The sequence below is a fragment of the Corapipo altera genome, unplaced genomic scaffold (assembly GCF_003945725.1).
Source record: "Corapipo altera isolate COAL_440 unplaced genomic scaffold, ASM394572v1 49, whole genome shotgun sequence".
Taxonomy (NCBI): domain Eukaryota; kingdom Metazoa; phylum Chordata; class Aves; order Passeriformes; family Pipridae; genus Corapipo; species Corapipo altera.
Genome location: NW_020884879.1, coordinates 6,489,711 through 6,778,068, shown reverse-complemented (window position 1 = coordinate 6,778,068; position 288,358 = coordinate 6,489,711). Strand labels below are relative to the sequence as shown.

Genomic DNA, 288,358 nt, shown 5'->3' with positions numbered 1-288,358 from the left:
AAACCTCAGACTTTTTTTTTCTGATGGAAACAAAATCTTACTGGAAAAAGCAAACAATGCATAAAACCTTTAAGAAAGGTTTGCTTGCAGACAAGAAAAGCTGAGTGCACGCATTTTAAGTTTTCTTCTTTATAAATACTGAATTAACCCAGTTATTTACTTAACCTATGTAACAAATGCTGAGATTTGCAATACTCAATTTCTCCATTCTTTCACAAGGGCACTTTGAAAGACTTGGAACTAAAGCAGTTTAGACATTTCACCCCGTAGCATTAACATGAATTCCAAATCTAAAAAGAGGAGCGTCCTGAAAATTTATTTGCAATATATATTCTCTCCCTTCAGGTTTGCAAATCACTTGCATAATTTTCCCACAAAGTGCTGACTCAAGCTGAGAAACTGAAACTTTGTATGGTATAAAAGAGCAGAAACATCTAAACCCAACACCCCTTGACCTGATCATCAAGGCAATTCATCTCAGTATCAAGTACCACTAGTATCAAGTATTAATTACCAACTCAGTAGCTTACAGGTGCAGTACAAGGAAAATTACACTGCTCCCACATCCATCAACAATTTTATTTAAATAAAGGAAGGCAGCTACACAAGATAGCATATAATACCAGTGTTTAAGGTGAGGATGTCCCAGAGCAGTGGCATTGATGGCTGCGAATGAGAGATGATATACTTTGCCTCTGGTATGACAAAGTGGCACCTCCTACAGCACCAGCCTGGCACCAATGCCCCTGAAGGGCAAACAACACCATATAGACTACCTGCTCTCCCCTAGGAACCATGGGTAGAAAGAAGAATAATCTTAACATAGAACACTTTTGAAAACAAAAACTAACATTACAAGGGACACGTAAAGACATACAAGAATTTGGCAATAAACATGGGGGGAGAGGAATTGCTTCTGTCATAACTTTCTTGCCTTCAGACACCAATCACTTCCCAAAACCTCACTTAATTCCTAACAGAAGAGGACTGCAATATGCCCCTTTGAATCCGGCTCATCATAAGCAACATCGGATATTGTGCATGTTCATTTGGGGACGTAGATGGGCTTCCCATTTTATTTACACTCAAATATATTGAATTTACACTGAAATTTCTAACACTAGGTTCAATAAAATTTATTTTAATCATCCATAATTAGCTTACTTCTGCAGATTTCTGTTGATTTGGTTACATCTTAATTTTTGTAGTGTATGACAATTGTATCTGTAATAGACTCAAACAAACAGTACTCTTTCCTCCCAGCCAAACAATTACCCATTTCCATTTTAGCACGAGGAGGATTCCAGGGGGACAGGACAGTAGAAAGGAACTCATTTGAACGTTTCCACAGACTGTTATGGCTCTTTTTTTTGCGTTTTTTTGTTTGGTTTTGCTTGTGGTTTGACTGTGATATTAGGGGGTTTTCTTTGAGGTTGCATAGAAGAACATAGCCACTGAGGTAACAGAGGCATAGCTGAAATCAGGTAATGCAAATATAAGTGTAGATTGCAGCATGCCTAAAAATTTTGGACAGGACTGTTATACGTGGTATAAGATTTTTACACAAAATATTAGCTAAAATTTTTTGAAAATATTATCTTTACTTTTGAAGATAGCTTTACTCACGTCAAACAGCAAAGAGAAGAAAATTAAAATATTTTCTATTTTCTTTAAAGGGGAAACAAAACAGTAGGAAGCCTACTCTACCTACATCAGGACTTGTCCATGAAATAACCATATTCAATACTCTCTGGATTTGGAGTGAAACCTATTGTACAGAGGAATTCGCATTGGAAGATGGCAGCTCTGTCACCTTCACCAATCTGTGCTTCCCTAGGCACCAGCCTGGAAAAAGAGAGCTCAGCTAAGTAGAGACTCTCAGCTCTCTTCCACCTACAGTGCAGATCCAAATGGTCTGTCCGAGTGGGAGCCTGTGGGCCATCCAGCTTGCAGGATGATTTCCCTGCTCATTGCTTTTTCTGCTGTGGCCTCGATCTGCAGCACAGATAGGAAGGAAGAAGAAATGACGAGCCAACAACTGCTTTGTAACTTTCACCTTTTTAACTAGAAAGAGGGAATTGTCACCTCATCAATCAGAAGCTACAAACCTTTCCCTGAACTGGCACTAAAAACCCGAGTTTTCCTATTGAGGATGCAAACTCTTATATCCACTGTTATCACACCAATGAAAATGTTCTGTCAACAGTAAAAGGAAGGATGGGAGAGACAGGTGGAATTAATGCCCTGAACAGGAAGAGTGAAAAGATGACAATTACCTAGATGAGCAAAATAACTAGATAAACAACACTCATAACTGAGGAATTTCCTGCCTGCTACCCTGTTCCTAAAAGAGCCCGAAGTGGAACCACAGGATGGAAGGTAAAAAACCCTGCAAGCTCTGCTCCTCTGGCCACTCTGGACAGATTACATTCTGTATCATTGTGGTTGCTTTTGTTGGCTTCTTTGTTTTTAAAGCAATTTATTCTCTTATACACTTGTTTCAGAGTATCTTTGCTGTAAAACATTTTTTACGCTAAGATTGTTTATAGGAGAGGTCATCAAATGAAGCTGAAACCCAAAAAACCACAAACCCACTAAGGGTAACAGTTCCTGAACTGCTGAAAGCTGGAAAAGCACCTGGGGAAAATACCACTGTACATTTGTCCTGTTCTTACTACCTTCACACGCACTTGCTTTTGGCCACTAAAAGGCATTTTTTGGGGTTACAGCTTTGGTCTGACCTAGTACAGCTGTGTCTGTATGTTTCTAAAGTAACAAGAAAGCTTGATTGCACAAGCAAAGCACTTTAAGTATAGAGATCCTCAGTAATTAGGACAAACCTGTTTCCTCAGTCAGCATTTTGAAATAGTCAAGAATATTTTAGAGAAAAATAAGGTATGTGTATTAACTAAAGTGAAGATTTACTTTTTAAGTAATTGATTGATTGATTACTGTACATAGAATCGCCTGTAAAAGAAAAAACAACCACATTGTTAAATGTACAATAGGAATTTATAGCAGCAACATTTGTAATTGTAGTCTCCACAGCTGGAGTATATTTTCACATATACCATTTAACACAACTTTCATTAATTCAATATAGGAAGTGACCATTTCTGCACTGTAATTAGCTAGAATATCAGGCTTCCACTTCTTAATCCCATGCTCTTTTCTTTCAGCATTTAGATATCTTTTTAATTTATTTAATTTAGTCTCAGAGATTTAAATTTCAGATTAAGAATACATCCTTCCTTTGCCTAAATACCATTCTGTCCTACACTATTCAGAATTATTGCTCATCCACCCCTCTCCCAGAGTATATTGGATAATTTTGCACTGACAAATCTGGAGAGGACAAAAAACCCCCCCCAAAAACCAGAGGTACAGCATTTTTGCAGACTATCTGAAAAGGCACAAAGCACTGTAAGGATTAGAAGTTAAGACAGAAGTATGTCCACTCACACATCTGCAAGGCGGTGTGTAAAGCATTATTAAAAGCGCAAAAACCATATCAATTTGTACACAGGAATTCGAGATTGAGAGCTTTCACCACAGATTTTAAAACTGAACTTAGCTCTTTCTCGCCTTTTTTGCTTGTTTACTAACGACATTCTTTATAACTTTTTTGAATCTGCACCTCTAAAACGTTTATCCTTGAAACACATTCCTACACTTCTGTAAGTATTATTTTACTTACAACTAAAAAAAAAAAAAAAGGAATTCCTCAAGGTGGATGGTTCATTTACCTCAGTAGCTTCCTCTTTTTGGCAGACTCGGAGGGGCCTCTGGAGGCCTTGCCTGCCTGCTTCCCAGGGGTGCGGAGAAGGGCCTGCGCAGACCTCAGCCACTCGCTGGCTGGTCGTGCTGTAACATCCCCCGTGTCTGCTCCCAACCTCGGCTGTAACCCCTTAGTGGATCCCAGAGTAGTGGTCGCCAGGCTCGTTTCTCCTTCTCCCGCGCTGTCATTATCGGATGAGTACTCAGATATTTCTGTCGAAGTCGCCTAAACAGATAAAAATATAAACCTATTTAAATAGAATGCTAATGAGATACTACAGCTTTATGTAGGCAGTTTTATGTTCCCTAGTAATCCATAAATGGAACGCCAATTTATTAATGTAACTTGGACAACTCCTCTGTAAATGCGGAGTGTTCTTTTGTCAGTCAGCATGAGCTCCTAAATATAAGACTGTCTCTTGAGGGTCAACTGAAATGAGTAATGTTTAGGTTTTTTAAATAACTAGATCTGGAGAATTAAGCCAATGCTTACCTCTATCAGGAAAAGTTTCCAGAGGGGTGTCAGGATAAAGCAAGTTTTGAGGAAAGCAGAGAGAGGCTAATAAGTGACAGGGATTGTGACTGGCAGGAAAGCTGAGAGAAAGGGAGCTTTCACATTGGGATTCAAGTAAGCAGGAAGGTCAGCTTCCATAGTCTGAATGGAGGGAAGAAACACATGCCTGTATTGAGAGCTTGTAGCTGGCAACAAGTATGTAACCTTTTATTAAAACATGATTTTGACCACTAAAGCAGGTCTTCAGGAAGGTTTCAGAAGTTGAGCATAAGCTGTCAGGCTGTATCAAGGTAGCTCCAAGGAGGATCAATCACTGGTCAGGAGTAAGGGCTGTGAACCAGCAGGGCTGGAGTTCAGACCCACAGAACCTTGCTGGAGCTCTTCTCCCAGAAACTCACAGGACACTCTGAACTCATCCCCCTGAGGGAGGGATGAGAGGAGAGGATGAGGAGGCCGAAAAAACAACTGCAAAGAGACATGGAAGGCTGAGGAGAGGGCTGGGTGGGAAAATTCACCTGTTTTGGCTCAGCTTGTTTTACCCTCCTCTAGGACTCCTGCAGAAGCAGGGCAAGGCTGCTGGGTTCCCACCCTAAGGTGAGCTCTGTGCAGCTGTTATGTACATTATGCTCTCTTGACCCAGTATTTGTTTGAGTATTAAGCAAAAAATACTTGAAAAGTGCCATTTTACCTAATACAGACAAAATTATCTAAACTACTGAAACAGGCAGAAGACAAAGAAACATGAGCTGGGCTCAGTCTTCAGGAGCTAGTTGAAAAAAACCCAAACTAACACTGTCTGCAAGTTCTGGTAGGGTGACCAGTCCCATCACTGCAACCACCAGCACTAGCCTAGCTCAAGGAGGCTTGCCCAAAACTGCTCTGTGGACAAGGCAAGTTAAGCACCTCAGACAGCTGGAAGAACCAAAACTCAATATAAAATATTAAGTTCACCTTATCTGTGGGAAACTGGAAGACTCCAAAGACTGACTTTGCTCCAGATCATGCTGCCTCAGTCACAGAACACTGGAAAAATTTAAGCCTGTTCCTCTTGGTCAAATGCATTAAGCAGTGCTTCATACAGGTTGTCTGACAACTGGCTCAGATAAAGACTTTATAGGTAAAAGAGGGAAGGGAGGGAAATCACTGCATTCACTAATGCTGTTCTATGTTATTCATGAGTGTAATCATCTGAAAACAGCGTTTTTCGACCGTGCACAAAAATAAGTTCGGCTCTTGCCAGTTCTCTAATACATTCTTCACGTCAATGCCAAGACACTGTGCTAATGTTCCGAGAGCTTACCTAAGTATTCTGGAAATTGGAAGGACCTTTTAAAGTTATCCAGAGAAGTAGAATAGCTAAAAGAATGTAATTAATATCAATCTGTTTTAAACACAACACAGTCAACATTTGTCCCTTGGCAACAATATTTCTCTAAAAACAAACTCCTTCCACACTGGAAATGAGCCAGAAATAAAAGGTTTCAAACACTATGAAAGCAGTAAGCAAGCACTTCATTCTTAAAACACCATTCCAATGCACTCTCTTGCTTTAGGAATGCTTTAATTTTGCTCAAATAGCTACAATATCCACTGCACCTAAAAAAAGGATGCAAACCTGAAGTTCTCTGAGCAAGTAAAATGCAAATGAGGAAAGCCCTTGGGATATGATTCAAGTTAAGCGCATGTTTTAATCCCACTGACTGCTGTAAGAGTTAAGAAGCTTTCCTAGCTAAAGATTGTCTAATAAATCATTTAATTCTTCTGTTAATATTTATTACTGTATACTTGTTTAGACTGGACTTCCCCAAGGAAACCATACTTTGGGGTTTTTGTTTTGTTTGCTTGTTAGAGGATTTTTATTGCTGCTGTTTTTTTAATTCATGAGTTGGAACTTTTTCTTAAAAGAGGAAACTATAAAAATGGAGAAGGAAAACAAAGAACAAAAACTCATCCTTCCAATTTCGTACACTATTTAACTGTAGCCACCATCAGAATTATAGTCTAAAAAGGAAAATATTTTCAAAACATGCAAACATGAAAGTATCCAGTAAATGAGCTGGCAAGTCTACCTCCATTATGGTGGGGAATAGCTGGCAAAATAATAATTTAATTTCTTTGATTCACTTTAAAACAATCCTTAGTAAACAGTGAAGACATTGGGGTTTTTTTAATCAATATCTTAAACATCATGAAGACAAATTTTCAAGAGTTGTTTGTTGTGGGGTTTTTTTGTTGTTGTTGTTGTTTTGTTTTTAATTAAATAATATTCCCAGTAATATCATTAGTTTCTGAAGAGCACCATTGCTAAGCACAGAGAATTATCAAATTAAAAGTAGGTGATTTTTCCACATGGCTTATTATTTTGAAATATAGTGATTTTTAATTACAGTGGCTGAAGATACAATGGTACTCACTATACAGACGCTCAGTTTCCCCCACCCAATCCCTTCCTCTGACCCTTGATTCCAGTGTAATCATGGTATTAAACTGTTCGCTAAGATATACCTGTGTTTTCCAATGATGGCCTTACCCTGACACTCGCTTTTATATCATGCTAACCACTTGTCCATGTCCAGGGGATGATTTAAAAAAAAAATCAGGGGTTGGCCTCAATCTCTGCCACAAAACCAATAAACATGCTTCATTTTGTTCAATTTTTAAAATAAATCAATTTTCTCTGTGACTGGTTTAATTTGAAAGCTCTAAACACTCCCCTTTTATGGCTCTTCCTTTTAAGGAAAAATGACTTAAGTATAAATGCACAGACTACTCATGTTTTTTCTGTTAAGATTTGACTACAGGAAATCAGAGAAATCGCTGATTACTTTATCTGAGCATCCAGGACCCTATATTGTAAGGATAAGCATGTTTAAATCAAAATGCATCAAAGAGCTCTCAAGATGAATTGATTTATGATGCATTTTTGACAGCACTCACAGGCTAATGTAGAGGATGGTACAATATAAAAATAGAAACCAGAATGAGAAACAGCAAATATCCTTCCCCCCTCGACTAAGCAGCTAAGATTGCTACAGAATATATGATTACTTGTGTCAATTCATTAAGGAGAAAAAAAAAAAATCACAAAAAAACCCAGCCACAGAGACAGTAAAATCCTGGCCCAAATTGTTCAACAGCAAAACTCTTGACTTCAGTGAAATGAAGATGGTATTCCATAAGCATGTAGATTTTGCATGCATGCAGCAAAGAAGATACCATGCTGTTACTTCTGTGACCAAGTATTCCCTCCCTCATCCTCAAGAGATTTGCTTCAGCTGTCTCTTCAGCAGTAACTTTGCAATCTGCACAGTGTTTGCCTCTAAAAAGTCTGAAAAAGTTACTTTTTCACTTCAATTCTGGTGGAAGAAAGAAATATCTGTATTTGATCAGTTTAACAAGAACTTGATATTTCTTATCAATAAAATAGCACAGTAAGCTAAAACAAAAAGCGTTCCATTTCTATTTGATGTTTCCAGCTTCAGCATAGAAAGCAGAACTGTACAAAACTTTTTGTACAAAAATCAATCCTATTAAAATAAATAACAAATCTGTATTTTTTTAAAAAAGGCTCTCATACAGTGATTGCTAATTAGAGGCAAAATGATGAGCAGTTACAAGAGTTTCTCATCCCCCTTGGCTCTCCTTTCAAGATACGTCACTCAGTGAAACTTTTCTGCAGAAAAATGTCAGTAAACACACCCTACATTTGTATTAACACTTTCATTTGTTCAGTCATGGTACATTCAGAAAATGTTGTAAATCTTTCCCAGCTGATATGAAGACACTTTGCAGATAAGATGCTCAATAAAAGCTCACAGATATTCAGACAAGTTCATCAGCTAAAACAAAGATGCTTCAGCATGCTGCAGTATGTCTGAATCTCCTCTTAGAGACAAAAAAATGGATATCAAATTCTGTGTAGATGATGATACAACTTTTTGCAGATGGAGGTCACTTAGTCTGTAATTTCCTTCCCTAAAAATAATAATTTCTTCCCTCCTATTATCTTGCTACAGCCTAGCTCAAATAGCAAAAGAACTAATAGGGTTTCTCAGAGCACCCTTAGGAAACCAGGCTTTCTCAAGGTCACAGAGCCAAGTTGTGTCAGAAATAGAAATAGTATTTCAGAGTTTTAGTCTGTGATCACTGTACATACAAAGACAAATTAATCTTGTGGCATCTCCTTTCCTACTTGTTCACTCACGTATCTTTGCTTCTGACTCTGGAATTTTTTTCTATTATCTCCTGCCTGTTTTCTCATGTACTGTCTTTTTGTCTTTTGTGAGAAAATTCAGAATTAATTTGCATTTCCCCTAACTGCCTTCTCATGACTAGTCTCAAGATGGGTGAAAGCTGACTGACATTAACACACACACGGAGTAAATTCAGGCAACTATCCTACTGTCTCTCCTTTTATACAGCTTTCCCTTACAATAAGCAATGCTGCATTTGCACTCCAGGTACTCTTTGCTGTCCTGCATGCAATGGGATTCAAATGCAGCAAACTTCTACCCCAGGGTGCTGGTTATAGCTTGCAAGGAGATTTGGTATGTTGCATGGTAGTCTCCAAAAAACAAAGTGAGCAGAAAAGCCACTGGATTTGCTTTAATGAATATTCACAAGCATAAATCACCAGTGCAGTGTGTCAAAGGCCTAGCCTATGCTAATGAATGCTCGAAGCTAACTCCACCAGAAGCTGGCTTGCAGGATTATAGGGAGTAGGGTAAAGGTAAAAGAAATGAAGTTTCCCCTTAATTAATCAACACAAAATTAATTCAAACATTGTGTGCACAGATAGTACAGGATATTATTCAGCTCTATAAAGATAATTAAAGATACAAAAGATTTAAAGCTTGTAGTTCTCTTCAGAGCTTTGTGTTTCCTGAAGCTTTAACTGGAGCACTGAAGTCTATGCCAAATATTTTCCTAGTATCTTGAGAAATAATTTGGTTCTTGGTAAGCTAGCTACTTTCACTCTAGAGAGATAAATTTCAGATATTCCCTCATACAAGAAACTTCATATTGAAGTGCAGAGCTAGGCGTGTGCCGCTCTGTGGGTGACACCAAGCTTTATTCTCACAGAATAACCACAGGAACAGCACGCAAAACGTGCAAGATTAGGTAGCAGTGCGTGGGCAGAGATAATCGTATGACAAAAACGAACAACAATGAAAGACATAAATCACTAGTAAGATATTTTTGGACTTGCAAGCCCAAACTGACACAGCAGATTAACTGAAATTTTGTATCTAGAACAACCACCCAGTGTTATTACAGAGACAGCATATATTTAAAATGGATCTCAGATAATGTCTGGTTGTTTAGCCAAGTACAGGATTCCTCCTCAGCACACCAGACCATCTGATCTGTCCTAAATATTTATCAGTGGTGTTGGTTCAGCGCACTAGGAAATAGTGCTCCACACACACATTAACATTTTGTGGCTGCCATTACAGGAAACAGAGCCGTGTGCTATTCAAGGGCACCAGAACAGCCACCTCAAGCACTTTCCTGGGACTCTTCAAGGGCAACTACCACTGAGCTGACAAAAGGTTTGCTTCTTTCTCCCTCCTTGGCCACCGCCAAACTTCAGCATCATCTCCCTTCACACAGACATGGGAATTAATTCTTTCTGTCTCCCAGCTACCACCACCCCTGGGCTGGAACACGGTAGTTATTAGCACACAAAATCATTTATGCCAAGTAGCAAAGAAGAATGCTGGAATATGGAGGAGAAGTGTAGGCAGCAAGACTGTAATTATTCAAAGCAGAAATTGGTCACAGACTGCACCCTCATCTCCTCTTAATGGTGTTTTGAGACCTTTAAACAAGTGGTTAGGGCTTCTCTTCTATGACTAATCAAAAAGGATTCATTGCATCCAGCAGCCCAGAGCTTCCTATCGTAAAGGAAATTGATTCATGATTATCTCTGGAGGAAGCAGGCCAGCTACTAAACCTTAAGCACCACTGCTTACATTGCTGGGCTTCCCTTTGAAGAGCTCCTGGGGAAGCCTTACCCATGCTTGATCCCATTTATTCTGCAAGCTCTGTCAAAAATACAGCTGCATTAGCTACTGTCTTAAAAGGTTATCCCAGAAGTAGGATTCAATCCAAAGGAAAAATATCTATAGCTGTTATCAAAAGAAAAGCAGATGGGGCAGAGATGCTGTCATGGACTGAAGGAGTTGAAAAGGCTTTCATGGACTTCTGCAGAAAATAATGGAATGATATGGCTGCTGTTAAGTTCAACAGCCAGTTATCCGATGCTGGGCTTCCTGCACCAGTTCTGAAACCAAGAAAAGGTGTGGAGGGTGACAGGGACAGGAAAACTCCCTCTTCCATTTCAAAGAGTGAGGAAGTTGAAGCACAGTACACAAGCCCACAAAATGGTGGTTTATATCACACATGAAATAATTATTAACAAAATAAATAACTTGTATCATCATTTATCATCTCCAATATCTTGTTTAGATCATACTGCCTTGAAGTGGAAAACGAGGTGACAATTAGGATTACATGCAGTATGTTTGGCTGTGCGTTCTTTTTTGTAAAGGGAGAGGTGCATGTTTTGGTTTCATTTGAGTTCTCACACAAAATCACATATACACCACTGGCAGGCAGTATCCTGCATGCAGCACTAATCATCGCAGAAAACAAGAACAGAAAGAAATAATATTAAAATAAGATTTTGCACATACACACAAAAATCAACATGAAAATCTGATCTTTGACAGAAAAACTTTGGGAGAAGAGTGATTGAAATTACAACTAAACAGACTTTTTATAGATCTAATGAAAAGATGGTATTTACTGACTTTTTTTTTTTTTTTAAAGCCAGGCAAAGAACACACAAGTGGTAAGAAAGATGAAATCAAAGCCGTAACTTCTAATCCCAAGCAGAAACCTCATCTTTCACAAGACAAACAGGTTAAGCAGGCTATACCTCTGGAGATAGATCCACAAGCTGTTCCAGCCTGCCTCTCCCAGAACAGGTTGTTCTGAGGCATGGATCAGCCGACCGAAACAGGTGAGGCTCTCTTCTCAGCCCAAGCCTTTTTATAAAAAATAAGTCCATAAAGCAAGGAGCACTGTTTATTGCTAAGCATACTCTGTAGATGTAGAATTTAAATAGTGATTCTGAAGGTAAGAGTCAACAAAGCAGCTGTCTGCTGGGCACAAGGGCAGGAAGGAATTGTAGGGGACAGAGAACTCTTAAGGTGCAAAATGGGCACAAAGCAGGAGTTTACCCAACATCAGTTAAGGGACACTGATTTGTACAGTATGGAGCATAATGCAAACCCTGCGGCAATCTTGACATCTGTAGCATTTGTGCTGCATCTGTACCTCTTAAAAGAAACATTTTAGTAGTTTAATGAGCTTTAGCATTAAGAAATCAATCTTTTGCTTTTTCTGCTTTGTCTAATGGGTTTTTTTTCTATCATACAAGAACACCTTCATTTTCTTTGGGAGTTAAAGACAATTTGGACCAATTTATGCATACTGTTAGCCAACGTTATGTTCAAGTGAATTACCATAACCCTTGCTCTCCATTCCCTTCTTAAGAAAAAGAGGGGAAGGGGGAGATGCCACTTCACGTGTTGCATCTTGCAAACTATTTAGGGACAGAACCAGGTCTCCTCTCATGCAACTGCATATTATCCCACGCAGTTGAGCTCTCATCTTGATAAAGATCCTCCAGATGACAGAGACACAGGTTTTCAAATATAAATACCTGTCTCTGATAGGGCATGCAGATAATTACATCATTTTGCACAGAAGCCTCAACATTATACAGTGAAGTTTGGGTACACAGGAAAATTGCATCAGGTTATAATACCACTTAAACAGGGTTTCGTTCCTGACACAGAAATAGTTACTTTCATGTTTCCAAGGAACAGATGTTATCGCATGGTTTGATAACCTACTTTCACATTCTTTGTTTATACTTATTCACTTAGTTTCATTTATTAAAGTTAGTGGATCCAGGCCATGAAACCTCAGTTTTATTGTCTCTGGTTTAGGTGATGCTATGGTAATCATCCAGGTTAAAGCCTGTATGTAACAAGAGGACTCAACTGAAAGGCATGATTAAAAGCCAAATTATTATTTATGAACTAAATACTAAAGCACCTAGACTAAACACCTGCAGGATTCAGTAGCAACTGTTAAAGGAGGAAATACATGTCCATCTTCAAGCAACTCTTTATTTTAACTTACAATGGGAGGCAATATCTTTTAACAGACAGATATAACTGTGGGAAAACAGACAAGCTTTTGGCACTAAGCCCTTCCATAGGTCTCATAAGTTTGGTTTTTTTTCTCCAAACAGATAATTTGATCTAAATACATTAAATCTTTCCTTATAAAATTGCTTATCTTTTTTATACTTAGCCTATACAGTTAAGAATAACCATCCTGGCAAGCTTTTTAAGAAGTTCTTTCTAAAAAAGAAAATGCCTCTCATGATAATGTCACTGTGTAGACAGATCAGGGAACAGTAAAGGACTTTAAAATATCTTTCATATTATGTATTCTCTTTCAAAAAGTAGATGATAACTGCAAGCATGTTATTTTTGAGATTAAAGGAAGCAATTCCAGAATAATCAACTAAATGAGATTGCACAAAGATATTCACTGAAGCACAAATTATACACACCGATTTCTCATCTTTGGTTGATCTGCTGCAGTTTCCTGTGAAAACCTTTAGAAAAGCACTTATCATAAAAGGAAAAAAAAAAGAAAATGAGAGAATGGAAACACAAGTGGCACAGTGTTGTATAACACACAAATGCAATACAAGCATAATTTCTGCAATAACGCTCAGCACTTAGTGGAAAATTTTTTTGTTAATAATTTCTACAGGGGTATAAAGAAACATCTTGAAATTGAGATTCTGCGATTCAAGCTCCAGCAGTGCCAGTGTTCACAGCTATAGCACAGGCAGTTTAAGGAGACACCAGGCTGCTGGGCAGCACAGCACATTACATTCATTTTCTTCTACTCCCACTCACTCCACATTCTTCTCACTTGACTGTGCTCCCCTTTGCCCCATTTGTTGCTTCACAGCTCCAGCAGAACTGCCCCCAAAGCCTAAAATAGTCACTTCATTTCTTCCCTTCTCCTCATTTCACACTTATTTCAACCCCTTCCCTCCTCTCCAGAAGTCCTTCCACAGTCTAACTTTTCTAGATCATTGTTTTGTGGTTTTGCACTGTTAAAACTATTTTAAACAGCAAACATTTCAGGGCAGGAATGTCTTACCATGTCAGAAATACTGTGTTAGTGATGACAACATGTGCATGCATACTAAAGCACCAATTTCACCTAAATTGATTTCTAACATTGATGAGAGCACCTATATGCAGAGTAAAGAAACAGAAGACCCATTTAATTGCTTTTCCAAGTAAGCCAAAGAACACAGAACAAGAAAACTACTTTAAAAAAATACATTAAATTTACTCGGCTAAAGTTAACTCTGTTTGGATAAAGAACAAAGGAAAAGAAGCCCAACACTAAGTTTACAGATTTTCTTTCTGATCACGTGCCTAAACTTTGGAAGAACAGAAGGAAAATAAAGTAACCATCAATCGGGTAAGGCATTGTAATTGAAAATTGTAATGCTGCTGCCAACACACATTTTGTAGAGATTCAGAAGTGCTAACTGCTGTAATACTGTCTTAAGTTTGACACTAGCTGCACTGATTGTTCACAGTACATTAAAAGATTTCAAAGTAAAGACTTTAAATTAAAATTTCTTTGAGATCTGGATTAGAATAAAAACACATGTATGCTGTAACATAGGTGTGTTACATTACACACAGTGACACGACTGCCATAATTTGGGTATAACATGCATTACAGGACACATGGAGACAATCACAGATATTTAAAGCTTTTATCAGTTAAGAAGCATACCACATAAACCTATCAGGAAAACACATTTGAAATGTCCCAGTAAGGCAGTAATCAAATACAATCTTTACACAACTAAACTCAATGGACTTTAAGTTTCTAAGAACTGGCTAGCAACTGACACGGGGAACCTGTGAAGAAAGGAGCCCTGAAATACAAACATCAGTAATTTGTACTAAGCAATTCCTTATAAGGATTATAAAGCTTGCATAAAGTAGAAAGATTAAGAAGAATTACCTTAATTCTTCTCAAGTACAGGCAAAGAGAAAAAGAGAGACTCAGTGGATGTCTGCACACTTTAACACATTTGAAAAAGCAATAGCTGACTGGTTTCCACAGCAGTCACCAATATCTTTTGGCTTCATGCCTCCACTATCTCAAACCAGACTGAGAGATTGTGACGGCTCAATTTCACTTCCATTCTTAAAACAGTGCTTGCTTTACTTCAGGAAGGTAGTGGTGGGGAAATAATGTTAAACTGTCATTTTCTTTTTTATTCTGTTAGCACACATCAATGTGAATTTACACATGGAAAACGCAACCTCTGCAAAATTTGTGCATGGGGTGTGTGTCCCCCCTTTTTTTTTTAATGTAAGAGAAGCTCAAAGCTGACAAGACAATGCTAAAATCATGGAAGTTAATTCAACGTCTCAGAAGAGCATTTAGAAATATGTCATTCGAGATACTATTAAACATTCTCTGCTTATTTTCCTCTTCCCCAAGTAAAAATGTTTATGTGATATTTGTCCTTCACACTGAACTCTGCAGCTAGCAAGATTTTTAAAGTCTTTCAAATCTTGTTCTCTTGAACTTGTAAGTGACCTATTAGCATTCTGATCAAAAACTGGCATGTTATGTAAGAAGCAACTAAAAATACTGTGCAACTTGCAATTTCCTGAAATGTTTGGGGCCACAAACTCGGGCCCAAAGTTCGTTCTAAAAAGAAGAAAAATACTTTTTATTAAACAGCAGCTAACTCTCAAACACCAGCAAGCCTAAGGTCTCGTTCTGGGAGCTGTGCTCAGCGCTGAGAATTTGGGGTGGAGGAAGAGGAAAAAGCCAAGTTGAGAGAGGAGAGGGACAGTAACAGCAGCTTTGAAGGAAGTGCTCAGGGAGTTCTGCACTTTTGGCTGCGCCATTTTTAGGAATTGTCTGGCACAGGCAGCTTTGTTATCTAAATGCAGAAGTGCAAATATTGGCATCCACTGTATCAATTTTGTGCTCATCTCACTGGCAACTATTTTAATCAGAAATTTTTTTCTTAGTGGTTAGAGAGCAACGTAACATGTAGTCACATTACTTCAGTAGCAACAAACAGTCACCAGGGTCTATGATAACTACCTAAAACGCTGCAACATATTGTACCCCACTCTGAATCACCAAAGAGATACTTGAGCATATTTTAACCTAAACTGCAGCCTGGATGATCTGCATTCCCCAGCTCACGACAGAAGTAATTTCATTTTGGTCAGAAAAACAGGCAAGACATTGCAGCAGAGTTTAAATAAAACTGATTAAAAACAAATCAGTCTTTTAAAATCAAAAAAAAGTTACATGCTTCTAGGGTCATTTTTCAGGGTACAATAGAGGGCAGAACTGCAGTGGAGCAAGATCTGGCTTTCTACTTGCCAAAAGCCCAATAAGTTTATCTGTACTGCTGTTTTAATGATTTAAACTCCAACTAATATTCCTTTCAGTTCATAGGACAGTAACTATACAGTTATCAACTCTTCTCAAATATGCCAGTTAAAGCAAGTTTTGAGACAACAGCAGAATGAATGGTACCATATTTTGTTCTATAGTTATCAATTCATTAAAAGCAAACTACACACTAATTATAAATGTTACTAAAATAAAGCAAAAAGTTAAGTCAGTTAAGAAAATTCAGAATAAGAACAAACATAGCTCTGTCATATAACGGTGCAAGATGATTTAGTCTAGGTATAAGGGGGAATATGTTTTCAGGATTCAGACAAGCATTTGAACATTCTTGTAGAAAAGATTATTTTTCAGTTTTAAACTCTTATGTCAAAATAATGCAAAAATACAATCACAAGTGCATCATTTAAGCCCTTGGTATCCAAAATGCTGACTTAAAGTTTTCCATGGGAGGTTCTGCAATTCAGAGCATTAATATAACCTTAAGATATACCAAGACTTCAGGATAAAAATCCTTTTGACATGTTTATGGTCAAATATACACTTGGAAATCTCAGACATGTTAAATGCATTTTCCCCCCAAATTGCCAAAAGCAACTGGATTTTGTCATGTACTAATTACTTAGGAGGGAGGGGGAATTGAGTTTCTAGATCAAAAGTTGACCGTTTGTGACAATTTCCAACAGTATCGTCAAACAAATTATTTTATTTTTTTCTCTTCATTTTACTATTAACAGAAGTCCTACAAAATTGCATCACTACAGCCAAATACAAGTGTTATTATTCCTGGAATGCACTTATAGAAGGAATGGAAAGCCTACCCTATGTAAAATAGCAAAAGTGTACAATTACATTACTACCTAATGAGACAACCACTTCTTAGGGAAAAAGCACTTAAGAAATTGAAAATTCAGTTTAACAGGTCACCCACACTCCAGTATCTCAGTGAAAAACCACATCGACACGCAGACACCCCTCTAAGCACAAGCATTTACATTTATTTGTTTAGATTTAAATAAACCTGTAATTTTTCATTTAGGAAATGTCACATAATTTTCTCCCCAGTTTTAGGATTTTCTTTGTGTATTTCTATACACCTGATGTTAACTTGCTAGCTTGTTCTGCCTAAACTGTGAGTAGTCTGCCTATAAAGGGGTTCCTTAATTCTATTTTTTGCAGAATAGAAACTTCAGTTATGTCCACTAACTTCTTCTATGTAAGGCTATAATAATTCAACATAAATTTTAATAAACAGAAAAGGAACATGACCGTATGTAGAAAGCAGATGCACGCACCTACACACCCACTGCTCCTTGCCTCAAAACTGAACTCCGCATCACTCCACAACCTACTACACACTAGAAATTGATTTCAAATACATAAAAGGATACCAAGGGCTTAAATGCAGGACTTTCATGGCAGCTAACTTTACATCTGAAGGATTACAGAAACATATTGCAAAAATAAGGAACGAACACAGCAATGCTTGTTTAATCTCAATGCTTTGTTAATCTCAAAACTTAAGGTCAATATCATCATTGGTTCTGTAGTTTCAACAATACTATACTGATAAACTAGGACTTTGACAACATTAAAGCAATGCTTTATTCACACACTGAAGTATGTGAGTATACTGAGCAAGTATAGTGTTCCAGAAAACACAGACACACATCAGAAAAGCCCCTCTGTTTCATTTGACAGCCATTTAAAAAGCACGGTGTAGGGAGAGGATCCAGAAAGCGTGTAAATGAAGTTTGCTATGAAACCAACACCACTAGATTTATGTTCATGGGTTTTCTAGATATTATACTACTACTACATATCATGGCCAAGACGGTGAAGAAGGGGTGCAGAAATGTGGCCTCTCTCTGGAGACAACCCTGGCACAAAGAAGCACAGTTTGACAGACAACATACAAAACCACTTTGGTGGCAGCAGAGCAGTGTTATTTTCTATACCACCACCATAAGATTTTGCTTGGAACTGATGAAATAAAATTAAACCAGAAGATTTCTAGGGAGAGAGTATAAAACAGAACTTACAAAAAAAAAAAAAAAATAAAGCTCTTGGGAGAAATCTGGGGAATTCCCTATTTCAGATACAGAAGAGGAAATTATAGCTGTAGTAAGAACCCAAGGATCTACTTTAAAAAGCAGATGATGTTTATGAACGGGTGAACCTTAACAATAAAATGTCATCATCTAGTGGTGTAAGCACAGGACTGAGTCAGGAAGCCTGACGTTTAAGACTGGATCTAACAACAGCTCTAACATCATGTCCTGCTGTGGTTTGGGGACACACAATTGACTCTCAACTCGGTTCTCAAATTTATCTTGCACAGGGGTTAGACACCAACTCCCTTGTAAAAACACTGAGAACCACTAAGTCTTAGCAGGCAGGAGTGAGGGAAGCAGAACTGCAAAGCATCTACATTTTAATTTAGTGTAAGCAGATGTTCAAGTTTAAAAGACTTTGAAAGTCTTCAATTGTTTAACTTTTCAAAACAGCAGACTACTGATCACTTTGATAACTTCAGGGAGATTGCAATAGGAAAAAGATACATTAAAAGTATTCTATGCATGCAAATACATAAGGTTAGCTTCAACTATGAAAGCCAAGAGTTGGGCTCCAAGAGGCATTTAGACATCAAAGATGAAGAGGTGGGTCCTTTTGGACATACCCAGATGCAACGCAGCTCTGCAGACTCGTGGTTTATGTCACATTTAAGCCTGTGAGTACAAAGTTGGTACTTCCGTACCTAAGCCTGTTTAGGGGCTTGCTTCAGTAGGTGTGGGTTTATGCTGAGCAGAGATTTTCACTCACAGCATGCTGTATTGCTTGAATTGGAGAGCACGTCCACAACTGTAAACATAACTCCTCTGTAACGCTCCAGACATTTCAGCCTAAGCAGTGAGAAACCCAAATTCTATCAAGACAATCTCTAGATTAAGAGAATTCAAATCCCTTCCTCTCAGGAAAGCTCTCAACCCACCAAACAAAGCAATGAGGAGATAATTTCTATCTGTCCCTCGAAGCCTGGGCCACTGCAGAAAAAACCTCACAAGATTCAAAGGGTCTTGAAGAGCTTCAATCCCTGCTCCACATCAAACAGGCATTAGATAAAACACAGGAACATCAGGGAGCTTAAGTGTTCCTTGGTCAGAAAGACAGTAGCTGGGATTCCTGGTATTTAGCACTTAAGCTCATCTGTTCATTGTATACAAAACACAGGCATCTAAATCTAAGTTTAATGGCTATTTTGCAGGCCAGAACTTAGATTCCTGTAGCGCTGGCATGATGATCAGCTGCACCACAGAAATCAGCCCATTTCTGCATCTGCCTCCAAACATGCTGCAGCTTTTTTTGGAAAGCCACACAACTCCCAAAAGGCAAACCTCCCAAAGCCAATGCCAATCACAGCAAATACGTGACAATTCAGTCCTCTTTAGCTGCCTAACCAGGTTTCAAGTACCACTGTTTGGAATTTTACAATGACACTGCATGATCAAGCACAATTTAATCGGGTTTTCATTTGTTAGATGAGTTCCTATCCACTTCTATACACTTCCTCAATTCAGGCAGTGCAGAAATTCAAGCTGTGAAAACACTGGATTTTGCAATGCCTTCAGGACTTCAAAAAATGTATTTCAAATACATCAAAGTGGTCAGATAAGTTAGTACTCAATAGGAAGTTGTTTCTCGAAAGGAAATTGCAAATTTCAGTCAAAGAGGAAGATGGAGAGTTAGAATTAACTAACTGTTCCAAAAACTTTGGCAAGCAGGAAGGGCTTGTGAAGGTTGCATGAAGAAACTGCACGCAACCACATAAACAAGCTGAGTTTAGGACTATATAAGTATCTCAAGAATATGTCTCCAATTAAAAAAACAAACAAACAAACAAAAGACAATAAAGAAACAACAAAATGAACAACAACAACAAAAATCTCTCAAATAGCACATACTTCCAAAAGGACTTAACAGATATCCTTGCAGCTGGGTATCTGTGATGTCAAATTCAGACTCATTTACCCATTGGACAGTCTAGATGCAGACACTTAAGACTGGCTAATAATACACAAACATTTATACTGTGTACCTTCTCCGTTATGCAATGCATAACAAATGTATTTTAAACCAGAACACTTGCTATATTTTGTTGAAGTTTTCCCTATCACTCACAACTTTCTAGCATTCAAATATCTAGTCTTCACTGAAGATGAGGGATTATTTCATATTCAGTCAGCAGCAAAGCAACTGTTATTCTTATTCGGCCAGTTAATCCATTAGCTTAGCCTGCGTTTATTTCCAGTGCCCACTTCATGGGCATCTGGTCAGAAGCATAGAAAGGGCAATGGGCCAGATGGGTCTTCAGTCTAACCTGTATCACCATTTTTACATCATTCCTCTGCAGCTTAAAATGTTCCTCTCGGGGAAGAGAGGCATGCTTGTAGGGTCATTTAATAAAAGTTAGAAAAAAATGGTACTGAGCAAAGACTATGTTCTCTACCCGGCTATCAAAAGACACTTACTTTGCCTTTTCTGCCCCAAAACATCCACTTCAAGCTTTAACTACATATAGAGACAGTATTGGCAAAACCTTTCCAGTTACCTTGTTAACTATACCCGAATGTAACTGGGAATGTGCCCAGTTCACAGACACAGTTTTGCTGTAATACCAAGGTAGTTTGGGCTTGGCATGATTACATCACACACATTATCTTGGCAGTAAGGCAGCAGCAGCTCCACCAACTGAGCTCAAGGCCAAGCCATCAACAGTTGTGCTGAATGCAGTTGTCTGCAGATTTTTACAAAGCCTTTTCCATTTCTTATGTTTGCTTTAATTTCCTGTCCTTATCTTAGTGCTGTACCAACATCCCTACGCAATGTTCATGTATACCCAGCAAGTTGTGAGAAAACATGCATTAACAGGCAACAAACTATAGCCCTGTCATGATCCATTTTGCAAACATGATGCTCAGAATTTTTCACTCATGGTAGAGTAAAATAGACCATGCATAATTAAGCCTGAGAACTCTGCCAGGTGCATGTGTGTGTCTTGGAGTCACAAACTTGCTCATTTCTGAACTCTGGGCCTTTCTGTGTGAGATCAGATGCTACAGCACAAGCCTAAGCTCTTTTTAACCTCCTCAAATAGTATTCTCAGCCATTTTTAAGCCTTCTCCCAACAATATTTAACCTTTTAGCCCAAAACTAGTTTATGTTGGTTTCAGAGATGACAAAAATAAACCATGTGTGCCACCTTGTGCAATCCATGCATCTGGCTCTATTTGACAGAACTGCCATTCTGGTGTTGTCCCTTCTTCTATGTGGCATATGCCCTTTCCTCCTCTATTCTTCCTCTTTACACACACACACACACACACACACACACAAAAAGAAAAGTCAAATAAATGTACCAAGCAAAATATCAAACAGAAGAAAAGTAAATACTGGAAGCAACTGTATTTCAACTGGAGTAAAAGATTTCTTTTTAAAATAGTTGCTAGTATAATTAAGGTCTCCAAGAAATAGCACTTACTAGGCTTTATTGAAGTTGTAGAACTAACACTAGGGGTGGAAGGTGTGGACTAAAACACTGATATGTTAGTTGTAGCAGTACATTTTTCTTATTTTAAGGATGAATCCCAATATGCTGGAAATTAGAGAGCCGCATTTAGCTTGCATGAAGTGGAACAGCCAGCAGCCAAGCGGTGTCTTTGAAGAGCTGTGAGGACAAGTACACCTAGCTCATTGTTCAGAGGAAGAGAGGCTTTCTGGAGGCCATGTCTCTGAACCGTGCATTGAACAAGTTGCTTTCCACACCCATCAGTAGCTTCAGTAGCCCAGATAGACTAAAACCTTCTCCCCACATCTTCAGAGCAACATTCACCTTCAAACACAATACAACAGTACAAGAAATCCATTGAACATTGGCAAAATGATCAGAGACAGCGAGACACACAATAGCGTACTTGCAGAGTTAGAGGTAGAAACAGGAATTTAAGGTAACATTTCTCTCCTTCCTGTCCTTACTACCACCCCCAAAAGCAAATCACACAGCCATGCACACTCCTGCACAGCGACTTTAATATGTTGAGTGATTAAAGGTGACGATGATGACTACGGTTCATACTATGCATCTTTAGAGGGTTTTCAGTTTGACACTGAGGGGCCAAATGGGGCTACTGTGCATCTAAAATAGTTTAGTCTGATTAAAGGTGTAATTATATAGTTAGTCATAATAGCTGCCATACTTTAAAAGAAACCCACCTCTCCTTCAGGGGAAGGGAAGGAAATTATGCTACTTTATTCATTCAAACACACTCTCAGTTAAATTCAAATACAGCATGTGGACTAGATAAATACAGTGACACACAGCCACAAACACTTAGTAATCCAAGATAGAACAAGGAGATGAATCTCTTAACCTATAATCTTTGCAAAGGGAAACTAAATCTTATGATTAAGAGTTCTGTCATATCTGTGCAGGTATCAGTGGAGGCTGCGTGTTTTCTTCTAAGCTGTCATAAGAAATTCATGCTGGTTTTAGGCCTAAATATGAGCAAAGACATTGCAAACACAGAGTCTGACACAGAGCTTAAGAGATTTACTTGTTTATACGGTTAGCACGTAACATCTACTGATATCCACATATATGCTGCAGAGAGGGGCAGACTATTGCTAGGAATCTTATTTAGCACAAACAAAAGAGAAATATTTTCCTTCTCTTCTCACTGTGTAACACATTTGTTCCATTATTACCACCTTCAGCAAACCACTACTCCAGGTCTTCAGGAATAACAACTTTTGTCTAGAAGGGGTTTCCTTGGCTTAGGTCACCTTTCACAGAGAAGCAGGTGATCTCAAATAGCCTCTACTATTCAAGTGTAAGAACAGGCGAGTGAAGGTAATTTCTGTATTTCTTTTAAACTAGTGTTTCTGGTTACACAGGAGAGAAGGTAAAAATGAAATGCACAACAGACAAGCTTTTGTTTTCCACCATTTTTTTACTGACACTCAAAGTTCACATTTAACACCACTGGAGATATTGAGAGAACCTTCCCCAGCGACCACTGTCTGGAGACCCTCCATGAGACTCAGTTCCCCAAGGAGACAAACTCAGACACAACCCAGACCTAGTTCACTTGAACCTGAAGGAAGGAAGACAGGGCCTACACAACATCCTGATCCACAGCAGTGCAGCCCCCTAGCCAAACAACAGAATTGGGCTGGACAAAACACATCTCATTTCAGGGAAAAAGCCAAAGGGGGAGGGTGGGAGATACAGAAGAAAGCTGTCATCCTTGCCAGTAAAGTTTCCAGCTATCTGCATGGACACTTGTATACTCTCTGAAAACTCTCCTTCTGGAATAAAATACTTAGAGCATTTGGTGTACTCTAAACAAATATATTGAGTTTTACGGTTTAACCTTCCTCCTCCTCCCCTTTTATTTCTTCAGCATTGGTGTTAGAATTTTGAAATATTCTATAGTTCAACAACTTAACATATATTCCCCACATTAATCAGCTGATGACAGAGGCGGCTGACCAGGACCCAGCTGAGGCATCACATTCCACATAATTCATTAAATAATACCAGTATAAATCATCTTTATATGTGCACAGTTTTTAATCACCATCCTCTGCCCAACATAGCTCAGTGGTCAAGTCCCAATAACAATTTCATGAGTCCTGTCATCTCATTTTTTCCCCAAGCATTCTCTCCAGTGATCCTGTAGTTCCATCACTGCATCTCCCTTGAGCTACATTTCCATATCCTTTACATGCTATCTGCTATTCTTTAAGTTTTTACACACTTGATACGAGAGAAGAAAACATAATACATGAGAATCTTTTATATCTTGCATCAACAGAACTATACAAGAGAAAAAAACACAATAAGACACATAAAGCAATAAAATTACAGAACACCACATAAAATAGTTTTGTGGGAAAGAAGGATGAGAAAATATTCTTTTCCAGATTTCACACCATTTTCTTCCCCCACACACACCCAAACTGGGTGAGGTAGGAAGCAAGAGAGTTTCTCGTTTCTTTTAATTTTGCCCTGAAACTTACTTTAAGTAATTGCAAGTGAGTGACACCTAGTGATGAACACAAATCTGATCATCCTCCACTCTCCCACACAGAGAAGATAAGCCAGCAAGCACCAACAGGTAACTCAGGAGTGGGTGTTGAATCATGGGAACCTGACACTACTATGTTTCTCTCCCTTAAAAGCCAAATATCAAGAGAGCCAAGACGTAGAAACTTAGTGCACAGCTATAAAAAATAAAAATAAAATAGTTAATATGTCCAAATGAGAGATGGTGAAAACAGATCTAAATCATGCCCTGCAAGTTCACTTCTCCATTCTCTTTAAAACCAACCAACTCTCTGGAAACACCAAGTTTTCCCAGACATGTCTTTCTTAATTAAAAATATATATCCAAGAAGCAAACAGGAAGAATAGGTTTCTCATCAAATACTAAAATATCAGCAGCTGTCTTAGAGTCCACTTAGTGATGTCTCTGGCATTACAACTGCTATCCAGTTGTAAGGATTTAGAAGCTTGTCAAAGACTCTTATTTTGCCAGTAGTTCCAAAATTATTGCTCACAGAGCAGTTACTGGAAGTGAAGGGGAGGGGATCTAGTGTGATTTCTGGTAGGGTTACAGGAAGGAAAAGTATGCTGCTATGCAAAGTAGCAACAACACAGTCCCCTGAAAGGGAAACTGGAATAAACAGAACAAGAAAACTGGTTGGATTTTTCAACACTGTGACTTGGGATGATCCTTTACAACGAAAGCTCACCCTAAACAAGAGATTTTTTTACTTAATGCATTTTTAAGAGCAGTCCAAAGTTACAGAGCTAAGAGAGCAAAACACAAAATCCTAGGAAAGGGAAGTGATTAATCTAGCACAGCCATTGCCGCTTTCACACACTATGAGCCATTTCATCTATTTTTGTCATGAGCAGGATTGTCACTGGAAACTCAGGATTAGCTCCTGCTTTAAAGACACAAAGTCTTTACATCATGATTAAAAGCCACTCAAGGTCAGGAGTAAAAAAAAAAAGTAAAAAAGAATCAGTGGGCAGAGAAGAAAAACACTTAAACACATGCTACAACTTGCAGACCTTGATCTGTTCAGAAAACCCATGGCCATCTTCTTTTCTCTCCTCACAGTTTCATTCGAGGTTGGGCTACCTTTTTTTTTTTTTAATCCTTCTGCAAACATTAAAGAAAATCCAAAAGCCTCTAAAATTTAAAGCCCCGAAATCCCAAGCTCTCCGGAAAACTAACGCAAGAGAGCCACCTACCAAGCAAAGGCAGGACTGATGGGGCTTGGGCAGCAAGGGCCGCCACTGAAACTTATTTGAATGAACTTGACCCAGGTTGGCGGGCAGCCAGCACCCTACGTCACCCCGTGACTTAACAGAACACAGTGTTCTTGGCACCCGCACAAGTATGTGTTGAAATCCATGCTGGAGAGAGAGGGAAAAAAAAAAGTCAGTGCGTGTTTCAAATTAATAAAGGAAAATGGTAATGAAAAGGTAATAAAACACAAAGGCAGCATTAGATGTTTTTAAATATATCTGCTGCATTTTCCCCCTGCTTTATTAGTTTCTTCGTTACTAGTGTTCCCTCATGTACCAGAAGTTCGGTGCACAGGTAGTTCTCCCCAGGATGAGCCCTTCCCTGTCCAAATCCCCGTCCCACGCGCTCTCCCTCTCACCTTTATCTGGGCCCTACCTGGAAAATTCCAGTGCAGGACTCAGCCAGGCAGCAAGGGCAGACACTGACTGTGGTGCCAGGGCTGCCCCTGACTCACCCCCTCACGCAGCCCTCATGAAGAGGCAACACAGCAGGCACCTCATGCCTATAGGGGATGATCGCGATACACTTATGCCATTGACAAATGGATTATGCTAACGCCTTGTCACGAGATGACAAGCACACAAGTAGAAGGAGGACAAGCAAAATAAACTTAATGAACCATGAACTCAATATGCTTCCTCCATATACCATATCGCTATTATTTCCCTTTTCCACGTTTCCTCCCTCCCAGACTACTGAGTACCCCTCTTTCTCTTCAAAGCCAAGCCTCAAGTCCTTTTCCTTCTCGTCTGTCACCTCTAATCTCACTGATGCTCTGTTCCCCTCTTCAGGGCCTGATCAAGACATTTGACACCTGTAAGTGCAGGATCAAAACCAGCTCACGCACACCTGCAGCAGGGACTCTCCCCAGTCACCTATTCGGAGCCCATACCTGCCACCAGTAAACCCACCAGCATCCTGATGGTACAAGCCTGCAGTAACGCTTTCCAGCCAGGCCATCAGCCACAACAACAGGAAGATGGATCCACTTTCATCCCCATTACCTTCTGCACACACATCCTCCGTCTAGCACTCAGTCCATGACATTAGAGGAATATATGGGAGACGGTAAGAAAAAATTTCTTCCTATTTGGAAAGCTCACTGCTGCTTCCACCATTTCAGTGTAAACCTGAAAAGCTGTATCAGTTAATATCTGATCCAGTGTTCTACCACCCTTCATCCATCAGCTGAAAGATGGCAACATTTTTGTCTAGTTACAGATTCCCTAATGAGACACACAACACATGCATCCAGGAAATTATCCACATTTCTGGTCAGGCCTTCCAACATCATGAGCCTGTATTATATGTGAAAGTTGCACTGATTATTTTTCACCTTGACTATTACACAGTGCAAGTTACTATTACAACTATAGAAATAAGTTATCTGCTAACCGAAGAGACACTAAAACTTCCACAGGAAGCAGTTAGGCACTTTTTGAAGTCTCTGTTTAGTATCACAGAAAATTCTTCCAAAACTCCTTTTCCACCAACCAGAACTGTGTTTATGCCTTTCATATTAAAATAGTATTAGCTTCAATACCACAACAGTGCAGAAAATAATTCTGCTTTAATTCCCCAAGGATGAAAAAGAATGAGAAAAAAATAATGTGTTTATTTTTTGTACATATAATTTCTTGATGCTCTAAATGCCATTTTCCAAGTAACCGCATTCTAAAGTGAAAAAATATAGGAATATGAAAAAAATACAATTCTTACACTGTTTTCTTTTGCCTCTCTGTGGGATATACACCAAGAGCACATTCACATGTGAAAACACCCACAAATGCTGATCAGGACAAAGTAGAGAATGGGAATTGCTTGAACTTAAAAGCTGTCTACAAACAATCTATGATCTTCTGACACAACCATATGTAAGTGAAAACTTTCATAGAGCAAGAGAAAAAACAGCAGAGGCAGTAATTTCTAATCTCATCTTTCTATGGTCAGGTTCCAGACCCAAGAAGGGACCTAAACAAGTAGCAGAGAAAGTGAATTCAGAGTTTGGTAAGTTACAGAAGAAAAGGCATTCAAGTAAGAAACACAAAGATTTCTGATGACAGAGGTGACAGGGAATTCATAAGAAGACACACAAATTTCCAGTGACACGCCTTGACTTGACAGGTTAACTTTAAGAATCGCTATGGAAGGAACAGTTCATATTTATTTAACAAAGATGGGCTGGCATTCACACCATATTTTTCTAATGTCAAAACAGTTACCTGCCCATTCCCCTCCAAGCAGAGTCAGAAACAGTACTCCTGCAGTGGAGATGGGGGGAAGATTTTCACAGAAAAGGGAAGCTGTTCAGTAGTCTCATGTTTACAAAGGAGTTTACTGGGTTGTCAAGGAGGAAAAAGCCCGGCAGCAATCCTCATACTACATGCTTTGAATACACACAATTAAATTTGTCACAAAATTACAGATGAGTCTTCTGTGAAACTTTGAAAGCCTGGCCCAGTACCCTCACCTCTCCTAATTGGGCTTGGCAAGGAGCACCGAGATACTGTTAAGTCTGAAAGTTTGCTCGAGAACCAGATCCACAGGTTAGAGAAGTTCTCTCGAGCCACTCCCACCTGGCTAGTGGGCAAACCACAGGGAGACTGCCAGAGCCTCCAAGGAGGGCAAAGTTGAGGGCAGGATGTGACACACTTACCACAGTCATACAGGCTACTTGTCTTCCTAACACCCAGCGTGGTTTACAGCCCCTAAGCAAATGCACACAGTTAGCTCAAACAGGGAGAGATTAATTTTTTATTGTATTATTAAAGTATGTATTCAATAAGATAATTTGTTCTTACACCCTTCAAGACTGCAAATGGGATGTGGAAAAAAAATTTGGTATCTCTTACAGTTAACAGATAAAGCAACAAGTCCTCATATTTTGTAGCTTACCACAAAAGCCAGCAAGGTCTGTGCTCCATTGCCCCTCTCTCTCCTAAAACACCTCACCTCTCTGGAACATGAAGTATTTAAGTTCTGGAATATTTTCATTTGCAGTTTAGGGAATCTGAAGTGATTGGATGCAATTAGTTGCATCAGGACCAAAATGAGAGTAACACAGTCCCTGACTTTAGAATGTACTTTCGGAATTAAAACTTTCAGCTGAAGCATGTTTTTATTTAATATACAAAAGAAATGCCCACCTACTCACAAGTAATTTTAAGGGTAAAATCCCATTTTCAAGCACAGTTGAATCCTGAGCCATTTCTAAACATGCTCAACTATAACCATATGAAAGCAACCACATCAGCAAACAACTACAGCATACCTGCCAGGCAGGAAAAAAAATGTAGGTGAGAGGAATACTTTTATTTTCTTAAATACAACACTGTCATTTTAAATGAAGGAAGACTGTATTAGATGGGTCACCGTCCTTCAAAACAAGTGTAAGCAAGACCCAGATACGGAAAAAGCACAGAAATACCTTGTAGTTCCGTTAACAGTCAATTTACTAATTTGAGAGTTGGGTCATTTACTAATGAATGAAGAGCACTTACTGTCAGTAATGTTGCAGAACCTGACAATGTAACACGTTTACCTACTTTCTCCTCCCCCAATTTTAAACATAGTAAAATATCCCTTTTGAGGGTCAGAGAAAAGAATCTAGGACAGATCCATAACAAGAGTGAGTCGTTAAGTGCAGAAGCAACACAAAAATATGACTTCAGAGCAGCCGGAAGTGGAACAGCACATGAGAGATACAATCACATCCATAGGTGAGTAAACCCAGGATAATGCCACAATTAGGTTAGTGTTGCATTTGAGCTTCTGGAATATACAAAGTTGAAGCATTTTAATTCTATTGCTGTTTTACAACACCTGATCTGTCAGTCCTCACAACACTTTGGTCTGGAAATTACCTATTACCAGACGAAATGCACAGAAAATAGGTGAAAGGAAAAAATGTCAAGCTACCTACAGGGCAACATAACAGGATTTCCGTGATCTGTGGTTACAATAAATGCAGACAGAGACAGACAGATTGCGCCTACCTGACTATGCATACAGGATTCAGGACCTTTCAATCTATTAAATATAAATTATTACTGTTTGCAGCGAAGGAAGTGATATTCATTGCCAGCTATGTATGGCAACATATTTTAAATACTTGTTTTTATTTTTACCAATTACAGCTTAGGGCTGATAATGTGTGTGCATGTTTTCTTTTTCAAAACCTAGTACAGGTTGAGGTATTTTTCTAAAAACAAACATACTCACCTGTAGTACTGACCACATTTTAACCACAGTAACAATGTCATATAACCCATCAGGCTTCTGGATTCTACAGTTTCACAATGTTAAAACAGATCTGTACTCGCATCTTACTTAAACAAAATGTCAAATTGGTTTCTTCACTCTTAATTTCATCCTCTCTTTTTGTTAATTCCTTTATAGCTGTCATTATCACCTTTTGCACTTTAATTTTAAGCTTCTATTTCATTACAGACTAGTTTGCCTTAGTTTGTCCTCTTTGTGCTTTTTCAGAGTTTTAGCAAGTATTGATTTTCCACAGTACAATTTCCTGTCTTTACGACACTACATAGTTAAGCTCATAAAACCAAACAAAAGAATTCCTTTCTAACTTTTTCCAGCATTGTTTGTTTAGATTTCTATGCATACAATTAACCTAGTTCCAGCTAGCAAAAATTAAAACATTATTCTTGTTAGAAACTGCAGATACCGGAACTAATGCCCGCCAGGGAGATTGAGGCATCAGGTATGAAGTTTCAGTGTCACTGAACAGAAGTAACCAATCAAATTTACTCCGCATTTTAGATGTAAACAACAAACCAGAGCTTCCTTTTGCTTTAATCCCATCAACACTGGCATAATGCCACATAAGATAACATTCTAACTAGACTCTGGAAGCTGACAACTTAAACACGCAATAAAGCAGCAATTAAAAAATTGTGGAGATCAAGGAAACAAAGCAAGAACAGTAAGAACAAGTCAGGCCAGAGACTTGTTGAACTCAGCATCCTACCTGGGACAGTGGCCCACACAAGATGCATAAAGCAAAGAAGAAGCACAAAGCAAGTGAATATTTCTTCACTGATACTCCTCTTGAGTGAGGTGACTTGCAGCTCCAGAACTTCCTAAGGGAGCATTATTTGACTTTCTAAGTTAATAGATTTTTCTCCAGAAAATAAGTCCAATCTCTTTTAAAACAAACTCTGAAGAATTCTGGTAATATTGTAGAACATCTTAATATTTTTAATGTCAGTAAAGAAAGTAATTGGAAGGGGCCACAGGTGGGTCATCAGCCATAGGTTTCTGATCCAGTGATTGTGGTTTATTATTGCTGCAACAACCAAAGAAGTCTGAGAAAAGTTAATGAGTTTTATGCTGAGAACTGTACCAAAAAACCAAAAAGAAGTGGTAACCTCTGTTCAATGACTTTGTGGCAGCTCATGAGCCTATGCAATGAAGTGCATTTTAAAAAAGTCACAGTGCTGATGGAAAAAAAAATACATGGAAAGACACTTTTCTTGCAGTTAAATCCTACAATACTACCAACAGTTGGGAGATCTCCTCAAGAACATTTCATTCATTCATTCCAGAATTTGTTCCAGATTAGGAAAACATATAAGCTACATTATCATCTTCTTTCCTCTTTTTAAAAGTAGAGCCTAGTGCTGCTAACAAGAGAATTTTTACGATCACTTGCTAGAAGTCTCAAAAATTAAATCCATTTGCTGTTCTTCCATTTAAAATGTATGGTAACAAAGCAACAGAAATTAGCATTCAGTGGTCTCTTAAAGCACCTCTCCCTGCTCAAAATGTGAAAATAAACCACCACAAATGATATCACCAGCGGTCTTAGTTTTTTGGGTCTAGGATGACGACAAGGATCATGACTGTGTCAAATGGAAGTGATTATTGTCTACATTATTACTCCTTTCTTTTCAGAGCTTCTGGAGCATGCAAGGCAGAGAGAAAACTATCACCACCACTTTCCAAAATGCTTACAAATTCACTGGTGGCAAGCAAGTAACAGTTGAGTAATATTTGAAAACCCTGCAATTCACATGAAGAGGATGTAAAAAGTTTTGCTTCTTCACAACCAAATTTTGGAAGTCATGATCTACAAGAAACTCCTGCATTAAATGTGCAGAAATGCTAACATGAGGGATGCTCAAAGTTGTTGCAAAGTTATACATTCAACAAAAAATTATGTGGAGTAGTTCACAATAACGTAATGCGACTCCTCCCCCTTAAATCTTACTGTCATTCTTGCCTTCAAAAAGTGAGTTGTATTGCAGAAGTGTGGCATAGAAGTTACGTTGCCTTCCAATCCTATATAAAATCATGTTCTAGTTTTCCTTTCCGTTATATTTTCATTATTTCTTTTCCATTATTTGCCCAATTATGATTCCTTCCACTTACCTCCCAGCACAACAAACTATGATAATTTAAATATTTATACTCAGCATCCCCAAGGAGGAGATAAGTGCAATATTCTTCACTTAGACTCATATATTAAAATAATGAATCAATTCAGCATCTCCCTAATCAACAAAAGTGATAGATTCAGGTTTTCCTTCTTTTTTTTTTTTAACATTGAAGAAACAAGACCAGGTATTTTGCCACACCTACTTTTTCCTCTGAGTTCATTAGATTTGAGAAGCCATCAATATGTATGGGAAGCATTTATCTAGAATTGTAAAGCCACGCAAAAAAAACAAACCACCCCAAAACGCAAAACCAATTCTCTGCCCTATTCTGATGCCCACTTAACTACTTTTTCTTCCACAACTGCTGCAGTTAGTACTAAGTTTTTAACAACTAAATGCTTTTACAGATAAGAGAAGCATCATAGAATCATTAAAGTAATAAAACCCACAAGATAAAAATAATATAAGAAACAAATCTAGCTCTACTGTTTCCATAGGAAAACTAGACTCAAGTGCATATAAAGGTTACAACACAGAGGAAAATAATCACCCTCCTGCACTTTTTTCCAGACTTGTTTCATGTACAAACATTGCTTCTGTTGTTGCTTAAACTGACAATCTTATCTATTGTCCATCTCATTGCTTTTTAGTCATGAGTGACAATTATGTCCTGTTTTATTTCCAAGTCCTGAATATGTACCCTTCAAAAAGTCTACATAACCTGATATCTTTTAATCCAACATTCCCCCATAAACAACTTAAGAGAAAATATATCTCCTTCTCTTCTTACCTCCTCCTCCAGTTACTACAGGCTGAGGCTGATAAAGTTTCTTAGTCCAAATTGCTGCTTTGGCCCTTCCTTCATTTAGACTAGTAAGTAAACACCATACAAAAACTCTTATATCCTCCCAACACACCACAAGTATCTTATAAGGATGATGCTGTTGAGTCCCATAAAGAAGGAACAAATTAGTCAAAGCACACCATCTGTAAAGTTTCCTGGTATACAGCTATATAATCTGTTTTTACAAGCAGCTCTGCAAAACTGTTACATTACTGTCCATAATATTGTTAATCCTTTTCTCTGTACATGTCTGCAAAGAACAAGGCAAAAGGCAATATGATGCTTTATCTGTAACTGCCACAGCTAAAAGGTCTTTTTTCTAATTCTGCCTTAAACAGATAATGCATTATTAGATATTAGTTATTAGATTGGGCTATCCACCCCCACCAAATGCCTGGAGCCCAAGAACTTAAATTGGTTCAGAAAGGGACTGAGTTACCTACTGCAGGATAAAACAATATTTCTCAGACCTAATAACTTCAATTCAGCTTCTGGTTCAGAAAGCATCTGAACTGCAACAGAGATCTTCCTTCTCCCACAACACAATGTTTAACGAAGTACTGGAAGAAGATACTGTTATAATTAGTACCCGAGCTACATGAGCCTTCAGTATAATAATTCTGTGTCATCAGTTTATGAAGAACATATTATTTATTACTTTTGCATTATACACCTATTTCCAGCTTCAGCCCACACCATTATACACTGATGAATTCACATACATGATCCCCAAGGGAGCTGCAGTTACACTGCTTACCCCAGAAAGAAAGTTCAGTATTCTGGGTTTATATTATTTATTTTTTTCCTATACAACTACTTATACTGTTGTCCCATCCCAGAAGATCCTAAGTGCTTCATATCCTAGACAAATCACTTTATAACTGGAACACACCAGATTCACAATTGGCAACATCTTTTTTTTTTTTAAATTTCATGATGCTTCACTGTCCTTAAACAAATACTTATGTTTTAAAAAAAGAAAACCACAGTGCTTTTTTAATTAGTCATAAAAATTAAAAGATTTCAATTAAAAAAAGAAAAACAAACAGAAAGCCAAGACTTACCTTTGCACTTCTCCCTCACCCAACCAAGCAAATTAAAGTAACTTAAGGCTGTGAAGCCTGTCGTGCTCACTCCAGGGAAGCTAAATTCTTCTCTAGACAAGTCTGGTTGGGCCATCACTCTCTACAAAATCTATGCTGTCTCTAAAGCTCCTCTCCTTCCCTATGTCTGTACAGAAAGCTTTATTAAAAACAGGAGGTAAGCATAAAACTAGACTACGTGAAAAAACACTCTGCAAAAAGCCACACAGAGCAGCAGGTGGTAGAGAACAATAGTTACAAAGGGTATCCATTGCACTGACCAAGTGGACACCTGTTTGCAACATCATCTTTTGCTATGTGACTTCTCAATTGCTTTGCTGAGAAAGCACTGAGGGTGGCAATAGTAAAAAGGAACAAAATTCACACACGCTGGAAGGCCCACAGCATACAAACATGGGAATAGGGATTTACCAAGGACCATTCTAGCCCCTTACTTTTGTCTCCAACAATTATTAATGTCAGATGTTTAGCGAAGAGTTCAAAACAGGACAAGCATGCGGAAATGTTGCCACAGAACAGCCTTCTTGATTCCAGTTTGTAGTTACAACTAGAGGCAAGGTCTTTGTATTTAATTCTTAACAGATTTGTCTTCCATGAGTTTGTCCAATTACTCTTGAACCCATGTAATATTTCAGCATTCATATCATCCTGTGGCAAGGAACTCTGCAGCTCCTATGGTGGTATGAATCAACTCCTTTTTAATGTTGAATCGACCTGCTAGTTTCACTTGATGTCTCCTATACAGTGCTGAGGCATTTTATTTACTTATCTGTTTACGAGGCGTGGTTTCTTCCATGTCCTCCCCATGGCAATCTCTTTTTGAAGCTAACAGTTTCTATTCTGTGGAATTTTTCACTCATACCAACCTGCTCTGAAGTTCTTCTACTTCTACCGCACCTTTTTGTGTATGGGAAGACCAAAACTACTATCCATAAGTAAAGTTTATGTGCAAACTTAATGGATTTTTAAAGTTGCAGTGTTTTTAGTGTTTTCACAGTATTTAAAACCCAACAGAAACCTCAAGCCTTCTCATACGTGACTACTTATGTCAGGATGAAGCTGCTCTGCCCATTGTGTTTGCCTTCAAGTTCAAGTCTGGTTTTCTCACTTAGCTTCAATGTTCCCTTTCTCACGTACAGGAAGGTGTCAATGTGTCTGCAAAATATCAAGAAGTTTGCTACAGTCACTGTTTCTGAAGATTTCAACCAGATGAGAGTATTTGGTGGTAGAGGATTAAAATCTTGTATTAGGCAAGAGAGAACCAGTGAACTGAGACCAAGTAATGACCAGGTGAAGGTGAATGGGGACAAGTGAGTGAAATAGTGACTGCACTGGGAAAAGGAGACAGAGTGGGAGGAGAATGACTGGGACAGAGTCAAAAAGAATGCCACTGTGCTGGGACTGAGCAGTGAATCAACAGCCACGTGCAACAGCTTCTTCATGTGCCCAGGAAGTAGGAATAACAAAGTTGGGCTGAAGCTGTGAGTAGTGGGAAAGATATATGAAGTAACAATTTCATAGCATACTTCCAAGAGAGATTGAGGACAAAGATAAAAACATCAAGTTGTCAAGGTTGTTGCCCTGGTCTGAAGGTAATGTTATCCTAAACGGGATAAAAAAAGGATGGAGCAGAGTTGTCTGCAGCTGGCCTATACGTGAGAGTGCTTTAACAGATTCCTGCAGAGCAGGCAAAATTCTCTTTAACATATTACAGTCATGGAGTTAGAGCCCATCACTACAGACCATCTCCACAGAAAGGGTTAATCAGTCACCAGGGTTATTAGTCTGGAACATGAATGTCCTGATAACAAAAGAACTGTAAATCTGAATTGCCATCTACAGATGATTCAGACATTTGTACAGAAACTGTTTATCATAGAACATGACACAGACCCTGCCAAACTGGATATGGGAGGCATTAGGATTTCACCCCACCCCAGTTCCTTCTTATTGTCCTCAAGAGAGTCAATTCCTCGCACAACATTTCGTACCTCCAAATTTCTTAAGTTTTATTATAAACGTTCTGAGTTGCTTTCCATTTGTTCTGCCCCCATTTATTCCTCTTGGCTATCCAACACACACTGCAATGGGAGCCAGGAACAAAAGTCATGTTCCCCATACCATATCACCAAATTGCATTCTTTCCAAGCTAAAGATGCAGTGCCGTGACTTAAAAAACCCCCACAAAACAAAACAAACTCCCCACATAACTGCCTTCTTCCATACAAGATAAAAACAAGCAGAGATATACAAGAGCTTCATCCATTAAAGAGAGAGAAACACACTCAGAAAACCTCAGGGGTTTTTAATAACCCTGAGGTTAGTACAGAATAGTTTCTAAACTTTGATTTTCCTCTGTTTTTAAAGGTATTCTAAATTTATTTCCAGATTTTCACATTCAGTAGATTCTACAAAGAGCCAGTATACACTAACCCTTATTAAAGAAGGAACAGTTCTGTTTTGGTGAAAAGTGACAAGAAATTCATAAGAAGATGAAGCCTAAATATAGGGATAGTTGGATGATTTTGGTACACCTAATACTTTACTTGTTCAGGAACTGGATGACCTTGGACACTTACGTGTCTTATTTTCACTTAATAGCCATTCTATAGGCAGTATTACACAGGTACTTTTTTTGAGATAGCCATGCGTATATGTCTTTCTTACACTACTGCCACAAACCCCAACACCAGTTGTAAAAAGATGGAAGCCACAACTCCACTAGGAACCTTAAAAGGACACAAAATGTTTTCTTCGCAACTGGATGCAATGAATTGACATGATGGGTGACAGAACCAGCCACTAAAAGTTCATAAATTTATTTTTAAAAAGAAGTGAGAACACGTGAGAAAGACTGAACCAAAGGCTTTTAGAGAATTCAAGCCATTAGCCAACCTACTTGGTTCAGGTTTTTTTCTAGAACCACAGTACTGGAAAGCACATCGATAAGAATAAGAAATTATCAAGATTGGCATTTCAGTAAAACTTCTCTTCCACCATGTCCTTCAAAAAAGGATTTCCAACAAATGCAAACTAATCTCTCCTCCAATTTAGCCTGAAGGTTCCTGAGACATTTTGGAAGACAAAGACAAACAAAAACCCAGCAGTTTTCTCCCTGTGCTCCCAGCTCTGTGAAGAGCACAACACTATTAACAAATTATCCATAATGGCGAACAACAGAAAGCCTCATCAGAGGTGAGGAAACCGGGAGGACAAAAGCCTTTAACTTCCTAATAAAGTTGTTAACTCCTCTGGTTTTATGCTTTCTTTCCTTACAGACTGCACTCCCAGCCTTGCATGCTCCCCTTCTTTCCTGTACCCTCTTCTGCTGTAGCACTAGGCAAAATACCAACAGAAGGCAGATGAGCCCCTCTTTCTTTGCTCCACCTCCTTAGGTGGAGGTTAGGGCCCTGACAGGGCCAACATATACTGCTTTGCTTCTCTCTAGTACTTCTGAAGATCCACTGCGATGCTGTGAAGAGAGAGGTGCCAGGCCTGAGGAAACACAGATGCCTCCTGTGGCATGCAGCTACAGGAAAACTAACACAGGCCCCTTGAATCTTGTTTAAAACACCAGGCAAACATGGGGAGGAGGTGGGGAAGACCACAAAGAGAGGGGCATTCAATACATGGATGCCAAGATAGCAATGCTGTCAGCTGCGCTTAAAGTTGTTGCTCTCCAGAACAGTGTAAGAAAGAATATGAGGCTCAGTTGAAGCCTTAATTTAAACAAAGCAGAGGGGTTGGATTAAGCATATACAAACAGCCTGGTGCTTCAAACAACATAAAAATACAGTCTGGGAATGGCAGCTCAAGGCAGGAAGGTCTAAAGTCTGTTTATGTCACTGTGATAGCCCCTGTGATCCATCAGATTTTGTACACCCAGAACGTGGTACGCAGAAGTCTCTGTAAAAACTTACATTTAATAAGGAATTTCACAAACTTGGCACAAAGAAGTACAGCTATCTCAGTGACACTCTGGGTCCCCTACAAGAGCACACACAAAGAAGTATGAGAACTCTGATCAAAGACCTTGCAGCTTCAAAATGAGTATCATGGACTTCTGAAACTTTACACCACCAAAAAGACACTTAATGTGTGTCAAGACACTCATGTGTCATTGTTGAGGAAGATAATGAGCCAATTCAGCTATACCGAAATTTGAACTCCTGTGTCTTGGAATTATAAAGTAAAATATTCCCAAGATAATTTAACACATCAAAGCCAGGAACATCTGAGTCATTTAGCTATTAGCTAAACTAGTGTCTTCAATCCAGTTTTAAAATTATTGTGGTCATTTTTTAATTATTATTGTTTAACTATTGTTTTCTTAACTTACGAAGAACAAAGTTATCACTCAGATAGCTACAGCTCACCCAGAAACATCTTGCTTCCTATTCTGATAATCTGACCAAATCACAGAAACAGCAAATTGAGAGGGGAAATACTGTATTCTGTGACTAAGGAAAAAAGGCTTCGATGCTTCATTTCTCCATCAGAAGATGCAGAGATGTCCCTCTAGATGGGATGCAACAGAAAGCATCTGGTGCACAAATTTAGTTTTGTCTGGTCATTCAGGTATAAATCCTCCCACCTTGCTGATATGAATTAAAAAAGTGTCTGTTTCTGCACCATTATTGACTTGCAATCTGTTGATTTATAGGTCTTGCCTAAAAAGCACACCTGAAGAAATCTGCTAGAAGAGACCAGTTCTACTTAGAAAAGTAAGGTTCCTGTTTTCGAAGAGGCAGGGAGAAGAGACGCAGGGGAGGGAGAAGGGATGCTGCCCAGACCAGTTATGCTGTCTCCATCCCTAGAGTTTTCCAGGATCCAACCAGATAAAGCCCTAAGCAACCTTGTCTGACTTTGCACCTGAGCCTGTTTTGTGCAGGTTGAACTAGACACATTTTGAAGTTCCTTCCAACCTGAATTATTCCATGAAGTACACGCTTAGAAATAGTTGTAAGTTTGTGGGTATTCTGTATATATTCTAATACATTTGCTTTGGTAATGGACTGACAAAAGTAAGTGCTTGCAATAACATGGTCATATCATCACCCTTTATCAGTGTTAAGTCATCAGTCTGACAGGATGACACAAATTCCATTTGCCATAATAATGATTCCCTGCCTAGAGATAACCTCTTTTAAATTGTGTTACACAACAGGAGTTCTAGACTCATTTCTAATTACCAAGCCAATGATAGTTATAATTACCACCATAATGGATCAAGAAAGCAAGGACACAAAAGCAGGTCCAAAAATAAAAGCAAAATCTTGGCCTACTCATCTTTAAAGTGACCTCTTCAGCATTTCATTAAGCATGTTGAATCCCCCCCAATGTAATGCCACAGAAAGACAGAGTGTGGGGTTTTTTTAAGAGCAAAGTTAGGACAGCAGTAAATCCATAACTAAGCAACTGAATGAACCTTAATTTGAAAGATTAGAAGATCTCAGGTAAAAGACACAGACCTATACACATCCACATACAGGAAAAACTTCTCAAATAATGTGTTCTTCACTCAGGGAAAACCCAAAAATAAATCTTTTGCATAACATTAAAATTATTTTTGCACAATATTCATCAACATCCCATCAGATCACCCACTGTCAGAGCACGCAGGCTACAAGACAGTAGAGGGCTGAGAATATGGTAGTGATTTATTTAAGATTTTGAAACACACAAAAATATGGCAAAGCTCTTATTCAGTTGACTATCTTCATACAGCACAACAATTTGAGGATATTGCCACTCTATATGTATACCAGTATCTACCAGGTGCCTATGAGAGAGTTGGAGAGGGACTCCTTAGAAGGGGGTGCAGTGACAGGACGAGGCTTCAAACTGAAAGATGGTAAGTTTAGGTTAGATATTGGGAAGAAAACCTTTACTGTGAGACACTGGAACAAGCTGACTAGAGAAGTTGTTGATGCCCCACCTCTGGAAGTGTTCAAGGCAAGATTTGATGGGGCTTGGAGCAACCTGGTCTAGTAAAAGGTGTCTCCTGTTCATGGAAGAGGGGTTGAAACTAGATAATCTTTAAGGTTCCTTCCAACCCAAACCATTCCATGGGTCTATGATATAAAGGGAACAAGCCCTTAACCATATGACTTTTTGAAGGATTTTCATCCAAATCAGAAGTTAAGATCAGCAGACAAGTTTATTAGTGTGCTCTGCGATAAAGAGAATCTGCTATAACCAGTTAAGCTTTATTAACGCTGCATGGGAAAGACATAACACGATCTAATTCCTACACAATAGCAATGTAAAGGGTGAAAAATTCTCCTCACACCATTCTGGGATAAATCTCACTTGCTTTGCATCTAAAGCAAGCAAATCTGGCTACCCATCAGAAAATGGTAAGTAGATTTAACATATAGGACAAAAAGAAAAGACAATACTCTGTAAAATACCAAAATTACATACTCCATAAAAATGCTGGCCTACTTAAGTTTTGAGGAAGGATCCCACTAAGGAAGATGATGCCACTCAGTGCATGAGGCCAGAGAAAGTTCCCAGTTTAGGAAGCAGTATTTCATCTATAGGAAAACTCATTTAATTTCTAGCATTAAAACATTTAGAAGTTAAAAGTAATTTAGAGATGAACAATTCATACAAAATATGGAATTTCAGCTCATGAGACAAGGTCTCTACACAAGTCTGGTAAAAAGTAGTCACTATCAATGCATAAAAATACGTTTTTTTTTAAATTTTGAGGTGATTACATGACGCTCTCCTGGAAAACATGTATGCTGAAAAAACTAACATTAATGGTTAATCTTTATTTTAGTAGCATAGTCTCCAAGAAAAAAGGCATCCACCACTGGCAACTGAAAGCCAAGGAACTCTAAGATCAGGCCTTGTGAGATCTTTGTCCTGCAACATGTTAAAAATTCAACCACTTATAAGTCAAAGGAAAGCTAACATAAAATAACTCTCCCATCACCCAAAAATATCCAAAGGAAAATAAAGCATGGCCCTGTCACATCTTGCACATGCTTTCTTCAAAAATTCTGTACTGAACAGAAACCAAAAATTAGGTAACAGCTGCTCACCACAAGACCAGTCTCAACTTGCCTTCCTCAAGCAGCTTTACACATCAGAAGTGGATAGTTGATAGGAAAGACAGAGGACAGGAACTTGGAACATAAACTGAATCGTGACTGTAGCTTTACGCCCTAGAGATAAGCAAGAGTTTTATCTTCCAACCAAAACAATACATGAAGCTTTTCTATGTCGTTAATTATCACCAAATAGAAGTGATTTTTAAATTAGATATATTGGTATATAAGGGGGGGGAAGCCATAGTTATTAATCTTCTGAGATTTCTCAGTAGAAACCTAGTGCACTCCTACCAAGGGTAAATACTACCATAAAGATATTTTGGCAGTAAGCTTAAACCTCCAGAACCTCTTGGTATTTGGCATATTTTGAAGTGGGGTAAAATAAATTTCATGGTCTTTTGATTATCCACACACTCCATTAGATTTCAGAGATTTACTAAATACCACAAAAATTATGCTATATCAACATTTGGCTTTTTTCCCCGCTTCCCTCACCATGAAATAGGCCACAAAATTTAAAAGAATACTCATACAGTAAATGACCTCCTATAGTGAATATTACTTTTCTATTCTTTCTTGGAAACCTCTCTAACAGCTTGCCCACAGGTTTTTTTTCTAGGAAAACAGCCTATCCCAAGTAAAGTAAAACAAAGACTGCAACAGGCACAGCTATCACTGGGGATTTACCCTCCTGCATACACTGAATTCCCAGAACAAAGTTTTCTGGTGACGCTGACCACCCAGGAAAATTTCCACAGTGTGGTACTCCAACTGGGAAGGGGAAATCTGTAGAGACATCCTCAAATTCCTAATGTTCCCACATCTTTTGTACTAGCATAACTATTGTGGTTAGGGTTAAAAAACTTTTATTAAGTATGGTTGCATCCCAAAAAACCCTCTCACGAGCACCATTTTCTAACATGTGTCTCATAACATTTATCCAACTTTCCACGTACACTGGGGTAAGTCATACTGGTATAATAAAAGTAGAACAACCACTTGCATAAATCCTAGTCCTGTTTTCACAGTTTTACACAGACTCTTCTGATGCTGCAGTCTGTGACTTGGGCTATATAAAACCAGTTCTTCACAAACCTGAAAACTCTTGGCTAACCTTTGCTGAACTCTGAGCCACAGATGCTAAAGTGGGACTGACACTCACAGGAGTCAAATTAGAGTCAGGTCACACATGTACACAGAACCATAGAATCAATTAGGTTGGAAAAGACCTCTGAGATCATCGAGTCCAACCTATGACCCAACAGCACTATGTCAGCTAGACCATGACACTAAGCACCATGTCCAGTCTTTCCTTAAACACCTCCAGAGACAGTGACTCCACCACTTCTGCAGACAGCCCATTCCAATGGCTAATCACCCTTTCTGTGAAGAAATTCCTCCTGATTTCCAGCCTAAATCACTCTTGGCACAGCTTAAGACTATGTCCTATCGTCCTGTCACTAGTTGCCTAGGAGACTGACCCTCACCTGGCTACAACCTCCTTTCAGGTAGTTGTAGAGTGATAAAGTCACCCCCGAGTCTCCTCTTCTCCAGACTAAACAACCCCACGTTCCTAAGCCACTCCTCATACAACTTTTGCTCCAGACCCTTCACCAGCTTGGTTGCCCTTCTCTGAACACGCTCTAGCATCTTAATGTCCTTTTTGTAGTGAGGGGTCACAGCCAGACTCGTTGTTTCACGCTGTGGCCCCAGCAAGGCAGCAGGACCCTGTGATGGGGCTGATTCATGGGGAAACTGGAGGCTGCTCTCCCTCCTGTGCAAGCAGAACTCGCTACCACACTCCACCCACACTCACGCACGAGGATTCTAATAGAGAATCGATACATAAAGTTAAACGGGTTTTAGTACGGCTTTAATCCACTTCGCTATCAGCCTTCCCCGTCCCTTGCCCATCGCCGGCCGAGCTTCCCGGGCCTGCGGTGCCCTCTGCTGGGCTGCTCCAGTACGGATGCCCGGCGCCTCCCGGCTCCTCCGACACCCGCCCTCCTGCTGATGCTGCCAGGAGAGCGCTGCCCCTTTCCCCTGGTTGGGCTCCTCTGAGCGGGGTCACAGCCCAGCCCCTCGGCTCTGCGAGCCCGTGCGAGCCCTGGCCTCTCCATCACACCCCAGGGAGCGCTGCCGGCGCGGAGGTTCCCTGGGGTGGCATCAGCCCCCAGCACCAGAGGGTAAATCACAGAATCAACTGGCTTGGAAAAGGCCTCTGACATCATCGAGTCCAACCTATAACTGAACAACAGGATGTCAACACGACCATGGCAGTAAGTGCGACGTTCACTCTTTCCTTAAAGACCTCCAGGGACAGTGACTCGCAGTCCATTCCAAATATTAACCTTGGCCTAGGGTGCTGACACATTTGGAGTATTTTAATGCAAGTCCTTTCACTGTAAGATACTAAACAAAGATCTAGAGCTGACATAGCAGAATGCCTTCATTATAAATAAACGTATATTTTCTAAAGTAAGGGGGAGGGGGAAATGGTACAAAACCTTAGCTGATAAGATTCAATTTTTACTGCTGTCCCTTTTCCAATCCTCATGACTAAAAAGGGAGTCTTGTAATTAGTCTCATGCCTCATCATTGATCTCAGAACACGTTCTATTCCAAATATCTGAATTTTTAGTCATGATCTCAAAGTACTAAAGAGAAATAGGAAACTGTCTCACCCACCACACTACAGGAAATTCAGGCATCAACTCATCACAGGCAGCCAGAGGCTGTAGAGAATCCAGATCATCACATCTCTGTTGAGAAACCCACCCACCTGATCACTTTCTGAACACACACTGAAAGTACAAGAAATTAAAGTTTAACATAAGAACAAGCTGCTTTATAGCAAGGGTGACCAAGCACTGGCACTTGTTGCCCAGAGAAGTTGTGGAGTCTCCACTCTTGGAGATACTCAAAATCCAACCAGACACAGCCTTGAACAGACAGCTTCAGATGACCCTACTGTGAGCAGAGGATAGACAATCTCCAGAGGTGCTTTCCCACCTTGGTCACCCTGTGACCACGCCACCAAGCTCTATGTGTGGGGCTTGGGTTTGATGTTTGGCAGTCAGAGAAAATGCCTTGAAACTCTTGCGTACAGAATTCCTTTTGGAGAGATAAGGTAAACAAAATTGTCACATTCCCCCAAATTAAATGCAATCAAATACGGATACCTTTCATAATTATTGCAGAAGCCTTTTTTCTCAAACTTGAAAGTTTCTCACCTTACAAAGCTCATCATTCTCTTCTTTGACAGGTAGACAATTAATATTTGTGCAAGAGTCCGAGTCTGATATCTCTAGTAAGCTGGCATCTTTTTCTGATCCATCGCACTTATCGGTAGAATCACTATCGTTCTCCCAATCGATGAACTCCAATTCATCTAAAATAGAATATTGGTAAAAAGAGTTTTTGCTTAATCACCATCTATTATAAGCATGAAGTCAGAGTAATAATACAGTTATCCTGAACTTGAAGCAAAAAATACAACGTTATTTTTTTTCCTATGTTCAACTGATCTTTAACTGTTTCATCTCTCAAAAAAGTTAAATCCTACTAGAATAAAATCTTCTGTGAAGAAAGATAAACATTACACACACACACAAAAAAAGATTTCAAAGCACTGTTTGCAAAGAGGCAGTACCTTTACCTGCGCAGGTACAGAGGGTGGTTTTTTTAGTTTAGTTACTAGTTTTTCCATGGTTTAATTAGGGGACTTTTTTGCCCAGTTGTATCGGAGTTTCCAAGTGTGCTTGTTCAGAATTAGATGTTCTAAGCAAATGCTTCAAACAGTGTTAATTAACATCTGCTGTTAGTGGTAACCCTCACAGAGGAATGAAAAAGCTAGTTTAAATGGTCACCTCCTAGAACACCATGCCTAAACATACAGGTCTGCAATTCAAACCTCTAAGCACATCAGACAGAAGATTGCTTAGGATAAATTAATAGAAACAGGCACAAGAAAAGACAGAGTTAAAAAAACCAAAACAAAAAACAAACCCACAACAAAATGGCAATAAACAAAGAGATGCAGATAGAAATGCAGAACTTTTCTCCCACCATCCTCATGACCAGGTGGTATTTAATGCAACTCCAAAAGTACACTCATACCTCTGAGGATCTACTGAAGGTCATGGAAACCTGTGCTGCAATAGCAGCCTCACCACCCTTCAGGTCCAAGTGCCACAAGGTACTGAGAGGGATAACCTCAATGCATTTTGTATAAATGAGTATGTTCAGAGGAGAAGGGATGAAAGCTTTTTTGGGTTTTGCTTTTGTAAATGTCATACTTCTAACACCAGAATACTCATGTGTAGGGGAGATGCAGCAGAGAGAGAAGGCACCTGCAGAACACTCCAGACAGATATACATATCCATGGAACTGTGGTAGTACCTTCTGGACTTGGCAGTGCTACCACAGTCTAAATCACTAGTTTCTTTATCAAACTTCCAAAGCCTGAAGTGACCCAGACAAATAAACACACATATCTGGTGTTCCCTGCTTTGTCACACACACGAATGCACTTCTGCTTCTAACTATGAGAAAGCTTCATCAGAAATGTTAAACACAAACACTAGTGACCAGGTTTCTGGTCAAGAGGTTTCTCTTGAAGCTGTGTGACAAGTTGTGTGCAACTTGTCACAGCAGTATAAATTCCTTAATAAAATACAACACATTTTATCTTGTCACACTGAAGTACTTCACATGAAAGGGAATGTCACTTTTAAAAATAACTTTTTCAGCTACTGTAGCCATTTCTACAACTGTACCTATATATGCACACACAAAGATATAATTACAGCACTGTACATATTGTATGATCGTTTCCACACTCCAAAAAAGTGTGGAAATCATAGTTCTTTTACTCCCCACTGCTTTCAGTATATTTTTGGGTTTAGAATAAAGACAGGAAATTACTGGATTTTCTCAGTACCTTTAAATAGATACATAATTCATCAAGGTTTCTTCAATTACATGGAGAAACTAAATTTTGCTATCTTACAAGATTAAAAATAAGACTGTGTATTGTCTCTTAAAAAAAAAAAAGAGAGAGAGATTAAAACCTGCAGGGTCCCACTTGCATAGGACAAATACAATAGAATGACTCTAATGGCAGGTTAGAAAGATTCCTGGTCAGCAAGAGATTGCAGTTTAAAAAATGGTCAGTCTTTCCATTTCAAAAAGAAGAAAATTACTAGAAATTACAAAAGATAACCATCAGTATGTCAATGACAGTGTTAAATTGGTGATAAAAATATGGATGAAAGGAGGAAGATTTTGCGTTTTTGTTTTAAACCTAAGGAGCATGTTTATCCAGAGTCACACACAAAAAGTAAATCAGTCAATCCATTTGTTCAGTTCATAATGGTCTTTGAACACTTTGCCAGACATCCAGAATGTGAAATCTGGCTGTAATGCTTCAGATCTGGGTGAAGTAATACAAAGCCATTTATTTTTCACAATGAAAATACTTCCCAACAAGTTCTAATGCAACTTACACATTATCCTAACTAACGCTTGTAATAATACAGCACACAAGTAAAGATTTTTCTGTCTTCAGGCACACTTTTTAATCAATTTCTCTCCCCTCTGCCGTTTCCTGCTCCATGAATTAGAAAGGAAATCCTAAGAACCAAACTCATGGCTAGCTCACAGTAGAGCTAACGTGGAAAGCAAGGAATACTGTGTACCAAAATGAAAATGCGTGCCACAGAACATGGTGCTATCTGCAGCTGCAAAGTCTGCCACACCTAGTCAGCAGATGCAGACAACAATATCACCTGCAGAACAGGGCAGGCAGAGAAGGCTGTTCACAACCCCAGAATCTGTACCACAGCACAGAAAAGAAAATAGTACAAATAAACTACAGCATATGAACTGACACGCTTTACTCAATGTTATATAATCTCCCCAACTTTGTTCCTTTACTCTAAGGTTTAAAGTTTTTGTACATAATTTAAACCAAGAGCTTGTTCTATACCCAGATGAAATTTATGAAAAAAAAAAAACCTCCAGCTGATTCAACCAAAACAGGATTAGATCATGTCATTTTGTCAGAATGACCTCGGAGTATTCTCATTACAGCACTTGAAGCTGATAGAAGGTTTCTTGATAAATCTGCTTGCATTTGAACTTACCTTCACTACTTTTGTCCTCCAACAATAAATCATGTCTGTTAGGCGATTCCTCTGTTTTGGAAGCGTGATTTTTTTTGCTGTGCAACCTTGGAATCAATGTTTTATTTTCATCATCTGAAAAATCACTGCCACTAGAGGTCCATATTATGTCCTCAGCTTCCCTAGAGCTTTCAGCAGCAGCAGAAGCTTCTATTAAAAAGTAAAGTGTTAGATTGTTACAGAAAGGAAGGTCTGTTAGATTTAAAATTATTAAAAATTAAACTATAGTACTTTTAATAAGAAAAATTATCAGTTCTGCTACAGGCATCATAGACTAATCCTGAAGCATCAACACACATATTTCTTACACATACATGCATTATTTTCCTTTTGGTTCTCCATAATAAATGGTAAACCTTCATTTTATACAATGAGGTTACCACTCTGTCCTTCAGCAGAATGAGGACAAGTCATGACTATCTGACATTTAGTCCTCTATACCCAGTCCTAATGCTCCCCCATGTGTCTTTGTAAAATAGTAAGTGGTTTACGTAAAGACTGTCCTTAGCATTCTGGGTTTGGGATTTCTCTGATTTCATGCAACAAATAACAAACTAATAAAAATATTTCATCAGTAGAGACTACTCTCCAGTTTTTTCCTGAGGGGGAGGGGGGGAAAGAAAAGCACAACTTTTCAGAAGTTGCAAAGAAAAGTTGTTGAGTTTTTGAAGTAAGACATTTTAACTCAAAATACCTTTCTCCATCATTTTTAATAACAAAAGCAAGGAAAAGAGGATTCACGCTTAGCATGAAGTATACAGAACTAGTAATCATAGGAAGGCAGAACTTTCCACTTCTTACCACTACTAAAACTTTATATATAAATGGGAAGCTAGACAATTACCAGGGATTTGGAATTAGGCAGAAGGGCCCACAAGAAACACAACCACATCTCCTCCTGCAACACACAGAGGTTCTTCTCAGAAATCTAGAAAAGCTAGAACCCCAAAAGGTAGATAGAAAGTGCCCAGTAGGTCACCTACTTAGGTCCAACAGAAACAGCACAGCTGCTAGACCAAGTAGAAACAGAGAATGAAGAAGCCACTACTCCCTCTTTCTTTCCTTTCCTCCAGGCTCAAAAAGGGAAAGAACTGGAAAGAACTGGTAAGTCCTCCTTCTCTTTATTTTGCTTGGAGTTCTTTTTTTTTAAATCACAATATTAAATGACTCAGGTGCATATAGAAGACTGTAAAAGCAGGAGGTTGACAAAATTCTGTTTTTCTATCTATTGCTCATATTTACAAAATGCATGTTATCTCTCGCGCCTGCTTGTCTGTCTCTAGCAGAAAACAGAATAATTTTACCCTCAATCTACACAGCTAAGGGTTATTTTTCATTCTCTCCTGTTAAAAATGTGAAGAATTTAAATATTCTGTCCTTGTTATAGCATTGTAGCATTAGTGATGCTTCTTTCACCTGTTCAAGAGCAATAGCTGAGTGACTACAGCTTTGCAGAATATATTTGGCACTCCAGGTGAAGAGAAGAGCCCAACAACAATAGCAAGAGACTGTGTCTTATAAAAATTAGCTTCTGATTACAATAACAGAAGAAGAATGTAATCAGTATATTACACCAACTTCTACCTTAATAAAGGCAAAAACCAAAGTGATAATCTTCTGACAATGCTAACATGAAATAATTATAACATACTTGCTGCACTTTCAGCAGATGTTGACAGTGGTCCAAGATGCTTCTTAATCCTGGATTTCTTATTAGTAGGTCTCTGGTACTATATTAAAAAAAGACAGAGATTTAATCACTAAGACATTAAAAATAATTTTAACATGTATCAATATATTCAAAGCTGTTGTTATTCACCCACCAAAGCTCAGCAGTACAATTTCAAATTAATTTTTCTATCTTCTACTACACTGTGATATAATGAACGGGGTATCAAAGCATGAGAACAGCAACATAAAAGCTGAATTTTCAGAGATTTGGAACATACAAACTTACTGTGACTATGACAGGAATCACATATGACCTTGAGAAGAACAAGAGTCAGTATTTTCAGCATTAAAATGTCAGAAGTACGTAGCAACAGCATGCTTGATAAAGCATGTGCCCTATTCAAAGGTTACAGAAAGAAGTATTTGGTTACGCTGTCCCTGGTTTTCACTAAATCCCACAAGCTATGCAACAGTGTGACCGGTCAGTACCAGAAAAGCAACTTGGTTGATAATGATTTTCAGCACAAAACACTTCTCACTCAGAGCTGGCTGAACATCTCTATTCATGATCAACAAGACTAACACATGCACAAGAAGTTAAGCATAATTTGATGTATTATCTGAGAGAGCACTAAGATCCACATCTGCAGGGTCATCAAAAAGCAGGATTTTCTACAGTGAATTCACTATTGCAAACACACTATGTAGATCTAGCAAAAAACCTTCAGTGCAAACTACAGTCTTTTTGTTCCACATTTTTAGGAAATGTAGCAGTCCATCTCAAATGCCAAATCACTTTCACATCCTTCAGTGTATTATTGAAATTTTCTAAGTGATGAGTGCTATCTAGAACATAATGTATTAACATATGCTCAGCAAGTTACACTAACAAGTTAAGACAATGTCCTTATATAACTGTGCTTTCCATTTTTTGTCTATTTTGACAGTTGTAACAATATGGAAACAACAACAAAAAAAGGCAACATCTTATTATTCAGTCAAGCATGGAAACTAACTGCCAGTTTGCATCTCTTTCTTACACCATTATGTCAGCATTTTACCTCCAGCACTGAAGTGCTCTGAAAACCATCCCCACACCTAAGCCACGCATTGGAAATCGAAGTAGCAGCCAGTGATGTCCTGACATTTGATTTTTTCAGACCTAGGGGTGTCTCATCTGGAAAGGGTGTGCATTCTGCATTCCAAAGTCTCTTCCGCTATGAGGAAAAGCAAACCCATTAAAAACACAGTATACACATTATTCTTTTCAAGTTAAATTTACTTAATTTAGATTGCCCACAGTATTTTCTGAATATTTACAAGCATAAATTCCAATTTTTAATGAGCTGGGGGAAAAAAAAGTCTCAAACATTTGCAAGCATTTTTCATGCAACACTAAGTAATAACACCACTACCAATGTCACGGGTAAATTTAATTTTTGATTAGTACACTTTCTTTTGGTCTAAGCTACATCTAGTAGTACCTGATAGCTGCTCAGTGAAGCTAAAAATATTATGTAAAACAGGAACAGCTCAGTAAAATACACTTTAAATAAATAATTCCTTCAAACTCACATCTAATTTAATTCTGTTTATGTAGCAGGTCAAACTAGATATCACTATACAGTTCTCCATTAAAAAAACGCAACCAAACAAGAAACACCCAAAGTTCTTTAGCTGTAAGAATTAGATTTGTTTTTATAACCACTACCTCCTCAAAAAGTAGATGACCTGTTGCCTTCCCCTTACATAGGATGCCAGAAGTCATTATGTAATAATTTCATGATTATTACATAAGTCATGAAATAGGATTCTGTTTTGCATCCAGTGCTAATTTAATGCAACGGATTGTAACATCTGAAATTAGCTGAAGATGGGAGAATTGCCTCTTACCACATCCAAAGCTACCTCTTAGATTGAACAAAGTTCACACATAAAAAGTGAACTTGAGCACGATAAACAACTTAGTCTGGTATGCTACTGAAACTTATCTCACAAAATGTTGACTGTATTATCTGCCTGAATACATCTGTCTTCTTATATGCTTTCTCTCAAGCAACAACAGTTCCTACCTATAAAAAAAAGTATTACTCCAAAGTTAAGTTAATCAGCACACACATTTTCAGCCAGACTGGTCAATCAGGACTGTGACATAGATGTGTGTATTGGGTTTCTGTGGCTGGGTTTTGGTAGCAGGGGGGTGGGGGCTATAGGGGTGGCTTCTGTGAGAAGCTGCTAGAAGCTTCCCCAATGTCTGGTGAGGTCAATGCCAGCTCCAGAACAGACCCGCCGCTGGCCAAGGCCGAGCCAATCAGGAATTACAGTAACGCCTCCAAGGTAACGTAGTCAAGAAGGGGGGGGAAAGTGTTATTGAGCAGATGAAAATTGCAGCCAGAGAAGAGCGAAGTGAGAAGATGTGAACAACAATGTAGACACCAAGGTCAGTGCAGAAGGAGGGGCAGGAGGTGCTCCAGGCACCAGAGCTGAGGCCCCTGCAGCCCATGGTACAGACCATGGTAGAGCAGCTGTGCCCCTGCAGCCCATTGAGGACCATCGGGGTGCAGAGACCCACCTGCAGCCATGGAGGAGCCCACACTGGAGCAGGTGGATGCCCAAAGGAGGCTGTGACCCCAGGGGAGCCCATGATGGAGCAGAGTCCTGGCAGGGACCTGCTGACCCACGGGGAGAGGAGCCCACGCCAGAGCAGGTTTTCCTGGTAGGAGTTGTGGCCCTGTGGGGGACCCACGTCAGAGCAGCCTGTGCCTGAAGGACTGCACCCCACAGAAAAGTGACCCACGGGACAGCAGTTTCACAAAGAACTGTTGCCCATGGGATGGATTCATGCCAGAAAGGTTCGTGAAGGACTGTCTCCCGTGGCAGGGACCCCATGGGAAGCAGGGAAAGGACTCCTCTCCCTGAGCAGCAGCAGAAACAACAACTGATCATAACCCCCATTCCCATCTCCCTGCACTGCTGGTGGGCAGGAGGTAGAACTTGGAAGCAGGGAGGAGGGTGGAAGGTATTTTTAAGATTATTTTACTTCACAGTCTTCTGTTCTGATCCTGTTAGTAATCAGTTTAATTAATATCCCCACTTTGAGTCTGTTTTGCCTGTGATGGTCATCAGTAAGTGACCTCTCCCTGCTCTTATCTCAACTCATTAATTCTTCATTGTATTTTCTCTCCTCTGTCCAGTTGCAGAGGGGAGTAAGAGAGCAGCTTTAGTGGGTACCTGGCATCCAGACAGGGTCAACCCACTACAATGTCAAACTAACATACGGACACAAAAAATAACACTAAAAAAATAAGTAGAATCATAGAATATCCTAAGTTGGAAGGGACCCTCAAGGATCATCGAAATCCAGCTCCTGGCCCTGCACAGTACAGCCCCAAGAAGCACACTAGGTGCCTGAGAGCACTTTCTGTCCATTTTGTACTGGCAATGCATATTTGTTTTCCACAGAATTTTTCAGTGCTCACAGGATCAAAACAAGTACAGTGAACAGCATCTTACTTCACCCCTCCAATGATACCGTCCTTTCTGTCTCATGGTAAGAAAAAGTAAAACAAATGGGCTTTGCAGTTTCCTCTGATGGTAACTGATTTTGCTAAGAGCCTTTTCTAAAACTACTGGGGGCATTTACACTGCAAAGCAGCTACTACAAGAGGTCATTGTCACCAAAGTCAAACTGTCCCCATAACTACTCCCGCAGATATATGAGAAGTACAACATTGAATCTGATGTGGTATTAAATATAGAATCAACAGCATTTTAAGGACATGATGTCAGGTAAGCAGGTTACAGCACTGACAGAAAGAGAATTTAAGCCCTGCCTTCCTCCCAGTGAAGATGCTGGCCCAAGCCTCAATTTCCATGTCCTCTCGGTAAATACTTCTGCTTTTGCACTGAAGAAAGCATGGACAGGGCAAATATTAGTTACTGAAACAAATCAAGGCCTATTTTTTGGTTCTACTGCAAAACATCACAGCAAAGCCTCACTCCAGTTGGAGTCATTTCCTTGACCTCCATGCCCCCAGACTGGATGACATCTGCCAGGCTCAGAGTTAACAGTACAGCCAGCAGGGCAACAAGGCTCAATGACACATTGTGGCTCTAGTTTTGAGTTAGTTGGTCTTTCAGGGTTTTTTGGTTAATTGCTTTTTAACCTTAGCCAGTCCTGGAAGTCTTGCTTATATGCCTGTTTTTGTAACTTTTAGAAGGCTTTGCAAGATACATTTTGCAGACAAAGATTTACAGTATAAAATGAAGTTCATCTAAGCTTATTTCTTAAATGGGACGCTCCAGTTTTGATGAACGCAAAGTATGTCCACTGGTGCACAACTGTCTGGATTATGGGAATGACATATAAAAATCAAGATAAAGGCTACATGTTAACTCCCTCTCCCCAAGTAAGAGGGGCTGGGGTGCATACGGAAAGGACATGCTTACAGGTGACAAGGTTAAAAAAAAAGCAGACTAATATGAGTAGAACAAACAGCTGGGTTTATGCTTAGATGGTTACATATATTTAGATTATCAGAGTGCAATGTGAAGTGGCACTGGAAGTGACTTTTAAACAGCTGGAATTCAGAAGCACGACAGTCACGACTGTGATAGGCAAAAAGAGAGTTCTTATGGTTAATGACTTAACGACAGATGAGCGTTATTTAATCTTGCACTTCACTAGCCCGAAAAAAGGCAGAGCTGCTCAGGTTTTCAGAGCAGCACCATGGGGCTGTCTCAGGGCAGCTGGTTCCATGACAAACCAGAAGCAACTGGAGTCCTCTCTTCCCCATCTTCCCAAGCACTTGGCACTTGCCAGACTCTGTGCAGACACAGCAACAATGAACCAAACTGTCAGAAAACTTCTTTGGGAAGAAGCACTAGTTACCTACAGCTGGCATAGCAGCAAAAGAAAGGATACAAGAACCAGTGGGACCACTCCAGCAGCTGCTTAACACCATGTCAGCTTACTTACAACCTGAAGAACCATCAGCACTGCTGACAGCTCTGGCTAATTACTCCTCAGTTTCACCATGCATCTGCTCCCTAGGTAAAGGAAAATCTAAGAGTTTCTGCTACTACCACACAAAAATTTATAGCCATTATAGTCACAGAAAAATTGAAAACAGTCCCCGAAGTCACAAGCCAAGAAAGTAAAAGAAATACACCCTCTACATGAGATTTTCCTTAGCTACTGCAAATTTCTGGCAGGCACCATTTGGAGGGAAGAGAAAGAGAAGGATTTATGATTGCTGATATTGACAGCAGTGGCTTTGAGCTCTGTGCTTTTAATGCAAATGTCTTTCCACCATTTCCCACAACCTAGACCATCTTAAAAAAACTGAAAAAACAAACCATAAAGACAACTCCCCCCATTCCAAACGCCTTGTCAATTTAAATCTCTCCATATAAATACCTGATGTGAATTTGGGAAACTGGACCTACAGCTACAATCCACAGTTACTGAGAGGAGGATTTGTCATCGTAGCACTCCACGTATGCATATGTACGTATGAGTGCTTGTACACACATACAAAGACACAACAAGCTTTTTTTCAAAGGAAAAGTGTCCCATGTAAAAAGTGCATCATTTCAACATGCATGAAGTAATGTTTATGTGCAGATATACACAAATGTATTCTTATTAAAAACCTGCAATATGAAAATTGTGTGTAATAGAAAGGAGGTACAGAAATACATAGCTACAAGGATTCAAGACGTGATTCAGAAGAAAAATTCCCAGGGACACAGTGACACCAGAGAGTTCTGCCTGGATGAAGACTACTATGCAATGAACAGAAGGAAAACACAGTGACTACACTTTGCACATGCCGCTGGTGTCACCATGCTTCAAATCACAAATGCACCACGGTAACAGCGTGGCCAAGGCAGTGCAGTCACGGGCCTGGGAGCAGGTGCAAGGGAGCCAGGAGCAGCCCTATGGGGCCTCTGTTTAGCTCTTTGCCTTCGGGTAAGGTGGGACAGTGCCCATGTTGAGGAGGGCACTGTAACTCTTCCTCGGCCACCTTGGCACAGAGGTCTGGTGTCCAAGGACTTTTGCCACAGTAATACATCAGATGGCATCCAGCAATGGCAAGTTTTAAAGACTCTTGGCTTATGCCCCAGCCAGCTTCAAGACAATGGAGAAACTAATATTTTAAGAAACTTACTTCTCAGGAGTAAATATTTATAATGAAGCTAATCTGAAGGCTGTGCTGCTCCCAAAGAAATGCAGCAACAACAGTGAGTTCTCTTAATCCTGAGTCACAAGGTTAAGCATCTTTCTCCTCTGGAATAAAATTAGGGCAGACAAAAAAACAACTTGCGTAATTTATTAAAGGCATGCATTAAGTGTCTTGAAACAAGATACTGGTATTAAAAAAAAATCACTGAATCAGGCTCAAAAGAGATAGAGCATGTAGACCCAGCATATATCATAAAATCAAGATTTATTACAAAAAAAGAGTCAGGCAAAAAACCTTGAGAATTGAGCAGGGTGTCAGAAGACAAAATATGACCTCTGAATTTTTGAGTTAAAAAGGGAGAGGCTAAGATGGCTACCTTATAAAGAAATTGATCTCTGCTCACAAAAGCATTGCATTTTGTCTCTGGAACAGTTCCTTCTAAAGGAATAGAAAAAAGTTTAATTACTCCTGTTGGTGTCAGCAGAACTAGGATCAAGCCCTCCTCATAAAAGGCATGGCAAGCAAACCTTCCCCCATTACTCCTTCAGTTATTTCCAGTGAGATAAAAGTAAGTCAGCCTACATAGGTTCAGGTGTGAGGAAAAGAGAGGCACACATAAATATACATAGTGATTACACAACAGACTACTAAAAGTATGGGACAGGTGGATTGGATTTGATTTTTAAATAGATGTTCCTATCTAGAACATCTCCACTCAGCCAATCTCTATGGTTACTAACACCAAACACTTGTTACCCAGAAATACCCTATATGAAGTCACTGGGACCATATGCTCAAAGGCTACTTACTACACAACCCTTTACACTCCAGACAAACCCACTTTCTTGGGGCTGCTCCAAAAACAATTAGAAGAACCCCCAGGAACACAAGACCCTATATATTATCTACCTCATATGCAAGTGGCATTTCATGACGCTTCACCTTCTCTAATACAAAAAACAACGTCAGCTGAAGGACAAAAATAAAATATTTCACTACATGAACTCCTGCTACTAGCATACAAATCCAAATAGCTAGTCATGTCACTTAAGCATCTCTCAAAAGTATTCAAATACAACTATTGGAATCTTCCTAAACAGAGCAGAATGAAAAGGTACTGAAAAATCACAGCTCTAGGTACCAGAGCCTTTGAGTTTTTTTAAAAAAACCTTTGAGGGGAACAATTGCATAAAAGTACACAGAAACAGATATCAAACACTGAGCAACAGTCATCATCATCTTTTGCCTTTGTCCTCATTGACTTCACTGAAAAGTACTCATAAACTAAAAGCAAGAAGTCTTGGCCTTCAAAAGTTCAACTTTAAAAAAGAACAGAACTGAATTTGACAACAGGTATCTCATTTTCAACAAAACTCAGTAGTCATGCTATTGAGCTTCTGAAAGTGTAATTACTGGTTTTAGTGCCTGGGTAGAAAATGAAGTTTTAATTTAATAAGAAAACATCCTTGAACTTTAAACCCTCAAGTGAGGATTTAAATAAAGGTTGCATACTTAAAGCCACAGTCTGTATTTTTTTTCCAGCCAAGATTATTTTTTCATTCCTATGAAAACCAGCATGCATTATTTTCCAAAGATGATTCGCAAGAACACAGACATCCCTGGACAGGTCTGCATCCAGTTGTAATCACTCATGAAAAAAATCTAAACTGGATGACCACAGTCAATGACAGCAGTGATGACCAGCCTCCTTCCCCACATGTCAGCATGCACATGGGAAAGAAAAGAAATATTAAAACCAAATTAAAATCTCACAATACTTTTTCCATTGCTATTGATGTGAGACCAAAATTTTTAAAACACTGTTTAAAAACCTTTCTTTGTGTTCATGATTTTTACTACTCTCAATGAAAGGTTATTATCACTGACTGACTTTCTTAGGTGTATATAAGTTTACCATTTGAATGTTGAGACTTTTTAACCTATATATCCTTTTTAAAGCAAAAGTATAAATTACTATGTGTTTACATTGAAAAAAAAAACTCTCATGGAATAAGAATACTATTGAAGTGGTACTTTATATTAAAAACTGGCGCCAAGTAGTTGGAGAGAAATCTGCAATCTATCAAAATGGTTAAAACAGAAGTATTTTAGAAAAGCTTTCACAAAATTTAGTTATCCAAAATGTTTAGTATACAATAACAGTATCATAGTTTTTTGTTATGTATCAGGTTGGATTCTTCTTAATCATTTTAATTAATAGTCAGCAAGTGGGCAGGACTGTTCTATTTTCATTTGACCAGTGAAAAAAGTTATAAAGTAACAAAGAACATTATCTTTGTCTGCAAAAGAAAGTACTATTATCAAAAGCTGCTATCACGTTGCAACAAGGGTTGGTTAAATATTGGCAGTTGAAGCGTGCAGCTTTTCACCAGTCAAGGACTTAAAACCTTTCAGAAGAAAACGTGTATAGTGTCAGTATTACAAGGAAATTTAAACGAAACATAGTAAGTTAATTTTAAGCTTGCTGTTGACATTTACGTCCACTAAAATTTACTTTAAATGGGGTTATATTTAAAAATCCGTTAAATATTTGCACCATTTTAAAAAAAATGCTTTAGGAACCAGATCTGTCATTTGACCTCTAATTGTATTTAAAAATCGAAAAACGACATTTGTAGCCTGCCTTCCAGCAGTGCCTCAACATTAGCATAAGCATTGCAAATCAGAGACAGCACATCCTGACTGCCATCCTGCGGGGATCATCCCGTGCACCGAGCAAACTACCAAAGGAAGGAGACTGAAAAACAGCACGGGGTGCTTCTCCTCCCTCCACTCCAACTCCCACGCGGAGAAGCGAAGCCGCTCAAAACAATATTAATCCTGGCAACTCTGACAAGTCTCTTTTCCTGTCACAGTTTTACTCCCCCTGCCCGTTTTCCCTGACTGCCACCTACAAGCAGGCTGAGCCCCGCTCTCCCGCCGGAACAGCTGGGCGAGGATGGATCGCGCTGGGTCCTTCCCCAGGGACGCGGGGAAGGACCGTGTTCCCGCCCCCCGCTCCAGCGCGGCGGGTCGCCAGCACTGGTATCGCCTTGGAACCGGACCGGAGAGGGCAGCGGGGCGGCAATGGCTCCTCCTCCACCCCCACCCACCCCCGCGCCCCGGGGTCGGGAGGAGAGGCCACAAGGCCAAAAGGACCCGGCACAAGGGCCGCCACAGCTCGGCCCTGAGGGGCGGCCAAGGCGGTGCTCCCTAGTCCGCACCGCCCCGTCTCGTCCCGTCCCGGCCAAGCCCGTTCTCCTCCCGTCCCGCTGCCACCGGTACCTTCCCGCCGGGCATCGCCCCCGGCGCGGCTGCCCTGGGCCCAGTCACGTGGCGGGGGGAGCCCCGGGGGCGGGGCCGAGGGAACCCCCGGCGCGTGCCCGCCCTTTGCCGCTTTGGCGCCGCCTGAGCCCCGGCTCCTGATTGGGCGGGACGCGGGTGACGTAAGGGAAGGGAGGGGTTTCCCTGGAGGGGAGGGGCGCAGCGCGCGCGCGCGCGCGGGGGGGGGGGGGGGCTAGAGGCCGTGAGGGCGGAGGAGGTCTCGCTTGTTTTCGTTGTCCCGCTCCGGGAGCCGTCGTGGTTTTCCCGGCGGGAAGCCGCATTTCCGGCACCGCGACCCTCCTGCCTTCCTCCGCTCAGCCGCCCCGAGGCCCCACGAGGAGCTGGGCATGCTGGGACCGAGGGGATGCTGCAGCCTCCTGGATCGTCTGTTCCTCTGCCCAGGGCAGGGGCTGAGTTGGCAACGCTGCTTTCTGAGGGCGTGGTGTGGAGGGCAGTGTCTGAACTGTGTTTGTTGTAGGAGGAGTTCACAAGTCAAACAAGACACTATATGAGAAATACTTTCACTGTTAAGCCATTACTATAAGATGTCAACTCCCTAAACAACAAGTAAGCCAGTGAATTTAATGCCAGTGCCAAGGTGTAGAGATTTGGGAGTTGAAACTGCTTTGTATGGAGGTTTGCTTCCATAAAAGAATAGCTGCAGCTAACTGAGGAAAAAAAGGCTGACCACCTTTGCAAATGTTTTTCTGGTATGAGTGGAAACACTGGCAGAAAGGTTATTTTTTTACTGCTTTTTGTATCTTCTTCAGAAGGTCACTTAGGCTGCCAGTGCTGCCATTAAACATGATTAATAATAAACACTCATTGTAAAATGAGGTAGTTGTATCTCATAGTTAAATTAGAATTTATAAAGCACTTACAGTTTGGTAGAAAGTGCTGCATGACTGGTTTTTATTATTAAACCCTAATTACATATATCCGTCTATAGTTTACAGTTTGTATTTTTTCCAAAGCACCCTGTGGCCAATACCTGTCTTGCATTCCCTTTATAAAACTCACACTAATTAAAGTGGATTTTGCAAACAGAAGAGCCAGAAACATCATCCAAGCCCCATACTGCCTTTGGTTGTTATGTTCAAAACAGAGTTAAAAGCACTTGTGTTCTCATCCTTCCAAAAATTTGCAGTATTTCTTCTGAAATTACCAGACTGACAAATGAATTCTATTATATATCATCAAAGTGGTTTTCTTTGATATTTTAAAAAAGTATGTTATTGCAATATTCAGCTAAACAGTCTATGTTAGAACTAAACCACAGAGAAATACAAGGAACACAGAAGTCTGGTCTGCTTAGTGAGTCTGTATTTTTTTCTGTACATGAACTCCTGAGGATTCCAAGGTGCTCACACCTCAGAGGAACTTACTTCTGTAGAATCCCAAGAAGATGACCCAATCAATAGGTTTCTTTTATTTATTTTCATATTCTTCACAAAGAAGTAATGAAATGACATGGAAATAGAGGAAACGTGTGAGAAAACAACCCTGTATAGTAGGAATTAAAATAGAGCTGTGACTTTTTTGATATAGTGGTTCTCTGAAGACAGAATAGTAGATGCTGAGCTTCTTGACAAAAGTTTAAATTTCATAATACCAGTACATTATTCTTAAAACCTGTTAAAAATTTCTGTGTATAATACTTTCAGAAGTCATAATTAACACAATTGGCTATGTTATTTTCATCTACATATACAAGTAGGTCCATGTTCTCACAGGCTTAAATAATAGTTTGAGTCCACTGTTTTATCTGATATGCTGATAGACTGTGTCTGTGCTCAAGATCAAATCTACTGCTGCTCAGGAAATGTTTAGAAATCGTATACTTTTAGTATTTTTGTTGCATGAAAATTCTATGAAAAATATAAAATTCCTGTTAACAATAAAAATGGATTTCCTCAGTGAAGTCCGGGAAAAAAGCATTTGCTTGTCAGTGGTGCTGTTAATTGTATTGATGTTTCTTAATCCACATGTAGAAAGAGCCCTCTCAAAGAAACAAAATATGTTTTATACAAATGAATCAAACTGTAAGGAAGCTTAAATTACTGAAGTTTGGAGCACTTGTTTATATTGATTGAATGTGCCTGTCCTTCAGGGTTTATGGATTCATTTCCTCTTACAGAGCATTAAGTTAGAGCTTTAAAAGCTTCCTAGTGTATAAAGCCTGGTACAGACAATGTCAAATTCGAACAGAGAGAAAGGCTTTTGATGTGTGTCATTTCCTCAGTAAAGTTTTAAAAGTCATAAGCGTCCCAACCACTGAATTGGGATGAGATAGATGAGGAAAAACTCATCAAGCATTTTAGAGCTTTTCTTTCAAGGTCAGCTGGATTTTTATGAAAATATCAGGCAGGAGGTGATCCAAGGCCTAGGCTAGATCCCAGATAGATCCCAGTCTAGATATAAAATAATATTTTCTTCTGCAGACTGTGCTGCAGTTTAATCATTCCAGGCTCTCTAAGGTTTTTTAGGAAACAATATGAAACACTTCAGACTTTTTAATCCTCAAGCTGCAATGTCAGTTCAACTATAAATTAAATTGTATCATTTCACAGTACAATGCATCACTATGCTGAGGCAAGCTGTAAACTGTGGAAGAAATGGAAAAAACCCCCATAAAACCCCTCAGGGGATGCCAGATTGCAGTGAATCAAATGGAGTCAAGTTTTACATTCGCGGAAATTAAAAATTAATAGCTGACCATTTAAGAATCAAAAGCAAAAATAGGTTTTAAGTGAATCAACATACCCAGGAAACCTCTTTTTACCAGCTCTTGCCCCTGGGTCTTAAAGACACGAAGGGCTCCAGCCTCTGGGGTGTCCTGGCTGCCAGCTGGCACAGGGTGGCTGGGTACTGGGCCTAAACTGGGTCATCTCAACATCCCAGCACCAAGCACTGCCTATGACACTTTTATGACTTCTCCTGCTATTTCCCTGTGTCAGTGCTATAAAAGGAATATGAATACATAACTTTCTGACAGACGGTAACATTTGTGAAACATATTTGCCTACTTTTTATAAGATGTCTCTGTAGTAATGAGGTAAGTGCAAATAAAATAAGCTTTTTCCAAGCTGAAATTGAACGTCTATCATCAAAGTACTCTCTTTTGGCTCTAACTGGTGAGAAAAAATGCAGGCATATATTCAGAGCTGGAAAAAAGTGCCATATTTTAAACTTCAATCATTAGATGAGTTTGCTCCCACCAAAGTTTTCCCTGCTAATTTAATTCAACAAGATTTTAAAATTACTGAGATACTGATAACATTGCACTTTATATATTTTAGTAACTTAAGATACTGAATTTCCTCTTTTAGGTCCAGTATTAACATTATTTTAGCATAATTGGTTTTATCATGACTGTGGTGTACCCTTGTGCTGAAGGACTGTTCCTGAAAAACCTAAGCAATGCCTCGCCCAAGGAAGAAGTTAGTTAAAAAATGGATAGGCTCTGCTGAATGTCTGCAGTCAAGATCTCAGTTTGAGAAGTTCGTGTTAAGCTTCACTAAGCACAGCCTATCTATACTGCTGAGGGAAAGAAGGCTGATTGGCGTGGATTCGTGTGCATGCATACTGGGGCTAGCTTCTCCACAGAAGCCTGAAGGGAGCTGATGTAATTGAAAGCGGAGCTGGGAAGAAGGTAAACATGTAAGTAGTGTAAACAGCTGGGTCCAGTGCTCAGCAGGCTTTCCCCTTAGCAAACTGGAGGGACCTAGAGCACAGGCTTGAGTACTCTCCTGTGACTGCCCTTGCTGAGGACATAGCTAAGGAGCAAGTTACTGGGCATCAGTGTAGAAACACTTGGTGCTGCTGAGCAAGGCAACAACTTGGGCTCACTCTATTTTGGCACATATTCTTTTCAGAACAAATGACTTTTCCTTTCCAGGTGGGAAATGGATAGGCATCATGAGAATTCTCATACAGACTGCATCTGCTGGGAACATAGGAGCCTGCACCTGCCCAGAATCACCTGTCCCCTTTGGCACCCAGACACAACTGGTACCCAGCAATACCCGGCAGCTCTTGTCCCTCAGCTGTGTGATTCTCCACACCACAGTATCCATGGCTTGTAACTAACTCCAGCATCACTCTAAATACAGACTTTGGGGACCAGATGTGGTGTTATGTACAGGCCATATGCCACATATCTGTAGAATGTCTCACTGATAAGTGCTCACTAACGTGGTGGTTGTTTCCCCTGCATGAGCCCCAGCACGCCAGGCATGCTCTGGAACAAAGGGAGAGAGAGGACTGTGGTACGCAGCAGTGGCTCACTGCTTTTGCATCACTTGCAAGCCCTGTAATAGCTAACAAGCCATAATCTGGTTACACTACTTGTTTCATTTGTTTTCTATCCATTAGCCACATTCTGGACATATTCTGAAATTCACAAACTGGTTTTTGAACACTTTTCTTGGTGTAGCGAATGTAGCTCTCATTCAAACCAAATTGGAGGTCATCTTTAAGGTCGTTTAGTGAACTGCCAGCAGGAGTCTGCCCTCGTGGAGCTTGTCCGCCCATGGGCAAACTGAAACTGCAAATGAGCAACTGGCTTTGGAACTGATACAGCTTAGCATTCAGTATTGTGTTAGTAGGTTAAATAGCCAGGAGTATTTAACAAGGCTAACAGACAAAGATGAGCTTACAGAAAGCCTGGAAATTAAATTGAGCCTCTAAACTGATTCTTGTCACTGTCATCCTGAATATTAACAGATTTCTGCTAGCCCATGCAGGGATGGGGCAGGAAGCACTGCCTGAGTCATGTCACACATTCTAGGGGAAACTGCGGTGTCCCACAGTGCTCCCACTTTACCTCCCAGTACATTAGTCCTTTCTTCTACTGTTTTGGCAGCTGTCCATTTTGAGTTTCCTCTCCCCATGATTTCTCTCTGCTTTTTTTTTTACTTCTTGATGTAGGAAGGAATGTCCTATTAGATGCCTCCTAGATAAAGGGTATTGCATAGCAGGCAGGTTTAAGGTGGGGAATAAACAAGACGCAATAAATTATTAAAAGCCAAAGTTGCCGTAGTAGGCAGACTTCCCTATGCAAGAAACTCCATCATTATTAATTTATTAATATAACTTGTAACAGAGAGACAAACTGAACCCAAGGATTTATTCTAGGTCTCTTTAGCCCTTATCTCTTTGCCTATCATTTTGATGGATACAGAATACAATTCGCCTCAATGTTTGGTTTCTTTCTTTAAAAAAATACCATTAATATCTGTGGAACAACTATTCTTTTAAACTTTTTCTTGCATATACCAGTGGTACAATATGCATACTCTTTCAAAATAATAAATCATTATTTTCCTCTCAGTATGACATGTACTTAGTAAGCAGCACTGAAGACCTGAGAATTCCCTGGCTGATTTCACTGAATTCAAATCTGGTCTTGAGTTATTTCCCCCTGAGCTGCTGAAAGCCATGTTTAGGTCATTTACTTAGTAAAGTCTGACCTGTCACAAATGTCCCAGCCACAGCTGTTAAAAAAACTTAAACTTTTTCTATAGTGAAAGTTAGCTGTGCTCATCTTATCCACTCTTCAGCTCATGAAATGGAAGTTTGTTCAGGTAATAATACTAATGTACCAGTTACAGGTCCTTCTTACTCAGGCTACAACTCACTAGTTCTCCAGAAAAGATACAAGGGAATATACTACAGCACTAAGACTGCTTTCACTGCTCTTCCCACAATCCTGCATGTAGGACAGACAGCTTGGATCACAGCTCAAGCAATTGTCCAGAAAAGAACCCTAAATCATTTCAGATCGAAAAATACATAATATACATCTCAGATCAAAAAATATAATCATAGAATATACATATAAATAATACACGTATACAATATACATAAACATATACATGGGTATGTATGGAGACAGTGAGAACATGAGGTGTAGCAGTAAACCACGTGGCTGTGGGCTTTGCTCACACCCAGGCTTGGCTACCCTGCGTGCTTGACGCAGGGCCAACGATTCATATGAATTGTGATGCCTAAATCGAGGAAGTTTCTTAAGTCAACAAATAGCATGTCAGTGTAATTTCCACACTATTCTCAAGCCTCATGTTTCATGTGTCATAGCTTGCTCTGTGATGTTCCATACTCAGTCACCAGTCTGTTTCCTTCTCTTCAGTATAGCTAATCTAATGCTGACTCCTTTGATGTGCTCATTAGCAGATTCAGAACACGCTGAGATACGAGTTCATGAAATTGCATTTTTACATGTAAGCTGTCTTTTACATTCTCTATTTAGTGGAGGTTTTTTAGGTTGGTTTTTTTTTTAAAGTGTTTCATTTATCCCCAAAATAGTTTTGAGAGAATAGGAAATAAAACTTGTATTCTATATTTGCTGGATCTATGTCTTCCGTATCTCTGTATTTTTGACATAAATATAGAGGCCTGCAAAGAGAAAAAATACTTTCCAACCTTCTACCTTTCAGAAAAACAAGCGCCTTTTCTCCTGCTGTCCATCAAACTCCTAATAGTTGTTCAGAAAAATTTCTGCTTTTGTGTTTGAGGCTTATAAGGGTTAGAGTTAAGAAATTAAAGCAGTAACTACAAAATGGTTTGGCCACTTTTACTAACTTACTTGCATAAAAAAATTGCACTGAGTACAGTAGAGGTTGCGAGTCTTTTCTTATGTACCCTTGTAGATTAACTCAATAGCATAAAATTTAAAATCATGATAACAAGAATAAAGAGGATCCAAAAGCAAAATCCAGGGTATGAACGCTAATTAAAATTTGAGTCAGTTCATGAAAAATATAAGCTCCAAAAACTTCAGATTTCCTAACTGGAATCAAGCTTTAACTCAATAACTTGAAGCTGACTGTTAAAGTCCTGGGTTACATTCAAGAGCAGAAGTTTAGCTGCTGCTGCTGGAAGCAGAATGTAGGTGTAAGCACATCTCAGGTGATTAATGTGTAATTAATAATACAGAACAAGAACCATTGTATACAGTTTGCACTTAATGATTATAACTTATATATAATTCCTCTCCAACCTGCACAGTTTGTAAAATAACACTGACTAGCACAATGCTTTAGGTACCTGGAAGACCCTGTGTGGTGCAAGTAATGGATTTTAATTGATTTCCTTTGTGGATAGATTCCAATTGGGCAATAAGATCTTAGACCCTGATGTGTATGATTTCAACTCTTCCTCCAGCAGTGTCCAGCAAAGGTAACACAAAGTGTAATGCCATATGCTTAAATTCATTTGCAGCTGAAACATCCCTCCTGATGTTTTCCAGTCTTTTTTTTGCCTACACAGTGCTTCACTTCCCTGGAAATCAGAAGGTGTAGAGCGCGCTGCTGAATGATGTGGTGTGACAGGCTTCAATGCAGGTGCAATAAAGAGATACAAGAGGCAAATTATTGCTGGAGAGGAAAGAAATGCCAACAAAAATCTTAATTCTCAGTGTTACCTGTTTCTGAAACACGCTACTTAAACAGCATTCTTTTGTGTAGCGTCTTCACAGGCACATCTTCGCGCACGTTATAAATATGGCATCTTTAATAGACCTGTAATCAGAAAAATAGTTTGGAGGTGATACTGCAACATCACTTGTCTTGCGGCTCGCGGTGCCCACGGGAGGCTGCTGCGGGCTGTCCCCGGTACCGAGTCCCGTGCGGAAATTACAAGTGTGTAACACACGCTATTGGCACCGAGGCCGGGGAAGCGCCCTGGGGCCGCGGGAAAACGCCTGCTCCCGTGGGAGCCGCCCGGGCAGAGCTCGCCACCAGCGGGCATCCCCGGGACGCCGGTGTCCCCGCTGATGCCCGGAGCGCGGGGCAGGTCCAGCCCGGGGGGCGCGGCCGAGGAGCCGCCCTCCGCCCGCCCCTGGCCCCGGCCCCGCCGCCTCCCTCATCCCTCCTCCCATCCCTCCCTCCCTCCCTCCCTCTCTCCCGGCGGGGCGCGGAGCACGGCGGAGCGATGTGGCAGTGGCGGTATGTCAGCGCCCGGCAGCTGGACGGCTTCCGACAGTACAAGGTGAGGAGCAGCCCCGGGGGTCGGGAAGGGCGGACGGTGGTCCCGATGTGGCGTCTCCGGGCTCCGGAGCGCTCCGCTCTGCCGCGGCCGAACGCGCAGTCCAACCCTGTTCTGCCCACGGCCCCGGCCGGCCGGGCCGTCCCTCCGCCGCCGGGGCGTCCGCAGGGATGTCCCCCATCTCCACCTGTGCCCGCTCGCACCTGGCCGGGGTCCGGCTCTGATAGAGTGCGTTACCTGGGTAGAAACTGGGTGTTCGCGAAGCGGCAGGTCTCAGTGGAGGCAGAGTGGACTGGGCTTTGAGTGAGTATCAACGTCTTTAAAACCCCTGCCTGTTTTAGAGCAGCTTGGTTTAGGAGGCATCTCCTGTTTCTGTAAGAAAGAGTGCATTGATGGTGCTTGTCTGGGTCCGTGCAAAGCCTTCAGACACAGGAATGCTCTGGCACTGAGAAATAAATAAGGAAGCCAGGAAAAAATTCCAATTTCAATAATTTGAACTAAACCCTGTGTTTGCAAATAACAGGCATGCAGAATTCAAATGAATGGATGAATCATTAGATGTTTAGATTTACCAGTGTTATGTCGCAGACTTAGGATAAACCTGGGCTTTGTTTCCAGCACATTGCAGGTGTAGTACAGGGGATCATCCAGGTTTGCTCTAGGTGTAGAGGTGCAGGTTTCTGAGATGGGCTATGCCACCCTGTTTGCACACACTCATGCTGCTCCCTATGAAAAGCATGTAGGGCACTCCAGCCTCCACCTTTTATTTGATGTTCTGTTTCCCGAGGCAGCCCCTACCCCTCACTCCCCATGATTCTCATCTTCTTGCTTTTACCATGTGCCCTCCCGGGCTGGCATGGACCCAGGACACTCAGCTCCTCCCAGGCCCTTCCCTGGGCCAACAGCTCTGCCTGCTCACCTCAGGGTGAATGATGATGGAGGAACTGTGGCTTCGAGAGCTTTCTCCAGGTTGCTTACTAGGAACTTGTTTTGCCCAGCAAGTCATTAAAATGTATCAGCCTGTTCATGTGTGTCTGGTGTGTGTGGGATAAAACATGCTGCAAGCTGTGTCTGGCCACTGGGTGTAAGTTGCACAGGCCTGTGCTTGAACAGTGGAGCCGCAGTCTTGACTGAGATCACCACAGGAAAACAAAAAGCTATTTTTAGTATAAACAGACGTTGTTATTTAAGTAACCTTCCTAAAATATTTGAGTTCATAGTACAAATACAAGGAACACTTGTGTTACGTTCTTCCTTATCACTTGAATGAAAGTGGCTTCAAACAAGTGCAGATGGGAAAGAATCAAAATAGCATTTTTTTTTAAAAAAACTTGTAATCATTGTGCCATACTTATGATTTGCAGGGAAAATGATTAACGAAAGACAGAATCACATATCAAACCATTTTATTTTTGTATATTGGTTTCTTGAGAGCATTGTAAAGGCCGTAAAATATATTTGGTAATTTTCTTAACTGTAGGACTCAGCCAGCGCTCTTGAGAAGTATCTGTTCAATTGTGTTCTGGAAAAAGTATGGTAAGTACAGGTTTTAGAAAGATAGAAATTTATTCAGAAATTTATTTAGAAATCAGTCAATTTTCTATTACCTGAGGTGGCTCAGGATTGGAACATCCTGGAAATAATTAAATCCAAATGTCACAGGTTGCATCCAGAGAAATACAGCTGCATGAGATGAGCTAGTGGGGTATCTGCACCATTTTCCTGGTGCTCCAGTTTGCAGGAGGACCTGGCAGTTGATAGCAGCTCTGCCCATTCCTAAATGCTGCTCACAGTAGATTAAAGTTCTCAAAAAATGCAAAACGGGTGCAGCAAGGAGACACTAATCACTGCCACAATCTCTTCCCCCTCCCACTCCCATGCCTAGGGCTGCTACCACAACCACGACTTTGTTCTCATCACTTCCCAGGCCTGAGACATGTTCTTCAAACCCCTGTTGCCCTCTGGCTGCCATCTCCTCCCCTCAAACCTACAGCCTTACTGCATCCTGCTCCTCTAGCTTCCCATCTCCTGTGAGGAGATTGCTGCTGCCTTTGCTGCCTACTCAACAGGCGCTAAACTCTTGATTACTGTGCCCAGCACGCACAGGTTACCTCTTCTTACAACCACCTGGCTATTTCTGTAGTGTGTTTCCTGGGGAACCTGGCTCTGGAGTACTGTGGAAGGATACATGGGCTGGCCTTGTGGAGAAATAGGTAATCTCTCAAAGGATTTGTTAGCATATGTTTGATATTGAGCTAAAACAATGTATTGCTTTTGGACATGAAGCATGCCTGGGAAACTTTAGGTAGCAGTATCTGTGTTGTCTCTGTTCTACATCCCACTGCAGCATTATATTTGCAGCAGTATAAGTGGCTTAATATCCTCCGTACTTTGCACAGCTTATCCACTGACCTGATCTGGGAGCTGAGCATAACGCAGCTTAAAAAACTAATTTGTGTAATCAACTCCTTTCGTAAAGGCAAATTTGGCTTGAAAAAAGTACTGCTTGATTTTCAAAATTTTCACACAGCTGAATTAATTTCTCTGCCATGAATACCCCAATTGTACGTCTCAGGCACTATCTGTCTCCTGTTCGCAGTTGGAGGAGGGCCTTGGCAACAAAACCAGCACAGTTCTTTGCAAAGGGAATGGCAGACCTTTAATGAATGCAAAGACTTCAGCACCCTTTAGCATGTCAGGTCCATGTAAATTATGCTTTTGAAGCAAGTTTTCCCCAATTACCAAGCTTTGGTTTACATCACAGAGTGACCTCAGAGCATAAAAATGCATTCCCTTTGAATGAACCTAAACCAGCTGTACTAAGAAAAAATGCACAAGTACACCAAATACATTCAGTCCATACTATTATACTGGAATCAGCTTAGTGTAAAATTTTCTGAGATCATTATAGCATGGACATTGGATCCTCAGGGCTAGCTATTTCACTTTACAAATCTATTCCTGTTTATTCTGCATGTTAATGGGGATTTAGAGATTGAGTTTTCTTTTTACTGCTTAAAAGCACGCTGAGAACGGGTGGGGATGTGATGATGAGACAGTTCAGATGCAACTCTCACTATTGCTGCTGTGATAATTCTGCCATCTTCTTTCCTGTGGGGCAGGTGGACAGGTCCTGATTTCAGGATAGTTGCATGCTTGGTGATTTGCTGCATCTGTAGAGCAGAAGATGCTGATACTTGGATTTTGTGCTATTCCCTGGGATCTGGAGCAACACAGTCTAAAGGCTGCAACGAACTCCTATTGTAGAGCTTAGGTCATATAATTTCTACTTTTATATTTTATCAACACTCTGCAGTTCTAGAGGAGCACCCGTGGAATTAATCAGCTGCCTTTTTTCTCCCTGTTTGGGTTTCTGTTGGAAACAAGCAGTTCTGAGACAGCCAGGTGATGAGTACAGATAAAAGCAGAATTTGGATCAGAATGCAGTAATGTCAGTGGTGAGCTCTTGTTGCCATTGCATCTTCTCATCACTTCAGTTTTAGGATTTCCCTTGCAAATATGCCTTGAGTCAGCTTTTCTACAACACCTGTGCATGAAGGTTTCCCAAGCCAGAAAACTTTGATGTTTTATCGTGTTTCAGGAAAAAAGTGATCTAAGGGCAGACTATAGAGGCTTGACTCAAAAACTAGGCCTTGGAAAAGATTATTTAAAAAATTAGAAAAACATTAAAAATTAAGGTCTATGATTTCACATTTTCATCTGAATTTGTCAACGCTGTTTTTATCCTCTAAACCATTTTTTAGAGGGTAATTTGCTGAGCGGATGAGGATTGGGGTGAGAGGTAAATAAGATGAAATCAGTGTAAAATGGAAACATAAAGAGTAATCTTAAGTTCTCTGTCAAAGTGGGAGGTTCTGTCAAATGGAATCCTACCTACGGAGCTGTCTCTCTGTCCCAGTTCTGTTGCAGTTCAATACTTTCATTAAATAACCGAAGGGAGGAAATTGTAAAATTTTCACATGATACTAAAGCATTTTGAAGAATAGGGTTATGATTTAAAATGTTACTGGAAAGGGGATACCATGGCCAGAAATGAGTATGAAGAAATCCAGTAAACACCTAGGGGAAAGAAAAATCAACATTTTGAACATAAAATAGGAGACAGTGGACTGCAGTAAAGATTCCTGGGGATCAGGAATATACTTTTGTAACTGATGTACTGATCAGGTATCAGGTGGAATAATATGTCCTGCTTGCTTTGGCCTACAATTTACAGTCCATAGAATGACATTATGAATACTAAGAGGCTTAGAAAAGATGAACTGTGAGAAACAGTCTGAGTACAATGGGAGTAAGAGCCTAGCAGCCAGTTAGTCTTCATGAGTGCCTCTTTAAAGAAAGACAATATCTGAGTTTTGGCTGCACAAAGAGAAATTTAAGGTGTCTGCTATGTCAGTCTGTGTTGATAAGGCTTGCTGGAACAGGTACTAAAGAGATTGGGCAATCATTTATCAGTCTTAAGAAATGGTTCGATTTCTCTGAGGGAAGATCAACAGTCTAGTGTTGAGTGCTGATAAACAGTTGCTGACGCCTTTTTTAGCAAAGTTTTGAATTATGTATTCTCTTTTAGTGTGCCAGCATGGTCGTTTATCACAAGCAATTGGCTCATTACCTCATGGTAACTTGATCTGCTTCCTTAATATATACTGAACATGATCCTGCATTAGGTAAATGTGCTGGACTAGAAGACCTCTCAAATTACATCCCAGCCCTCATTTTGGTAGATTAGAGAAACCAGATCAGATGTATGATGATCATGTTTCAAGGCTTGATTGTTTCTCTTATACTGACTTACACCAAAAGAGCAAAGAGTGTTGAGTATAATCTAGTGAGTTCCTGTCTGGAAGTTCAGGATTCATCCAGATACAAGACTGGATTTCTGTGAAGCCTTTATGCTTTTCCAAGGCTACCTGTGTAACTATGAGATTTAGAAACATAATGGGTTCTGCTCACCTTTGTTGAACAGGAGTTTTGTTTTCGACTCCAGTGGCACAATAAGTTCACATGATATTGAAAATTTAGGATAGAAGACTCTCGTTTGCATGTTTATCTGAAACATTTTAGGACACAGTTAATAGTGTTCATGATTGCATTTGGACAGTTTTATCTATGTTGAGTACATTCATTACGTGATTATTACATAGTGTTTTTGCAGATAGTATTTTTAGGGTTTTTTCCCTAATTTTTAATTCCAAATATTATTTGAAGACAGTTACCAGTTTTATTTGCTATAGTTAGATTTTTCAAACCACTGCAGTTTAATAAAGTCCTTGAATACTTGAGGCAGTGAAAACTAGGGTTTTCCAGGTCCTGTGAAACAGTGAGTCAACACTGCTCTGCATATAAAATCTTGTAGTCTTTCTTCTTCATGTTACTTTGATGGATTGGAAGGCTGGGGTTGAAATTAAATGTTGTTAAATCATATGTGAAATAAATCAAATAATTCATTACTTTTATATTTTTTGTCACTTGTACTGGTGTGTCAGAGTTGTGGGCCAACTGAATACCTGAAAGACCATGTCTGTGCACACACTACCTCTTAGTCTTGTCCTGTTGTAATGGTAGCTGACATAATGTAGAAGTTCAGGAGCTCTGTAATCATTATCTTCCTTCTACACATCATATGCTAATGAGCCAACAACATAATGAAATCACATCACAGAGATGCTGCATTTGATATTACTTGCCGAAGGACTTTTTTTCTAATGATGGTGTTACTGTACACAGTTTTGAGTGCAATATTAAGCCCATGACTTTACAAAGGTTCATTAGATCACTTTTAGGACAAAAACACTCAATATAAAGAGTTGTATGCCTTGTTGAATATCATGAAAGTGCAACTACCAACCACATAGTTTCATTTTCTTGCTTTATCAAGAGATGTTAGTGTTCTGAAATGCTTATTGGATTTTTATGTGTAGGATATGCATGTATACACATTTATGTATTTACATGTATTTTTGTTTATTCATCTGTGTTTTAATAGAAGGCTAATTGCAAAGATGTATCTGTGATTTCGATGTGGATTATTTGTTTTAAATCTAGGCGAACCCTTCTTGTAAGGGTTGTTTTATAGGGGGAAGAATCTTTCTGTGAAGTATCTCCTCTCTTGTGCATCAGGATACTGGATAACACAACTGTTTTTTGTATGTGGTATAGAACCTCTGTTCTGTATAGAACTACAACCCACTTTTAATCTGCCTGACCTTCTGGGCGTCGAGCAGTTTCTTTGGTTTCCCGAGGGATTTAGGTACACACTCTAGCAGATCTCCAGCTGCATGGGAATTTATTGTACTGTTTGATCTTTAAAGGGCTGCTGGCACATACATGTTTGCACATGCATAGAATCCTGATGTTGTTTCCTTTTACCAACTGTAGAAGACCAGTCTATGAAAAAAACCCAAAAACCATAAAAATCAACTTCCTTGCTATGTTTGAGCTTCTTTGGATGGCAGTAGTTTACAGTCATTTTGTGCAGTTCCTTAAGAGTATGCAGGTTTTGGTTTTAGTAGGATTTATACTTTTGCCAATCTGGGCCAGCCTCTACCTTTGTCCCTTTGGAGCAGCACATGTGCAACTGCCTTCTGTTATCTATCACTTGCTCAATATTTAATCATGTTTCTGTGCTCTGTGTAGTTATTTTGGCTTTGTTGTTAAGTGTTTGAATGTGTCTCACTAAGCAAAACCTTTTCCTGAAGACAAATTAGGCAGCATCCTTAATATAACTACTGTTGATTGAAAAATGATTGCCGACTTCCAGTTCCACTGACTCTCCACCTCTCCCTGGTCTGGGTGCTTACGGTCCTATCAGTAAAGAATCCAATCTTTATTTAGTCTCACACGGTGAACAAGAACCTCCCTGTTGGGACCAGCACATAATGACTTCTTGCCTCAAAATGTGCTCCTCTTGCAATTGTATTGAGTCTCTGATGTCTCTCATAGATCTCAGATTTCAAGAATAGCTAGTCAGCAAATCTGTCATCATCAGCCCTTTACTCCTGGTGAATGGGATTGTGGTAATCAGGAAGCTGAACATGAGCCCTCAGTGTGCCCTGGCAGCAGAGAAGGTCAACAGCATCCTGGGTTGTATTAACAGTAACATGGCCCATTAGTAAAGGGAGAAGTAATTACCCACCTTTACTAGCCTAAATCTAGAATACTGTGTCCAGTTTTGGGTCTCCAATTCAAGAAAAACTGGAGGAAGTTCGGTGGAGGCCACCAGAGTAGTTGGGGCTGAAGCATTTGTCCTGTGAGGAGAGGCTGCAGACTTGGGGCCTATTTTACCTGGGGAGGAGATGCCTCCAGGCAGCAGCCCCCTAGTACCTATGGGGTGGTCCTTGGAAGGATGAAGTCAGGCTCTTTGTAATTGTGCACAGTGGGAAGATCACAGGCAGCAGGCATGAACTGAATCAGGGTATCTTCATGCGACCTATAAGGAGAAAGTTTTCCTCAAGAATACAGTGAAGCTGTGGCACAGGTTGTCCAGCAGTCACCAACCTTGGAGCTTTCCAAGGCCCAGCTGGATAAAGCACCAAGCACTTGGTTTGAGCTCCTGGCTGAACCTACTTTGAAAAGGGGGAGACCTTATGAGGTACCTGCTGACCCGAATGATTCTGTGATCCAAATCCATGACTCTGTGATCTTAAGGGAAGGACACAGCTCTGCAAAGCAAGGGGATGTGCCCCGCTAGCAGGTACGACTCCCTAAGAGCATCCTGTCTTGACCCACAGCAATATGTGTGCCATGACCTCATGGACATGGGTTCATACATACTTCCATCAGGCAAACAGCTATGACCTATGGTCAATGACTGTGTCAGGATTCCTGAAAATGAGGAGGTCTGAATCATAAGTATACCTTTGCAACAAAGCATCCCCAGGACAGCTTTTATGTAATACATTTTATTTTATATTTTTTGTAATATGTATGTTAAGTAATACAGTTTATATAATAACAGCTTCATGATGACTTAGTAATACCAATCAGAATTGTTGAATTGCCCAAACCATGACACTGGGTTTCAAGTATTTGCTAGGAATAGTACCAGATGGCAGGAAAATATAACCATATTTCCTAGCTGTAGATATGCATAGGCTAATGGAATTGAAGGGAGCAAAGTCAGGGAGAGAACTGCTCAGGAGGCCACTTTGAGCAGCCTCTTCCTTCACAGTGCAGCTACATCCAGCCCTAGTACACACAGCACAACCATCAGGTAACAGAGTCCACAACCTCAGAGCCCAAGGAGACAAGTGTTTGCATCTGAGTATGCAATTACATGCCCTCCACCACCTACTCTTTGCCAGGATAAATTACAAATCCTGTTCTTTAGTTTCTACGTGTGTGTTATATGCTTCAAACCTAGATGTCTTAAGGATTTATAACTCCTGGACTTAGATATTGGTGACTTAATAAAACAAACAAACATATGGATAGGAGGAAAGGCAGGGTAGTCCAAACTATTTAAACAGTAGGAGATACAAAATCCAAGCCATTATTTATGAATAATTAACTAAATGATGATGTAATGTAAAGCAATTTTATTATTAGAAATAACAGGATTGTGTTTTGGAATATATCAGCGCTTTTAAACTGCTGAACATTTTGAATTCATTTGGCATCCACAGTGTTGTGTAACTCTTTTGTTTATACTGTGATTCTCTTCTTTCCCCTTGTGAGGCTTTTTTTAAAACTCAAAACTGTGTCTCATAATATCTACAAACCTGTAAAAACATATGTAAACTAGAATTAAACTCCATGTGTTTAATGTATTCTAGGAATCTGAAAGATGAATGGAAAATTGTTACCAGATGTGCCAGTATTCAGTATTTTCTTTAATTTTTTTATGATTCCAGAAGTGTAAGATACCACAGAATTCAAGTTCATGTTGCGTAAGAAGTTACCCAGAAGAGTAATTTCCCACTCTTAAGTAGTGACTGATTCATTCCCTGGATTGGGAGGGTCATTTTGCAGCTTTCAAAACCACAAAAAACTTATCTTGTGCAAAAGAGAATCCACTGTCATGCCTCCTATTCCCTTGTCTGTCATTTAGAAAACACAGGTGTTGTGAAATTGTGTAATCGGAGAGGAGATGTGATAAAAGAAGCCACAGGAAGGTGATGGTAGCTGTCGATGCCATGATGACTGGGGGCAGTGGGAGCCCCAAGGCAGCAGGGCAAGGCGGGCCTGGCAGCCTGTCCTGTCCCATAATCAGAGCCAAAAACTCCCAGGGCTGGGACCCAGTCACTGCCTTCAGCACCAGAAGCCTCTGCCCATGGGCACTAAAGGAAGGGACCATCTGTGCTGTGCTGGCCCTGGGAGGGGTAACTGAGCCATGCATGGTAGACAGTAAAACCTCAGCACTTGCTGAAATACTTTCTGATTTTATTTCAAATATATGCTGTGGAAGTCAATTTTTCGAATATTTTCCATCAGCAGATCCCTCAAAATTTTCCATCAGTGATGTAGGTCTCTGCTTATAGGCCAGATGATGGCAAGCTCATCACTTACATGTGTTGGAGAAGTGATCATTAGATGTCCGGGTGGTATTGTTGAAATACACCATCATGCACATATCTTGGAAAACACTCTGAAGAGGAGTTATTTTCAATATATCACTTGTTTAAAGACCACAGTTTTACCTCTTTTCCTTTTGATATATTGATTCTCTGCTTGATATAAGAGGAGATTCCCCAGGCCTGCAGGACCACTGAGTTGTTAGACCGTCAGCACATGAGTACAACCGTGGCTCTTCCATACATGTGCCTGCCCCAACTGAGTTTGCTTGCAGGAAAAGGACATGTTTTCCAATATTTATGTTCTTCATTCAAGTCCTTATGTTGTCATTAGATGGTTGTCAGGTTTTCCCTGTGGAAACATGGAACAGGACAGCTAGTGTATTCTTCCATAATAGGCATCTAACTTCATATGAAATACTCAAGCAATCACAGAACTATATATTTCAATATACTGCAACCTAAACCATTATTACTGCCTGATATATAGCTGTTTTAAACATTAATTTGTCTGGGAAAGAAGCTTTCAGCCTCTACATTTTTAAAGGCTTTTGTAGAAGTCAACACAAATATAAAATTGAGTTAATATGAGCAGACTTTGTATGAATAAATCAATATTGCTTATACTGAAATTATGTATATAAATATGACACCACTAACACTACTGGGGCTCTATTCTTTGCTCTATTCTCCAGCCATAGGGTGAATTACAGCCCACATGTGCCTCAGTCTCCCAGCATTTTCAACAGAGATAATAAATCATGTGATTCACGAAGTCAATGAAAAACTAAAATTCACTATTTTCTGGGCAGGAATGTGAATTGTAGCAAATTTGTTGCTACTAATACAAAACTAAAACCTACAGAACCATTTTGATGCCAGCAGTTAAAATATAAACAATTCACAGCAGTTTGACTCTGTATCTCTGAATGTATATGACTGTGTGACACAATATGGTGCTATCTGGGAAAAGATAATTTAAGTACAGGAAAGGAATAGTCTGTTAGCATAAGAAGCAATTTGACTTGAAGTAACTATGTCCTAGCAGTTATGCAACTACATTTCTTGGGATTTGCTTTCTCTCCTGACTCTGAAATTTGTGTAGACATGCTTTATATTTTTCTCTTACTTGTAGTAATTCCAAAATTTTATTCTTGGGATACTTCCACAATGCAAGGCTGGAGAGGACTAGGGAGTCCAATGAAGATCCAACTGTCTGCTCTGATTAATGGTTAGCTCACTACCCGTTCTTCTGCTTTGTTTTTTTCTCCAAAGTCTCCTCAAGACAATAACTAGGCTTTGTTTTGGGAATAGTCCATTCTGGAGGCAGTGCACACCATTTTTGGCTTTCACCGTCCTTCAGCACTCTTCCAGCATGAGTGTTTGGATTTGTGAACATGTGCAACACACAGTGCTCACTTCCATACTCTGAACATGCCATGTTGCTGGGTTTCAATGTAGTCTCCAGATTGCTTCAGATACTTTGAACTAAAGTGTGTTCAGTCCTAATAATGTGTTAGGTGTGCAGGGCCAGATGAGGAGGTCGAACATCCGTCCAGCACATGCTGTGCGGTGTGGATGTGACCAGTTTGAAATAAGGGGAGGTATTTCTAAGCTGTGTGGATGTGAGTCAGAAGGTACCATTTATATTCAGCAGTGCAGACCTTGGTCACTGCGAGTGCTTTTGCCCTCAGATGTTTGGCTCTGCTCTGCCACTTCAGAATGGTTGTCTTTCTTCTGTGTAGCCAAACCTTTGCTTTGGCTCATTTTTCTTTCTCTCGTTTTTCTCAATTACTTTTCTTTCCTTACTCTTACTTTTCTTAACTGTTTATTCCTTTTTTTCCACCTTCCTCCTGATATTCTCATGTTTCCTCTCTGCTCTGACAGAACTGACCAGTACAAACTTGATGCTGTATTGGATCCCCTGGATGGAGATTAAAATGCAGGAACACAGAGTAAAAAGCACATCTCACATGTGCTGCTTGAATCAACATCCATGTGTGCGTGTCTGGTGTCTGTATTCTCATTTCCAGCTCTACTAGAAACCATTATTAACACTACGAGGGAAAGCAGATGGCTTTCAAGGAGGTTTTAGCTATTGAGAAAAAACTCCAAAACAAAACAAGCAGAAGAATTTTTAAACTTGGGAGTAAGACGGAGTCAATTAATGCCATTTTTCCTATTCCCTCACTACTGCTCTTCCCTCCCAACTATTACAATTTCTTTCAAATGTAATTGACAGAAACTTTCTGATTATTCCAAGTCCTTCTTCTCTGTACAAGGACAATCAAGTTCCCTTTTCTAGGGCAGAAATGCTTAGTACTTGTATCAATCTTGCACTTAAAAACCTCTAACAGGCTTATCCTCTTCTTCCTTTCTACCTTTTATTAAAAGTGCCCCGAAAAGGACAGAATTACACAATAGCAAATGGCAGTACTGTTTTTACATAAGGCTCAGTGCACTCTTGCATTTGTGTTCACTGATCATACCGTGAGCATGTTACTCAGTGCTTTGCTTTTCTGAGCAGACATGAACATTAAACTCCTGAGGATTTCGTGGCCTTGAGGTTAGCAGCTTCTTGGGAGCAGAACAAAGCAGGGTATTAAAACAAATTTACAAGAATGCTGTATTTATGATCATGATTTAAACTTAACCACAAATCACAAAATAATTATCTGAATACTTTGTTTTCTCTGGAAGGTAATTAAAACATATCCTTTGTATGCATAGAAAAAGTTCTTAAGAGTTCTTAAACATTCCATAGGCTGATACCCTGAGAAAGATGAGATGCAAAGTCATAGACTGTGCATGCAAAACCTGAGGCATGCTTCATCAATCTTTTGATCCACTTGCATTTGTCCGCTGGAAGCTGTTAGCTCCCACGTGTGCAAGTTAGGTGTGTATGGAAAAGCTTGGAGATAGGGATACTGAAACCAAAATTAATCTTGCTAGACTTCAGTCACCTAAAAGGTGTCTTAAGTTTAAGAAAAGTGTCTAGGCTGCTTTGATAATTAGCGACTTGAAACAAGTACTTCCAGAGTGCAATCTTATCCAAAGGGTAGTTGGCTAAGAGAGGTCAATAAATTAACTATATATAAGAGAGAACAGTTAACTGTCAGCTGGAGTTATGTGAAACGAAAGACTCTTTGTCATCAGCTCTTCTGCATGTGAACACCTTTGTCAACCTGTGGTCTAACACATCCCTATTTTGTTCCCATTGTCTGCACACGATGTTTGGACAATGGTATATATAGATATATCTGAAGATTTATGTGAGTCATATGCATCATGCTAACAACGTTAAGCAACATATGCACTTTCAAAGTCCTAGAATTTCTGAAATAATTACGTGTTTCACCCCAATGATGGATAACTTCTTCGACTGCGGACCTGCCGGGGCTCAAGAACATGATTGCGAGTGGTATTGTCAGTTAAAATCATTCTTCTGGGGGTTGTTCTGATTCTGTGTTCTGCAGTCTCAAGGCAGGATAAAACTTGATACTGCTTTCTGAGGAAAAAGCAGACACCAGCAATTTGGGGTGGGGTTGGATTTCTGAAATATTTTGTTTGCAGAAGGTACAGATATATACCTGTTAGAATTTTAAACACATAAAATATATTTACAAGTCTGTGCAATGGGAAAATTTTATTGTGGTAATGGACTGTGCTATTTTAGGCTTATTTTTATAATAACATTGCCTTACATGAATTAGTGTAGTGCAAATGCAACTGTGTTGCTATGACAAAAGCTTTGTATCTCTGCAAGATAATATTCTACTTATGAACATATTCCATATGCACTATCTATCCTAATACTAGCAAGGAACCACTGCTCAGACTGTGTATGAGTGGTAGTGCAAGTAAATTAAATCCAAAATATGGTAGAAATGCAGACTCTTATTGGATAACTTGTAAAATTCATAAGAATTTAGCAGTAAAATGTGACTGCAGAGCTGTTTGCCAGTTCACAAGCCTAAACCTTTGTGTTAGTACATGGGGTTACTAATAGGGTAAGTGTAAACCAGGCCAGTGCTTTTAAATTAAATTAAACCTGTATGAATGGTCATCAGAACAAAATAAATTTACACCAGTCACACTCAGAGTGATTGCTCTTAGATGCTGAAAAAATAAGCATTGTTCAGTGCTTTGTTTAACATGTTTGCTTTTTCCTCACAGTACAGTGCTGTGGATACAAATCCTTTATCTGTGTATATTATGCAGCCCATCTGGAACAAAATTATTAAGGTAAGAATTTTATTTAATAAAAACTTCACATGTTAATATAAGAATTTGTTTTAAATACATCATGTATTTTCATTTAAAAATATTGATTAATAAAGCTGAAATTAGGGCATCTGATAAAAGAAAATAAATGTTGCAGGATGTATACCTGTTTATATGAGTATGTTATTTTGAGATTTTTTTTTTTTTAAAAAAAAGGTTTACTTATTTTTTTCTGATTGCTATAGAAAAGGCATCCATTTCTTTTCTACATCTTTCATTATTACATCTCTCATTAAACAGCTTTGCAGACATGAAGGGGTTTATTTACTACACATTATTTTTGTGCAGCATATGCCGCCTAACAACAGCATGGCTTTATCTCTGTGCTGTGCATATGATTTTATGCAAGTGCTGTCTCATTTTCTCCCAAGGGTACTTGCTTGAGGGAGCAAGGCATTTCTTTAAGAAGCTGAAAATGAGAGCAGTTACCATGATAACCATAACGATTGGAAGATGCCATCTCTTGAACGGATTACGATCTGCAGTTTCTAAAAATAAACTGCTCACAATTAGTTGTGCTGTTGTTGGCCAAAAAACCCAAACTCTTTATCTCAAATAAATATGAACTTTATTATCTCCAAGAAAGCAATGATTTCGGCATCTGCCTTGTTACAGGAGATATTTAGATTGGAGCAGACTTGAAAATAAAGCTTTGTACTAACAAAAATGGATGTACATGGTCAGAGTGCTGTTGGATCTGCCATCTCTGGATTCTGTAATAAGGGTGTTATTCTTAATACAGCAGGAAAATCATAGTCTCTCATTTATAATTTCAAGATAATTTAATGAAAAGTGTTTATATGTCCTAACTTAAGAATTAAAAACTAACCCAAACATGTATGAGTAAAAAGCAATTCAAAGATGTGACACTGAATTCAGTAATTCAGTTCAGAGACTGTTTTCATTCCCATCATACTATTGAGGAAAACAGTGAGGCAGAAAAGCCCCTCCAGCACTCTGCAGTCTGGCACAGGAGATGAACAGAGGCTTTACTGTGCACTTGCACTTTGGTTTAGGAAATCCATGGGCATTCATCTGCTCTCGGATTGAAGGAGGTGTATTGCAACACAAAACTTCCTTTGGAGATAAGTTCTTCTAACGGTTGCAGCATTCTACGAGAGGAAAAGGAGCATTCTTGAATGTGCCCATGTAGCATAAGGTGATAGAACTCATAAAAAGTGTGGCCTCTAGATTTTTTTAAACCTCATTGAGTTTTAGATGAGCATGATTTAGTTCTCTTCTCTCTGAAGGAGAACCCAAACCAGAGCGAAGGACTGAAAACCTGTTTCAAAAGTTGGGAGATCTGAGTACGAAATCAAAGACTGGGGTGGGTGCTGTCTGTACTTTGCCATTTGGTTTGAATACTGAAGATACAGCACTGAATGTTCTACCTTGCCTTCTGGTGCAAGAGTGTTACAGAATAATTCTCAGTGATGCATTGTAAGGATTTAAAGGGAAACTATATCGCTTTCAGCTTTTGTAGAAGTAGTCATTCTAATGTTAGAAGATACTGCCATGTAGAATCAGAGTCCTGCAGAGGAGCTGGCAATGCACAGCAGCAGAGGAAAAGAGTATGTAATGGAGATTGCTCTTAGAGATAAAAATGAGAACTGGGAGAGCACCAAAATTGTTGCTATAATGGTTTTATTCCTGGCTAGATACTGAAACCAGATGTGGCAGTAACTGTTATTCCAAACTCAGTTCAAGAAAATTCTGCTCGTCTGATCGCCAAAATACTATTTTCTCTTGAAGTGCAAGTACACCAGTGATATCTTAATAAATTATATCTTAGTTTTAGGAGAAGCTTTGAATACTTTTATTTTTTTTTGGGTAGCTTGTACCTATTGTAAGCATTATAGCTGAGCTATGAGTGTACCCTAGACTATAATATCCTGTGATGTAGAGAACAAACTCCTGTTCATGGCAGTTTTTCCATGTTGTATGAAACTATAGTAACAACTATACGAATCATAGAACCATAGCATCATTTAGGGTGAAAATTACCTTTAAGATCATCGAGTCCAACTGTTAACCCAACACTGCCAATTCCACCACTAAACCATGTCCCCAAGTGCAAAATCTGCATGTATTTTAAATATCTTCAGGGATGGTGAGTTCACCACTTCCCTGGTCATCCTGTTCCAATGCTCAACAACCTTTTTGGTGAAGAAATTTTTCCTAATGTCCAACATAACCTCCCCTCGTGTGACTTGGGGCTGTTTCATCGTGTCCTATCACTTGTTACCTGGGAGAAGAGACCAACCCCCACCTGGCTACAACCTCCTTTCAGGCAGTTGTAGAGAGTGATAATGTCCCCATTTGAGCTGCCTTTACTCCAGACTGAACAACCCCAGCCCACTCAGCTACTCTCCATAGGACTTATGCTCCAGACTCTTCACCAACTCCATTGCCCTTCTCTGGACAGGCTCCAGCACCTCAATGTCCTTCTTGTACTGAGGAGCACAGAACTGAACACAGGATTCAAGGTGCAGCCTCACCAGTGTTGAGTACAGACCACTGCTCTGGTTCTACTGGCTACAGTACTGCTGATACAAGCCAGGATATGGCACTAGGATATGACTCTATGTGTTATTTAAAACCATGCTGATTACGCAACTATAGGTATTTCATCTTCATTTAATTCAATGCTCCATGCATTTACCTTTAATTGGGATTTGTATTTTATAATGAGGCACAATCTTGTGCTCTCCGATAAATAATGAGTAGTATTATTTAGCTATTATGGAAACTGACTATTCCTCCTGTATTTGTGTTCATAAGAAATCACATCTGTTCAGGACAATGAGAGGAAAAGGAGGAAATCCCAGTGGGATACATAGGTGTTTGCCAGTTTCACTGAAATCAATTTAACTCCCCTCTGTTGCCTTTATGAACTTTGATTTTATCACTAGAATTGGGCAAGAGTAGAATTTTAGTGGTCTCAAGTGACTTAGTGAAGTTTGAACAGAACTTTATATAAATGTACTTTACCATTTATAATCCAAATAGTTGATATATTAAAGGATTTACTGTTTGTATTAAGGCTTTTCGAATGAGTGGCTGTAGACCTGGTGGAACAGAAATCATTTAGTGTTTTGTGGAACTAAAAGTTTTTTAAAAGGTTTAAGCATACTAAAGTTTTGCCAGAGAACAGATGTGATTCTCCCTATGGTACCTTCAGTTGTATTAATCATGTAACACATTGGTATATTAGAATTCTACTGTCTGTTAATTAGATAATAAAGTTTGCAATTTATCCTTCCATGAATTCAGACTCTATTTCTCCAAGGTGTGTAAGAAGTTAATCTTGAACACTCTGTGATTTTTTAAATTATGAAATAAGGTGATGGTAGCGTAAGGCCAACCAAAAGGATAAGGGGCATTAAATGTAACAAAAGGGATTTTGCAATTGGAATACTTTCCAAATACCTAGACAGATTAGGTTCAGTAGGGATCAAAAGAACATGCTTAGGGGTTTAACTGCAGGAGAGTCTGTTTTCCTGAGGACAGAACTCCTGTAACTGTTTTTCGTGGTGTGTCTGTTAGCCAAAGGGATTGCAAGTATAACAACATCCTTTGAAGGTTTTCTTCTTAGAATACATGCTGTTAGCAAGAAAGTGGGTTAAAATAACTTCTTCATGTTTGCACTGTGTAAGCTTAAATTATTTTCTGTAATAATTTAATAATGACATTGTGACTGTTTAGAATAATGAACCTAATTAGAAAGCAGATTATTGTGGTGCCCCACTTGATTTAATAGTCAACAATTCTTATGAATCGTGCAGGAGAAGTCAGTCATTTTAAAACAATACGTTGGATGGCGTCTGTATATCCACGTAAACGGTTCATCCATGGTGACTTAACACACTATTTTGGTCCACAGTTCAGACTAAAAGAGACAAATCTAGAATTTTTTTAGTGTTTGTCGTTCATGTTTCATATAATTATGGCCATAGACATCAGATAAATTCCCCAGCAGGAGATTCATTTTCTGCATCCTCAGGTAGCAAAATGGGGAGAACATGCTGCTGTTGCTGCATGCTGAGCGTGCAGTCAATATAAGAAAAGGGGACTGTGCAGTGAAGGGTTCTACCCTAGGTGTTCTCCAAAAGGAACTTCAGGGGACATTTGCTGTCCCTTTCCTTAGAGGTTTAGATTTGGGCTTTTGAACACTTAGGATTATGGATATGTTAAATTTTTTTTTAGTGTAGTTGTATGCATTCTGTGATGTATTTTAAATACTATGAGAGCTGACATACATTGTTTTAAAATTAGTGATAAAATCCTGGTGATAAAGAAAGAAACTTTCAGATATGATAGTTACTACTAATGCTATTACAGAAAACATCTAAAAAACATAACAGAAAAGTATTCAGGAATTTTAATCTGATTTTTTGAAAGTTTACACTTTAGACTGTACACTATCAGTTGTACAATTCCTCCTGAGTATTATAAATTGTTCCACAGTAGGAAAAGAGGATCTAGTCAGAATAATTAATCATTCAAGCATTCAAATTTTAAAAGTAAATTTTTCATGTAGTAATAGGATAGAGGAAATGTAAAGGTGTATACAAATTCATATGTATTCGTCTGTCTGTCCGTCCAACTAGTCCAGAGAAACTAACAAATCATTTTATTTCAGAACTGTTATTAGTATCTGAAATTATTTGACTTCCTATTCTTTAGTATTGTCTTGTAATAATTTGTACTGTTAAAGTACTTTAGATATATTTTCAGTCCTTAGGCACTCCAAAGAATTTGATTATAAGCCTCCAATATTTTTGTATTTTAAATATATTGATAGTGTGTTTGAGTGATGCTATTTGATACTTAGTGTTTCTGCGAGTATGTTCTGTCTAAAAATCACGTAGAAAGCTGTGTGTGCTATTTCAAAAAAATATGCTGCAGAAACTGTGTTACTTGGAAAGAGTGTTACCAAAACGGATCCCTGTTGCAGTGTAAGGAACACCTTAAAGATGCAGGGCGTGAATAGCTGAGAGTGGTTACTGGGACAAAGAATTAGAGGGTTAGGTGAAGACAGAATCCTTTTCAGCACCCTACAAAGTGAAATCAATTAATGGAGTGTTTATAATTTATAAGTAAAGAAGGAGACCCTAGCAGTACATTACTATCTAGAGAAGTAGGGAGCTGCTTGTAATGGAGGGAGCTTCTGAGAGCACTCAGGGTATGATTTTGTTGATGTTTTGAGTTAGAAATTATTGACATATTTTAAAAGAGGAAGTTTCCTTTTTATAGTGTGGGAATAGAATGCTTAAAAAACCTTACCACGTGGATGCTGAATTACCACACTGGGGTGCTGCAGTCTTCTTTCAGTTCTGATACAGATGATTGCAGGAAGTTTTCCTTGATGATTGCATAAATAAGGATAATGTACAACATAGGGAATACAGTGTTTTAAAATGTCATTTTTACTGCAGTCACAAAGATCAGGCAAAAGGATTGCATTTAAAAATAAATTTCAGAAATGAAAATGGTATTTTAATTTGAAGATGGTGAAATATGCACAAATCTGAACGTTGCTGATGCCATATAAAGGCTTCTTTCCTGATATAAAATATTTAATTAAAATAGGATGTACAGTTTTTCTGAAATTTTTTTCTTTCTTTTTTAACAGATAGTGCCTTTGTGGATTGCTCCCAACCTGTTAACATTCTCTGGATTTGTCATGATTTTATTTAATTATTTTCTAATATCTTTTTATGACTGGGACTACACTGCCTCAGGTAAAAATCCTCGTGTTGTAATTTTTTAGAATTAGTGAGCTGCTTGTACTTCTGATTGTTATGGGGAGCGATCAGACACTTGAATCTTCCACTCATTCCCTTCATGACACTCCATGAGCACAACAGGAGGATCTGACCTCACATATGGCCTTAAAAATTAAGAACGTTTTATTGAAAAATATTATTTAATTTTATCCCTAAAATGGGTTTCAGCATATGCTGCTTGCAGCCTATGATAGTATCTCATTTTATTTAAAGTTTATTCCAGGATTTAAATGCACAGAGAAAAAAACCCCAAATGTTCTTCATTAAGTTTTCATTGGTTTCACGTTTCCTAATACCTAAATTGATACCTGAACAAGTTATTTCTCTTTCATTACTATACACACACCCCCAATTCAAAACTGCTTCTAGACAAAGAAGACATAGTTTCTAAATAAATGTTGCTTCAAATCGCAACTCTCTGAGTCTGAGTGGTAGACCAAGTCAGAAGCTTTTTGACTGATTGCTCCTGAGTGTAGGGCATGTTTAGTTCTGGGCTTCTCAGACCAGCTGTTGGAGCCTAAAAAAAGTAGCAAGCATCTTCTGTAAGGTGTTTAATAATATGTAAAACATATATATATATAAAAATATATAAAAAGCTTTAGTTTTCTTTAAATTGGGCAATTTAGTGAAGGCAACAGCTTTATTTCCTGAAACAACTATGTTTCTCTGTCTTTAATTTTTTTTATGCCTGTGTTTAGATTCAAGAGGTACCCTTTGGTGTGGGCTGTTTGTACATTAATGGTAATAGTTCTAGAGGCAGAGTTAGCAGTTTTAGTTCAAAAGTAATCCTGTATGAGCATTATGTTTTCAGGGCCAGCTTGTTATATATTGTGTGGCCTCATTCTTAAACACTTGGGGTTTTTTTATCAATGCAGCTAATATTAAGTTCTGTAATAAAAGAGCATCCAGAACAAGTCTTTTTCATGGGATGATGTTATCTTGACAAATTCCCAGTAGATATACATGGAACTTGAAGATATTTGAAATGGTGATTAAGTCTGTTGGAGTCGAGGCCTATATGTGTAGTTTGCAAGCCTCTTCTCGATTTCACATGAGAACAGTGCCCATCATTTCTCAATTGATTGAAAACATTCATGCAACCTAACAAGCCTTTTGAGTATCATATATCAATCCCATACCTAGGATCAGAAATAAAAGACTTAATTTCCTGGACAGCTGGTTTTCATTCTACAGTTTGCAGATTTGCAGCTAGGAGTCAGGAATTGCCATCTTTTCTTTCAGAATGGCAAAATGAGGCATTGAGAAAGGTAGTCAAGGCACTGCTTTAGGTGCTGGCAACTCCTGGCATCATTCAGGCAAGGACACACCTCTGTATGCACGAATTCCCTGTGTTAGGTGCCAAATGCCAGAAATCTGAGAGGCATTTACAGTTGTTTAGTGCTAGTGTGGTACTTACTGGATGATGTTTAAGTTAAATAGAACAGTCTTTGGAAAAAGGATTGATTTCTTTAAAAGAGCAAAAATAACCTTGGGTTAATGCTATCAGCAGAGCAAGAACAGAACCCTGGGCTCTGTCCAATTCAACTTTCTTTTTTTCTCAAAGGAAAAAAAAGGGTGCTAATATTTGTCCTAGCCTGAGGACAACAACTTCCTGTTGAGATCTGTATGCTAAAAGTACTACATAAACCCCAGGTTGGCACTAATAATCATGCTTGAAAACTACCTTTTTTTTTGCCTCTAGATATTACATAAACATTAACTGATTTGTCGACGGATAGTCTTCCTGTGACCTGTGAAAATTTTTATCTCGTTGCTGTCATTGTTTTGTGCAATAATAGAGTAATGTCAGGACCAAAAAACCTTATCTTCTGTCCTCTACAGAAGATAAACACATTTAAGCCTGCTCAATAGAGCTCACTGATGCCTGAAGGTCAAAACCAAGTATTTCAATGTTTGATGCAGTAGGTTAGTCTGTGGCAACTTGTTTTTATACATATGCATATTGGTGGATTTCTTTGATGTTAACCACTGTTACACTGACTTACTACCACATTTCTTTCAGGTAACAGTCCTGGACTTGTTCCCACCTGGGTGTGGCTCTTCAGTGCTTTTACCACCTTTTGTGCTTATGCTTTAGGTAAAGTACAGTGAAATAATTTACACATCTTATGTCTTTTATAGTTTTATCTTCAAATTCACTAGTGTGGATTCTGAGATGAAGAGGCACTGTGGATAAATTACTGATCTCTTTCCAAAACAGTTCTCTTAGATTAAAAAAAAACAACAACCAAATAACCAAACACACACACAAAATTTATAAGACTGAAGAAAACCCTGAACAGCATATGAAGTTATATATTAGAGGTTGATGATGAGGCTCTTACCTGTCTGTAAAGTTCAAATTATTTTAGAGGAACAGTGGAAATCATTATGTAGCAGCACTCAAAGAAGCATAGAATGGTTGGGATTGGAAGGGACCTTAAAGACCATCTATTTCCTTTCCCTCTGCCATGGGCAGGGACACCTTCCACTAGACCAGGTTGCTCAAAGCCCCATCCAACCTGGCTGTGAACACTTCCAGGCATGGGACATCCACAACTGCTCTGGGCAATCTGATCCAGTGTCTAACCACCTTCACCGTAAAGGATTTCTTCATAATGTTTAGTCTAAACCTACCCTCTTTCTGTTTGAACCCATTTGCCTTTGTCCTGTCATCCATGCCTATGTAAAAAAATCCCACTCCAGCTCTCTTGTAGGACCCCCTTTAGGCACTGGAAGGCAGCTCTGAGGTCTCCCTGGCAGCTTTCTCTTCCCAAGGCTGTACAGCCCCAAGTCTCTCAACCTGTCTTCATAGGAGTCATTGCTCTTTGATTTCATAAAAATCTTTGTTCCTTGATGTTGACATTCTGAGAAACTTCTCAATGCCAGCATTACCAGAGGGTGCTTTCAAGGACAAATGAGAAAAAAAGGGCAAAGCAGAGAAAAAGGAAACTGTTAGGTACTTCAGTGCTTATGGTGTATGTCAGGAGAAATGGTGATGATATGTGTGATGACAGGGCTGAGCTTCTTATGTAGATGAAATATGATTTTTTTCTTTCCTCTTGCTGTTTTTCTCCTGTAACACCTACACCTCAATTTCATATTCCATTTTTACTATTTTGTACCATGCCATGACTGTATTTTTAGGTATATTGCACCTTGCTGTGCAGTGGTGTGAAGACATAAATCTGAACTGATGCAGATCTGGGAGTGAGATCCACAATAGCATGGTGTTTTTGCTTTCTCTTCCAAACCTATCTCATTCTGAACTAGTCTCTCTGCGATGTGGTGCAACAGAGTTAATTTTTGGGGGGCTCTAAGGTAGTATATTTACGTGGACTGCACAGTGCAGTGTAAAAGGGGTCCAGGAAGGCTGGGCATACCTTAAGAAGGAAATCGTAAAGATACAGCAGCAGACCATCCCTGTGTGCTGAAAGATGAGCTGTCGGGTAAGAAGACTGGCCTGGCTGAATAGGGAGCTTTTTCTGGAACTCGGAAAAAAAAAATAGAGTTTATGACCTTGGGAAGAAGGGGCAGGCAAGTCAGGAAGAGTACAAGGATGTCATTAGGTCATTTAGAGAGATTAGAAAGATGAAAGCTCAGCTAGAACTCAATGTGGCCACGGCTGTGAGAGATAATACAAAATGTTTTTATAAATACTTTAATAACAAAAAGAGGGCCAAGGAAAATCTCCATCCTTCATTGGATGTGAAGGGAAGCACTGTAACCAAGGGTGAGGAAAAGGCTGAGGTACTTGGTGCCTCAATCTTTAACAGAAAGACTGGTTATCCTCAGGGCAGCCAGTCCCCAGACCTGGTAGACAGGGATGGGGAGCAGAACAGACCCCCTGCAATCCAGGAGGAAGTAGTTAGTGAGCTGCTGTGCCACTTAGACACTCAGAAGTCTATGGGTTCAGATGGGATCCACCTGAGGGTGCTGAGGGAGCCAGTGGATGAGCTCACCAAGCCACTCTCATCATTTATCATGCTTAATCAGGAAGGTCCCAGAAGACTGGAGGTGAGCCAATGTGGTGGCCGTCTGCAAGGAGTGTCGGAAGGGGGATCTGGTAAACTACAGGTCTGTCAGTCTGTCCTCAGACCCAGGGAAGGTCATGGAGCAGATCATCTTAGTGCCATCTCTAAACACATACAGGACAACCAGGGGCTCAGGCTCAGCCACCATGGCTTTAGGAAGGGTAAGTCTTACTTGACCAAGCTGATCTCTTTTTGTGACCAGACGACCAGCCTAGTGGATTAGGGAAAGGCTGAGGATGTTTTCTACCTGGAATTCAGTAAAGCCTTTGATACTGGCTCCCACAACATTTTTCTGGAGAAGTTGGCACCCTGTGGCTTGGATAGGTGCACTCCTCATTGGGTTAAAAACTGTCCAGATGTCTGAGCCCAGAGAGTGATGGTGAATGGAGTTACATCCAGTTGGCAGCCAGTCACCAGTGGTGTTCCTCAGGGATCAGTATTGGGGCCAATCTTGTTTAATGTCTTTATCCAGAATCTGGATGAAGGGATCAAGTACAACCTCAGTCAGTTTGCAGATGACATCAAGTTGGGTGGGAGTATTGATCTGCTGGAGGGCAGGAAGGCTCTGCACAGGGTTCTGGACAGGCTGGATCAATGGGCTGAGGGCAATGGTATGAGGTTTAACAAGGCCAAGTGCTGGGTCCTGCACTTGGGTCACAACAACCCCACACAGCACTACAGGTCTGGGGAAAAGTGGCTGGAAAGCTGTTTAGTGAAAAAGGACCTTGGGGTGCTGGTTGACAGCAGCTGAACATGAGCCAGCAGTGTGCCCAGATGGCTGAGATGGCCAATGGCATCCTGACTTGTATCAGCAATAGTGTAGCCAGCAGGACCAGGGAAGTGATTTTCTCCCTGTACTCAGCACTGGTGAGGCCGCACCTCTGAGTACTGTGTCCGGCTCTGGGCTGCTCACTACAAGAAAGAGATTGAGGTGCTGATGTGAGTCCAGAGAAGGGCAACAGAGCTGGAGCACAAGTCCTGTGAAGAGTGGCTGAGGGAGCTGTGGGATTGTTTAGTCTGGAGAAGAGGAGGCTCAGGCTCTACAACTACCTGAAAGGAGTTTGTAACCAGGTGGGGGTCAGCCTCTTCTCCCAGGCATCCAGTGACAGGAAAAGAGGAAATCGTCTCAAGCTGCACCAGAGGAGGTTCAGGTTGGATACGAGGAAGAAATTTTTCCCTGAAAGGATTGTTAAGCATTGGAATGGATTGCCCAGGGAGGTGGTGGAGTAACCGTCCCTGGAAGTGTTCAAGAAATTCCTGGATGCAGCATATAGTGATGTGGTTTAGTTGACCTCGTAGTGTTTGGTCAAAAGTTGACTTGATCCTGGAATTCTTTTCCAACCATAATGATTCTGTTCTGTGATTCTAAATGTATACTCTCCTTGGAGCTGTTTCTTGTAAGGCCATTGCAGAGTGTAGCCATATATTTGTGTGCCATACTTGAGACACTGAGGCTACATATGGATGTGTTATAGATTAGTATGCTGCAGTGCTGTGCAAAGGTGCTGACCACTTTTGGAATCAGACTCATGTGTATAGAGCCATCTTGATTGATCTGGGGGTATCCCCTTGTGGAGAAATCTCCCTCTGCATTGTAAATGCCTTGGCATTTCTATTAAATTGGTGAGATCATGCCAAAATTATTTTTTTCCGGAATTCCTTTGTATTTGTACCATAAAAAGCAATGTCCCTTGAACCTGACTACCAGTCAGATTTTCCTAACTCTCTATAATAATTATCAGAAGCAGCAGTTTCTTTGTGAAAACCATTTTTGTGTAATTGTATAGAATTTAATGAAATGGCTATTGTTTCATAAATAGGAATTACATGTTGGAGTTGTTACTGTATGACACCCCAGAAAGCTCATTAGAAGTTCAGCTTCCAAGATTCTTAATGTAGATGGTATTTGCCAGTGACGCCTCTAGTTCCTAATACTTGGAAGGCAAGGAATATGATGTTGACAGTCAAAGCTATAATGAACTAATGTATATGTAGATTTTTATGTCTGCTGTCCAAGCCACTTCATGAAATATTTAGTCTCAGATTTAATTCTTCATGGCCAAAGTTTTCCCTTTGGAAGACTGCAAAGAGCCATAATAACTAACCAAATATGCAGCTGTAATCTCTCAGCTTCTTTTTAATGACACAGTTTCTCTCTCCAAATGCTGTTCTTCCCCCCCGCCCCCTTTTTTAAGGTGGTTTAGTATCTTTCCCTTTCCATAAAATGGACTGCTATTTGCTGTTATTTTAAATTCCACTCTTTAAAAGTTATATAAAATGTAATAAAACTGAATATTTATGAACCTTTATGAGACAAAATCATAAAAAATACAAGAATTCTAAAGCAATGGAAGTGTGGGACAGTGTATGTCCACTACTGAATACACACCAGTGTTGGCATGAACAATTTTAAACTGAAACTTAAACCAAAATATTTTCAATCTCTTAAAAAGGTAATGAAACTACATGGAAAATCTGGTTAAAGATTTTTGAAAATCTGATTTTATCTATGTGTCATATAGTCCCTGTGTTTTTCTCCATGCCCATTATAATTAGAAATACTGTATTTTATGACACCATTGTAAACCTCTTTTTAATAAAACTAAAGTTCTTGCAAAATGAAAACCACTTTTTCTCTGTGATGTACATATTTTACTATCTAATGTCACTTTTGTGACAACTTAAAATAATTTATGAACAGAAAAATCTTCTCATTTTTAAAAGTATTACCTGTGTAAATGAATTCTCTCTTATTTTGGACAGGTATTCTTGAACTATAAAAGACTGTAAACTGTTTAGGGTTGATAATATACTTATTTGCTAGTTAAATTTCAGAAATATTCTTTACTGGATGGAAGAATTTCTACAGTTATAGTAACACCATTCAATTAACCTCAAGCTTATATATAGTTTTCTTTCTGCACATTTCAGTAAGATGTTGAAAATTCAGTGGTAATGTTAGTAGAGAAAGAAAGTGTCTCTAGAAAGGGGCAAGCTATATTTGAAACCCTCTTTGAGATATTTAATTTTAGAGTTGTGAGAACTGTCTCAAGAGATTTGTATTTGAGTGGAGGATATCTCGCAGCTGTTTAGGTACTACAATAGAGAGACAGTCTAAAAACTACAAAATTAAACACCATGTTTTCCCAGTTTAGGTCCCTAAAGTGTATTTACATTAAACAAAACTCAGAGTAATGACAAATAATCTGGTGAAGTAAGTAGCATATGATCTATAGCAGCTGTGGAGTCTTTGGTCTCACTCTGCTGAGTCATATCTCTAGTCAGTTTTGCGTTATTAATGCTATCAATAGCTAATAACTGCTTTACCTTCCAAGTAACATTAAAAAGAAAAAAAGTCTCCATTTTATTTTGAGATTCAAGACAATAGTAAGTAATCTGTAAGGTTTGTTCTGCGTACGTTTTCCTAAGAGATTCATTCTGCGTCTTTACGCTTAACTTTAAGAGGAAAATATTTTTCAGCAGCACAATCTCAGAGAAGAGGCTAAAAGTATGGTTTGACAACACAGCTAAGAAAGGTTACAACCACTAGATCCCCTTCCTCCTGCCTGCATTCACCACCCCTCTCTTGTGCTGTCTCCCTTGGTTTTTGTACTATTCATAACACCAAATGTATTAGTGACACAGAACAAAACATAATGTTTACTTTCTTTCCACCAGCTGAACAGGCTGCAGGTCTCCCTGTTCAACAGCAGTGAATTATCAGATCAACTCAAACCATATTGTCCAACTGCATCTTCAGAGTGAGATCCAGTGCAGTATTGGACCATCTTTCAAGCACTCAAGTATTAAAAGTGATCAATCAACGTGTAATGCTCCTTAACTATAATGTATTTTTAGATTCATATAATAACACATTTTGCAAAAGACCTTGAAGATTGCTAAGTCCAACCATTAACCCAGCACTGCCAAGTCCGCCAGTAAACAATGTCCCCAGTCTACCTCAGAAGTGGTCTGAAGGCTCAGAGGGTGCCCAACACCAATGGATGGGTGAGAAGCCCTATGGACACTTTTCAGCCCTTGAAACTGATTGCAGGGACTGACATTAAAGTGTTTCAAGACCACTGGGGGCAAGTAATTATGAGTATCTTTCTAAAGCTCATAAGAAAGGTGGCATTAAAGCTTCAGAGCTGAGGTAAGGACAGAAAAATTGCTTGATAACGAAACAAGTATTTTATGAGCAATCCTAATGGTTGGTATTGAGGAGGCTGTTGTGCTTCAGTCATCAGTGCGATTTTCTCGTACGTTATATATGGCAGTAGTGCAGTGTATGTGAAGAAAGTTACTCCTTTTGTTGTGCTCTAAATTTTCATTTCTTTTTCTTTCCCAATCCTTCTAGACTCCATAGATGGGAAACATGCTCGAAGGACTCAGTCCAGTACTCCTCTGGGAGAACTATTCGACCATGGACTGGATAGCTGGGCTACCTCCATTTTTGTGCTTTCCTTTTTTTCTGTCTGTTCCCGTGACAATGGGAAGACTGGAGTTTCTGTATATACAATGTATATATATTTAAGCATTGTCTTGTTTAACTTCATGTGTTCACACTGGGAGAAATATAACACAGGAGTTCTTTTTCTTCCTTGGGGATATGATATAAGCCAAGTGGTAAGTATTTATCATTTCTGTTTTGGTTTTATTCTTTTAAATATATAATTGTTTTCATAATATTAAAGAAATAGAAAAATAGTGCTCAAGGCAAATATATTTGGCTGAGACCTTGAAATATGTAAAATTGCATAACCCTAAAAGTAATTCAGAAATATTTCCTGCATTTGCAGTGAAGGGGTGCTCTTGAGCAAATTGTCAGCATCAGAGATTCATTGCCTTGCAGGAGAAAAAAGACTTGCAGCAAGCCTAGCAGCCAGATAGTGCCTATGAGAATGTCATTTAACTGCATTTGATTTGTGGTGTTAACAAAAATTATTTTGCTATCTGAAGCCGTAAGCAATTTCCCCCCCAACACTGGGTTCTGAGACATGATGTGAAGTAGTCCAAGTAGTATCTACTAATAGTAATTACGCGGTTATACACTGCTAGACCTTCTCAATTCTACCCTGTTTTACAACAAGTGTGGTGATGGAAACAACATTGTAACTATACAGAGAACATTAACTGTTGTAAAGTGAATTCTACCCTTGAAAAAAAGTCAGTCATATAATGGATGTCAAAAAGTCATAGGGAATGACATTCAGTAACATGAATTATGTATCAGCTCACAGTCAGCCCCAGCTGAGTTCTTGACTGGCTTACAGCCCTACCTTGAGGTGGACCTCTTCAGAAACATGCCCAGGCCACCACGGTGAGTGGTGTCCACAGTACACAAATAAGTATCAGGAGTAACAAGTTCGGTGCACTTCCAAGGGCCCAGCACTGAATTTCTGGGCTGGCTTATTTGTTTCTTACATAGCCAAGCTCTTGCAGACTGAAGAACACAGTCACAGTCTTCTGAGTTTCCTGTCACAGGCATGAGATGAAAGGTACAGCCAAATATACATAATTGAAAAGAAGTCTGACAAATACTCAAATATGTGTTTTAATGGAAATATAGTATTTGAATTAATGGCTGCAGATGTGTTGCTGTAAACATAATCAGAATCCAGTGGTTTGAGAACAACTCAGAGATGGTGGTCCAGCTGTGGTGCATCTGTGTCATCCTCTACAAAATAGGTTCTGGGAGAAGAAGCTGGCTCAGGATTAAGACATTAGGCAACCAGCTGGTCTGCAAGTTTTAGCCATGTCTGTATAAGGCTTCTTGGTGAAGTTCTTCCAGCAGGAGAGAAATAGCTATGTTCAAACCAATTTCACTTGTTGGTCAGATGATCGGTGTATGTGTGAATGTTTAGAAAGCTCTGCTGGATTGCTTCAGCATCCGACCCGTATTAGTGTTTAAATATGGGAATGGGTATCAAGTGGCAGAGAAGTATCGTTAACTGTGTCAGTGCTGGTAGTGCCCTATGCCCCTGGCACTGCTTTTCCATCTGGGGAATAATGCTAATAACATTTCCCTGCCTGACAGATTTGTGGTGAGGCTGGATATCAGTAAAGTTTGTAAACTGCTTTGATTAACTGGGATGCAAGGTGCTAACAAGTGCTATTTCCTGTTTCCCTCTGATGCTGCATTGCTGTCCTGCACACTTGCTTTCTAGTAACTTCCGTGATGATTTGGCTATGGTCAAAGTGATAAGCCTGTAACTGTCAGAATTTTTTTTGATGCTGTTTAGCACAGTCATCAACAGTGGTGGAAGACTGTACTATTGAAATCTCTGTATGTCAGTTTTCCCATCTGTAAAAAATAGCTTTTGTAGTTGTGATTGCCTATGAACAAAGACAAAATAGAATTTGTAGGTTGAGGTAGTATTTTTCTATTAGTCCAAACTACATTTCACACGCACCAGGAAGTACATAATGTATTTTTTTCCCAGCTGTACTAACTAGTCTAAGATCATAACTCTCCTAAAAAATTGCTCTTGTTTTGTAAACCAATTCAGCAAATTTTGTATGATGTGTACACTATTAAAAGTAGCTCTTCGTCTCCAGTTACTTAATGGAGAAGATACTGGGGACAATAGGAAATGGCTGATGATAAGTAAGAAAGGTAATGCTCCCCTTGCTTTTTTTTTTCCCCACTGCTTCTCTGCCGGATATTCCCACAGTCACATTTAGATGCAGAGAGTGTGGAAGCACTCGCAGGCTGCTTTCAGACTGATTCCCAGTGCTTGGTTCACAATTTCCTCCATGGCATTCCTAGCTGGATTGCTGCAGGAATGTGTCTCTCTGTTCTGTCTTCATTAATTTCACTGACAATGTGGTGCTATTGCATTGGCATGTCAGACAGTCAGGTGGTCTAGTCCCCTGCTTCTGCTTTTAAATTTGATGGTAGCCAGGAACTTTGGGCTTCATTATCACCCCCAAACTCAAGAAATAAGAGTAGTTAGTATAAGTGTGCAAATAGATAACTGTTGACCTTAATGAAAACTGAACTGGCGTGTGGCTCCCAGGACACTGCTGCTGAGTCAGCTCCACTCTATATAAACACAGACAGCCCACTCACATGCTCTGCCTTAAATGTGGTATAAAAAGAGCTGCTGTTCCTCATGAAAAAATACCTCATTATGAATAGAGAAATTTGTGGGACTTAACGCAGATCACATTTTTCTGTGACTTGATGACTCATCACAACTGGTAACCCAATTACTCTATCTGGGCTGTAATTGGCACTCCAATTAGCTTTGATTACAGCAGACAGCCATTTACAGGAGGCTGTGGTTTGTAAACTTGAAAACTGGCAGTAATGTGTCTGAGAGATGCTTGGTCAGAGCACTGTTACGTTTTTTGATCCAGAATCAAGGAGGAGGCATCTGCAGCAGGGAAAACTCTCACCCTCTTGCCTCTCTCCAGCACAAGGAGCTATCTCATTCTGACTCCTGAGTGAGCAGAAAAAGATGCAGGGAGAAGAGCCTCTGTACCATAGCCTCCAGACAATTTTCATACACTTTTGAGTAAGCACACCTATTGGAAACCCCAAGAATTATGGTCTGAAGAAAAGGCTGAAAAATAAACCTCTGCTATAATCTGTGAGAAATTTTCTTGGATACATCTTGTGAAGATAAAGACTTTTGTTTTTGTCACAAGCCCAACTAAAAAAAGTTAATATCTGCAAATTAAGTTTCTTGGACAAAAAAAGGGCAAAACTTCCCTGGGAAATTAAAACTTCAGGTTTCTTGCCATATGTTAATTTTCACAGGCATCCTCCTGATTTTAAAAAAAACCAAAACTATTTTGCTCCTGAAAAATTTAATATTCCCCTAATGAAATACTCCCCTAATCCTGCTGTTGCTTTTCCTAAGCTACTGCAGTGAGTTCATAGTAGGAGAACAAAATACTCATTTTTCCTTAATATGATGTAATGATACTTCTGCTTCCATTGGTGCTGCCTTAAGTGTAACAGGAAGTGGCCTTTATATTCTTAAATAAAAGATTAAAAGTGCAAAGAAAAGCTGCATGAGAGCTGGAGTGACTCAGACGATTCCACTCTCCTTCCTCTCCCTCTCCCCAGCTATGAGGCCAAACTCAAAAGCAGCACAAGTAGCAAAATGTGAAAGGCAACAGGCAGCTCTCTCTGGCCCAGCCTTTGCCTTGTAAGGAGAGGATGACCAGAAATCCTGTATATGTAGGGTTATGCCTGAAGGGATGGGTGCTTGGACCATGAGCCCCAGGTTTTCAGTTTAAGATGCTTTCACAGCTGCTTCTGCCAGAGGACTTTGGACAGTACCACCTAGTCTCGGGGAGAACACTCTGGCTGCCTTGGAACTCTGAATAAATGAAATCCATGATGCAGACGGCAACTGAAACATTGTAGAACTTCCTTTCCTTCTTCCTTTGAGTCAAAGCAGGGGGAGGCTTTTTGTTTGGATGCCCTATACCCGGGGTTTTTTTGACAAGCTTTTTCCAAACTCATGCTGAAATATGTTTCATATGACCTATTCTTGGGATGTACTGTGGCAGCCAGCGTTTTGGGAACTGGCAGAGAAATCCCAAGCAATACAAGTGCACATCACATCTTGAAAAAATTTCTACCTTTTCTGAGAGGCAAAAAAAGTTGTCTATTAAAAAGCAAAATAAAATAAAGACGCAAATGTCTTGTTCTTTGGTCACATTACTAGGATTCACAATTTAATTTTAGTTAAAAAGATATTCACTTTCACAGTTTTTCAAATTTGAAGTGTCTGTAGAAAGCATAGTCTTACTTGTGATAAAATATTATTATTATTTGGTTCCAAAGGTAGGAGCACACTGAAACTGTGGAAGTGACAGAACAGATAGCAGTGTGGAAGCAGTTCTGCCCAGACCATGGTGTCTGCTTCATGCTGCTTCCAGACATGGCTGGAAACTGATCTCAATACTCAGTTATCTGAGGGAAACCTCGTGGTGTATCCATGTGAAATTTAAACAGAAGATCCCACTGTGCACAGGCTCTTTATGCAGCAGTTGATTGCTTCATTCTTAACCACTTGATTATGATTCTGTGCAAACCTTTCTTGGTTAATTAATCTTCCATGTGCCTTTAGCTGCTTACCTATCATGTCTAAATGCAAAGTGATCTTTTTAAGAAACTTTTTATAGGCTAAATTTTCAACCTTCAACTATTTATTGAAAGGAAAAAGACTGAGAAAAAATAAAAATGGAAAAATTGCACATCGTGTTAAAGCTAAAATGACTTGTAGGTAATAATTCGTGCTCTTTTAGGCAAGTGTCACATTTATTTTGAGAAGAAAAAAATAACCTTGTATTTTAAATGTCTTTGCTTTCAAGATGTTCAGTTTGAGCACTATGTTAATGGAAAATATTTCAATACATGAACGATTAATGCTATAGCAATATGCTAGTGAAACTGAATATTACAGTAAAATTAATGCCATTTTTTTGTGGAATCATAAAGAATTTAAAAGCATATCCACATTTTTTAAAAAATATGAGAGAATGTTTGATTTTGTTTCCCACTGTGTAGAATATCACACAGCATACTAAATGTGCCTGTGCAAATGGTAAATCATGTAGGAGAAAAAAAGCGTATGTACATACACGATCTAGAATATTGCGGCCACAAAACTTACACCTGTAGTATTGGAAAGACAGGTAAGAGATGGTGATTTAAAAAAATTAAATACTTTAGAGAACAGTTAAAAGACTAGAAATTTGAAGACTTTGAGGGGTTATAATGCTTTATGATTATATAGAATTTCCCCAATGCCACATCAAAGAACTGTTCTGATTTTACAGAGGAGGAAAGGTGTCTATGTTATTGTGTATTATAAAATTGTGACAAGATAGGGAGTCTGCTCAGAAGCCAACTGTCCCGCTGCTAGCCATATCAAAAGGCCTACAAATTAACACCTTGTATTTCCAGAATTTTCTCAGCATAAGTACTCCTCATCCTCACAGCTAAGGCCTTGGCAAGCCAAAAATGTTCCCGGTCAGATGCTGCAGTGAGTTTAAATCCAAGATTGTATATGTCTGGCACTACCTTGCTATATAGTCCTCACTTGTGTTACTTAATTTGGACTTCTCAATTTACAAAAGACTGCAATTATTTTTACTTGCTAATGACTGCATTTATATCTGAAAAGTACTAAAGCTGATCGATGGCAGAGAGATAAGTAAAAAACTTGATCATCTTAAGAAGAATTATTCAGTTGCACTTAGGGACACTGCTTTACATTGATTTTTATTTATTTATTTTTTTATCAACAGTGCCTTCAAAAGCAGTTTATACAGCTGATTAACATACTTAGCTTTAGCCAATAATTGTGACAAACTTACTTTTTTGCTAATATAGCTTAGATTGAGGGACACAGCCAATTTCGCATCCTTCCATCTTTCTAAAGGAGGTCTTTGAGACTGCCTCAGTGAAGTCAAAGTGACGAGTCCTTAAAAAAAAACACTCCAAAAATTTGAAGCCAAAGAGTGTTTTTTCATATGCTACATCTGTTAAATAAGAGGCAGACTCAGTCTGCGAGTGGCGCATCACCGAATCTCAGGGCATTCCCTGAGAGAGCTCACTGCATCCGCACTCCTGTTCCTGGATGTGTGCTGACATCTGACAGTGATGCTCATGGCTGCCCTGCCAAAGATATTGACTGTAATAATGGATAATACTGATGTTCCTTTTTTATCACTTGCCAAAATAGTCTGATCAGGATTCAACATACGAGGGTAAATTCAGTCTCCATCAAAGCCAGTTGGAGTTTTGCCATCAACTTTGATGGGGTCATTATTCCATCCGTCATGTCTTAGGGATAATATAATACAATTTTTTCAGAAAGCCAAATGTTAGCTCTGATGTAGTGGATTGCAAAACCCATTATGCATGTCCTTCATTTAGACCAAAATTTAACTCACTGTCTTCAGTCGCTCAAGATGAAGCACCTCCTCTGTCGCAGATCTGTTGTGCTGCTTGTTCTTGCACAGGCAAATTCAAACATCCAGGCAAAAACTCTTAAAGAGCTACATACTGATAGGGCAAGAATTTAGATATAGAGATGTAAGTGAAGTCAAATATAGTGTTATCCACGTGTAATAGGGAGTGTAAGTGCCAGCAGTGTTCTGCTATTAATCTGTGATCTTAAGCAGCCTGTTATTTAAAAAAGAGATTTTCAGTGTATCCTAAAGTTAAAGCATTTAATTTAATAAAAGACTGGAAATGTATTTGTTGAAGTTAAAATGAAGAAAACACATAACATAGTAAAAAGTAAGTATTTAAAAAACTAAATAATATGTAGTAAAATCTATAATACAAGTAAAGCTGAAAAACGTTTGTCATCCCAGAGTAAGAGGCATTATTGAATGGAAAATATAAAGGTTACTAAATGTTAGCCGGGAATAAATAGATGAATATGCAGTTTTCTAAATGGCATTATAATTAACATTGTCATTTTAATTTAGAGCTGAAGTGTAGCATGAAACATACAGCCTCTTATGGGCCCTAGGGGAAAACTGAACAGCTAAGAACAGAACAGCCTAGAGAAAGAGCAGGGCAGCAGTCCTGCTAGCTGGGTGCTGGCAGCAGAAGGGGCTGCAGGGGGTGGGTGGCCTGGGATAAGCAAGGAAATGGGTTTCAAGGAAAAGCAGGGTCCCTTGGGGAGGTGGGGTGAAAGGCAGAAGGGTTTGGGAATCACTGCATCACAATCAGTGCTGCATTTGCATGTTACACATCTGAAATGGTAAAACTTTATCAGTTTGTGCCATGAGCTGTAGGTGGTGCTGCTACAGGTGCATGTGAGAGGTATTGCTGTAGGAGCTATAGGGTTTTGGCTGCATTAAGATTTCTAACCTCAGCTGGGTCACAAAATTAACTCTGAAAAGAGAGCAGAAACTACATTTACGTCTCTTCTGAAACTGGTGGCACTTCAGCAAATGACTTGTGAGTCTCATGTATGTGTCCTTTCACTCCTAATGACATCTGACTGTGTGTTTCTTTTTGTCTCCTATAATGATGTTATCTGTCAAACAAATTAAAAATCAGGGAATACTTCAGCTCCCTCTCCTTCTTTTTATTTCTTCACATTTAACTGATTTTTTTATAATTCTTTCAGCTGAGCTTAGGAGTTTTTCTCCCCTCAGTTATTCTGATATGATCAGTTCAGGGGGCTGAGCTGCAAAAATAACCCCGTTGCTAATTCTGAAATCTATATCCAAAACCAAGAAAGTGCATGTGTAGTGGGGAGACGTGGCATTTAGAAGGGATTTAGAAATTAGGTATTTTGAAAAGGTAAGTTAGTAATACTTACCACATGCAACAGATGCATGTATTAGAGGGAAGTTGCTTGCTTGCTGTATTTCATACATTTTAAATAATTCTGCATAATTTTTTTGCTTTTGCATTTTTATCAAGATGATAAGTGAAATTCTGTGCCTTTAGAAGTACAGGACTGACAATACGTTATCTTTTATTTATTTTTATTTATTAATACCTCTTCTATAGGTATTAATAGCAGCATATCTACTTACCAGTGCTGTTGGTGTGGAAGTCTGGCAGAAGCCTTTGCTGCTTGGTTATTACATTACAGACATATTAGTAATCCTGCTTATAGGTAAGTGTCCAAATCTAAGCAAAAATATACTACTTTTTAATTATTTTGATTAGATATGTCTTATATTTCCCTCTTTTTTTTTTTTTTTTGTAAGTGTTGGATATTACAAAAAAGACATGAGTAGAGCTGATTAAAAGGGCTAATACTGGGAAACTTTAAAAAAGTAGATAATTTTGTAAAATTTTTTCCTCACTGAATTACTACCTGTTGCACGCAAATAATACAGAAAATACTACTCATCTGCATATGCAGTTCAGTGCAGTGTGCCAGCTGGCTGGCTCCCAAAGTCACAGGAACTCCTCTTGTCACTCAGGTAAAATGTCATTCACATTTACATATGTTCCAAGTTCAGTGTTTTGGCCTGCAGCACACCATGTTCCAAAACATTATGAATAGAAGGAATGAAGACATTATTTAAATAATCTTGGAGGCACTACTGTAAATATGAATAAGAATCAGGTTGTTTCTAAGCTCTTCTTTAGAATTCCTTTCTGAACAGAAGTGATGCATTTTTCATACACAGCAATAGCTATTTACTCATTATTTGATACTGTCAGTGTAGTTTGAAATAAGCATCCTGTGTTTTTTGGCTGTTATAGCTAGATGAGAACAAGAGCAGTTACATTTTAATGACTTAAAAACATGGTAGTCTTAGCTAAAAATGTGTGTATGCAAAATGGCTTTGATGTGTTGCTTGGGAGGTGAAGAAATTAGCATACATATTTTAGAGATTTTCATGAGCATACAAGTGATGAGAAGAGGGCACCAAAGCACCTGTTTGACACAAACACTCTGGACTTACTTCCCAAGAAATGTCTTCTGCTTTTGAGCCAAATGGAGGACTTGGATACAGGTGCTCAACTAGTGTCAACTTGATAGGAGCCACCTGAGCATTTTCGGGGGGACTTTTGAACCCACTGCACTGATATGGGCTCTCACCACCCTCTCCTATGGCAAGGTCTTCAGCAGGTACCATCTCCCGTCCCAGCAGTGCTTCCCAGAATTCCCAGATTGGAAAGGACACTGCGTTCAGGCTGTACTTTCCAATGAGCAGCATATGCAAGGACATGGTTTTGTGCTTTACCCAGAGTATAAAACTGACTGTGTGTGACCAAGATTATACAGTCTTTTTCATGTCAGGCCTGATTTAGGCACTCTGAGGAAAAAAGTAAAGGAAGGGGGAAAAACAGTGGTTTCCTTTTCAACTTGACAGAGGTGTATCAGTAGATAGGGACTGATTTGTGCTCTCAAAGGAGCACTACAAGTCCAGGAAAGATGGATGCTGGCTCACCCAGAAGTAGCAGGTTAGGCCAGCACTGGTGTAAAGTGGTAGCTGGGGCCAGTCCATTGAACATTGCTGCTTTGGCTCCTGCCACTAAAGCACATGACAGCCCATTCAGTGAGTACACTGATGGCTTCCCTTGCCCTAGGGAAGCCATGGATGAAGGTTTAATTTAACCTGTTCAACACAGTAGGAAGGTTTGTGGTAGGGAAGCATGTCAGTGTCATCAGATCTGCAGCACTGAGCATCCTTTTCCATAGTCTGCCAAAACCAGCTGGAAAGCAAGGACTGTTCCATTGGCATTAGAAAGAAGTACTGCTTCTGTCTTCTGTGGTATGCTTGCATGAATGGATCTGTGAGCACAGAATTGAGTATTTCTTCCATCATCATCCTAAGTAAGAGCCAAAAAATTTCTTTAAAAAACATTGTCTCTCACACACTATCCACAATGCCATTAACATGGCAACATTTGCAGCTTAATTATAGTTAAATGTAAGTTTATGTTTATAGTATACAAGAAATTGTCTTGTTTGACTCTATATTGCAGAATCATCACAGTGCTTAGTAAATTTCTTAAAAACAGGCACTAAATTTAAATATTAAAAAAGTAGAATTCTTCCAGTCTGGATCATGCTGATCCAGAAAGCACTGCCATTTCACCACACGTTTGAATCTCAGCAGTAGTGATTAAGGTGATTGTGTGACTATGGATATATAAAATTTCTAGAAGCTTGTGATAAACTGCAGGACTCCACTGTGACTGCAGAAAACGTACTCGTGTAACCTACACCAAAGGCCAAGCAGCCAAGCGGATGGAATTATTTTCTCTGTCAGAGAGACTGCAGCAAGTGTGTCTTGCTCAGCCAGAACCATTTGTATCAGAGAGCCCACTCTCTGGCGTGCTCAGTTAAATGCCTTTGTGGCTAGTTAAAAGCAAAGCAATGTAGTGAGTCTCTGATGCTTTTTACAAGTTAGTTTCCCATGATCCTAAGAGGAGCCACTAAACCATAACTGGCTGTCCTTAACCATCTGATGGCATGTAGTAGTCAGTAGTGGTCCTTTTAACAATGAACCTGTAGCTGCTCCATCAATACTTGGCATTTGTTTGGTGTTTTTACTGTTCTCTGCACAACAGGAGTTCAGCTGCTGAGCTGCCTCTTCTCTGAGAACAGCTGGGCTTTAGCTAGTACCTTGTGTAGTGGGAAGAAATCCAAACGAGATGCACATGAGTGTTTTTCAGATGTCTTTCCTGGAGTTTCTGGGAAAAAAAAAATAGCCCATATATAACCTAAGGATGAACTCTGCAAAAGCACCTCCTCAGAGGAAGCTGAGGTATCACCAGGTGACACGCATTCATTGAAAATAATGGAGTTTTTATCAGGTGCCAGAACACACAAAGATATACATAAAAGTGCAGCAATACTGGTGTTTAGATTAGATGTTTCAGGAAAGCCTCCCAAGAGAGCTTTATGCATGCTCCTGGGAACTGTCTGGCACACTGTGAACACCTGCAGGAAAGCCAAGTCTTGGGCTGCTAAGCAGCAACCTCAGAGGACTGCCCTGTGAAACTGAGAAACTTTTGCATAGTATTTCACGGGAATTTTTCAGCTATCCAGCAAACACAAGCCCATAATTTTCACAGGCAGTGAGAGCAATTCCATCCTTCAGCTCTGAAACACACACATAGCTGGACACCAAACCAATTAAGAAGGTCCTTCTCCTCTTTCCACGTTGTCCTGGCTGCTAGGCAGAAATGCCTTTTCTCTCCTAGCATGAAAGCAACCAGACCTTTCTAAGGTTATGTGCCTGTGCACTCATGTGGAACTAATTACTTCTGCACTCATCAAGGCTCCTGTGGATGACACTCCAAAAACTCTCTTGGGGTTTAAACACAATTGTCCCATACCATTATCTGGCAAAGTAGGGTCCCTTCAAAGGGCAGCACTTGGGTGAGAGCTGTCATTTATTTTCACCCCTCCAGGGCATCCTGAATGCCTAGCATTCCCTGTCACTGTGCTATCAGGTTGAGAGCAATATAAAATATTTACAATAAGCATTTTAAAACAGTCAATCCTGCACATAAAGTCTAGTACCACAAATGATGCTGTAGATTTCATAAGAAGATTTTCAGTGACAGGTAGGCATCTGTAGTGCAGGGTGTAGCATTACTAATTGATGATGGTTTCTGTCTCACATTGCTATTAAATGACCTGTGGGTGCATGTTCTAAATGAAGCATTTTCCATGCTTGGGACATTCATACTTGCTATGTATGAGATAGTTTTTATAATGTCTAATAAAATTTGAGTTCAGATTGCAATCCTCTCCTCACTGGACACATGCATCTTACTGGAAATTTCTCTGTGTATTAAATTTGTTCAGAATTCACCAGAGGGCTCAGAAGTTACGGTGGGTTGTACACAAAAAGCAGCATTATCACATCAGCCTCATTCCTTAAGAAAGCACATTGGAAAAATGACTCCGGGACACAGAGAAAGTTTCCTGCTCCTCTTCAGTATTAATTACAACCACAGTAATAGGTTTTGTGGTAAAGGATCATTCAAGCATGGAGTGGATATGTTGTACTTCGTCAGTGTGTGGCACATGGGGCAGACCATTCTGTAATCCAGACATAGTGTCACGTTTGAGTCCACTCTATCTGGTCAACAGTGCCCAGATCTGGGCTACTGAAGTCTGTGGCAAAGCTGAGGTAAATTTTCAAAGTGCAGGTTTGAACACGAAATGTGAATTGAATACTAGCATCTGTCAGAGATCTAAAACTTTTTTTTAGAGATGAGACCAAAACATTCAGAATTTTTTTCCTTTGATGTGCATTGGATTGGATTCTGTGCTGACTTCTTCAGTGTGTGTTCCTTGAGGTTCACTCTTCTTGGAGCTACTTAAGTATATAAAAAGAGAATTAAATTCATAAATGAATACATAATAGCAGCAAAAAACTAATGATGAGACCAAGCCACAGCATTTGAAACATGCTAAGTATTTGAATTCTGTCATAGTGAGAAAGCACAATTATCTATCTAAAACAAGGCCTCGTCCTTACGCTGTGTCCTACATCCTGTGTGGATAAAGGAGGACACGGAAGTCTTTGCCACAGGTGATCATACAGCAGCCTGCCCTCTTTTCAGTGTCAGAAAATGTTTAGGAGGCCATGGTCAAATTATAAATGTTTTCTACTCTATATAGATGAGTCATTCTGTAGTGATTTCCTATAGTTCCCACTGTGAAGTGGCTGATTGTTCTGTCTTAATGATGACTAGTTGAATGATTAAATGTTAAGTGATATGTTTTCAAAATGTTATTGCTCTGACAGGCTTTGACCAGTCCTGTTTGAAAAGTGTGGTTAACATGAATTGGCTTCTACATGTCTGTCACCAATTTAACATTTATTAAAGCATTGTTGTGACAGATTGTATGAGACTTTGTTAAAGTAAAGAGTGTGAAATATTCACTTGTCACTTGAGATATATGTTTAAAAAGCTGTTGAGTTCATGTTTGGTGTAACTCATCTGAACCAGTCAGAACAATAACCCAGAAAAGCAGAGCACTCAAGGCCAGAGGCAGAGCAGTGTCACAGGATGCTGGTTACAGGTGGGAATGAGTTTGGTGGTGGTAGCTGTGAGAAGTCATTTTAGGGGCTGTGGGAGCCCCAGGAGAAGGTCAAACAAGGGAGCTTGCCTGGCGGAATCCTTCTGGAAGCCAGCCTGGGCTTTTCAAATAAAGGCACCGTCTCTCTGGTGCTTATTTCTTGCTGTGCCCAGAAAGAGAATGATGTGTGAACAGTACTACATCAAAGAAGTAGCTACTTCCATAAACTAATTCTTCAGTCTGCACTTAATCCCTCAAAATGCTAATTGTTATCTTACAGCTCAGTTCAAGAGAGAGAAATGCAGTGTGTACTTCCTTAGACAGTGAAAAAAAGGTATAAAATCAACAAACACTACAAACACACCCCTTTTCAACAAACATGAGAAATGCATCCCTTTACAATCTTTACACTGAAGGAATATCTTAGATGCTAAACATCCAACACCTACATTAACCTTGTGCATTAAGACAGTGCTCATGTTTACACTGTTCTTTTAATCCTGTAAAGTAATTTCATACCGTGTAGATCAGTTTGAGTGTATTTTTCATCCTAATGTATTCAGACTTTGCAGGCTCAATTAAGTCTGAAAATTATATACTCATTTTCTAAGCTTTTTTACCCCCCTCAATTACTATGCAGTTTAAAGTTTGCCATTTTATATAATGATAAAATATAATTTTATAGTTAGTGGACAGCTCAATGTGCAATTATCTGTTTTCAAAATCAATTAAAAGAGTCTTCTTCTCAAAACATGCCTGAGAAGGTCACACTGTTCCATAAAAAGCTACTGTTCCAGTTACAAGTGCTTTTAAATGTTCACCTTTTGATGAAGCTTGCTTCCAGGCACTGATAATTGTGCTAAATATTCAGTGTGTTAAGATATTTTCATGTGTCTAGTTGCTCTAAATGTGCAAGAAATTAAAAAAAAAAAAAAAGGAAAAAGTATTTAAATATTTGTCCAAGCAAATATTGAGGCCTGAATATTTTGAATCTAATTGTTTTGGTCTGGTGTCTAAGAAAGGTAAATGACAGCATTCCAGTTATCTGCAGCAAGCATTGACTATGATGAATTATTAATCTAGAGATGGAAAGGCCAAGTATACTGAAGAAGGCCGTGTGGAGATGTGGGCAATTGAAGAATGAGAGAGGAAGGTGTATTTCATGTGTAGGCTGAAATGCAAGTGAGAACTGTCTGCTGTTAGAGGCGCTCAACTTCTGCAGTGTGCCCAGGAGAAGGTCTGCACATACCTCTTCCCTGCCTCCCAAATGGGATGAATGCTCTGGGGAGTCTTTTCTGGGGGGGGAGCACAGCAGGGATGGTACTTTCCTGAACAAATTCACACAGTTTCCAGTGCAGTGTTCACCTAAGTCTGCATCCCTATATCGCACTATCTCATTTTGAACTTCTAACTATCAGGAAATCCAGTTCTTAACAAATAATATTTCAGTGCTTTTCTTAGGACAGTGTAAGGATGATTCACTTGTCAGGAACTTACCAACAAAGGGGATTTACAATAGCAAAGGTGTGGAGAAGATAAACAGCAAAGATAAACATTGTCCTTCCTTTGAAGCAGTGTAATGTAAAAATAGTGGTTTATGTGTCTTGGAGTTGCTTCTTTATTTAGTGGTGTTTACAGTCTGCGAGGTTTTGTGTTTTCAGAAATGTGGCTACCTGCATCAGGCTGTCTGCCTTTGTCTGAGCGCCAGTGTGGGACTGTTAGTTACTGAAATAGCATTTTCTGGAACTGAGAGTAGTGTCAGCAGTTTGTTTCTGGCCATGCCCTCTCTTCCTCTACAGCAAGCAGGTCTGTCACGAGTTAATTTAGTAAGTAACTGCAGCATGTCATGGAAACAACCTGGCCGCCTGCAGGTCTTCAGTAGTCTTTAAATTTAGTTACATAAGGGTTTAAAATGCCCTCATGTAATGAAACTAAAATAGATTACTGTTAGTCTAAATTACATAGGTGACAATGTACCATGATATCCATCACATGCTACTTTTTTTTAAAATTATTATTAGTTTACTCAGCTATGTCAAACGACATCTTAATTGTTTTGGACTTGAATTTGAAAGCACCAAATGAAATCTAAAATTGATGGGAATTACCTTTTGATCTCTTTTACACACGTGGATAGATAGATAGATAGATAGATAGATAGATATGCATGTGTATGTGTGTATGTATCTCTGTGTTTATATATATATATTTGGAAAATAAGATAATGTCTTCATTTCTGACATCTTTAATCCTGAATTTATGAATGCTTTGGGATTTGTTTGTTTGGGTTTGGTTTGTTTTGGGTTTTTTTAATATGGAAAAAATAATTCCAAATAAAGAGCTTTATAAATATTTATTTCTCGAAAAGGGAGTCCAGATAGTGCAAGGCAGAGGACTGATGATAGGATTGTACATAAATCTAAGGATTTGGGCTTCAGCCTTCAGCCTAGTGTGACACGAGAATTTTCTGTGTGTATCTGTGCCACCCATGTGTGCTTTGGTATTTCTGCCGTTAATATAGACCTATGTTCTTATAATTGGGTCTTGGATTTTAAATCAGCTGGAAAATGGGAAAATATTAAAGGAGAAATTAAAAAATACTGGAAGAGCAGTAAGACTTCTAAGAACACTTGAGGAGTTCTATTTTCTGCAATGTATTAAAAACGCCTACTGCACTTAAGTGGGATTTTTAAAATTATTTTAAAATAAAATATGTGCTTTTAGGACATTAAAAAAAAAGCTCTGTGATCATCACTTGGGCAGTGCCTGGGTGGCTGTGTGCCAGAGAGCCAGCAGTGGGTTTGCTTTCCAGGCTGCACCTTTTGTTCACCAGAGCAGCGGGGAATGGCAGCAATGCGGATGCAGCAGTTTAGCTCCTGGGCACAAAGGGATCCTTAATACCAATTAAAGAGCAGACTTAATGAGTACCAAAAGCAGCCCCCAAGCCAGGCCTCCTTAGCTAAAAAAAGATGGGAAAGCAACATGTTGGAGGAAATGATGGAATTTTGAAAATCCCCTAAGAAACAGGGGAACACCCTTTGCTTTCCCTGCTGCATCCTCAGCTCTCCCTCTGCTAAAAGCAAAGCTGTGTTAAAATACAGGGGAGTAACTGGTAGAACTGCCCCATTTGGAAAGTGGCTTTTAGCTGGCTGGGGGACTGTTTGTGGTCAGTGTGTTATTTCTAACTAAAATGGCACTTCATAAAAATAACAAATTGTTGGCAACCATTGCTCTTTGAATTCTATTTCTAGTTCTAGTCTCTATTTCTGTTCCTCTTGGTTGCTTTTCTCCTAACAAATCAAACTTCAGGATTGCAGCAGGAAATTTAGATTTAACCTCAAGAGTCAATGTTTTGTCTCATGTCTGCTCTAATGTGATACAGATGTTGGAACTGCTGTACGTAACTCAAGATTTTATTGAACTAGCCCTCCCTGCCTAATAGAAAACATAGCTAACTGGAGTGCACATTAAACACAGATCACTCTGAAGGCACTAAACCTGTGAATTTTAGAAATACATTCACAAAATACTTGGGATATTACTTCAATTGCACATCCTCCAGCTGTTTGATAGGGAGTTTCTACTACGCTAAAGAAGCAGAGCTCTTTATCTTACTTGTTTTAAAAAGCAAAACCAAGAAGTAAGCATGAAAAAAAAATGCAATACCTGAAATTATTTACAGGCTGGATATTCTTTTTTTTCTGTTCTTGGTTCCCCTCTCTTTAAAAAATAAACAGCAAGACTAGAGAGATAGATTATCTGTTGCATCCCTTTTTACTTCTCTTCTCCATCAATCCTGATCTCTGCTATTCTCGGGTTTTTTTTAGTTTTCCTTCTCTTGAGTTACCACTGTGGCCAGAGCGTGCTAAACGTTTGGGTATGTCTTTGATGAGGACTGAACAGTAAACACTGACATTTCTCAAGACTCTGCTATGCCACGTTAACCCCAGTACAAAGTCATCTGAAATCAGCTCTTTCCTCTATTTATTCATTCTTTTTCCCCCCTTATTTCTAATAATAAGATTTAAGTTTTCTAATTTTCTGTACAAACATTATGCTGTGTTTCTTAAATGAGATTTTTTTTTAGGGCAATGCCAGAAGGTTTAGCACATCAGAGTGCTTTTCTTGCACATAACCAAATAGGAATGATGTATTAATTTAGTGCACTAAACCCAATCCTCATGCCTTATAATATATGAAATGTGCTACCCAGAACAATCTCCAAGCAGCAAATAGACCAGGGAAAAGCCCTCAATACACAGAAAGTGGTGGTGGTGGGAAAACCAACCTAAGAGCTCTACAGGGAAACAGAGAGATTAAAAAAGTCTTATGTATGTTTTCACCTAGTTAGGCTGACTGATATGGTGGCTTTTTTTGTTTGAATCTTGAACTTCCACTTCTTGCTGGAGTCTTCTTTGACCCTTGGGTGGACCAATGTGTTTTGGATGTAGGTGTTAGAGGGGGTACAACTGGGTCTTCAGGCAACTCTGGGGCTGCTGACAGCTGTGTTGATAATGCCAGGAGCAGTGCAGAGTGACACAGCGTTAGCAAAGGCAAACTCCTTGTGTTTGGGAGATTAAAGCTGAGCTCCAGAAAGGTCACACCTGCATTAAAAAAAACCCAGTAAAAAGCCCTCACTCATTCAAATGACGGACATATCATGAAAATTAATTCATTTTAGCTATTGTATCAGCAAAACAGATCATTAGTTGACTCTTAATATACTGAACGATAAACATGTTTTTCCCCAGTAATGTGAACAGTGCTGTTTGAGGTTAATTGTCTTTCTATATTCCACTGGAAGGCTTTTAGTGCCAGACTTGGTTTTTTTCCTACATAGACAGGAGCTCAAGCAAAATACGGCTGTCCTGGGTCCAGCAGAGGAGCCTGTATGAAAAATAATTGGTCCTACCTACTAGCTACATCAGAATTTTTAAAATCCTTTCTGGTCTTGTCACTTGTTATGCAAGAAAATCTGTATCAGCAACTATTTCTAGCAGCTAACTTCTGAAAAAAAAGAGGAAGGTTTTATTATTGCCTAAAGCTTCCAAATTCAGTTTGTATCCTATAATGAGTACAGGAATACTGAGTCATTTTTAAAATAGCAGATTAGCTCTGTTATCGTATGAGAAAACTCTGAGGTCATTGGTGTAGCATTACATATTAATCTTTTTCTCTTCCAGGCTTCAGTTTATTTCTTTCATTTCCACAAACACTATACAATATTCACAGGTAAGTTAATTAACATTAAGTTCTATTCCCTCCCATTTAATTATGTATATTTATGGTTTCCTCAATTAGAAATAAATTTTATGGTTGAAATAGCCTAGCTCCTTTATCCAGTTGCTGTCCTGATAACGTAGTAACAGGTTTTTCTGGTCAGTTTTCAGAATCTGACTGGTTTCTTTTCCATCTTTACAACTCTCCCCTTTTTCTTTCACTTGCCATTCTCCAGGCAGTCTCACAGTGGTCCTGCACAGTAAACTGATAAAAGCTCTGTAGTTAGAAATATTGTGTTTTATTTGCAATCAAATGTGATTTGTAACTTCTGCCTGCACTAAGTAAAATTCTGTAGCTGATCATCCTACAGTCAGTGAAATACTTCATTGTCTTCCAGCTCCTTCTGTAAAACTCTCCTCTGTATGAAGTCTGCAGATAATTGCTCTCAGATATAAGCTAGGCAGGTGGCAAGCTGTGATTACATCTAAGAGCTGGCTTGCTCCACCTAGGAATTTTATCCACAGTTAATACTCTGATGGCCTGTTTTTATTAAAGCAGCCTGCCTTCCACTAGTATTTGATGGCTCATTTCACTCATTTGTCACTTGAGGTCTCTCAGGTCCTAAGTGTCCTGGAGGAGGGACTGTCACTGCCCGTCTTCAGGAATTAGTGGGAATTCATACTAACATTTAAATTTTGAAGAGACTATAACACAATATCTCATTGCTCCTACACAGCCCTTTTCCAGTTGTGGTACTCAGTGTAATTAATAAAAGCATGAACAGCCCTGAGTTTGAGGCAGGAAGAATGGGGAGTCAGGAGATGTGGGGCAGGAAGAACTGAGGACTTGCAGAAAGGCTGGGCTGTGGGGCAGGGGACTTGGAACCGGTGGGGCAAGGGACTCTCGTTTGGGGACGACTGAGTGAAGGAGGGAAGTAACTTGTGCACGTCAGCCCCTGGCAGTAGCAGCATTTACCCCAGTAAATATTTCAGTTTTCCTTCCTTTCATGTCAGGAATTTTGTTTGGTGTTTTCCTTTTCAAGTCATCATTCAACATAGTTCCTCTCAAGCCTTCCAGTGGGTTTATAATTCCTCTGAATAGAATGGCACAGTAATTTTAAAAATCCAGTCAGGTTTGCTTGAAGGATGCACATACAAGCTCTTTGGTGATGAGAGATTTGAGTTTTCCAATCATCTCCTCTCTTTCTTCATACTGATGCCTGTTCTCGGTTTTATTTTAGGAGAAGAGTATTCTTTTTTGGCATGAGAAAGATACTTCTTGGATTTTTGTCTAGCTGTTTCTATAAATACATATGTTCAGAGATTTTAAGCAGGACGTTTCCCAGTACACTTCAAACACAGAATTGCTCTTGTGAACTAGTGGTATGAAGGAATGGTTTCATGGTAGTGAACTTTAGTAAATTAAACCTCCTACTCCTTTTATAACCTCAGAATGAGGTTTTCCTGAGTGAGAAAGATGCAAGATACAGGTAAAAGCTGTTGACCTTACAGTTACCATTTTCCTAAATTACGTAAAATGCAGTCATTTACTACCTTTAATAGCACTACCTTTAAAAGCCAGCTTAAAATATCCAAGAAAACACAATGCATCATTAATTTTCCTGTACTCTAATTAGCCAAGAAAGCCTCCCCTTTAGGCTGTATTTTGAAAATGGTACAGTATTGTCTAGCAGCATCACCTCTAGACCTAAACAACAGCAATACCTGTCAGCCATGTGCTTGACTCTTCTGCCACTGAAAACATGGGGTGTATTGACTGAAACAATTTAATGTCTCATAAGTTTCATGCTCTATTTTGAACTCACAGCATGCCTGTATACTTGAGAGTACTGCAGCTCACTTCATGTGAGTTTAGTGGTCCATTGCCAGGCAATGGTGAGCAGGTGAAGCTGACCAGGAGCTATGTGAATAAACCAGTATAACTTAACCCCAGAAATAAATGTTACTTGGGCATACTACAGTTTCTTGAAAAATGTCTGCACATTTGCTATGTTGCAAGATGAACTCCTGGGCTGAGTTAGGCTAGAGGTTGAAGTTACTGTGTGGAAATAGAATGGATAAATTTTCTTATTCCATAAAATTACTGTATTTACTTACAGAGCACATTTAAAGAAAACACTGAAGCATGATTCTCTGTATGAAGGACTCCTACCTCTTGTGTCACCTCTGTTGCTGTTCGTTCTTCTTACAGTCTGGGTGGTTTTATCTCCAAGCAACATATTGGCAAAGCAACCAAGGCTGTTTTTATGGATGGTTGGGGTTGCTTTCTCAAATGTTATTGTAAGTATATTTGAGGTGAGATATTATTTAGAGATAGCTTATTTAGAGATAGCTTTTTATTTTTATGTGAATAAACAGAAGGGGACAAAATGTAGCTAAAATCAGCAGAGTCACTCAGCTCTTCTACCTCTGTGTTACGTGCTGTCTTATAAAAATACTCCAGAACACTTGTCTGGACTAGGGACATTTACAGTACTGAAATACCTACTCTGCCACAGCATAACACTTTTATGAGGGTTCTGGGATTTTTTTGTTTTGGTGGTTTTTTTGATAGTTTTTTTTTTGTTTTCGTTTGGTTCAGTTTTTTGTGGGTTTTTTTTTTGAGGGTTTATGACAACCCTAGGGAGGCCTTACTTCAGAAATATAACATACTCCCCAACACACAGGCAGAACTGGGGACTTGTCAAAGTAAAAGAAAAGTCAAAACAGGCACAGATTTATTAGCAAGAGTAGAGGGGTTGTAGCTTTCCCTTGCTCTTGTGCCCATTAGTGTTGTACATGTATTCCTGTATCCTGCAGTTCAGCTGATCCTACATTTTCCCTTCACTGCTTAGAATAAGGCCATACCATTGACAGGATGTTTTAGGGAAAGATGTGAAGAGATGCAGTTGCCTCGTGATGGCTCTCTGCCCACAGATTAGTTTCTCCTATACCACATCATTGTGACCAGTTTCCCCCCTTTAACGCCTATGAGGCAACATAAACCTCCATGAAGTACCAGCATGGGCAGCCAGACAGTGGTGCTGAGCACTGCAGGTAACCCAGGGCTTTATTCTCTGGAGGCAGCCCTTTGCCTCTCTTGCCAAGAGAGTAGCCAAGCAGAAAGGTGTTCCTCCATTTAAGCTAAAAATACCCTAGAGGACAGTGCCTAGTGTCATCTTCGGAAAATAGTCTCCAACACCATCTAAAACTGTGTCACTGAGCAATGCTACATCCGATTTAAAAAGTGAAAGACTTGAAGTGCCTTGCACTATGAGAGAGGTCTTAAAAATGTAGGATTTTAAAAGAGAAAGCATAACCTCTCTAGAAACTTGTATTCAGGAATGGAAAAGAAATCATAATTGTGATATTCGTTAGATGTATCCTATAAACGTACTTTTCTGAGGGTCACAGATCAAACAGTTTCATCTTAAGGACTTAATCTTGTAAAAAGGAGGTTATTTTCAGATGTGTTAAGTTTTATTGTATGCATTGTTCATTACCTAATCTACCCCTTTTTCTTAAAAGAACAGCATAGATTCCAAAATGAGAAATAAAATTATTTCATGCCAGTAGGGAAAATGCTTTCAGAGTTTGGCAGATGGCAGTTTATGCATATACATCTTAGCCAACCAAGAGTGATTGTGGCAGGATGCTTGCAGAAGAAAAACAGTAAGGCAAACCAAAAGTTTCTTTATAGACTGCAGTTTATCAGACATTGAGTGCAATATATATTCTTCTAGCCTTGTTTTTTCTTTTCCCAAAACATATACTGCAGTGTTGGAGGCTCATGTGAATTAAAAATGTATACATATATAGCTGAAATTTTTAACATTTTAAAAGCAAGCATTAAAAATGTATGGGTGTTAGTTGGAATTTATAACATTTTAAAGTTGAAAAACAAGCCTGTATTTCCTTTCACCTCCACTGGTCCCTTATACACACATTTTTTTCCAGCATCAGAGTAAGGCTTGTCATGGCAATACTTTTCTTTTCCTTGATAGCCTGACACTCTGGGTTTCCATTATCTCCTCTGCAGACCACAAACTGCAGCCCACGTGTCTCTACCTGCCAGTATCTTGAACTTCCCATGCCTTTGACAACATATTTGGTCACCCAGCAGATCCCCTAAGCTAAATGCCTGGTCTCAGACTTGGTCTCGCAGCCACTCAGCATCAGGGCAAGTAGGGAGCGGGCAGAAAGGCGGGCTATATCCAGCATTTTTGGTTAAACTAAGGAAGTAAGTCCTCCAAGGCCTAAAAAAGGAAAGCTGCTTACTCACAAGAGGAGGACTTCTTTTCCCAGTCTCCGCAGCTGGCAGTGGGACTGCCTGTGGATTGACTGCCTCTCTTGCCGGGAAGCTGACTTGGCTTTGAGATTTGTTCATACGGCAAGTGTCACAAGTATCCAGGTCTGAGCAAACCACCACAGAGCACAGCTGCCACAGCTCCCACGTAGGAAGCCCTCAGAGGCACGTGTTTGAGTCCAGGAGGAGTGGTGGAGTGGGTAAGTCCCATGGAGGGCAGTTGAGCCATCCCCATAGCAGGAGCGCAGTGGCTGATGTGGTGGCTGCCATGATGAGCTGGAGCAGCTCAGACTCATGAGATGCTTCTTGAGGAACGTTTCCAGGGAAAATAGTTAAGGAAGAAGACATTAAGGCCCTACTCAGGGGCACAAACCACAGCCGCTAGAGGATTAACTTCAGCAGGGCCAGGGAAGCATTGAAAGGCATAGGCGAGGGGGATGGAAAAGCACAGGGCACAGTCCCTTACCTCTTCTTTCCCATTTCCCTGTCCAGACACCAGTGCTTTCATCTCCTAATGCTGTTTTTGCCTCACTTGTAGTGTCAGTCAGTGCTTCAGGACCAAGGGAAAAAAGGAATTGAGGGAGGATCGGAGAGCATAGTCCATTTTGCAGTCCTGTGATACACTGAAGGTGAATTGCTCCAAATATTAATAAGTGATCTTTATGAAAAATCCAGTACTGTACTTAACACGGTATACTAATGGTTTAAAACAACGTGAAATTCAACCTCTGGACAGGTGCAATTATTTAGCAGAAAAATTATAGCATATAGATTGCTTTAGCAATTTCTGATACCCTCTGGAATGATTCCCAAAGGACCCATAAAACTAGTGGTATTAAAAAAAATCACAATCAATACTGAGAATGCATTGTAAGTGCAAATATTAACCTTAGGTACAAATGCTTACTTCTTCCATTATTGAAAGTTAATTATTTTTTCATGGTTTATTTTTGCATTCTTCAGCTTGAACAGAATGGGCAGTAAAGCCAGTATTTTTTCCCTATGGTCAGACTCCTACTGCTGCTGTCATAAGATTTCAGGCACTGCACAGGGAATGAGTTTTTCATTCTTCTACTTTTTTCAGGATACATAAAATCTATTTTTAACCACATTTCAATTTTGAGTGAAACTTAAATGGGTAAAATATTTCTGATGTGCCTAAATTCCTTTTTATTTTTGTAAAGGGCATGGTGTATATGAGACACATTTCTTAAGGAGCCTAAACCAGGCAAAACACTTTGGTGTGCTTAACTGTTTTTAAAATGCTGAACTTCAAGTGAGTTCATCTCATTAGGTTTCAAGAACTCAGTAGAATTAAGCTAATTGCTTTCAGTTAAATCGTGCACCACATATTCATTTTTTCCGTCGTTCTGAGTGGGATCCCTTTCTCTGGGCCCCCAACTACATCTCCAGGGAATCCGCTGTCATGACTGAGCCAAGAAAATGGTGTTTTAGTACATGAAGGAGTGCTAGAAAAGAAAAACAGGATTTGAAAGTGTCATATATTGTATTCCCTCCCTTCTATACAATGAAGCAGAAGACATTTCTGTCATGCTATGTGATTAAAATACCATTATGCTCTCCCAGTGATTAAGTGGTGGCACATTTGATTTGAGATCACATCTTTACGAGCCTCTGTAAAAACATAAGATGGCAAACAAACTCCCCTTTTGTGAAGATGTGCTTCAGCTTATCAAGTGTGTCAAAACACTGTCTCTAGAAAAGTGTGTATTTTAAATTACTTGTAATAATGTCCTGTAGGACTCACAGGGAGGCACAAAGATGCACCTATAGTAATCTTCTCACCAGAAACAAGCCTCATTTTGAACTCTAGCCTTGTTTTCCCTTCATCCAAAGCAACTCACAGAGAAAATGGATGTACTTTTACTTGGACCCCCTGGACTGACCCAGTGCTTCTCACCTGGCCCCTTTTGCTCCAACAGTGCAAGGTGATCATCTGCCAGATGAGCGGCACCCGGCCGGAGGTTTTCCACTGGTTCCTGCTGCCGCTGGCACTGGTGGTGTACGCAGCCATCTCTGGGTTGCTGGGCTGGATGGAAGAAGCTGTTCTTGCCGTGTTCACCGCCCTGGTCACGGCCGCCCATGTGCACTACGGGGTCTGCGTGGTGAGCGGGTGCCTCCGAAGCAGCTATAGAAGAGCTGCCCTGGGGCGGGCAGGAAGATGGGGTCTGGGAGCGGTTTCTAGTTGGGGCGGTGTCTGGGAATCTGAAAGTTCAATTAGGGGGTTTTTTTTCTTTGTGTTTTTTTATTTAGTCTAAAGTTAAAAGTCAGTTTATTACAGGCAGTGCCTTTTTGCAACAACTTCAATGACTTGAATTGTTCCAGTATACCCAAATGGTTTTGGCTTTAAACCCATCACAATCAGAATATTTATGGACTGGTTTTATGTAGCAGCTGACCCATGTGGCATGAACACTCCCACCCCTTTTCTGGCCTTTCTTCTTCCTGAGGTTATCTGACTGGAAAACTAGCAAGGTAAAATGCAAAGTGCCATGAATAGAATTAATAAAATAAGGCCAACTTTGCTTTGAATCTGCGGGCAAAATAGCTGTTTAATTTCTAATCTTTTCTTGGCCCTGTGTTAGCATCTCTCAAGCTAGAGACATGAACAGTTTTCCAGTTCATCAGTCTTACCAGTGCATTTTTTTGTCTGCTAGATCTCAGACTTGTCATTTATTGTCATCTGAATTACTGCTTAAATTCATTTTTACTTTGCTGATGCCATCTTCTCTAAATTGTCAAATAATCCTTTAGCAAGTGTTTTCATGGGGATTTGCTTTTAGATAAAATACCTAGCATAGTAAAAATCTCATTTCAGAGGGAGTTGTTCAGCATTCTTTAAGACACACCATTGGGATGTAAGGATTTTCTTTGAAAGAAGACTTGTCAGCAGACATTGGTGTCATAGTAGAGTCTACCCCAGTATCAATATGGGCCAACTGGTGAGGGTCAGAATGGAAATACCTGGTCAAAGTTCACTATTGACTGAGAGGGCCCAGCTCCATCATGTCTTATGTCATCTGTGAATCTGGTGTGTAGCAAATTAACTTCCCATTGGTGTGATGCAAGAGGAATGTAAGGACTACAGCTCTCTTGCTTGAATACTTGCAGGTCCTTGCGTACTTGTAGGTCCCCAAGTACAACGAGGACTGTGGTTGGGTCCTCCCCCCTCTGACTGGGAAAGGAGAGGCAGTGAATTGTGAAGCACATACCAAACAGGCTGCTAATCTCCATGATTTCTCTTTAGGGTAGGCAGCTGAGTGAGCACTTGAACATTTACATCTTTTCCCTGAAGAAACGCATCCAAGAGTGAACACCTGCACTATGATCAGACTGTAACACTTACGTGGAGATCTGCAACTCTTCTGATGTGATAAACAGTTGGAATTAATCTGATTAAAATAACCAAAGAATAGAACAGTACAGATATCTGAACCACTGCGACAATGAGCTATGCAGCAAGATGCTTCATCTCAGAGGAAGATTCCTGTCCAGCAGAGAAGTGTTTGCCAAGTTGTTCTGCTGCTAACATTTATTCTCTTCTAACACTAATGCTGTGTTACTGGTGGCCTCTCTGAAGCTTTTGTCTTCCTCCTCCTTGCCATTTTGTCCAAAGTCCTGGATAAATTCATGCCAGGTTACATAAGCTTCTTGGTGGTTTATAACCAGCACTGGTTTTGCTCAGCCTAGTCACCAGTGGGACCCCAGCAATGCAAACACTCCCTGTAGGTCCTTCTCACTCAGACATCTGAGCCTGCTTCATTTTCCATATTTATTTTCTTACAATTCATTTCTTCCATACAACCTCCTGAAAGGCTTATGCACATTCAGTCTTTTCCTCACCTCAAATGAATGTGTGAAGACGAGAATGAGCTGAGAAAGCTATGGGTAAAGTGTTTTTGAAACGTACTTTTTTTTTTTCCCATTCTCAGCATTAAGATGAGTCTCAGCTGACCTGTATCTGTCAGAAATGCAGGCTCTGTACAGCAGCAGCTGACCTTTATATTTATTTCCTAGGCAGTAACAAGCACATTGTTGGTATTTCAGGAGCAACGAGCAATATACTCTACAAAGGTAACCAGCTGAAAATAAATTTGGCCAGCAAACCTTCAAAGATTCACACATTTCGCTGCAAAACTAGTTTAGGTCAAACATCGTGTATGAGTGCAAAATGCAAAACAAACCATTATGTGCCTGTGTGCTTGAAGCAAATTCTTGTGTGTTTAGAAAATGACAAAAGAAAAAAAAACAAAACAAGAAGAGCTTATTTTTTCAAATGTTACACATTTGCATGCAGATGTAAACTGCTCACTTCATCTATGATACACGTAGGTTTTCTGCATGCCTTGGAGGAAGGAGTAAGAATTTGAGTTTCATCTCTTTTCATATGCTGCCCTAGCCAGAGGGACTTTGTGGTCTTGAAGCACTAATGAAACAATCTGTCCATTCCCCAAGGTAAGCATGAGATTACATTTTTGCACAGAGGGATGTGATTGACAGACTGGCATATTTATTAACTATTTTGCTTGCCAGAAGCCAGGTAAAAGCACAACTGTTGAGCTGCTAAGGCTTAAGTTCACCTTTTTCAGTTCTTAGACCATTTCTCTGGGTTTACCACTAGCCTGATGATTCTTCCCCCGCTCCCCCCACTCGTTAACTTACCCTTATATCAGTAGCTCCTATTAGTATTTTCAGCTGAGCACTGACTAGTCATATGAACAGCTTCATTTTAAGCTGGTGCTACCTGTTAAGTAGTTGTCCTCCCACAACATCAGCAGGTGATTTCCTCTGGCAGCCCTTCCTGTGGTGCCAGGAGACAAGCCTGCACATCAGCTTCCCCTCATCACAAAGCAGAAATCCACACCAACTGGGAAGGTTTCTCGTGATTTGAAAGTATGCATGTTCCACCTACCAAATGAGCATGCTGAGGGTCCCACCCCCCAAATGAACATGAGACTACAGTCACAGTTCAAGCAGCTTAAGGTTTGAGTTAGGCAGAGGGGACCAGTCATCCTGTTAATGCAGAGTCAGAGGTTTTTCCAAGAGCCCTGCAGGGATGGGAGGCTCCCATGCCCTTTGGTACTACTGTGGTCCAGCTCCAAGAGACATCTTCCAGCCTTCCTCCCCACTGGTGTGGTAGGCATGCCCCTATCCTGCATGATGCCCAGGGAGTGTGGGGTGTCCACCAAGGCACTCCCTAAGGACTCTCTCTCAGAATAAATCTGCAGGCTGGTTATTTAATGAAGTTTGCTAGAAAAGGCAATTTGTGTTGAAGGGGAATGACAGGTTTTGATGTTGTTGCTTGCACCCAACAGTCTCAATGTCTGATGGAATTAAATACTACATCCAATACCAGAGACATAAAAGTCTCACCTACTTTATAAAGGAAGTTTATATTTCACCCTTCCATCACAAGTGTCTGGAGGAAGTTCTGATGAGAAAAGAAATTACCTCTAAATTGGTTGTACTGGAGAAACTCTGTGGACAGGCTTCCCTTTTACATCTGTCTTGCACTTAATTAGGAAACAGCTGGAAATAAGGGTCACAGAAGCAGCACTATTTGATGCACTGTAATGGAGTATTTTGAAATATTCATTAAATGAAATTATAAAACTTGAAATACCACAACCTGCCTGCACTTGTACCTTTCTAAAGAGAAATACAGCGTCACTTTTTAAGGACATTAAGCTCTGGCCGAGTTTTTCACCTTCTATATGAAAACATGGCAAATAATTTTATTTTTCCTTTTTAAAGGAACTTGTCACTACAATCTCTATAAAGACATATATAAAAAGAAATCATGTATTGCACAGTGTATATATTGAGTTTTTAGCCATTCTAGATGGTAGCTGGTTCAATGAACAGGCTTTGCTCATAGGGTGGTACGGTCACAGATTTATTTTGCAAAGTCAGATAACTATGTAGATGACCTCATAGTCTTAACAAAGATTTTTTTGTTGTTGTTGCAACATTATGGCAGAACGTTTTCAACTATTTGAACTGGAAAATAGGTACCTTTTTTATGCTTTTGAACATTTGCACTAGCCCAAAGACAATGCCTCCCCACCAAGTCTTACAAAAAGCAACTCAAAAGAGCAGCTCTCCCAGGTTTGAACACTTGGGTTGGAAATGGGCTCCTCTATCCCTGCTTCATCCTACCCCCTCTATTAGAAACCTTCCCTGAGTGGGGCTAAGCAAAAATTTGGCCTCAGCCCCAGGAATACCTGATAGCAGCAGGGCCCAGGCTGGTGGCACACAACCATGGCACAAAGGCTCGAAGAAGCCTTGGAGATTGAGCAGCAACTACTGTGGCAACATTGCTCATGCTACAAAAGATCAGAGCAGTGAGAATTACAGTGAAGTTTCCCACCTTTTATTCCAAAAAGCCTAATACTTTAATCTGAAACGCAGGCAGGTTTTAGGTACTGCACTGAAGATTCATCCTTGAATACTTGGCCACTGCAGGAAAGTCCACTGGGAGTTTCAGTGCCCTTGCTGTAGTACTCTCTTCGCCTCCTGGCTGCTGCCAGTTTTGCTGTTGTATCAAAACTGATACACAAGAGATTTAGTACTCTGAAATCTGAAAGCATTTACCATAAAGAAAAATGTGCTGTTTACATGCACAGGCATACATGCATTTTCTTTTTGATTTATAGAAGGGGATACAGTTGCTGAGCTCTCGGGGAAACAGATGCTACCCACACACACACAGGATAAGTGAACTTTTGGTTTTTTAATGCAGCTGCCTTTTTCTTCCTGCTCCCATATGCAGTCCCTGATGAATCAAAAATATGTATTTTATCCAGAAAAGTATTACTTTAGAATGTTCTGAATAGTCTCTAGAGCTAGACAGATTTTAACATATATTTTTTTATTAAATATGTAAAAAGATAAACGCAAGTCAAGTTATTCACATATTCAGACAAAAATCTACTCTATCATGCGACAATTTGTGGATAATGTAAAATGACTGATACATCTGAATAAGACCTTTTTTGTATCTATTATGCCATTACGTATCTATTTATAATTAACAATACATATGTTTACATTCCTTTCAGTTTACATTTAATATATAACCAAAGCTTTATGGTGTGCTATTTAGTAAAGGTAATTACAAATGCATATTAAAACCATAACAGAAGAATGGGTTACTCACAGGGGGTGGGGGGGAAAATAACAACTCTTTCCCCTTTCAGAACACTGCTCTCCCCTCAGCACAGCCAAATTTCTAGTGCCCTCAAGGTATTTCACTGCCCCAGCTCCCTACATCAGTCACTCTGCCCTTGATACAAGCAGTGAGAGGGCTATGGTCCTCAGATTAGAAACAGGATGTGAGGAATTTTCAGGAAATTAAGTGCAACTTTTTAAAAAATTTTCTTTTTTTTTTTCCTTTTTTTTTTTCTTTTTTTTTTAATACATGCTTCAAAAGAGAGAAGAGGAGAGAGGCACAACAGCTTGGCTATGAATTGTCCGGGGAGCTCAGCAACCCCAACCATTTGCACCTTTAGAAAAACGTTTTCCCTTGAAGTGCTCTCCATGCATCTGCTCAAGTATTAGCAGAAGGATGAATGGCAGTAAGCAGAGACTGATGCTGATGAAATTAAGTTTATAGCCTGATCCCAAACTCCTTGCCCCATCAGAGATCCCGTATAGGTTAAAGGACATTCTGGAATCTGGAAAAAAATTAGTAACTGCTCTTCAACAGTATTATGAAGAACTACCATTTATTACAATGACAATTGTAATAAGTACATATGTTCTAATAAACACAAATACAACAAAAATGACAATTCCCCCATTGTGGTGATTCTTGGAAATACTTATTTTGGAATATACACATTTTTTAAATAATTAAACCAGACCTTATTTTCAACCAATTGAAACGGGAGAGGAAAGTGCTGGCCTGCAGGTTGCAAGTACTTTGACTTCATCACCAAGTAGGATGTGAAGTCAGTACTGGATTGCAAGGCTGGCAAAACTTCAGCCTGCAGGGTCCAGAAACTCTTCTGTTGTGCAGGGGGAGGATTAAGGAACTGGAAATACCTGTTCTAGTGCTTAACAGTATTTTATATATTTTTGGTGGTGCAACACAACAGCAGGGTTCTCACATTTAACTAAGAGCCACTTAGCTGCAAAAGATTGATTAGGAATGGAAAACTGCATGTGTCATGCTTGTGTGTGCCCGAGGGTTGATTAATTGAAAACCTTTCCATGGAACCATAAGCTGGGAACGAACACTTTAGGAGCCTATGAACATCTAAAATGATTTAGCTGTTCAACAGGCTTTGGAGTTTTTCAGTGAATGCCAATTGGGATGGGATTTCGACGAGTACCTGCTAAATCAGCATAGCAATCTCCAGTTCGGAAGATCAAGTGAGAAACCAAGAATACCAAGCATTAAATAATCAGAGAGACTACAACACACAGTTTTATGAGAAGAACAAGGAATGCTTTATATACTCCAAGATACCACTGTTTATAAAATACCATCATTTAGAACAGGGTCATGGGACCACACTGGAAGGGAACACTCTCACTGCAGACATCTCCAGGGCCTTGATGAAGGAAGGTCAGCCCAGAGTAGAAGGTGCTCTGTCCCCTTATGTTAGATGGTCCCCCTCTTATGTGTGCCCTGTCTCCAGGACTCCTCACTGCCTCTCCATGCTTTGGAAGCAGCCTCAAACCCGTGAGGTGTCCATGACTCACTTACATAGGGTTTGGAGAGGGGTTCAGGGCTAGTGCTGTTGCTGGTTTTTCCCCATACCTTGCACTAGTGAGAAAATTTCTGTCTTCCAGACTTTTATGGATGGGGCAGTGGAGGGGAGAAAGAAAGCAAAAAGAAATGGCTGGCCTACTTTGTCCTTTTCTGAGGAGTGGGAAGCCAAGGATGATGGCAGAAATCATGTCCTGCAGCTATACTTGTGTCAAGGAGATCTCTCCTCCATCAGCACTGAGCTCTGTGGAGGCAGAGCTGCAGCTGGAGCTGGGACTGGATTCCTCAGGAAGGAAGAAAAGCTGGGAAATGTCTGTTTACTAGTCACGAAACTGGGAGAGTTTTCAAAAAACTTAAGTGGATATCTGTTTCTCCAGAAATAAGCCAAAAAACATACCACGCAGCTTTCTAACACAGGGGTTTAAATCTCCCATTGAAACAGATGCTCTGCCTGTGAAGGCAGGAAAGGAATAAACATGAGCAACATGAGCATTTTCTTCCACAACACACCTCATCGTTATGGCTTGAGTATGACATCCACTGTATCCCTTTATTCCAATTGTTTGACCAAATTTATGCCCCAAGGCAGATGTACTAGAAAACGCGAAAGCACCACAAAGTGAGAAACACAGCTAGTGGTACGGAACTTCTTGCCACACAAAATGCCAATATAAATATGTTAGAACAAGTTACAAGTGTATCATACTTAAGACGAAAAAGAAAAAAAATAAATATATATATTTTTAAAGAGCAGAACAAATCTCAAGCAGCCAAGTGGTGAAGTTGCAGTGATGTACAGTAGGTGATGTAGCCCTACAACCTCTTGGGAAGATACACTGAAAGAGGACGTCTGCAAATGCATCTTGGCAAAGTATTGGTACAGAATGCAGTGGTTGGCTGGCACTCACTATGGTACATAAATGTTAATGGCAGACTGGGAGTGAACTGATTTCAAGTTTGAGGCCGCACATGTTCCATTCTCCAGAAGAAAGTTCTAACACAAAACGAAAATTGTCAGAGATGCTGCATGAGTCAGTACTCATCCTGCTGCTGGGGCTGTTCATGGACTTGCTCTTCACCTTCATGATCATCTGTGTGGCTCTCCTGTAGGGAGAAAAAGACCCCAAAACATTCTTCAGTAGAAAGTACTCCTCATGTAATCCTGCCCCATGGTGCTCACTGTAGCACAAATCTTAATTTATAATTTTCATGCAAGTAAGTACAAAAGGGGCTGTTACCTAAGAAAAGCAGTCTCTTGTAGTATTACAATAAAATGTATTTACTTTAATCGAGGCATATGCAGTACTGATATTTCCTTAGAAAAAAATGTCAGCTTTCAACATCACTGAGTGATATCTGTTCTGGTAAGCAAACATTTTTAATAGTTAGACAGCGATATGCCAACAGTTAGATGCTGTATCATACAATCCTGATATCCTCCTATTTTCAGTTTGTCCAAGGTTTTCTGAACCTGTTTGCTGTGGTTTTCACACAGTCTTCACTCTGGGTTTATATCACTAAATGGACATGACACTTGTGCTATCGCTTGCTTTAAAAATTAAACACAGCCTCCTTTTTGAGGTCAGGCATACTACTTTCCCCAAAATAATACACCCATGCTAACTACTAAAGGCTTGCATACACATTTTCTTGGGGAGGTGGGCGGGGAAGAGTCCAGTATTCACTGATTTATAAAGCTACTGCCAAAATCACTAATCACCAAATAAGCACTTCCCATTTACAAATGGTTTTTATGCACCAAAGCTGTCCCTCTGAATATACATTCCCACTGGAAGACAAATCCAACTCAAGGTGATACCAGTTCGAAACAACTTCCAAGTTAGAGACAACAGACCTAGTATCCTGAGTTGACCTGGATGTTATCTGAGTTCAAAAAGTCTGGTTGACCCTTGAAGCATCCCTTCTGGATTCCCATTAAGCACAGCTGCATTTACAGCTTTCCTCTCAAGTGGTGTCCATTTTTCCACAGCACGGTTCACTGAAAAGATCCCTCTCGCATACACTCTACCCTGCATTAGTACCACTCTGCTGTTGGGAGCTCTGAAGGAAAACACTTTTCCAAGACACTGAGCTGCCATTCAAGTGCATCCGCAGTCCAGTACCTGTGCAGAACTCTCCTGGCTCCCAGCAATTTCGTTAGAAGCAAGTGGCTTGAACAACAAAATTGAACACATTGATACTGCTAAGTTTTCAAATTTGAGGCAAAAATCAAAAGAAAAGTGAGGCCATGATTTGACTTTTTCCACAATAGTCCAGAGCAGCTTATGAAATAAGCAAATTCGCTTCTGGCAATAACATATTTGTATTTCTAAAGGGCAAGAGCAGGAGAATAAGGCTCCTAATAGTTGCTGATACAATGGAAATAGTCAGCTGTTTGCCACGAACAGAAACAGGCCAATTCCAACTGAAAGCAAGCTCTCTATCACTCAGGTGCCATTTTCAGGTAGAAGTCACATATTGGTCAGGACAAGTTTAGCACCTTTTGGCCCCCCGGGGGGAATGATGCCCTTATTACATACAGTAGGTATATCATGTCAAAACAGCTTTGTGCACAATACCTAAAAACTGCAACTTCTGTGACGGGCTGCAAGGGTGAGGGACTTGCAGAGAACAGAGTAGCACAGAGAGGAGCTGACAGCTGTGAGAACATGGCCCTGCCTTGTGGGGTGAGAAAACTGAAGCTTGTTTAATGAGCCAATGTTACCTTAACCCCATCTATCCTGACCCTCCTTATGTGTTGAGGTGATCTGCTCTGGAATGCATATGTTGCACAGACTCTCTGTACGCCCAGTTTATGTGATACCCCTATTAGAAAAGCCCACTCATGTGGACTTCATAGGTCACATATACATGCTCCCTTTTCATTCATACAATAGGAAAAGCCTCTAACCATGGGAATTGGCTTGGGAATCTACTCCACAGCTCTGAAGAGGAGTGGTGGTTCCTCTCTTGCCAGGTCTACCTTTGATGGAAATAGCGAATCTTATGTGACTGACTCCCTCAGAAGTCATTCTGAGACCTGGGATACATGCTTCTCAGTATGTATAGCTTGTACAAATACATGAAATGGGAAAGACAAGAGTCACCATGCCCAGTTACTTTGGGACTGTGGAATCTCCTTGAATAGCATCCCCTAATAAGGAAAGTAGTAGAAGATCTATTTAGAGCATTTATTTCTGGCTTGAGCCACATGACCATGGTCATCTCTGTCACCCATGCTGAGAGGTGCTCCTTTTTGACCCTTAAATCCATCTGCCTCAAACTACTCAGGTGTGCCTGTACATTGAAGAGCTAGACTATGAAAACCAGGTGTTGGGGAGATTGGGTCTTTTTCCTAAAGTAGCAGCAGAGGAGTAGCTGCTAGAGCAGAAAGTTACCAAGCCAACTGCATTTTGAGCAATTGCTCTGGGAAACTGAGATATCAAACGTGAGCAATTCACCCAAATTCTACATGAACTGAACCAGAACAGTTCATGTAGGAAAGCAAAAGCTTTCCCAAGTTTCTGCTTTATGCCAAGATCCACGTCTGTATGTTTCATACCTACACATATAGCCTCTTCTTGTCCATCAGTCTGAAGCTCTCCTACTGTAATACCATAAGACCAAATGCTTTACACACTGAGATCTTGACACTGTCTATAGCAGTCGTAACATAAGAATTAGGAGCCACATCTTCTCACCAACCAAATGTAGCCTTTTTAGCACTGTTCTCTGTCAAGTTTGATGTTTTTGATGAAGAAGTAAGATTACAAATGAGCAATCTGTAATTAAAAATTACAGTGGATTACGGACTGATCAGCCAAATGTTAAGTGACAGTAGAAGATACTACATCCCTCTTGGGTAAGCAGAGACAACGATGAGGTTTAAAACAGAACTGTAACAGAGAAAAAAGAAAAGGGAGCCTCTATGGACAAGGAACCCAAACGGATTGATATTTGTGCTGCTCAAACTCACCAAAACTGACAAGACAAAAAAAAAGGAATTGATCAGTCTTAAAAATTTAGCCCTTAGTGAATGAAGCAAAACAGAAGCTTATGAAGTGACATGATTGAAAATACACTATGAATCGGAATTCTGAAAAAAATAATTGCCCCACTCCCCATTCCAAGACATGAATCTGGTAAAAATCTCTTCAATGCAATACTACAACAATCAAACCTCTGGAGAATGCTTTTTATAGGGACTATGCTCTATACTTGCATTCTGAATAATTCTACACACAATTCACACAACAGCCTCATGCTGGAAACTGGGAAGGACAAACTGCTGCTACCAAGGGATTAACCTGCAAAATTATGCAAGATGAAGAATTTATCTTGGGTCAAATTCATTACAGAGAGAGAGAGAAAAAACCCCCCAAAACAGATCTGAAAGGCAAAGCAGGACAGTGAGAGAGTAAGGTCCCAACCTAAAAAGTAGGTAGGATCTGAATCAGGACCAAACCAGTCTTTGATTTAGTGCTAATGCATTGGGGTCCTTCCACAGCAAATTACAGTCCATCTGCTAAGCTGAGGAGACCAAATCTTCCACCAAAAGATAAAAAAAAATTGTGTGAGGAATGGCCTCTGTACTCCTCTCTGAAACAGAGTGCTCTCCTGCTGAAGTGACATACCCAGTCTCCCAACTGCAATCACATTTTTAGATAAAGGCACAGTTGTTGTATGTAGCTCATATGCAGGCAGAGATGATGACTGCAACAGAGAATGGCTTGGAGAGAAGAAGCAGATAAAACACTAGGATATGGACTGAAGTTATTGTAGAAAACTTTGTAGAAAATTTTGTAATGTGTTCGCCAGTAAGGAAAACTGCAGGAAGAAAAGCAACAAATGCATTCCTTGTGGAATCACTTTGCTATTTAAGCCAACAGACAGACAGATGTGGCAGGGGTATGGGGAGAAGAGGGATTTTTATGGCTTTGCTTTATAAATAAATCACTGTTCTTGAATCCAGAAGACATTTTCTCTGGTCACCATATATATGTAACACTTTCACCCTGTTATCATATGCCTGGCAAGTTTGTCTTATTGTTTATTCCTGTGAAAATAATGGTTTCCTCCTCCTTTTTCTCTCTAGCACTTGCCCTGCACCACTTAACACATCCTCTTTCCCCTGTCACTTCTCATCTAAGCAGTGGCCCCTGTCAGCAGCAAGTCTGTGGCCCTCTTGCACCTAACTTTCAAACAATAATGCTCTACATCAGTCTTTTTTAGAAAAGCACATGAATTAGTAGTTCCTTCTGCACTACTGATATAAAATTTTAAGTCAGTTGACTACTGCTGCAACAGCTTTCTGGAAACAGATATAAGACAGCCTATGGTGCCACAGTGTTGCCAAGAGATTAAGTTGATGCTTATACACTCTGGAGCCAAAGTCATCATCCACTGAAGGATGAAGGGTCAATTGTCAGTACAATCCATACAGAGATTTAGTTAACATGAATGGGAGTAGTTCAGCTAAATCTTCACTGAATCATTATCCCTGAATGTCTCAGAGGAATTTAACCAGCACCCTTTGCTGCTTCTTGCTTTGTTCAGTGTCCACAACACTAAGTCTAAGATGCAATGACATTCTTGCTTAATCTTCCAGACAATACATTTCTGAAATTTTGCTAATAGAGGATTATTGCGTTTGCACAAGGAAGAATTTTGCCTATAGCAAGAGGATAAAAAATGCTAAAGAGCATTATCTCTGTAGATATAATCATGTACTTGGCAACCTGTACCATACATATTCCAACACTGCCACATGGGCTAGAGAAGGTTCGCAGCTGTAGACACTGAAAGCACCTCTGCCAGAATTTCTGTGATTTTCAACACATTAAAGAACACAAGTAAAAGAATTTATGCAAACAGGGGGAAGATGAAAAAACAAAATTGAGGCTCAGAACCATATGAAGTCAATTTATAATTGTGACACAGACCCTCCCCCTTTCAGATCAACATCAGCAAGCCCAGAATACAAAACCTACACTGAAAAGCAGGGAAAAGGAATCCTTTCCCCAAGCTGAAAAGTTTGCAAATGCAAACTTCCTTTTTGAGGGGAGAAGTCATGGAAATCCTAGCTGCTACACTTCTGCTGACCTAAATATAGTACATGACTCAATACTGTACCAATAATTTTTTATGAAATTAAGCTTTTTTGTTGAAATGAAAAACATTAAGCTTGAACTTACATGTTCTTCTGAAGCATAAAGGACTTCCATTAGCCGATTGACAAGATCATTATTCTCTCCCCCGTGTTCCTGGCAGAGAAGTTCAATCTCCCTTAATTTGCCAAAGTAGAAATCCCTTTCCTTCTCCACGCCTTCAAGTGCAAGTTTTAACGAATGTACCTGTGTATAAACCAAGACATGATGCATCAGTTTTGAGGTGCACTACAGACAAAACAACTCGGTCTAAAATTATGCATGCTAAACAATCTTACATACATATTCAATGGTATAGCTTAAAATGAAGTCCACTTTTTTTCTGAAGTGCTAGATTGAACCATAGAGAGAACAGAAAATTGGGCTCCCCCATTATGCCTCTTGGATACATCTTAACCTTGATCCTTAAAGGTCAGTTTTCTCAGTGCCCTTTTATACTGAAGCCCAAGGCAGCAGTTCAGAAATCAGGGCTACTTCAGCCTTGTCTCCTAACAAGGCTGCCAAAAGTGTCACGTAATGGTAATTAATAAAACTTGCAGCTCAGTACTTGCATTGTTTTGCCTGTATTAATGTGTAGTTGTTGGGAAACCTACAATATCTTCTTGCCTAAAAATACAGAGAATTAGCAGAAAAGCTCACAAAGGGAATTGGTCTAGTTAGGAAATTAAAATGTCCTCTAGTTACAAATGTGAGTTCTGCTGTGCTGGTTGGCCACCTCTCCTGTTCTGCCTCCCCACTTACCATACTGTTACAGACCTGCATTTTGGCATTCTGGTGCCATGACTGGCTGCACCATGGACTTTCTGCTCTGACTGATGCGCTGTTTCTATCAACAAATTCTCTCTGAAATGCTAAGTACCTTTTACTTCGCAGCCTTGTTGTTCATGAGAATCTTCAAGCTATACTGTCAGCCTCAATTTCACCACTAGGACTGCTGCAAATCATTTATGGGCAATGCAGCTGTTAATGATTAGGCTTCATATAAATCATGACAGATGTTGCAATATATTTTTTTACATATATATACATACACACATATATATTTAAAAAAGAACAATTTTGTGGGAGCATAACATATAAATTTTTGTCTAGCAGGTTATACACAGTCAGGATAATGTGTAAGTGGCTCACAAATTTGGAGAACAGCAGTGTAAGAACCAACAGATATAATCACAGACGAAGCTGTCTATAGTAAACACACTGACCCCAATCACATCCAATTACAGCCAAATTAGCACTTTAAAGTCTGCAATTATACAAATTATTTTCTAAATAAAACATGCTAAATAAATCGTATCAGACTACATTTCAGTGAACTGATGCAATTTAATAGAAAGTTCTGTGCTGCCAGTTCCACTGCAAGATAATTTATTTCCTTCACTAGTAAAAATACCAGCAGAGTTCAAACAATGCTTTGACAGCCTACTAAATCCTATCGGGGGTTTTTTCCATAACTGCTGAGCTAGTGATGCCTTTTTCTGACCTTTGTTTGCACTCTCAAAGGCACCAAGCAGCAGAACTGACCTGTTACCAGAGCAGGATCACAGAGCATCTCATTTATGTACTAATCCATTTCTGACCAGCTGTCTTAAGTGTCACATCCAAATCTTCCTTTGACAGTTTGAATCCATGATGGATATAATGATGAGGCAACCTTAAATTAACTGTTTTTTTCACAAAAGTAGGAATAGCAAAATGGAACAGGAGTTTACAATATTCCGGTCTATAGATGAAGACCTCACACTTAGGATATGCCTTCTGGATTGCCACAGCATACTGCTTGAGAGCAATGCCTGAACCCAGATAAAACAAGAATGTAACTGCTTCCAGATCTCTTCTTCTGTGCTTCCTAGAGCTTGGGAAAACAATGAACTTCAGCTGAAAAACTGGCAGCTAATAGCTCAGACCATCTCCCTTTTCTGACCTATTTACTATGAAGACATTTTCCCCATTTTTCATTCTATCACATTTGCTCTTTTTAAAGAAACAAAACCATTAAATTATGCATACACAGTGTTAATTAGCTACAGTATAAACACTGTTATAACCAAACCAGATATGCTTTTCTTCAGTTACATATCAGATACCTGTCTGTGCCACATGAATTCACATGAATTCATATTTCTTCAGATATTTAGCACATCACATCCTACTTTTTCCTTCCATGAACATGTCAAAAGGCTGATACTGTAGGAACAGCACACATCAATTCCCACGCTCCGCTTCTGGACCAAAAGGACCCCTCTGCAACCCAGTTAATGGGTGCAAAGGCAGCAGTTCTCAATAACTGGTCTTTTCTCTGATGGCACTTATTAATAACATGAATACTCACAGGGCTGCAGAACCAGGTTGGAGACAAAGCACAACTGTAGGCACACAGCCAAGATGGTGCTGTTCTCAGAAACTTCGTGTCTACCTACATACAGTTAATGGTTCATGGGACCATTCTCCATATGTAAAGGTCCCTTTCTCTGTATGTAATGGCCCCTGGTTTGTGTTGTCTCCTCAGATACACGGAGACACTCATTCGGAGAGTGCTAGTTGGCACAGACCAAAGACACAGCAGGGACCAGTTCAGTATTTTAATGCTATGGGTAATCAAGTTCCAGTGCAAAGTGACATTCCTTGGAAGTGTTTAATTTACTAGCACAGATCAAAGATAATTTTAAGAGAAACTTTAAGATTGTTGGGAGTCATTAAACTAGTAAATGTTAGGGACAGCTTACAATTATTGCAAATAGCTCATTAAGCTATGCTATGGTAAAACAGTGTACAGACATCCCCACTAATTAAAATTTTCCACTACAAATCGCATGGAAGTTCAGATAATTCAATCTCCCTTAGCTACTATCCATGAAAGGTCTGAAAAAAGACTCCTACAGCCACATAGGAATCTGATATCCAAGACACAATTCAACACTTCTTACTCCTAATAAAGACAGAAACTGGGTAAAAGCGGCTGCTGCCCTCATCTTCACAACTGCTGGAGAGTGGTAAAAACCAGGTAATTTGGCTCTTCCAGCATGTTCAGATGGGGGGTCGGGAAAACTTGGCTCAGAGCTGCTTTGCAGCATAACGTTTTTGGCTCATGTTATATGCCAAGGGTGCACAAGTATCCATTAGTGGGAAATGAGATACCGAATGTTGTCAACATTAAAAAAAAAGCCTTCCAGACTACTCCAGCTAGATGTCTCTTAAAAACTAGCTATAAAAGCATCAACTTTTCAAATCCTCAGAATTTCTTCTCCTCTTTTGTGATGGGGGAAATTATCACTTTTCCTTCAGGGTTATTTGTATATAAAGCTTAAGGTTTTCACACATGGAACATGCTAGGAATCTGTTAGCAGTGGATGTGATAGTGAATGTCTATTTCAGTAAAGATCAAATATTTTTATGGTGCTCAGATCCCAACCAACTCTTCCTCCTGAAGCAAACACATTCTGACTTCTGAGAACAGATGTCACGGTTTAAGTTGCATTAAGCTGACGTTTGAACTCCACTCGACAGCGATTAAAGAAAAAAGGATTCCATGAAAAATATAAACATCCATTTCTTGTGCAACATTTAAAAACTCTTCTGTTACAGCAACAATCTAGAGCCCATTGGGAAGGCTGGTGGACACTGTTGTGCTCCCTGCTGCTTGGAATGATACCCAGAATCTGCAGTATGCCGTGTTTGGGATGTGCCTATCCATCCACATAACATTAACCAAGAACTTGCAAACAGTGCCCCAACAAACTGAAATCTTTGCTGTTCAGGTCAGTGAAAATCTGAAACTGAAACGCCCTTAATTGTGGGAAATTATACATGACCCAGAATAACAACTATTTCCTGAATGCAGCTGCAGGCAGCTCAAATGCTATAATAAGTTTTTTTCCTTTCCATTTTCCCTCATCCAGGACAAACACAGGCATCAGGCCCCATTTATACTAGCGGCATATACAGCATTCTGACAGCACAGTCTTGAGCCAGATGCAGGTATTTATTCATGTTCAGTGCAGACACTCTTGCATGTCTAGGAATAAGAGAGGTGTAACACTCCAGAGCATAAACAAAAATGAAGCTCTTACATTCCTAACAATAAAGAAATTCTGAAGCTTTATTAACTAGACTGCAGAATATTATTTATAATATACCTAAGTATTCTCACAAAAGGAGGTCACATTTTTAAATGAAAATGGCATATTACCTTCTTAATGCCTTCCTTTCAGAATGCAGAGTGCAATGACCTAGTGTCAATTCATCTGCAAATCTCTTAACATCTCAGTATTACAAACGGGCTTGTCTTCTCCACAATGACATGTTAAATGATTTATTTCATTTGCAATACACAAGAGCAAAGACACTATTGGTATTTTTCCCATCCAAGTGAAATAAAAGATATATTTCAACACATAATAAAATTATCATACTTCAGCAAGACTTAGCTGTCACTCCTAAGATATTTTTTTTAAAATAATGGTAAACACCAGTAATCTCTCCCAGATCTTATTTTTAACAATAAATCTTTCTTTCTCTTTCCAGCTGAGCTATTTCCACTTTTATCCCTTCATAATTCTGGAGAGCATCATTCAGCAGAGGACAGTATTAGATTTCATGCCTGCCTGTGACATTGATGCATCTAATTTTGTGCCCAGAGCAAATTTACCTGTTCGCTGAGCTGTATGACTTGAGTTTCCAAATCTTTATCTGATTTGGATGCTGAGCTGCTGGGTGCAGCTTTTTTTGCTGAAGATGGGCGAGAAGGTGTTGATCCTGGTTTAGAAGCTGGACTGGATTTAGCAGCACCTGAAAACCACAATAAATCAATAAATCAATCAACCAAGATTGATCTCTATGATAAATGCATTCCTATTAACCTGGTACTTCAACAAAAGAATTCATTTTACAGCCAGCCATTCTCTCTCTTACTTCAAGGAGGAAGTGGAGGAAGTTCTGGTGCTGCTATACCTTGAGAAAGGAAAAACCACATTTCCTAGCAGTCTGAGTTTGCTACTGAGAGTGAACTAACTCTAAAATCAAAATAAACAAACATCAAACCAAGAATATAGAGTTCGCTTAGCTCTGAGCAGCTTTCAGCTTCAAAACAATGCGCCATTAAGAGACCATTCTCCCAGTCCATTACTTAGTGTATGCAGCTATCCCTCAAGTTCCTGTCCCTCAAGTTCCGTGGAGAAAGACAGAACTGAAACAAACTCAGTTAAACTGCCTCTGTGCTTTCTTCATTCTCAAATGTAAACCATCCCTGAGACAAGGGCATTGAGATTCAGACAGAGCACACAGAATTGGCGAACTCACAGTTGGCCACAGTGACCAAAAGATGAGTTTTGATCTGCTTAGGTTTTCCTATTTCTTTTTAATTACTTGCACTGCAAATCTGCAAGAATACGGAGCAACATCTTCACCAGCAAAAATGGCAATTAACAAGTGCATACAGATACTCTTTTTCCCAATGACTGTAGCACACAAATGCCCAAGCAGAGGAACAGTTGTGTGCAAGGGTTTGCAGTGCCTTCACAGGAACCTCATGGTCAGCTCCTCACGCCTTGCTCTGCCTCTCCATCTTTCACCTCCTCGACACTGGCTGTTTGATTTAGTCGCTCAGCCCAGTACATGAGTGCCTGGCTCACAGCCGTCCCCCTTGCCTCAGTTCCCATAAGCACTGTACTCTGACTCAGCCTTTTCGTTATTCCCTCCAACCAGGAATAAATTTGAGATGTAGCGGACAGACATCTGGTACAGAAACTGGTTTGGTTAAGAAGACAGAACACAAACCCAGCCTCCCTCAGACCTATTTGATTTGATTTATGAAGCAGACGTGAATCAGAAGTCCTGATCAGCAGCACCCATCTTTATCACTGTTTCCTACAAATAGCAAAGTACAGTTGTCCAAATGTGCTGACAGGCTCCAACCCATCCTCCACCATCAAATGATGTTGACTCTGAAGCCTGGGCCACACAAGAGACAGCCCTAATCCAGCAAGCACAGCTGAGCTCTGAGTTTGTTGCAGTTCACCAATTCCAGAGAAATTTGCAGCCACTTTCTACCACACACCTCCTAGCCAGCTGCTCCTCCCATACAATTACTTGATTTATGGCACACTACAAATTGTTCTAAGTTGTCATTTCCATGATGTATCACCAGTGTCAGACAATGCTTTAATAAAGAAATTAATTGTAAAACAAATGTAGCACAAAAAGGCATTACTAGGAAGAAATAAGGAGGCAGGGAGAGGGAGAGACACATTTTGTGGTGTTGTCCATATGACCAGACTGTGGAGGTCACAGTCTCACTGACCTGAGAACTGTGACAGCAGTTCACGGGAGGAGCTGAAAAGCGATGGGAAAGGAGAGCAGCAATGGGTTATTTAATCAAGCTTGCTTAAGCTTTCCTGATTTAGTCACAGGCTTCCCTCTGTAACAGGCATCTCCTCCCACCCTAAAGGATAACTCTGTATTAACTGGGTCATGTAATGCCAACGGAACACAAACAACTTGATAATTCAGTTAACATGTAAACACTTCTGTGCGAGATGCCCATCCTCCTTTTCTATGCTCTTTTATATAAGGCAGATAAGAAAAGAAAAAGAAAAGTATCTTGGTGGGATTTTTTTGTGGGTTTTGTTTGTTTGTTGTTCTTGGGTTTTGTTTTGTTTCTTTTAGAAATTGGTGACTCCAATAGCTTCCATGTCTAATTGTATACACAAACTCTTCTCTAGCAGATTTCAGCTATAGCACACAGACTCAATAAACTTGGGAAAATTCAGTGTTGTACATATGTCAGAAATAAAACATTTTCACACTGTACTTAGATCAGCAAGGAATAAATCGTCTGTGGAAAAACATTAAAAATGCCAGAATCTTTTGGTGCTATTTCTTTCTTTACGAAATTGCCTAAACTTTAGTACCCTGCCTTCAATGTTTTCTAGGTTCAGCCCAACTAAAAGTCAGCTGCTTCAGAGCAGGATTGCTAAGATGTTCTCAGAGCCAGAAAAATAATTCGTTTGGATTAGCAGATAAACAAGAAAACTAATGTCAAATATGAGTGAAAAACACATGTGAAATAAAATCACTTTGACTCTTAGCATTCTAATTGGGTCACAAGTTGTTTCATGAGTATTTGTATCACACACAACTGCAACACACACCTGTACAACACTTAAAATAAAATTTATGTATACTAAACCAAAGAATCGATTATTTACTTCTTACTGTGTTCTACACTCATAAGATGCAGTTCAGGGTATCAACTGAAAAGTAAATGCTTTAAAACAAGCTATGGCCCTTCAGATGTGAAACCTTGGCTGGTAAATGCAGATCCCCCCCTCTACCAACTACCCTTGTTCTACCTGCACATAAGCACTGGAGAAGCTCTTCAGCTCTTCTAGGGCAGCATCCTTTGGCCTGTCAGCTTTTCACCATTTCTCCTGGGGAGTCATGGTGCAAGACCTAAGCAACATGTGTTGTGCAGGACTGGCATATTGCTCCCTTTCACGCTCGATGGCCCTGCCAAGCGAGACAGTTCTTTGCAGACTGTAGTACTGATCACAGAAAGCCAAATCATTAAGTGCACACCTCTTTTTAACCATCAGAGACAGCTGAGGACAGAGCAGGCACAAACTTTTAATCCCCAGGTATTCTCTCTAATTAGCAGCTGAGGGGCCCTCCCAGAGCATGCAGAGCAAACCCACACTCCCACTGCCTGCGGACAGCGAGGGCTGGATAGCACCGATACACTGCATTGTACTCTGCCCTCCTTTGAAAACAACAAAGCCTTTTGAATTTCTACAGCAAAGTGTTACTGAGCTTTATGACGTCCACACAAGTCAAAAGAAATCCACTTTTGCTTTGCAGCTCAGGATCTTACATGAACGTGATATTCCAATTTCAGTCACACAGATAAAGACCGGCTAAGTAGATACTTGATGGTATCAGCAACAGCTGGATAGAACTTAATTGCAACAGAGAATGCTTACGGATTTCTAATTTAAAATTTCCTGGAGGAAAAAAAAGCTTTACTGCACATTTATTCTGAAACATCAGTTTAAGAATCAGCCCAGAGGTAAGCCTCCCATTCTAGTTAAAGCTTAATTTCATATAAGAATTAAAGGATGTTGGCTGGTAGAGTAGTGCTAAGTACTTGCCACAGCCAGATATCTAAACAAGAGATGAAAGATCTTGGTAGATCTTTCTTAATGACTTGCTGTTGAGCAATGGTTTTGCAGTCAATTAGTGCAATCATGGAACAGTTTCTAATGCATTGCTCAGAGGGACTATACAATCCAAGCAGTTTAAATGCTTTCCAACATCATATCTTCTATGACAATATTTATATATAACCCACTTAAATATTCTGAGGAAGTACAAAATTTTATACAGATATTTTATTTTAAAAATATCCAATAACCAGCTCTTTTCACTGACCAGTGAAAGAACTGCATTGTAAACAGCACCATAAATGTTTCCCACTACCAACTCCTTTTCAAGTTTACTGCTGATGTTCAAGAAGAAATGCCAAGCCTTGCCCTGGAGAGGAATCACCCCTTGACCCAGAACATCCTGGCAGCCAACAGACTGGAAAGCAACTTGGGCAGAAAAGGATTTGGGCATCCTGGTGGGCACTAAATTGAGCATAAACCAGCAAGGTACCCTTGCAGCAAGGAAGGCCAACAGCCTCCTGGGCTGCATTGGGAAGAGCATTGCCAGCAGGCTAATTCTCCTTCTTCAGTCAGCACTGCTGATGCACATCAAGAGTGCTGGGTTCAGTTGAGGTCTCCTCAGAACAGGACAGACATGGATGAACCAGAGACAGTCCAACAAAGGCCCACAAAGATAACTAAGGGACTGGGCGCCTCACATATGAGGAAAGTCAGAGAGCTGGGACTGTTCAGCCTGGAGAAGAGAAGCTTCAGGGGGATCCTATCTACACCTGGAGAGAGGGTGCAAAGAAGATGGAAACACTTCAGTGTTCCTTTCAGTAATCCCCAAAGGATGGGAGGCAACGGGCTCAAAACAAAATACAAGAAATTCCACTTAAACATAAGAAGAAACTTCTTCACTCTGAGGGCTATCAAATACTGGCACAAGCTACCCAGAGAGGCCAGGGGGTTTCCAACCCTGGAGATACTCAAAATGCATCTGGATATGGTCCTGGGCAACCAGCTCTAGGTGACTCTGCTTTCAGAAGAGGGGTTTGACTGGACAATCTCAGAGGTGTCTTCCCACCTTCACTGTTCTGTAAGAACTTCTGTGACAGCATGCTCTGATTTTAGGTCAAAGCAGAGTTCAAACTACAATTTTTTTCTAAACAGTATCACAGTTGCTTCAATTAGCACCTGGATAACTTATTTGTATCTGCCCATATAACACTAGCAGAGATGAGAAAAGTAAATTCACAGATGAAAGACAAATTATTTTGTTCTTATACTCAAGTTAAAATGAACCAGCTTTGGAATGCATTACAGATTTCTACCTGTGGTACTCCAGAAACAATTACTAGTATGTATCCCCCTGCAGTTTCAGCTTCACTGTTCTTTCTGGTAAAGACCTGTTTTACGAACAGATGTAAACTTCTGCAATTTAAAACAGTGGATGTTGGCACTGTGCAGGGTTTGGGTACAACAAAGTTAGGCTGCACATTCCAGGTCTCTCTGCATCACAAGAGCAGTCTTGCAGTCAAGAAACCTACTTGAATGTTCAGGCAGAAATCCTCCTTGAAGCTACATGAGTAATTAATACACTGTAAAATATTTATGTAAAATTTTAAAGAAAACATGCATGAATACAGTGTGGACGTGCATGCGGACAGTGTGGAAAGCCATGGAAGCCCTGAGCAAGCACAAGACTTGGCTGAGACCACACGAGTACTGCTCCAGTGGAATTTAGGAGTCACTCACAGTCTATTTTAGTCAAATTAAAGGATTTCATAAAGTGAATATTCCTGACTCATGCCACAGGAGAAAAATCAAACCCAACAAGAGGCTACAGAGCTAGTAATTTCTTCACAAGCAAAAGAAAAACTCTCCACCCGCTTAAACCAAATGAGTGAGAACAGCAGATGAATTAATATTCACACACACTTATTGTTGCAGCTACACCAGGATGCAAGGAACTGCTCAATTTAGGGATGCTTACTGGCATAAGTGATGACAAATGATGCTTAATAGGAATTAAACAACCTCAGACAAAATCTGACTTGATTTTCAGAATCCCAACACTCTGTGGTGCAGCTGCCTAATTATTTTGTGGTACTACCTTCCCTTGGGTGGCAGGACCTTTCTGTCCCCTCAGCTCTCCAAATCTCCACTGCCTCTGGCTACAGTACAGACTCTACATTGATCCTCACTGTAAGACAGCTGGCAAAGAGAAGTGTGTATGATTACTTGAAACTTTTACAATTTCAACAGAACTATCCAAGGAAGAACATACAAGGGAGTCTACCTGTTGGATGAAAAAGTTTTGTTGATGGCATGACTCCCTTGGTTTGTCTTTAATATAAGATTTGATAGATGGGAACTAACCAAAGGGTCTTGCCCATCATAAATGAAGACATTACTCTCGGTTTGAAATAACCAACATTTTAAAGGCAACTACTAATTGTTCTCAACTGGAACCCCTATTTTCTCTAGAAACATCTTCAAGCATGCAAGCATTCATCTGCAGTGGATGAAACCATTCCACATAGCCTAAAAAGAGTAATAACAATTTAAAATTTGAAATGCTCTTAAAACCCTGCATTTTCTAAAATCCCACTGTCTGCTTAGCTACAAGGAAAAAGCAGTCTCAAAATGAAAATCTAAAGTAAAATCTGCAAAGAAATGCATATTGAAAAATGAAAGATCATGCAAAAATTTGAGCAACATAAGCACTCAAACCATACCCACAGTACACTGAAAATTAAGAGCCTTTTCACCACTGCTTTTCCAAACACAATCATCTTTTTAGAAAAAAGGCCCTAGCTCCTGCACTGCAAGCAGCATTGCCTTGTGGTCTAAATTCTCGAGCTCAGTGGGTTTAAAAATTAAATTCTCCTCATGCTGGCAGGGGAGGTGTGTCTGTATTACAGCTGAGACATTTTCCTCTACCTCCCAGACCAGCACTGTCACTGCACATGCTGTTCCCATCAGTTAGTACAATTCCTTGGCCTTGTATGAACTAGGCATGAGAAGGTTTTCAGTTTGTCGCCCTGCAGCTCAGCCACGCTGTCCTGGAGTACCCCATCACTGCAGGCAGACGTTGCCATCACCAACACCAACTGCCTGACACCTGGGGAGAAGGTAGAAAGTCTTGGTGGAAAGCAAAATAAAAAAAAATAAAAAAAGAGCATTAGAAGGAGTTCTCTAGTCTCCCAGGTGTCCTAATTGTATCAGCTACTAAAATAGACTGGTTTTGTTGAGCATTTTTATCCCTCAAAATTAATTCCTAGCATATCTGCCACAGCAGGATATACTATTTCCCTACAGAAAATCATTATTTTTCTTTTGCAATTGGCTCTTCGATGGCACATTATATATAAAGCATTCATGCACAAACAGTTCATTCTGCCCTGGTTATTTTCCCTGTCATAGTGTGAGTATTTTTAGCCCTCATGTGATCCTCCAGTATTTTCCAGCTCTGCTTTAGTCATCCTGCTCTCACTGAATATTTCAAACTAAAAAAATCTAACAGCTTTTAGATCTAAGAACCTCTCACATTTTTAGCTTACATGTAAATAATTAATTTTATTAAGCTGTCTTTTCCACGTGTATTTTTGACACCCCATACCCACACACAAAAGAGTGCTCCATGGAGATCTGCTCTGACATACAGGAATACTTACATAAGACACTAAGCTAAAATCCTGATAACCTGATCAGTATTTTCAATTTTGACCAGATGAGGCTTTTTCCGCTGTTTCCCGCAGGGAACATTAGAACTGGCACAAACAACAGTGCCCTAATATTTTAATCCTGTACCATAATTTTGACTGTACATCTGTAGGCTGTTTACCACTGCATTAGAGAAGAGCGGAGGCTGCTGGAGATCGAAAGTCGGCTCAGGGCTGGCAGATGGCATTATATCTCAAAGCAGCTGTGGTGCTGCTGGCAGAGAGCCTACAGCAGTGCTCTGTGCTGCTGGCTCTGCTCCTTGAAGGAGGAAAACACCCTAATTCCCCCAGCAGGGAGCTGCATTTACCTGGTGAATCCTTGCTGCTCTTATTCTTTCTAGAAGCAGACTTCTACACGTTACCAAACCCACCCACCCACGCTACCACCGTTAGCTCGGCCACAAATCGGCTCTGTGTGATGGAAGGGACGAGGCAACACGAGGGTGGCACAGCAGATTAGTCGTAGGGACCTATTTATGCTTCCATTTCCGAGCTGCATTATCCTTGACCTGCGCTAACTCCCCAGTAGGATCACCTTTGGAAGAGGAAGGGTTACGGCTGCTGGCCTACTCCCAGTTAACACAAACCCCAGTGCATTTTCAGATTTCTCGAGTTTTGCCTTGTTTTAAAAGCATTTTTTTTCGAATTAAATAAAGACCACACTATGCATTTGTAGAGATACAGGTAAATATCCACGTACAGGTACAGAAAGCACCTGATACCATGGGGTCCTGTCAAGCCTTAGTGCCTAACTAAATACCAAAAATAATTTTAACTCATGCCAGTACCTTTTAGAGTAAGTTTTCAGAGCAGTCTTTAGGGATTTGACCACTTACTAACTGAAAGACATATCTTAAGTCTACCTCTGAAAATACAGTGTTAGAACACAGTGTCATAAAGCAGTTATAAAGAGTTAACAAGATCAGTATCTCTTAAATCACTCAAATTGAAAACTCAGTCAAAGGGCACTGGAAGAGTTATTACATGAAACAACAGGAATCATCTGAAATGCATATGAAAATTACTAGTAGCTAAATAATTATTCCTTTAGAAATGTATACATTTGATCAATTTACAATATTTTAAAGTCTGCCAAACCCCAAAATATATTATGAACGAGTACCCACATATCTACTTGCTCTTGACACCAAACAACAGATGCATACATTCAGGCATGTCTACTACGCACTGTTTAAAAACTTTTGGATTATGCTGAAAGATCTTCTGGGTTATTTTCTCTCACTATTGCTTCATTTTGTTTTGCTAATGAACTGAAACAAGGCAGTACTAAGACTTCAAAGCTTCAGTGTTAATATAGAGCAAATAACACAAATTAAAAATGACACCAAGCTGTGTGGTCAACACACTGGAAGAAAGGGATGCCACCCAGAAGGACCTTGACAAGCTTGAGAAGTGGGCCCATGTGAACCTTATGAAATTCAACAAGGCCGAGTCTTACACCTGGGCTGGAGCAATCCCAAGCAAAAATACAGGCTGGTTAGGGAAGGGATTAAAAGCAGTGCTGAGGAGAAGGACTTGGGGGTGCGGGTCGATGAAAAGCTCAACATGACCCAATAACGTGTGCTTGCAGCCCAGAAAGCCAACTGCGTCCTGGGCTGCATATTATGGCTCTTATAACAACTGTAAAGAATACTCCTTGTGCATGTGCACAAGATGGAGGTACAGAAGCACATCTTTCATGGTGATTTTCCAACTACTCAGAACTTGCTCCCACATCATTTCAATTTACTCTGAAATGGCCTGAGATGAGGCACACACAAGTTGGCAGATGCATACAGAACTCCTCCCAGTGTGTTCTCTGTCAACAGGCACCCAGTAAGGGCTCTCATCCTGTCAAACAACCAGGTCACCTGATGCAGTGAGGTGAGGCTCAAAAGCACAATACATCAGTGAAATGAAAATGCGCTCACCCTGAAATCAGGAAACCTATGAATGACTGACACCTAAATGAATTAGTCCTGTTCCGAAACACAAGCAGCAAGAAAAACTGGAAATCTCATTTCACTCAGCATTATGTATTGTCTATATCCCCATCCTCAGATCAGAAATTAAACTAGTGTCCTCCCTCTCACATTTCTGGACAATACGGAAAATAATAATGAAGGAATCTTTCGATGAAGAAGCTAACTCTCACAGCCACAGGATCTTACCAAAACTCATCACACTATCTCAGTTGTCCTACTCCATACAAAGGCTGGGAAGGCATGGGACATGCTCTTCAGTACAACCAACAACACAACACAACACTGTATTATCCTCCATATCAGCTGGCTGGTTCCACTCCAGTAGCTATTCAATTTCTGTAGGATTGTCACCTCCACAGCTTTAATTTGGATGACATATTTGTGACTTTGGTAAAAACAGACCATCTGTACAAAGAATTAATAAGTCTGTGTTTAATAAAAGTGTCTTTTCCAATTTCTCAACTGGACAACACCTTGACGTTAGCACTTGGGTTTTGTTTTCAAAGGGAGTGCAAGACATTACATGGGAAATTAGAGTGTGCCAGGCCCTGAAATTCAGAGGTTCAGGCACAAGACGGTGCAAAACAAAGATGTAAACAAGCTTTAGAAGCTCAGAGCAGCGCTGGCTGCTATTAGGTGCTCCATTTCCTGGAAGCACTAATGAGATAAAGGCAGCTGGCCAAGAATGCCCCACTTTGACGTCAGGAGTGATCAGAGCAGAACGCTGAAATCTGGGTATGACTCCAGAGCATAAGCCAGCCTAAAACTGAGGGTGCCTCACACCCGCCCCTTCCCTTTGCCACTGGTGCATATCCGAGCCCATGAGAAGGCAGGTCACAGATTTAAAACCAACTAAATATTAATCCTTATTTGAGGAATGGGTTAGTATAAATCCAGGACAAACCAATAAAGGAATTAAGTGTGTGTGCATGTGTGTTTCTGCACGCACAAACCTGTGTGCCTATAGACCATCAACCCCAGTAACACTTGTTCAGTGAGTTGTTTTTTTTTAATATTAGCTGCTCTCCTGTTCACTTAGTTAACAAAAATGGGACCTGCTTAGTCCTTAGTCATACCAATATTACATAAACACCAAAGATCAGGTTTAGTCCTTTAGCCTGTTCCAGAAGCACTGTTGTGGTTTAAGCCCAGTAGCCAGCTGAGCCCCTACAGCTGCTCTATCACTGTCCCCTGCAGTGAGACTGGGGAGAGAATCAGAAGGGCAAAAGTGAGAAAATGCATGGGTTGAGATAAAGACAGTTTAACAGGTAAAGCAAAAGCCATGCAAACAATTCATTCACTATGTCCCATGGGCAGGCAGGAACTAAGCCATCTCCAGGAATGCCACACTCCATCACCCATAATGGTGACTTTGCAAGAAAAACGGTGTAACTCCAAACATCCCTCCCCACTTTTCTCCTTCTTCCTCCAGTTTTTCTTGCTGAGCACGATGCCATGTGGAATGCATTATCCATTTGGTCTGTTGGGGTCAGCTGTCCTGGCTCTGCCCCTTCCAAATTTCTTGTGCACCACCTGCCTGCTTGCTAGCAAGGCAGTGTGAGAAACTGAAAAGGCCTTGAAACTGTAAATACTGATCAGCAATAATTAAACATCCAAGTCTTATCAATCCAAAACTTAGCACCATACAATCTCCTATGAAGAGAGTGATCTCTATCCTAGCAAAACCCAAAATAAAAAGTTAGAAGACTGAGGTATCTTTGAGAAGGAGCAATAGTTGTACTTTGTTAGTTAAGAGGACTAGCATACCCAACAATAAACACACATAAACCAGAAATAATTTTTTTTCCTTCTGGTCAGCCCTTAAGATTTGGAAACATTTTACTCTCCATAAAAATTAAAAAATAAATCAGCCTGTGCTAGCAATTTCCTGTAAAAGTGGAGGTGTGAAAGACAAACACACTCCATTTAATGCTCTTGAATACACTTACACATACCACATTCACCAACAAGAAGGTTAAATGCCTTTGTCATTACTGTAGTCCACATCATTTACATCAAGGTGTTCAGTGGAGGAGGCACAGTGAGGTTGGGCCAAACTGGAGTGCTCAAAAAGTTAACTTTCTGACGTGTCAAGATGCTAAGCCAAAAAGAATGCAAGGCAGAAAGAATGGCCTAGCCCACACATTTTTAACCAGTATTTATGTAAAGTAGACCACAGCTTACAATTACCTTCAGAGACAGAAATGGAATTTTTAAAAATGTAAAATACCTGCAGTTGGAGAGTTTGCATGGTGAGACTTTTTGGGCAGGTTGAAGATCTGTTCACCAGGATCTGGTGGGGGAAGAGCATCTTGGCCTTGTCGAGCTTCCACAGGATCATACTCCTTCCCATCATAGTTAGCATCAAAGAACTTCTTAAACCACTGAATGAAATCTAAGTTGTCTTGGAAGCGCCCTTTGACCAGTTTTTCCACAGGAATTACCTGAAAAGTAGAATAAAGGTTCCAATAATCTGTCACTACCATTTTAAAATATAAACATTACATATATACACTAATTTGAAGAAAATCTACTAATTGCATCAGCAAATATTCCTCTGCCATTGTTTCATTCCTAAAAGAAATGGAATTATGGTCAACTTGCAAGTGCTTGTAAAAAATGAAAACAAAATAAAACAGAGACCCAGGCTCTGAAGTAGTTATACAGTAGGTGTACGTAAGCCTTTGTAACTGCTGTTCCACTCCCTTCTGATTGCAGTGACAGCCATAATGAATGACATTGTTCTGGGAGTAACACTATATTCAGCCAGCTAGGGATTTCTGGTTTTAATGGACATGCTACAGTTGGACATACTAAAAATGAACAATTCTTCAAAAAGTACAGTCAGGAGTTTCTTGCTCTCTGTCCTACTGTTTGAACTACAAACCCCAGAAGCTTTTCCAAGACATGGTAAAGTTGAAACCAACCTACACTTTGGTAGCACATGTTCATCATCTGAACTAACCCTGAGGTTTTAACCTTGTAATTTTTTTCCATTCCACACATAGCTATACATAGAACAGTTTGTGGACATGCAGAAGTTCACTAAAATGTCTATAAAGTTCTAGTAGAACAATGGAAAGACTATATCTCCATATCCATATCTTGCAAATTTTTCAGACATGAAACCTCCAAAAGGTGTCTTTGGCCAATATTACAGTACTCAAGGTTCCCAGACACTGTGGGCAGACAAGGACTACAACTGCAGGAGAGCTGCCCTGCTTTGCTTAATTCATGCAGCTGAATAAAGACCAAGTCAGATGGATATTAATACCTCTTAAATGCATTCAATTTTCAGCTGGAAAAGACTACCTAAACCCTTTGCAGTTTTCATTTCTTCTTCAAGGTTAAGCCAACTGTACAGCATTGTACAAATCTACAAGAATTAACACAGCATTTTGCATGTCCTTCCATGTTGTTCCATTTCTATCTTAATTTCGCACTGAGAAGGTATAGTTAAGTTTGCTCCCTACAGAAAAATTGACAATGTTCAATACATTAGACTTCCCAATGTTTCACTAGCAAATCGCACTGTAAATAGAAGCATCCATAACATTTCATGGAACAAGGGTTTTCCAGTGCTTTATAAAAGTCTTAAGGGACTTTCTGTTAAGACTGTTTAAATTTCAGAATAAGGCAACACTAAAAGCCAGAGCAGAATCTTAGAAGGGTATTCAGGTAGTGCATCAGTGTAGAACTGTAAGAATGACAACATAACTTCCATTATCTGTTTTTACCAACACAGTAATTTATACTGGTGAGTCTATCAAACTCTCACATTCAAGCATAAACCAAATACCATATGGCTGAACATAACAATTTTCTCAGAGACTTCCATTTTTAACAGGATCACATGTGCTGCCCAAACTATTAAATCACTGGGTAAATTATTCCAGCTTTTAAATAATTTGAATTCCTTAAACTCTGCTTTGGACACGAAACATGGAATACTTACAAGAACAGCATATTTCTAAGTTACTTTGTTGGAAATTCAGGTCACTGGTAATTTTACTGTATCTAAAAATTAAGATTTGCTGATGAAAGGAATTTCCAACACATGGAGTTTCAGCAAAAGGGTCTTTGATATTAAGATATAATGAGTTAGGTTGCACAATTCCTCAGCAGAAACATGGACTCAATTTTCAATTTGTACCTAAATGGACCATGCCAAACTTCTTTGTTCATGGCTAAACACCCTTTTGAGAAGATGAAAGGTCAAGGATGTCTTCACATATAACTTGTAACTCCAGAAAATGTTGAAAAAATGAACTTTCAAGTATTTTGAAGTTTGCTTCCCCTATTAATTTTATCCAATTTATACAACTTTTGAAACATGTAGTGATTGAAATACAAATACGGAATGCCTACCTTATCCACATTCATTCTTTTAAATGATGCCTGCAGAAGTTTGAAGTTGTGAATGTACTCATGCTCCAGCTTTGCTTGAAACTTTACTTTCTTCAAGCTAATGCACCCTGGGAACAACATGTCCATGAACTGGCAGTAAGCTGCTCCTACAACAAGAGAATGCATTGACATTAATCCAGATGCACCCAGCTAAGACCAAATGGTGTTTAATGTCATTAGCAGAAAGCATGAGCAGAAAGCAACAGTGCTGAAAAGTCCCTGCTGTAATTCAACCTAACACTATGCACCCAAGATCTCCTTATCTAATGTATACCGAGCAGTGTGACATATTAAAGTCGTTCTTTTCCACTCAATCTGAACACACGATGCCCTGTTGTGTAGCATCTGAGGAATCACCATGACTAACACAAAGTAAAATGGATGTTCTTGGGAGTCACTATACGCAGCAGGATTGTCCATACAATGAGAAGATCACAGTGAAAATGAGAATCTCTTAATAAGCTTCCTCAGTCCTCACAGTCCCCTATATTCAAACAAGCCAAGGTCATCTTTCTTCTGGGACTTGTAGCCAAATGCCAACCAAGTCCAAGGCAATCATTTAAGATTATATCAAACCATGATTTAAAAAATATTAACTGCAAAGTTCCAGGTTGTTAAAACATACTAGCCAGTTGCCACCCCTCTAAAACGAATACCCCTACTGATTTTCATCCCCTGAGATAAGCATCTAAATAAGCCGACTTTAACATAGCCCACCCATAGATTACAAAGCTGGGCTGCCAGCTTTAGCTCTCACTCAAAACAGTAAGGTTTCTAAGTTCAACTTTGAGAATGCTCTCAACTCACATACTAGAGGGTAGGCATGTGTATGTATAATTAAACCTGCACACAGCAGCAAGTATATGGAAAAATTTCTAACCAGCATACTGAGTACAGCTAATAAAGACAGCATTTCTTGTATGGGTGTTTCCTCCTACAGCATCCTGCTACTGTCATTTGCTAAGTAAGTCTAATGTTGACACACTCCAGTGTTTAGAAATCAAGGATGAAAACGTTTGAGGAAATCAGAGGAAAAACAATTTCTGTTCTTCTTCAGAAGAGTTTTCTACAAAATGCTTTATACTCAGCAAAGATTCAGGAAGCTTCACTTCTGGAGTAGAGGGCTGTAGAGGATCCAGCTCCTGTGCTTGAGCATACAGGGCAGGGAAATGACTGCCCCATTACCCCTGACAAGTTCAATTTCACTTCTACAAAAAGGACTGTTGTGCATTTAGTGTAGATCAGTTTTGACAAACAAGTGTCCAGATCTCACCTAACAGTTCAGCCCAGTATCAACAACGACTTTTATCAAAAAACAATTCTGAGTGTTCACACAGAAACCAAATTAACAAAGCAGACACCTGGCTTGCCCAGTTTTACAGGAGAGCCAACAATAACTTGAACTTTAAGTCATTTTTCTCCACTATGCATATGTTTTGACAGGACCAACTTTAAGCATGAGATAGTTCTCATCCTCTGTATTCAGTCAGCCATCATATGAAGAGTTACAGAGCTCACAACTTCCCAAAGAGAGGCAGAGTTTAAGAGTAGGGTCCAAAAATGTTCTCAAAACTACCGATACAAATTTTGCTAAGGGACTTACCAAGATCAAGCTTTAGTGCTAAAAACTACTGCCATTAAAAAAAAAAAAAAATCTCTTCACATTGCCTAGGTTTTTGGGGAAAATGGTTATTAAAAAATCTGATTTTCCAAGGACACCTTGTGCTTAGCTGTTTGCAGTGGTCCTAATATGATTAGAAATCAAAGTAAAACATTCCCCAAAGGAAAATGAGCCTTCCGGCAAGTTACAAGCATCAGACAATAAATTTGCATCTTCTTATTGAAAACTATATAAACACAATTATTAATTCAGAACTCATCCTTAGCGAGAGAACTGGTAAATACATGGCAATGGAAAAATTACATTACAATTAAAAGCACAGATATACAGATAAAGCATGGCTCAATTACACTTATTACTGTTTAATTTAATGGAAAAGGATTATTATGCAATCATTTAAGGTTATAAATTGAATTTGTTCCTAACTCTGTACTTTCATCCTCCCCATACCCCAATTATAAGCTTTACTCTGATATCTAAGTAATTGCCTGGAGGCCTTAAAAATGCACTGCACAACCTTTCATCTAGATCCTTTTAGAAAACTAGAAGCCCAAAGTGTTCACATGAGATTTTTCTCCTTCTGCTGGTAATGCAAATTCCTTCTGCATGCCTTTAGATAGTCTCTCCAGTTACGGTATTTCCTTGTGTTTTCTTCCCATCATGCTGGCAGTCGCTTCTGTGCCTTTGCCAGCCAGGAGGTGGTCCTGGGTCTGCACAACACTCAAGGGCAGAAAACACTGGACAGCATCCACATGGCAACACAGACCTGTTCTCTGACACAACACTGCAGCAGCTGGCTGCTGGGTTGTTTCCCCAACAGGAGGATTTTATTACATTGGCAAACACAATTCATTAAAACGCTCCTTCCTGAAGAGCAGGGCAACACACCAACATGGACTGAACTAAACACTAAACTACAAAGAGAGGAAATTCTTCGTGACTCCAAAAAGGCACAGACCTGCCTACCACAGCAACAGGAGAAAGTAAAATATCGTTACAGTCAGCTGGAACTACCTGATTTTGGGCATGGAGGTTATGTATGTATTTAATATTATATAGGCATTTATTTATAATTAAAATTTTACTCCCTAAAGCTTGTAGCTGTCTGATTGCATTTAAATGGGAAACATCAGCACAACAGAATGGGGACGCTACTTTCTACACTGCCCACTGCTGAGATTTCCTTGAGGCAGCAGAAAGAGCAGCCCTACTTAAGTGATGCAAGATTGTAAGGCATTTACCCTACAGACAGAGTGTGTTTGTGTAGCCCTCTGCATATGGGACACCACCTCAGGCCTATCCAATTTACTATACAACTGACGTTTCAAGGCAGGTGCATGAGAAAAGAATATTTGTAATGGAATACAAAGAAAACGACAGTAGAGACATTATGGCTTGTGACATACCTCTTGCATAATTTATACAAACAAAAGGATTATGCTACTATATTCATTCAATATTAAAAAACTTCCCTACATTTTCTGGGAAAAAAAATAAAACCCCCCCCCCCCACCCCCCCCCCCCCCACAAAAAAAAAAAAAAAAAAAACCAAACCCAAATCCCCTAAACCTTAGCAAATCTGTACAGAGAAGCTGAAAACACATTACCTGCCCAGAATGGCTCTCACAGTAAATCTATCTCTGTGACCAAAAAACTTTTATATGCATGAACATGCACATACATACAAACAGGAATAATTTAACATCTACTCAAATGAAAGATGAAAACTACAGCTGGAGGCACTACAGAAAAGGGATCAACAGTAAAAACCTATTATCCATTATTAGCTAACAAGCAATTTAGAATCACGGCTAAAAGTCCTTTTGCGTTTTGATCTAGAATATTGATGCAGCCATTATTTACAGAAGATATTCACAGGCCAGACCAAAACAAGCCTGCAAACACCGCTGTGCTGAAACCCCCCCCAAGCAGTCGCTATTTTTAGCCCCATTAGTGAGCAGAAAGAGCCCTGCAGCATCACAGGCTTTGCAGGTGTTTGCAGGGCATCCCCGGCTCTGGGCAGAGCAGGCAGCAAGTGGAGGGAGGGGATGGTATCCAGGCAGCTGCCAGAGGAGGTGAAGGGATGCTGGGGGAGAATTCAGATACAAAAGAACAAACTGAGAATTGCAAAGGTGGTTATTTAAAGCTATTAAACTTCCAGAATTTTGCCACATACAGTGGTAAAGCTGAAAATTACTAACAAGTCTATAAAAGCAGAATATTTTACAGCATTTTCAGAGTTGTAGATAATCTTTCACCAGTCCCTTGCAGTAAGCAATGCTGAACTAATTTTAGCTTTAGTCCTATACTTCTTTTTCCCTGCTTCTATGTTACTTTCCCAGACTGTCCACACTGGCTTAATATGCTCTGAAGCACACGTACTCTACATCATTATAGATTTCTGATTTTTCTCCTCTCTCCTCAACCATCTGGAGGTTGACGAATCCATAAACAAAAGAAGTATTTTCTTGATAATTAAAAATACTTCTGCTTCTGACTATTTAAAGAAAAAAGAAATTAAAGGAGGTAACAATGAAGACAGGAGAGTCCTATTTGCAACAAATTTTTACTGCTCAGTAAACCTCTGATCTGAAACCAAGATTACACCCTTGATTTTCTTTAGCATTGATGTTTATATATTTATAAATGAAAAAAATTATTTGCAAACTAACTGCTTTTAATATACTATAGTTAGAACTTATTATGCCAATAAATATTTAGTAGAAACAATAAAATATAAGCTTAGGTATTGCCAATATGTGTGTGCCCTATACAAGTTAGGCCAATCCTTCACATCTAATGTGAAAAGACTATGTCCCTCCCAGCTCTTCCCTGCAGTGTGTGGGAGCAAGATCCCAGAAAGTCATATAAAACCACACTGGCCAATACGGAACTCAAAGGGCTCATGAAAAGACAGGGTTTGGCTGGGGCAGGGGTGGGGCAGCTTTATTTTAATTCTGATACTGCAATCACAGCAAATAGAGCTGAGTTCTACACTAGAAATTTGGTATAAATGTTTATTATGAATTTTGTTCTAAAATTACATACAATTCAAGTTTAAACCTTTTAACCAGGCCTAAGTTTGATTTTTTTTTTTATACTCAGTTTTTAAAAAATCCCATTTGGGGAAAAAGGCTGACTGTACCTTTTAGTGTAATTCATTATGTTTGTTCATTTGCTTTAATGAAATATTTTTCAGATACTGTAAAACATACATCCAGTCATGTTAGATACAAATCCCTTCAAACTATTCATTCCCTCCAAAGCTACAACCACCTGACCATGCATTTGGAAAATACGGGATGATTTGTATGTGTATTACTCATCAGTACTTCAGTTCACTATGGTTGCTAACGCTGAGGGGAAACTGTACACGCCCGTATTTCTGTTGCTGAGACTACAACAACAACAACAATAAAAAAAAAAAAGGCTGTGACTTGCAAGGAGCATATGTGACCTACTAGTTTTGATAAGAAAGGGGGAAAAAAACCCCACAAATGCCAGCAATCACTGTTTACAGTACAGCAGCACTTAGGCTTGTCTTCTACCTCAGGCTTTCTAGAATTGCTTCCTTGGGAGAGACATTAAGGCAAGCACACAGCAGGAGGTTTCTGACTTATCAGATTTTCCTTTAGATTCCAAATATGGGTGTTCTGTTATGCCACACAAAGTTTTTTTTAAAAGAATGGGCAATGAAGGTTGTGAAGGGTCTGCAGCACAAGTCTTATGAAGATACTGAGGCTGAGGAAGGGAGCTGGGGTTGTTTAGCCTGGAGAAAAGGAGGCTCAGAGGGGACCTCATGGCCCTGTACAACTACTTGAAAGGAGACTATAGCAAGGGGGGGGGCCAGTGTTTTTTTCCCACATAATAGGACAAAAGGAAACAGCCTCAAGTTATGGTAGGGGAGGTTTAGATTGGATATTAGAAAAAAAGTTCTTCACAGAAAGCGTAGTCAAGCATTGGAACAAGCTTCCCAGGGAAGCAGTGGAGTCACCATCCCTGGAGGTATTAAAAAAACGTGCAGATGTGGCTCTTAGTGACATGGTTTAGTAGTGGACTTGTAGGGCTGGGTTAGCTATTGGACTCTATGATCTTAAAGGTTTTTTCCAACCTAAATGCTTTATGATTCTGTCTGTGAGCATAAAGCTGTGTTACATACAGGCACATCTTTAAGAAATGGCACAATTTGTGCTGAGCACTCCACTGGAGACCATGGTCTTCAAACTCCTATTTGCAATTCCAGCAGCACCTATATGACCTAGAATATAGGTCTCTTTCTCCAATTAACTGCTCCTCGCCCGCCCCCGAGCCCCAATTTAAGAAGTTTCAGCCCACATCAATCTGCCACCTACTTAGCTGTAGAGAAGCAAGCATTTATGGGTTTATGCATCAATCAAGACACACTGGCCTAGCTTCACTCTTCCCAGCAACAATCTTGGGAGGGAACTTAAAAAACCCTAAAATAGATGCAGATTAGAGTGCAGCCCTGTACTCCTGCTTACAGTTGTCTGAGCACAGTTGCCCCAATGAGGGCAGAGCAAGTGCCTGCAAACAGATGGGAGTTTCCAAAAGCAGAGCTGGTACCACAGAAAACAGTCTACAAGAACTACGCACCTCCTATCCGCCTTATCAACAGCCACTGAGACACGTTCACCTAAATGACATCTGCTTTCAAAAGCCCTTTTCCACACAGGTGGGGTGTGAGTGTGACATAATGCAGAATATCCAGAGATCATCCTAAATAATGGATACTGGAGGGAGGTTTCCCCTGTATTAATTTGTGTTCTCTTTAAACATGTAAATCATTAAGCTGCTCATAAATTATACACAGCAGAATTTTTAATACTTAAATTTTTGGCAATAATTTATTTTGGGATTCATTAATTTTTAAATAGGAAGATCAGAACAATTTCAGAAAACACAGTTTCCATTTAACTTAAAATAGCTGCATAACTCATCATGCCTTAAAAAAGTAGCACACAAAATCTAACAAGCTCTTCAAACCAGAGGGAAATCAAGCAACTGACTGCAAGTGAGAGCTATGAGTAATTAAATAATAATTTTTAAAAAGTAAAAACCTTGTTCAAGTTCTATTCCTCCTGAATTTTTAATGAGTGACATTTAAAAAAATAAATTATTGGCTGAAAATCATGATACTGCTTTGCAAGCTTCCTCAGAAAGTTTTGGAAATAATTTAAATCCAATCATTAACATCCATTGTATCCCTCTAATACTAAACATCATATGGAATACATTAGAGAGTCATTGATGCTGAGTATGCTCTGTGTTGCATGACCTCAGGACAACATACCAGTTCCTTGAAACATGGCTTGGTTACAGAGTGCAAATGGGATCAAGCCATGTGTTAATCGTGTTCCCAAGTTGCTCTAGAGACCCAGCCTTTTCAAGGCTGCAAACTGGGAAAAAAAACAAAACCACCAACGTTGAAACATGCTTTGCCTTCTCAGGCACACCTAGCACGCTGGTGCTGTAGAGAATCATGCTGGCACTAAATGCTCCAACAAAGTCCTATAATGCAGATTTTAGTAAGAGACGTAGGAAGTTACAGGTTAATGGAGGTACTGAGCAAAATACACCTTCTAAGACATGAAACCACAAATCCTATGCAGCAAACCCACAGAATACACCACGCCTGCGTGTGTGTATATATGCACAAACGATTTGAAGAAACAGCCCTTCTCACCGTCTCTCTGCCTGTACCTTCTCCAGCTACCTCAGCCCTGCTCAGAAAGATCTTACTTGTGTGGAGAAGAGAAGAGCCAGCTCTCATGGAGTGCTCCTCAGGAAGCAGCATTCCTGGCATGCCACTCCCTGCTGCTGCTGAGGGTCCCAAGGCTGAGACTGCTGGAGGCACAACGGTCACTTCACAAATGGATGCTGCCCTGCCTAGGGGCTGGTGTGCAGCCCCATGGCTCAGAGCCCCTGTACTCAGTCCCCAGGAGCAGAACACCATGGATACCCTCCACAAGCCAGGGACAACCTCCTCCCTTGCACAGCACCAGTTACAAAGGACAACAGCCCGCAGAGGCTGCGATCAAGTTCTCCCCCAAATCCCGAGCCAGAGAGGCAATACAAAGTCAAAGAACAACATCTGTCCTATCATCACACTGCCTGCTTTCCTCTGACACCAGGGTGGTGGAGGAATGTATGTATAAAGGGTCTAAATAGTATGTATAATGTACGTAATGTAAATTATCTAAAATCTAAACGTATGTATAAAGGGTCTAAATAGTTCCACAGCAGGAATGCAAACTGAGATACAGGACAAGTGAGAGCAGTCACCACATGAAAAACTCCCTGTTGGCAACACCCAGGACATCTGTAGAGAAAGCATCCCAGTCTTAAATCTGAAAATGCCAAACCACATGCTTGCTTTATAATACGGTCATTTATTAAAAGCACAGAAAAAAACAACCTCACATTTAATCCTTTATCCTTGCATCCAAATCCTCAAAGACAGAAGGTCTGTATGCACTGAGGGCCAGACAATTTGCAAGTTTATAATTCTACTGAGGATTTTCAAATGCAGTGAGGGAGGAGAGTCTATGTCTCCTTAACCTCAAAGGATCACACAAGTATAGCTAAGACAAAAATTATACCTTGCTTCAGGCTGCATTTTCCTTTCTACACACATTTACCATTTCTAGCTTCCTTGCTCGTTATATAGCTTGTATACATTGTGTTGATTCTTTTTAATTCATATGCAAGCCCTCTACAGTCTCCTGCCTGACTCTTATTTTGAATATACTCTCGTGTAGCACTCTAACAGTCATGAAAAGCCCTGTAACACATTCACTTGGTATCCCCTGTAGATGAAAAACAGCCTTACTAAAGAAAATTCAGTTATAAGTTGTTTAGTCAGAATTCTTTTTAAGAAGCCACTGTGTATTCATCACAGAAATAGCATGACTCCAAAGAAACAAGCAGTGTCATAATTCATATGAAATGCCCATTCCCCAAGCCTATGGGTTTTGCACACAGGATTCTACATTAAATCCACTCAGTTGTTCTCTATTATTTTTCATTGATGTATCAAACTAAATGCTCCCAAGTCTAATGCCAGTCTAAAGGCAATGCACTATGCCATCAATTAAAACCACAGTTTATAAATTTCATGTTCAGGTTAAACAACCTTCCAAGAAGCCAAACCCAGAGACCAGAAACTGACAATGTGACACTCACATAAAGGAAAGAGAATTGCATTACTTTGAGATGCTCAGAGGGATTTTATCCATTTAGTTGTCAAAACTAAATTACCAGAGGAACTCCAGACTAAATTTAGACTCTCCAGGGCTGCACCCATCCATAACCTGGCTTTTTTGGCACATCACTACCACAGCAGGCATTCAGAAAGCTCAGGGGACACTGTACTTCGCTTGGCCTACTTAGGAGAGACAAAAACCACATCTAAGACTCCCAAAGAATACAAATACTTTATGACTAAGCCAGCTATTCCTTTGCCGCTCCTTATCCAAACAGCTCTGTTCCTATAAAGCCTATAGTAAAGCCAGAATGTCACATTATTCCTTCTTGCTTAAGCTCAGAATGTCAAAAATTATTGATAAATGCAGGCACCATAAGGTCTTACAGACAGGTGCTGAACACAGGCGTATGCCATATCCAGGTTGCTCATATCTCCTAAAAGTAACACCTTTGAGCTTTTAATTCAGATATAGCACCCGCCCACCTTCCCTCTCCCACCTTTTCTGGCCTTGCACTTAGCTTTTGCTGGCATTTTGACTGCTCCTTATTAACAAAAATGAACAATAATTGAATAGTCATAAAACAGCATGACTAATCTTAATGCTTTTTCTAAAAGAAGAAGAAAATGTCCATACAATTTTACAGTAGGTTATAAAAATTTAGTTACAGCAGCTCTGCAGCTCCCTATTAATGCTGTGAAATGCTTCATAGTTGTAAAGAGTTTCCCACATATTCCTTCTCTTTGAAGTCCTGGAGAAATGCTCATATTTTATGGAAACCAACATTCATCTGCTTGAAAGCTGCCAATGATTCAAGGAACATCAGCCAAAGAACGCCAGAATGAATGAGTTAGATTGGCCATTCTCAAACTGCAGTGCATACAATGCTTGCTAGTGCTCTGGCTGTTAGTTGGCTGGTCATTTCTGCTACGGTTCCCTTAGTTTCCCTCCTGCAAACTGTACTAGAAATATGCTAAATAAAATCCATCTATATTAAATAAGCTGCTTTGAGTTTACACAGTAAACTATATGAAATGCAGAAAAATTCCTAAAGCCTCTTGCTCATCTGTCTTCAATCCCTACACATGCATGCCTTGCACATGAGAAACGGACTACGCAGTCTCAAGGGGAAAGGACTTAGTCTTAAGACTACTGTGCTCTAGTGTCTGCAATAATCTATCAGTGTTTAGATTCGTCCGTTCAGAGAGTAAAGTCCTCTGGAACACAGGAAGGACTGTTCTGGAATGCTTCTTTAGATAAGGCACTACTAAAGCTCCTTCTGGACTGTAAAGAGCATCAATGCAAAAACAGGAATGTGTAAGTATCAAGACTGACTATCAAACCAAAATGGAGAAATTCAAATTAACAGCTTTCACCTGTTAAGAATGTAAAAGCATCAGGTAACAACAGCAATCAATACAATCTAGGAAATTCTAAAGGAAGACAAGGTTTAATTTTATACAGAATGGAGTAAGAGCTGTAATGAGACAACCCTTTTTTTAGTTTTTCCCTTGTGATGTGTCCCAAAATCCTCACTGGAGGTCACAAAAAAAGTTGTATAAGAAGCTGTGTAATGAAATGGGACAGTGGATTTGTGACAGTTCCCATGCTTGCCTGCCCCACCCAGCTGAAGTCTCTCAATCTTATCTTCTTACATAATTTTAACTCATTGTATTCTGTTTAATAAAAATTTTCTTAGATCACTTCTCCCCTATTTTGAGAAACGGTTTTGGTGGGGGTTTCTTTATCTTGGTTTTTGGTTTTTTTTGTTTGTTTTGTTGGGGTGTGGGGGAGATTTTTTTGGATTTTTTTTTTGAAAGCCCACACACATTTAACTTGACTGAGAACTCACTTCAAAAGCTTCCTTTCAACTATTTATGAGCATTTAAACAGCTACACAGGAACAAGTCAATAACTTGTCTACTATGCTTCCTGTTTCAAACAATGGGAAACATCGAGTATTTTGGGATGCAAACGTCCATTTTCTTGTATCTATCTCCTTAAGTGTGTGCATGCCTATGTTTATATTTATCTATCTATATATAGCTACTCCCACATTTACATGCAGTTGCACACACATCCCTGTGTGAATATTGTCTCTATATAAAATTCACCAAAATAAAATACTTAGGCTAACTTCCGGACATGTAAATATAGCAGCAGCTAAAAATAACACTTCAGTTTCAAGTTTAATAACGGTTAAAAAGATTATTTGCGATTATGTCTTTTGTTGTTCAGTTTATATCAGTTACCTACATGCACTTTAACCTGCACTTTTTCAACCTCAATTTTATGGCTGGTGTGCAAGGCTGCAAGCATGGAACCCTACTTCTGCAGCTGTGAATTGTTTTTCTACATTTTGAAGAATAGGCTGCGAGAGTATCAACCTCAAAGGATTATCTGTACCTTTCAGGGAACATCTCTGAGACAAAATTTACTCAGAATGGTAGGTAAATTCAAATATATGAATATAAGACCCTGTTTATGCATTTCACCTGGACCAGGAAATAGTCGAAATGTAGCAATGTGGTTCCTCTTCCATGTACTTAGAGCATTCTCTTCATAAGTAAGATATTCCCAGCAGATTAGTTGTCTGGAAGTAGCAATCTGAGTTAGATCTCCTCCAACACAAGAAACTTCAAATTTAAAAATCACAGTAGGGAATCAGAAAAAAATAATTCCCCAGGGGCATGTGTATTCTCAGTGAAACATCAGCCTTTGTCTCTGTCATTTCTAGCCATCATCTAATTACAGACCCTGTTGTTTAACACCTATCTTGTAGTTGCCACTCTGATTAACCAAATTGTCCAAAGTATTCAAGCCATTAGCCCCTTTTTATGGGCTCATTACCAAATATACTTACAACAAGAATTCAAGTGTATTTAAAGAGAAACAGGCAGATGTTCTTGATGAAGTTCTAAAGCCCTCACAGCAGCTAGAGGCTCATTTCCACAAATCCATGTTTTCCCTCAGTCATACTTGTGCTCTTTTCCTGCACACATAAGCAGGGATTTTAGGAACCTCACCAGGAAGGAAAAGGAGCTGGAGAATTTTGTTCATCTGGGGTGTTGGCTCTCATTTATCTCTTTCTCAGTTATGTCCACTCTCCATTTGGAAAGATACCACCCCAGTAGCTTTAAAACACAAAAGCTTATCACTGTATTCTTTTCTTGCTTAGCCAACCTTTTTATTACTTTTATGTATCTTTTGCTACATTTGTCCCATTCACCTCTGCCTTTGTTATGCTTTCCCAAGGCACCTTATCTTTCTGCAATTAACACAAACGCAAAAATGCTTCCTTCGCACATACATTAGTCTCTTTCCTCAAAGTAACTGGTTTATGTCAAAGTTAAACGTTATCTATTTTCAACAAATCAGACTTTTAAAGAGGTTTTAAAATAAACACTTGTAGAGCATACTGTGCTTTCTTACCTGAACAGAGTTGTTCAACTTTTGTGTAGTTTAAAGCTAATATATCATTAACCCATGCGATGATGTCATGTCTGCTCATAGTCTCTTGGGTTATAGAGGTAGAGTACACGTTGACCGCCATTCCCCAACTAGAAAAAAAAAAAAATTTGACATTTTCATAATTGTTTTCTGAATACAAAGAATATACGTTTCCAGTTCAAACAAGGGACAGAAAAGGTGCAACACTCACAACTCTCTCTTATTTATTGAGAGAGTAGGCTTAATTTTTATTCTTGAATGATATTTAACCTCTTCAATGTCCTCTTGGAATCTATGACCATATTTCTCTAGCTGACACTGTGAACTTAAAGAACATACAAACCTACAGTACTCTGCTTCATGCTAGTAAGGTAGAAAAAAAAAGAATCATACCTAGATAAAGACACACAGACAGGATCAGAGATCTGAGATTTCGTAACAGCGCTGCATGAATGCAGTGATCTGACCTCTTGTCAATTTTTTGCCCCTGCAGGACAATCAGGCTGCCTAAACCAATATTTAATTTTCAGATAAATTCTAGATGATGCAGCTGTTCTATTTACTGGAACATTGATTTCTTACTGGGACAGGGGCCTTTTACATAATTAATACAGTCACAGAGTGAATACTAGACAATCTTTGTTATCAATTTACCAGCTTCTATCCTGAAAGTAACTGAGACTTGCACCCCCAACTGTCTGGTAGGAAAGCTACCATGGAGCCCAACTCCTCTAAAACATTAAGAACATTCCCTCTCAGCTTAAACCCATTTGTTCTTCTGCCAACATTATCCTCCAGCTTTAATGGCTTTCTCCTCCCCAGAGTGGATTTCCTAATGTGTTAGGGACAGCACTCAGAGTCTGTCCCAATGCCCAGGTAGTCTAGATTAAACAAATCAATTTGAGTCTCTTATATCAAGTCCGACATTCACTGACTGGCATTGCCAGCAGTCCTCCTTGAACAGACAGTTTCAAACTGTGCTGAGATAACATTTCACCGAGACCTTGGAAAATGGTACTCTGTGCTCAAAGTTTTCACAGCTAGATCATCTTACATAGATTCTTCTAGTTAGCTAAGGTCCTTTCCTGCAAGTAGGTAATTCATAGTAGCTTTATCATCAGTTCCCAAGTACACAGACTAGAAATGCATACTACTGAACTTTATTCCTTGTTATCCTATCCCAGTCACATCTTTCTGTTCTGAGACATTGCTGAGATAAAAGATGAGCATGTTCAAGTTCATCTCATCAACAGTTTCAAAGAATGGAATCATGATCATTCATAAAGAGAGTAAATAATGTTCCCATGAGTAATGGACATCAGAAAGTCCACTAGGAACAATCTGAGCATGAGGTGCGTCAGAAACATTCAAACAGTCGAACCTGAACAACTATTCTTAGCAAGAACATTATTCTTGGTTTGGCGGAGACTGCACATCTCCATTTCTAGTGACATCTATAGTAACACCTAACTGTCTAGCTTTGGTGTCAATCCTGCCACCTCAGCCTTGGACCTCAACTTTGCCTCTCAAAAGCAAGAGAGCAAGATCTCCTATGTAGGATTCAAAGTCTGCATGGACTATTTCCATTCAGAACTTGCAGAGATGCAACCCTTTGAAGCCTGAGAAACAATTCCGCAGGGAACACAAAGACTGCAACTTAACTCCACCCATAGTTAGGTGTGCTGGGGCAACCTGGATAAAATGTGTGGAAAAACCCACCAGCATGAAACTTGACTCAGTAACTTGTAAGTGTACAAGTACATAACACAGAGAATAAATTTAAATACAAGATTACAAAGTTCATAATGCAGGTCACTTTCTAGGAAACAAATCTCTGAAGGCTGTTAAATTGTTCCCATCTACTGAGGTTAAGATCTAAAACATAAAATCCTCAAATTTGCTTTATAGGGAAAGAGGGAAAAAAAAGGTGGGGGAAAAAAAAAAAGAGAGAAAATAGGGTCAAAAAATTCATGCTCCAATAGTCAGGCTAGTACTGCCAGAAATTCATTCATTTGGAACCAGGCTGCCTCTCTACCCACTTGTGTACAGGCACCTCTGAAGCATGGAAGAAATCAGCCTGTGCTCAGTCTGCTCGGTTCTTCCAGCGGGCTCCCAGATAGCACAGCCAATTTCATGAACACAGCCCTGCATTCACTGTAACAGTTAGCAAAGGTTGCTTTCTTGGCATGCACTAAGTGCTTGGATTGAACCAAGCGCTAGGAGCAAAGTTTTAAAACAGGGAGTGCCCTTTTACTCTTAAAAACTACACCATAATGGCTATTCAGCATCAGGATGGAAGGCACTGAGCAGGCAAACAGCACCTTTGACACTAATTGCATCTGAAGTCTGAAACGTCACTGTTAGCGTGGTTTTTACTTTATTATTTTTAGCCTTTTTAGATAGATAAGAAACTAACAGAAACATACTACCACTGCCACTACTAAACTAATATGTTAAATACTGTCTGTAAGATCAGCTGAAATAACAGCTTAATACTGAATTTAATATTCACTTAAGATTCAGAATAGTGAGCTTAATATTAAACCAACAGATTGATATGGAACAGTTCCACGCTATTCTAAAGAAGCTAAAGATATTTAGATGGTAACATTTGAAATAAAGTTACTCTGATCTGTAATTGCCACTACTTCATGAAAATTTTAATTGGCCTCTCGAGGCCAGGCAGAGCTCAGAACAACCATCAGCTACCAGTAGTGAAAGGGGAAAGTTTACTCTGTTAAAAAGATCAAGAAAATCCACACACAAGAAGGAAGCAGAACTTCCCTCATCACCCTTTTCCACACAGAACTGCAAAGACAGATACCCACCTTTCTGCAACCCACAGGGGACCAAACAACCTCCTCTACTGCAGTGCATGGGGGGGGGGGGGAACTCTACTGCAGGAAATTGTGAGTAAATGAATAACCTTGAGTTTTACAATGCTACCCTGAAGGATTACTGTAATACAACTTACATTGTGTCTGCAAATGAATTATTATAGTCTATTGGTCAAACAAAAGTTCAGGCTTTTTGTTAGAGCCAGTAGCTTCACATTTGTACACACAAGTATGCATGAGGGTGTATCAGTACCATTTTAAAGTCAAACAAAACTAATCAGAATTTTTGTTAAAAAAATTCAATAACATGCCATTGCCATTCATCCACCGTGACATGGTGACATACATCTGAATCTTCCACAGCCTTTTCTCTTGAAAGAGTTCACCCTGTCTTTGCATCTCCTGTTCCCTACCCTCCTACTGGTTATCTTCTAAATAAACAGCTGGGAAAGGTTTCCTGTACAGTAAGCATGTTCTAATTTGGTGGTCAGATACACACAGCTCCTCTTTGCCACACAGAGACCTCGAACAAAACAAAAAAAAATCAGAAAAAGAAAAAAAAGAACAAGCAGGTGTAGGTAGCACAGCCACCATGCTCAGAAACAGCCAAGAACCCCTGTGCTCGACATCTACAGCTGTGCTTGGGTTTTCTGCCTGACTTATTTCCCTGAGTGCTGAAGTACTTTGAAAAATGTGATGCAGTTTCAAAATGCAACAATAAGCATGTGCAAGGCGATGCAAGAGAACAGCTGGGCAGGCAGACACACAAGCCATACTCTGAACAGCCAAGTAGCTAACAACTTGATTTTATGTCCTAATATACTACTGCTTTCCAATAACATTATTTACATTTTCAACTTGTTAGGCTTCCTCTTGATTAGGCTGAAGGCTCTCAAGCATAGGCTTGCAATGAGGCTTATACAAGCCTGAAAACCGGCGTCTACCTGAGATCCTCCACCTTCCACAGATATGCCTGGTGATTCCATAGTAACTAAGAGCAGATGAGGATAGCACATCACACTCCCACTTCAGAGCGCACAAGTGGAGATTAAAATCCTCTGGCTTTTATAGCACTGCCTAGCCACAAAGGACTCTATCCTTTGCTTTACCTCAAGCCACAGGAGAGCCTTCACATATTAGTCCAACCATTTCATAAACACACTTCACACATGCACAACTACACACCACAACCTGAGTTCAGAGGATTAGCTAGGTGCTGAAAATCATGTATATGCTTAAGCAGTCAGAAATATACTGGCTCAGCATGTCCAATAGTAAACATTACACTCAAAGATCTATTAATTTTTTTAAGGCATTGCATGTAGCACCGAACATTCAGCTATTAGGCATTTTCCACTGCTCTTGCTACAGATAACTGCAGCTGTTACAAGGTGCTATCCAGCTGTTCCTAAGATCAGTTTTGCAAGAAGCATATTTACTTTATTTTTCCAGGGATAAACTAACAGTTGTTGACAGCAGAAGCTGTATTACAACAAACCATTAATAATGGCACCAGTAATAACAGCAAGACAGGAAGGACTACAGCAATGAACCTAATTCGTAATTGTAAAAACTCATCACACATGCCATCACCTCTGAACCTGCAAGGCCTTCGTGTTTTCATGGAATAGTCAAGGGAAGGGATCACTGCAGGTCATCTAGTCCAACCTCCCTGCTCAAGCAGGGCCACCTAGAGCCCGTTACTCAGAATTGTGTCCAGATGGCTTCTGATTATCTCCAGAGAAGGAGACTCCACAATTTCTCTGGGGAACTTGTTCCAGTCCTCAGTCACCCTCACAGTAAACAATTTCTTCCCCATGTTCAGGTGGAAGCTCCTGTGTTCCAGTTTCTGCCCAGTGCCTTTTGTTTAGTACAATGGTACAATATTAAGCTTTTAAATGCAGTGGAAAGTCTGTGTGACAGTACAAAGAGGAGCCTTCTGGAAGCTGGCACCTGATAGATACTGCCAGTAAAAAAAAAAGATCTCACACCAGAAATTACTGAAGCAGAAGATACAGCAGAAAAGCTAAGATGAAGCTGAGACTGCTGCAGCTGCTGTTCAAAAGGCTTTCTAGATTAAAGCTACTGCAAAACAAAAAAATCCCTGAAGGAGGAAACCTGCCAGACTCAAAGGCTAACTCCCTGAACAAGGAAAATTCATCCTTTTATAAATCATCTCGAAATGGCAACTCATTTGCTGGACCTTGCCTGTTTCTTTAACACTCACTGCACACAGCCTTAGCCATAGTCATTAGAGGCCAGTTATGCTTGAGGTTGTCTTTACTGAAAGGAGTCCTGAGGACAGAAAACCAACACAAAAAGCTCCCGTGCAATGCTGACAACACTATTCTTACTCTCCCTTTTGACTTACGCTGCACTTCGGCAGCAAATACCATGGCATCAGGGTGCTGCAATTGAAGTGATATGTGTAGCAAGCAACATAAAGCTCTATCTACTCAGAAACCAAATCAGATACAAGATTAATCAGAATGAGACACTGCCAAGGGGAGAGGGAGAAGAAAAGAAAAGAATCCTGTGGTTGTGATACTGCAAGAAAACCACACCTTTTAAGATGCTGAATGTCAAATCTCTTATGCACTGTTCCTGTGTTATTAAATAGCCCTGAAATGTTAAGAATATTTTTATTATCTGTATATCCCACTCAATTCTGAATGCCATTTTACATTTACCACATGGATCTGACTTGACCTAAAATGATTTGTGAAGCACTCTACAGAGTCTAGAGGAGACTGAGACAAATCATGTACATTTTGATTGCTTTAATATTGCAGGATTACCATTTAACACAGCCAACAGCATATTTTCTATTGTTCTCATTGAAGTTCCCTGTTTAAAAGCAAGTGAGAGTAGAGTAATAGAGATTTACTTTGATTGGATTAGGGCATTTTTAATTTTTGTTCTTTTAAATTAGAGCCTGCCTGCCAATGCTGTGATGTTCTGACCTAAATAAATGTCTATGATGGGTCTCAAGGACTGGTTTAGATCCCAATCTGAGTCACTCTTACAAAGTATGGTGGTAATTCTGGTTTGTGCTACATATGGCTTTAGAAAACTTTATCCCCCCCCCAAAAACCTTATTATCTGAGAGGCAGAAAAATACTGGTTCTTTTTCAGCTCCCCCAAATCTACAAAACACAATGAAAAGTATTCAAATAATATACAAGACTTGAGACAAAACCTCTGAGATGGCCTAATAACCAACAATGCATTACACTGTCCACTGCATAGCTTTTAGAAATAGTTTGAAGTTTATTCACTAACCAGTTATGACATTGGCATATTTCACAAAAATGAAAATAACGGTTAAAAATTCCAAGGCAATTATTTAGTGCTGGAAAAACTTTAGGGCACCTGAGGAGGGCAAGCCACATTGACTTGAATCTGCCAGTCATATTTGCATGGCATAGGTAAGACTTTATTTCTCCAACTACCTTCTCACTCCTGCTGCCACCAAAACTGTAGAGCAGTGTAATACATAATGTCATGTCTCTACAGTAGCACACTTCCTTTTTTGTCAGGGTTCACCTATGCCTCCAAAAGTACAGTGCAATATTAACACTTAACTACGCAATATCTTAATTGTATCGCAAAGTATTTGCATGCTCTGAAAGTTTCCTTATCAATTTCCACATGTAAACAAACCTTAACTAAAAAAAATACATCCTTGACAAAGGACAGAGGTTCAAGAAAGGCAGACATTAATAGATCACACAAAATGGAAGCAATTCAAAGTCTCTGGCCACCACCATTTCCACATAGGTGTAGTAACTCTGGTCAGAAATGAAACACAGCAGTGCACAGCACCCTCAAACTATACCTTAGAGCAGGTGAACAAAGCAATAGTAATGTTCTGCACTGAACAGACAGGCACTAGTTAATATGGGGTAAGGACACAGATTTCAGTAAAAAAGAAGGTTACTACAAATTAAGAAGACATTTTATTAATGAAGAACAACAAGAAACCTTTGAAGTAGGCTGAATGAGAGGAACATAAGCGTGGTAAGGCTGCAATGCTGAAAAACTTAACTGCTTTAACTTACAGTTATTACCCTCCCCCCTGCCAAGGCTTTCAACTCTAAGATCTTATGACTGAATTGCTGCTTTGATGCCCTGAAGGAAGATATTCAACCTGTAAAATTTTCACATAGACAGTGGCAACTACTCTGCCTTTCACAGCAGACAAGGAGATTGTGAAGAAAGAAAAAAAAAAAGGTTGGTTCAGAGAAAAATAATTGTCAATAAACCCCAGTCAATGAGAAATACTACACTTTAGAAAACAGAAGAGGTCTATGACCATTTTGTAACTAGAAAACCTTGAAAAAGCTGCTGAATAAACCAACATTTAATCTTCTGTTAAACAAAGTCTCAATTCAACAAGACACACATGGGCACTTTAATTCTCTTTTCATTCTTTTTTTTTCCTCTTATGGAAAATAACAGATTACTAAGCACACATGCAGACATCACTAGAGGATTTCTAAGAGGTTAAAAAACATGCCATAAAGCAAGGTAACATCAATGCTGAGTACTGGAGGAAGGATGCTTTGAGAGGTAGCACAAGTTAGTAAAGCCTCAGTTCCTAGCCCGAGTTCTCCAAATAACAGGGGGACCTATATATTTTGCTCCTACTAAATGATGATGAGCAGTTGTACTTTTAGACAGGAGATTCCTAAGTGCTATAGCAAACACAGATTTACTGGAAAATGAAGACGGCAGCGGAGGAGAGCTTGTTTCCAAACACACTGCCCTGCATGAGTGCAGCCTGTGAACTCCCAGGCAAAACACTGTGGACACAGCCATGAATCTAAGTAGCCACCTGCATCTACACGAAGCAAATATCTGCCTGTGATTAGGATGGGATAAGAACAATCATAAATCCCGATTCAGAAAAAACAACACTGCTGGTCATACAGATCGCTGGGCACCGAGACGCTATGTCAGAATCAGAACAGACTGGGACAGCAGCCATGCTGCAGCCCAGCAGCTCCGCTGCTCCGACTCCTGCCATTTCCGCCTTTTAAGTCCAGAAAATGCTCTAGGCAGACTTGAGAGTTTCAGCAGGAAAGAGATCCAACTAGAGAGAGATGAAGTCACCAAATGAATTTAGTTTTGACCTATCCGGGGTTTTGCTGCTGCCCTCCTCCTCTCCGGCATGTATACATTCGGAGGTGAAAGGCTAAAGTAACACTCTGACTTACTCCAAGCATAACGTAATGCCAAATGAGATTTGGTAATACTATACAGCCCTCCTGACAGGGGGTCTGAGCAGCCTCCAAGTGCCTCAGAACCCTGCACAGAGCCAGGCAAGAGAGGCAGTGACTCAGCAGGAGATGGGCACTGAGCATTCATGCGTTTCAGAACTCTGTGAAGAAGGGAAAACAGAAGGATTCATCAAGGGGAAATGCAATGCCTTTCTCCTAACACATAACTGCCATTTCCTAACATGAGATTGCAGTACACTCAATAAACCCTGGTTATCCAAGGCAGGCAAAGATAATAAGGAGAACACTCTCTTGGGAAATCTCTTGCACTAGCAAAGAAGGGACTGCAATACACCTTTTCTACTCACAAATGATGCAATATGATACAGAGAACAAGGACTTCGTCATGCATCAACTTTTTCTCTTCTACATTAAAAACAAGTGTAGATACACACAGATTTATGCATTGCAACATTTATTCTAACCTTAATAAACATGTATGTTGGAATCACAGAATATCACGCGTCGGAAGAGACCCACCGAGGATAATTGGGTCCAACTCCCTGTTACCACAGGGAACAAGGCCCTTTGAAAGGGGCCTTCCTTAAAAGGTGGCCCTTAGCCACCTTCACTTTGAAAGTGTCTGGGGTGACACCAAGTAAGGGACAAGAAACAGCACAAAAACCACTCATGCAACCATCCCAGGACTTATGGGCAAAGATTCCAGGACACGGCCTGCACGACAGAGCTGCTGAGACATCAGCCAGACAGCCAGCCCTGCTCAGTCCCTGAATGGCAGGAAGATGAGGACACTGATCAGGGGTATAAGACAACATTTATTTTAAGCCACCTTTACCCTGAAGTTGTAAACAAGCATGTGACAACACATGAAGCAACACACAACCATGCTGGCTGCTTTCACTGGTGCATCACTCTCTAAAACACTGCTGTGTATTTTTGTGATTAAGTTCTAGTATAGTTGCCCAGAGTTCCCACTGCTACCACAGCTCTGCTGACATTTGAGGTGGAAAGGAGAAGCATGAGGCTTTCTGCTGGGTATGCAGCAAATTCAGTGGGCAGGTTTCTAGGAATAAGCTCCAGGCAACACCTGGGACCTGAACCAGCTGTAATTCCCCTGCCAGCACTGCCTCTGCAGGCCACTGCATCAACACACTACGTAGCTTTTTACTAGGCTCTGCGTTAAACCTCTCTTCCACTTCTCTCTCAACTGCTAGTGAAAGCTAGACCAAAAACAATATTAATGATAACACTAAATCTTAGCGTTCTAACATCTCCAATGTTGATGACATAGGCCCAAATAAATAACCCTGTCTTTGGCTTATACAAACTCCCTACAACATCATGGCTAGGCTTCATGAATGAAGATTTAGGAAGGCTCTATCCACCTTTGTTACAAACACGCTGGTGGCTAATGAGGCCAATACGAGATAAACATGTCCAATTGCAAAAGGCACAGCAGAAAGACTCCTTAGGTGGTATATTCTGCAAGACACGATTCTTTCTGCGTTGTCTTTTCTCCTCGAGAGTGATCCTGTGTGTGTTCTCAAAGGAAATGGCAGCATTATAGATGGTGTGTCTCCAGGTCTCCCGATTTGAGGCCAGAGTAGACCAGTTATGGTGATCAATATGACCAAGGCTGAGATGTTGTTTCAGGGAGTCCTTGTATCTTCTCTTTGGGGCTCCTCTCTTGCGGCAGCCGGTGGCGAGTTCACCATAAAGCAAGATCTTAGGGAGGCGGTGGTCCTTCATCGAGACATGCCCTGCCCAGTGCAGCTGTGTTCTCAGCAACATGGCCTCAATGCTAGTGACTGCTGTTTGTTCTAGAACAGATGTATTGGTCACATAATCTGACCAGTGGATGTTTAGGATTGTACGGAGACCGCGTTGATGGAAGCGTTCTAGGAGACGCAGGTGGTGGCACTAGATGACCCATGATTCAGAACCATGTAAGAGAGTAGACAGCACTATGGCTCTGTAAACACTGATCTTGGTGCTTTTCTTCAGGTGTTTATTTCGCCATACTTTTTTACAGAGTTTTCCAAAAGCACAATATGCCTTTGCTAACCTGCCCCCAAACTTGGAATGGCAAACCTCTGTGTGCTCCAAAGCTCCCCTCTCTTCTTCCATGAGGGCGCAGTACCCGCCGGTGAGGCTCTCCCTCTTTCTCTCCTTTCTCCCACCGGGGCTAGGGCGGGGGCCGACTGCGACCAGGGGCCGGGGTCCCCGGACCTCTGCCACACGCGGCACAGGGGCTGCCGGGGTCTCCCGACCTCCGCTGCACCACAAACCATTATTAATATTATACAGATTTCAAGTGTTAAGACTACCAGCCACAACACTTTATTTTAGGTTTGGATACTGAAGTAACTTGACCTCCTCCCTTGTTCTTATGAGTTCATACTATAACAGACAAGGAAGTGCTCTTAAATTATTCTGGTGCTCAACGTATTACCAATAAATGACTTGCACTTAAGAATTAATCCTACCAAGCACAATCTAGAACAGGGCTGAACTTCTAAGTGCAATTGTTTAACTGCTAAATTAATTTTGGAGCAACTAAAACTAGAATTCACTAATCCTTCAAGAAGTAAATTGCCCTTTAGGAACATGCTAGTTCAACCATCTGTGATTTATGTAACGTATTATTCTTGCTGTGTGCCAGTAACCACAGACTGATTTAGCATTGTTGCACTACCAACACAACTGCTGAGGCTACCAGCATCAAGTTAAGTTTCCCCACAACGTATTTTTCAACCACGTTGGTCTTTGAAGGTCTGTGAAGTCGGCATTTTCCATCAGATTTTAACATCTTCTGCCTATCTAAAGGGGGAAATCCCCAAACCTCTGTTTTCCAAGTAATGTTCTTTAGGTGGTGCCTACTGCTATGATGCAACTGTGATCATAAAAACAGAATTAGTTACAACAATCTTTATCTACAAGTCCCAGTAAAGCCTTGAACCTTAAGCTAAGAGAAGCATAGATGTACTGTTTAATAGGATTTGGTCTCCTTTCATGGAATATCTTGAGGTCAATTCCTAGACTCTATTGCTTCCAGCTGGCAAATGGTGACATTACCAAGTTCAACTCCTACAATAAACAAGGGGAAAAAAAAGTTTATTGCTTGAATTGTCTTCAACTACATATAAATGCAGTTAAGAAGGTAATCTGTGCTGCAATGTGAATATTTAGTTTCTTCAATCCTCTCAGTGTTGCTGCAGGCCATGCAACAAGACAGTTTTGTACCACTCCCTGTAAAAGCATGTCAAACTAAGCAGACATCTGACACAGTTTAAGAACTATGCACACAGTTAAACATTTTTTGCAGATTAAGTTTATCAATAAAGAAAATTCTGCATGAAAAAAGATACAATTCCTTAAAAGCAGACGGAGCAATTTATCAGCTATTAACTTCGAAACATAATCTTTACTTGCAATGCACATAATTAATTAAACTATCCCTTTGCCCTGCTGTATCTCTACAAACTTTTGGTCATCTCAGGGTCCTAAACTGCAGAAGTTGCTCCCAGTGATTTAGAAAATGCAATATGAAGTAACTTATACACTTCTGCAGCAGCAGCAGTATAGCTTTTGCAGGAATTAAGCTAGAAAACATTTGAAATTGGTGATGTCAAATCGAAACTGAATATACATATTTTTCTTTTCCATTTGAAATCTTTGATGACAAGGATGATTTCACCTTTATGGCAGTATGGAATTTGTTGCCAGATTATATTCCTTTCACTTTTAAAGCATGCGATTTCATTACTTTGTTTTTAAGTCAAGAGCTGTTTATGCCTATTAAGAGTTACAGAATGGGATCATAAAGTGACTCAAGTAGGCAGGGAACTCCAGAGAGATCTGCTCCAACCTCCCATTCACTGCAGAGCCAGCAAGAGAGGGCTACCAATGATCCCATCTATCTGAGTTTTGAGTGCCTCCAAGGACAGATATTCCACAGCTCCTCTGGGTAACATCTTCCAGTGTTTGACCATCCCTTCTGTGAAAACATTTCTCCCAATATATAAAGTAATTTCTACTGTTGCAGCTGCTGCCATTGCCTCTCATCCTCTGCCCACGCATCTCAAAGAACTTGACTCTATCTTCTTTAAACTCAGTCTCCCATCAGACAGTTAAAGACTGCAGTGAGCTCTTCCCCTTTCCTGAGCTGTCTCTTCTCCAGGCTGAATAAACACAGCTCACACGCTCCAGCCCCCTGATCATCCTGGTGTCCCTCCATCACACTCACTTTGGTATGACACTGTCTTTCTCAAACTGGAAAAGCCAAATTCAGACACGGTATGTGAGATGTGGTCTCAGAAGCACCAGAGGGGAAGAATCACTTCCCTGGAGCTGTTGGCTTCATGCCTGCCAATGCAGCCCAGCACGGGCTTGGCCTTCTTCCCTGCAAGAGCACACTGCTGACTCATGTTCATCTTGTTCACCAGCACCACCAGATCCACACTGTATAGCACTTCAGGAACAATTGCAGGGGGTGAGGGGGAGAGGCATTGGGAGCGTGTGCTTAACGTGGTAGTGGAAAAAAACACCTCACCATATTAAAAATAGAGCTGCTTGAGAGACAAGGCAGTTCTAGAGCACCCCCACTGCTGTGTAACTCATTTCACACTTGGGGACCAAAGATGTATATATATATACACAAAGGTATATTAGAGAGCCAAACTTCTGCAGGTAGAAACATACAGAATAGTAAAACAGTTTGGGTTGGAAGGCTCCTTAAAGATCATCTATAGTTACAAACCCCCTCCCATAGGCAGGGACACCTCCCACTAGACCAGGCTGCTCAAAGCCCCATCCGACCTCGCTGTGAACTCTTCCAGGGATAGGGCATCCACAACTTCTCTAGGCAACCTGTTCCAGTGCCTCACCACCCCTATAGTAAAGAATTTCTTCCTAACATCTAATCTAAACCTACTCTCAGTTTGAAGCAATTGCCCTTTGCCATGTCACTACATCTCCTTGTAAAAAGTCCCTCTCCAGCTCCCTTGTCAGCCACCTTTAGGTATTGGAAGGCTTCTCTAAGGGCTTCCTGGAGACTTCTCTTCTCTAGGCTGAATAATCCCAGCTCTCTCAGCCTGTCTTCACAGGAGATATATTAAATGAAAAAAAAGAAAATATTCCTTATGCCTCTTTGAATCTGACAACTGGCATGACATGAATGTGTTTACTGAAAACAGTGTTTTCAGACCCTGATTCAGAATCTACATCATGTGTAACTTCGAAACATTAATATGGGCAAGGAGTGATATGGACCGCAAACAATAATTCAATAAAATACAACTAACACTATTCTGCATACCAAGGTTTCCAATAAAATGGCTAAATTACATGTGAATTCTGTCCTTTTGGGAAAATGTATCACTTCTATTCAACCATTTACCACTGCCTCCATGTTCTCAGCACTCCTACACACCATGGTCTTTCTGTACACGCAAACTCCCGCAGGACTTTCATATCACTGTGCTATGTATTCCACTTCCATACAAACAATTACTCATAGATTCTATAGTTATTTTAACAAGCTATGATTTCTGTAACACTGAATCCATAAGTAAAACAAATGAGTATTCTACTGCAAATATTTTAGTGCTTCCTATTCATGATATTACTGGACTAGCTCCACAGAGATTAACCTTAAGAAGCGAGGCATAACAACCATGTAAAATTTGCCTAAAATGAATTTTCATTCCCCCGAAATTGTTTAATGCATACTGCCAGCAAGCCCTTCCAAGCATCAACACCACATTCCAGAGTGACAGGCAAGAATTTGCATTCATGTGCATCTCTGAATAATTACAGCTGCTTGGGTAGGAAATCCGTATGGTACTAAGGACCCACACTGTCAGGAGGGAAAATTCACTTGAGTTGCTCTTAAAAGATAAAACTGAAGTCCACAGATTTTGCTAACTAGCTCTCAGGGTTCCAAAGTAGCCAAGAAACATAATATTGAAAATTAAACCTCTGAAACAATACAAGGTGGTCATACGCAAGGCCAGAAGATCAACAGCACAACCTGCATGGCATATTTCTCTCCAGGCAGAATGATCTGGCACAGTTGCAGGATTTCCTAAGGAAGCTACATCCTTAAGTCTCAACTCACTGATGAATGTTTACGCTTCCTGTTTGGATAGCATAGCAAAAACCCAGATTTAACACAAAAGCACCCTTCACTAAGCATGAGGCTCTACGGGAAACAAATTATTTCAGAGTGGTTAAGCTAAGATATTTAATGGCTGTGCTTTCAGTATACAGAGCTCTCTCTACAAAATATTTAATAACTTAGTATACCACTAGAAAACTAGATAAATTTCTGTCAAAATATCATAGGAAATATTTTCATTTTGAATTAAATATTTGATAGCACGAAGACAGTAAAATTGTGTTAAAACCCCCCCCCCCAAACCCAGCTTTTAAAATCCCAACAGTTAAATGCATGCTTAGTAAACTCTTATAGTTGATATTCCACTTCCCCTCCCACCTAATTATAATGAAACAATATGAAAAAGATGCTTAATCGGTGAGTCAGGCAGCAGAGATCTGAGCAAGATCCAAACAGCTAGGCAGCCACAGCTAACGCCGTCCGCAGAAGAAACACGGATGTTTTCCATTTACGTTCCCTAGCACTGATGTTGGAAGTGAGCGACCAGTGCTGCTAGCTGGAGGCCAGGATTCAGGGAGCGAGGAGGATGCAAGTATCCAAACGCTGTCCTGGTGCAGTGTGAGTCTTGCTGCCGCCACCACCACCACCACCACAACGCTTATTCCACACTACAGCCTTCGTGCCATCCCACTCAGTGGTTTGCATGATTGAGAACAGATGTGGTGAGACCACTCGTTTTCAATTATCAAACAAAGGCTGAAAGTTTCATCTCCAAAATGAAAAGCTGGCACACGATTTATCTTCTTCCTTACCAAGCCTTTGCTATACTTAGCTTTGGACATGAGGAAGGAGAAGAGACTGTCAAATTAAACTAACCTCCCCACCAAAACACAAGACCTCTGAAGATATTTCTGAAGAGTCACTCATTCAAGTGCCAAGGCTTGAAATACAGACCTACCACACTTTTTTTTTCTTACTGTCTCCCAAAACAAGTTTTATATCTCAAGGTTAGTCCAGGTATGCCGATTCCTGTGGTCCAGCCTGACTGTCATGAGGGTGGCTGCATCTCCCTCGAACTAGTCAAAGAAATAGCTTTAATCAGGATCTCTTGCCCCACCTCCAAATCACCTTTCTTTTACAATGCAGCATATTTTTCAGTGCCTGTTTTCCAGGGACACTAGATTGAACACACTAGGCAGAAGTCAAACTGTCTGTTTCTAAAAGTGACAGCATCAGGTTCAGTTCTCACATATCTGAAACTTGCTCCTTTTTTTGTTGATACGCCAGAAACACACTGTTTTTGCTATGCAGCTAAACAAGGTAGTTTAAAAAAACCACATCACACACCAAAAACCAGAATGCAGCCTCCTACCTACAGGATGTTTCTGAAACCCATGGAGGCTGGGTGCAGATTATGTGTTCTCAGAACTTTTTGGTGAGAGTGTTTGGGTGCATCTGAGAAGACAGTGCTGTCTGAAAATCACCTCCATTTCCTTACACAAACTGGGCTGTCTGTGGAGTGTTGTTTTGTTCCACTCTCCCAAAATCCCATAAAGTTATCTGCCTCTTAGCCCCTGATTTAAACAAATACCCCCAACACCCAAAACACTGTGAGGATATTTTCTTTAAGGAAGATCAAATCCAGGTCAACAGAGGTAGCCCAATAATGTAGGCAGGGATTATATAGGTTTCAAACTACTGATGCAGTATTGAGCAGAGTCATCCTCATAACCCTCGGACACATTTATATGCACTCACATGTGATTTCTTGTTATCTTCAGATAGTTTCACCCTGTGCCTTTTGAGAGCTGGACCCAGTAGAAGATACTCACCAAAACAGCTCTCTCTAGGCAGAGTACTCCCTAATCAGAAAACAAGATTAAAGAAGAGCAGCAGTGGCAGTGATAGGAAGACAGCTTTATGAAAGTGAAAGAAGAGAAAATAAGTGGGTACCTAAGCTCACAGGAACCAAGGAAAGATTTCTGCATGGTCCCTTTTAATGCTGGCTAGTAGCTCCTGGCTCTAAGTCATCAGGACAGTCTTCTGCCCAATAGCTAGTAAATATCTTGTTGCAATGCAGACGTTGACAGATAAGGGGGTTATCACAAAAATACCACTTTTAGAAAAGCTCAAGCCAAATTTATGGGGTGTGATTTATGTTGGTTTGTTGTTTTTTTTTTTAAACATCTGCTATAGACTTTCTCCTTTCAGTGAAATCTAGTGCAAAATTCTCATAATCTGCAATAAAGCTGTTAGGTGAACAGCAAATGCCTCTGAAAATAATGATTCAGTTACTAATATACAGTAGTAATAGTAGCATTTCCTTTGACTAGCATTTACAGTTTCAGAAGTCACACCTGTCTGTACTACTAAGCAAGAAGATAGCTCCTTGCTTTTACTGTGTATTGTCTTCCCAGTTCTCAGCAAGTTTATGCATTATTATAATAATTTTATCAACACAAATGGTCTTTTTTTACTTCAGTGGAACTACCTGCTCACCATATTCAATGGCACATAATTTTAGAGCAAGAAACTCCTTCTGCCCACAGTAAGGCATAGCTGTAGGTCTCCCTTTGAGCCCTGAGTAAAGCCACACGTGTGGAAGGCACAGAGCCACCAGAGACAGGGGTAGGTCCTGCAGAGGGAAGGATGCTCTCTGCCGCCCAGGGCCAGCCTGCATCCGGCAATTCACTGGGAGGTGGGAAGGCAAAGACCAAAACAGATTTTGCTATAACGTAAATCTCCACTTTCAGCATGGAAGTTATCAGCTCATACTGCTGTAAAAGGCAGTCAGATATGCTCTGTAACACTCCACAGTTTATTTCAGCAGTGGGTGAGGAAATCGCCACTTCTGTCCTGCTTTCATTATTATGCAGAGCACCATCGCTCATTGACAGCTTACACAATGACTTCTAGAAGGAAGACAACACTTAGGAAAACCAGATATTTAAAACATAACTTTAGAGAGGTACATGCTCATAGATAAAAACTACAATAAAAATACTCTTTCCTTTCAGCTTAGTGATTTGAAGAAAAACAATCAGGAAGTCGGGCCCCCCTCCCCCCACTTCGTGCAAGTTCTGGGTATAAAACTAAATATAGCCAGGGAATGAAGGACCAGAAAAGCGTTTTTCTAGCAACACACACAGATAAACCAAAAGTTAAGCACGGTTTCCTACAAAGGAGGGTACAACAGTTTTCCCCTTTAGAACCAGGGTGGGTTAGGTATATAATTCAAACTTGGAAGTATTCAAACTTTTTGTACAGTTAGCTTTTAAAAATATGATGAGCTGATCTACCACACAAAATGTCCAGATTCTGGCAATAAAAGCACTGCAAACATACCCTATTTTAAAAAAATTATCCACACAGCTTTTGATTTGGTTTCTCATTAAATTTTTCAGCCTTCTTTGAACACAGAAGCAAAACTATAATTAAATGTAGTGCCATTCTCAGAAATTACCCCAAATCTATTCCGGGCCAAAAAAAAGATGCTTCACTACCAAAAAAATTTTAAACTCAGTCTGGAGGACATGAAACAGCATTTTACTAGAGCAATACAGATTGATTACAGTTATTAACTCTAAAAGGTGTAACATCACCCTGTGACTATATTTTATGCCGAAGTGCCTGGTTTCCATTTACCACCTAAGTAAAGCTGGATGAGAAACTTAACACCCTGGGCCCGTATGTCTCAGTCTGCACAATATAATATGTCCTTTGGAAGACTTGGAAAAACTATTTGTGGCTTTGCATACGGAGCATACGGTTAGGACTTGTGGTATAGGTTCAATTCCCTGCTGCATCCTCAACTCAGTGGATAACTTATGGCATCTCCTTCCATGTCAGCCTCCTAGTCTGTAAAAAGTTATAAACTGCAGTTGTTTTTATGTCTGATTCAGGAGTTGCATATTAAATCTTTGGTAAGACCTGGTATTAGAAATAGCAAACGTTTTTTTTAGGTCTGAGAATATCCAACCTGATAAACACAGATTTTCTGATCAATAAAGTCTACTTTTGTTTTAAAATATCTATGAAACAGAACACGTTAGAAGTTGTAAAATGAGAATGCATTTCTGACATTACAGGAGAGAAGGACTTAAAGGCGAGTACTGAACTTGCATACACGTGGGAGATGCAGGTTAAGAGCAAAGCTGCAGTATGCACAAGTGTTTTACAAGCAAAGCATGTACTTCTAGCTTTGTACAAGTAACTGCTGATCTGATGTCAAGCTCCAGGCTGTGTTTAATGACATATTTATTTCACATTCCTAGATGCACATGGAACAAGCCAGCCCAACAGTCAGAGGCATAACAACTTGATGTGTCATATGGTAAGGTCGTACAAGTTGCTCCGTAAGGCTGCTTCGAAGCCAGCAATGGCACTGACAGTCCAGCGTGGTTGCAGGCACTGTACTGATGGTATTCATCTGTTCTACTTACTGAGCTCCTGATGCAGCTCAAACTGGACAAGCACCAAACTCACCTAACTAGTCAAGGTTTCCAGGGAAGTTAAAAGCCATTTTTTTCAGTACCAAGGAGAAGTTTCACAGCAGGTTTCACATATTTTCTTTAACGTTTCCCTTCTGTTATGCTTGCCATTTACTTCCTAAAGTACTTAAAGCTAGAAATGAGAGCAAGTTAAGTATCATTCTGTCCCTTGGAGAAAGTGAGAAATCAACAGATATGGATGCCATGACTGTGCAGATCAGGGTAAGTTTCCACAAGGAAAAAAGAACCTAAACAGAATTCCCCAGTGGAAATTTTTATTTGTGCATTAAAGGTTTATTTCTGAAATATATCAAACTGGATTACTTATTTACTGCCCAAAAGTAACATGCAACATTAGCATTAAGAGTTCTGTATTCCTTTATATTGCTCTAGAGAGGAATACAAATGGATTCAAATCCCTAGAAGACTAAGGAGTACTACTCTGGATTAAAGGCTATTCAGACGCAGAATAACTTCACAATTTTCAAAAAAATGGGCAAACGATACAGTTATTTCTGTCATCAGGTGCTTAACACAGCAGCCTTGCAAAATGTTTTTTCTAGACATAGTTCAATGTCTGACATGATAGGCAGAAGGACAAGAAAACTGATTTGTTGATGGCTGCAGAAAAACACATACAAACCTATTGCAAAAGAAAAATGGAGAACCTGATTTAACAGAGGTTTTCCAAAGAACCCTTCTGAAGAAGTGAGACAGCATTCAGTAGCACCTATGACATGTCAGAATAACTAAACATAGATGCATGGTATTTCAAATATATTTCATATTTCTGCTTAGGTGCACCAGCTTTCCTCTAAAACGGAATCTTGTACTACTCAGCTGAAATTTACATATAGGAAGTGAGAGCTCCAGGCTTTCTGCAAGTAGAAATAGGTCCTTGCAAAAGCAAATTTGCTACTTCGTGCTAAATGTGTGGACTGGGGCTCCACTGCACAAAGCATCAGCAGATTTAGAGTGAGACGGACTAAATTTTGGGCAATTCAAAGAAGCCACACACTGGGATCACCGACACACTTCGAGATCACGCGTCAGCGTGTGATCAACAATGAGATTCACTGTTAAGGTTATTAATGGTCAGCTACACCGGTAGCAGCTCCGTTACTCCTCAGCAGAAGAAAAATACTGTGATTTTCTTCAGACAAACAAGCCATGTCATCCACGTTTGTTTTCATCTAATCGAGCATACAACTCGCCACTTTAGTCAGATATTTGAGAGCAGCATCATTTCCTGTTGCTTGAAAATCAGCTTTAAGGGGCGTGTTCTCTGCAGAGGCACTGCTTGCTGTCATCCAGGCAGCATTTAAAATAACTGTATATTGACATAAGGGGAGCTACCGGCCGTATTATCACCCTTCGAGTCGGCAACAAGGAGCACATCAAACCAGTTGCGTTCCGGGCTGCGCCGCGACCCTTATCAAACAATGCAAACAATTTTAATGAGCTTATCTGCCGGAACATATTGTCAGAGATGTTAATGCGAAAGCGCTGCCAGCAACGCATGCCAAACGATTCATCAAAAAACGCCCACAACCGCAACAAAAGACGTGTGTCCCCCCAAAACGAGGAACGATAAATAAACACAAAATGGGGCTGGCGGGGAGCGGGGGGGCGGGGATGGAGCCGCCCTCCCCCGCGCAGGCACCGGGGGGACTGTCACCGCCGCCCCGGCGCGCGGGGAGCGGCTGTCACCCCCGCAGCGGCGTGCGGGGGGGCAGTGCCCGGTGCCGGTGCGGGTCCCCGGCCCGGGCAGGGGCTGCCCGCGCCCCGCCATCCGCGGCCGCCGCCGCCTCCCGCACGGCGCCGCCTCCCTCCGAGATCCGCAGCGAGGTGCTGCGGCTCTTTTCCAGGGGGAGCTGGCTGCCTGCGCGGGGTGCGTTCTTTCCTTCCTTTCCATTTTAAACCCCCCCCCTTTTCCTTTTTTTTTTTTTTTTTTTAATTATCATATTTAACCGCCTTTCTTCCGCCCGGGCGCGGCGAGCCCCCGCAGACATCCCGCCTATGCACCGAACGCTCTCCAGCCGGACAATGCGGGGCCGGGGCGAGAGGAGGGGGCTGCAGCCCGCCCTCCTTATGCAACCTCCCTCCCCCCCCCCCCCGCAGCCCCCCCGCCGCACCTGTAGGAGCGCTCCCCCCGCACCGTGTGCTTCCTGAAGGGGATGATGGTCCCGTTATCCTGAATGATGTCGTTGTTGTTCTCGCCATTTGGGGACAGGGCTTGGGTCGGTCCGGGCATTGGCGCTCCCGCCGCTCCGCAGAGCCCCGCGCTGCTGCCGCTGCTGCTGCTGGTGTGCGGAAGGTGGCGGCAGCCGCGACTCTCTCGCCGCCCGCCCGCCCCGCTCCGCCCGCCTCAGCCCCGCCCCGCCCGCGTCAGCCCCGCCGCCGCCGCCGCCACACGTGACCGCCCCTCGCCATGGCAACCGGCCGGCGCCGCGCTGCGCCCGGGGACGGCAGCGGGCAAGGAAGGGAGGGAGCGGGGAAGGAAGGGAAGGGAAGGGGCGCCCGCCCCGCCCCGCGCCCCCACACAAAGAGCCGCTCGCCCCGGGCGTGCGGGGGCTCCGCCGTCCCCCGCGGGGGACCAGCCCGAGCTGTTCGGCGGCCCCTTCTCGGGGCAGGCACAGACAAAGCGCCCGGGGCACCCCCCCACGCATTCCCCGCGCCCGCACGGCGATCCCGCCGCCTCCGCACGTGTCCCTGCGCCCGTGGGCGGCACGGAAACACAGCCTCTCCCCTGCAAGGGACCGCGCCGTCCCCCTGCCCAGTGCCACCCGGGACAAGGGCAGCCGCGGTGTCGCCCTGGTTCTACGAGACCAGCCGAGACCTCAAAGCCCGACGCCTCTTCATCACCCTCCGTCCCCCGGTACCTCCGCATCATCCGCCTTTTCGCCACACCAAGGAGCTATTTGGGGCTCAAGCTCCTCCTTTTGAAGGAGCCCCCACACCGGGCTGCTCGGTTACACGCCGCCCAGCCGCAGCAGGGAACACCGCCCAGCTTTCCCCAGCATCTTCCCTCGGTGCTGGTGTGTTCGGGGTTATGGACATCCCCACTGCGCAAAGCTCGCCTACTCTGGCTGCAGCTTAAAGAATCATAGAGTGGGTTTTGTGTTTCATATGGTAAACCCTTTATTAACGAAAGTACATAAATACTAAGTGACATGAGAATACAAGGATGTGAAAAGTCATGGACTTCTAATAACAAAAAGGTTCTAAGTTAATCTATGCTATTTTTTTCCTAGTTCCTGTGTCTGCTACTCTGCCTGCATTTCCACCCCAAGCACCAGAATGTCCGAGTTACCAAGCTCTGTATTCCTGCTTACAGCTTCACTGGAGAGCACAGTACACCACCTGTCAAGCTGCACTACACATTTCCAGCATTCTCCTTCTCTTCGGCTTACATAGAAAAAACATTTGATGGCACATCCTTCAAAATATTGCTTGGATCAGAAACAAGAAGGGAAAAAACCTGCCAAGGCAGTAGCACTGAACTTCTGGCACTGCTAGCACCACCATTCACACAACCCTCATCTCTTCCTCCCCTTCATCTAAAACAGTTTTTTATCCTTCTTGTTCCATTTCCCTCCGCATAGCTCTATGATTTCTGCATATCTCTCCTTGCATAAATAGCAATGCCCTTTAAAGTTTGACATTAACCACAGAGCAATTCATCCTCAGGAGCAGATCTGAACTTCACTGTGGCCAAACCTACCTTCACATCCCAACAGTGGATCAAAACTCACACATTTACTATGTTAGAAAAACAAACTATCCAACTATTTACAAATTGTTTTCTCTAAACAAAAACTAACAAGAGTGACTATGTGCACAGTCTCTTAACAGCTTTGTATGATCTCAGGGCTGTTAGGTGCAAAATGTTTGGGCCAATCTATCAACATCTTAAAAAATACATGGCCTGAAATCCAACTCTCTTTTAAAATGAGTTTTAAGGTGGCAGGTCAAACAAAAAGAGCAATGTGAGTATTTCTAATATGTTCTCAGAGACACATGACGATATTTTAACTCAGAAGTTCTGGAGTTTGATTATGTTTATACTTAGATTTTTTTTCCTGAAAAAAAAAGAAGATTTAATGACATTTTAACTAATCTTTAACCTTTCAGACTGAAATGACACTTTACTGAAAACTTAGTTTACATGATAATGTTCATGACATAGACTCTGCATTCACAGAGTAAGGTAAATACAATCAATAACTGAACACCAACTGCACAGTACTTGGACTGTTGAGAAACTACTTAGATTTACATCAGACGTATACATTAACACACACACACACACACACACACAGAGCAATCTCTAACAAAATTCAGGTTAGCCTGCCAATTTGTCACTTGTCCTCTGAACACCAAGACAGGAGGACTTATTTATTCTTTCTGCCAGGTTTTCAAATATACTCAGATTTCTCTTTCAGTAATCTATGGACATTCGCAGTAGGCACGCTTTATTGAAAAGTGTTCCATTCATCTGGCAACTGGAGGAAGCTACGTTTGAGTCTTTTTCTAAACAAGCAACAAAATACATTCTGCTAAAAAGACCAGTGTCTTAGTAACACCCAAGAACATGGAGAAGCCAGAAATGCTACATGGTGACAGAATATCAAAATAATCTATAGCAGGTCTTTATCTGCCAGACATAACCCTACCTGCTCTGCTAGGCAGTGAGCAGTAAAACACTCTGCAACCCTAACTTGTAAAAATATTTTTACTACTTCATCAGTGACAAAGAACAGAAGCTTCTTTATGGAAGTCTCCAAAACTGTTTAAAACATGTACCGACAAAGCTACAGAAGAGAAATGCAGGTGAGAAGAGTATGGCAACCTCACTTCAGACCCCTTCTTCCCTCTGCATTAGGATTCAAGGTCAGAAAATACACACTGCCTAAACAGAATACCTTACCTCTATAGAGGCTGAGCCAGGCCTCAACCAAAGCAGTTTGGTGCTGGTTTTCAGAAAGCACATGCTGCTTTGGTTGATCTAGCACAGGCTAGGGGGCAGAGGGTGCAATATGGATTCCATATGCACGGCACTCCCTCTACTCTACTCCCTCTGTCTCTGCTTCTGGGCACTCTGTGGCCCACAAGTACCACTCTTATCTTTAAGTGCTGGAAGCCACCAGGATTTTCTTCCCACTTTCATTATTCTGAGCTAAGAGGTCCTGCAAGAAATAGGAAATCTGTTGCTGTTATTAGGTGTCTGTGATTCTGTGCTGCCTTTGTAGATTTTTACATGCAGTAGGCATACAAACAGAAAAGCAACCCGAAGAATAAAAGGTCAGCATGGTGTTGATTAAAGAGCCCCAACTATGGTATGTTGAAAGTATCGAAATCTAGTACTCACAAGAGATATACACACTAAGCAAAGAGCCAGGAAAGCAATTAATGCCTAAGGGTGGATTACAAAACCTGATGTAATAGATCTTCAGCATTGAGAACCACAGACACAATGGCTGGAAGGGACCTATGGAAGTCATCCATTCCTATCTCCCACTCAGAGCAGGATCATCATCAACACAAGATCGGGTCACATTTCGGGACATGATCAATCTATCCAAATCTTAAAAATCTCCACAGATGGAGATGTTGCATCCTCTCAGGGCCACCTGCTCCCATGCCACATTAGCCACACAGCAAGTGTGCTGATGCAAAAAGCACTCTCTACCTCAGCACTTGCATTCCAGTACTCTGATTTTTGCTGGGGTGAACAAGGTAGAGCAAACACTAGCAAGTACTAAAGCAGGCCTAGCCATCATTCTCCAAAATCTGGTTGCTCCTTACTCCTCAGAGCTTTTGTTTTCAGTTCCTCTCTCCTTATTTGCTCTAAACTTCACTTACTGCAGTAGAAAGGCCATGCAGCATAATTTAGGATGCCTTAGAGTGAAATCCTTTAAAAGCCCAAAATGCAGCATTAGAAAGACCTCAGACATGCTCAAGACAGAATTTTATATTACGCTGATAAGAAGCAACCAGTGTACAGCCTCGAAAACAGAGGCGATGGCCATGCTAGAGACTTCTGCTGGTATATTTGTGAGAAGATTAAAAAAACCACGGTTTTAGGGAGTACTGTGTGTTACGTAGCCAAACTATAAATGCAATTAATGACTGCAGAAATTCCCCACTGCTTGAATAACTGTGGCTGGTGGGAGCAATAGGGAAATAGATTAAGGGAAAAACACATCTAACCCTAGAGTGGCAAGGAGCATTCCTCATCTCTGACATCTCAGTTCAGGTTCAAGCTCGTGATATTCCTTGCAGTGTTCTCAGATTACAGCCCAAACACCATGCAAGTATAATTATTTTGGGCCATGTACATCACTTTTCTGAAGAGTTTCATGAACACTCCTGTCACAAGTATAGTTTTTCCACTGAGAAAAAAAAAATAAGAAAACCAGATTTCAGAAAACAGTTAGAAGATAACAACAACTTTTGGAAAGCAGTAGTCCTGAGCAATGTAGTATGCTTTTCTAATTTAACTATTCTCATAGTCTTCCTTTATCAGGACGAAGATTAACAGAATTCTCTAAAGCCACAGGTTTAGACACTGTAGAGTAAAATCGATTACTTCTAGCACTGAAGCCTGTGTTTAATCAGAAACCTATGCAGAAACAGGCTCTCCCTCCTCAAGGAGTTGGCCAACAGTGTTTAGATTGGAAAATAACTGAATAAAGCAAATCAGGAAGAAAGTTTTGGAAGAGCTAAAAGTTACTCTGTTAAGTCTTGGGCACATCTTGGTTTTTAAAGGAAGTCCCATTTAAGTAAGGTACACAGACATAATTTATTCCTAGCATGAGTAGATTCAGTAAGATGTGTATAACCATGTGTATACTTAATTAGGCTGCATCAGAATCAGCCTAATTTCTTAAGTTGCATCTAGTAGATTAAGAACAGAAGACTAAGGAGATCCAGATTTGCACGTTATCTGTGGGAAGTACAAATGACATATCTGCAACTGAATGCCTAATACAGAGCACTGGCTTGCACCAGCCTAAATTAGTGATAACATATTGCACAGAAACATCTAAAAAGGAATCATCAACAGCAGTGTTACTAACACAGTGAATATATATCAGACATGATATGGTGCATGATAAACTGCAAGCTGACCTGGGTTACACAGAACTCACTGACATATTGTCAACAGCACTGATCAGCCCAAAGGAAAACTCCCACTGTGGTGTAAAATCACTTCAAGTGAAAATTTGAAACCGCAAGTTTATAGATTTTCTTCGTTTACACAGCACTGAAGGAGTTCTCCCACCTCCATCCCGTTACCTCATTCTCTGCCTTAAATTTCAGGGTGCGTTGCATTTAAACTCACCATACCAAAAAGCAAATGATAATTTTGTCAGGACAAAGAAACACTGCGTGAATTGTATTAAAACAGCTACTTATCACTCCAGACATCCTGTAGACAAAGAACGAGCTACCCACCCTTGGGGATTCTAGTGTTGCCACTTTAAGCAAAGTCTTGATTATTTGCCTTCCCTGGAGAGAGACAGATAAAGAAAAAAAAAAAAAAAGAAAGGGCTGTCCCAATTACACAATGTGCATGGACCATATCCCTATGAGGTAATTCAAGTCTATTTTTAAATATAGAGACATATTTATATTTCAGAGGTCACATTTAACATTTTAAGAAGTGTTCTGCACCTGTGAGGAAGAGTAAAACAAATCTTAGAGCCTTTGTCAGCTAAGTATTCTTGAAAATTTAGTCTTATAAGCTTCAAATCCGATCTGACCATTGGTGTATGAATTGATCGCTAAAGAGAGACATCTTCAAGAGCCAGACTGGGTATTTTCCTTTAAAAAGGCCATAGTTACCTTTAATATAGACCTTAATGTAGAAATTAAATAGAAATCAGAGGATTAATTCAAGAGTCACTGTCTACAAAACAAGGATTTTTATGTTCACAGGAACAGGATTTTCTGTGAAACCCTTGAATAACAGGTATTTTAAGACTAGTTATATACTTCTAATATTAATTCTTAGAATAAAGTTAATAAATAGGTTTAGTGGACATTTATTTAATCCAGTTAGCTAAATCCAGCTGCTTCAAGGAATAAACTCTCCAAATTCCTATTTAGAAAGAAGCACTCTTCAGTACACATCAAAGGACTCCTTACTTAAAACATCAGAAGTTCACACCGAATAGCCAAAATATTTTTATCCAGCGTTTTCTACATAACAAAAAGCTCCAGTGAGAGCAGGAAATACTTCAGGGAGGGACGGTTCCAAAGCGAAGAAATTTTTTGTTCCATTAACTCCAGACCAACCCAAAATTTGGAATTCTATAGTGTCTCTTATATTTGCGTTCAGTGAAACCCACTGGGCTATAGCAGAGTTTCAGACACACCTCAGGGAGCTGCTCTCATCTAAAAATAGAGGTTATGATCAATAAATGCTTGGAATAAGGACTCCTATGTCTCACTCTGCCTTTAATACTGATTGAAAGCAATTGAGACAGGAGACTGACTCATTGCTCATTCATCTGCATTTACATGGAATTCTTTGGCGGGAGCTGTTCTAGATGTACCATTGCTGCTTCCATTAGCACCGAGGAGTTAACTAGTTTTCTGGGCTTGTCAGAGCTTTGTCAGAGTTCAGGTGTAAAGACTGTGGAAAGCCAAAATAAAAACATTAAAAATGTTCAGGCAATCTGGATTCCTGGACTTTTTCAGAGAATGACAAAATCTTAATTAAATGAAAGTGAGATTAGCGTTCTAGAAAGGAGGGATTTAGGATTTTCATGTTTCCATACACTACAGTACAGAAAAATACCACTGGTAAAAAGTCAGAGCTTCAGATATTCATGTCTTCAACAAAACAAATTATAAATGTAAAAGTCTGGAAGGATTTGGGAATGTGAGACAGTAAGTCTAGCATTTCTTTATGTATTTTCAACTGTTGAGGAACCTTTGGCTTTCTTGGGACTAAAGAGGGTGTCTCAAAAAAGGCAGAAAGGTGACAAAATCAGGTGGGAGTGGACAATCTACCCTTTCTGATGTTCCTTCTCTCTGTTCTACGTGGAAAATATCAGCAATACCCTTTGAAAGCTTTTCAGTCTATTGATATATTTCATAAAAGCAACACTGGGGCATGGAGGAGGACAAAGGAGCAGCTTTGCCACACTTTGTGAAGGGCAGAAGTTTCTAACATGAAAAACTGGTATGGCCATATCCCATACTAAAGTGATACCTTTACTGGTAGACAACGACTTTGAACATGTTACATTACCCTGCTGAAACTTGGTGTTGTTATTACACACTAAGAACTCAAGAATTGTTAATAATGGCTCTTGGGATCGATGATTCTCTGTTCCTATTATACAACAGGTGGTGTGAAGCTGATAGCCATTTTATTTGCACATTATCCAAGTAAGTTAATGCTCTACATGACTATCTGATACCTGTATATAACACAAGGAGGAGTTTAAATGTTTGGGGAAAAAATGCTTTGAAACGATTATTGGCTAAGATCTGTCCAACATAGTGTTGCACCTTGTCTAATGTCAGCATTACAGATACCAAATACATGAAGCTTGCACAGGGTTTATAACCCATAACCAGGAAGATTACACTTACTAACACTTACCAGCCTGTCTGATCTGTCCAAGATGCTCACCACTGCTAAAGAGGAAGGGAGAAGGCTGGTACAAGAAAGTTATGATTCCAGCAGATGGTCAATTAAATTTTTTGGATACCTATTACTGGATCAAGAATGTTTCAACCAGCTAACAGAAAGGACTGAATCATTACAAACCAGGATTTGAAGGGGTTACTTAGTCCCAGGAAACTGTTAATTAGGTGTCTGTCCTCCCACATCCAGCAAAAAAAGCCAACATAAACAGTATTACATGCTCTAGCTAATGTGAAAGAAATACAGAGTGCATTCATGCCTGACTAGGATCAAAATCACACTGCCAAGTCATTCAGTAGTGTGTGAGTATTTCTGTGATTGCAAACCCCAGCCGAAAAACCCTGCCTTGCTGCAAAATACTCCACACAGTTTCCTAAGGACCTTACAGTGTGCTACAAATCATCTTCTTTCAGGGCCAATGTGTCTCACATGCCCATCAAATTAGTGAATGCCAAGAAGTTACACAGAAAGTGGTGTGCTTTTTTGTTTGTATGCCACCTTCCCCTCTCTTGATAACTGCATTTATCTGGGACATTCATAGCCTTTTACAGAAACTACTTTCTGTCAGCTTTCCTCATTTTACAAGCACAGAAACAGGCCCTGCTGACCAGCTTCCTCAAAACACTTACTGTCACAAGTCTGTGCAAGCTCCATTCTCAACACCACTATGGTAAGTTCCCATCCTTTCTTCCATGGGTTGCTTTTCTGATTCTTGCAGTACTTCCAGCTCTGCAGCTAAGCCAATCCAATCCCTTTTCTCCCTTGCTACAACTAAGTGAATGCCGCCTCCTTTTTATCTCAGGATGTCTTCCACACCTGAGGTTTTCCCATTGTTCTTTCTCCTATTCTTTCCCACTCTTCCTTTGTCGGGCATAATCCTTTCCTTCCTCAGCCACCTGCAGAGAACCTGGGTCAAACTGGTTTCCTTTCCTCAGCCAAGTCCCCGGCACGGCGCTTACTGTCCAGCTAACATACTGTCATTAGCTAATTACGCCTCATTTCATCCAGGCCGAGAGGAATGGGCTGCAGTACTTGCCTGCTAAGGTGCATGCACATTCACACGCAGCCATCCCAAGAAGCTACACCTGTATTTAAGGGCTGCATAACAGCCGGAATTCACAAACCTCGTGTGACACATCGCTGCCATTAACACACTAAAGAGCTGAAATCCCTGAGGCACCTCAGCACCTCTGAAAAACTAGGTTGTGAGGATTTGCTTGTGATCACTAGCTCACAGAGAAATCAAGATGTGCCTCCTCTTTGAGCTAGAGCAAATGTACATATTATGCACAAGATTTTTAAACAGAAATTTGTCTTACCATTCAAATAGACTTGCTTTTAGATATTTCAGGCTCCTTTCAGGCCAAATGCAAGCATCTGAGGCAGTCTGCTTTTTACTTTCTGAGAATTTCTAACACACGTGCTTTTTCACTTGCTGTTAAGGATTTAGACCTGTAACACAGTTGTAAGTAATACTTTCTATTCGTAAATAGTAGAGCATTTGGGAGCAAGAAATTGTTGTATGAGTATAATTTAATTGCTACTTAACACAATACTCCTACTGATCTGAAAGTTTTAGTTTCTTCACTTACTGATGGAAAACAGACTTTTTCCATTGGCAAGTCAATGTTCATTATCATCTTAGCATTTATCCTAAGGCTTTACAAAGAGGAAAAATAATTTTCACAGACAGCTTTAACCATGTTACACTTTTATTAGTAGTATGAATTAAAATACTTGCAAACTGTGTCAAGAAACTTATCTCGCTGACAGGCATTCCCCAAGAGGACTTTTGGAGCTTGACCTATTAGACCAAGTTTCCATTAATACTTTGAGCACTTTATTAACCTAGTGCTGGAGTGCTTTATTTAGATACTAAGACCCTACAGAAGGCTTATATAGCCCTTTCTGAAAGCCTGAAATTTCCAAGTAGCCAAAAAAGTCCTTGCCTCATTGTTAAGAGTTAAAGGTAGCTGGGAGAAAGTTACTGGTTGTTTGCTTTAGTGGAAAGTGCAACTGTTAAGAGCAACACACAGAAATACTGGGAGCTTGGGTAGGAAATATAAAGAAGCAAGAAAACTTTCAACAATGTACAACTGTAAATTTTCCTTAGGAAGTCAAATTAACAACTTAAAAAAAAAAATCACACATAGTAACTAAATTAATGGTAACAAAATTGCTACCACAAGTGTGTGGATCAGGTGGGATACCAGCTGAATTAATATTGTGACTTAAATTTTTTTAAATGTAGGGAACAGATGAAATATAATATAAAGTTCATGCCCCTCCTCTAAAATAGAGGAAGGGCCATTAAAAATGTACACATCTCCACTCTGAGCAGACAAGAGCATACAAAAGGTGCATGATTTTACTGAAAAGATAAACAGCTGGATTTACTTGCTTCCATTAACCAATGACCCACTTGTCAAACATAAGCTGTAGATTTAAAAGAGTGATTATGTGAAGCCTCTTACATTACACAAAAAAAGATCCGAGCTATGAAATCAGATCAAGTCTGAAAATACTTGAGCACAGTCAATATTGTTCTTTTATACAGCCGCAGGATGAGAGTTAGTTATTTGTTTAAAAACCTACAACGTGATGTAATGGTGTATCCTCTAGTGCTGTTCAGAAGGCGTTTATCCCATGCATCCCGCTCAGGTCATTAGTGGTGTGCCAAATCCAGGCCTTTTGTAAGAGGATGAAGCTCTAATGGAAGCCATTGCATAAGTCTGAAGTATGGGGGCATGGCCAGCTTCCTTCTATGAGGAACAGGTACTGAAAGAGACTGAAAAATGATGCTTAAAACCATTCACCCACAGTAAATGGTAACCATGACATGTACCTGGCCTGTCTAATCACTCAGAGAGGAACTTTAACAGGGGTGGCAGCTGTACACACTTTGATGGCAGACCTCCAGCTGAAGCTTTTAAGGCCCAAGCCAGCTGCTGTCGACTTTGCCCACCCATAAGCACCCTCCCACCACATGCCTGTTTCTGTGCCTGCTCCAGGCTCAGGTAGGAACAAACATGCAAGATGCTACAGATGATTACAACATTTGGGTTTGAGTGCAAGCCCTGAATTAACAAGAGTGCAAGTGTATCAAGGACAACAAATTACTAGGTCTCAAGACCTGAAAACCTCTAATGTTGCCACCTTGTATTGTAATGCAACAGCACTGTCCACAACAGTGGCCTTCCTGTACTTGACCTAAAGCTAAACAAGCCTCTAAGAAGGTTGAGAAGGCCATTATTATAAGGAACATTTTTACTGCAAAGACAACTTACGTGTTGCTTCCACCTGACCTCATTAGCATGCTGTGTGTTGCCAGTGACTCCCACTTTACTGTGACTCAGTAAATAGGGTGATTTTCTGCAAGCTGCAGGTCATGGAGCAACTTAACTATATAGGAATCCCAGCAAAAAAAACCCAAAACCACACACTAAAGTTTCCAGCCCCAGAGACTGCAGAGAAATATTGGAAAATGCTGATACTTGGAGCCTGTCCACCCATGGATTTTACTCTACTGCTAGAGGCCCTGAGCACCACAGCTCAGCATCCCAGTGCCTGATATGCAGGTGCAAGCTTTAGCAGCAGCATGGGAAAAGAGGCCAGGCAAGCTACACAGTGCCTACTACACCACAGTACAGGGATGTGTGCACTTCATAGAAAAGAGGGTACAGTTGGGAACACAGCCATGGCACTCCAAGCTCCACACGCCTCCCAGCTCATCTTGCAATAGCATTTTGGTTTCAGCTCAGTTTTTTTGTCATATTACTCAGTAGCACTTGAGGGTCACCACTGTGCCAGGCCAGCTTTCCCTTCCCATCTCCCCTTTACATTTCTTTCTCCATCTCTCCTTGCCCAGATGAAATACAGGGATACTTACCACTTCGCTGTTGGCACCTTCTGGACTTTAAAGTGATAACCAAGTGATGAGACTTGCAGACGGCATTGCAAACAGCCTAGCAAGACACACACTACCAGAAAAAGGTCCCCTGTTTTCCTAACAGATTCAGCCTGATGGCAGACTTGGGATGACTCGACAGAATCAGCATAGGTCCTACACACATATTTATAAAATCTAGAAACTGCTTTGAAATAGCATTTGGATGCACTATAAATACTTGATATATCTGACAAAGATTAATATTTTTCAAGATCCTTAATTTTTTTTAAAATTTATTTTGCTGCTTTAGCAAAACTCAAATCATTATTTGAATAATTTTTAATAAACATTCTCCAACTTTTTAATGAAGCACTATTAATAGGCAGGATGCAAAAAGCAAAAAAGATAACTAGGGAACAAAGGTATCTTTTTTTATATTACTGTATATTATGTCTTCAACAGTCATGGCATAAAGTAGCACCATTTTGTAACCTCTGAACAGTCACACTGTGTATAAAATAAAATAAAACAAGGCTTCTAACATTTTGAGCACAAAAGGTACTAGTGGCAAGAAAAGAGTGCCTTTTCCTCATTACAGTAGAAAATGAGGTTTCTATTTAATAAAAACCCCAACCACTAGGCTATGTGTTTTTGTTACTGTAAATGTATGTCAGTGCTGTTGACAGCTTCTGCGTTGGAAAGGATCTCATTATTAACTCTGAACAAAACCACACGTTTTCGAAAAGCAAAGTTATATTCCTGATGAATCATCAGCTGCTTTGCTGAGCTCCTGTGGGATAATTTTTGGTATCGGGCACTGGAAAAATAAATATCACCCTAAAGTTCAGAATATTTTCAGACAGCACCATAAAAGGCTATTAAAGCTACCCAATTTCTAAGTTAAGAAGGGAATGGGGCTGGTGAGTACACAGCCAGAAACAAACATTCCATTTGGTTAACTTTGCTGTCTCAGGTTCAGGCTTTAGGTCTCCAGTTCTCATGTTGGATCAAAACCAGCTATGAAGCATCTGCGTTCTATGCAGGACTGACTCCTAAACAGATGTCCTCCACTACATTTTTGGAGACCTTGTGGTGTTTACACAGAATGAACATGCTTTAGAAACACTCTGCTCAGCCCAGAAGTTCACCTATTTCATACTTCTTCCGCCCTTTGGCTGAAGTTACAAGGCATCCCTCAGGGAATTCAGGGCTTCTTTGGCGGACATTGTGGGGACCAGTTTGGGGAAACAAGCTATGGGGAACTGAGCTGCAAACAAAGTGCCCTTATCTAGAAATAGTGTTTCATTCTGCACCAATGCTGGGAGGTAGGGATAAACAAGTGAGAGGAAGTGCTTCTTGAGCCTGCCTGGTTTAGGTAACTACATGCACTTTTATCACAAAGGACCAGAGAATATTTGTGTCTGCAGGGAAGAAAAAAACCTTGTACAGGCCTTTTTGTTCAGACCTCCCCTGGACACTTCATGAATCAGTAGTTCATCCTACAAACATACTTTATATACATGTACATACACTTTATATACAGACTTTTAATGTATTTTCTTTCTCTTCCCCTATCTCAAAATTACTCAAATATTACAGCTAATTCCTGAGCTAACGTTCCAGCAGAAACCAGACTTGCTTTCTAATGTTAGGCTATATTGTAATTGTTTTGGTGATAATACGTCAAGCAAGGAATTGCAAGTGCCAAGTCCCCTTATCTGTGTGTTGCACACAAGAGCGCCTAATACAAGAAGTGCAAAATTCCTTGGATGTTCCAACATCCATCCCTCATGTTATCCTTATAACTTAACTCCATGAAAAAATACACCCATTTGTCAGGTTCAAAGGCACTAAAACCTAACCAGAGGGTTTCCTGAGTGAAGGCTAGCATATAATAGCATATCACATGCATTTCGCTTTTGCAGTTGTAATAGCTCAGCTAATTCTCTAGTAATATAATGAATCTCTGGTATTAGAAGGCTGATAGCTAGATCCTAATTTTGACATATAACAGGCCATAAGGACTAAGGGATTTGGAAAAGAAAGGCTACAAAGTGAGCAGCAATCCATGGGGAATACACTGGAAAACTGTCTGTTGCTTCACAGAGAGGGTTACACATTGCAGGAAGTCTGCACATGTCAGATAAGTTTCTATTAGACAGGTAGGATGCAGTCTGCTTTTATAAATGTCCACTTGGTGGCTGCGCACTATCTCCATGCACACAGTTTTCTTTAGATTTCCTGTTGTTTCCAAGTGCTTGTGACAATGCCAGTATAACCACAGTGACGAAGCCTGACTTTAAGCAGCAGCATCTGCTCCGTGCCAGAGCGGAAAGCGACAGATGAAAGCCTCCATGGCTCAGCACAAGGCATTGCCCCGCTGGACTTCCATCTGCAACACCTTCCTGGGAATGGTTGCATCCATGGGGGAGGATATTACATTTCCCTAGTTCTTGCTCTCAGATGCCTCCTGTAGTCCAAATCTACTGCTTCACCCTTGAGGCATACAAGCCTGTTTCAACTAAATTATACGCTATTCTTTTCCTGAGAATCTCCAAGTACACTTGAGCCCTGCATGTTTGCTAATTGCTGTCAAAGTCACTCTTCTCTTGCAACTTGATGGACCTGGACTGTGCGGCTCCTCATTTAACTCTGCTTCTCTTCTACTTATCTCCATCTGTGCCAGTGAACACAGGCAATTCTTGTATTTCCCGTAGAACTTACCCTGAATTATTTTTCATGTCTGTCACGTATCTAGCGAAATCCTTCTGCAAACATATTTAAGGGTTGGGGTTTTTTCAGGGCATTAAATAACTTGGAGCAAATTACTAGTTTCACAGTGAAGCAAGTTTTTAAAATAGCTCAGACAAACCTTTTTACTTTTACCTGTAAAGTTCAAACAACGTACCACTGCAAACTGAGATGTCTCCTATATCCAAAATTAGCATTTATTTATACACTGGAACAGCTTTTTGAGTATTAACACAAACGCAGTGGCATGTTTTAAAAACAAAAGTTCTTCATTACACAGCCCTAGCATCATTTCAGTGCTATGGATGTGTTTATCACCAGCTACGAATAAAGAAACCCCACACTAATTCTGCAGCACATTCCTGCCAAGGGAAAAGGCAGGTATGGTATCCAGCACAGTACGGTGAGTACTGTCAATGGTGAATCTGTTCAAACAGGAGGTTTAGTACCAGGTATCCTATGCTCCATTTTGGGAGCAGTGAAGGTTTCTTGTTTGACAGCTCGGATGCAGCAGCAATGATACAAGGGAAGCAAGTGATGGGAACCGCAGGAAACACAGATCTGTTCCAGGCGCATCCTTTCTGAAGGCTTTCTAAACATTGCCACCTTGTGGGCCTCCTGTCTCCTGATATCACTGGTCCTTCCACTCTCCCCAGGTGACTGCCTGAGCCAGATGCCAAGCTGGAGGCTACACTGTTGAAGTCAACATCCAGCTTGGGTGGAATGCTATTTAAACTCCCATAGTTGGGGATTAAAAAATGAACAGAACCTTAAAAATTCTGTCTGACATTAATTATTGACCCTGTATGTGACACTGTGTAATTTGCTCTTTTTCCACTTAACATTATGAAGGCAGCACTAATAATGTGCAGAAGAGCTAACATTTAACAGAAGAAAAGCAAGGACACAATTTCTCAAAGCTCCCAAACAGAAGGACAGAGAGGAGTTAAATTCATTGTCCACCTTTAGGTTTGTTTTTTTATTACTCCTTTTTGCCACCATTTCCTTCTTACTCCAATTAAAAAAACCCCAATTATTTACAAGAAGTCTGTGGCATCTAGTTTAGCTTTCAGCAGTTCCATTTCATGAATGAGAATTTTTGATGACTTGAATCTATCAATTGCTCAGTCAAAAGAAAATGCAAAGGAATATAATTTGTTATTGATACCAAACTTATTTAGCTACTGCCTTACAGACATCAAACACATGTTTTTGGGTACATTCTCATTTGTTAGCACTGTAAAAAAGACATACAAATGTACTTACTTTGAGCATCCAAACACTTTCCCTGGTTGCCGGCTTGAATTATTCCTTGCAGCAATTTGGTACTGGAAAGAAAACACAAAAACCTTTAGTTCAACAATCACATAGGAAAAAAACCACAACAAAAAAAGACTCACTGGATGGTCTTTGTCTGTATTAGTTGAGCAGTGATGCAACAGTCGTATGCTAAAAATTAAACAAGAGGAGAAATCCTTCATTACAATGCCGTAATTCAGCTGTGTTCACAATGGCTCAGTGTCTAACATCTGCACAACAATCAGATGTTCCCCTGATATAGTAGCAGATCTATGAGCTCCCTTATGCAGTGCTACATTCAGAGTTTATTCATAATTGCCAGGCACATTGCTCTTTCTTCATCCAACCAGGCTTCTCCTTAGCACAGGCAATCAGTTATGACTGTTGTGTCATGCAACTGGAGCCTTGCTGCACTTGCCTGAACAGCTTTTCAGAGGAAAAAAAATCTGCCATTGAAAGACACAATAACTGATTTACAGGAAAGCCCATGTTTTTGCCAATACAACACAAAGCAGCTGGCAATCCTTTGAAGTGTCTCGCTTAGCAATGAAATCATGGTGCTGCCCACTTGTAGCAGCCACGTTAAGGCCCATTCCCTTCTGTGTTCCTAGATGGAATTGTCTACAAATGCTAAATTTGTCCTCACATCTCTCTCTCTCTCTCTCTGCATTACAGACTGCAGAAACATAAGATGGAGCAACCATATATGGGTTTCAATTTGTGCCCTGAATTACATACTGTGGTTACGTGGCTAAATTTCTCAATTCAACTCGTCAGTCAGCAGGAACTATCATTCCTAGCAGGTAAATAATGGTTTACAGTCAGACCGGGGCTCTGGTCATTGCTTGTTTTGCATTCCTAGTCAACTAGTTGAGACAGCCCAGCAGGGAGGAGTATTCCAAAGGCATCTATCTCTGCATAACAGCACAAAACTACACCAAACAGGATCCTAGGGATATTCAGACTGCATCAGGACTGAGAGATGTAAGAAGCTCCCACAGGTGAATTTATATTCATCAAACCCTCTGTTTTAGGAGGAGGAATACATAAAGTAATTCTCACTATAATTAATTATCATCTGGAAAAGGTAAACAGACCTTTAAAAATGGCTTGTATAAAGGACTGGATCCCAGCTCCAGAAGCTGTGACTCATTCTGGCAGAGAATTTAGGATGGCTGCTAGCAGACTGGAAGGCTGAAGCTACCTTAAAGCCAAACCAGAATGAAAATTAGCTATTAAACATGTTATTGTTTCATTTCTTTGAATCTATCCAAGCCTCTTAAGCTGTGCTTTTCAATGTACTCTTTTTCCTCCATTTGTTTAATGTGGAAAGTGATTCCAGCACAGCTGACAAACCTCAGGCATCCTGTTGGCAAAGGAACAGCAAATCCATCATGGTATGTTGGCTTTTGCTCAAGTAGACCCCCTCTGAATTTAATCTGGGATCTAACAACACTACTGCAATAGCTTGTAAGGATGGGACACTTAAGACAATGGTTAGAAGAAGTCATGTCCCACCAGAAGGTGTTTACCAGAATTTCTACAAGGCAACTGCAGTGGAGAGACACCGTGAGACACAGACCTTTGAAATATGACACTTAATTTACTTATGGAATGTTTTCCACACTATACTTTTTGAAGAGTGTGATATTTATGGTATATTGAAGACAGAGATAACTACTTAATTTTCTTCAGCATGTATCCCTTGCAAGGGATTTGAGTAACATCACCACGCTGAACTTCATTAATATAGTCATAAATAAAACAAAAGAAGCCCTCATAGCACAGGTTCCTAAAGCTTGGAAACTGATTATGATGCTGACTGTACAGGTCAAACCAAAGAGGTACATCTCAGCCTTTTTGCCTGCCAACCTGAGCTGCAGGGAGCAGTGTGATTACTGTGGCCAGATGAGATAATTGGCACCTGCTGTGTGCAGCAGCACTACCAGGTCTCCACCTGCTCCCTAAGCCATGCCAACACCTCAACCTGTACGTCCGGCTTGAGATGCCAGAGCAGCACCCAGGCAAGGGAGTGGCAGGAAACACTGGATCATTAAGGTGGAATTTAATTTAGGTGGACAAAGGAATGCAGTAGAGGTCTTAGTGGGTGTGAGGCAGGTAACGATGGAGAGCTGGAGTCCTCTTCAAAAGGATAGGGGGATGAAGGTGTGCAATGAAGACACGATAAAAAGGGTGCACCGTGTTCTCCTACTACATGCCAGGCCATGCACTGCTCTCAGCTTCAGACAGTGGCATCATATCGCTGCTCTATATAAGCCAACAAGCACAATTCAGTTCCTCAAAACTCCCCAACGCACATAGGCTGCACTGATTTTAAAATAGGAGAGGATCTGTAAAAATGGAAAAGACCTTAGAATACAGAAAAAAAGATTAAAAACAATTTAAAGAGTAGATTCAGAAAATCCCATGTAAAACAGATAAAGAGATGCATGGTTTTCAGGACCAGAAACTTATGATTTGTTCAACATTTGTGTAAAGTTTGCAGTCTGCAAATGTTTGCAGTTATGCGTAAAACTACACATAGCTGCAAGTTCCTTGTATTATTCTATCCATTTCCCTGATGGTCAGATTACACTGGGGGAAACAGACTAATGTTTATTACAAAATGCTTTGAGTTAAGCTGTTATTAACAGAATTGAGTAGATTTTATTTACAGTCAATGGCCATTCGTCTAGTGCATTCAGTTCTCCCCCTTCCACACTCCTACTCCCGTATCCCCTTGTGTCATCCCGCTGCAGTGACAGTTGGGAGGCCAAGCTCACGCAGGGGGCCACTGGCTTCCAGGTGGGCATTTGAGAGTCCCTCAGGGGGTCCCTTCCCTTACTTTAGCAGATGCATATACAGCCCTGTAGACTACATTTGCCACTTTCTCAGATACAGCTGGGTTACATACTCTGCTGTTGATGTTCATCTGTGCTGGTGGAGGCCTTGGGCAGGTTTGGCAGACTCCTGCTGTTCAGACTTTATGGGTTCAGTGGACTCAGCTGCTCTCCAGGGTTTACCTGGTCTCAGGGGGCTTTCACCTGCTCTCTCTCACCATACACTTTTCCTCCCTGTGCACAGTAGCTATTGCTACATCCACAAACTTTACCCACTCAACCTATTGAAAAAACAGATGCAGAAGGGGCTTCTATGATAATATCCCTTGAAATGCTGCAAAACAATTTAATTTTGAGTGAATATTAACTAAAAAAAACCCACAAAACAAAAAAAATCCCAAACAAAACAAGAATTGAGCAAGAGGGATATGAGAAAGCAGGTAGAAAGGAAAGCGACTAAGAGAAAAAGGAAAGTACAGCACGGACAATCTGCAGTAAACAAGGTACAACAACATCTAGAAGCACATCATACAGCCATAATACAAAAATTACCCATAGTTGTTCCTTTGAAGGACCAAGGAGGAAAAGTTGGGCAGAATTTAATTAAAGTGATTTAAATCAAATGCCTTCCAGTACATTTGATGATGTATTTTCAAAACTTTGTCTCCAGAAACTGTGTTTCCCCTGTGGGCACAGAGCCCTGTTTTCTGCTACTGTGTCTCTGTGCACTGGATGCTTTCTTCCATACTGCACAGATCTATTTTCTTCCCCCTGCCAAGAACTGGAAATGTGATGTTGCATGAAAACAACTTGTAATATAGGCTGACAGTTACTGATTGCCTCAAATATCCTCAGAGCAGTTATAGAAAAAAAAACTTCAAAACCAACTTATTTTTAGCAAGTGAAAGAATTCAAGCAACCCCGTGTGGCTGCTTTCCAGGCATTTACTGAGTGGAGAATAGCTTGACAAATTACAGAAATGGACAAACTCAGAGTGTAAATCAGAAAACAGTGTATATCACTATTTACATATGCTTTCCTGTGGAAAAGAGGAATTGAAACATTAATTTTAAAGCTTCTCATGTCAAAGGAAAGAATGACTGTTTTTATGAGCTCTGCATGAATCACAAAAACCAAAACAAAAACCCCCATACACTTCACAGTTTGGCAGATTTCTCAACTAGCTGGTAACTAACAGCTCAACCCTATGCTGTCTCACTCTTCCTAGTAGTCCTAGTAGAGGACTAGTAGTCCTCTGTAGCACTACAGGGAAGACACAACGGCAAAGACACAAAGCAAAGAAGTCAAGTACCAGAGCTTAGTACTATCTCCAGTTCCAAAACTACAAGACTGCTTCACAAGGCAGGCAGTCCCAGAGGTCGCAAGATGCTGCTACCGAGCGCAAAACAGAGCTTCCCACCTCTTTTGCTCTTCCCATTTCAAACACAGCTTTGTCCCAGCAGTTCTGCTTCACTCCAGTGCTCTGATTTCAAGTCATCTACTGGCATGAAAAAGGTCCCAGAGATTACTTTTAAAACTCTGTTCCCTCCCTCTCATTTACAAAGCAAACAATCTTTTTTTGATCATTTACATACAAAGTAAATCCAAGCATGTCCTACTTAACGACTTTGTAGGAAAGAACATGCATCCTTTCAGAGTAAGACTTCTACCCTGCTCAGGGTGGAAGCCCCCAGACTTTTCTCCCTATAGAACAGTAAACCAGCTTGTGTCATTTCTGCTGTCCTCTCCTGTCCCTCCTCAAATTCTTAACTGGAATTTCCAAGATCCAGGTGCCTTCAAGACAATACTGGGTTCAAAGCTCCAGCCAACTGCAGTGTGACATCTACATTTTTGCAGCAGCCTACCTGCCCTCCTCCTATTAACAAATACCTTCACTGCCTTCCTGCCCAGTAACTCTGAGATGCAGTAATTATCTTCCAACTTGAAAAGGGTGTAACAGAGCTCAGTTTGTGTGATTTACGTAGCTAGTGTGATAGATTTGGCAAACCTTTTTTTTTTGGCATGACAAGCAATGTCAAACCAGTATATCAGGCAGTAGGTGGCAGACCTAATAGCGTGAACAGATGAGACTGTGTATTTATCATTCTTTGTATTTAGCAGCAGACTGCCACATCACACTTATCTGCATTTCAACCAGAAAAGGTTTCCCTCTTCACTCCTTTTTGAGAAAACAATCTTCCTTCAACTTTCTTTAAAGTTTAGTTCAGAGCCATTGATGTCTGCACTTCAATTTCTATCACACAACTAAAAGTCTGTCCTACTTGTGGTATCAGTTCCTATGTCTGTTGACTTCTAAATCCAACACAAGTTTGTTCAGCTGTGGTTTGCATATTGGACTGAAGTTTGCTATTGATGCACTTCTGTATGTACTCATGTATTATATATTTTTTTTCTGGTTGGCATTATATCTTATAGAAAGCACTTGATTTAAAAATAACTAGAGGTGATCAGGTTTCTGCTTAGTTTCATGCACTAGAATCAGTTAACACATTTCTTTTTAATACTTCCTTATAAACAAAGTTATACTGTGATGATGCATATGTTTTATAGTGAGGCAAAAAAGCCACCACAGACTAAGGTTTCCCACTATGAAGAATTTGGCAATAATATTGCCCTAAGGTATTCCAGCCTTAACTGTTCACTCCTTATTTATGTCTCTGGGCTGCCCCTCAGTTTTGCTAGAACTCTGAATCCAATCCACTCTAAAGCAGATGTGGAAAGGGATCTAATTTCAAAGTTACCTTTTTTTTTTAGATTTAGAAAAATATACCTGGGGCAGTTCCCTGTTCCACAGTACACAGCATGGCCCCATCAACAGTTGGGCTGGCACAACTGGGAGGACAGGATCTCACAGGCTGATGTTGCTGGCCAGAAACATGTATAGGGAACAACTCCACTGAGTGGGATGGAGCAGAAAGCCTTAAAAGCAGACACAAACTCCTCCGATATGTTCTAGAAACTAGTGGGTACACAGAGCTAAGGCAGAAATACACCAGCTTTCCCCTGTTCAATATGAAAGGAGTAAGAGGCTCATGGAGGACAGCTAGCAGCAACTGCTTTGGTCCAGGTCAACCCACCACCAGTTTTCAGTACATTTATCATTTCCTGTACCCAGTTTTAGGCTTGATTTTGTAGCTGAATCTTTACAGACTAATCAGTAACTTAGAATTAAAAAGAAGGTACAAAGCAAAAGCATTAAAGTATAGATTCGAAAAACAAAAAACCAAAACCTGTCTCTGTATTCTGACCTGAGATATTTTCTGAAGTTCTTTTAAAACAGCAAAGCCTTAAGTTCAACATGGGGAGTCCTGATGGCATAATAATATGTTGAAGTATCCAAGTTGACATTCTTTGAAAACAAGCCTGCTGAACAAGCACAGTAGGAAGTGCCCAAAGATGACTTCCATAAGAGTGTTACACAGGCAGTTGCAGCGTCTGTGGAACTCTCAGAATTGCTTCAGGGATATAAAATATATAAGCTTCAGGACCAGGAAAACATTTAGAAGAGCAAGTTGGTTTAAAAGACATATGTTTTAACTCAAAAAGTAACTTACATTTAAATGGCACTCTTCACTAACTCTTACAGATATCCCTGAGAAAAATGCAGGTAGCTCAGCTAGAGTGCCTGAGATTAGATGGGCTGAATCTCCCTCTATTGTAGGATTAGTTTTTCAGATCTCTTGTTACAGTGACTGCAGAAAATTAAGCACATCAGAGAACATTCAGCAAGAATCATTTAGGTGGCTACGTAGAGGGGGATAAATGCTCCTACCAACCCTCTCTTTTAACCTAGTGCTCTACTATGAGCACTATGCCTGCAAATTGTCTAAGCTCACAGACTGGTGGTCTTCTAAGTTACAGAATTGAGTAGTTTTCTTTAAAAAGTGAAAAATAATCTCTAAAACAGTGCAACTTCACTGCCTATGCCTATTTCAGACCAGGAAAGAGGCAAGGACAGCTCTGGAAAGCAAGCATGCAAATTCTTGCCCCTGGGAGGGAATGACCTTACCAGTTGCCAGCTAGCTGGAGACAAACTTCAGAGAAAAAAAAAAAACAAACCTGGGAGTTTTGGTGGACTACAAGTTGAAATAGGCTCAGCAGTATGCCCTTGCAGAAAAGGAGGATGGCCTGGGTTTGCAGATCCAGGGCACTAATTACTCTCCTGTACTCAGGGCTTGTGAAAGTGAAGTACCTGTGTACTGGGGAGCCACAAACCAGTGACAGACATCCTGGAGCCCAGTCTACTATACAAAGATAGTTAAGGAGATGGAGCATATGATGCAGGAGAGGCTGAGTTGGGTTTGTCCGGCGTGAAAAAGAGAAGGCTTAGGGTGTGTGGGGATGTATGAGTGCAGCCCACAGCACTTAAGGGGAGGGTGTAGAGAAGACGGAGCCAGGATCTTCTCAAAGGCACACATAGACATAGCAAGAGACAACAGGCAAGTTTCAACAGGGGAAATCCTGATTACATGTTAGAAAAAGTGTTTTCATTATGAGAGTGGTTGAACATTGGGTCCAATGAGGCTGGAAAATTTGAATGTTTGAGACAGTCAGAACTGAACAAGTTCCTGAGCAACTTGATCTGTTTGGGATGGCTTTGAACAGGAGGGGACAAGAGTATCTCTTTCAACTAGTATCATCCAGTGATTCCATGTAGAAGTGTCATCACTGCAGGCTGCTTGTTGCCTGCTTGCCGTACCCAGGAAGAGAGCCCTACTTAGGGTATAGACTGCCATCTCAGCCCTTTTAACAGTTCTGGCACATCTTTCTCTGCCTTAAATTCCTGAACGGGAAAAAAGGACTAACTGAAAGATGTAAAGATCTGTGGCAGTAGTAAAAACAGCTCAAGTCTTGTAACTTGATTTTTATTTCAATCCATAGGAACCTAAATATACAACATATTTATAATAATTGATATCTAATATATAAATCTAGATCCAAAAGTTTTGCTCTTGAAAGCACTGGTGAAGCAGATGAGTTCTTAGACATCTGTCGTGTAAGAGGCGAATGGATTACTTGCAGTCAATTATGTATGTACAAACCTATGAGGGCTGTAAGGCTATAGTTTGTGGAAATGACCTGATTAGATAGGGTGCTCACATGATAGCTGAAGGAACACTGAAGGGTGTAGCATCACCTCATTTGTCCTGCACAGATCACCGTGTGCTGAGTCATAAACCAAAAGCCAAAGAAGTTTGAGTGGTTTCCTCTCTCATTTTCATCTAATCAATCCCAACTATCGAGTTTTTCCACCTATTTCCAAGGTGGAACGTAAGAGTCACTTTTCTGCAGATCCACAATGTGACAAGCATTGCTGGGGTCCAATCTCTGCTGTTAATCTTCTTCACTGCTTAATCAGTGGAGAAAGGTGATCAAGGTGGTCCCAGTGACATAATCACAGCCCAGTGACCAATGAACTCTGGAGGAGCATGTTTTAAGCCTTCTCCAAGACATTGAGTGCTAGATCCCCTTTAGTATCTCATGTTCTGAGTCAGTCCTTCAACCTCCTCATCTGCAAGTTGGAGGAACAGCCCACCAATACTTCACACTCTTCCACACATATTTTGGCTGAAAGCAGCCAGCGATTCATGTGTTTGGCACAGGTAACAGGATCTGGGTATATTGATAGGATTGGATCTCTTGGGGAAACAGGCAGAGAAATACTACTTGGTATTTATTCATGTTTCAAAATAATGAATGCTTATTTGCTCACCCTACCCGGGTGGCAGTACCTCTTGACCACTAACAAAAGCAGAACTTCACTGACGTATATTCTCAGTAAGGATCAGAGACGTCCAGTTGTAAAAGGCCTGTCAGAAACTGTGGGCAAGCTTGACTCCTGCCTGCAAAATGGGAAAGTTAAAATGCACTGAAGCCTGAGTACAATTGCACTGTGGTAATGACCCCACACAAGTAATTAGAGCTAAAACTGCAAAACCTGTATGTTTGACAAAGGGAGCAAAGAGCCAACTGAGCTTTTTTTTTGGATCTTGAGTATATATGGAGCCGAAAACTAGAAATGGCTCTCTGCTATAAAGGCAAACTAAAAAGAAGTCACCAAGGGGTTCTTCAGAGCAGAACTGTATTTGAAAGCTGCATAAATACCTTTTACTCCTTCAGTTACAATAACATTGCCACCTGATCCCAGCTTATGAACTTCAAGTTGAAGGAAAAATATTCCAGTCTGTGAGATAAGAGTGACAGCTTGTTATCTCATTTAGGTACTCCATGATACTACACAATAAAGCAAGTCATATGGGAGGGGGCTCAAAAGGTGGGCTGCCAAACTTCAACCCCTCAAATTAGTGTTGCTTTGTTTTGAAGAGATAGTCTGCATTTGAATCCTACCAAATCAGAAGGTTTTGGGCTGCATTTTTGAGCTGCAGTATTTCCTCCAAGAAGCTGCAGTGCAAAGCTCACATGAATTATTCTTTATGTTGTTCTGCAGACAAAAGCCGCAGAACACAAGAGCCACTAACTTGAATGCCTGTGTATCGCTTACTGATTTAAAAAAAAAACCTAATTGGGAAGTTTACAGGTGATTCTACAGTATCAGACTGAATTTAAACTTCCACAACATTCTGCTCTGGAAGGTTTTTCCTTTAGCACACTGCCTGCAAGTTCTGATTTGGAGGAGCACCAAACTAATTTCAGTAGTATACACAATTTAAGTGTAGATACTTCTGTCACTGCCTTTCCTGGACACTTATGTTTTCTGTTTGCTGTCCAAACCAGTCAAGAAAAGCCACCAGTTAACTGAAGAAACAGCTACTTTGGATTGATTTGCTGTTTACATGCACACTATCTGCCTTACAGACTTACATAAGAGCTAGTTTTTCACATTTAGAAGATAAAGCCTTTTAGCTTAGATTGGCAAGTAAAACTCTGCCAGTTTGGGTGTTTGAGGTTTTTTTCTTTCATTTCTTTCTTTCATAAACCTGTCAGTAGAGCAGAACTCGTGCAGCATAATGTCTTACTGTATCTTCTCAGGCACATGCAACTGGCCCTAGAGAACCCAGCTCTTGTTAATGTTGTAGATAGGCTCTCTTCAACTCTTCAAACTTCTTCAGACTTCTGTTCTGTGGCATCTTCTGTAGCAGCAGCCTACTCGTAGCTGTTTCCTTGAAATGACCAGAGGGCTCTTGAGATGGGAACTATCAGATATTTTCAGGCACGACTATGACTACTTAAATAAACAGTTCTAGACATAAAATACATGTACAAAAGGTGAACATGCATTTTGGGGCTCTAAATAAAACTTCTGAAAACATAATCCTTATTTCTCAAGCATGCACTCATTTAACAAATCCCTTCTCTTTTCAGCAAGATTAGTCAGCTATTGGAAGTCCCCATAACATGATGTTACTGAACTGAACATGCCCAAGGTGAATCAAGGCAGTAACTTGTGGAACAAATGAGCAGGCACATAGCATACACAGCTGAAGCATCCAGCATCAGCCAAAAGCAGGTCTGCCTCTCCCAGGCCAGTGAGCAGTTTATGTATGCTTGTGGTATAAGTCCAATTTTTCTCCCTTTTTGGTAGTTAGCTTGCTTGTTAACTCACATAGCAAAAATCCAAGATTCAACCTACGCTTTCCCATAAGATTGATTTCCCTGTAGGGCCTATCTCAGAGTCTGCTGCACTCTGCTGCAACTCTCTTACGCCCTTCCATTCCTGGTCAAAACATGCCACACCTTCTACATGAGTCAACAGAGCAGGGAAGCATCTCCCGCAGCAAGCGGGGAGGCAGCTGAGAGGAGAGCCTGGCTGTGACAACAGTCCTTCCCTTCAGCATGGGGCAGGATGCTCAGAGAAATGTAGACTTGGTTAAAAATATTATCAGGAGAGTGCAACAAGCTGCACTTGAGCTTGAATTCACGGGATCAGGCAAGGTCACTTCTGGTGAAATAATCCCAGGGATAAATTCCAAATCACTCAGATATTTAGTTAGCATACACAAGACAGCTGGAAATCTTTGCAACATTCTCAAATTACACTGTTTGGCACCTTATCAAACTAAATGCCTTTTGCCTGTCGAGCGCACAGGGACATCATTTTACTTCAGTGTTATTCTTTTTTCCCTCAGTGAGATATGTTGGGTTTGAGAAACTGCTGTATCCTACACAAGACATCAGGGCTCAGCTCTCCTACTCGTTTTTGATGACAAATTGATGTTGAAGTTTAACTTCCAAAATAGGAAAATTATCAAGAGAATATATTTTGACATACAAGATGTGTAAAGAAAAATACAACAGAAACTGTCCCAACTTTAACCAGGTGACACGATGCTATTTTGGGAAGTGCACTATTTTTAATCCCAGGAATACTTTCCTTAGTCAGTAGAGATACTTACAGCCTTTCTTGTTTGAAGTGCTGTGTTCTTTCCCATACTATTCCATGCAGGAAAACAGGGTGTACAAGCCAATATAACAGTTCTCTGACACTAAGAACTCAATAAATCCAGGAACACAAGTTACTGCTTCTTTTACAGTCATTTTTTTAGTCTGGAATAAAGCCACACATTTTGTCAGTTCACATCTCAGAAGAGGTGGGCCTGTCTCTGCTTGATATCAACAGAAAGGCATCCAGTAGCATGGCAAGAGAATCCAACTCAAAGAGTTTTTATGTTTACACACACACAGAGAGCTATTTATTTGACTGCACTCCATGGGGTAAGTTGGGAGTGAATCCCCTCTGTGGTCAATGGGAGATGCCTGAGCAAAGTACTGGGCTGGTGCCAGGGACTTGCACCAAAAGGCAAACCCAGCAAGAAGTGAAAATAAACTATCCTGGGAACAGTGCAGACTTTCTTCAATTTCAGAAGCAAAAAAAATTAGAGAACTAGAAAAATAGGAGGGAAGGACCCTACTGTACAGAATACATTGGGCATGGAAGGTATATATATTATTAAAGAGCTTTAATTTCAACTACCAGATTTCTCTCAGGTTGGTTCTTCTAACAAGTATTTTTATGTTCTAATAAAATCAGTTTTGTGGGCTGGAAGCCTCTAACACCTCACTTATGCTTATACAACGTAAAAGAGCGGGTGGTTTCCCCATAAAGCTCAGGCCCCACTGCAGCACTCCACAAGCACACAGGCTGATACCCAGCTCTGATCAGTTACTTTTGAGTAGGCTCTCCAGCACCTTCCAGGACCAGCTCATATACTTAGTGCTATGACAAAAGCAGAACTGCCTTTAGGTTTTGCCTTAGACATCATTCTGAGCAAACCTTTACCTGCAATTTCAAGTGTTATAAGCAAGTTATCAAATGTAAACAGGTCCTCATGAAAAAAACTATATATAAACACCACACTGTACAGGAGGACACATACAAGAAATAATTCAGAGGCCCTATACCCTGTACCACCAATCTTAGGGGATTTAAATAGATACAGTTCGGCTACTGCATAACATAAACATTTTATTTAGGATTTCTTAAGTATTACTGAAACCTGGAATAAGATCTTCATGGTCAAAGATCAGAAGGCAGCACTTGGAATTTCTTGCAGTAGCACACAGTAACAAAGCAGCTTCAACCCCTCTGTGCCACACTGTGTTAATGGACAGAACTGTACCAGTAGCTATGCGTCCCTTTCAAAGGGAGACAAGAGATATCACTGCCATTGGTCAGACAAAGGTTTCTTGTTCGTCTCTTCCATAGCTACATAATAAGTTCCCTGTCATTTGACAAGCCCATCACAGGATTTCTCTGTCTGGTTTTCCACCATGATCACATGTTGCCTGTAGTCCCTGCATCCCAATGAAAGATTATTGCTGCAGCAGAGATGATACCTCATCCTGAAGGCATACGTGGGATTCTAATCATATCCTGATGTGGCCGTCAAGCATCTTAGAAACACAGCTCAAAAATATTGTTTCAGGCCAAATGACATCTAACTGGCAGTTCTATTTCTTTCTCAGTTTCCTATTTACATCTCAGTTATCTAAGAAGTGTTTTCACTGCTTACCACATCCTTTGCAACTCCCCTTACAGCTTGCACAAAGGAGCTGATTTTCAGGCTTCTTCCTTGTGATGGAAATTGTTGCCTATACGCATGACTATCAGGTGGACAAAAACTGAAAAACTGCAAGTCTACAAGACTTACTGTTTAAACTCAGCAATTTGGTTTGACTGGAACTAAACTAGGCAAAAAAAGCCAGCTGACTGTCCTCTGGCCGCACTGTCCTACTAAAAAATATATTATTTAAGGAAACCCAGCCATGTTAAAGAAACTGCAGTGATTTTAGGATCTGCAAGACACTTCTGATTTCAGGATTCCACAACCTAGATAAATGGCAGCTACACAGAGTAATCCTTAGTGCTGTGCTGGTTCATAAAGTGGTAAGGCACCCAGCTAAGCAGGGTCAGCTTGGGTCTTCTCAGTAGCACCAGGTAGAATGGGCTGCAGCTGACCCAGGAATGTAGAGAAAAATGCATTTTTGTCCTCATCCAGGAGTCAGAAAACTCACTTTCTTGGTGGTAGTGGAAGAGGTGACAGGAAAAAAGGAGAGACACTGAAGACTGTGCAGGTCAAGCAAGGTTTAAAGGCTGGGCTAAGACTCAGAAGCTGCTGTTGTGATGGGGCCTCTCCCCTTCCACTCTTCCTGCCCCATCCTCCTGGAAACCTGCATCTCCCTTTGGATCCTCTCAAGCCACTCACACTAGACTCTTCTCCACAACCACCCCTGCACCCATCCCAACCAAACCTGCAAGCTGCCCCAAATTCCTCCTCCAGCTCGGCTCCGAAAACACGTGTGTCACCATGCATGAATTAAGGAAGGAGAATCCAGAGCCAGGCTTTATTTTCCCATCCACCCAAATATGCTGAATTTTTGCGCTTGAATCCTCTGATAGCAAAAGTATTGAAATGGGAAGGGACTAACAGAACACCATCTCAGGGTAATCCCACTGTCAGTGTCAGTCTTCATACACCGCCCCAAAGAAGGAAGTCACTAAGAGACTGCCATTGGCCAACTGCCTCTTCATTACTCAGCTTGCCACCAAGAAGTCATCTTTATGGACTTTCTACATTTACTACACACATGCCTCCCAAAAAAAAATCAAATCAGAAGAGGAAGATGGCACCCAAAGGCTTGTAGTGTGGCCACTCAAAAGTAGCCTTTTGAAGATTTATCTAAATTTGTCAAATATAATAAGTAATCAGCCATAGGACAGTTGGTGTCCCTTGACTTATTCTTTTTTAATAGCATGTGAGCGTCAGAATTATGCTAGATAACTATTCAATTAAATATGGCTTTCAAGTCACTTTAATCCTTGCTTAGAGGAGTGACCAAATTTACAAACACATGTTAAGCTATGAAATTATGTCAAAAAGTAACTCTACATTACACCCTTGTAAAAGCTTCAACTTTCTCCCTGAATTAGAAAACCGTCAAAAAAATATCCAAGAGCAGAGACATATAAAACTCTCTGCCAGTATTGACGGTATTTTTCTCTTCCTTCATCTCTCCAATTTGCTGTACTAATGCAACAAAAGATAACAGCAAATTAACAGTGTGGTACTTAAAATAAACGCAATGCACTTAAAAATACCTATGAACAATCTCACTGCAGCATGTCAACCAACCGGAAGAATGGCAGTGGATAAAGCCAAGGGCCCTCCCTTGTGGGAGACTGCTATGCTGTCAAACAAGACTCTTCTCACCACAATCCAGCACAGCCACAAGTTGTTACATATCAGTAAAAACACATGGTAAAAAGCAGAAATGACCACACTGCTCAAGTTAAGCATCCTACAAGTTTAATACTGACAGCAAAAGCTCCAGAGAAAAACAACAGCATTATCAAGGTGGAAAATGCGTCTATTCAAATGTAAGACCCATTTATTTTCTCATGTCTACTAATCACATGAAGTCAAAATGCTCTGACTGCCTCTCCAACTTACATCATAGCATTTTGCCCAAAAGGCCATCGGTCAGCTTTTTGCCAACTACATTAATTCATAGTTTTGCTTACAGCTTGAAAAAGAGAATCCATCAACACTACCAGTTTTGTGGAAACCATTACTTTGGTTACTTTTGTAGCCCATGGTAGTTATTCTGGAATATTCTGAGATCAACTAGTAGATCAGTGACCCTCAAATACTTCCCATGTTTTGGATGCAAAGAGTAACAAAAAAATATTAGTGACTTCTACTCCTTCTATATTGAAGGTCCATAAGAAAAAGTTTATTACTCTTCACTAGTAATGTACAGATAAAGTAACTGGAGGAAAAAGTTAAGTTTTAAGACACTTGTCTCTGCTTGCTTATTAAGTTTTCAAAGAAATCTTTACTTTTTTCTGTTTTCCTAGAGGCCTGAAACGAGTTCCTAAAAAGTACTTTTAAGGTTCATCCCACTCTCTTCAATTCTTCACAGTTCTGCTTTACCATCACACCAGCAATAAACCCTGAGTTAGGTAACCAGATAGGTATTTTTTATGCTGACCAGAGTTCTTGCCACATCCATGCTACACACCTTGCATTGCTGTGATCACTTTTTGATACAATGCATTTGACTTCAGTTGATGGTTATGAAAGATTTCACCCAGTCATCTTGTAAACTGATATAGACCTGTCCTCAGAATTAGTGTACCAATACAAACACCTGTGTTCAATAGGAAACAAACTTTTATACCATCTGATCTCACTGAGGGATACCCACAGTAACTCACAAAACATCTGCTGAACAGAATAACTCATAAGCAATCCTGTCCATGTATATATAAGGAAACCGTGATGCAGTACAAACCAAAAATTATAGCAGGATTCTTGGGTGTATCAAAAAGTCATGACTAAGTCACAGTAATTGTGCAATAAAGCATAGCATATCTTTTATTTGTATGATTGAGAAATTAATATTGGTATGAATGACAAACAGCAACACAATTACAACAGCCACATTAACCTCAGTGTTATGGGCAAGTGGTGCAAATTAGCCCTCAATGTCATCAGTCTTGACAGCATAACCACCCCATGACAAAAAACAACCTCTCCAAACTCTACTAAGTTTAGGGATCTTTTTTTAAGATTTTTTTTTCTCCATTTGAGTTAGTGAAACAGGAATACAAAGCCATAGAGAACAAAACTCAATTGCTCATGGCAGAGAAAACACAGACCTTTGAAATGACACTAATAAAGCAGACTCTGTGACTTACCTTGCCTTGCTGATTCAAAGATTCATTTAGAGGAGTATGCCCACCCCGGGAGCCTTTATGAAGAACTGACATAGTAGGAATCTTGGTTTTTTTAGGATAAGTAAAACTTCCCACTCTCATAGGCCGGTAGAAAAGAGCTTCTCCTGCATAACTTCCCTTTATAAACCTCACCATGGGTGTGGCTAAATAACTAGCTCCACCCTTCACCCTCTTTAGAAACCCAATAAAAAACCCCCAAAACTTCTCTGAAGAAAGATAATTTTGTCAAGATGTCATGTGCTATGTTTTTGGTGGGTTTTGTTTTGTTTGGTTTTTTTAAGTAGATAACTGGTCAATGGTTTCACAAACTAGTGGGAGAAATGTAGGCAGAAAGTTTTCTCCACTGTTTGTAGTTCCTCCAACATGGTCTGCAAACATTTGGTGGGTGAAATTGTTTGCTTTTTAACAGCACTGTTGTAACAACCTGAGGGAAGTCTATCAGCTCTTAGTGTTTATTGGTATTAAAGATGCATTATATTGAAAAGCAACACATCTTGAACTTGCAGCAATATCCACTTGTATTACTTCATGACAAGCCTCCACCACCAGTGAAGGCTCTTGCTTTCATCACTTACCTAATGAGATGATGCAAGATCAAAGCTCTTTGCTTGACTCATTAAATCACACACTTGCCCTCACTGTAGAGAGAACACCACCAATATAAACTAGAATATGTTCTTTTGTCCTCTAAATACTCTGTATCTTAAAAAAACCTCAACTTTCTTTTGTCTCAAGGCCTAATCCAAGAGGGTGGGGAGATAGATTAGGATGTTGCTGCTAAGGCAGTACTGCTTGCAGAGTTATATATTGCCTTGGTGTGCAATACAAACACATCAAGAGTGCCTCCACTCTTGTTTTTTAAGTTTTTGTACTATCTCAACTGATATTTTTTGTATTTAAGGGTATGAGGAACTATGAACATAGGGCTTCAGTTTGGGATTTTTTTTCCAATGAATAGTTGAGGTTATCCTGGCACTCCTGCAGGAGCCTGGGTGTGAAATCAGAGTTCTTGAGGTGTTTGGCAGGAGCTCAACTATGCTTCTATCATCTGAGTTTGCTTTCAAGGGAGCGATTAGGAAATTATGTTCTTGTTAACAAGATCTGTGCAAGTAATGACTATTATGCCCAACATTTCCTGTACTTAAGCTAAAGTCATTGTTCCATCTTGATATGAAGAGCCAAGGTATTTTCTTGAGAATTAGTGACTTGGGCCAATCTTCACTTTAAAAAGTATTACAAGAAGAAGGTTCATCCCTTTGCATGGTACCATTTTTGTCAGGCCATTTTTGTCTGAAAATGCTGGTCCTTAAATATATATATCCATCCATGTGGAAATTTACTATAATATTAGACACTCCTGGAATGTCAGATCAAGGAAAAAAGCCACCTTCATTGCAACAAGAAATGTTGCATAATAAACTACAACACTCACATTTCATTGATTTTGCACCTCTGCAGGCAAGATAAAGCATCTTTGACTTTCAAATCCATATTTAAAGGACAGATATCCCTGACCCTTGTTGTAGCTGAAGGCCTGTAATCTCATGCTCTGCTGTACATGAAAACAAAAATTTTGCAGCATTCTCCAAAGGCAATAAAACCATTTCACCTTTTAGAAAGAGTCCGATGATTCTGGAAAAAGGATAACATCTTGGTGAGTTCACAAATTAAACATGGCATGTAAAAGAAAAGAAAGCAATTCTATTTAAATCCAGAGTTGGGAGAAATTGAGACAAGCTCATTTTCTTTCCTACCCCTGTGAGGTCCTCTAGCAGAGGTGCTCACTGTGGGCTGGCTTCCTCTCTATCCACTTCAGCAATGACTGACTTAACAGGTCAGCTCTGACATTCTTGGTTGAGTTCTCACTTCTTTTTAATTCCCCATTCCAAATAGAATGGGGAAATCAACAGGTGTGGATGAAAGGAGGAGGAATATCACAGGAGATGAACAAGACCAGAAATCTGGATACGAGTAGTGTTGTGCTCAGGTGCAGTTCATGCTGTACAGATGCACCTCCTGGGCCAAGGCTTGAAACCACACTCTGTTCAGAAACACAGGACTGAGAAGATACTAGAGATGGTGCTCTAATTTTTAAAGGACCTGCTGTTTTACATATATCTAGTGGTACATATATCTCAATACTGAACCATGAAACGGTGAAATGGAGTATAGTTTCATCTGTAGCAGCTAGCAAATAAAATCAATAGATAAAATACTCAGTGCCTGGGATTCAGTCCTAATAAACCCCGTGGATGGAAAAATAAAAGTCCTATTTTCTGAATATCACCAACAGCTCTTACAAAGATGATGGCACACTTGCACTGCCTACCAGAGCTACTTTATTACTATCCTAATGGCAAACACAGCATTATGCAGCTGTAATTGTAGGTGTAATCACATTTTTTTGCCATTATAGCTGGAGGAAATTGCTAAAACTTAGTTGGCCAGATCATGTTTTAACACCCAAAAGCAGGAGAGGTGAGTACACACCTGCAAGCAAGGGGGACTACTAGGTTAGTCCTTACTGAGGAGGCACTTCAGCAGTACCTCTCCCTGATGATGTCATCTTGCTGTTGCCAGCTGCTTCCATGCAAAAGCAAGCCCTAAAACCACATTTGCTTTCCTGAGCAAGGACAGTTGCAAGAGTTCCTCTAAATCTGCCTGTACTTAGCAAGGCATCAATGTTTAAAGCGCAGAATTAATCCGCCTGCTGACACTTCAGGTTCAGGGGAAAACTTAGACTTAGTTCTGTTCCATAGTCCCCTCCCTCTTCACAGCTACCTGAATAAAAAGTTCATGGTTTGATAAAGTGGTGTGTTCAACCCCTGAATGCAGAGACTGCTTCTTGATCCTCTTGGCACAGTGTCTTTTGGCTCATTGCCATGGCTGGGCTAAGGATAACCTGCAGTACCCCTTTCCTGGTGCCTTGCCCTTCCTACTGAACCCAGGGCCAGGCTGGAAAACAAGGGTTAGATGTCAAACAGCAATCAAGACTCTGCCTGGTGAAGGGGGGGGGGGCACCGTTCAAGGTGCACAACAGCCCCAGTGGGGAGTCTCTGTAGTGCAATGGTTCAGCTGTTAATGAACAGCAGGTGGTTTGAGCCCTCCCAAGGACTGGTCCCCTTTCCCTGCCGAGGTCAAGGGGCTTGGAACTCGGTGACCTTTAAAGGTCCTTTCCAGCTCAAACCTTTCTATGACCTCTTCTATATTCCTACAAAAAGAGGGAGATATTTTTGGGGAAAGGCTAGAGGAAGGAAAACAGCAAACTGACAGAATTACTGCCAGTTTCGTGAAGTCGGGATGCAGCTAAGGGAAGAAACACAGATAAACAATGTGAAAAATCTCATAAGATCTCTTGTAAGATGAGAAAGAAAGAGGCACTCCACACGAGCAGCCCAAGAGCAGCTGAATGGATGCAGAGTTCTTTCCGGGCACAAAACCAACAACCCCAAAGTGGCTGGAAGCCCAGATTGTTTTGTTTTCTTAACAGAGCTTTTGGTCATCATCTGGAATTGTGTTCCAAGAGACAACCTACCTAGAGTTGCTGTTCAAAACATCAGCAAATGCAGTTTTCCTCTGATATTCCCCAGACTGGTTTTAGCTGCACCTTGCAATCCCCACTTCCCCTACAGAAATGTATATTCCTAGAAAATTTCCTGGGGCTTGCTAATGAGGCATAAAGATACTCAACCTATTGCCTATTTCTAGTCTCTTGTATTTCTAAATAACCTGCTTTTTTTGAAAATATTTCTCATTATTATGATTGACACCAAAATCCATGAGGGAGCTAAAGGGTTAAATGGAGTTGAAAGGATTAGCACTGACTGTAAAAAGTTACTGCAATTAATAATGTCTGAGAACTCGTGCAAGAAAAAGATGCAAAAGTTAATGGAAAAAAAATGAATTAACAGCTTTAAGGGTTAGTCTGCTTGTGTTGTGTACTTTATTTATGTAAAGGTTTTTAAATACCCAATTGTTTGTTAATTAAATTATTTAGCTTTATAGCAGACCTGCAGACTAACCTGTTGAAGTGGAACAGAACTGCATGAGTGGGGTGTCCTACCTTGACCACTAACCATTCCAGGGAAACCCCAAAGTACTCAATCCTGTATGGAGCATCAAATGCCAAGGAAAGCATTTGCTCTGTTGGTGCAGTCTGATAGCTGGAGTGTAAGCAATGATAAGACAGGAGCTCTCTGCTGCCTCTGTGATTAACTTAATTACAAACAGAAGTTCCCTGTTCTCCTTTTGTGTGTACAGGTCTATTAATACTAACAATGTGCTCCTGCTATCTGCCAGTAAGCTGTTTTCAATTTTACAAAGCACAGCAGACAATACTTACAGGTGTTTGGAAATGTGTGTATTTGGCCATGGAATCCACAAGACCTAAACCCTGCCAAACAATACTTGCATTTGCAGGTACTCCTGCAAGACTGTGTCTTCTGAACAAATATGAGACATGAAGAACTCAAGACTGATGGAAATCAAGAGAGGTATTCATCTGTTGCTTCCGTTTTGCCTCCTAATCTCGATCTGTCTTGCAAATATTCTTGGATTCAGAATTGTAAGCTTGTCAAGGGTTGCTGCATTCACGTAAGAGATGAGTCATGAGATCCAAGGTTAGTTTCGAGTGCCACATTGCAAGGAAGTTTCAATAATAAGTGTTTCTACTTGGCCTGAATATGGTAAAGCCACATAAAATGTTGTTTTCCTTTGATAAAACTTGACATGCTTTGCTTGCAGTGGGATTCAAACTCTCTGAAGAGATTGTCACTGCTTTATATTCAACCCAGTATTAATTGAGGCATAAAATGGTTACCAGATCAAAGACTATTTTAATAAAATTCCTCTGGAAGGAGTAGCCTGACAAGATATTCAGCCATTTCACACTGCATGTTGCACAAACTAACCATGAGGTGAGATGAGAGACAGATTTTCCCTGCTGACTTTCACAATTCTATAAAGATTTACTAGATTAAAACAACTTGAGTGTCTGAAGCTTATAGCAGATAAGACCTGTATGTTACATCCTTCTTACCTGTCAAATCTAAGCAAGGTTTGTATTTTTTGGCAACTTGTTAATTTTTATGTAGTTTGGCATTGGTAGTTAGACCAACCTGAAAGTTTTTCAGTTATGTGTATGCTAGATTATCCAGTGTTAGGACCCTACTAATTTTCTCACTTAAGGAAAAGAGTAAACTTGAGTAAATGGCATACTTGATATCTGAAATTGCCTTGCTGAAGAAATACTATTGTCTTCTTCCTAGAAGGTGAAAATAACATGGTGAGCCATTCTCAGAGAGACTAGGTTAAAGATTAAGCTCCTGTAAAGGACTAAAACCATTCCTAAACTTTAAATAGGAAAAATTTGAAGTCTGAGGTCTTTTAAGGCTCAGTGGAATGAAGCTGGTTGACTGTAAAACTCTTCAGCACAAGGCACAAGAGTTTCTGAAACTGAGGAGGCATTCAACCAGGATCACTGAGGCTCTCCCCACAAACCTTGTCATGTTTTCACCTTCTCTACCACACCTCCTCCTCCTCCTCTTCACTGCCATCAGGCATCTTTACCAGACCACTGTGAAGAACTGTCCCCTCTCTAGGGCAGCAGTTATTGATCATAGTTGAGCACAGTTGTCCCTCCTGAAGCCCTTCTCTGGCTATAGGGACTCCATTAGCAGGGTTGCTTTCCATCAGTCCTTTTAAAACACTTTTTGGACATGGCCATAGTATAAATAGAACAGGGCAGCCCTGCTGCTGGCTGCTGACACTGGGCACTGCTCCCAGAACAGGTCTGTGCCTTAATCCTGCCTGTCTTGCGACTGCATGCTGGAGCTACACTTCAGCTCATCGAGGACAAATGCAATGTGAAACTGTTCTGAGATCCAATGAGATAGTAATATGATAAAGGCTTTCCCTAACAGCCTTCCTACAGCATTCTTGTTTTTGGGATCCTTTCCCTGCAGTTCGTGTTTTGCATTCTCCTCTCCCCTCTCCTGATCCTTGCTGCCAGCACCCTTTCCCCTCACCTGACTTTCCCAAAGGCAGAAGACGAGTCACTGCTTCTTCCTTACAGTCCATGAAGTGGCTTTTCAAACCCTTTGAAAACACCACCTTGCCTTGAGGCTCTTTCCCCATCTACCTTACCTGCAGGCAGATTAAACCTCACAGTGTCTCTGGCTGCCCTTAGAGCACCCATTGCTCTGCCAGAGTTCAGTCTTCAAGTTCACTGCTCCTGGAGGCAGGCATTGTGGAGGCTGTCAGCAGGGAGGACCCGCAGCCATCCTGTGGCAAAAGCCATACAGGTAGTTCCCCAAACCCCCTCACTTTTTTCCATCAGTGACAAATCAAGACCCACTGAAGCTGCAAGGATTTCACATTTGCAGCTGTAGCTATCCTCAGAGAAGGTAAGCCAAAACACTGAGTTTTATATACATACACATGTACCTATACTGGCATTAAAATAAATAATATACATAAAGGTGCTGAAAGGCTCAGGATTTCAAACCTCACCCACCACCACCACGTGTGCCATCATGCCACAGTTGGTCTTTGGGCCCCCAGTGACTCAGAGCAATGCAGTCAACACACTCCCACCAGGGCTCTCTGCACCAGCTGCAGTTCTCCCTCCCTCCCTCCCTCCCTCCCAACACCAGCCCAGCCCAGCCCAACTCGGTCTGACACAACCACTTGCAGTTTTTAACATGATATAGTATCAGTCTCCAGAGCTGCCTGAGGGAAAAATGCATTCCACTCACCTAATTGCATTAGTCTATTGTTTCTCCCTCCTTTGGAATTAAGCTATTTAAAAAAAAATAAAAATGGACTGTATTAAGGTTTCAGTGCCGCAAGGCTTAAGAGAAGAAGGGCTAGGATAAAAGCTAATATAAGGTAAATTTGGATGATGTGTTTCAGCCAAAGTTTTAGTAATTTTGAAGGCCCACAAATTTGGGTTTTTTTTTTGATTAAATGCCCCAGTGTGGGTGGGACAGAGTTCATTTTCTTCTTAGTAGCTGGTACAGTGCTCTGTTTTTTGGATTTATGAGAATGATGTTGATAACACAGTGATGTTTTGGCTATTCCTAAGCAGTGCTTACCCTAAGCCAAGGACTTCACAGTGTCTTTTGCTCTGCAAGTGAGGAGCTGCACAAGAAGCTGTGAGGGAACACAGCCAGGACAGCATATTTAATATTATTACTAGTATGTTATTATTATTATATTTTTGTTCAATCTTTAAATTGTTTTTATCTCAACATGAGGTTTACTTTTTCTTTCTGATCTACTGGAGGGGAGAGGGGGGCAGGAGCGGGCAGCTGCATGGTACTTAGTTCCTTTCTGGGGTTAAACCACAACAATAAATTCTTGTGATTAACCATTTGGGAGGGAGGGGTGGTGTGATGAAGGGGATATAATTTTTTTTTAAACTCTTCCAAATATTTCCCTGCCATTTGGAGGAATGATCAAAAATAATACAGAAAAATACCAAATAGCGAGAAGAGACAATGATAAATAGTTGAGAACACTTGGACTTGTACGAGCTGAAAGAAATCCAATTTGAGAGTTCTATTGTCAGAGAGGGGCCTTAGATTTAGAATACCAGACTAAACTGATACAAACAAAGTCATAAGGCTGAAAACTATTCCAGCCTCAGACTACCAGTCAGCATTGTCATTGCATAGGTTATTACCAATGCACTTTATGTCCTGCCAAGTAAGCGGTTCCTCCTGCCCTTGTGGACAGGAAGCTTCTCCTGACTGAGTAGCAATAGTGATGGCACAAGAGGAAGAGGCCCTGTTGCTTCTCAGAGGAAAAGGCATACTACAAAAAGACTTCACCTTGAAGAATCACAGAATCACAGAATCGGTCAAGTTGAAATGAACCACAGTGGGTTCAACCTCCCTGCTCAAGCAGTGTCATCCTAGAGCACATGGTTCTTGAATATCTCCAGTGAGTGAGACTCCACAACCGCTCTGGGCAATCTGTTCCAGTGCTCAGTCACTCACAGAGTAAAGTAGTTCTTCCTCATGGTCAGGTGAAACCTCGTGTGCATCAGTTTCTGCCCATTGCCTCTTGTCCTATTGCTCAGCATCACTGAGAAGAGCCTAGCTCCATCCTCTTGACAATCCTCTTCCCTTCAGATAATTATAGACATTGATAATGTCCATCTCCTCTCAGGCTTAATAGGCCCAACTCTCTCAGCCTTTCCTCATAAAAGAGATGTTCCAGTCCCTTATCATCTTCATAGCCCTCCACTGGACCTGCTCCAAGAGCTCCAGGTATGTGGCCAAATGCCAAAAGATTTAAATAAGCAGAAGATACCCCAAATGACCAAACCTGACCACCAGATGCTCTGATACAGCCTGATAGGACAATTGGCCAAGTTATACCATCCTGCCATGGCACACCCCAAAAAGTGAGGTCATAGAAAAATATCCACATTTTCCTGTTTTGAAACATCCCCAAAAGGCATAGGTATCTCACAGACACCAGGCCTGCAAGACATTAACTGCCCCTGACCCCTTCCCTCTCTTAATAAGGTGAATCTTTTCTCCTTAGAAAGCTAAGTTCTGTAGGCTGAGTTTGAGGCAGACTGAAGGAAATCAGACTTGCCCTCAAGAGAAGTCAAATTCATCCACTGCTAATCATTTCTGAAGCACTTGGTTGCATTTAAATAGATTATATAGCATCTCAGTCTGCTTCCTCTGCTAGGGACAGTATGAAACTTCACTTTTGCAGCAGCAGTACCATAAATCTTGAGTGTTTTTGGCAAGATGGAGAGTTTCCTGTAACTCAAACACTTCACCCACAGGATAAGGCAGTAGGTGAGTCCTTTGTCCTCCACTTTGGGGATGATATTCAATGCAAGGGCTTCACTAACAAGAAGCCATCCAATCTCTGCAGTGGTTGCAGACAACCCCTGTGTGAGTCAAAGACAGTTTGTGCTTTTTGTATCTTCTCACTCATTCGGTAAAGGCCCACCCCACAGATCCAGTTGTGTGAGAAATGACATAAACAAGGATTAAAGCAGGAGTCCCTGTATCTCAGAGAAAAAACACAGAGTGAGCATGTGTACACCAAGGATTTGGAGAGCCTTCAGCCGTGACCTGGCCATCCTGACATGACAGTATGTACAGTTGCTCATACAGCTAGTGAATAATAAATACCTCAACGTGCCCTTGAGACGGTACTTCTAAATACTTAGCTCTTCACTGGAGCAATCGGAACCCTGAATACATTTACCATACAGTATCGTTCTTGTAGAAGTTTTTACACAGTTCATTTGACTTTTAAAAGAGATTCTCTTTTGAAGAGCAAGCGCAACTTACTGAAATAACCTTTAAGCTGCAAGGGGCTTTGTTTGAAATACTATTCTGCTATTCCACGTGTCAAATGTCATCTCAGTCTCAGTGTTTCTCTTCTGTTAAAACATAGCAAAATTGCTACAGTATTTCTTGTAAAGAGTTTTCACCTTCTTTACTGCTTTATATTTCTCACTATGTTAAGTTATGAGCTTATATTATTATCCTCAATTCATTTGCAATACAGTTTGGGACCACAGATGAAAAGCAACTATCCCTTGGGGAACAAGTACAAAAAGGACTATAACTCACCACAGAAAGCACCAGAGGGTTGTCTTTTTTAATTATTATTAGAAGAAGCTGTTTAAAATGAAAAGCTGATGGTAATTTTTTTCACACAACCTCACATGTGCCACTACTGCATGGGAAGCTTGTAGCTTCAGGTAGTGTTTATATCTGCCCATATTGCTGCATCCCTCCTTGCACGAGCCATCACCCTTGGTCAGTGAATGCAGCATGCTGAATCATCAGGCTTTTAAGCGTGTTCCCTGGAATGGGATTTATTTATCTCGAAGCTTCCCTACCATGCAGCACACCGAAGGAAAGTTCCTTTCAAGCCTCTGTTACCAGAAGCTGTTTTGGATGCTTGCAGCTCAGCAGGGATGTGCAAACTGGTTATATATTGAAGGATTTTAAATTCATAAACACAACACACTGCAGAGCCAGCCAACAACTCTTCTGCGTCCCAACTATTCACAGCAATAAAACAAACACACAAACACGCTTCTCAGTCCTTCAACCCACTAAATACTAATTACTCTCTAGTGATGCAACTCAGTGCAATAGTTCTGGGATTTTTCTGGCTTCACTGCTACAGGATAGCGGAGTCGGTTCAAGTCAGGAGATTGTTCTAGTACTGTCACAGCGCTGAAATTTCACTTCCTTTTCTTTCTTTCTTCTTCTTCTTTCTCTTTTTTTTTTTTTTAAAGGAGGACTAGTAACCTCTTCGCTCCCTTCCCAAAGTAGTTTCGGCCCCACAGGCAATGGCTGAATCCGACAGCGCCAGCCATCACCCACCCCCGACCCGAGCTGCCCACGGGTGAAGGGATCGCCTCCGTCCCGTCCCCCGCGGGGCGATGCCTTCGCCCGCAGCGCACAAAGCCGCCCACACCCCGCAAAGGCCACCCACGCGTGGCACGGCTCCCCCCGGCCTGCCAGCGTGGCACAACCCCCGCTGCTGGCCTCACCTGCTCCGCTCCCCGCTGACAGCAGCCGCCTCTTTTCCTTTCTCCCGCCCGCCCCGCTGACAGCCCGGCTTTGTCCGCCCGCCCCGCTCCGCTCCGCCCCGCGCGGGAGGCGCCACGGGAACCGCGCCGGGCACGGCGCTGGAGCCCCGGGACAGTGTCCTTCCCTGCCCCGGTGGGACCATCCTGTCCGGGGGGTTCCACGCACTGGGGAGCGAGTGCACCAACCCGCGCCTGAATGCATTTATTATTATTATTATTATTACCAGTATTATTTTGTTGTTGTTTCTATTTATTTACTATTTCTAGATTTTATTTTCCTATTTTTCTTTTTCTATTTCTTTTTCTTTTCCTCTTTCTTTCCTTCTCCTGTGCCTCTTGTCTCCCTCTCCTCTCTTCTCAGCTCTCCTCCTTTTCTTCCTTCGGCGCCAGGTTAAGCTCCGGCTCCCGGCGGTTCCCAGGTGAGCGCAGCCGGCCCCGGCCTAGGCGATGCCCCCGCGGCTTCCCCCGAGCCGCCGGGCGCCCGAGGGCTGTCGGGCGGCTCTGCAGCTGCGAAGCAGCTCCTGCATCGGCCCTCTTGGCCGGCTTCTGCGCTGAATTCCCACGGCTCGGCTCAGCAGCCCGGTTGGACCCGCCTGAGGGGCAGAGCGCAAGAGCCGGCTCTACAGGAGATACAGATTTCCACAGGCTCTCCGAAATCACCCCCTGCAGCAAAACCGTCCCACCTGCTCTCGAAAACTGAGCTAGCCAGGGAAGCTATCAGGTTCTATCCTTAGTTCTTCGCTCCACAGATGGACTGTTAGTCAAGTCCTGCCCACGTGGAGTCTAGTGGTTTATGCTGCTGAGCTCTGTGTCATGTAACCATAAATGCTGAGGGCAGGTGATCTCTGTGTAGGATGAGTTTTCCTATTTTTATAATGGCAACTATCAACTAAGGCTTTGAAAAAAAGAGAAATGGTGCAGAGCCTTCCCTTCTTGTAATGACACCTGATATTTCCTCCAGGAGTTATGTTAGGGCATATCATTTAAATGAAGACAAAATTTAAAATGTGGGGGAAAGCCCCAAAGCTGTGAAATAAATTACTTAAATTTGCTGTAACCTTGTTATTTTTGGAGATAGAAAAGCATTAGATATCAGGAAGAAATTCTTTACTGTGAGGATGGTGAGGCACTGGAACAGGTTGCCCCATCCCTGGAAGTGTTCAAGGCCACGTTGGATGGGGCTTTGATCCTGATCTAGTGGAAGGTGTCTCCGCCCATGGCAGGAGGGTTGAACTAGATGGTCTTTAAGGTTCCTTCCAACCCAAGCCATTCTATGATTATGCATGTTAGAGGAAACAGTGCTATTCTCTTCTGAGCAGCTCTGTGGGAAGGAGAAGGGCTGAGACTCAGCTTCTCAATGTTTATGGGGCCTCTCCTGCTGCATATTTTAAGGGACCCCATGTCCCTAGGGATGCACAGACCCCATACAGACGTGGTACAGCAGCTTTACTGTCCCAGTTAAGTGACAGAAAGGGTGGCTTGGAAATGGTGATGAGGGGATTCTCATGGAATCTCCAACCCTTTCCATTGCTAGGAAAAGAGACAACCTCCTGCTTTGGGAGCAGGTTAGGGCTGAAGCTGAGGTGCAGAGGGGTTCGCCACCACTGAGTGGGCTGGACCATCTGCTCTGAAGGGTGCAAAGTAGGTTCCATGGCCGTTGGATCTTTGATGGCAGAAGAGCAGTGACAGTGCCATGACACTGGCGTTGCTCTGCACCACTGATGAGATGATGCTAAAACTGTGAAACTGGGCCTGGAGGTCAGCACTGCTCCTTTCCAGAGGTGACAGGCACCTCTTATGGGGCAGGAAGGGAATCCCAAATACAGTGCAGAGCAGGAAACACCTCAAAAACGTACCACTCAAAACCAAATTTTGAATTTTCTGGCTTTTTTGGTTCTGTCGGAAACACCTGAATTTTGTCCTAATCGCATTGCTTTGTGTCATAGTGACAAGAAACCTATTTTTGTGCCCACAGAACAATTAGAGGATTTTAGTGCATCTGCAGGCTGCATTTTAACTGAGTTCGAAGATCAAAAGATATGCTATTTTTGTATGGTCTTCTCTGGGACTGCGCACAGCAGTGTTTGAGGTCCTGGTGCATGATTTTATCATCAAGCGTGTGCCTAAGTGTTTCAGGAATTGTAATCTTCATTGTGCAGAAAGGAGGCTGCAGAGCAGAGAAACAGAGTCAAGCCAAAAAACATCAGCTCATCTTTGAGCACATCCAGTCTAGATGCCCACGAGGAGACCTGCTGACTTAGGAGGCCTGTGCTCTGGGGGTTTAGCTGCAGGTCACTGCTGACTGGTCTCTCTCTCTTGCTTGAGACTCCCAGCATCACAGGTGAGAGGTGTATTTGGTCTCAGCTATAGCCAGGTGCTTCCACATCCATCATTGCTGGACCAGGTGGGCAGCATAGCTCACCCTGCCCCCTGCACACCTGTTATTTCCGAAGCCAAAACAGCCTGATCTAATGGATATCGTGTCCCAGAGCCTTCAGGTATGGAATGCCCAGAAACAAGGACTTTTAAAACTAAACAGGCTCATTATGAGGTCCATGTAAGGTCTGTCCTGGGGATTTATCAGTCATCTACAGGAACATGGAAGCTGTCCTCTCTGTAGACATCCTGACGTGTTTCCTCCCTCAGACACTTCCCATGTTCTATGCCAATGCCAGCATGTGCATAAGGACCATTGCTTCAAAAACAACCACATTTTGCTGTAGTCCCTCTGCAGTTAGTTTTGTTTCTGGATCAGGCTAGTGATACATTTGTGGCCAATTTGGTTTTGTGCCATGTTCTGCCAAAGGTGGTGGAGGTATCACCTGGCATTGGGTGGGCCGGCAAACTGTTTTTTACCTACCAAAATGGTTTTAAAAATGAGTATTTGTCTCATCTCTAAAACTGGATGGTTGCTCTTAAGAAAACTTGCTCTACAGCTTATGTATGGATTCCTGTTTAGCAAGTGAAAAAGCAGAAGATGACCCTTAGCTGATAAAGGAAAGGTCAAAGCAACACACATGGGTCCTAGTTTTCCTTCAAACACAATAAGAAAAGCACATACAGATGCAACTGTGACCTGGTCAGGGTCAGGTCTGCCCAGGTACAGAAGAAGCCGCTGAATAATCTGCTCTGCAGAGCCTCAGGGAAGCGCATCCATCTTCAGCTACACTCTCCTTGCAGGGAGGAATGATGACTTTCAGTTTTTTAAGAGCTCTTTACACTTGATCTCTAATCATTGATGGAAGAGATGCAGCTAGGTTATAGGACATAATCTCAGTATAATTTATTACCAAAGGCTTTTTCCTTAATTCCTTTGACCCTGCAACCTCCTTGATGTCAATCCAGTGCAGGGTCATGGCTGAGGAGGGAATATGGCCCTTTCATTTTCATTCTTCATAGCTGTAATTAATTATCTGCATCATCTTCATCAGTGAGCGCAGTTAAGGGAGGAACAAAAGGGACATCAGTCTCTTTAATGCAGAACTGATTTAGATGCTCTTCTGTCAGCAGTTGGATCTTACCCATTACACAAACTCACGGTAAAAGCCAAGTGTGTGATTGCGTCTTCTAGCAAAGACATACACTAAAACATCCATGTAAATACGTCTACCTGAATATAAAACCCAGTATTCTAACTTGCAGATGCTTCTCTGTTTCTTCATTTATTACTTCATTATCACTTCATTATTTCTCAACAATGACATCTTTCTTTGTGCTAGCCCAAAATGTGCGATGTATTTCCCACTAAAACAAACAGAAAGAGTTGAAATTAACATGCCATGTTATAATACATATAAGCAGCCTTTGTTTGCAGAACATATTACCCCCAAATTTGTCTCAGGGTAAGTAACAGCACTTCCTAAAGGTCACAATTAGACAGGTTAAATTGTTCTTTTGTAGAATCTGTTGGAAGAAAAGGTGCAACATTTCCACTTTAGCTGAAAAAAACCTTTTCAGTCCTTTTTTTTTTCTCCCTCTTTCTCCCTGACCAACTGTCCTCCCAAACCACATTTCCCACAAAATACTGCATTTGTTCAAAGCTTACTGTTCGGTATCCAGAAAGATCTGAGGAAATCCTCAGAAAACCATCATCTTATACTATTGCTCATTTCTCTACTTGCTTCTTTGGTGTGTTTATTAATTTTTTACCTTCTAACCCAAGTGCCCCCAATATGCCAGGAAGCACTATGCAGTGAACGGTAACTATAGGCGATGAATATACCCAGGACACACAGAAGTTAATCTGAAACTGATTAATAAGATAAATTGCCAAATTCATCCTAACATACAGTCCACCATCATGCTATAAGTGTACACCCTTGCACACCACTGTGTCCCACAGGGACACATTAAAGACCATGGGCTTTCATATACACAGTGTCTCTGCTACCTCTCTCTTACAGTAGCCACAGTGAGCAGAGCAGAGCACAGAAAGGCAGGGGGAAGGAACAAGGCTGAGAAAGCTGTATTTTGTCTTGTGTTGGGAAGGTAATCTGATGGATACGTTGTACAGTATTTTTACAAAAGGTCTTCTCCCTACCAAAGCCTTAAGAAAACAACCCCCAAGTACATTAGTGGGCTATTAAATTGTTTGGTTGGATACACTCAGCCTATGTTACATGGGGTGTGTGAAATAGAAGTGATATATCAGCTGTCACTCTTTATATTTTATAGAATAGTATATAAATCACTGGAGGTATAAGTCTGAAAAATCTTACTCAAGGTCATCACCTTCAGTGTTCTGTTGCTGAAAGGCAGGCTCTAATAGAGCCATTCCCAGCTCATACAGGATATGATCATTTGCTTCTGTTGCTGTCCTAATGCATTATTTCTAGTAGGGCCAAGGCAAGACTTTTGGCACAGTTCTCTCCTCACTCATCTTGCTTGCCTCAGGGAAGGACAGCGTTAAGTGGTAATTGCCTCAGCCCAGTCCCAGCATTAAAGATTAGGTTCTTAGCTGTATCTACATATTTGCCCACTCTACTAGCATCCCTAGAGAGCAATCCCTCCTCTCTAACCTCTCTGTGGCCCTGATATCCCCTATCACTAGAATGAATGAATGACTTTTAAGAGTGCATTTAATTTAAGGGGTTAGAACTCCCCCTTCATGAGATCAGACCCAAGTATGGCCTTTTAAAATGGTTCTCTCCAGGGAGAGAGTTTTTCAAACTCTGAAATAGTCAGATAGTGATGATAAATGTATTCATTTAAAGGAAACTGGCAACATTTGAAAAAAATAGATGCTACACTCAGGTTCTTTATGAGCACTTATGCAATGGTATCTATTAACCGAGGTCCTTTTCAGGGAAGCTCCTAGGTATGTACCATGTATCAGGCCCACATCTAAATGCTTTTCTTGCTAGAATCCTTTCTTGAATGTATACCAAATAAATCCCTAATTTCCAAAGGGATGCGCAAGTCCATCTTGGCCAGTCTCATTTGATTCTCCTTTGACCTTGGAGTTTCGGGATTTGAGAGTACTCTCTTTCATTAGATGGAATAAGTTCTCATCAGTGAGAGCCTGGCTAATCAAGTTGCTGAAATCATGATGTTAAATCTTTCTGGGTTTGTGAAGTGTGAAAGCTCTTTGCAAGGCCAGGGACTGCTTTCCTGATGCTATGACGGTTTCTGGATTGGATTGTCATTACATAAATTGGGAAAGAAGCAAACCCATCAAGATTAATCTAATACTTGTCATCAACAGCAGAGAAATATTATCCAGCAGTCATAATGGACTGGCAGCAGACTGTTGTTTAGAAGGTGGTTATAGTGTAAAAATGAAGGAGACTGTAGCCCCACTGTGGATGGAGACAGTCCCCAGCTGGTGCGACCTACCAGACGATAATCAGGGGAAATACACTGAGAAAGTGCGGAACAGTGAGGTTGAAGATCTCCTGTCCTTGGAAACTTCGTCTACTCAGAGGTAGGATCATAGTGATGTCTGTGGGACAGAAGCAGATGGATGAGCTGACAACGTCTGTGTCGCTTAGCAGAGGAGACAGATAGTACCTAACCAAGTGTGAAGCTGGTCCCTGTACTCCTACGGCACCGTGGGAAGTGCTGTTCCTGAATAGCCTCAGGGAAAGCGGGAAAGGTCTGACAAATCATTTTATGACTCTATGATTCTATGAAAACAGTTGCTAATGGCAATGTGCCATTATACAAGGTCTCCTCACCCTCTACAGGTGGCCCCCAAGCGGTGTGGAATTCAGGAAACCTTCTGTTTTGAAGGACCAGACTTACCCTGATTACAAGTGGACAAAATTGTACTCCCCGAGGAATAAGTAGGAAGCTGAGCTAAATCTCAGTGTTGAACCACACTTTCCCTTTACAGTGGTTTTCCTTTGCGACTTGGAAGGTAATTCTTCTTTGAAAACATTGTGCACATCTCATTGTAACAGATAGTGGAGAGAGCTGTGTTGTTCTTTCCATGACTGTCAGGAGCGGAAGCAATGAAATGAGGAGTAAAGTGAGGAACCGTTTCTTCTGAAAAAACCATGGGTTTTTTTCTTTCTGTAAAGCTGAGGTCACTTTGGGTAATCATAGCAGCAAGATGCACTGCCATAACCAGATGCAAAGTTATGCACTGATTTAGTGGCATAGGTTAAAATTATTTAGTTTATGGCATCTGGCATTGGGGTTTTTTCTAAATAAGGAAGCATGAGTAATCAGAAATCTCCTGTTTTAGTATTACCATAGAAACAAGCCATGTAAGAAGTAAATGAACTGTGTGTACAGAGCTGCATCAGGTCTTATTGAATCTGTAGGAATAAAACTAACAATAGTGGAAGAGTCCAGGGGACTGAATATCCCAGTCAGCAGAGCGTTGAAAGCCCCTAACATTGTTCACCCTGCCACCCTGTGTTTCTTTGTTCTCGATGAAATTAATTCTGTGCACTATCTGTGTACACACATTTGGCTTTGTCTCATAGTAGTGACTAACAGTAAGAGAACAATAATGGGCACATTTTTTCCGTGTCAGGCTGTTGATTTTCTATGAGTAGTTCAAAATTATTTTGCTGTATAAAAGGTGAATTTTTATTAAATATTACTTTTTAAAAACTATACTCAAACTAGTAACTGTTAATCCATTACAGTGGCTAATAAGGAAATTAATGACTAAACCTTTTCCCAGAGGACTTAATGATTTGCATAAGCAAATCCTACCTCCACAAGCTACTTTCTCTCCCACAAAGACAGTAAAATTTTAAGTTAAATGTCATATGAGAGCAACACTCATAAAAAAGAAATAAGGAAGAAATAACAGACTCCTGAGGAGATACCATCACTGTTGAACTTAAAAAGCTCCCTGGTTGTCATTTACATAAAAATATAAATATTCATACCATCCTAATAGCATAAGAAAGAAGTGAAATAGAGGTCTGTATCATGACTGCTGATCAGAGTTACAGCTTCAGAGTTTCCTTGAAAATCCAGGCATGCTGATTATACAGAATGGAAACTCATGTAGAACTACTGACAACACACAGTGCAGTTAAAGTGATTTCAGTGTTGTCAGTGACTGTATTTGAACAGGTAGTAGAAATTTCTGAAGAAAGATGGATTGGTATGAGATGATAAATGCAGTTTGGTGTATTTGGGATGTAAAGGAGTTCTTTTGAAATGCTCTCACAAATGCAGAAAAGCACAAGTCTGGAGAGTTACAAAAGGCAGACTCCCACAGTTCTGGCCCCCCTGATGCTAAAAGAGCAGCTTCCCCTCTCATTCATGATAAGAAAATATATCCTGTATCCTTGCCCTACTCTGTTGCCTCCTTTCTCTCCTGCACACCATGTGAACGTTGCTGTCAGTAAGTGCTGTGGGTAGCACAGCACTTCAGTAACTCTGGCAACAACATATTTAAATTGACAGGGACTGTATTTTGCAATGAGCTGGATATTTGGCAGCAGTTTAGTGAAGGGCATTATCCTTGGCATTGCTTTGGCTCTGCTTAGAGGAACAGGCAGTGGCTTTGGAAAGGTGAACCTAAGGGCCACATTAGAGGTGTGCTAGGGAAGGGATACCCTGAGTAAGCTCTGGGCTAAAGGGCTTTAGCACCTGAAATTTGTTAAATGCATTTGTATTTGTAAATTCACGCAATCATCTGGTTTCTTAAAAATGAATCCATTTTGTGGCTTCTGTGCCTGCTGCACAGTGTGAAACAAAGCCCTGTGAGGACAATCAGGTGAGTCCTTTTAAACAAACATTCCTGATGTGAATGAAACCCCTCATATTAACACATCTTTTACTGACTGGGGTTAGATTTCCCAACTTCTGTTGACAGCAAAAGGTAAACAGAGCTTTTCAAGTGAGCCAAGGAGATTCACTGTGCTCCACATCTGCAGAGTTTCAACACTAAGTTCCCAGAACTAAGAACTTAATTCCCAAAGTCTTGCTTAAGCTTATTCCAAAAATAATGAGTTGCCTAACATCCTGAAATCAAAGGAGACACCTAAATAACTCCAGAATTTTGTTAGTATTTTGCACGCATAAATATATTGTCCTGTATTCTCAAACAGCCTCCAATTTATGATGATGATGATGATAGTAAGGAAAGCCAGATTAGTCTTGTCTCTTAGAATTAATTATTTATCTGCAGACAAAGAAATAGGAGTCTTTCAAGGTATTGCATATTAAGCTTGAAGTTTGAAAGTGAGCATTGCTGTAATAGACCCAGAATATAGATTGGAGAGTATAAATAGGCACGAATAAAAAAAAAACAAACAAAAAAACAACAGAAGACCATAGCAAACTTTTTAAAATTATTGGGATGTGTTGATTTTGATTTGTAATAAAGGACATTTTCTGTATTGAAGAGGAGAGTTATCTGGGAGCAAAGCCACCAGTAGCAGTAGGAGGAGGAAGAAAGAAGTACACAGATATTTTTGTTGTGAATTGTCCAGAGAGTGGCTGCTTGTAACAGTTTAGCAAACAAATAGTACTCACAATTCTTTGCACTGCAGATGCCCTGATACTAATGAGACTCCATGGAAAGATACACAATAACAATAGTTATTGTTTTTTACTGTTCCGTGTGCACTGGGGGAAGTAAATATGAAAAAAAATTACAACTAAAACCCTCTCAAATACTCCTCCCCAGCCAACATTATTATGTTTTCAAAATTAGCTGTCCACTAAAATAAGCTTCTTTCAGCTTCATGAGTTGCAGAGTAAATTTTGAAAGAAAGATAAGATTTACCATGGCCTGAGTTGCTGCTTTTGGGCTGGAGCAGGCTATCTGTCCTTTGCACACCACAGTCATGTTCCTATTGCCCTCCAGCACTCTACATGTTTCACATAGACAACAGCCCAAGGGAGAAGTACAGGTCCATCATTGGGCTGCTCCATGCATCTCGTGATTAGGAGGGGTCGCTGACACAGTGGCAAGACCCTGAAGGCAAGAGTGGGCTGGTATTTCATTGCAGGCCTGGGGTCCTCCCCTGTCCAGCTCACAGGTCCCCATGTCCTGAGGACAGTCACTTGCCAGCCCTGCCATCTCCCCATCTTGCTGCCTCCGTGGTCCCACGGGGACGTATGGGAGCAATCTGAGTTTGCAGCACATCGTGGTCTGCAATGCCGAGCTCTGGGTCTCTCTCTTTTGGTACGTGCAAGCCTGTTCACCCATTTCACAAATGCCGAGGAGAACTGGAAACTGTCTGAAGGCTAGTTGGCCCCCAAACAAGAAGGAAACATTGTTTGCAATTCGAGGGGTTTGCCCTTGTTTTCCATGGGGAACACCTTTGGCATGGTGCTTGAGGACTGATTGCTACTCCTGGATACACGAAGCATAACTTGTGGAGTGTGTGTCCCACATCAGCCATGAGTTACAAAACAGGCAGCAGCTCTGGATAACACCTGCATGCATTTGAACCGTAGATACCCAATTAAGGATTTCTGCAAGGCTCTCTACTGTGCAGATTCATTGAATTCATCTCAATGGGGTTAAATTAACCCTAATTTTGCCACCCCCTGAACACAACAAACACTCCTGTGCAGCAATAAGTCTCTAGTCTGATTTAAATCAGTCACACTATCAGTTCTACCAAAACACTCAAAGCCCTTTTCAGTAACCGGAGCTATTCCATGATGAATTTCAGGTTTTAACATGGAAGAAATTCAGCTGTACAGAGAGACTGAAAAGTTGTTCAAAACAAACAAAAAATCTGTATTTTTCCATTTTTCCTAATTCTTATATTTGAATTAAATTTATCTACACCAAGATAGGACCAGAAACATTTTGTGTCAAAGCTCGAAAATATTGCCAATGTTTGATGAGTTGAAAGCAAAAACTGAGCCTTATACACTAGCTGGGCTATGAGTGTAGCTTGGCCTAAAACTGGCATGTCAAACTGGAGCTTATAATATTTCCATCACTTTCATAAGAATTGAAATTTCTAAAACAGGTGTAATGATTTGATTAGAAGTACATCTTTTTAACGGAAGTGAAGTTTCATCTTTAATGGAAGTAAAGTTGCAAATATGATTAAAGTGCTCGTACGGCACCATCTAAACTAGATTTTGTGTGTTCTCCTCTGTTGCTAATGGTTCAGCAGTGCTGCTTACACTGTCAATGTTGCTAACTCTTGCTAGTTGAGGGAGGTGATTCTATCCCTCTACTCCCACTCTTGTGAGATCCCCTCTGGAGTACTGCATCCAGCTCTGGGGCCCTGAATATAAGAAGGATGTGGACCTGTTGGAGCAGGTCCAGAGGAGACGACAAAGATCAGAAAGCTGGAGCACCTCTCCTGTGAAGACAGATTGAGAGAATTGGAATCATTCAGCCTGGAGAAGAGAAGATTCCAGGGAGACCTTAGAGCAGCCTTCCAATACCAAAAGGAGGCCTGCAAGAGAGCTGGAGAGGAACTTTTTACAAGGGTAGTGGTGATAGAACAAGGAAGAATGGCTTCAAACTGAAAGATGGTCAGTTTAGATGAACTAGTCAGAAGAAATTCTTTACTGTGAGGTTGGTGAGACGCTGGAACAGGTTGCCCAAAGAAGCTGTGGATACCTGTTCCCTGGAATTGTTCAAGGCCGAGTTGGATGGGGATTTTAGCAACCTGGTCAAATGAAATGTGTACCTGTCCACAGCAGGGGTGTTGGAACTAGATGATCTTGAAGGTCCCTTCCAACCCGAACCATTCTATGATTTTATTGTGCAAAACATTATTATGCTATTTATTTATTTATTTATATTATGGCTTATTATGACATAATACATACAAATTCATAGTGCATCTGGATATGATTTCTTTCCCCCGCTCTCTGTTAAAAATATACAATAATGAATGAAGAGCTACACAAAGAGGTAACCAGCGAGACCAAAGGTGTGGCTCCACTTCTGTTTGAAGAATGACAAATAGACTCTCTATAGCCAGCAGAAAGGGAAAATGAAGGGACACGATAGAGACTTCTATTAAGTTCTGAGCAGACCTGAAAAAATAATTTGGGAGTAATTGTTTGCTCTTTCCTAAAATACAGGACTTTGGAGTAAAACCTACAGGTTCTAGGTGGCAGACTGAGAAGAGATACAAGAATAAATATGGTTTTTGCACAGCAAGTGTCTAGGTTGTGGATCTCAATGCCACAGGATGTTATGGATCTAAAAGGCCTAAAAGGTTTACATTTGGTTGAACACATTAATGGAGGAAAAATCCACAGGGGCTGTTGAACACCAAGATACCATGTCTGCAGTTGCAGTCACAGAAGGCTGGTAACCATATTGAGAGAATGTTCCACATTAGTGCCTATTTTTATGTTCTTTGCAAAGCAGGTAACATTTGTTACTGCCAGAGACAGGATCCTGGACTAGCTGGACTTTGAATCTGATCCAATGTATCTGTTCTTGTGATCTTACATTAATTTTTAGCAAGAGAAAAAGTAGGTTATTTTAGTACTCAGGACTTTTGAACTTTGAATTGCCTATGTTCAGTTCCCAGAGCTTAGTAAAAAGAAGTTAAATCAATATTGAAACAAATACCATGATTTTTGAGTGACTTGGGATTCATGAATAATAGGGCTATATTGCATAGTAAACCACAGCTTCAATATGCCAAAAGAGTCTAAAATAAAGCATAGATAATAAACATTTTCACAGCTGTTTTCTGATGATCTTGAAGTACAATGGATAGCACCATTGTTTTGGTGCAATCTCTGATTTTCAGATAAAACTCTGGAAGCATTGTAAAACAGAATTCTTTTCTCCACACATATTTTTCTTCAAAAATACCAAGAGTCAACTGAAGATCTTGGCAGTTCTTTACAAATTTTTCAGGACCTACTTCTGTTAAGTGTCACATTTATGGTATTATATTATCAAGTGTAACTTCACATGACTCAGATTAAAAAAGTCTAATTAAAAGATTAAGAATGTGGTTTGTTCTACTGAAATTTTGAATCTGAGAGAATCACTGAGTGAATTTGTTTAATTTGAGCCACAGTATGGTATCATATGTAGTTTTATTTTCCCCCTCCCCTTTCATTTGAAGTTCTGATTAATAAGTCATATTCACAGGGGTCAGAAAAGGGAGAGAGATAAAAAAAAAAAGAGATTATTGCTCAACATTATCAGACTGTATAGGAAGCAGATTTAACCATCTCTTTGATTATCTCCCCTGGCCAGGATGAGATATGGTCTACAGTTCATGGCTCATTCCTCATAACCAGTGAGGCAGAAATGCAATGTAATGAAAATTGATCTATAGAACATATTCAATTAGCGAAATATGAACAAAGAAATTACTTCTGAAGAAAGTGAAAATAAAGAGCATATAACAGCACAAGCAGACAGATAGACACACAGGCAGGCATAATTTTTTCCTCCAGAAAAGCAGGTGGAATAAGTACTGGATGCATTCACCAAGAAAAGAGTTCATTGGTTCACCTACCTCTAAATCTCACTGTAGAGATTCAACTATAGAAAGAGAAAAGCAAAAATGAAAATTCCCAATTTATCATTGTACTCTTTCACTAAATATCAGAAGAAAACATTTTGGAAAAATGAAGACTGGCTTCACTGCTGAAGAAGACCTTGCAGCAAAATATGTCTTCAGTTCTTTGTTTTTCCTTCAACTTCTCTCTGTGTAAGCCAAGGCACATCACTGATGCGCTTTTTCTTCCGTGTTTTTTATTTGTAAAATGTGGCTAGTAGTACGCTAGAATTCTGTGAGAATTAATTTAATACAGGGAGAACTTTGGCTTCCAACAGCTTAGAAACATGTGGAAACAAATGCATTCCCTCTTATCTGAAACGTGTATCTCTTACGTGGTCACTTGTACGTTCTCAGCAAACTAATGGCAAATGATCTTCCCATCTGTGCAGGCTCACTTGAATCACAGGGAAGAAAAATAACTTCTGTTGTTTAGATGAGCAATGAGGGAACATGGAGCAAATCAGGATAAGCAAGCATGCCAAACTAAAGCCATATAGTGAAATGTGATCATCTAAAACATTTACGGACTACTTTAAGAAGGGAAATCATAAACAATCGAGGCTAGTTGTAGAGAAATCACAAAGAGAAAAGGGGTCAAATGTTTAGAATAAATTTTTCATTGCAAGTAGCACAAGGCATTTCTATACATCATTTTATAAGGAAAATATTTGTTCCCCTTGGGCCTGCTAAGTCATCTCCAGGGATTTTCATTTTCCATACTACCCTGTATTTCAGCACCTACATATGCTTACAGTTTTTTGCTGTGATTTGGTATCTATGACTATTTTTCTGACAGACTTCTAATTGAAAGCAGCATGACAAACCGCAGGAAGCCCTGTCTCCATAGACCCGCTATCGCAGCTGCAGGAACTCATCCTTCCTGCACAGCCTGTTTTTGTGCTGTCCCGGCGCCACCGCTGTGCCCTGCGCAGGACTCGTAAATCAGAAGCGACGCTGACAAGGAGCAGCCGAGGTGTCTCTGCCACCATCGCAACCGGGTCAGCAGCACGGCCGCACTCCCGCACCGCTGTGCCCGGGGGCATCGGCATCGCGGCTGCTCCTCTGTGGCACACTGCTCGTGGCTCCACCAGCCTTGGCGCTGGAGCTGCCGAGCCTGAGAGGCACTGGCCGGAGGGCAAGAGGCAACGGGGAAAGCAAAGCTATGCCACCTTCACCCTTGTTATCAGATACTCCAGGATGGGAAGCCTCCAGACAATGAGTAGGCGGGTACAGCTCCTGAAGGGAGCTGCTCCCGCTTCGTGTCAGGGTGAATTTAGTCCAAAGATCTCAGCCTTGGGCTGATCCTTCCCTTTGTTTTCATGTTCCTGTACAACGAAAATCAGCTAGAAGCCAAAGGACTAAAAGGCAGTCTTAATATTTTCATTTTTGTGTTGTGTTCCCCTCCCTCCCAAAGAACAGGAGAGCCTGTCAACAAGACACAGCAAGGTGGCTTGTTTGTAGCTGTGCCTATGGTGCCTATGTGCTACCTTGCAGCCACTCTGCAGATGCAAGACCAGACAGTCCACGATTTATGGTTTTGGGCAGTGAGGTATAAGTTCCTTTTGATATGCAATTTAGTGGGAGAGAGTAAATAGCTAAAAACACTGCGATGGAAGAAATTCACTGAAACATACGTGTAAAATAGTACACATTTTCAGTTCCAGGATGCTGTAGGAGCATCCAAAGGCATGTTTTTTGAACCAAAGCATTTTAAACCACAGCAACTTGCTTTAATGCAACACCTGACTGTACATAGCTAATAAAATCTGGTTGACACTTCTGCCAGCTCCCTACCTTTGAGGTGACAGATGCTTGTTGTGTTCTGTTTCACATACCCACAGGTCTTGAGCATTTTTGGAAGCCAGTAGAAGACTCTCCCCTGCCTTCAATCATCCATGAACCAGGCCCAGAGAGACTCTGGGGCTGATATCACCTCATGGCATTTGGCCTTTGCAAACACATGGATATCTGGCAGGTTGTAATTGCTTTTTGCTGAAGCAGCAATGACTGAAGGTATGGCAGTGTATTAATACACTGTATTATTTACAGACCTGCGTGCTGGGCCAAGGTAAACGCTCAGCATCCAAGTCACCTCAATCTGAACTTTTCTCTCTTGCTTTGAAACTTCGCTTCATGTTCTCATGATATCTACTACCACTGCTGTGTTTATTCAGTTTGCAGTGTGTCTCAGATTAAACTACAGTTCTGAGTTTTCACAGTCAACACAGACTAACTGATGAATGGGAGATTCCATGCCCAGCATTACTCATTCACAGAAGAATGACTAGAAGAGTGCTCCAAGACCAAAGGAAGCGATGCCAGGCCTATTTCTCATTTGCTTATATTCAAAGCACTTCTACTGATTCTCTTACACTTGCAGAACTATTGTTGTCTGGGAATTTTGCATGAACTAAAAATAAAAGCAGCAGTTTCTGAAGAAAGATGCTCTAGGTTAGATCCTAGCACATGGCCATATTCGAAGTGCTGTGACCTGCTCTGCTTTGCTACCAATGGGGTGTGGGCAGCTGGGCAGTCTGGCTTTCTTGTCAAAATCTCCCAAATTTACATTTGAATTGTGAATTAAAAATTGTGATTTAACCCAAATTTTTATTCAGCCTTGGTTTAACCTGTATACCTTACCTTGCGTGTGTGTGTGGGGGGATCTTTTATATTACCCACCATTTTGATCTGACTCTCTTCTCTGCTTATCCCTGCTATATCTGTGTAGTTGTATTTATATTACAGAATGAAGAATAACTTCTAAAAGTGTGCAAACAGAGGTCACAGTAATGACGTGCAAAAGTCACGTAGGTTTTGAGTTTGTTTTTAAAACCTAGTTTAAGCACTATGGCGTAAAGTGTAGAACAGTTGAGAAAAGAACAAGCAACAAGATTAAAAGAGGAAAGGAGGAAAAGAAGGATGGCAGAGGCCCTTTAGGTACTATATTGCATTAATTATACTTGAATTAGATTGTAAAAGGAGAAAACAAAGTGAAATGCCACATCCCTGCAATAAGCAGTTGATGCCCATGGAGATTTGGTGATATACCCAGAGCCACTCAGAAAACCTGCAACAAACAGGAATAACCCTTGTCTGTGAATACCTTAACTATCCAAGTGCCTTTAACTTTTGCTTGATACATCTTTTCAATCCTCTGGGGATATGACTGTGAGTCAGGACTGGCCCTGCCAGGGCTGTAGAGTCCATCAGTATGGCTGAGATTCTGATAACTATTAAGAGATGTAAATACTTTTGAGGATCTTGGCTAAGTTAGTAGTGGAAGGGAGAGTAATCAAAGAGCACAAGCTATGCTAATATTTGTGGTAAGCATTTGAGTCTCCATGTGCTTTCAGACATTTGACAAGGCAGAGATAAATACTTATGCAGCCCCTGTGTCCAGGGCCATCCCTCCTGAGCAGTTAGGACCCCAGGTACTACAGTGATCAGCAGCAGAAGCAGTAGTGCAGCTTGGGACAAGCTGGAAAAAGTCTCATCTTATGCAACCCGTTAGCAAAACTCATTCTTCAGTGCTAAGTTTTCCCCAGGATGTTTCTCAAGGTTTTTTTTGAATGCTTTGCTTTCACAGATACACCTTTCTTCTGCCTGTAGTCTGGCACACAATTGGGGTAGAAAAGTAAATTTTTAGCTTCAAAGACTTTCCTTTCCTTGGCTATTTTTGTCACCAGTGGCTGCCTGTCACCAAGTAGAAGGAATACTCCTTTGTACTGTATGACCTGGATAGATTTTTCCTTACTGTTTATATTCTAATGTAGCACTTGAAAATAAAAAAAAAAAATTCAAAACCAGAACACTTTTTTTTTTAATACAGAAAAAGAAAATGTCTTTAACAAGATATTTCAGAAGAAGATATATATTTGTCTGTCAGCTTCATGTGCCAAAAATCCCATCTTTTTTACCAAAAACTTTACACCTCCTACAAGCTCAGAATGTTACCAGACCTAGAAACGTGCAGTGAAACCATCCTTCCCTCCACAGACAACTTTGTTCTGGGCATCATATGCAACAGTTAGGACTGTGTATTAAAGACTGGTACACTAATCAGAACAAAAATTAGTTTAAGCTGAAATGGATAAAAAGGAGAAGCTGAGGTTCAGTGACGTAATATCTGCTCTGAAAATCAGGGCCACGATTTTCCTTGAACGGAATATCTGGAGTTAGTGGAAGTTTTGCTCCCCTGCTTCTTTACCTGTGAACCAGTATCAGTGTTGCTGGTTCACCTATGTAGAGCACAGCATGAAACAAGTACTAAGCATTAGCTCAGATATAACAATTCCTAAAGACTAATCTATACATTCATTTGAAGACATTCTAGCCTTCCCAGACTATCCTCTGGTGTGAGAAGTGCTTTTATTAGATAACTAAACTAGTAATGAAAACAACAAGAAGAACAACAAAAAAAACACCCAAAAAAGGGAAACCCTTTCTTAGTTTATGAATTACTAGTGTTTTATTGTATCACATGAGAGAAAAGTTGTCAGCACTCAGGAAATATGGCCCCAAAAACAAACCAAAGAAGAAACTTCTTGGTCTTGCCAAACCCACTTTTCACAAAAGGCAGGCAAGGGAGGCAAAAGGGAGCTCTTTTGAAAAATAAAAATTTTTTAAAAAATCACAATTTCCAAACTTTATTGTCATAGATCTGCCTATTTTTCAACAGGAATAGATGTAGAAAGTTAATGGCTACCCAGGAATAAGTAAAAAGCTCTGCTCTGTTTCCCTCTCTGCTCCTTGTTGGAAGTCCCATTTACACACAGTTCAGACTAATGTTGGGGGTTTTCTTTGCTAATTTTCCTCCCTAGGGTGGGTAACGATTTCTCAGAGCTAATACATCCTGACAGATGCAGTCATACCAGTGCTTGCACTCTGCATCTTTGTTGGCCACTGGGGCAATGGTTTGGAAAGCTGATCTCTTAATCATTTTATCTGATGGATGTCACTTACTCTAAATTGACAGTTGTTTGAGGTACTGATATCGACCTCTTCTGTTCTCACTGATGCAGGAGACAGACTTTCTATGGTGCTCAGTCAGCCAGAGACCAGGGTGTATGTGGCAGAGTAGCTGGTTTTTTGTCTTATGGATATAAATTTGCATTTGAATGTTGTTGGTGTGTTGGGAATCAGCAGACACCGAAGCTCTGCATGGCAGAAGTCCCATGTAGGATTATACATCACACTTGCTGTAGGACTTTGAACTTTATGAACCACAGATCATAGGCAAGGGTTTGCCATTCAATACTCTCAGCACACATGGAGCTGTGACAGATCAGAGCAGCTACCAAGCAGTTAAAAGGCCAACATTTTCCCAGAATCCAAGTGTTCCCTTTAAGTGAAATTATTCCTTATAGTTAAAAACTATGTTAGTCTTTACATTTATGTACTAATGATATTAACAACAACTTAGAGCATGTGGTAGGTGCAAGTCATCAGCTAGAAAAAGTATCTGTGGGCTCCTGCCCTATTCCATACCATGCTTAGTTTGCAAATTGACTGTTCAAAGCTGAGTACATTTGCTGAGCAAAAGACAGAAAGTAGAAGGGGAATGACCAGAATGTGAAAGGCATCATCAGAAAACAGCAGATATTGAAATGCTGGCTGTACTCTACAGGCACTGTACCTTTCATTTTTCTCTCCTTTCCAACTCAGTTTTAATACTATAGTCTTGTCCGGAAGCAAGTTTGCACAAGGTGGGATACCTGTGGCCTTAAACTGGGATACCTGTGGCCTTAAACTTAGTTTGTCTGGTGTGTCAGCGAGCTGTACCAGTTGATCACTCCTCTGAGTGGTGCCTGGCCAGGGGCTGGGTGTCTGGGCCATCCCTCCAAAAGTGCCTTCACCCAGAACCTCTGTAAGCTCCCCAGTGGTGCTCCCTCCATCTGGGAGGTCCTTCCTGCTGCTGGGGGCACACGGGAGCTCCCTTGCTCTGTAGGACACACTGACGTGGGGAAGGGCCAAGGGCTAGGTGATAGCTTTGAAGGCAGAAGTGTCCTGGGAGGGGACTTGCAACAGGGATGTGGTTACTGCCTTCATTACCCCACTGCACCACAAGCAGTCATTGAAAAAAGATCTGCTGAGAAGGAGGATCTAAAAAGACCTGTGGATATGGCAGGATTTTTATGCTATATCAGCCTGCATGGATCCAAGATGTGTGATTTTACCTAGCATTAGTGGAATTTTATAAAAAAATGGAAGCATTATTTAGTGCAGATAGGAAAAGATAAGAGTTTAGATCTGAGCCATAATCTCAAGGTTAATGATGTAGCAGGATCTGACAGGCTAAACCCAGACTGTTTGCTGCACTGTACATTCCGTTTTCAGAGGTGTGAAAAGAGTGGAAACAGCATCTGAGAAGATGATCCAGAAATACATCATTTAGATTACTGAAGCAAATTAATACCAGGAGGTATTTTTCCCTTCCAAACAGGCCTCAAGAGATTGATCTAATTAATTACTTTTGGTTGTACAAAACTGACCCATCTGCCTCCAAGTCACCCCAGCAGAGAGACGACTGAGTGCAAAAGGCGAAATAAACGGAGCTCCATCAAGAGAGCAAAGTTGGAGTACATACTGAGCCTGAGATTTGGGTTGAGGGTATCTCCTAGGACCTGTAATGATGGGGTGCAGGTGGTAACTAGGCTCCCTCATGAGTGCTTGGGGAAATGAAACCTTAAAATAGTTGTAATAGTAGCTGATACAGGAGCAAGGTGGGGCACGATGCTCTCACACAATAAAAATCACTGCTCAAAGCATACAAGTGGCTAAATCATTTCTGCTGTAATTCTACAAGAAATACTGAAATTGGTATTTTGAATAGTTAAAACTGTAGGCTGGCTGAGAAAATAACTAACCCTTAAAACAGTCAAAAGCGAATTGCTGCCCTTTGCTTCCATGGCTTTGCCTGTTGCTCCTTATTCTGGGGAAACAGGAACTGAGATGGTGACAAACAATCAGTAGGCATCACCCTATGCTAAAAATGCACTGGGACCCTGTCTCAAGAGACTGTAGAGAGGATAGAAACATCAGGTTTTGGGACTGTTTGGCTAAATTCAGTTTGATGAGAGACCTAAAGGCTTTTCTGCTCACCTTATCCACCAAGTGCCCCAGGTCTGTGTGGGCAAAGGGAGAGGTCTTGCAGCAGGGCTGGTGCATGCCTGGTATAGGTACCCTAATGCAGCATGGACGAATGAAAAATCTCATAAGCTGTGTGACAAAGAGTAAGGATGAATTTACTTAATTTTTTATATTATGAAAGACTACCATGATGACATCAGGAAGGGGCCATGCAAAGTGAGGCACTAATCTGACTTCATGCTGTGGTGCTGATGCTTATGAATTTTGATATCCCTGAATACTCCATGCATTTACATCTATTACTAAACAATTTTAATACTTTTCATCATTGGTACAAAGCATGATCTAAGTACTACTGAAATCAATTTTTTGTAGTAGAGATGTCACCTTCATCTGATTCTTTGGCTAAGCCCCAGTGAGAACAGTATGATCTATGGTTCCTGGAACTTGTAATCAACTAATGAACAAGAAATTTCCTTAAAACTACCTTCCCAGCCCATTAATCAAGTTTGTTATTAATAAGCTTCTTTATTACCTTCTGGAGGTGTGGGGGTCACAGTCCTTAATTCAACAACACATTTTACAGCTATTTCTAAGAAGCATCATGCAAAGGCATTGCACAAGGCAAGGGATGAGGAATGTCTGTGACAAAGCATTAAATGAAGACTACAATGGGATTTAGCTGTTGGAACTTTAGCACTCTGGCTTCTGACTGTACAGGCAGAGCCAGGAGGCACATACATAATTCGGGCATGTTCTCAGCAGAGAAGACCACAGATATTGCTGACTGAACCAGTTTCTGGAAACTGTGAATTTGGGTTCAAGGGAGATTTATTTGGGTTTCTTCATGAGCTAAGCAAGGAGAAATGTAACCAGGGCAGATGTATAAAAGCAATTTTGCTGAATAAGTAAAGAGGATGGCATAGCTGGCCAGGGAGTTGCACTGTGATCTTTGGCTGAGCTTTGCAAAGTGTGAGAGCAGCACATTACCTCCTGTGCAGAGGAGCTGTGGCAGAAATGAAACCATTTACTTATGCATAACTCACAGTTTTACTCGCTTACTCACCAATTGGCATGTTATTTCAAAACAGTGGATAAAGTAACCTTGGAAGTCCTGATGAATGCACAAACAAAATAATCAGGTTTAGCAAGTGTCCTGCAGCAGCTTCACTGGGGCTAGTACAGCTATTAACAAATGGGAATAATGCCATCAGCATGTTACCTTGTGCCTGTTAACATCCTCCGGCACTGCCCAAACTCCTGAAATCCCCCTCTCCAGCAGCAATGTATTCATAGAACAAGACTGATCAGTTAGGCATTTGCCTGACTTGGACAGTCTCACAGGAAAACCTTTAGGACATTGCTCAAGGTCATGGTGCACAGCTGCCACACCCTGCCTTCCAAGCAATTGAAAACCAGAAAAAAGATGGATGGAAGTGTGGAGCAAGGGGACACCTGCTGCGCCTTCTCACATGTGTTCTTCAGAGGAGCAGACAGAACTGCTAGAATTAATGTATTCTGACTGTTATTCTGCAATTTGTGTTTCAGCTTAAATTCTGTTCTGTGGTAATTATAAATAGAAACCAACAGAAAAGAACATATTTGACAGCAACTTGATTTTGTTAATTAGTTTTCTCTTTAAAGCTGAAATAAATCTTCTGGAATGCAGAAGGCTCCTGAGTGTCCCCCTGTCATCTCCCCAGCCATGTGTGCACGTGCACGTGTCCCCTTCTCTGCCTATATCTGATGTCTGAGAAATTTTGGACTGACTGCATGCTTTCAAATGCAGTTTATTAAAAAATGTAATATATAATGTAATTGTAAAGCTCTCACTTTGGAACGAGTTAATGTACTTCCTCAAACATCATGTGTGTGTTCCTTTTCACCTTTTAGCTATGCCAATGTATCTCTGAAAAAGACATTTTCTCTTACAACTGGTTTTCATCTGAATCAATTTTAAATATATAAAATAAAAATTAATCATCATCATCCTCCATGATTTTTTTCATACTAAAACTGTGTACTAAATTGGACAGAGTTAGTATATACACCATTCAAATAGATGTTAGAGGTGACCATTCCTGGCAAATATTTTAAAGAGATGTTGTGACTCTTTTTAATCCTTCTTTCTGGTGCATTTTAAAAGCTCAAATACTGTTATTTGAAAAAGCAAAAACTGTCTCAATTTTTTTTGTCCTGTGACCTCAGAACACTGGTGAAGCCAGATCTGTTCTTCCATGCTTTTGCAGGTGCTGATCAGCTGGGAACCTTAGCTGTCACAAGTAATAATAAGAGCTGTGGTCTGAAAACTTAAACAAAGGCACCATAAAATGTTAATTTACCACTGCATTAAAGCAGGTATTTGAGAAAATAAACAAATGAACAGAATGTGGACAAGCCCCAAGATCTTACAGGCTACCTGGAAGCTCCTCTCCTTCTTCATTGTTTAGTCTTGAGACTCCTCCGAAGTTGTAATTTCTCTGACTTTCCAGAGACTTGAATTTTCAAGACTAGACAAGAGGTAAATGTCTCATATAGAAAACAAAGGCGATCTTGAGGAAGAACAAAGGCGATCTTGAGGAAGAAAATCTTCAAAGCCATGGAAGCCATGGCCTTTCCTGAACCATAGTTCAGGAAATGGAGAAAAGCAGTTCCTCTTCTCTCTTTCAGAGGTCACAGTCCATGTCTTGTGAGTCTCACTGAACTTCAACCTTACATTAAACTGTGGGTTGGAGAAAGCGGTAGACCCTACTGTGGGGAGTAAAGTTGTGACTCAGGATCAGGTTTCCTAGAGCCAGGGTGGAGAGTATCCTCCTTGAGAGTACATGGGGGCGTGCTCAAGGCAGATATTTAGCCTCAAGCCAAAGACAGCAGCTGGACACAAGCACGTCAAACCTCCTGGCTGCTGGAAGGACCAGGGTTTCTGTCCCTGGGGCATGAGGAGGTGGCTCCAACTCAAACATGGCAAGCCAGTGAGATGAGCCAGGACAAAATGCAGGTCATGTGGATTGACCAGGGCCTGAAGGAGAACATCATGGAGCAGGAATAGGCCTGTGTTCAGAGGCATTGGAGAAGAAAAATGCGTTTTAGGTTAGGAGAATGAAGGAGAAGAGGATATGGAACAACAGCATCGAAAAATATGTTTTTGGGTCGTAAATTGAAAATATAAGCCAACAGTGGGGTTTTAGGTATGATTTTATGCTTAACAATGGTGTGCTAAATATCTCTCATGTCTTAATTAACTAGTTACCCATAACAACTCAGTGAAAAACTTCAGAATCATTCCAAAGTGATTTTTATTTTTTCCTGGTCTCATTCACCACTGCACATTAGTTCCCTTGTTTCCACCAAAGACCCGGAGGGACGCAGAACAAATCAGGGGAGCAAGATTTCACACACCAAGCTGTACAGTAGCTGGGGCTGCAGAGTGGAAGAAGAGGATTGTTGGAAATCATGCTGCATGCCAGTGGCTTGGCTCACATTGCACCAGGATTATTGTCTCTACACGCAGTAAAAAGGGCTGCTTAAAATCTGAACCATGATGTCATGCCAAAAATCTGTGCTGTTGTTTTTTTGTTTGTCATGAAAAATGTAACACAACTCTTCCATTCCTAAAATTATTTTCTATGAGAAAGTCCTTATCTGTAATAAATAAACCCCAGCCTCTTGAGTTTACTTCACTGCATACTTATTTTTCTTAAATTCTTCTAGTTTTACAACTTTGCTACTTAATTTCTGTTTTACTACAACAAAAAGCCAGGGTACAGCTGTTAGTGGAAATAGAGCAGACTTGTTTAGAAGACAGATATGTTGATGATTACTGTAAAAAATAGATACACATTACTGTCTTCCTGCATTTTCTATTGTTATTTGAATGGGTTTTGCATTTGCTCTCTGTGACCTCCATGTCTGCAGATTTGTACTTTTTAAAAATCAAGTATTCTATTTCCTGTTTCACATCTGTTGGATGTTATTTTTTAGATTCTCTAGAAATGTAAGGAGAAGATGAAAATGTCTCTATATTCTAGGACCCAACAGACTATTATATTGGCCTTAATTCCATGCTTCCAAAAACAGTAGCTTTATGTTTTATATCATTGAGTAATGGATCAGGACAATATTCTTCTATGAGGACTGGACTTGTATTAATTTCTTTTTCCAAGCCTTACTATGTCACATGTAAACAAGTATAAATAATGTCAGTAGAGTGCAACTAAAATAGAAACTTAAACCCCTAATGATAGATAAAACAAGTAATGGAAAGAAGACTTACACCTTCAATAGGTCCTTTCCCTGGTTTCCAAGACACTTATCTATGTGTCTGTAGTTGGAAGGTATATTGGTTCTAGCAACCATGAAAGACATACAAATGAAGTGTCAACTGCAACAGAGATTATTTCTTGCATGATTATATTGTATCACCCCTATATAGCAGCAGATCTTCATGGATTGTAGGTTTTATGAGATTTCAAACCTGTGTCAGGCAGCAAATACAGGAGGAAAGGCACTGGATGGAGCAAGTATGGACTGGGACTGGCCAGGGTGGGTATCTTTAATTTTCACAATGTATGTTAATTTATGAACACTACCAACTTTCTGCTAAAAACAAGCACTTCCAGAACAAAAATTTTGCAGCTTTACGGGGGAAAGAAATCACATTATTTATACTAATGTAACCAGAAACTGAATGTGGTTGTAATAAGGTTGAATCCCTTCAAAAAAAGAAAAGGATTCTGTTCTGTGTCATCATTCTTGATAACAATTTCCAGACTAGATTTACACAACAATCTTTCTTTCCAGACTGCTGGTCCAACAAATCAAGCTGCAACACTTCTGGTTAAGCTTTGTTCTGCAAGCATTCTGGAACAGTAATTTAGTTGTCAGTTTTGGGGCTGCAGGAGCATAATTAGGTTTATACAGCTAAAGACACATCCACATGTCTCTGTGGGAAATTAGATGAAGGGAAGTCCTGGGCTGGGCTAAACTTGCCAGAAGTCAGCCCAGAAATTCTGGAGCAAGCTTGCATAGCTCTGTATACAGTATAATGAAAATAGCTTTTCCTGTAGTTACAGCTATGATATTACTAAATGGTAATGAAATGTACTCATAGGCCATGAAGAATAAACATTTTCATTACTACTGTACCCTTCAAGAGAAGTTCTTTCTGGATCTGGGGACCTGCACTAATGCTGCTTCAATCAGGCGAGGCTGATGGGCAAGCACTTCTTTCTGACCCACCCAAGAGCTACTGTGTATTTGCATCTCAGAGTAAACTTGCCTGAAGCCAACTAGTTATGTCTACTGATACTTCATATTAGCAGGTGAACATCCTTGTCTTTTTATAATTCCTTCATATGTTTTTCCTGGAGCATCCCAACTACCTGAAAGGAGGCTGTAGCCAGGTGGGAGTCGGTCTCTTCTCCCAGGCAACCAGCAGTAGGACAAGAGAGCACGGTCTTAAACTGTGCCGAGGGAGGTTTAGGTTGGATATTAGGAAGAAATTTTTTACAGAGAGAGTAAAATTTTTTACATAGACGTTGGAATGGGCTGCCCAGAGAGGTAGTGGATTCACCACCCCTGAAGGTTTTTAAGATGAGCCTGGATGTGGCACTTAGTGCCATGGTCTAGTAACCATGGTGATGTTGGATCAAGGTTGAACTTGATGATCTTGGAGGTCTTTTCCAACCCAGTTAATTCTATGATTCTATAACTCTATGAACTCTAGAGGAGGACAGACACCTGCCGATGTTTGTTGTGGTGGGACCCTGACTTGCACTGCAGCATCTGCCTGCTCTGAAGTTACAAAACCAAGGCCAGAGGATTTGGTGGCCACTGTGCAGTAAAATCAGAACCCTCACACCAATGGTATTTCACAAAAGCAGAACTGGTGCCTGAGTTGTGAGGCAAGGAAGGCAGCTCGTGGGATGCGGATGGATACCACCTCTGGTAGGGTATGGTAAACATTGCCTTGGGGATCTGGCATGAGGGCACATGCAGTGCAGCTCTCCCATTCACCTGGTGGAGGACTGTTCATCCTCTTGTACAGTGAAAATGAGAGCAGCCTGATCCATGCTGATATGGTTTGAAGCTGGCTCCCTGCTAACTCTCCAAACCTTACCACAAGAAGTCCCCCCCCCAAACCTCAGGGAGAAGAGGGAAAGAAAAAAAAACCAAGAAAATTGAAGCAAGAGAGAGACAGCTAAAACAATATATATATAAATATATTTACACTTATGTTACAGTTATATACAATTGAAATATATATACAATTTTACAAGGAAAAGGGAAAGGGAAGGGGAAAGGGAAGAAAAAGAACAAAACCAAAATAAAATATATATATATATATCCTGATCAGTAGCCCAAGATCTAGCAACCAGCAGAATTAACAAAAGACTATCTTACTACTCTCCTTGGGACAACGGAGAGTCACGCTGGAATGATTGCCGGCAACCTCCGCCTCCCAAGGTCGACAAGGCCTTACCAGGCCTCGCTCCCCAACACGGCAGACTCAACAGCAGGGAACCTGCACCTCCAAGCTGCCGGAAGGAAAGAGAGCGAAGGCCTCTCCTCCTTTCTTCTTATAGTCTGGCTTACGTAAAAATCGTAGGGAATACTGGGTAAATCTGGACCCTTCCTTGGCTACAAACTGGTCACCAAGGAAGGCCTAGACCAAACTACCACATATTCAAACTGGAGAGGGTAGCCTCTTACTGCATTTGACTCACCCTGTGCAATCTGGGGTGTCACTTTTTCCTTAAGGTAACAAGAACAAACTGATCGGTGAAGGGGGGTGTGTGTGTGTCTGTGCCAGGGATTATACAGGGCTAGGCATACAAAGCTGGTTGAAGAGAGCAAGGGAAACACTTCCGCAGGCTATCTGTGTTTCTGGGTCATCATTAGACCATGAATGTCTAAATGAGCACAACAAAGTAAATATAGCAAACCAAATTCGAGTCCTCTTCTCTTCTGCATCCTTGAAAGAGCTTGTTTATCTCCCTAGCTCATAACTCCTAGAAACAAGTCTCTGAATGTTAAATGTAGCTACCTAGGCAACAGGGCATGACGCAGGCACTCAACACAACTCAAGTCTTGTCTTTCCCAGTTTTTTTTTAATGTGCTGGCCACACAGCTTGAGTGTGAAACCTCACCCCAGAATTAGGCTTGGCTCATGGTTTCTGGACAAGGCCATCAGTTTTTCTGTCTCATCTGTTAGGTGACTAAAGACATGAACATTATTTCCATCTTGGAAAAGGTTTCAGCTGCCAGGGAAAACACCCCATGGTTATTAATCACCTTTTATTAAAGGGCTAACCAGATGCAGTCCTGCTATCAGATTGAGAAAGCTATTAGAGCAAATTTCTGTTGCTGTACCTCAGCTGTACCTAATGGCCCAGCCATGGCAGGACTGTGCCCACTGTGTCCTTGTGGCAGGAAAACCACCTGCTACTCGGCAGTGTTAGCTGAGCTGACTCCCAGCAGTAAAAATGTAACGGGAATAATGAATCACTTCCCAAGGAAAGCAGTAGCTGGCCATTGAATAGCGACTGAACCAGTGATCTGGTTTTCATTTGGTTTTAGTCCTCCGGGTCCTGTTGGGTTAAGTGAAGCATCCTCAGATAAACATAAAACAGTTTAATTTTTCTGCTTCTGGGCACCATCAGCCTTGGCAATCCCAACTTGCAGTCAAACGCAGTTAATTTTTCTGTTGATTTTCACTTTGCCAGACAAACAATCAATACTAGAACTGTGCAGACTTTGTACAATCTCTATATAAACCCAGTTTTTAATTGGTTAACAGGTGTCTGTCTGCATACATTTCTCACAATTGTGACCTTATAAAAGTGTTCTACATTCCTCCTTCTTGCATTTATACATGAACTCAGTTAATTTGTGAGAGCTTAGATCCAAACGTGGCAGAAAATGTGTTTCTGGTGAAGTGTCCTCCAGTAACCGTATGACTCAGAGCGAGTGATGAGAGGATTCCCTGGAAGCAACGCTCCCTCAAGTACCAATTACCATCTGCACTAGCTTAAGTGCCAGCCTTTCAGCAGAAACAAGCAGGGCTCAAGCCCCTCAGTCTGCTGGGGGCTGTGGGGGTCTCTGGGCAAATGAGCTGAGAGCTAGGATGCAGTTATAGGTAGCAAATGAAAAACTGGCTCTGGAGAGCACACAGTGGCACTTAAAAGCACTAAAACACAACTTTTCTACTTTGTGGATAGGACAACAGGGCTGCTTGTCAGAGCTGGGGTCTCTTGGAGGGGGGTGGTTTCTAAGTTTAGTTGTACCTACATAATAAGTATGGTGATGAAAGGTGCTTCTTACAGAGCCTCTAAGCTCTTGGTTTTTCACATGAAGGCAGATGTTGAAGAAGTGCAGAGTCCTGCTAAGCACCTGATTCCTGCTGATAGCAGCAGTATAGGAGCATAACTTTATTGGGGATTTAAAGTGACTGCCAGAAGCTTTAAAAAACAACAAAGCAAAATAAGAAAAAAAAAAAAAGAAGTGTATTGGACTTGGCACCAGTGAGGGGTGCAGGAGGGGAGGTAACTCTATGGGGCAGAGGGGTACAAATATGTTCAGCAAAACCAGGGAAGGATTTTGGATTCCAAAAAAACCCTTTTGAGTTGAGCAAGGGATTCCACCCAGGGGAAACTCCAGTCTGGGCCCCAAAGCAGCTTCTGTGGGAAGAGGGACAGGAGGGCAGAAGTGAGAAATGTCCTTCCCAGGTGAGCAGCAGCCCCTGCTCCATGAGGCGGCGCTGAACAGCTTTCAGGGAGGTTTCAGGCAAATCTCATTTTGCCCTGGTGTGAGACTGAAATGCCCACAAAAACATAAAAAAAAATGCTGGTGCAGGTGAGGAGCACCTGACATCTTGAAATTGTGCTGAAGTGCATGTGGTGAAGGGAGAAAGCGCAGGGATGGATGCTCAGTGCTTCAGGCTGGGGTTAGGGGAGGCTTTCAGGGATCTGGGCACTGCAAAGACCAAAGGCTGAGAAACGCAGGTGCACAGAGACACATCCCCATACTGGAAACCAGTTTGACCCATGTTTTTTTTGAACAGGAATGTACCAAAAGGGGCCAAAACTGAACTGAGCAGTAACAAGAAAACCAGTCAAAACATGCAGTTGAAGGGTGCCTCTTCTGACTGAACCTGCTGGCTGCAGGCAATGCTGGCCTCTAACAGCAATGCTGGGCTATAGCAAGCAGTCGAGAAGTGTTAACTGGGCAGCTTTCATGCTTTTACGGCTGACAATTAGCATAACACGCAGCAGGCCTAACACATCTGCCATCTGGCCACTGCTGAGTGTTATGCGAAAAATGTAAGTCATGAGGAAATTAATTTGCTAGTGGTAAATTTTGTTGTATTAAATAGCAAACTACATTCTTCAGCATCACACACAAATGACAAAATGCACCAGGGCCTCCTTCATTTCCTTCCAAGACACAGAAAAGCAACTACTCTTTAACATCATCTATCTCTTTAGTCTTTAATATCTCCAAGCTGCATTAACCATCTTATGTTAGTTAGCATGATGTGGCTGCATGATTCCCCTACTGACCTGTGCACAGCCCCCAGCCTTGTCTTCCCCAAAAGACAAGGGGACAACCTTCCCCAAGGTTGCTTCCCCAAAACAGGTTCTTTTTTAAAAAGCTCCAGAACTGTGGGCCCTCAGAAAGGCTTATTCTAATCTGAGACCTATTCCCAGGGAAATGGGAAGGCAGGGAGAGGTGCAGCCTAATTCTGCTGCTTTGCCCTTTACAGCCAAAGGTGTGTTGGTGCAGCGCTGACAGTGTGGGATAGCCGTCGTAATCCACAGGCAACTCAACTGGTCACAGTCACTCAGGAGAAAGCGAAGAGGAATCCTTAATATGCAGATTATCTGGGGTATTACACAGGATGATCCTGAAGCATATGAAATTCTTCAATGCACTTTTCTTTGTGCAACAATAGAGGAGACTTCTCTTCCTACTCCACATAACCTATTTCTGTGATAAACTCAGCTTCATATTCCTGCATTACTCTCTTATGAAGTTTCACCCAGAACTAAGGGCTGCTTGCATGGGAATATGCAGCTGCTGAATAACAGGCCTCCCAGGCAAATTTTGGAAGAGTGGTCAGAGAATTGTATGCAGCTGAATGAACTTCCCAGGTGCTTTCAGAAAGTTCCAGATGTTTTTAGTCCCCTAGTTCAGTGCTGATGCAGCCAATGTACCAACTTAGACCACTTATTTATTTATTTATTTAAAATTTTACTGGTTTTATTTTAGTATTTTTATTTTATTTCCTCTTGCAAATGAAACAATTTATTTCCTCCCCGTATAAGTCTATTTTCCTTGTGGGGAGCAGAAAGCAGCTAGAGTAACCAAGAGGCAAAGAGGAAAACAGCATTTGTAAATTAATTTTCACTGGCTCCTTTGTTCCCCAAGGGCCACAGACTTGACTGTGGGTTAGGAAGAAATACAGCAATTTGGGATTACGCATGGATAAAACAGAGCTATCCTCACGAGCTGACGATATGTCATCATACATTACAATCCTGCGGATATGAATTTGGACTGGGATTGTGGAGGCAAAGTTCAGCAGATCTGGCAAATAATTTACCGTGTAAAATGATCCTCTTTATTGAAGAACGTCACCATGTAGACAGGGGAATTAGGGCAAATAAACCCTGGTGATTTATAGGTTACCACAGCAGTCAACACTGAAGGAGGCAGCAGACTTGGCTTTATCAGCTTCCCAAGACACTGGGATATCTGGTAAGTATATAGAGAGTATTTTTGGTGTGCTGCTACTGCTTTCCTTCTAACAGATCTCACCCTGGTGTAACTAATTGGCCAGCTAACAATGTTGTGTGCACAGCTGTCGACACTTTGGCTGCACTGAGCTGCCAGTGGGATGCTCTGCCATGGCAGCGGCAGAGCTGGAAAGGGCTCCCACCATGGGCCAGCAGCACAGCCAGGCACTGCCTCCAGACACTGCTGTGTCCTGATGAAGTACCTCCAAGCACTGCATCAGGACACAAACTTGTTGCTTTAAGCAGGAGCTCTTGCCTTGCAACTCCATGCTGTTTTAGGTTAGCAACCAGTTGTAATTACCAACAACTGATATAGAAAGATATCTTCAAAGTGTAATTGGAAAAACTAAGACTTCATGTCCTTCTGCAATAAAACAAGTAACTGTGTATGGTAAAGCCATTCAAATGTGTTGGTTCCAAGGTCTTGCTCCTTCTAAAGCCAGACAAACACAGTCGGTAAGAAAAAATCACACCATTGCAGGTAGTTTAGGTTCCTGAGGACCAGGGTCCCCCCTCATAAGTCTGTACCAGGCACCTTGTCAGGCCCTGGTGTCTCTGCTTATGGTCATTTTCATTGCTGTTAAGTGGATACAGGGGCAGGTATTTTACAGACAGGAGAACTGCATTTTCAGGATGTGAAACTGCTAAAGATATAGAAAATTAAGAAAGGAAGAAAGAAGAAACTGCTTGGGCCACTGAAAGTGGGTACTGCTCTGTACCATGTTCAAAGTACTTCTGAAGGAGGTGGATGGAGTTCTCTTGTGAAGAGGAGACAGTGTGGATGAAGCAAAGACTTCTTGCTGCACCATGGGGATGGAGTTTCCTTCCCTGCTAAAAGAAAATGCTGCTTGGGCTACATGGAACAGGACATCCAAAACCATAATAAGCCACAAACACGATGCTCCATAAATTCCTTTTAAAAATCTTTTTAATGAAGAAATAATTCCATTCCAAAATATAGACACACAATTAAATAGTTTAATCACTTCAAAATATAACATGTCCCCAGTAGGTTCCAACACACACACACAAAACAATACTTAACAGCAATACAAAAACCCCATACAATAGCAGTTCTGTTACAATACCAATGAATATTGTGACATCTTTAGTGTCTCTATATCTGTCTCAAGTGGTGTCAAGTACAGTAGTTTTAAAAATGTCTTACAGTTAGTAGCCTCAAGATGTAACTCCTCATACTTTTTTTATTTTTTTTGGTTCAAAGGTAAAAATGCCCTTTTGTCTTCAGGACACAGTGGAGTGCTTGTTGTTCACAGCTCCGTCTGCTGAATTGAACCAACGTGATTACAGCAACCCGAGGTTGCAATATTTACAAGGTCTATCTACAGTAATTGCCAAGAACCAATAAGGATGGGAGAAGATGACAACTGAAAGTAAAGGTGGACACACTTATGATAAATTATGATGCAACAATTTGGCTCATGCATATAAGAAAATACATATTATATCACAACAAAGGCCACACACCTTTTTATGCAGTTTAGTTAACATTACTACTTACAGACAACCCATTCTCCACCTTCGCTTTGGACATTCAAGGACCCTATACATCTTCACATCCCTGTCTCCTGATTCCAAACCACTGGTTTTCCTCCAGTGACAGTAAAACCACCTGGAGTTTTGACTGCTGTGGTGGGCCATTGGTAGTTAAGAAAAGGGCCACGCCAGGGACCTCTTCTGTAACTGTTTTAATGACCGCAAACCACAACCAAAATAATATTCAACAAACAGACAAAGACCAGCTGGGTGAAAATGCAGCCAGCTTAACAGTTGGAAAATGCTTAAAATAGACATTTGGAGAGCTAAGTAAAAGGTGCTTCATCTCAGAGCTCCAGGGCATAAGGGACCCAGAACTCCAGCTTTAAGGGATCACCTTGTTGACACCAGCCTAAAAGAAAAGTACTTGATTAGTGAACTTTAGTCATTACTCCTAGTTCAGAAGCTCTTGCAATGGATTTAGTTTACTGCATCTATTTTAAGCATGGTGATAATGAGCACGCAGACATTAAGATGATGAGAGGGATCTCTTACTCTGGGTACAGTTAAACATGACATGGGTAGAATTAATCAGCCATTGCATGTAGCTGTGTTCTAGCTTGTCTTCTTCCTGTTCAGAAAATGCTTGCTTGGAATCCTGAGCTGACAGCAATGTCTACAGGTTCACTGGAGTAGCTTCAAACATGGAGTGCTAGGCACTAGTGGAGGCTAACCCATTCCTGAGAGGAGGTTGGAGGAGGAGGCAGTGGAGGATATGGTGCCTGCCTTGCTAGGGTGGCACATACCCCAGGAGCAAAGACCAGTGATTGCAAAAATGAAAAGCTTACATGAAGATATCTAGAACCCTTAGTATGCATTTCGATGTCTGAGACCAAGCCCAGATATGTAAGGAGATGTGGACAAGAGATCTGCATATGCAATAAAACAACATGGAAGTGAAAAATGGCAGCAGCTCTTTCATACAGATACTCATTCCCTAACACATAGTGCCCAGGGAAACAGCCATGAGCCTGGAGAGTACATGCAAACAAGTGGATTTACTGGGTCGAGCTACAATCTCATGTAAATATGGCAGTGCACATCCACGTCACCATGAAAGCAAGGACAGACAAGCCATGTTCACCTGCTTTAGATGGGTATCTCATCACTTGCTGTAGGCAAACTATGCTCGTGTGAAATATCTGTATGAAACACCACTGTTTTTAGGGCCGTTAGACAGTGTCACTTCAGATCAGCCAGGTACTGGAAGCCTAATGTTGTATTAGGACAGTAAAATTACCTTGGCACAGAGGTGGTCCCGAGCTCATACACTGTGCAGCTCAGGAGGGCTGGGCAGCCAGCATGGAACATCTCCTGGTGTCCCTGACTGCTGCTGCTCCAGCTCTTGAGGGCCTGGCTCTGGTTTCTCTGCAGGGCAGTGCTATGTGCCATATGGGTGTCACCTTTATTTCCAAGCAGTGTGCTCTGGGGAGCACGTTACAGTTGATTTGTGTCAATCCCTGCTCAGGACATCTTAGGTTTGTAGTCACAGCAGAGCAAACACTTTTTAGCCAGCAGTCTCACTGTCTAACCCATAATGGCCAGGTCAGTCTCCTTTCTCCTGAAATGCCTGGAAAAATACTAGAAAAATACTAAACCAGACCAATCTCCAACTCTGTAACTGTATGCCTGTCCTTTTGAAAAAATCCACCGCTCTTCTTGTGCTTTTCACTGATCGCTATTTCTCCATCCAGCTCTGAAGGAGTCTCACTACACATTTCCAAGAGAGCATGCAGAACATCTGGTGGCTGGCTAAGGCAGTACACATTCGGAAATCAAAAGAGAACAGTTGCAAGCGCACTTTAAGCCTGTACATTTAAAGCTGAAGGCCTCGAAAATAACATAATGAAGGGGGGTGGGGAGGAGAGGAGGGGCAGAAAGATGGAAAGAGCCAGTTTGTTGAACACATGCCTACTAAAGCTAAAACATCAATGAAACAATACCATGGAAGATTATACGTAACATCAGTCAGTTCAGGGATCTTATGGCACCTGTGGTTTATAAACAGCTTTAGCAACGAGTATTTCAAAACATAGTTCACAGTTTTAAGAAGATCTGTGCTGATTTAAAAACTAGATTCTATATCATTTGAATGTCACCTTTTGTATATGATATCTATTTGGAAAAAAAATATTTACACTAACTTCTATGGCTGATTTGTTAGATTATTTTGAAAGAAACATTCCTAAGTTACACATTAGCCCTAAATTAGAGAAGTTTATTATTATTATTAATTATATTATTATAATTATTATTTTAGTACATTTTGTATAAGCCTTAATTTAAAGACTTGCAAACAAATTGCAAAGATAGTCTGGTACTTTGTTTTTTGGGCTACTAGATATATACACTCAGGAGTATTATTATTCAGTGTTAAATGCATAATTGTCGCTTTTTATTTCATCTGTGGAAAAAAATGTACAGTGTATAGTAAACCAATCTACTAAAATCTCAAAGTATTCAGAAATCAAATTTCTATCTATAAACAGTATTGTCATTGTAAACTGAACAGGTTCAATATCATGTGCAAAGGGTTCACGTGAGTTATTAATACCACTGTCCTGTGTAACAGCAGTACGTACATCAGTCTGTTTGCTTCACCAGTAATGAGCCATGTTACAGAAGATGTAGCTAATATAAGTTAGCTTTAAACAAAAGTCTTGTTGTCAAAAACACACATCTACAAACTACAACTCTTAGAACAAAAGTACTGTGCTACAGTCCTCAGAACTTAGTTATGTGATTTTTTTGTCAAGAGACGCTGCACCTCTTGGTTCCATTCTTCTGTGAAGTTTGCAGCTGAGTTTTCTTCATCGTCTGTCCGAAAGCAGCTCTCCTCATCATCGGTTCTTACGTAGCTTTCATTGTCTGTCTGACTGCAGCTTCCCTGTTGAGAAATATTTAGGGAAGGTTTTTAAAGAGTGCTGGTTTAAGATGCTGCTCCGACACAGGCAGAGCAAGTAAAGCCTTTGAGTGCTGCTTTATTGAGAGAGAAAAACAGGAGCTGGCCAGTTCCTGTGGTTACCCCTTAAGGAGCTAAGACAGGGAAAAAGCCATCCTACCGAGGTGAGCCATAGGTAATTGAGCTGTAAACAGGAACTTACAGGGTATGTGTGAAGTTGGAAACTCTCCTTGCCCTGGGCAAGAAGACTGTTCCCTGCTCTGATGAGGGACCCTGGCGTAACTCAGTCTACACTGACACAGATTTGCAGTGTTCCCATTTTCCCTTCCATTTTACCCTTCCAGGTCACTCTATAAATAGCTGTTGGTAGCAAACTCATGGATTATTCCCCTTGAGCACAGTGTTCAGCCACTCGATTAACAGTCCCTCACCATCACGAGCATCCCCACACATATTACTTGCCCTGGATATGTTTCACTCTGTCTAAAGGAACCTGTAGTTACTTAAGAGGATGATTTACAATAGCTCATAAATAGCCCAGTCCTCTGGTGCACCAGTTTCTCCTGGTGCTCCTTTGTATCCTGAAGCATCAGTGAGTGTCTTAAATTCCTATAGAGGAGTCATGAACATGTTAGTCGGTAATGGAAAATTCATGTTAGATTACTGCTGCTCTTTCTCAGAACTGTGTCAGGATCTACAGTCAGGTAATACTGCAAACTTCTGATTTTGGCACGTTTATTGTAAGGACACTGTTTACACACTTGACTCTTCCAAAGTTAAGGAGCTCAGCCCTTTTTCTCTTGAACTACCTCCGAGAGAAAACCCATCTGCATTGCACGAGATATGATAATAACAGCATAATACCACGCCCTACTGACATGAGCTGGTCTACAAGATGGGAGATGAAATGCAGATTACTTCAGCAAAAATAGTTAAATCTGATGAATAAGAAAAGTTAGGTAGAAGCTTGCTGCTTCTCCTTCCTGACACCATTTGATTGTATTAATTATTCAACCACAAACAATTCCATCCCATTCCCTAATACTTATGCATTCCAAATGTTATGATGATCTTAATTTAGTGTCTCCTTGTGTCGGGCAGTTACAAAAGACAGGCATTAACATTTTGTTGACAAAAGGAAAGGAAACTTGCACTACAAGTATAATGAGAGTTTCATAAAAAATGCCTGAGGTACATTTTAAATGATATGTTTTAAAAATCAGACATGCATTTGTACCGCTTAAGTCTGCAAACTTACTCGGAAATCTTACTAAAGGAATATTTCACTCTTCACAATTCAGCCAAAAAATGAATATGAAAGGCATAGAAGAGGTCAGTTCTCAGCTGCCCAAGACTAATTTTTACCAAATCAATTTCAAGGTTATGTAAATCATAGAATAATTTAGGTTGGAAAAGACCTCTAAGATCATTGAGTCCAACTGTTAACCCAGGTCTCCCATGTTCACCACTAAACCATGTCCTCAAGTGCTACATCCACCTGCCTTTTAAATACCTCCAGGGACAGTGACTCAGCAACTACTTCCCTGAGCAGCCTGTTCCAGTGCTGGGCAACTCTGTCAGTGACAAAATTTTTCCTAATATCCTAATATATAGGAACATCTCATATTTCTTGACAGTATCATTATAAACCACAAGAGTAAAATAAGAGGGGCCTGTGAAGTATGGGAAGCATTAAGATGACATCGACAGTAATGCTAAGTATTTGGGTTTGCTTCAAATTTTCTGGATAAATTACTTCTCTTTGGTGGAGTGTGGGAAGGGTTATTCTAAATTCCCTCAAGGCTTTTCTCTACTCCACAGCCAGCACTGGGATAGAGAGATTTTCGTACAAGAAATAATGAGTACTAATGAACCTCAGAGCTTTATATTCACTGCAACATTTTAGAAGTGCTAAAATTAATTCCAAGTCAAGACTCATATGATGTGTCATGATATAAAATTGTTTCTTGACCTTTTCTGTAACGGAATCCACAGGTTCTTTTCTGTTACTTATCATTCAGTGATTTTTCAAAAAACACCCCTATCACTTGTGTAATTTTAGAACTGAATTCACTAAAGTTGCTTCTTCCCTGTTAACTTGGTCACAGTTCTTTTACAGCTTTTTTTACACCTACATGCTAAGAAGAGGAGAACTTAAGGAGAAAAATAAAGAGGAAAACCAAAACGTAACTGAGTGAATGTAGCAGACATTTTTGAAAATTACTGTGCTGCCAGCCTCCTGTTATTTTCAAATGGAATGCACCCGATAATGCTGTTTTTTATGTATTTGTTCAGGAAAAAAACAAGAAGAGATGCTGAATCATTTGATTGTGCTAGTAGAGTATGACTTATATGTATATGAGCAGTTCATCTACAGCCCGTATCTTTCTTCTTCACTACTTCATCACTGTCTTAGGAGGAAGAGGCCGAGGAAACTGGGCTTGGGGCAGAAGTGTCAAGGGAGGATCAGTTAGCAGCTATTTGAGGGGTATTTACACGGATAACAAAGTGAAAATCTTCTTGGCAGTCCTGAAGTACAGAAGAAAGACAAAGGCATTTTGGGAGGTTCAGCTTGGACTTAAGGACAAAATAAAAGGTACAAGAAGGATGACACTGCCCAGGAAGGTGGTGAAATTTTTATCTGTGTAAGTTTTAATCTTTGCTAGAGAAAGCCATGGCTGACATGGTCTTGTGTTGCAGATACACCTGCATCAGGCAGGAGACTGGACCAAATGGCCTCTTGAGGGTCCAGTCAACCAACACACCAACCATCACTCCTCTGTGATCTCCTGAGCTCCCGGCATGAAATCCGCGCAAGGAATGAACTGTAGTGTGTGAGCTGCTCTGAGTAGCAGCATTTAGGGCCTTAGAGCTGAAGAGAGGCCAGGGCACAGCTGGGAAATGAGACCTCAGGCTGTGGACACAGCAAATATAGCACCCACATGTCCATCAGCTGAGGGCTAGTAACCCGACTTGGACTCTGGGCTATGGGTCCTGTGTCCCATCTTTCCCAAACAGTAAATGGTGAAGTCCCCATTGCAAAGGACTGAAAATGTCAACAGCCAGTGAACTGCATGTTAGCTTTAAAATCTTTTCTTCTCAGAAAAAAACATGGGTGCAGGTCAATTGTGTTTCACAGCACTTAAACAATTAATCTGTGCCCTTAGCCAACACCAAGCCCTTCTCACACTGGCACACTGGGCAGACTGGACTGACCACACCATCTCTCTACCAGCAGAGAGACTCCTAATCTCTGCTGGTAAACATGAAAACAGAGTTTGGGGGAAAAAAAAAAAAGCAAGAGATGAGAAAAATATGGAAGTGTTACTCAGTGAGATTTCTGTCTTGGAAAAACAGTCAAGTTGAATATATAGTATTTTTTTAAGAATGCATTAATATAAAAAAAAATCGAGAGGATTTGCGGGTTTTGTGTTTCAAAAAAATTCCACCTGTTTCAGTACAAACCATTGAGGCACTTTTGCAGTGGAAAATGTCACCCACAGCCAATCAAAGCCCCAGATCCCACAACAGTTTATGTTATAAGGTTTTGAGTGAGTGAGAGGGTTTGGAGTGGGAATGGATCTGAGTCTTTAACTGAAATTATTACGTGTTTTGATTGAGAGAGGGAAAATCACTGTTAAAAAACTGAGAACAAAATCTCTAATAAAGACTCCTCCCTGTACTCCCTCTCAGTGGATGCTTTAGGTCTGATTTGTATTAGCTTTTCACACCTTCTTTTCTGTTACAGTAATGCATATAAATGAATTAGGCATGATCAACTCAAATGTGTGCCAGCATTAAGAAAGAATAGCTTTAGAAAATCTAGGAAATTGTAGATCTCGTGGGAATATGTTCACTGCACAAGTCAACAGCAATTAATTGAAAATGACTTTTCAACCAGTTTCTGAAATGGAGGTTTTCTGCTCCCATTGGCTATCCTTGGCAAAAAACCAACTGCTATCAAGGGGATGGAGGTAAAATAACATCAAAGTTGCAGGTTCACCCGATGTTAAGATCTGCCTAGTGCCTGCTGAAAACAAGCTCAAATTCACTCTGTTACTTTACTAAAAATCAAACAAGTACATTTAACATAAAAAGTAAACTGAAAACACGATTAAATTATGTTTTATATATTACTGGAATCACCTGCTGTCTTCAGAATTTGGGAATTTATTATAGTAGATGTTATTCCAAAATCAATTCCAGAAAACTGTACATAGCACTTTTAAAAATGCAAATAGATTGCATTAAGCCCTAATCAAATGACACCAACCCCAGACGAATGAAATGAGGAAATGGACAAAACTCTGGGGCTGGCCATCAGCAGCAATATCACTCATATGCAGTTACAATAAACTGATCTCATTTCCCTCATCTTTTTTTTTTTTTTTTTTTTAAATAAGCACAAATGTAATACTGTTGTGAGATAGGAAAGTCTGTTCGCTTTCTACCTCATATGGCCATCTAGGGTCATATGGACTGTATTTGTATCAGTACTGACTGAATAACATCTTAGAAATAAAACTCTTTGTGCAGTTTCTAAGCTTCAAGCAAGAATCCAACATAAAAAGCAAAAGCACTTTAGGTATCATGACTGGTATGAACTATTTTGAAATTATTTTTCCAATGCCATGAAATGTAAGTACCAAGTAAATAAAACACACGATATGATAGACTTCCATATTCACAAGAGAGTGAATCTTGAGAAGACTAAGACACACCACATCTAGATGTATTTATCATAAAGTACCATAACACAATTTGTTCTTGTGGATGTAGGTGAAATGCCAAATCCACTAGATTTGAATGTTAATTTCTGTATGGTTGGGCTTTTACAGCTGGTGGGAGTATTACAGTCTTTGCTACTGGCTGAAGGGCTTCCCTGGGAGCCAAAAAAAATTTCACTATGAAACTCTTTTCTTTTTGACAGGATTTCAAAATGCTTCAAAAAGCATCCAGGAGATGAGATAGTAGTCTCAGATCTCTGCTAATTTGAGACAGGATACATATTTTCAAGAAAGGCAGGCTGTACAGCAATATGCATTTCCTCACATCACTATGTTAACATTGCTTCTTAACAAAAAACAAAACCTTAAATGGAATTGCCTCAGTTTTATAATTCTAATGAAAAGGATTTTTTTCAACTTATTTGCAAGTTTGCAAACTGTAATTAAATTCAGTTCTATATAACATTTCCACTATATACAGTTATATGCATACATTTTCCTTTTCCTGTGACCTCATCTATAACTGACAACTGCAACAAAACAGAATAAAAAAACTTATTTTGCTGGCTGTCAATGTTCAGGAAACTCTACAAAGCTCATATTTTTAACAGGACTACTGAGAAAATGAATGTAACCTGAGGGGCAAAGTAGGACAATTTTTATGAGCAGTTATTTGGTGTTTATAGTAGTTGCAGTTTATTTGCTTTTCACATTCATTTATTCTGCTTTAGCTGCAAGAGACATTGCTTTGGAAATACCTACTAGCAGCTACTTTCACAAGGTATACATTTTAACAGCCAAATTTTACTGTCAGCAGAAGCTGCAAACCCGTTGAATCAGGGTCAAGTTTTGCCATCAAAATTGTCTTATAAATAAGAAGGTATAGCATAAAACATGGCATACAAAATGTAACAATATGAGTTCCTGCTAGAGTTGGCACAGGCTAGTTCACTGGTTTTGATTATTGGAGCAGGGGATTATCTGAACATGACCCTGCTCCCAAGTTGTAGCGTCCATTTGATCACTGACCTCTGTTTGCCACTAGTTCTGGCTTTGAGGAAGAGGCTCAGTTTGCAGACCAGGCTCAGATCCCTATTCTGACTTCTGCCTTTCTGGCCCCATTACCCCATGGTTCAGTGTCTCAGTAGGATGGACAGCATTGTCTCACTGCCATCATCACAGCAGGGCATTCTCCTAGGAAGTCAGAAATGCAGAGCCCACAGCTTCAGATGAGGCACAAAGGAAATGTGTGGCCTCCCATTTCCTGGGCAAGTGTTCAGAATAACAGGCTACTTCATAAAAATAGACGTTGTCTGTCTTCCTGAAGAAAAACACAATTGCTGAACTTGGCATTAATCTCGGTGCTGCAACTGTGAGGTTGGCATGTGTAAGGAACATGACCTGAATACAGGATAGCAGGGAATTTATAGATCTTCTTACCGTGTCTGAATTGCCAGACTCTAGCTACTAACTGAGTGCCTTGCACTTTGGATTGGGGCATTTTAAACTTCCACAACACATCTGAAGATACCTCTGTGGTTAAGCAGCTGGTGGATTGTTTTTTGTAATATTTGCCTGACTTCTGTTTCACACATGGGAGTGGATGTTCTGATCACACCAGAAATGATTTATTTCAGTTATCCTAGCACTGATTAAAGCATTAAAAAGAATTAAACTCAGGTCTCCTGAAATGTAATCTGATTCCTTATCTTCTGGATAAGGTGTCTCTGTACTGGCTAATATATTTGTTGTCATCCCTAGGGATGAAAAGCCCACATTCTCACTCTGATGGTCAACAAAGCAAAAAGATAGCTTAATGGGAATCCTAAGGACTAGGAGCATATTTCAGTAAATTAGAACTGCTTTAGAGAGATTCCTAGGCATCCCAACACAGGTTAAAAGAAGAAAGAAACAGCATCCTGATACACATTCAGATGGCTCAAAGTGCATTGCAACTGAAATACACATTATGAGGATTAAGTCCAAACAGTCTTCTAAATTATAATAATACTTACTTGAGAGGAGAGAGAAGGATATTGCACTCAACTTTGCAAACTGACCTGTAGATAACAAAGGATAGAAAACAAGAAGATGACAAATTAAGCCCGTGAGCAGCCAGGCAGTGTATTATTCTGAAGAAAGCCATGCAAAAGCCTAGAAATAAAGGGAGCAATTAGGGACCCAGAAAATAAAACCAATGAAAACTGTCTTACACAACACACCCAGCAAAAGACTGTAACAAGAACACAACTGGAAGCAGATGTGGAAGGATAAGCACTGTTAGCATTTATACTTGTGCATTAATATGTGGGGCTTTTTTCTGATAAGGATACTTGTTATTTATAACATGCTTAAAAAAAAAAAAAGAGAGAAAGAAGCCTCCTTGAGGTTCCCTGTCCCTCATTTCCCCGTGTATCTTGGCTTTTTTTGCTCACACTTTAATATTAATTTAGAGTTTAGCATGAAAATCTTGCTTGGAAACAAGGTGACACAAAATAACAAGAGTGGGTTTGGACCAAGCATTTTCCATGCTACGCGACATCTACATGTTTCTCTAAATGTGCAGCTTTTACACAAAGTGAGACATTTAATAACATAAAAAAGGTTACCAGATTGTTACTGAAGTTACCATTCTGTAACCTTAGTATGGGTTCCTCCCCGCAGTTTTCAGCTGACAATTGCATTAAGATAGCTACAGCTTCCAGCTTTTTTTCACAATCCAGATGAATGCAGTGTACATGTGAGTACAGACAGTAAAATAGCTTGTAATAAATTCCAATGGTTTGATGCAAATGAGAATAGTTGACCTGGCCACTGTTCAACAGGATGCCCTAAACAGAAATTTCCCAATTTTCCTTTGTTTTTGCAAGTAGGAAGTTGTGTCATTATACTCAGTGGTATTAGTAGATAAAGGAATAGAATAGCAAAACGCCACAAATAAAAAGCAAATTGTAGAAAACAAGCTACTGCCAAAGCACATGTCTCAGGATCAATGCATGACACTCAAACCAACTCCTAATCATCTTAGTAGTCCCTACTAACTTAATACCTTTTCTTCCTTCCTTTAAACCCGTTCTGTAATTGAAATGGCATCAGTCATACTGGGAAGGACTTCTCATGCTTTGGGTCTGTGGTTATCAACTAAAAATAGATTCTACTTACAAGTCACTACTGTCAAATCATTGCCTGATAGGAGCTGACAATCTCACAGACAGTAAAGTACATCACGAAATTTCTTTTGGAAAAATGCTGTTAAACAAAACTTGTCTAGAATGAGGACATTCTGTTCCTTCAGTGAATATATTTTTAAAAAAAAAAGCCTTTTTTTTTTTTTTTTATTGCTCCCCTGGTGGAAACAAATAATGTAAACCAATGGGGAATAAACTTCACCTGGGTGTAGTCTTAGCTGACCTAAATTCAGAAGGAGTTTTATTCTGACATTGATAAGGAGATTTCCTCTCCTTCTTCTGGGAATGTTGGTGGAGGACAGCAGAAAAGCTCTGTTTTGACTGAAGCAAAAGTAACACCCAGTGGCATTGACCGACATGTATAACTTCTACTGCCCTTATTTGCGGTGCACATGCATACTGAATTTTATGCATGCACAAAATCCCCTTGTAACTTGTGAAACTCAGGGAACACTGTTGCCATATATTGCACTTCTGTACTGTAATCAAAATGGTCAATTATTCTTTTTGAAGAAAATGGATTTTTTACCAGAAAGAATAACATTTATTATTTGATGCCTGACAGCTCTGACCATTGAGGCACCCCTTCTTTATAACTGACAATTACTTTTCTTTTTATCACAGTACCTCCTCATCCTGTTCAGAAGTTTAAAGGCTGTGATTTTTGCCATTTCCTATCTTGGATAAAAAAATTCTGACAATCCCCCCATGTCACCCTCTGTTGCCTTCGTAAATAGTCTATAACAATTCTTCTCCTTTCCTCGTGTCCTTAAAGACCTTTGCAATGAAATGACTTTTGGCAAGCTATCACGGGCATGTAGCCGGTCTACATAAACAAGAACAACAAAAAGATGCTCACATCAACCTCAAGACTACCTGCAATTTTCATAAGACTTGATGAACTTCTACAAGACTAACATATCCTAGCAGCTTTACAGAAAAGACCAAAAAAGCAGCCAATCTTCATTCCATCACAAGCCATATATGTCATGGTTTGAGATTCTCCAAAATCCTAATTCCCTAGTCCTAGCCCCCTTCCCCATCTCAACCTAATGTGGGATGGGCTTTTCCAGACAAAACACGACAGACTCAGAATGGGGGAAAGGGAATATATTACAATGACTGTACAAATAAATATCATAATACATTATACACACGATCACAACTATCTCTACCATGACATATGTATTTACAATGGATCAGATCTCTTCTCCCCTCCAAATAAAAGTCCAGGAGAGAAGAAGGAAAGATCCCTTCCAATCTCAAAGCAGGAGTCTCTTCTAAGGCAGCAGGTTTTCCTCATCTCATGCATGCAGCAGCAACTGGATTGTTGTAGCTGGACCTCTGTTCAATACACACAAGGGGGTCTCCAAGCCCCTTGGCCCGTCGTCTCCAAAATGAGGGTCTTCTCTTCCGTGGACTGCGTAGCAGGGACAAGCTCGCGTCACCACGTCATACCACGAAGCTCAGGGGTCTTCGTGGCAGTCCCTTTCCTCAGGGAATTCACCCCTGAGTCAGAACAGGTAGTATTCAGTTGCAAGCCTTTGCCTCAAGAGTTCTACCAGAGCTCCTGTGCTCCGTCTCAGGCTGCCAGGCTTGTCAGCAGCAGGGCGGGGGGGGCCAAGGTCAACTCCCCCCCCCACATTCCTTCTCCGTCCCGGTCCAGCTCCGGGACACCTTTGAGCTTCTTAGCTCCTCTCTCTCTCTCTCTCTCCGGTGTTGCATGTCCAAAACTCTTCTCCTTAATAGGAGTATCTCAAACCATGACACAGTCCCAGATTATTGTCTCCAAAGTGACTGGCACTGGATACTGGATGAAAAGTACCAGAAAAAAAGGCTAGATTTTTTTAGCTCCCAGAAATCAGCAGTTTAAAGAATTCCTGCCCATGAAATGATTTTGAATCTCATTTGCTTATGTCTGATCTCTCACAACCTGCCTAATCTGGTCTTTTTAGCCCATTTCATCTTTCAGTATATGTTCTGTAGGGGTGAGGTTCAAATTCAAACTGATCACCATGTGGGAAAAGAGTTCTTTCTGCTTGGTTCAGCTCTGCTCCCAAATAACTGAACTAGGTTTGCCCTCCTACTGACACTACTACCAACTTTATAAAAAGTAATGTATTTTATATTCAGATGATCCAAGTCAGAATAACTTAAAGTCTGGCAATAATCCATTACACCCAGCCGAAGTGGAGATCACGACGCAGACATGGATATCTACAGAATTCCAGCTCCCCCTGGCATATCTGCTTTACTCAGACTCTTCAACAAATGCCCTTTGAGAACTTCCTCAGGGAGGTGCTTAATAAGAAGTCCCCAGGCTGCTGAATACTTGGTCCCCTGGGATAAAATTTGTTTCAGACCCTTTTCTGTACTTTCAAATTCTGAGAATGACTTACACACAGACTGCACTTTAGCTTCAGTTTGCACTGGAGAAATATTATGAATGGTTTTTTTCTACTGAAGAAAAAATATCTGAAAATAGCAAGACAGCTTGACACCAACAGCCAGCATCTATGGTAGGGGGGAATTAGGTCTAAGTGACTTGGTAGGCACAGGCAGAGAACAAGTTCAGAGGCAATTCTGTCCCACCTGGTACCCTTGCTAAGCTTATGAACTACCATTGTGTGCCTCAGGCAGTGTGGTCTTCCTGGATATGCACAAAGGATAGATGCATGCGTGTCTGTTGAAAAGCGGCAGCAGATTGTGGGATGTAGCTGCTCTATTAACTGAGAAGAAATCACACCCCAGAGCCCAGGACTGGTTAGATGGCACTGGGTGTCTATGGCGCACTGTTGTCTCTCACTTATGGAGCAATATGGGCAGCTGGTGTCCTTCTCTCACCTGGTATGCCTCATCCTGCAGCTTCTGCTTCAGGTACTCCTCCATTTTCAGTTCATTCTCCAGCTGGCGGACAGAGTCATTCTCATAATTTTCATCATCTGCTCTGACATAGGGGTCTCCATCTTCTGTAACCCTAAAGACATCAATAAATAGCCTCTTGAGATGAATGACATTCAGAGTCAATAAAACTTCCCCTATTGTAAGCTATGAAGAGTGTGGGATACTTTTAGTCCAACTACACGCTCCACTGGCTAGTATTTTCCTGGCAGTGGAAAACATGTCTGATATTTCCCCTCTCCAGTGGTTTGGCATTGATGAAGTACACCAAAGGGCATTCTGCTGAAGGCATTTCCCTAAGGAAATGAGTAACAAAAGTTCTGAATAACTTGATACAAAGAAGTTGAACTAAAAATAACTAGAAAGATGCCTACTGTCTCTGAAAGGAAGATTCAGGTTCTAAAAATAAATCTGTTTGTTGATCAATTGAGTTGGTCAATGAAAAGCATTCTGTCTTTTCCATTTAAAAATGTTTTTTTCTCAGTGAGCTCCAATAGGCCCCTCAGTCTGCATAAGCAGAGAATAGGACTGCAGAGCATATTAGGGAGAACATCTGCCCAACAGCCTCCATGCTGCCTGAGTGTACCAGGCTGGATGTGAGACAGCTCACTCTTGAGGGAATCCTAAATTCTGGCCTTTACAGAGCTCCCTACTATCCAACCGTGAAGCAGTCCTCACTTGGATTTATGCTTTTGCTTTTTTGTAATCAAATAGTTGAGGGAAAATACTGCGTGCTGCACATTGTTTTCAAAAGAAAAAGAATGTGATTAAAAAGGTTGAGCAGGTACCCACATGTCACTACGGAGAGAGCCAGTGGCAGCAGCGCTGTGGATATACCCCGGCTTCCGGGCATGGATCTGCGCGAGGAAAGCCTTTTCAGATGTCGGGGATGGAACCAAGTCATCAAAATGAGTCCGTCCAAATTCAGAATCCACATTGCTTTCTGTCTCACTGCCCACTTCTGTGAAGAAAAAATTTCCATTTAACTTTCACCAAAGTAAGTATTCTTGCCTATTTCTCTAAGCATTTTTCTGCCTTTCCAACTGAGAATGCTATGTCCACAGTGAATAACAGCATATTATTCTACATATATTGGCAAAGCTTATAGTTTTGTTCTTGTGGTGGGACCAAATATTGAAGCTTTTGCTTATCTCAGTTATAAGGTAAGATATTTTAATGAGAATACTACAGACTACATTTTACAATAGGTCCTGTATGTTCTATACTGAATGATATTTCTAAAGAGTGAAATCTCACTCCACATGGAATAACAAAGAAACTTAAAGTTTTCACTATATCCAGCTGCACCTCTACATCCATGGCTTTGGGAAACTGCTGTGTTCCTGAAGCTGTTATACAAGGATTTTTTTTCTAAAAGCGTGACAAGCTTTAAAGATACATTACATTGCCTTTTTATTGCTTTGTATCTTCCCACCTCCCATTTTTTTCAGAAATATGTGAAATGTCAGTGTAGTGACTATCCACCCTGGCCAACCTCACTCACCAGAATTTAGTTCTTTTACCAAAGAAGACATGGTGTTGGTGATTGAATCTGCTGCCACCAGCAGATCATTTCTTAAGTTTCGTCTTGCACCTGAAGCAAGAGACGGACAAAGCACAGTGTTACGATTATTCACATGACATATGTTTTCCTCTTGAAGGCAGTTTTAACCCCATTGAAAGCTGTCATTGTGATAATTCAGGGTATCAAAGTCCTTACGAAGGACACGTGCAGCAGAGTTCTCTGCAGAATGGCCTCATTTACTTATGCTGTATGCAAAAGCAGAAGCCTACCCTCACGCTTCATTTAATCACAATGCCAGATATCTGGAGATTATTCATTGCCATCAAGCTTGCATTTGTGTGGTGACACCAGCAGACCAGGCCTGGAAGATTAAATCCAGCGTGAACTCATTTACAGTGCCTGTGGGGGAGGAGGGAAGAAATGAAGCGTTTTCTGTAACTTCCCACAGCTCTGTTTAATGACACCATTATTGCCAGGTATTTGCCAGATAATTATGGCAAATGTTGAAGAAACACACTTGACCTCACCCATACTATGCGGATTTCTCTTCTCCACTCCCTCTCAGCCTCTCCTGTAACTCAAGGACTTTCTTGTATATTCTATAATTTACTGTCTCTCTTTCCACCCCCACTTTTTTTTTTTTTTTAATAAAGGAAGTGCTATTGCCTCTCTAAACAGCCCCAGGCTGCTTTTAAACTCTTTCTAATAATGCATCTAGAAGTGCTTCCCTGCTGAACCTGGCAATATTCCCTTAACCATCAATCATGAAAGATTCCTGTGAGCTGCATGAAATACTCCTTCCTAAGGAGGGGTCTGTGGGTAATGCATGCTTAACTCCCCCAAATCCCAAACATAGATACTATTGTAGCTGAATAATCAATATATCCCACAGAACCTCTAGTCTTCCAAATAGAATTATTTACAGGAATTGGCAGGATTTGGCTGCTGTAAATTTTTAAAAACCGCCTGAATGCAAACCAATACATTTTAAAAAGTTCCTCAAATCCCAAGGAGGTTTCTTTTAATATATCCACTAGCAAATGACTACTGGAATGTAAATTAGAGTAGTTAATTTCTCTCTGATAAACACACAGAAGCCACTCCCTCTCTAAAATCTTCTCACTTTTGTAACTCTGAACTATTGCAAACACTACGAAAGAGAAACAGAAACAACGAAGAGAACATGTCCCTTAACCATGGCTTGTCTGCATTATGTATATATAGGCAGATCTTTGTTGGTGCAGCAGAGAATGGAGCCATAGAATCTCAGCCCAACCCCCCTCACAAAGTCGTATGTTAAGATGTGACAGAACAGTTGGCTTCAAGTTCTTGGGGTTTGACCTTCCCATCTAGAGAATATAGTAAATAACGACACAGAGCTACATATTTATCAAACGCAGCAGTTTTAAAATGTGATCACATAACTTTTTATATTGCTCTTTATCTTGACCAGAACACATTTATACACTTAAAATGCATTTGCCTGAGGCAGCCTTAGTATTGTTTATGGATATTTTATTGTGGCCACTAACCCTGGAAGAAACTGTCCCATAACAGCATAGGGGTTGGCAGTTTATATTTTTGCCTGCCTTGTTTTTTTTCACAGTAGAAAAAAAATAAAAATATATCTTGTCTGTTTCTTTTAGAAAATGAGATCAGCAGCTACCTGTTATATTGGTACTAGGAATTATGCCTCTGTTCAATACATGCATTGACTAGCACTTTAGGAGAAAATTCTTGATTGCATTACTGATTCAATCTAAGATACATACAAAGACACAATTCCCATGGAAATCAAGGGGAAGGGTGTATGAGAGGGATGACCTGGGCTCTCGGGAACAAACATACTTCCACTGTAGCAGAGGAACTTCAGAGCTTACATTTAAACTTACATTTAATTTGTACTAGGGCAAGAGGTAAAAAAATTATTCAAATCAGAATTGCAATTATGTAAATATTTTAGGAGAGAGCAGACTCACTTCAGTATTCAACATAATAATTTAATTTGTGGCCTTAGAAATTCAAAACAGTTTAAAATTCATTATTACTTGACAGAAGAGTGGGAAGGGGATGGCAGTTTTCTGGAAATGCAAAGAAAGGGTTCACCTAGACTTCCAGACTCTACTTCTGTCCAGGCTAGCTAGACCCTTCTCAGAGGCTGAAAGCAAAAAGACAAGTGACAACAGTCACAAGTTGCATCAAGGGATGTTCCAATCAGATACAAGGACAAGCAATTTACACAGTAAACATGATCATACACTGGAACAGAGACTGTGGAAAATGTGTGCCTGGAGCCATCTAGAACTCTACTGATAAAGATCCTGAATGCTCTGATCTCACTTTGAAGCCCTTTTTCTTGGAGCAGACGGACACATTGACTTAGAAAAGCCCTTTCCTCCTGAACTAACCCTATTATTGTATCATCTATTTCTAGCAAAGTCTTTACTTAAAACCAAACACACTGACAACGCCTTGCTGAGATCAATAGCAATTCTTCTAGTTAATAAAGCACTGATAATCGCTTTGACCATCTTGATCAAAATTCCCTCTTACCATAAAATCCATTAACTGGCATCATTGTCCAGTTTTTGCTTACCTGATCACTTTGACAGCAAGGTCTGACGGCTGACAAAGTTGATTTTCAATGGCAAACCCCAATTGTCGCAAATATGTTTTGTTTCGTTTTGTTTCATTGCATGCAACTCTCAAGCTCAAGTTCATTTAGACAGTAACCACAAGAAATAATGATTCTTCAGTCTCCGGGTACCTCAGACAAGCTATGAGACTTACTTTGTGCAAAGGCTTCCTGCACGTCTCCTCCCACTCCGGTCAGAGAGTCCTGAGGTGCGTGGGTTGGGGTGGAGCAGGCAGAGGCAGACCTGATGGGCATTGGAATAGGCCGACTGATCGTGTGGCTGGGTGAGGAACGTGGGGAGCCTGCCCCTTGGGTCTGCAAAACAATCACAAGGGGTTAAACAGGTCTTTGCAAGAGTCTGCCTGCTGTCCTTGTCAGCCATCCCTCAGCTTTAAGGCATCATGCTGTTCGTAGATCAGTTGGGTAATGTTAATTGCGCTGGAAGAAATATACCACAGTCAGTTGTTAGTGGACAGCAGTGATTCTGTGTAGAAAAACAGTAAGCAGGAAAATATGAGTCAAGATCTGACTTCCTTAAGCACGGGAAAATGTCAGGCAGCTAAATTAAAAAAAAATCCAAGTTAATAAACACCACACTATAGAACTCTCTGCCCTCTTCCCTCTCTCACTCCCCCAGTTCACATGAATGCCTGATAAAACATAACTTCTGTTCTGGCTGTGAGAAGGGAAAAGATGCTGGCACCAGCATGGCTTTCAGCCTGGGCAAGGGACTGAAACAGCCCCTTTCATCAGATCAGAGCTGAGCACAGCCCTGCCCTCTGCCTCCCTGTAGGACAAGTTCATGGTACGTGCGACCTCTCAGTCACATAAAGTCTGACACTCGCAATAAACAATACAACTTTCTGCTTTTTATTTGGAACTAGAGAACTATTCACTACTAAATCATACACTGTTAAATTATTTTCTCTACAGGATATACTCAGGCACTCCTGAAAAACTGTGGGGATAGGGCAATATAAATTCCTTCTATGGGTTCAGCTGCTAGAAGTGAAAATGTTTTAACACCAGTCACATAAATGTCATGCTGTTAGCACCTCACAGTTAGGATCACTTAGCTGAAATTCAAGAAGACTTTACAGAATACTAATTTTTACTAATGCAGTTGGGTGAGTGAGTGATACCAAGAGACATGGTATTCCTCTCATCCACTGATTTGAACCCCTAGGAATGTTTATCCATGTAAGGAAAAACAAATGCTGGAGCCCACACCAAACTGCACATGGCTTTTGACTGAAAACTTGTGTTTAGTGGATGTTAAAGATGGAGGTGGCTTGAGTGCTGTTAAAGGGGAATTGTAACACAAGCCCTTGGTTGTTTACAATCAAAAGTGACCTGAGGGTTGGTGTTTCCCCCCATTTATTTTGAGAATTCAGGAGGATTTCTTAATTCTCCCCATGACATTTATTTTGACTTCTGTATTGGTTGCCACTGCAGCCCTGATATGGTTTGGCAAATATGTTCCAAAAAGACAAAGTGCAGCCCATTTCAGGATGAGCGCAGCACTGCCCTTGAGATTTTTATAAATTCCTGCCCTGAACCATAAATAATGTATCAGAATACTAGGCTATTTGTTCTTTTTTCCTATCACCCCTTTCTAAGAGACATTATCCCCAGAAAGACATCAAGGGCAAATTAGGTTTATGAGGAATAAGCACATTACTAATGGAAGAATGGAGGATTTAATACTTATAATTTCTTTAATGATTGGGTTTAGAACATTTAAATGATGGATGAAAGGCAAGACAAATATGTAAAGGCCAGATGCTCTCCTGTGTCTGGAATTATCTGTATCAGCTCCAGCAAAAACGCAGATCTCTAGTCCTCCAGAGGCGGGGCACAGAGCAACCTGGATATGCTCCAAGGTCCTTGGAGGTCACACCCCTGCACATCAGGCAGGGCACTCGGGATCTACAGCTTTCTCCTTTCATGCCCCAATGGAGCATATTTCATCCTCAGTGAAATCTGTGAAAGAATTTTTGGTTCCCAGCTCCCTGAAAGAGGAATGCCTTTTTTCACTTGCCTTTTTTCCTTAGCTCTCCTTTGCCTTTGATCTCAGTTCTGGGGAACACCAACAACAGTGGGAACTTTCAGAGAAGATGAGGAAAAAAAAATGGACAAAATTTGCTTCAAGTCACATTCAGGAATGAACTTCAGGATAGGCATTTTATTTACTAAAAATAACAGATGCCTGTCAGTACTTCTGGGCTGGAATTTTCCCACAAGAGAAACGCAAAAGCTGCTGCATAACCAGTGCTTGCCCTGTGTCTGCTTTGTAGCTATGACTGAGATTTTGTGTTTATGACAAACAGCGTTCTCTTATCTGTAGCTTTTGTTGCTGGAACAAAGTGTTTGGGAAGCACACGGAGATTAAGCAATTGGAGTCCCTTGTCCAGGAAAAAAACCTCCTCACTTTTTATACTATTTGGGCAGTATCAGACAGAACTGATGAACAGCAAGTTGAAACAGGAGGATATTAGGGAATGCCTGATTTCAGAGAGGTTAACACTAAATGTATTTTACTCATCTAGGTCCACCTCAGGCCAAGTTTGTGTGAATGACGTACACCTAGGACTGGATTCCTGCTTAGCGGTTATTGGGAGAAATGTGGTTCTCAAGGGCTAGAGCTAATGGTCTGAAATCTGCTATGACAGTCAGTAGCAACTTCTTGGTAAGCTCAAAAGAGAAATTGAGCACTGAATTGATCCCAAAACTTGGCAGCTCCACCAGCTGAGAACTAAAGCATGCTGAAAGGGGAGCTATCACAGCCACCATGGATATTTGGATGGCTTCAACTTTTGTGTTGTACTCGGTTGCAGCTATCAATATATCCTCATACCTTTTAGGAAAACTTTCATGTATTTTATTTTATTCATCATCCCTAGTCAAACTGCTATGGCTTTTAAGTTAATTATTGCCAGACAGGAAAGGTTTTCCCACTACCAAGTGTCATGCACGCTTAGCATAAAATGCTTGAAACGAAAACTGGCTTTACAGGAGCTTTAGACCATTGCTCCCTCTGCCGGGACTGAACTGCGATAACATATGGAGAAAGCCCATCTCACAGCCTCATCAAATGACAGGGATGTGAAGAACTCATTATCCTTTCTCAAGGAAAGGCAGTAGAGAAATAGATAGTTTATAACCATTAGATGAATTGCCAGGCTGCTCATTCCGACTGAATTCCTCCAGAAATTAATTTAATCCTGTTTCTCTCAACAGATCATGAAATGGCATAGCATAATGAGGACCATTAAATGGAAATGGTGAGAATAATTCTTTAGCATCATCACCTGGTATTCAGTGAGGCTATTACTCTCAGAAGAAAAAAAATTCTCATAAAAATATCTCGTAACAGCCTGAAAATGTGCTTTCACTTATACTGTCCAGTGAACATTTTATACGATCGGGCAACTCCTGCCACATTGAAAACTTCTCTTTCGCGAATGGAATATCTCTTAATACTGCAGAATCAAAAAAGACAACCTTTACATGAAGGTGATGTTTGGTCAGCTTTATTTTTTTGTGTGTAGATTGATGCTGTAAAAAAATTAGCCAGTGTTAGTTTTATGAAGGTGAGCATTACCTTCATAAACAAACTCCACACTCTCTACCATAGACAGAAAATGTCAGACTTGTGACTGTACTTTTGCTGATGAAAGCAAGATGAAGTGTGTTTTGTTAAAATGAAACATTTTTATTGAACTCATAAATCAAACTGCCATCTGAAAAGTGCCTTTTCTTAAAAGCCTAATATATTTCCAAGATCCATTACAAAACTAATAAGTTTCAAAACAAATCTTTTAAAATTTACTATTAGTAATATAGATACTTGCTCTTTTTGATTTAGGCTGCAGAAGCCACTTATTCTCCTGAAGACTCATGGGAATGTTAGCATTAGTGCCAACTTTTAAAGATGCCCTGACTTTTTCTGAGTAAAATGGGATTTTAAACTATTTGCCTGGGTCTGATTTAAGCTCAGTTATGTTTTTCTTGAAGTTCCAAATTTCTCATTACATTTTCAAAATGTTATGTATAGTATAAATGTTCTTTAATCCATATTCTAGGTTGGTTTCACTACATTTACCATGTCAGGTAAAAACCTTATGTGTTTTTACTTAGAGGAGTGAGAAAAAGATCAAGATACCTTGTAGTCATGACTCACTTTCTAGAGGGCTAAGATATTCAGCTGTGAAAATTGCTCCAAGATATTTGAAAATAATATGGGAAAGAATTGCAAAATATTAATTTTGGTCAAAAGAACACACACACTTCTCAAGCAGAGGAAGTAAAATAAATCACAGGAACACAATCACATTTAGGAGTTAGTGAGGCCTGCAATAAGGAGGTAACTTACTACCTGTTTCAATTCTTCTTCCTGAAGAAAAAGAGGTTCAGTACATGAGATTAGCCAGGATTTAGGTAAAGAACAGAAAACAAATCCAAATTTGCAGTACAGAGTTAAAGGTACAAAGATAGTTGAAGGTATGTGACCAGGTTAAGGTCCCACCTATGCATACTTTGAAACACCATAACAGTGCAAAGCTGCTATAATTTCCTACCCCAAATTGTCTTTGTCCAGGCAGTGTATTGACATCAGGCAGCCCTCACTGTTAGCTGTAGCACTGCAGCATTTCATAGGTAGAGCAAAAATTTCCTGCCTAATCCAGCTCCCAAAAATATGCTGGCTACTAGGTGGGCTCTGCTGCTCAGGTGCCACCAATTCCTGCATTGTGGCTGCAGAAACCTGTGTCTGAGGAGGTGCAAGTGACATAAGGGGTCAAACACATCCTTTAATGCAAAATATATGTTGTCGAATGGACTTCAGTGAAATTTCTTCTGCTTTTATCAGAGACATATATGACCCAAGTTGCACTGAATTTTCATGCACTCATTCGATCTGGCATGGCCAACAACAAAACAGACTCCTACACTATTCAGAGCTCTTTCTTCCCATGTGAATTTCTGGCATCATCTGTCCTGAGGCACATCAGGTAAAATAGGGCTGGACTCTACAAATAAAGACACATTTTCCATCTTATCCTAGTCTTTAAAAATGCACATGCTTTTTGATATCTTCATTTTTAACTGAGATCCTTTGTTGAGGCATGTTTTATCTGTTTAACAAGGGTATGTTTCTCTCTTTGTGAAAATGAACAAGGGTTGTAGGAGCAGCATCTCCAAGGCCAGAGAGTTAGACTGGGTTGTCAAACGGCACATCTGATAGAACCAGCAACTGAATGGGTAAAGTTAAAGGAACAAACAAAGCAATTCTATAGAGCCAGCTGGAGTAGGTAATAGTGTGCAGTGCTGAGGTTTTTTTCTCATAGCTAATAGTTAACTTATATATTGTTTTTTTCTTTTCTTATTCTTACTCCACTTAGCAGTAAGTGACAATGATGATGCAGTGTTGCTACAGGAACATTTTCTGAGCATCATTTGAAACCCCTGACTTGAAAGAGCAAGGCAAAAAATAAAAAGGGAGAGAAACAAAGCCAAATTTTGTGGGTAGAAACAGTCGAGGTCTGCAGAATTCTGGAGTTGCATCTCCTCCCTCCCTCTCTTGCTTCACTCTGTTCTCCTTGGTAGTATCGGGTGGAGCTCCTTACCTTTAACAGTTTCATGAGGCCTTCTAACTGAACCATAAGCTCCCTCCGGCTTTCCTGGAGAGCAGACATCCTCTGTTCCAGCTCATCCTTCCGCTGTCTGAGAAACAAGCAGATCTGATCAGAGCTCACCCTCACAGTATCAGCAGCTTTTAAATAAATGCATCATTTCACCAGCCCTGCTATGAGGTACATGCCTATATACTACAGGAAAGCAAACACACTGGATGAATTCAGCATAGTGCTTAGAAACAGGGCTACATGAAGGCTAGTGAGTTCCCTCATGCTGAGAATCCTCGTGGGACTGAATACAGTGATTAGAGAAAAGACAGACACTTCTTCAAAGAACAAATGAGGTTCAAACAAATTTGTGTTATATTCCCCTGAGGAAATGCTGACAATTTTTGTCTTTGGAACTCTCTAGTCAATAACTTTACTAGCTGTCAGGAGAAATTAAAGCCATGCCCTAAAGGACAGGAAATTACAGCAGGGGCACTGAACACAGTGAGATATGAAAGAAGTTAACAGAGTTCAGAAATTCAGAGAGAAAACCGCTTTTGTTTCTACTTTTTTCCTGAAAGCAAGAGAAAGACTATCTCATAGTGGAGATATAGCTGCTTGAAATCAGCTCTTTGGACTCAAGAGTCCAGTGGTAGTCCCGTGACAGTGTGAATACTAAGCTTCTCCAAGTGTGACAGCCACTCTGTGCCTCCATAAATGTGAACAGCTTTGACTCTGCACAGCTCCACTGCACAGGATGGGGGATCAGCACTTGCACATGTTCAATCACTCAATTGTGTGAGAGGTCCCCACCTAAAAACAAAATAAAATTGTTCCCTCCTGGAAGCTATGATGTAATTAACAACATTACATTAGGGATATTTTATACATTACTGTGTTGCAAATAACATAAAACCAGTATGTCATTAGCCTTCTGCTACCTACAAAAACACGGCAATTTAATCCTAAATGGAAAAGTACTGTAACCAACAAAACTTAAGTACATTTCCTGTATTTAGGGAAATACAAAACCCTTCTCTTTAAGTGAGCACCTGCTGATATAAGTAAGCAACACTGATTTCTACAGGACTGCTCATGTGTGCTCATGTCTCCCACCCACATAATAGAATCAGATAGTAACACTGCCAGATTGCATTTACTCTTCTGAAGGATTCATCTGTTTTCTGCTACAAAATGCCTGTGCTGGCTTTTCTTTTCTAGGCATGTAATGGTTGGAAACTCTGTGAATTGTACAAAGGCAATGGAGTTTAAGAAACTGCTAATAAAAATAAGGTCCATGTAATTCAAAGTGGCAGGTCCCAGCACAGATCTCTGCTGAGTTTTAGGTTCATTCCACAGGGAGAGAGAATCTAGGATCTAAGCAGTGTGCGCTGTACAGACCATTCCTCTGAAGTTTTTCTCCTGCTGTACTCCAGAGCAGGTTCTTAGAAGTAATGGGTTTTCCAAGTACTGGTAATAGGAAGGAATGCTGTGTTCAGAACCTCATTTCAGTGACTCTGCAATTCTCTAACAGCTAGTGAAAGATGCTGGGACAGGTTCCCACAACATAATTTACGGATTCCAGCAATTCTGAAGACAATATGAACTAAATAGCCCTACTGCCCTAAGTACATCAAACCTGAAAAATCTGTGGGGTAACAGACATAAATCAGGGCTACTGTTCTGAGTCCTGCTGTTTTACACATAAGAACAGCCTTGTGCCATCTGAGGTGTCTAAGAAATGGAGGTGGTGTCAAAATTCCCCAGTAAATAAGTCAGATTTTTGCCTTTCAAATGGTGAACATTTAGAAGGCATGCAAAGCAGTTTAGACCCACAGATTAAAAGTTATTTTCTGATTCTGACACTTCTATTAAATGAGAGAAGGTATAATTGAGGAACTCACCATCACTGCCCTAGGGACATCCCGTGTCAGGAAATTAAAATATGTGTATCAAAATCAAAAAGAGGGAAAAATTAAGTAGCCCGCTAACACTGTACAATCAATTTTTTTTTTAAATATAATGAATTTTATTTGTCAACTGCATAAAAAGTTAATCTTCTAAACCTGCTGAAAATAGACTTCAGGTTTTATACAGCGTACATATTTTCATCACAGTCAGTTTTATATGTCCCACAGAATGTCACTTGCCTGTAGATATCTAGAAGTAATTACATACTAAAATCACTCATAGAAATGAAGAAGCTATTTTGTCTTCAGATTGGAAGGCAAATGTAATTATTTGTGAATTAGAAAAATATTTTAGTGTGGAAAACTCCATAATAAAACTATGAAGTATTTGTAAAGGAAAAAAATTTAGCACAATTTCTTACGATAATTTCCTTTGAAATGATCAGACCACTAAGGTATTAGTTGTGTGAGGAGTGGCTAAGCGGCCAACAATGTTCTTTAGTCTTCTCATGAGAGAACTGCTATGGGGGCAGAGCAATCTAGCATTGTTTCACTGGAAAGAAAGTGCTTACACCCTAATCTCTATTCACATGAAGCATTTTGAATAGTTCTTATTGGATTCTCTGTCTGGTTCTCACAACATGAACTTCGGAACTTTCAGAGAGCCTATGGATCTGGGCCAATGACAAATGTATTTCTTCAATTCATGGCAATTAGTAAATCCATGTAGAGTATCATAATTAACATGCAGACACATTGATATCAATGTTTTTAGCTTGGTGGGATAACTGGAGGAATGATCCCTTAAATCTTCAGCTGCTGCAGATGACATTACTCCCCACCTCCTGTGTGATAAGAAGGATCATTCTGTAGCCTGGTTTTGCAGAATGAAGAGAACCAACCTCTCCTTAGTGTTCAACACTTGGGGGGGAATTTTCAAAAATTAACACCTAATTCTGGTATTTTCATGTAGCTCTATTTTCTTTAGCATAAACAAAAGCCTTCTTAAAGGTGTTTGTTCTGACAGAACATTTTTCCCTATATGATTAATGGCATTTGGCCAGGGCTTTGGGGACCTATTGCAAATGACTTAAGGCCCTAACTCTACAAACACTAATACACATGCTTAATTTAATGTAGATGTGTAATATGTGAGATTCCTCATGCATGCAGTTTAAAGCATAAGCTTAATTATTTCTAGGACAACAGGCTGCACCAAAAATGGAGAAAGAATACACATAGGTTTAAAAAACCCCCAAAACCATAAGCAAGGTTCATCTCTTATTGAGAATGACTGTTTGGCCTGTGTCATGGCTGGAGTTTCTGTGGACTTACCTCAGCAGTCGGAGCTCTGCAAGGAGAGTGGGATTTTGTTGTGCCTTCTCTGGTGTGGGCTGAGATGCTTGCTCATGTTCAAGTCGCAGCCTCTGGATCTCCTGTAGGATTTCTCTTGGGAAGGAGAATAAGCAAAAGACTACAAGTCAGTAATTTTCCACCAAACCAGCTCACTGAACATCGCAAGAGGAGAAATAGTATGACTGTATGTAGCTTTTCACCAATATAGATATAGATAAAATGAATGGGCTGCAACCAACCAAAGAAGCTCTCAGCAATGGGAAAGAGCTCTGGATGTTTTTTAAACAAACTCTTGAGATTTTGCCATAAAGGGAAATATTTTTTCAAGACCCCCAAAAATCAGAGGTAGACACGGAACAGCTCTAAGCTTAACTGAATTGCTCCCTTCTAATTCTTCACCATGAACATTTCAAGCACTTCAGGAACTTAACAAAAATTAAAATAACCTTTCTGGCCCTTCTTGAGTATGAGAGAAAACATTTGGCACTTAAAAAATACTTTTAGTGTAAGTAGAGATGTGAGAGCAGTCAACAATTCACATAGAAGCACTTTAATGGGTCTTGTTACAACTTGCTCATCAGCTCTGGAGTGCTGTCAAAAGGCTAATACAAAGCTTTACAGCAGAAGGTAGAAATCTTTGTGAATTTTGTCTCTTCTTCACAATGTGCTGGACAGCAGACGGTCAAGAGCCAGCCTTGAACTATGAAAGACAAATTGAGAGTGGATCTGGTGGCGCTCATTACACGGTGACAGAAGGCAGTGAAGAGTTTGGAATAGGAAACCATCTGGTCTGGGCTGGCCTCTATTTTACAGTCCAGCACTAAAAGCAGAGCTCTGCTGCCACACGTTTCATGGCATCGGGCAGTCTGATACCCAGGGCCCAATTCTCTGTTGTTAACAAATAGGCATCACTCCTTCTTGAGGCCGGCTGGCCTATTTCTCCTGGACACTGTCTCTCTGTCTCCATCGCATCTGTACCTCCTGTCTCATTTGATCAGCAGTCTAACTTGCTGCTAACCTTTCTGTAAATCTTTCCCAGGCAGACAGTGTTCTGGAGAGCTTTAATCATCTTTTTCCCAAATAAAAGCAAGGGAGCATAACATTACAAGCGTGACTGATCCTTTTATCATTTCATGTTATAGGGCTACAGAGGATCCGACTGAAAAGTTAATCCGGTTTTGAAACAGGATAGGCTTTTTTTTTAAACTCTTTACAAACAGCAGCTGCAAACAGTAAAGTATCAATGATTATATCATGCCACTGAACAGTATGCTTATGAAAACACGGGGTAGCTATGGATTTCAAAGCCTTTGTCATATTGTGTGGATCTTTTTGTGCTCTGTGCTTTTTGTAGCGGGAGATGCATGTGCATGTATAAGCACATTGTATGGGTGTAGGTGGTAAAAAATGCTAAGAAAAAAACAAACATATGGTACTGAACAAAACCAGGTACTTTGTGGATGCTTACCGGTTTTTATTTTCAAGCTCAGCAATCAGCTGCCTTTGTTGCTTGTTTGCATCAATGGTGAAGGAGATATCTGATGCCCCTCTCTGCTGACTCTGCTGCTGTTGTAAAACAGAGAAGGCTGCATTGAAAGAGGAATAGCCAGCATGCACCTATGAGTTCAACATAGATCTGTTCTGTGAAATCTGCTTACAGAAAATGCAGTACCAGGCTTGCCTACACTAAAAAAAGAGCATCTGTGTTTTGCTCATGTTGGTATGTCTCCATTGCTAGTAAAAGCAGAGTAAGTGCTAGAGTAAATAAGACTCAGTGTTTACGATCCTGTCATTCATTGCTTTTTCAAGGAGTTTCCTCTGAACCAGTCATAAAAGGCAATGGCACTGCTGCAGGCAGTTACTGTAATATGGTTTCTGATTTTGATGCTACAGACAAGAGAAATGCACTGAAGCAAAAATCAGTGTCTGCCTCCAAAAAGAAGGGGATGTGTTTCCAGTGCAGTGATGTTTCACCCTTGAAACTGTGACTTTACATTCAGTTTGAAAGCTGTAGTCAGTTTTCAGTCCGGCTGTGTGGCCCATTTGGCCAACTTTTCCTATACACTCTGATGATACTTCAGAAAACCTCTTTCCCCAGTCCTTCAGGTACAGCAAAACCTTTTTCCCCCCAATAAAATGAGGTGAGAAGTAAACAATTTCTTACCAGACTAGGCAGTGCTCACTAAAGATTCATTGGACTATGCTCTCCTTTTGCATGTTCAGCAACAATAACCAGTTACTGTTTCTCACTCCTGTATTTCAGTATTGTATCAATGACAACACAGAACAAGACATTTAAGTTTCACAGCTACCAAAGATATCCATTTATTTCTAACTCCAACCTGAAAGAATCTCAGACAGTTAAAATACTCTGCTGAGTTACTGCTGTGATATGAGTGTTCCTCACAGTAGAAAGCCCTGTGAAGTGTAACCCTGGAGCCCTATTTTATGTGATGCCACACATTTCTTTCTCCAGGAGGTGGACCCTCAAAAAGGATGAAGATACATCTCAACAGCCTAACAAATCTGACAAAGGTTAGGATTGTCTGTGGGGAAAGGACAGTATGCTTTGCCTGGAACCACATACTATTTTTGCTGCTATGGATTCACTTTCCTATTAACACTTCAGCCACAGGGAAGCAGAACGGTGCATAAAGGCGAAATGATACATGCTGGTGGATGTCATGGCTGGTACAGGAGGAATCAGGATCTTTCCTGAATGCCCACTGCTATTAATAGATTTTGTTCCTTAAAAAACAGAATGACCATCAGTAAAGCTTTAAAAATTTCCACTGTGCTCCTATTGTAGTGCCACTCTTGCGCTCGGAAAAAATTTCTGTATACAGAAACCTTTCCTTTTCCTTCTGTCTCTTTTGTTCAAAGAGCACAGATGAATGGCAAGGAGAAATTCAGCATTTTCCTTCAAACCAGCTCTATTTATGTTGTTTCCTAAGTTTTCCCCCATATTGAGGATACATGCTGTACACAACTGATTTCAACCAGTTTTTACCCAAAGACATTATTAATGAGAAATCTTGTTCCCTGTCCTTCAGAAACAGCACCATCACCTACAGATTGCCTTAAACTTGAAACACCTCTGAAAAGGACTGATTTGGGCTTGGCTGACAGAGTAGGAGCACCCTTCTCTTCCCACGTAGCTGCAGTTAGTCTGAAATCTTCCATGACAGATAGCTGCACGGGGCAGCACATTCGTCTTCTCTTGGTGTGAGTGTTAATCAGTGTCTTCACATGAACTGTGGTGCCCAATTTCACCTTTCAGTTGACCCTGCAGTGTAAATCTCTGTGTGAAAATGTTTCTGGGCACTCTGTACCAGCTGCTTTTCACTTAATCATCATTTACGGTCCCTTGTTCTACCAAATAGGCTGAGATGGAAAAAAAGTAACTAGGCCGACCTTATGTGTACCATTTAAGATTTTATATACTTTGATTAGGTTCCTGCTTCATTGTCTCTTGTTCCTAAATGCAGTTAGTGAGGTTTTAGCCTGTCATCACCTTCTATCTTGGGATACATAGAGCAGAATAACCATTGCTCTGAAATGAAAATGAGAGCCAGGGCTAATGTAGGGGGTCATTACAGTCATCCCGCTGAAGAACATTCTTTAAAATCCTTAGTACTTAGGGCCCTAGCGGCTGTGATATTTGAACTAGAAAGTAAAATGGATTCGCCACCCATTTTTCCACTGCAGTAAATCATTAACCTTTAACCAAACTGGTCCAGACAGTATTTTCTAGTCTTTCCTCAGTTCAAGATGTCAGATTCCTTTTGATGTAATTATTTAAATACCATTGCATTAGTATATAGATTATATGCATTAGTATGTGGATTCTTTGGTTTAAATGGACTGCATAAAAGTGTTATTAGTAAAGCATAACAGCCTCTGATGAAAAGGATAGGGAAAAATAATCCATTAATCATTAGACTGTCAGATGCAATTTTCCTGATCTTGCTAAGCCCTTAGAACATGACAGAAGGAAAGTACCTTCCTTTAATTATAACACTTACTGATGAAGAAGTTTCTGCTGCCAGCCTTGCTGCATACCTGGCGATCAGCTTATGTTCTTCATCCAGGCGACTTGTGCTGTCAAGCACGCTGCTCGGGCGTGGGGGGAAAGGAGGAA

The 288,358-nt window shown here is 40.5% G+C and overlaps 4 protein-coding genes across 12 annotated transcripts in view; 1 reads left to right on the top strand and 3 right to left on the bottom strand.

Moving 5' to 3' along the window:
- Positions 1–58,047, bottom strand: part of SPIDR (scaffold protein involved in DNA repair) — a 200,107-nt gene extending 142,060 nt beyond the window's left edge. For all 3 annotated transcript variants that reach the window (XM_027638539.1, XM_027638540.1, XM_027638541.1), the window contains exons 1-6: positions 57,982–58,047; positions 49,570–49,725; positions 48,489–48,567; positions 46,799–46,987; positions 43,885–44,042; positions 3,747–4,003 (exon numbers count right to left, since the gene is read on the bottom strand). In XM_027638539.1, the coding sequence (XP_027494340.1) occupies positions 3,747–4,003; positions 43,885–44,042; positions 46,799–46,987; positions 48,489–48,567; positions 49,570–49,725; positions 57,982–57,996 (854 nt within the window). In that variant the 5' untranslated portion in view covers positions 57,997–58,047. The remainder of the gene's footprint in view (positions 1–3,746; positions 4,004–43,884; positions 44,043–46,798; positions 46,988–48,488; positions 48,568–49,569; positions 49,726–57,981) is intronic.
- A 7,882-nt stretch (positions 58,048–65,929) lies between these two features.
- On the top strand, positions 65,930–121,452 carry LOC113945098 (ethanolaminephosphotransferase 1-like). Of its 2 annotated transcripts, none has more exons than XM_027638944.1 (10): positions 65,930–66,027; positions 79,734–79,802; positions 85,477–85,585; positions 87,654–87,728; positions 94,022–94,290; positions 102,167–102,275; positions 112,346–112,394; positions 114,502–114,682; positions 118,631–118,813; positions 119,956–121,452. In XM_027638944.1, exons 1-10 carry the CDS (start codon positions 65,971–65,973, stop codon positions 120,019–120,021), a joined length of 1,167 nt encoding a protein of 388 aa, XP_027494745.1. In that variant the 5' UTR covers positions 65,930–65,970; the 3' UTR covers positions 120,022–121,452. The 2 variants fall into 2 exon arrangements, with proteins under 2 accessions (XP_027494745.1, XP_027494746.1); XM_027638945.1 differs by lacking the exon at positions 65,930–66,027 and adding an exon at positions 73,668–73,738.
- Positions 121,453–123,562: 2,110 nt separating this feature from the next.
- MAPRE2 (microtubule associated protein RP/EB family member 2) lies at positions 123,563–225,060 on the bottom strand. 3 transcript variants are annotated; one of them, XM_027638947.1, is made up of 8 exons: positions 225,040–225,060; positions 198,405–198,466; positions 162,126–162,253; positions 149,811–149,956; positions 147,673–147,886; positions 136,240–136,379; positions 131,619–131,777; positions 123,563–126,528 (listed from the first exon to the last, which is right to left on the bottom strand). In XM_027638947.1, the coding sequence occupies exons 3-8, from the start codon at positions 162,244–162,246 to the stop codon at positions 126,457–126,459; spliced, it is 852 nt and encodes a 283-aa protein (XP_027494748.1). In that variant the 5' UTR covers positions 162,247–162,253; positions 198,405–198,466; positions 225,040–225,060; the 3' UTR covers positions 123,563–126,456. The 3 variants fall into 3 exon arrangements, with proteins under 3 accessions (XP_027494748.1, XP_027494747.1, XP_027494749.1); XM_027638946.1 differs by lacking the exons at positions 198,405–198,466; positions 225,040–225,060 and adding an exon at positions 182,967–183,182; XM_027638948.1 differs by lacking the exons at positions 162,126–162,253; positions 198,405–198,466; positions 225,040–225,060 and adding an exon at positions 182,967–183,054.
- Positions 225,061–256,802: 31,742 nt separating this feature from the next.
- DTNA (dystrobrevin alpha) overlaps positions 256,803–288,358 on the bottom strand; it is a 182,690-nt gene continuing 151,134 nt past the window's right edge. For 3 of the 4 annotated variants that reach the window (XM_027638961.1, XM_027638962.1, XM_027638966.1), the window contains 11 exons: positions 288,243–288,330; positions 285,686–285,783; positions 284,197–284,310; positions 280,955–281,051; positions 279,703–279,723; positions 275,483–275,642; positions 272,672–272,761; positions 271,960–272,128; positions 271,111–271,243; positions 267,094–267,138; positions 256,803–260,336 (listed from right to left, as the gene is read on the bottom strand). In XM_027638961.1, the coding sequence (XP_027494762.1) occupies positions 267,121–267,138; positions 271,111–271,243; positions 271,960–272,128; positions 272,672–272,761; positions 275,483–275,642; positions 279,703–279,723; positions 280,955–281,051; positions 284,197–284,310; positions 285,686–285,783; positions 288,243–288,330 (988 nt within the window). In that variant the 3' untranslated portion in view covers positions 256,803–260,336; positions 267,094–267,120. The remainder of the gene's footprint in view (positions 260,337–267,093; positions 267,139–271,110; positions 271,244–271,959; positions 272,129–272,671; positions 272,762–275,482; positions 275,643–279,702; positions 279,724–280,954; positions 281,052–284,196; positions 284,311–285,685; positions 285,784–288,242; positions 288,331–288,358) is intronic. The other variant, XM_027638965.1, reaches the window with a different exon arrangement.

What these genes read in the sequence shown, in the direction of transcription:
- LOC113945098 (XM_027638944.1), top strand. Translation starts at nt 65,971, where the DNA reads ATGTGGCAGTGGCGGTATGTCAGCGCCCGGCAGCTGGACGGCTTCCGA. An exon ending in CTTTTGTGCTTATGCTTTAG is followed by an intron (nt 87,729 to 94,021) that starts GTAAAGTACAGT and finishes CAATCCTTCTAG; the next exon opens with ACTCCATAGATGGGAAACAT. An exon ending in ATTAGTAATCCTGCTTATAG is followed by an intron (nt 102,276 to 112,345) that starts GTAAGTGTCCAA and finishes TTTCTCTTCCAG; the next exon opens with GCTTCAGTTTATTTCTTTCA.
- MAPRE2 (XM_027638946.1), bottom strand. Translation starts at nt 183,085, where the DNA reads ATGCCCGGACCGACCCAAGCCCTGTCCCCAAATGGCGAGAACAACAAC. An exon ending in AAAGAATGAATGTGGATAAG is followed by an intron (nt 147,887 to 149,810) that starts GTAGGCATTCCG and finishes TCTACTTTTCAG; the next exon opens with GTAATTCCTGTGGAAAAACT. An exon ending in TGCAAACTCTCCAACTGCAG is followed by an intron (nt 136,380 to 147,672) that starts GTATTTTACATT and finishes TGTGGTTTTCAG; the next exon opens with GTGCTGCTAAATCCAGTCCA.